This window comes from Callospermophilus lateralis, chromosome 11 (genome assembly GCF_048772815.1).
Source record: "Callospermophilus lateralis isolate mCalLat2 chromosome 11, mCalLat2.hap1, whole genome shotgun sequence".
Lineage (NCBI taxonomy): Eukaryota > Metazoa > Chordata > Mammalia > Rodentia > Sciuridae > Callospermophilus > Callospermophilus lateralis.
This window is the reverse complement of record NC_135315.1, coordinates 17661740-17942382: the sequence shown is the minus strand read 5'-3', so window position 1 is coordinate 17942382 and position 280643 is coordinate 17661740. Positions and strand designations below refer to the sequence as shown.

Genomic DNA, 280643 nt, shown 5'->3' with positions numbered 1-280643 from the left:
CTGGGGTTATGCAATGCTAGCTTCAGTTTTGCTTTGGAGATACCAACTCTTCATGAAATCTGGTGTCCTGGGTAAGACAGTGTGTGGTTCAAATATTGGCATTTGCCTTCTCCTAGCTCTGTGATCTTGGCAAGTTACATAACCTCTCTGAACCTCAGTTTCCTCATCTAAAATGGATAAAACAGCCAGATGCAGTATGGTATGCTATGTGGGAGGATCAATTAAGCCCAGGAATTTGAGACCAATTTGGGTCCAAGAGCAATAAATGCACATAGAAATATATGCTTCAAAATAAATGCATATAGAGGGGATTGTGGCTCAGCGGTAGAACACTCATCTAGCATTTGCGAGGCCCCGGGTTCGATCCTCAGCACCACGTAAAAATAAGTGAATGGGATGAGGTATTGTGTCCAACTACTTCTAAAAAAAATGTTTTTTTTTAAAGAATTAAAAAAATAAATGCATATAGAAATTCTTAAAATGAATAAAATAGCATTGTGGTAAAGAGCATAAGAGCATTTCCCATAAATCTGCTACCCCCCGACTACATATCTATGAAAAAATATAAAGTGCTAACATAGAGTCTGACATATTGTGGGTGTTCTGCAAATATTAACCTGTATTATTTAGGAATTCCCTAATTGTGTGACTGTCATGATCCCCTAGTTACAAGAGATGAGGGAGGCAGTGGTAGGCTGAGACTTAGTCTTGGATTCAAGTGCAATCACAGAACTTAGCAATTATATCACATTAAGCAAGCTCTTTAACTTCCCTGGAAGGAAATCTACCCATCCAACCTCCTGGCCATTTGGGAAACTTGAGTGAAATGACATACATAAAAGCATTTTGCAAATGTTAAAGTGATGTATAAATAATTAGAGCTGTTTATTAAGCACATAAGTTATACCTCTTCAACCCTCAATTAAGTGGAATAGGTCTTCTTACCTACATATTACTGATGAGAAAACTGAGGCCCAGAAGTGACTTGCTTGGACCAAGGTCAACCAGTCTTTAGTGCAAAGCTTATTCCTTAAGAATGGCTGTCACTAACCCAGAATTGAGTCTGAGGGGAGTGACTTGACCAGGATAATACACAGTGTTACAGGAAAGAGAACCTAGGTCTCCCAGTTTAAAGACTGCCTCTGCCTTGGGAATGCTGGTGCCACTATCAACAAGGTAAAATGGAACTTATCCACCAGGGAAGATGATGTATGGGCTGCTTCCCATTTCAGCCAGGCCCACATGGGCTGCGGTGGGCATCAGGCCCTTTGACACCTCTCCTCTCCTCCTCCAGCAGCTCTGACTGGCATCTGGTTGTCCATCCTCCCCAAAGCTTCCACCAGACCAAGGTCCATGGTGCTTTCCTGCAGCCCTCCCCAGGGCATAGACTGAAACCCTCATGGGGTGGAAATGTTTTTATTATAGCTTTGGTCAGACTGGGTGCAGACAGGCTAGGGCTTTAGGGGTGATGGGAAACCATCCAGCCCCCAACCTGCCCCTCCCCCCAGGCAGGGCCAACCCAGAGCTGGAGGGAAGCTCATTGCAGCACAGGAAGCAACTCTACCAATTTCCTCCCAGGCTGAGACTGGCTGGCAGGCCAGGGTGGGCAGTAAACAGTCCTACTGTGCAAATATACATTGCAGGCTGAGGCCCTGCAGTCAATCTGCCTCCTGTGGACAGAACTGAGTGCTCTGCGGCTCTGCTATGGGAAGGCCTAGCTATGGCCTGGGTGTGGTGAGAGTGGGCTGGGGGAATCACAGCCGGGGAGGGTTGGCAGCCTGGGCCAGGCAGCTAAGGGGTCGGTAGGGAATGGGTTTTGTCTGCCGCTCCTGGGAGGGAAGCCCAAGGGTTGAACAGAAGATGGAGAGGGATGCTGGGAGCTCAATCAGAGTAGATGATGAAGCCGGAGAAAGTGCTGTATTTGTTGCTGTTGCCTCCGTGCGCTTTGCCTCCATCCAGCTTGATGAAGACCTCGTCACCCGCGTCCAGGTGCAGGATCACGCTGTTGCTGGCGTAGTCATAGTTCTGGTCTGCATCCTGGGCAATGGCGCTGGCCCTCACCTGTGGGGATGGGGGTGGGGTGGCAGGAGAGGGTAGGGAGGTGAGGCAGCCACAAGGCAAGGATCTGGAGGCCCTATAGCTGGGCCTTGTAGTTTGGCCTGCTTCTCCCTTTCACCCCACCCATGCCCTTCTAATCACACATAACAATTCTGAGAGATGGAAATAGAGGAGCCCTGGATTCTACAGTAGGTCTCATCTGGACCTCAACTTGGTGCCTTCCTCCTTAACTTCTCTAGATCTTACCATCTGGGCTGCCTAGAACCTCAGTACTTTTAGGATGTTCCAACCCAGAAATACTTCCTTGCAGAGAAGGCAGTTCTGGACCCATAAGGAACAGGGGGCCTTCCCTTTCTCCTATTATTTCTTTCACTCTGGTTTAATAATGATGGTACCTCACATTTCAATCACACCCACTTCTCTTATATCAGTGGATGGACAAAAGGATGCATCTTGGCCCTATAAGTCATGTGGCTGGACCAATACAGAACCAGAACCAGAACCAGGTCTTTGGACTCCTTGTCTGAAGCTCATTCCAGAATCTTCCACACTGGAGCAGTAAAATAAAGTCTGGCAATTCTTTCCCCTCTGAAGGCTTTGACTGGGCCTAGGCCCCAGTCTTCAAGGAGGTGCACTGTATCTATTTGACTATAACCCTGGCCAAAGAGAACTTCCACCTCCTCCTGTCTTACCCCAGAGAGGAAGTGGAAAGAAGGAAGCCAGGGCCTTACATCCCTCTGCAATCCTCAGTTTGATCTGATATCCTTGCTGGTCCTTATTATGCAGGGGGATGGGGAGGGACAGATAGGACAATGGGTCAGAGGGAACCTGCATCTGGGCTTGAAGTCTGCTGCCATTTTTGGCAGTTCTGACTATAAGCATAAGATATTGGGGGCATACGGTGGCAGCTGAATAACCTCCAGACATTCTTCTCCAACAGTTGTGGCAATAGGAGTGTTAGGGTCTGGGCCTTCCCAGGATACCCTGGGTATAGAACAGGAAGAGAAGAGCCATCTCCTGGATTCTAACTGTGGTAGGGGAGGCTGCATTGAGTGGGCCGTTCTCTATCCTGCCCCTTCCAGAGGCAGCTCCCCCTCCTGCCCACCTGGACAGATGGCTTGGTGGAAACAAGCCAAATTAGGGGAGAGTCTTTTCCTCTTTCCTGGGCTGGAGGCAGAACTGTAGGTCAGCCACAAGAGCTGCTGACTCAGCAGTAATGGATGAAGAGGGCCCCACATGCTATCAAGCAACCCTCCACTTAAAGCCCAGATCCCTCCAGCTTCTTCTCTGCCCTCAACCCCTTCTCCAATCTGGAAGGAACTGTTTGGAGCACTTAGCTGGGAAAACTCCTGGGCTGGCTAAAGGTGGGAGAAAATTAAATGAAGGGGGATGCTGTCTGTCCAGGAGCTCAGTTTCTCTGTTTGGAAAAATGGATGAGAAGATCCCATCTCACCACATCCACTTTTAAAAAAGCCTTTTGATGCTGAAGAAAGAAAAAATGAAATCTTGATGGGGTTTTGAGCTACTAGGGAAGAGCTGAAAGCAAGCAGCCAACTTCTGTATTGTTCCCTGGGCCCTAATCCTGGTAGTATTTATTATTACACATGCATTTCATTATCTTTGCTAATAAATTACTGCTAATAACAATTATTTTTATTACCCAGATTAATTTAGCCTTAACTCATTAAAACAGTGTGCTCCTTAATAGCAAAATCCATTAGAATACAGTCATCTGTCATCAGGAATCTCCTGGTGATGTGACAGGCATCAGAACTGTTTTGCTTATGTTTATTATTTATTCATCACCATGATTGTTGCTGTAATTATCCTAATTATCCATGGAGGCAGTGAGAATTTATGCCCTTCCATCCTTAGATGGTGGGGGATCCTGGACTGGAACCCAGGGGTCCTGGTTCTCTGCCCAAGACTGAAAACAGCTAAAGCATCCAGCTCCTCCTCAGGGCCAAGGGGAACTGGGGAACTGAAATTACCATGGAAGCAGGAAAGCAAGTCTGTGCCTTGTCACCAAGGGACACTGTAGAATGACTACCTCGGAGACTACCTGGAGAGGAAACTGAGGCAGTGGTCTGACCAGGGACCCAGGACAGGGAGGGGAGTAATCCAGGAAATGTGTCCCTGTCTTGGATGTGCAGGTGTGGCTCCCACAGGCAGCCACCCTGGCCAAAAGGGGCATCTTTCACATTGTGTTCCTTCTGTGCCAGGCACTGTGCTCTGTGCTGTGAAATATAGTAGAACCAGAGAGGATAGTTGGGAGCCCTTTCCTGCCACCTGGTAAGAGGCTAATCTCCAGTTCGGTCTTTATCCTGCAGCCCTTAGTGTATATATGCCACTACTTTTCACCTCAGCAGACTCTGCTAGCCAAGCTCTGGCCCATTTGTAATACTCACCTGCTCATGGCCCTCTTCCCTGGATGAGTATCACCCTGACCACAGGCCTGGCATGTTCCATACAGTCCCCCGATCTTAGCCCAATTTATCAATTTTGTGTCCTCCCTGCCTGTCTGACCTGTGGAGCTAGGAGGCAGCTGCAGGCAGCACTGTTCATGCAGGGCACTGCTCCTGACCTAGAGTCCTTTCCTCGGGTTTCTTAAGTTGTAATGACTATCGGGTCGAGCAGAGGCCAGTGGACCAGGAAAGGGCACAAAGGTGGCAACCTCACTCCTAGCTCTAACTCATCTTGCCTGGGGAAGGGCCAGAGTCCAGATTTGGCTCTGCTTTCCCAAAGAAGTTCTGGAAGCTTCTCTTCAGGCAAGAAGCCAGGAAGGAAAAGCATAGAGCTCAGAGTAGCCCCTGGTCCTGAGGACAGAGAGGGAGGTCCAAGTTCCTTTCTTCTGTTGTCATCCATTGTAGCCCTGTCATTATTTTTCTCTGATTACTTAAATGTACCAATCCACCTCTGAGTCAGCCTTTCCCTGCATTTGACCTTTTATTTTCTCCCTAATTGTGTTTCCTTACCTGGGGAACCCAGATTCACCATCCTCTCTCCCTATCAGGTTGGTCTGAGACAGGATAGGTATCACAGAATCACTCCCCTCAACAGACACATTTGGGAACAGGAGTCACCAGTTGGGTTCCCAGCCCACCTTTAACCCAGAAATCATTAGGGTGTGCTATTTTATGACTACTACTGCCCCCCTGCATAGCCAGGAGGCCCTAGAGTGCAAGTGGATCAAACCCCTGGTACCCAGCCCCAAACCTGGATCCTAGTAAAGTCTCAAAACTAACATGTGGAACAGACTGCGAGATTAAAGGAGCCTCTTGGGCACAGTGGACAAAGTCATGAAGGACATGGGAGAGGGGGCTGTAGGTCCCATTGTTTTCTCTTGTTTTGTAGGAGAAGGGTGTCAGATAGCTGTTGAAGTATTGGGTGTTTGAAACCCCTAGTTAAAGTCACCTTCTTTTTTCTAGTAAGTAGCCTGTGGTTCCCCAACTGTGAGCCCCCTTCGTGAGGCTCTGCCAATATCCTGCCCCTGCTGGAGGGGAAAGAAGGAGCTTTGGGGACCACCTCCAAGTGACTGAAGCAAGTGGTCCCACTCCAAGCACACACTATCTTTTGGGCCTTCTCTCACCTCCTGGGGTTCTATTAATGACTCCTGAGGTGGTGCAGGGTCTAGGTAGTGCAGTGGCCTAGGGACTATTTCTCTATCCAGGCAAGCCCCCAGCCTCCTGAAACTTCAGCTTCCTGACAGCCCAAACTTTCTTTGGGAGAAATTCCATCAATGAAGGTGACATTGCTGCATCCCTTATTGGTGATTAATAAGGGGAATCATGGGGATGTCTGCAGAATGAGCCTTTACTGGATACTGGGGCCTCCCATTTGGTCAGGAACCAAGGACAAAGAGGAAAAAGCCTGATAGACACAAATGGGAGGGAGAGACATAAGCAATAGGCAAGAGGAGGATTAGACCCAGGGGAAAAAGGCTGCAGAAAGAGGAATGACAGACACAGGAAAGAGACAGACAGGAGACAGAGAGAGAGAGAGAGAGAGAGAGAGAAAGAGAGAGAGAGAGAGAGAGAGAGAGAGAGAGAGAGAGAAGAGGCAAAAACTAGAGAAGGGAGTGGCAGGCAGGGGAAAGAGAAAAGGGGACAGCCTTCTAAGCACCAGACAGGTTTTAGGTGGACTTCCTTCCCTTCCCAGATCCTCAAGCTTTGCAGATCCCAAGGCCAGCAGTGCTGCTTTGAGAGTGGTTCCAACAAGATCTTGGGTCTCAATTGCAGGAAATTCCTAATTCCTACTAGTTTAGCTTTAGTACAGAAATCAGGGGTCCCCTTCTTCCTAAAGAATGCTGGCTTAACCACGCCCCCCAAAGCCTCAAGCCACCAAGAGCAGGGAGCACTGGGAAGGGAGGTGGTGTTCTAGGAGCTGGGAAAGGTCGTCTTCCTGGGCAGGATTGGGTGGAGGTTGGGTGGCTCCAAGGAGAGGGCTGGGCACACATGGTCCCGATACCAGACTCCCCAGGCACTGCAGGGAACCAAGAGGATCCCTCCCCACATTCTAGGAGCCAAGAGAATTGGACCTGAGAGACCAAGAGGGGAGTTTCCATCTCGCCCCGCCTCAGGAGGAAAAACTTTCCCCAGAGGCCGTCTTCTTGCGTTGGGTAACTCTGGCAAGGTGGGAAGGAACCACGCAATCCAGGATTTTGCAAAGGGTGTCAGGTTAGCCCAACGGTCCCTTCCCGAGGGCGGGAATGTACTGCAGCTAAGGCTCTGAGAGCCAGATCCCTCTGCCTTTGTGCCCAGAACATTTCCGGCAGCCGGCTTTCTCTGCCTGTGCGCATAGCTGCGCGCCTAAACGCTGGCGGGCGTGGAGGTTGCTTCTCCCTATGCTGTGCCCCAGAGCCCGTCTTTGCTCTTCCCTTATCTCCCGTTGGTGTCAGCCCGAGTCTCAGTCCTCAGTAGGTATCCGTCTGAATCGGCTTCCCAAAGGCCAAGCTGCGTGTCCGAGAGCCTAGAGATCTGATTAGTTGGGTTTATCACCCGCATTTCCATGATGCGGGTGCCCAGCAGCTTCTGACTTAAAACCGGAATCCAGGAACCGAGGAGTCAGGGTTGCCCCCGGTTCCGACCATTCCCTCAAATAATGCCTAAGAGGGCCGCTTTGGGGTCTCCACATGCCCCTGCCTGAAGCGCCCGTCCACTCTGATCAGGTAAGGATTTGCCCCTGGGTAAGGGTCGCACACTGGATGCCCTGCCCCCAGGCCAGCCCCAAGCCCCTTCCTGGCCCACCTGACCATTCTTGCAGAGGTCCGCCCACATACTGGTGCCGTCGCCGCCGCGCATGAGGACGTGGTAGGTGAAAAAGTAGGTGCCGGGAATGTTGCACGTAAACTTGCCGCTGGCCGCATCGTAGTTGTTGCCTAGGTTGGTGACCACGTCGTCAAACTTCAGCACCTCGTAACCCTCGTGAGGGTTCTTGAGGCCGGCGTAGAAGGCCACTCGTGGCACTGTGGTGTAGGTGGCCGTGCTGATGGCGCCGCTGCCCCCTGCGCCCGGCAGCCCTGGAGGGCCCGGCTTGCCTGGCTCACCTTTCTCCCCAGGCGGCCCCACCGGACCCGGAGGACCAGGGTCCCCGGGAGGTCCGGGGGGACCTGGCTTGCCCGTGCGGCCCGGCTTCCCCTGGGGGCCCTGCACCAGCGTGGAGGGCGGGGGAGCGCCGCTCTGCTCACTCAGGGCGTCGCTGCCGTCGGGCCGCGCGCCGGCGCCGGGGCCTCGCGCGGGGTAGGGGTCGCACACCATGCGGCAGGTGCCCAGCATCTCATAGTGGCCGTCCGGGCCGCCCGAGCTCACCAGCACGGGGATGAGCACCACCAGCACCAGCAGCATCACCACGCCCGCGGCGGCCGCCAGCAGCGTCTTCCGGCCGGCGCGGAGCCTGGGGAGAGCCGGGCCGCCCGGCCGCGCCGTCGGGGCAATGGTGCCGGCGGGCGAGGGGCGCGGGCTGGACGCCCGCGCTCAAGGGCGGTCCGGCGGGGCTGCGGGCATGGGGCCAGGCCCCGGGCGCCGCGCTGCGCTGCCTGCGCTGCGGAGCCCAGCAGCCGGCTCCTGCCTCGCGCCTCCCTCCCGCTGCGCGGTCGGACTGAGCCCGGCTGCCGCCGCCTCCCGCCTTGCGCCCAGCTCCTCCCGCTTGCTAGCACTCGGGCCACCGCCCCCTCGGTTGGGCCCCGCCCCTCCCGCTCCGCGCGGCTCCGAGAGCGCGAGGGGTGGGGATGAGGGCGGGGCCTGCGCCTAATTGGGCCGCGGGCGGTTTGAGGTGGGAGGGGCAGAGAGGGGCGGGGCTTCTGAGACGGGGGCGGGCTCTAGGAGAGAAATAAAGAGACTGAGAAAGCCAGAGACTCAGAAATGGGGAGGGGGGCTAGAGTCTGATAAACAAGAGTGGATCCCACAGGGAAGGGGAGGTAGGCACCAAAGAGCAAACGTAAGGGTGGGCATTAGGGAGAGCTAGAGAGCGCCAAGAAAGAACTGGAGAGGACAGGCCTCGAGGGTTGCTCACGAGGGATCGAGGGAAGGGGTAGGACCGCGATCCGCAGTGGGGGCGGCAGCGGCGGGTAGCGGCCGGGTCTTTAGGGGACAAAGAACGAGGGTTATGAGGGGAAAGAAGAGAGTAAGGAAGGGAATGAAAGGGGGGACCATTCTGCAATCAGGCCTCCCCTCCAGGCCTGGGAGTTATGGGGTTGTATGCTGTCAGAGTGTCCAACGGAACCCAGGTTCTTAGAGCAAACGCCTCCTCCTCTATTTTTCTGGCTCTGACTGTTCCCGGGACCCACCCTCTCCCAGGAGGGGCAAGATCTTCAACCCCTTCCTTGCCTTTGCCCGGTCCTCACTGAGCTACCTGCCAGGCTGCTTTTACCTGGGGTCTGCCTTCTTGGTTTTCTCTGGACAATCCCCTTATCCTTGCTTCTAGTCAAGGAAAAACGGAAATCCTGAGGTGAGCACCCCCACGGTATTTCTCCAAGTTGACCCGACCCAGACAAGTACGTCCCTGGGTGGTGGCCCCCCTCTTCTTCTTTCCCTGCCCCTCGGCCCCTCTGTCCCTGCCCCTCGGCCCCTCTGGGATCCCCTAACTCCTCTTCCCCTCAGGTCGTATGAAGCTCTCCTCTTCCTCGAGTGCACTAAAATGTTTAGGTTGCATAAAATGAAATGTGTCTGCTTCCATCAAAATATTTGTCACATTGTTTGAGGCTCAGCTCGTGCTGCTCCACTGCTCCTCCTTCACCCTCCTTTATCCAGTCCACCAGGGAGTGCTCTGCCATTCAGAGGCCTCTGGCCGGTTGCTAAAGGATGACTCTCCAATCTCTTTCTTTCCTGAGAGACCCCTTCCAGATCACACCCTCCCTTTTGACCTACCACTTTTCTTAGGATTCTCTGGCGTTCGGAGCCCAAGGTTGAGTGTGCACACCTGGCCCTGAGCTGGGAGGAGAAGGACAGGAGGAGTCAAGGTGGGGTTGTGGGGGGCTCCAAGCACAGAGTATAGAGAATGACCCTCCCCATCACCAAAGAGGGAGCTAATTATTTTTTAAATAAATAGTATTTAAGCAGGGCAATCATGTGTCAGACCCTATGTAGAATGCTTTACATATGTGATCACACTCGATCTTCACATGGATCCAAAGAGGTAAAACCCATCATTACTCTCATTTTGCACACGGAGAACTGAGACTGCGAAGTTAAGAGATTTGCCCCAAGTCACAAAAGTAATAAGTGGCAGAGATGGGATGCAAACCCTCAGTGGGCTCCCCAGCTCCCCAATCTCAATGCGTTGGAATCTCTAGATACTGTTTATCGTCCAAACTGCTTGGGGAGAAGGCTCAGGGCAGCCAGGTTCTGCTCATCCAGGCTTAGGCAGGGTGGTCCTCTTTTTCAGCTGTCAGCCTCCCGGTCTCCCGAGGCAGTCTCCTCAGTGTGACTCCCCGAAGAGCGACAAGGCTGGTGACCCGAGGGACACGTGCGCGGTCATTGGAGTATAATTTGTACAGAACCCCTCACCCCCACAGGACGAGCCTTTCCTCCGCTATGCCGCTGGCTGGTCCAGCACCCGCAGCCCTAGCGAATGGGCAGGGGAAACCGGCTGGCTGCGGGGGCGGAGGAGGGGGCGGGAGCGGCGCCCCCGCGCTCGCCAGGGCGTCCGAAAGGCGCGCTCGCCGCTGCACGGCGCCCCGCCCCCCGCTCCGAAAGCGCGCCCGCTCCCCTGGCGCGGTGTGGCGTCTCTGTCAGCCCAGCCGGATTCTCCCCGCTTCGCTGGAGTGGAAAATAACGGCTTCAAACTTTGCAGAGAGGAGCTGGTGCCAGCACTTTAATTAACAGCCATCTTGGCCTGTGAGCCGGGGCCACCGGCTCGCCCCTCCCCAGGGCTCGCCAGGCCCCGCCCCGCCACCGCCCCCACCCGGGTCCCGAAAGAGGCCCCTGCATCCTCTGCGCCCAGCGCCCCTTTCCCCCCCATGGGAGATCCGACTTGACTGACTGGAGGGCGTGTGCTGCTTTGAGGGGCGTCTCTCCAGCTTAATACCCGAAGACTGCCCCAGACTCTCCCCTCCATTCTTAAAAGCCTGGCTGTCGAAGATTCTGGAATTAAAGACATGCATGCCATTCCAACCTGGTGATTTTAGGTAAACGGTTTAACCTGCAGCGTCTTAAGTGTCCTCCCCTGGGAAAAAAAGGTGGTTGTGAGGATTAGGTGAGATATATGTAAAATGGCGGGTTTTGTATCTGACCCTTATTATGCTCCTAGCAAGCAAGCTGTAGTTAATATAATTATTTTACCACAAGGTTAAGAAGGCCCTCTAACCACTTAAGTCCTTGGGTTTCCTCTTCCCTGCCATTTTTCAGCAGATTGTTGTGCTTGGCATTAAGAGAGGGAAGACAATGGGGCAACACTTCCAGGTTCCAAGAGGGAACTAGATGAGAGAAGAAGGAAGCCTGACAAGGCCAGGGGCCCAGATATTTAGGATGAGAAAGGGATGAGCCACTGCACAGAGAAGAGCTGGTGGCACTGTTGCCAGCTGAGATGCTGTCAAGACTAGGGCTGAAGGTCTGGCTTTGCTTTCCCTCCTGGGGGTGTGAGGTCCTCCTACAGCTCCCTCTTCCAGGGGAAGGATAGGGTGCTGGGTGCTGGGGTGCTTTGGGGAGGGTACAGGGAAAGGGGTAAGTAAGGCTCTTAACCTATGCATGGCTGCGTTTAGAAAACTGGATGGCTGTTTTTGATATTTTGACTTTCTTTGAATGAATGTGAGTGGGTGTGAATGTGTAAGAAACTGTGTGTGTCTGGGTTTGTGAGTGAAGAGGGGTACTAGGCCTTGACTCACCAGTTATCAAATCTGCATTCTTTTTATTTAAAAAACATTTTTTTTTTCATTTACTAGGCACTGTGGGATGTTGCTAGTAGTGATGTGTCCAAAAGGACAGACCTATTTAGTGTCCCTGAGGATCTTACTGTTTGTCAGGGGACACAGGTATAAAGAAATTATATATGCTATAGTAATTATGATAGCCAACTTTTTTTGAGTATCATCAAGTGCAAGATTCCATTCTAAGCACTTCATGTGGATTACCTTGTTAAACTTAACAGTCTATTATCATGAATTTAAAACTATTACATGGCTTATGCCATTTAACAGTAAAAATCCTGTGAGGCAGGTACTTTTGTTTTCTCCATTTTATGGCTGAGGAAACTAAAGGCTTGGGTGGAGGTTTGTACCAGTTGTTATAAAGCACAGATGAAGAACGGCCTATCCAGAGGAATCCAGGAAGACCTTCAGATGATGAGTCATTTTACAACTGTCTGCCCATCCATTCATCTATCCATCCATCCATCTATCCATCCTCCATTCATTCTATAACCCATTTTTAATTGAGTGCTCAACACATCTCTTGTTGTCACAGGATATAATGATGAGCAAGAAAAGGTTTCTGACTTCATGTAGTTTATAGTGTATCACTGTATCACTGGAACCCAGACAATTAAATAGGCCATTGCTATCAAGCCTGACAAGCATGTTACTTGGGAATTCATGGAATGCACTTGAATTCATCTGGAGGCTGGAATCATGTGAAGCTTCCTGGATGAGGTGATTTTTAGATTAAGCCCTGACTGAAGAAGTCAGCAAGATGCAGATGACGCCAGAGGCTGAGGAGGGAGGGAAGGGGGGAAAAGCATGTACTAAGGACCCAGCTTGTAGGTCCTTTGTGGGCTATGACAAGGAGTTTATAATTTATCCTAAGGGCATTTAGAAACTACTGAAGGATGTTGAGTGAGTGATACAATCAGATTTTTCAGGTTAGAATGATCACTCTGACCACTATAGGAAGGATTAAAATAGAGTAAGAGTGTTGATTGTAAAGTAAGTTAAGAGGTAGATGCTGTACGCCAGATGAGAGCTAATAGTGGCCTGGTTTGGGAGGACAGAGGAGTCAGAACTGGCTGACTTAATGACAGACTGAAGAAGATGGGGATGAGAGGGGCAGGAGAATTCCAAGTTTGTGGAAGGATCTTAAAATGTTCATTAAAGGAATAAAAGATAGATGGACATTGTTGCTGTTCTCTGGGCACCACCGATATGTACCAGCTGCTTTGCATACTCTGTTGAATTCTCATTAATAAGTCTGAAGAATAAGCAGTACCATCTCCACATTGGAGGTGAGAATGCTGAGGCTCAGTGAGGTAAAGTAACTTACCTGGGATCACACAGTGGATAATAGGAGGAGGCAGGATTGGAACTCAGGTCTGTTTGACTTCAGGAGGGCCTCCTCGATCCACCAAGCCCTGCAGGCACTTACCTGATGGGAAAGACAAGGAAGGTCACTTCAGCATCAAAATCCAAGAATATGAAAGGTATATTTTGTTTTCTGATCTTTACAACTATGGTTTGGGCAGGATGCAGAGCTGGGAACCAGGAGGCAGAAACTGGCTTTCAAAGGCAGTTAGGTCAACAACCTGCCATGTGTATTTGGGGAAGACTCATTAAGTTTTAGGGCTTCCATTTCTTTCTCTGGGTTGGACCACTGTACAGGAAGCTCTGAGAGTCTGTGATTCTCACGTGAAAAACCTCTCCCCAGTGGTATCCATTAAAAGATTTTAAATTCCACCATGACATTTTAATTCAGACACATCCAGATCTTTCACAGGAAGGCCCTCCATAATTTCAGCCCCCCTTTGGAGAGGGGACCTTTGGTTATAAAGTATCTGAGAGTGAAAGTTGAGTTGTGATTTGGGTTTAGGAGCCAGAGCACATACCTCAATGGGCTGAGTCTCAAAACTCAGTACTGACCCATTCTCAGAGGTTGGGAAGAGGACTTCCTTCAGGAGCCCCTTCCCTCTGCCCCATCTTCTGAGGAGGAGAGTGGAATGGGGTTAGGGGTGGGGAGTCAAAATTCCTAGGTCATTGGCAGGTTTTCTTATGCCTTTTTCACTAGGGAACTCTGGACCTCATACCTGGAGATTGCAGAAACCTGGCCAGCTCTGGGCATCACCCCACGAACTCTAATGAGTAGCCACCCACTGCTCATCCCAAATCCAGTTCCAGGGAGGCAGCTCTGAAAAGGGCCCAACTGAAGGCCAGGGAGACCTAAGGGGAGGGGCTGTCTCCCTCAGTCCAGCCTGCGTCTCCCAGCTGCATGTATAAGTGATGAGGCTTCGCAGCCCCAACAGGAACCAATATAATGGCGAGTGCGCAGGGTCAGCTGAAGAGACAGATAGCAGGACGCAGGAGTGACAGGCAGTGCAATTATGCTGAGCCTCCTGCAAAGAAGCCAGAGAAGGCCTGCCTGGCCAGCACAGTCCTCAGGCTCCCCACCCCCTCCTACAGGCCTGGACTCTACCAGAACCACCAAGCCCCTGGCCCCAGCTCCCAGGCAAGATGGAGGAAGACAGAGTAGAGGAGAACCTGGGGCAAGTGGGAAGCAGCTCATCTTTCTGGATTCTGGGTCTGAGGATGGGAGCTTTGCGGGGAAAGCCTCTTCTCCCCAGGATGGCTCAGGAAGACTCCCAAAGCATTGTTCTTCTAGGAAAACCTCCCACTCACTCCTACCATAGGAAACTGTAGACCTTAGGGTGTGGAGAGGTCTTAGAGACTACTCCACTGACAGGGAAACAGAAGCCCAGAGAGGGGAAACAGCTTGCAGTAAGTTAGAGGGCCAATCTGAGCAGAGCCAGGATGGGAATCCCTGGGGCTCTTGCCTGGATCCCACCTGGTGAAAGATCAAAGGTCCAGGAGAGAAGAGACTGATCACTTGCCTCTGTACCAGGTGGTCCCCACCGACCCTGAGAAGGTTATAGTGGAGTGTGGGGCTCAGAGAGGCCCAACAACCGAGAGTAGGGGCTGGCATTATGGCCACAGCAGTATCCTTGGAAAGCCTGAATCAGCTAGGGTTGGGGGTGGTCCAGCCCTCTGACACATTGTTTACTTAGCTTATCTCCATAGATTTGAGGAAATGGGATCACTGGCTGGGGGTGGGGTGTCTCTGAGGTGGTGGAGACAGTGGAATATAAGAGCTAAGTGTAGAAATCTTAGTAAATGTTCATTAAACAGAATCCTGAACAGGGTTGGCTTCATGGACTTCCATCTGTGCAGTGGCAAGGACCCTGCTTTCTGAAAGGACTTGATCTTGATCTTGGTCTACCGCTCTGTTCTCACTGCCTTTAATTTCTCTCTCTTTCTCTCTCTCTCTCTCTTTCTCTCTCTCTCTCTCTCTCTCTCTCTCTCTATATATATATATATATATATATATATATATATATATATATATATATATAATCAACAGACCTTTGTTTTCATTTATTTGTGTGTTGTGCTGAGAATTGAACCCAGTGCCTCACACATGCTAGGCAAGCACTCTATCACTGAGCCACAACCCGAGCCCTCTTATTTTTTTTTTTATTTATTTTTTTTAAGAGAGAGAGAATTTCAATATTTATTTTTCAGTTTTTGGCATACACATCTTTGTTGGTATGTGGTGCTGAGGATCGAACCCGGGCCGCACGCATGCCAGGCGAGCGCGCTACTGCTTGAGCCACATCCCCAGCCCCAGCCCCAGCCCTCTTACCAATTTTGGAACAACAGACTCCACATTTTCATTTCACCCGGCAGATTATGTAGCTGGTCCTATCCCTGTAACAGAAATGTGGTTTGTTCTTGGGGAGCTCCCCTGACCCCTATCTGCCCTACTATCACCTCAAGATGCTCCAAGTGGAGGGTGACACGGATCTAGGAGAATCTGGCATCTGATGAGCTTCCTGGGATCCCCCCACCCTACAGAGGCTTATTATGGGTGTTGGGAGAACTCAGCTCTATGCTGTCACCCACATCTCCTCCACAAGGCCTGCACTGGGCCTGCCAGTACCCAGACCAGGGGAGTGTCAGGCCACTGGATTCTTGGCCCCAGCAATAATTCCTTGTCTTTTGAATCCTCTGCTTACTGCCCCCCAGCCCCTGCTAGGACAGGAGGGGTTGGTAGAGAAGGGGGTGGGAGGCTTAATTAACAGCCATGCCAGGCAGCAGGCAGTGGGGTGCAGAGCAGCCTGGCTTCTCCCGCTATAGATCCGAGCTCTCAGGGAGAGGCACTAGCTGGCTGGCTTAGGCTCTGGCTCGGCTATTTTAGGAATATTTTTAACCCTCCCCATGCCATTGCCATCACCAGACCTCTCTTCCAGAGCACATGGCAGCTCCAGATTGTCCCTTTCTTCACTCGCTTCTCCCCAGACCCTGCTCTTCCCTGGCAGCTGAGAAGGTCACAGTTCTCTCAGTGGTGGGGCCAGTTGACTTTTGCCAAGGAAAACTCTAGGCCCTGGAGCTGCCTTCTTTGCCTAGTTCTGTGCCACATCATAATGGCTCTGGACTAAGAAAAGTGGCCCATTTGACCTGGGTGCAGTGGTGCACACCTGTAATCCCAGCAACTCGGGAGGCTGAGGCAGCAAGTTCAAAGTCAGCCTCAGAACCTTAGTGAGGCTCTATGCAACTTAGCAAGACCTGTCTCAAAATAATAAACAGGGCCAGGAATGTGGCTCAGTGGTTAAGCACCCCTGGGTTCAATCCCTCTATCAAAAAAAGAAAAAGTGGCCAATTTGAGCATTGACCCCCTCCTCACTGATCCTTTTAAAAGTTGGAATAGTTGGACCCTCTGGGGGTATGAAAACAGCTGACCCAGATGCCAGAGAGTAAGAAGGGAAGCCACTGCATTGGCTTCTATACTCAGGCAGAGTAGCAGCCCCTGCCTGCCGGCTTTTGATGCCCCATTTGGACCTAGTTTCCAGTTGGGTATCCACACAAGTGGCCAGAGTCCCTCAGTGTCATAGGGCCCTTCTGCCTGCTTTTTATTTTTTCCCTCTCACCAGTTTTGAGCTTCTTGGAAAAACCAAGGCCAGGATATAGGTATTACCTGGACAGAGCCTAGGAGAGTTCCACAGGGGGCCAGGAGGGCTCAGCAGTAATTAATCTGAAATTATAGCCAAGACAGGGGAAGAGACTCTGCTCATTCAGTGTCAGGGCTCCTGGGTACATGCTGCGCTTGCTTTAACTAGGAGGCCCAGGACATTCAGGCCTTGAGGTACCATCCCTCAATTACATGACTTTTGCTACTGGGAGCAAGAGTTGCCCATCAAGTGCCACTGGGAAAGCTTGACTTGGAGATCCAGGTTTGAGGCCAAAGATCACACAATGCCAGAGGTTCTGTGATGTGCCTGACACTATACTGGGCAAAGGTAGAGAAGATCAGTAATTTATAATCTCCCTTGGACTGGTTCACCAGGATGTCTGACCACCAGCCTAGATCACAATGTGAATGCCTTGGAGCTGTGAGTTCTCCCCACAGGTCCCTTCTAAATCCTCCTTGTCCAGGTTCTCACAACAAGCCCTGCTCCATAAGTGACAGGACTGACTGGGGTAGAGGTGACTCCAGCTGAACATGATTTACTCCCTCTTAGGGGCTGCAAAGAGGGGCCTTAAGTGGGGGACTCCTGAGCTGCATGTGTGCCAGCCTCCCATCTAGAAAGACCTGAGGGATTTATCAGGGTGTCCTGGGAAAGATTTTGAGTTCAGATAGACAGTACCCTCCAGGGACTCTGAAAGAATTTTCTTTGCTTTTTAAAAGAAGGAAGACCCTTTCCTGTAGCCCTAATTGGGAAACATGAATAAAAAGCAGAAGGTTGATGGTAAAGGGTGGACCCTCTCTTTATCAGGTAGGGTCGGGCAGGCTTCCTGAGGCAGAGGATTCGGGGATATTTCTGGCTCTACGGTTCTTGGTGAGGACAGACTTGGGCACCCAGGCTAAGCTTTGCAAAACTGGGAAGTGAACTCAGGAGTCCTAGACACCCACCTCTCCAGTGCAGCCCCACCTTCTTGCTGCCATGGTCCTCGATGGCTAGTTCCCTCCCTGCCAGCTTGCAGGCTGGGAGCCCCAGCTGGTGGAGGATGTCTTGCCTCCTCAGCAGCTGGGATTTGTAAATATTTATAGGAACATGAACAGATCAGTGGCTGACAGGCCCAAGGAGTGAGCAGGGGCTCTGCCCAGAGCTCAGCAGCCTTACTCCTGCTCCCCCACTCCCTGGCCTGATTTGATGGACAAAGAGGGGGTGGTCAAGTAGGGTGTGGGGCTGACAGCCTCCACACCCTCACTGATGTACACACTCATGCTCATAGATTTGCACCTTTGCATATACACCAGTTCACACTTGCAAACTCATTGGGAGTCCACATCCCAGTCGTTTGCCATGGGTCTTATTTAATACAGGTCATAGGAGGAAAACTTGATTCCTGTCTGAGATGGTGTGTGCATGTAAGGAGCAGGAGGGGATAGGCCCTGAGGTTGGGGCAATGAAGAAGAAGGACAAGGAGATGGAAAGAGTTGTGGACCAAGGGCCATTCAGAGCTGATGTCAGCCTGGAGTACAAGGGAGAGACAGAGGAGGCCAAAGAAATGGAGACTGGTGAGGGTCGAGGCACAGGGGGCAGGAACTGAGGACAGAGGGCCCCCAAGATGAGAAGCTGTCACATTGCTGCTCCAGTGGCCTTAAGACCAGCACCACCCCCAGCTGGAGCCTCTCTCCTCCGAATCTTGTCACTGTGACTTTGCTTTGCTGCTTGGGCAGCCGGGAGTGGTGACAAGCAGGGAAGACAGTGCCCAGGGCAGCTGGCCGCGCCACTCCAGCCCGGCTGCCAGCTCACCCATCAGTGCCCATCTCATCACCCACACGGACCCAGATGAGAGCAGTGATAGGCCAGCTGCCCTTAGCTTGCAGGGTCACAGCTGAGGGAGACAACTGGGCCCCCTCTCCAAAAGGTAGACATTGCTAACCAGTTCTTGCCTAGGGACCTGGACCCAGAGTGGAGCTTAGGCACCATAGGTTGACTCTGCTCCCAGGCACCCAAACCCACCAGACATGCACAGGAGCTGGGACAGCAGATAGGAGCTTGAGGAGGGGGTGGGGAGGAAGGCCTCCATGAGGAGCCAAATGTGTTTTAGGCATAACTTTTTATTTCATCTGCTTTTCACTGCACAAGAATGATGTTCCCATACCCTGTGCCCCTGGGTGCTGTGTTAAATAATCGTCCTTTCCGCCTCGGGTCTGTCTCAGGGTATTAGTTCTGGGGCATCAATCAGTCAGTTTGTGCTCTGCAATCTGAGAACAACCATTTCTATAAAATCAGAAAGGCAAAAAAAAAAAAAAAAAAAAAAGAATAATAATAAAAAGCAGGGAAAGTTGCGTTGACTGCTGTTTTCCTGGGTTTTAATCGTCAGTGCAGCTTTCCACCCGGGTTTTGACGTCCTGATTGATTCATGCTTTCACGGGTTCATTCATGTATTTACTCAGCCACCATTACTCATCTGGGTGCCAGGCCCCGTGCTGCTCTGCGTCTGGGAGCCAGTGAACAAAATCAGGTAAGGTTCTAGTTTATTCCTTTTCTTTGCAGTGCTGGGGATGGAACCCGAGGCCTGGTGGATACTAGGCAAGTGCTCTACCACTGAGCTATATCCCCAGCCCCTAGACAAAGTACTTGCTCGCCTGGTGTTTAGAGTTGGTCAAAGAAGAATAAGTGCTCAGCAAAATGTGGTACCCCAGGGTCTAGGGAGCGATGTCAGGGTACCCAGTCTGGGCATCCAGACATCCTGCTCTTCTACCTGAATGCTGGAAAATGACCCAGAATCCCTCTCTCATCCTAGGATCGGCATCCTTCCCCCACCAGTTCAGGTGGACCCTCCCACAGTCAGGCCATATAGGAATGGGGAAGACAGGAGAAAGAGCTTGGGTGTGCAACTGAATCTCACCTTGGACACTCACTGGTCAGGTGACCTCAGGCAAATCACTTCCATCTCTCCAGGTTGCAGTTTCCTTCCCTGTAAAATGCAGTAACCAATACCTACCACCAGGGTACCATCAGCCTCAAAGGAGATAAAGTATACAAAGTATCAGTTATGGTGCCTGGTGCCTCAGCCACTCCCCAGTGGTAATCACTGCATATCTCTTTGCTGGGGTGGGCGGGGAGGAAGCTTAGGAGGTGTTGGGATTGCAGGAGACCCCAGCACTCTATGTACCATGAATCTAGGCTTCATGCCAACCTCCCAGGCAATCTGACTGAGGGGATCATCTTTTTTGGGGGGAAGGAGGGTGGGCCATCCGAATACTTTAGAGTGTTCCACTGGTTCCTCACTGTCTGTCTCTTATATTTACAAAAGCATATTTTAGCTGGGCATGGTGGTGCACACAATGTGGTAATCCCAGCAGCTCAGGAGGCTGAGGCAGGAGGATCATGAATTCAAAGTAAGCCTCAGCAACTTAGGCCCTAAGCAACTTTTAGCGAGACCCCGTTTCTAAATAAAATACAAAAAAAGGACTGGGGATGTGGCTCGGTAGTTAAGTGCCCCCTGGGTTCCATGTCTCGTACCAAAAAAAAGAAAGCAAGTATTTCGTATGTGTGGTAGTGATGGAGGTGATGGTGGTAGTGGAGATGATGCTGTTGGTGGTGATGGTGGCCAAGCAATGGTGGTGCTGCTGGTGTGGATGGAGTTGGTGGCACGTGTGGAGATGGAGGTGGTTACAGTGGCAGGAGCTCCTTTCAGAGTGCTAGGCTGAGATTTTGAGAACTAGAAGAATTTCATTGAATCCCTGAGGACCTACTGTGTGCCAGGCCCTGCGGTACTCATTTTGTTTTCACAGAGTGCCCTGAGAATAGCGTCTCCTTTTGCAGATAAGGACACAGAGGGTAAAAGTGTCAGATGACTTGCTAGAGGGATGGAGCAATGTCTAAACCCTGGATCCTTTGACTCCTACCCCATGCTCCTCCTTGGTGCCGTCATGAAGCCACCCACACAGCAGAGTGAGGGAAAAGGAGACGCAGGGAGTGGTAGTGATTTGCCCAAGTTCGTGCTGTTCATGTTCAATACTGGGCCTGGCCATTTTGTCTGGACTTCTAGGTCTCAGCAGCCATGTGTCGCCAGAGGCTTGAGGTCCCACTGAGAAGACTGGAGGGACCACCAGTGCATTACCTCTCACAGCCCTGACAGCGCAGACCTCCTCCGGCCCCTGGGGCAGGCTCTGTATCTGCTTCCTCCAGACCCTGTGCACTGTCAGCTCCAATCTCCCCTCCAGCCTCAGAATGAGAGTGACAGGCAGCCCAGTTGCTGCCTGACCCATTAAACTTGACACCTCCTCTTCCAGATGGGACTGCGGACCTCCTTTGGTCTGAACACCACGCCACAGCAGCTCTGAGTGGCCCCGAGGTGGAGGGGCAGGTACCCCTGGACCCTCATCACTGTCTGAGGTCTGAAGTGGCAAGCTTGGGGATCTAGTCATCTTGCTCCCTGGTCCTTTTCTGGTCTTGGACCTGTTTCTTGCTAAAAAACAAAAGAAAAACAAAACTAAAACCCTACCTTGACCCGCCAGCAGTTACTAAAGAAGGGAAGAGAGAAAGAATCGTGTCTCAGCTGCACATCGTCCACAGGCTTCCTCCCCCAGGAAGCCCTCTGGGACTCTCCACCAGTTCCACCCCTCCAACCTCCTCTACCTCAGAGCTATGTGTCTGACTCTAAGTCTGAGTCCTGGGGGTAGTGATGATGGTGGTCACAACGATGCTGGTAATGGTAGTGGCAATGGAGGTGGCGGCATTGGTTATGGTGGTGTGATGATGCTAGCAGGGGTGATGGTAGCTCTTGGATGTTCAGAGTAGAGCTTCCTGGAGGGAGGGGGAGTGAATGGTTACTACCTTTCGCCATCATCCCCCCACTCTTTTAATAATAGCTAGGATGTATTATTGAGTGTCATTCGTAAAACAGGTCATTTAACACAACCACTTTATGAAGTAGGTGCTCATATTTTAGAGAGGAGATGGCTGAGGCACAGAGAGGTTCAGTAACTTGCCCAAGGTTGAACAGCTAGCAGAGCCCAGACAAAGCCATAGCCCCACACCCCAGTTTCAATTCCTGTATGCTACTTCTGCTTCCTGAGCAGAACTATATGCATCAGGGGAGGACTGGCAGGTAAGTGTGTACGGGACTTCAGGGGGCTTCACTATCTGGTTTCCAGGGGCCTATTTCCATACAGACCCTCATTTCTCAGCTCTGACCAGGGAGGTGGGATGGTGGATGTGGGGAGGGGCTGGCTTCTACTGGGTGGTGAATGGTGATACAGTATGGGCAGGGCTCTGCCTGGCCCACGTGGGGCAGCTCACCCCAGTGCTCCTGACTGGGGCTCCCGCCCTTGGGAGCTCCATCCTGCCGTCTCCCTCCCTCCCAGGATCTCATTATATCCCTAAGAGAAACTGACAGCCTCAATATCTTACTTTGCAAATATAGTTTATTCCTTCAATAAAGCCGCCTGCGCAGGGGAATGTTTAAGCCCCGCTCTCCCCCGAGAGCCTCATTTGAATTTCTAAAGTCTTTAGTCGGCTCCTCCAATGGGGCAGCTGGGTAATGAAAACGCAGCAGCCGCTTAGAGGGGATTCATTTCCTGTCTGGGCCTCTGCCGCTGCCACTGGAGGAGCTGAACTGACCAAAGCGGGGACTGCCCTTTACCTGGGTGCTGGGGGACAAGAGGCAGGCAGGCGGTGGCATGGTCCTGAGCACCCAGGACCGGCGGGGGCCCTGGCTCGTGCCTACTTGGATGGGTCTGTGCATTCTACGTGGGGCCTCAGCCTCCAAACTTTCTAGCCCAGGTCTTTCCAGGAGGTCTTAGCTCAGGGGCCCCCTCCAGGGGACCTGTCAGCCAAGACGTCATCTCCGGGGTCTCCCTGCTGGAGGAACCCTCCACGGAGGCTGCCCAGGGACCCCTCCAAGGGGTCTCTATGCCCGGCGATCTCTAGACAGCATCTGTCTGGCCAGGGTGCTTCACCAGAGGCTCAGCCCACCAATCCCTGGGGATATGGTCCCCTCCCTGGCTGCACCCCTCACTCCAGGGCAGCCCCATCCCAGGGCCCCCGTGGGAGTCTCTAATTAAAGGGCCGGCACGCCCCTCTGGGACTCATTAGGCCCGCTGTGCAGAGAGCATTTAATCATTGCTCAGAGCATCGATTGGAAAATCAATTTCTTTGTCTCTCCGCACGCGGCGCTGGAGAAGCGGGGAGCGCTGACCTCCTTCTGCTGCCATGTAAAGTGCTGCACATTTAATCAGGGAACAGAAATCAATTAGCCACTTACGAGGCTGGCTTTAGTTACCGAGTCGGCAGGGCCCGCGCCACAGCTCAGCCGCTGACAGGAGTGACGCTGCTCACCCGCCCTGCTGCCCCGCTGCCCAGCCCCTGTCCCTCCTCTCTCCAGATCCCCGCTTCCCCTCACTCTGGGCACCTGTCATCTAGATGGACCCTCTCGGAACCTCAAAGAAGCCCTGGGAAGGCTGCCACAGCCGAGTCTCCCTCCCTCGCCTCCCTGTGCTCACCTGTACCAACCCGGAGAAGCCACCTGGAGACTCATTCACATCCCGGCTTTGGCTCACTGGCTTCTGTCGTGTCAGGGAGGCTCTCCACCTGAGTCTTGGGTACCTCGGGCCGCTTCCCTCACAAAATGGGAATAATAACAGCACCCACCTCGCCAGAGTATTCTAGAAAGTCAGCAAGACTGTTTCTGTGGAGTGCCTACCAAGTAGCTGCAGCTCCATCAGGAGAACCTCACACTCACATCAGTGACCTCCTGGCCTGAGTCAGCAGGACAGACAAGGGGACAGGGTGGGTGTGAGCCAGGGGGCCTCTGGCCACTGCTCTCTTTCCCTTCAGTACAAGGACAGGAGGGTCCAGTGCCCCTTTCACCCTCTGTTTCCTGGTGCCTTCTGGGGGCTGCCTCTGAATCACCTCTGCACCCACGGTCCCCCTTGCCCAGCCACAGCCATGCATACTGGCTGCTCCCTCACCTGTGATTATGTCCCCCCCCTCCCAGCTCCGGGGGTAGCTTTCCAGTGATGTCTCACGCACCCAGAGTTACACACACCCAATTACACAGTAGTACACAGTCTGCATGCCCCATTACACACAGCCTCGCAGAGTTGTTCCCACAGTTACAGTCCCCGGCTCCCAGTGCCCAACGCAGCTGCACATGCCGCCTTCATCCCCAAGCAGCCACCATCACTGCACTACACATTCAGGCACCCTGGCCCAGTGTCACACACACAGGCTCACATGGGCCCCCACCCCACAGAGTTGCACCCGGATGGCACGTGCTCTCTCTCACACACACACACACACACACACACACACACTCACGCACACCCCTTCCATAAAAATATTAGACATGCCATTTCTTTTGCATGACAGTTCCAGTGGAGATGCTCAGAGCTGTCACTTGGATGAAAAATAATGCATAATCCCCGTCTTCCTTCCTTCCCTTTCCTTTCTTTCTTCCCGTTTAATGAGCTCCTAAAAATATTCCTTGCTGTCTCGCCAAGGATGTGGGCTAAGTGTGAGTCAGGTCTCCCTTCCCCCTTCCTGTCCCCCCTTGCCTCCCTCGGCCCCCTGAGTAGCATGGACGATGAAGGTCACAGTGAGCTTCAGTGCTTGGCCAAGCCGAGGTCAGGCAAAAGGACTCTGGGCCCGGCCTCCCAACGCTATCCAGCTCCCCCTTCTGCCCTCCTTTGACTGGCCCACCTGAGCTGGGGAGGAGGGAAGCAGGCCAGAGGCAGATAGGAGCGAGAAGAAAGGCTCAGCGCACCTGCTACCTGGCCACCCTCTGCCAGCCCTGCCCAGTTATCATCACCAAGTTCCCAGGACCAGCTCCATCCTTCCCCACTCACCTCTGGAGGGAAAAGTCTGGGTGGAGCTAAAGGCCCTCACCACCCCCTCCCACCTGCTTCCTCCTCCCTCTCAGAACTCAGAGAAGAGGAGGGGGAGAAAGGGCAGAGCCTCTCTGAAACCCAGCTTCTCTCTTATCCTGGCTTGGCTGGGAAAACTGCAGTGGCAACCGCTTCTCCACTTTGTCCTTTAAGTCCCAGATTAATATCACCTCCTCCTGAAGCCTTCCTGATCCGCACAGGAGATACTTGTTCATTGTATGTTTAACCAATTGACTGAGAAGAAGTAATTGTGTCTCTGTGGGACTCGCCATCCTATGTTTCGTTTTCTTATTTACGTGGGTCACTTCTACCAGAAGAGTTCCTGCAGGCTGGGAACCTGACTTGCCCACCCAGCTCAGGATGAGTGAGAGCTCATGTCCCTGGAGTAATTGGCTAGGTAGATGGATGAGTGGAGAGATGAATGGACAGATGGATGGATGGGTGGATGGGAGGTGATGTAGAAGGAAGAGCTTAGGGTCATTAGTCAGGGCCTGAATGTTCCTCCAGTTTCTCCCAGCCTTCACTGTGACTTTGGGAAAAGCAAATTCCTCTCTGGGCCTTAGTTTCTCCATCCATAAAGTGAGAGAGCTGGGCCAGGTGGTGTCTGAGCTCCCTCACAGCTCTGACCATCTTCATTCTGCAGTTCTGCATTGTGTCAGGTGGAGTAACCTGTCCATAGCTTTTCTTGTGTGTGTGCCGAGGATTGAACCCAGGGGCACTTAACCACTGAGCCACATCCCCAGCCCAAATATATCTATATCTGTATATATCTACACACACACACACACACACACACACACACACACACACAAACATTAAATTTAGAGACAGGGTCTTGCTGAATTGCTTAGGACCTTGATAAGTTGCTGAGGATAGCTTTGAACTCACAGATTCTCCTGCTTCAACCTCCCCAGCAGCTGGGATTACAGGTGTGCACCACCATTTTAGCTTTTAACATGCCATCCTATTGTATGCAAGGGGCCAGGGGTTCTGTGATGCATGGGACCATGCGTTGCTATCTGGGCCTTTCTTTTCCCAGCCTTTCCTCTTCCATAACCTCTTTCTTTATTCCAGTTTTCCTAATTCCACTTCTGTGCCTTCCTTTCTTTCTCTGTCCCTTGCTTGCCTTTTCTGGGCCTGCATCCTACCCATTAGCCCCCCAGAGTCATGACCCTTCCACCTGCTCTCCTTGCCTCCCTTCCCTTGCCCACCTGCTGCAGGAGCCCCTTCCCGCTCGCCTGCCCATCTCCTCCCAGCAGCTCCAGTCCCGAAAGGTTAAGCTAATAGCAACTCCTTTCTCATCAGCTGTTCTTGTTTGCTCTACATAATTGCAGGAGAGGGGGGCTGGAAGAGGGGTCCCTCAGAGTGGTGGCATCACATAGGGAGGGGGCTATGCATCCTTGTCCATAGGAAGGGGGCACTTTTGCAGAAATGGAGTGGTAGGCTGAGAAGGATCTGATCACATGAGACAAGAATTGGGCACAGTGGTGCATAATCCCAGAGACTGGGGAGGCTGAGGCAGGAGGATCGAAAGTTCAAGGCAGCCTGGGCAACCTAGCAAGACCCTGTCTCAAAAAATAAAAGGAGCTAGGGATGTAGTTCAGCAGTACAGTGCTCCTGGGTTCAATCCCCAGTACAGTTAAAAATAAATAAATAAAAATAAAAGGCAGCTGTGGCATGGTTGCCTGAGGAAGAGACAGTGGGCCCGAGGAGGACTGTCCAAGACTATTATTTGCAGGAGGAAAATAATAATAATGGTTATAAGTAGCCTTCATGGAGTACACAGTGTGTGCCAGACACTTTAACTGTTTTTTTCTCATTGACTCTCTGCAGCACTCCTAGAAGGCAGTCTCAGCCCTTGTGCCCATTTTTCTTGCACCTGTTTTGCAAGGAAACTGAGGCTCCAAGGTCATGAGATGCTAAATGGTAAAGCCTCCGGCACAGACTGCTCTTCATCATGCTTTCTGCTCAGAGCTGGCTGGGCTTTCAGAGACCTGGAAGGATGTTAGGTCCAACCCACTTAATGTTCAGGGGGACGGGGGGGGGGGGAAAGGGGCTTGTCCAAAGTCACAACTATGCTGAGTGCCAGGTCTGACACAGAGGGCATTGCATCTTTTGAGCCTAAATCCCCTTAGAGATTCCCTGTGGGAGGGGTGCTTGGGTGAAGCCAGAGCGCGTGTGTTATGTGCACATCTGGAGAACCCCACCTCTCTGCAGCCCTGGCCTCCTTCGGAGTTGAGTGTCCTCAATCATTGATCAGGGACAGAGCTGAGCCCGGGGCAGCACACAGAGGGTATGGAGGAGAGGATCAGCGAGTGGGGCTGAATTTAGGCTAGCACTAAGTCAGAGGCAGGAAGTTGGCACGCCTGGGTTCTGGGTTCGGCTCAGCTTGAGGTTCCTGCCTCCCGTCTCAGATCTGGTCTCCCAGCACACTTGCTCCAATCAGGACAACTGGCTTCCCGCCTTCCTCCCAAACACTGGATACTGGGGGTAAGCACTGCCTCCCCCTTTATACTTGGGGGCTCCCCAAGGCAAGGACTTGTGTCTCTGTTTTCATACTGCAACTCCCAGGGAAGGGCTTTAGCCTCGCTCGTCAGACTGGACACCTAAGGCAGAAATGGGGCCTCCCCAATCAGACTGTCCCCTCCAGCCTGGGCCCCTGTGATCTGACAGTCTCAGTAGCATCAGCATTGGCTCCACCCTGAGCCATCTCCATCCCCAACTCTGTACCCACCTCACAGCAGAGAGTTACTCTGTTCCTTCCTGGCTTCTGCCTGGAGACCCCCAAGCCTTCCTGGTTGTGACCTCCTACAGATGGATTCAGCTCTGCCCAAGTGGACCCTCTGCCCTCTGTCCCAGCGATGTATAGTAGTACAGCAGCTACTCCCATGCCCCGGCTGCTTATGTCCATTTCCCACAACTCATAACAGTACAGTGGCAGGGCTGGTGGTGGTGAGCTGCCTTAGAAGGCACATTTATCAAATGAGGGTCTTCTAGGCTACTTGGAAACTTCCAGTCCAGGCCACTCAACTGTCTGTGTGTGTGTGTGTGTGTGTGTGTGTGTGTGCGCGCGCGCGCGCGCTGGGGATTAAACACAGGGCTTCACACATACTTAGCTTGCCCTCTACCACTGAGCTATATCCCTGGCCCCATCACTGCCTCTTGAATAGGGACGTACTCCCTTGTGGAGAACCACTTGGTTTCTGGAGAAACTGTCCTCACAGGAAGAAAATCCATTCCCTGTAACTATCCGTGCAAGCATGATACTCTCTGCAAGTTTGCAGCTTGCCCAGTGTGGGGACACTACATTCATGAACTGTAGCTCCCTGGCTACCACAGAACCCCCAGCCCCACATCTGCAGATCAATGCATGCCCAGGTGCATGCTCGGGTGCATGCCCCCACCTGCTGCCAGCCCTGCAAGGGGAAGCTCTGAAGGGCCAGGGAAGCAGAGGATCTCATTGGTATTCTGATGGCCAGGCGTGTCATGGCTTTCTCTGAGAGAACCCCATCCTTTCCCTCAGCTACATCTTTCAAATTTTGTCCAGGGAACATCAATAATGGGAATCGATTCATCAATAGGCATCCTGGTTTTACGGCCTTCATCCCCCTGTGGAGCTTGGCTGCATCCCTAAGTACTTCAGCTCTCGGCCCACTCTGTGCTCCATGCCCCATGCACCACCTCTGGGGACCTGGCCCTGCCTTTCCACCTACCAGGTCCCGGGAGACGATGGCCCAGCATCCACACTGGACAGCTTTGCTTTGGCTAAGCAACGAGCATAGCCTGGGGCTGGTGGAGGACAGGAGCAGGGAACTGGGGCTGAGCTCAGCATTCTTTAGCCTTGTCAGGTGCCACACAGAATGAGAGAAGGGGTACCCAGCCTTAGGGATATGGGCATTGAACACCTTATCCCAATCGCCAAATACTTTTTTATTTTTATTTTTTAAATATTTATTTTTAGTTGTAGATGGACACAATACCTTTATTTTATTTATTTATTTTTATGTGGTGCTGAGGATCGAACCCAGGGTCTTCCACGTGCGAAGTGAGTGCTCTACCACTGAGCCACAACCTCAGCCCCTCCAAATACTTTTTAACATCTACGTTTTAACTACCTAGTCAAGACTTAACCATCCCCCAAAGCACTGATCATCCATTGACCCACCTCTACCTGCCAATGATGATGCTCAGCCAACTATCCAGTGTCTACCCAAACATTCATCACTGCCCAACTTCAATAGGCTAATAAACCCCCCCCCCTTTTTTTTTTTTTTTTGTACTGGAGATTGAATCTAGGGGCACTTAATCATTGAGCCACATCTCCAGCCCTTTTAAAAATTTTTAATTTTGTGACTGGTCTTAACTTAGTTTGCCCGGGGCCTCACTAAGTTGCTGAGGTTGGGCTTTGAACTGCCATCCTCCTGCTTCAGCCTCCTGAGCCGCTAGTATTACAGAATGTGCCATTGCACCTGGCTAATAAAACCTCTTAACACTGGCCTCACAACATGACCACCCATCGACAACATTTGTACAATTAACATTTGTACAATTACATTAACATGGCCTTCGATAAGACTTCCCCCAAACTGACCACCCCAAATTAACCCTAGCCACTCTCCACTGGCCATCTGTCCAATAAAGACTCGCCCAATCACTGACCACCACCTGTCACTTTCTGCTGGATCCTTAAAATGGCTTCTGGTCACAACTAGACTTCCCTGTCCCTGACTGGGACAAATTTGAATTTCCTCCAACCCTAGGACTGGTCCAGTTGACAAGTGGTGGAATTGTTGGGTCACTAGTTCTATCCCTCTCCATCTAACCAGGAATGTCCTCAGAAAAGTCCACCTGCTGCCCATTGGACACTCCACCATCCCCCCACTTCCAAGTGTGATGTTAATTGCTAATAGTGACAGTCCAGGGAGGGCTTTGAGTCTGGGCTGGACTGATCACACAGGGAAAGCCCAAAGATCCCTCTCCTGTTGTGAAAGGAGGCACCTCCCTGCCCCTTCCCCTGCTGGAGCCAGGCTAAGAGTCAGGGTGCAAGGTTCAAGGGGAAGGCTCTGAGAAGTGGGCAGAAGAGAGGTTGGGCTGGAAGAGACCTCTAAGAGCAGGGAGGGGACAGTGGACTGTGGGAAGGAGAGGAGGGAACAGGAGCTAAGAAATGGCCAGGGCAAGAGGAGGATGAGAGGTGGGATGGGGGGCAGCTTTCAGCATATCGGCCCAGTGTGCTGCCCCGGCTCCGAACCCCTCCCAGCTGCCCCTGCTTAATGGAAAGCTCCATGGAGACTCAGGCAGAGCAACGGCTCATGATCCCCCTTCATCAAGGACTCAGAACCAGGGCCATTAATTAGATGAGGGAGCAGCTGCTCTGGGCCCAGGGGCCGAGTGACAGGAAATCACTCTGTCCCTGGAAGCTCTGGCCTGGCCCTGGCCTCAAGCTTAGGAGGCTGTTGTTTGCCCTCCTCAGCTGTGGGGCCTGTCCAGGGATCTGCATGTGCCCTGCCTACCACCAGTCTGGGATCAGACCCAGGAAGGCCTGCATGCCAGGAGGCTACTGGCTCTTGGATTTGATTCACATGCCATGGTCAGTCCCTGCCCCAGACCTCAGTTTCCCCATCATTCCAATGAGGAGACTCAGTTCCTCCTTCAAGGAAGGATGCTGTCCTTAGCCGCCCTGAGGGCAGTCTCTAGGCTCCCCCTACCTCTCATGGGCACTGCCACGGGCCCTCTGTGACTTGTCCAGAGCTGAACAAGACCGAGCCCTGTGGCAATGACTTCTGCTGGATTCTGGACCCTTTTCTTCTCTCTAGCCCCACTCTCAGGGATCAGGGAGAGTCACCATCTGTCCTATAGGAAAAGGACAAGAGGACACACACCTCAGCATGAAGAGGGGCGGGCTAAGGAGCTGGAAATCTGCCCAGGAACTCTTCTACCTGCTACCTCTGGATGATAGGGCAGAAGCTCAGAGTGAGGCAAGGACGGTCCTCCGTCATGAGAATTTTCTGAACTGGTGGCAGGGAGGGCAGGATCCCCTCTGGTGGGAGTCTCCACGGCTGTGAGTCTAAGGCTGACCAGGCCATGAGCTTGTGCTGCACTATCTGCTGCAGGGTGGGGATGAGGGGGAAGGTTAAGATGTGGCTCCTTGTGGCCAATGGGAGAAATGGGAAACCCCTGAAGTGCGTTCCCTGAGCCTCCACAGTGGACATTTAGACACACACTCCAAGGAGAAGGCAGGAGTGGGGTTGCCTAAGGCTGACCCCAGGAGTTCCCAGGCACCGGGGACATGTAACCGATTCCAAGGAGCTGAGAGCGCTGGCAGAACAGGAAGATGCAGGAAGGAGAGGTGTTTAGGGGACCTCTCCAATCCCTTACCAGGGCATGAAGGTTACGTTCTGATCCCCAAATCTGATGGGTTGTGTGTTCACAAGGGCCTGATGGGTCAGATGTTTAAAATACGGGCCATCTTGGAAAAGCTGGCTTTTCTGGTGGTGGAACCTTTATCTCTTGCATTTCCCACCCCTTCTCCACTTGCAGGTCCTACCAGATTGAATCTGGGCCACCTCCCAGGCACCTGGATCCCCGGGGGTGAATGGAGGAGAGGCACATCTTCAGGACCACTGCTAAGGCCCTGATGCCTACAAGCCCCCGGGGCCCCCAGGGGGCCACCTCCTGACTTTGCCTGCCCAAAGCTGAGCCACCCTTCCCACTTCTCCAATTCAAATACAGTCCTACTTCTGCTGGTCCCTTGAACTCCCCTCAATAGGATTGAAATCAATGAACAATTTGCTGCTATTTGTAGATCCCATCTCCCTGAGATCAGCCCTGCCCACCCTCCTCAGGCTGCTGGGTGACAGGGCTTATCCTCTACCTGGCAAACACCTGAGGGTCTAGAGGAAATAAGGACAAAGCAAAGACCCAGGAAATTTTATTTATTTATTTTGGTATTGGGGATTGAACTCAGGGGCCCTTTACCACTTAGCTACATCCTCAGTCCCTTTTATTTATTTTTTTAAAAATTTTTAATATTTATTTTTTAGTTTTAGTTGGACACATTATCTTTATTTCACTTATTTATTTTCATGTGGTGCTGAGGATTGAACCCAAGGTCCGGTATGTGCAAGGCGAGCGCTCTACCCCTGAGCCACAATCCCAGCCCCTATTTTTTGTTTTGAGACAACGTCTCGATAAGTTGCTGAGGGTCTCGCTAAAGTGCTAAAGTTGGCCTTGAGCTTGTGATCCTCCTGCCTCAGCCTCCCCAGTTGCTGGGATTACAGGCTTGTGCTCCTACGCCTGGCAGGAATTTGTATTTTTTAAAAAACCCTCCAAGGGTTTCAAATGGAGCTGGTCTGAGGATTGCTTGGAAATTAACAGCTCGGACTGCTGTCAGCCTTCCCTCCACCTGCTAGTTGTGTGACCCCGAATCCCTTCTCTGTGCCTCAGCATCCTCATCTGTGAAATGAGGGCAACAATAGCTCTGGTCCCATAGGATGTCTGTCTGGAGGATTAACAGGAAATGCAGGCAGAGGGCTTAACTCAAAGCCTGCTACTTAACAGGCATTCAGTAATGACTGGTGATAACAGTGAGTGTGACAAGGAGCCGGAGCCACCATGCACACAGGCCTCCATCTGGCCACCCAGCTTCTCCTGCACCCTCAGTGCCACATGGTAGGTAAGCCTGGTACCTGCCCAGAAACAGTACACCCATGCCCCTCCCACTGCACTGGAGACCCACCACCATGCTCCTGGGAGGTGGGTGGGAGAGGCCTCTCGGGATGAGGAGTGTGCTGTCGTAGCTTTGACTCTGAGCAGTAAAGGGAAACAAAACTTTGACTCCCTGTCAGTTCCTGACCTGCCAGTTAGGATGCTGCTTGAGGAAGCTGTGAGGTGCCTCCTCCTGGAGGGATCAGGAAGGGGCCCCGGAAGGAGGCTTCGTTAGCCCTGGGGGTTGGTTAGTTCCTCCGGTTACTTGGAAATCCACAGAGAGCTGGGGATAGTGGAGGCCTGTAGGGCAGAGGAAAGATGGATGCTTCCTTCCTGTCAGGGACAGGTAATCAATTCCAAAGAACCACAGAAACTTCCTCAAAGGGGCTTCAGGTGCCCACAGCTCACTTTCTGCTACCTCAAGAGATACAGGGTACAACAGTTCGAGGTGTGGGTTTCAGCTCAGCTTGTCTGGGTTTCTTTTTTTTTCTACTTTATTGAAATATAATTTACATACAATAAAATGCATACATTTTAAGAGTTCATTTTGAAGAGTTTTGACAAATTTATGTACACATATAACCACCTCTATGATCATGATATAGAACATTTTCATCATCCCCAAAAGCTCCCTGGTGCCCCTTCCCAGTCAATCCCTACCCTGCCCCCAGCCCCAGGCAACCACTGATCTGCTTTCTGTCACTATAGATTAGATCTCTCTTTTCTAGAGTTTCATATAAATGGAATTATGTAATATGTACTCTTGGTGTCTGGCTGCTTTCACTGAGCATAGTGTTTATGAAATTCATCTGTGTTGTTATGTCAGGAGTTTACACACCTTTTATTGCCGTCTAACATCCCTTTGTATAAAACAATCAGATCACCTGTGGGTGGACATTTGCGTTGGTTCTAGGTTTGGGCTGACGTAAATAAAACTACTATGAATATACGTGTACAAGGCTTTGTGAACATATGCCTTTTCTTTTCTTAGGTATACACCGAAGAGTTGAATGGCTGGGTCGTATGGTAATTGTATGTTTAAATTTTAAAGAAACTGATGAGCTAGTTTCTGCAGAGGTTGTACCAACTGTACATTTCTACTATGAGTGTAGGAGAGTTTTAGTTGCTTCCCAACAGCACAGCCAGTCTTCCAGTGGGTGTGCAGTGCTATCTCACTGTGGTTTAGTTTTTATTTTGTTGTTTTGTGGTGCAGAGGATTGAATTCATGCATGTGAGGCAAGTGCTCCAACCTTAAACTACATTCCCAGTCCTTCATTGTGGCATTAATATGAGTTTCCCTTATCGATGACAAATGATATTGAATATCTTCTCATGTGGGCATGAAGATACTGGCCATCTATATTTTCTTTTGGCTCTTTCAGAATTGGATTGTTTGCCAGGATCAGTGGCTCATACCTGTAATCCCAGCGAACTGGGAGGCTGAGGCAGGAGGATCACCAGAGTTTGAGACCAGCCTCGGCAATTTAGTGAAATCCTGTCTCAAAATAGAAAGGGCTAAGGGTGTGACTCAGTGGTAGAGTACCTCTGGGTTCACTCTCCAGTACCACAAAATAAATAAATAAATGCTTAAAAAATAAAATCAAATTGCCTTTTCATTGAGTCGTCAGAGTTTGCCGGGTGCAAGTCCTTTGTTAGGACTAAGTACTGCAAGAATTTTCTCCCAGGCTGAGGCTTGACTTTTTATTTCCTTAACTGTTTAAATCTTCATTCTGCTAGTTCCATATTGAGCAAGTTTCTTGGCCTTTCTGACCCTTAGTTTCCTCATCAGTCAAAATGCTGGTGCCCACCATTTAGAGGTGTTTTGACATTTAACCCAGTTAACATATGTAAAGTGCCTGACCTAGAGGAGCACGTAACTCAGGGTGGCCATGACTGTGATATCTGTGGGCAGTTAATGGCCTCTCCTTCCTTCCCCTGGGGCTGCCCTAGAGGGTGATGTCCCTTTTCTGTCCATCTGGCCTCTGAAGACCCCATGGTTAGCCAAGGCAGGTGCAGGACATCCCGTACGGTCACCCTGCTCCATCCTGCTCCCAAACACTGATTTGGATGTTGTGTCCAGGGGTTCACCAGCTTGGAACCTCAGAGAGAAGGAAGTGTCTGTCTCTGAGACCCCACAACCCCTATCTGTGCACCCATGATCACTCATGTACAACCACAACCCCTTAGAAACAAGAGCCACAAAGGCACAGGTGTGCCACTCTGTCACACTCCGCTTGGCGCCTGCACAAACTCAGAAATACCGTGTGACAATTCATATCCCTCCTGCCCCTGGTCAGCAGTGCTGGGCTCACTGGCCGGACAATGCATAATTCAGAGGTCTGGCCCAAAATAGTCCTAGGCAAGCTAGGCCTCTCGGATGGGGGGTGGAGGAGCAGGGGCAGCAAAGGGAGTGGGATGGACACCTCAGCCTGATGCAGAGCCTGGAATCTGCCTCCCACTTGCTTGGTGCCTGGACAGAGCCTGGGGGAGCCTCCAGAACTCCTTCCCCAATTTCCCCTTCCACATCCCCAAGTCCTCCCTCCCTGGGAGGAGACAGTCACCTGAGGGCAGATGGGACCATGGGACTGCCCACCTGGCCATGCACATCTTCTGCAGCTTAGGGTCCCCACCTGTGTGCCTCCAGCTCCCGGATTCTTCCCCAGGGTGCAGGCTGAGAGGAACACGGCTCAGCTCTTGGGCATCTTTATCCTCGGTCTCCTGTCTTTACTTCACCAATCAATCAGTTCATAAGTCCACAAATATTTGCTGAGCACTTTCTGGGGCAAGGCTGGGTCCTAGGACATTGGAGGGCAACTGGCTGTGCACGGGGAGGTTCACAACTAGCAGAAGAGGAAGGACAGTCACAGAAAGGACAAGGACCAGGCCAAGGAGGGACAGGCCACAGTGAGTCAGACAGAGGGCAGGGGAAGGCTTTCAGCCAACCTGTCTGGATGAAGGGTTGATCTGGGGAGACAAAAAAATAGGCAGTAGCCCCAGGTGAGTGGGGTGAGTGGGCTGGACAGTAGGTGGCCATCTGGACATCAGTGAGAGGACCGGCTGGAGCTGAGGGCGGTGGTGCATGCCTGTAATCCCAGTGATGGGGGAGGCTGAGATAGGAGGACTGCAAGTTCAAGGACAGCCTTAGCAATTTAGTGAGACCCTCTCTCAAAAAATAAAAAGGGCTGGGGATGTAGCTCAGTGTTAAGAGTGCCCCTAGGTTCAATCCCCAGTACACCACACACACCTAAGCACAAGGAAATTAGCTAATGAGCTGTGGTTACATGAGGAAGGTTGTGAGACTGGCCTGAAGTGTTCTTCAACCTTTGGTAGTCCAACAAAGACAGGGACTCCACCATATACAACCCACCCGGGGTTTCCTCCAAGATCCGGTGAGATGGTGTTAAGCGCTTTGCTTTGGAGTCATTCTGCTCTGGTACAAATCCCAGGGCTGTGCCATTGCTCCATGACCTGGGGCAAGTGAGGAAACTCACCTCCTCACCTGTTAAATAATAGGTGCCATCGTTCCTACCTCAGGGCCTGGTAGAAGAGATTAAATAAGAAATGGATAGAGTTTCCTTAACCTAGCTGCTGTCCCTGCTGCCTCATCTCCCACACGGCCCTGGGTGGCTTTCCTGGAGAGGGTTACTTCTGGAAACTAAAGAGATGGTGCTCTGGAGAGAAAGCAAGAGGCCTTCTTGGCCGAGGAGGACTTTGACCTGTGATTTGAGACGAAGGACCTGGCTCCAGAACACCCAGGGACAAAGTAGACTGGTGGGCCCCACGGAAGGGAGGCTGTCACCCATGGGATACCTCAGTCCCACGACACCACTGGAGTCCCGTGGTGTTTGGTTTGTTTACTGATTTCTTCCTGCAGAGGTCAGCAGGATGCCCTCTGTGACTCTGGGTTCTGGGGGCCCCTCCCTCCTCTCCTGCTCTGTCTCCATCCATCTCTTTGGGCCTCTGGCTCAGTCTCTCCATCACTGCCTCCCCCACTCTCGGCCTCACTAATTTTATCTTTCCTGAGTCTGTCCCTCCCTCCCTTCCCCCTTGTGCCACTGGCTCCCAGGCTCTGACTCCATCTCCCCCACGCCTCCTTGGCTCTTTCTCTGTCTTCTGCTGTTTGGCTCTCCGCCTCTCCAGGGACCTCCCTAAGACTCTGCACTCTTTCTGGGAGTGGAGACAGTTGGGGAGCAGCGAGGGGGTCCCAGCTTCTGAGGGGCCCACAGCCTAGGCCCAGCCCTATCGATTGGGTGGGGGGCAGAAGACATCAGCGACTCCTCTCCAAGCCTTGCCAGCGCTGCTAATATTAGCCCAAGAAGGCAGCTCACTGATGGATTAGGAGAAATTAAGAATTCAAATTCTGTAATTTGAATTGGAGGACCGCTGCTTGCTGACAGCTAATACTTCCCCAGAAATTAATGAGTGAAGGAGGGATGGCATTGCTGGTTTTCTTCTTTGACAATATAATTTTCCCCCGTGATCCACATCTTTGAAACCCCCATCACCAGGCAGGCACTTGCTTGGAGGGCTGGGGTCCTGTTTGTCTCAGATCTTATTCCTAGATCCCCATGGATCCCAGAAATTTCTGGAAACTGACTCCTAATTCCTAGCCAAGCCCTCCTCTGTCTGCTGGTGCCCTCAGCACAAGGCAGACAGGCTCTGAGAGAGATGAAGTGAAACTGGGATAGAACAGGGTTCAGGGCATAGGTGGATCTTGCTTTTAGCCCCTCTTGACTCTGTGTGACCCTGACAACCTATCTTTATTTCAGGACTCCAGTGAGTAAAATGGAAATTATAATTCCCAACGATGTTAGGGGGTGTTATGCAAAGATGCAAGCATATCGTGGCTATCTTCTTTCCTATCTCCCCACTTTCCTGCTCTCCTGGGCATCCCTGCTGTCTGGTCCTTCCAAATGCCCACCTCACAGCCCAACCACACCCACACCTCCTTGAAACTGGCTCCCCTAACAAGTCTGCCCAGATTCTCCCCATTGAGTCTAGCTTAGTGACTGGTTCCCAAGTCCACGAGGCCCCATTTCCAAGTCATCTTTTCTGTCAAGTCTTGGAGTTCAGGTTATTCCTGGGAAGAGGGTGTCCTGTCTCTCGTATCAGATTGTTAGATGCCATGAGATGGCACTGGCCCCAGGCCTGGCATCCAGTAGGTGCTCCATAATTGGTCCATGAATGTAACCAGCGCCTTCTCTGCTCTTTGTGCCTGCCTTGTTGTCCCTCTGCCCATGTTCTCCAAGTGCCCAGGAAATGCTTGCTGATGGCTGGCAGACACGGAGGTCTGCCAGGGTGTGGCCAGTCCTCCCACAGTCCCAGGTGTCTTGCCCGGGGTGGGAAGAAGACACAGCCTGCTGTAGGGAGCTCCCTAGAGTACTTTCTCCAAAAGGACACCTTCTAAGCAATTTTTCTAAAGGACTCAGAGAGCACCCAGGGAAAGCCAGACCTCCAGATGATGGAGATGGAGTCAAAGGTAAGGACTTTCATGTGTCCTTCCTCCTAATCACTCAACCTCTAGGGCACCCACTCTCCTGCCCCAAGCCCAGGCCCATTCTCTCTGCTTGGCAGCTGGCTGAGTTTGGCCCAGTGGTAGGGAGGGACATCCTTAGCTGCTGGAGCAGATGAGCTCTCCATGGCTTGAGTCTGTGACTCAGTCCCCGTGGAACTTGTCATTGAAGAGTTGGCACTGGAATTCTCCAGCCATGAAAAACCAGGATACGTGGAGAATTGGCTAAAATGGCTTCCTTCATTGTAGGGAGAGGCTTGGGGGTCACCTAGGGTCAACTCGGTCTTTGACAGATGAGAAAACCGAGGCTCAGAGAGGTTTGCATGTGGTTAAGCTCCAGTTACCTGTTTAGTAGGGAGAAGCTGGCAGGGTGCTTCCTGGAGCAGATAGTCCCAAATCCTTATCAAAGGCTCTGCTGGATTCTGGAAAATCAGATGTTCTTTACAATTCTGCTTCCTCAGGCTAGTGTTTGAGCAAAATTTTACTCCAGGGGGTCTGAGAAGGGAGATTGGCAGAAAAGTCATTTTCTAAGTGGTTGAGGGTTACTTTGGGCAGGAAACAAGGCCCTTAGAATCCTGTCCCTCTCCAAGCCGCTTCCAATTCCCTTACTTGGAAAGTCCCCCGACACACATACTAATATCCTCTTCCCTGCTGAAGTTCATGCTGGATCCAGGGATGGAGAGGAGTTTTTGAGGGGAGAGGGCCCCGGAAGCAATCCTATCCACTGTCCTTCAAGGCTCCTGGGCTGGCACACTCCCCGTCCTCCTGTGGCCCCGCTGGTGCATAAATCGCCTTTTCCCAGATCCAATTAAAACGGTGTTTGGAGCAAGGGTGAAATAATCACATAATCATTTTCTCCAGTAAAGTTACTGGCTGAAGCCCGATTTGAAAGCTGAGCTGGTAATTGAATCTGAGGGGCAGCGACAGCAGAGGGGCAGGGAGGGGGGTGGTCTTCAAGGGGATCAGAGGCTTCAGGCTGTGATCACGGTTCCCATCGCCTCCGGTGTGTGTATCCATCACTCTCTCATGTCCTCTGGTCACAAATGTCTCTCGGGGCTGCAGAAATCCCACACCATGCAAGGACCACAGGCATGAAACCCATGCCCTCAGACTCATTCCACTGGGAAGGCCACATGCTCATAGTCACCCTCCCAGAGGGGGCACGCAAAGACAGGACTCCAACCCAGGTTTCTGACTGTCTAGCCAATGGCCCTGTCCCCACTCGAGTTTTTTTGTCTTACCTAAGAATTCCTAAAACCTAGACCCACACTCTCCCCACCCTCTCCTGCTCTACCCATCTCCCCCCACCATCTCCCATGATCCCCCCGGGCTGGTCCCCCCATCCCATCCTCTCCACAGAGGGGAGTACCTGCTTCACTTCTAGACCACTGGGCCATGCTATGAGTGGATCCTGTCCATCAACAGCCAACATGCCCTGACCCGAGAGTCCTGCCTGATCCGGTCCTTCACAGTGTCCTTCCTCCCAGTACTACACCGGGCTCCATATCTGCCACTTGTGGTGGCTCATTTATTTCTTCCCTTTTTTCTTTCTTTCCTTCATTTTGTAAGTATTCATCATGTCCTTATGACATGTGAAGCCCCGAGCAGGGTGTTGGAGAAGAACAGGGATAGACAGAATGGCAGTTGCCCTCAGGGTGACAGATACTATAACAGTTAGGGGCCCTTACCTGTGACTGGGGAGACTCAGCTTTCTGACTGAAGTGAGCGCTAAGCTGGGGCCTCAAAGCCACAGAGTGTGTTCTTTGGAGACAAACGCGAAGGCTTGGAAGCAAGAAAAAATCAGGTGTATGCCTGATGCAGTGGCACATACCTAGAATCCCAGCAGCTCGGGAGGCTGAGACAGGAGGATTGCCAGTTCAAAGCCAGCCTCAGCAACAGCGAGGTGCTAAGCAACTCAGTAAGACCCTGTATCCAAATAAAATACTAAATAGGGCTGGGGATGTGGCTTAATAGTTGAGTGCCGGGGCTGGGGATGTGGCTCAAGCGGTAGCATGCTCGCCTGGTATGCGTGCGGCCCGGGTTCGATCCTCAGCACCACATACAAACAAAGATGTTGTATTCGCCAAAAACTGAAAAATAAATATCAAAAAAGTTCTCTATCTCTCTCTCTCTCTCTCATCTCTCTCTTTAAAAAAAAAAAAAAAAATAGTTGAGTGCCCCTGAGTTCAATCCCTGGTACAAAAAAAAAAAAAAAAAAAAAGAATCAGGCATACACTTGGGCAAGTTGTGACCTCAGTTTCCTCATCTCTAGAGTGGGTGCCTAGTTCTGTTTGCTTCACAGGATTCTGGGGAAGAATGAGGATTGATGTACTTTGTGAAATGGAAAATTATACTCAACTGCTTATTATTGTTAATGAAGGGCATTTGCTCCCATGTCCCAGACAAGTGTACTGAGTCTGGGGGAAGGGTGGGTTCATGGGCGGAGTTGGTTGGGGAGGCTAGAGGCAGGAGGACTGGAATTTGAGATGTGTGTGGCAGAGCCCTTATGGTTTTCTGGGATTGGGAGCAGCAGCCAGAGAGGGAGTTGAGTGATCACAGGTCTGGGAGCTGTGGGGGTGGGAGAAACCATGGGGTTGGAGGCTGCTGCAAGGCTAGGTCTGACCCTATGGCCAGCGTCCAGCTTCCACATGGCCAGTCCTTTCAGGTCTTACTCCTGGGTACTCTGAGTCCCAGGAGTCAAGGTGGGGATGTAGCACCCCTGCACCACCCAGGCAGTCAGTATCTCCTCTGTCCTCCCTGCCTCTAGCAAATGTATACTGGGACTGGTCAGCTGACTGAGGGGCAACCTCTTTGCCAACTCCCCAGAGTCCTCTCCCCTCTGCAAGCTCTGGAGGAGACCTCGCCCTGGGCAAGCTTTGTGCCTCCTTTACCAGCTAGTGCCACCAGTCACTGAGCTTCCTGCCCCCTGGAACGCCCTAAGATCATGCCTGTGGCCCTCAGTGCCCTTTCTGGCACAGCCGGCCTCCTGGTCAGAAGCTGCAGGGGTGAGTCACGGCTCTCATTAGAGCTTAATTAATCAATTGAGTTAATCAGACAGCTGGGATGTGCTGTGGTTGCAGATGGGGGTGGGAGAGAGAAAGCCAGAGCAGGAGGGGCTGGGTGGGGGGAGCTGGGACTGGCAGGGCCTGGGTTGGAGTGGAGCCTGGCAGGTTGGCGAGGGAGGGGGGTGCTGGCCAAGTCTGCACCTGAGATCACTGGAAAGAAGGATTGAATAGGCTCAGCAAGGGCCCATGATGGCTGCTCAGAGAGGTGCCCTTTGCAGGGTGCCAGAGGCAGAGCCCGGGGGAGGGGGTGGAGTGGGGATGGAAGCAGGACTTCTCCCCCCTCTGGCTTCCTCTCTCTTTTTTATTCTTTGTCACGTGGGTTTCTGAAAGCTGTCTGAAATCCTTATTTGAATGGAATGGGAAAGAAAAAAAGACAAAATAAGGTAGGTCTTCACATTCCCAGTTATCCCAGAGGTCTGCTGGCAGCATAGATAGGGACCCAGGCTCAGAAAGGAGAGACATGGCGTCTGTCTGCTGCTTGGGCTCTGGACATCTGGACGGGTACGGGGGTGCTGGAGGGAGCGGAATCAAGGGCGGGCAGGAGTCCAGTAGGAATAGAGGGGGGCTGCACCTGAGTGGAGTTTGCACTGTGCTTTGCAAAATGTCGATTCATCTATTTTTCCTCACATCTGACCTTGTGTTACCTTGGGGTGGGGCTCAGCAGGACAGGAAGTGAAGGGGGAAGCTAATTGGATTCTGAGGGGACTCGTGGACACCACTGATAGTGCTGTCCTCCAGAGGCTTACCCTTTCCATAGTGACCCAGGGTGAGAGATAGAGCTTGAGGGCTGGGGACACAGGAGGGACGGTAGGAGATGGATCAGAGAGACGGGCATTTCTTTCTTCCTTCCCTCTTTCTCTCTCTCTTTTTCTCAGTACTGGGAATTGAACTCAGGGCCTCACCCAAACTACACAAGCATTCTACCACTGAACTATATCCCCAGCCCAAAATTCCATTTTGAGACAGGGTCTAAGTTGCAGAGGCTGGCCATTTAGAAGATTAGGCAGAAAGCAGTTGTGGAGGTAGAATGTCAGTGGAAGCAACTCTGTCTAGGATGGTTCTGCAGATGCAAGGGACCTGAAACAGGACAAGAGAAAGTGTGTTTGTGCACATGTGTGGATGAGTGTGGATGTACATGAACTTGGGTGTAAATGTTGTGTATTCATGAGTGGGTTGGTATACGCGTTTGTGCATGTGTGTTTGTGAGTGTGTGTCTAGAGCAGTTGTTCTTACCCTTGTAGGGGTCACTGATCCTTCCAAGGCTTGACAAGAGCTTAGAGCCTGGGCTTGGAAAAAAACACACACTCACCAGGCACATTTTGCCTTTAGTGACGAGGACTAAGTGGGACATTCACAAGATCTCCTGAAACCCATTTGCTCAACTCCCGAGGGTGTAAATCTAAAGTCTCAGATCTCCCCCTTAATTGCAGACACTACAAAAGATACAACTGAAGTCTCCAGGGGGACCCAGCAGGTGTGCTGGGGGCACTTAGTCTTGGGGGTAGCCTGGTACCTGTCCCCTTTCCCTTTCACTGGCAGGACAATTCTGCAGCCAGGACACAGGATCAGCTGTCTGGGTCATGAGAACTCCAGGCTGTGGCCCCCTTCTCTGGCTCCCAGCATCAGCAGAAAATGTCTGCCTGGCCCTGCGAGGGCTGCCTCTCTGCCCGCACCGAGCGCCCTTCACTTGGCCCTGAAGTAGCTCTGTTCTCTCTTTCCCACAGACCCTAGTGCTGAGAGCAGCTAAGAAAGGGAACCCCCATTTCCTGGGCCCAAATTGCCAGCTCCTCTGCTTCAGGGTTTGCCAGGTCACATCCTTCCTGAGTCCCCCTCCCCATCTTTCTTCTGCTGGCGTCTGCCCTCAGGAGTCATCCTTGAAGACCCTGGGAATAAATCCAACGATATATAAAGGGCAGCCTTGGAAGAGGCTCCCTCCTTGTCCCTCTGTCCCTCCCCACTCTCTCTTTCTTCATATGTTCATGGCTTACAAACCCACACATGTTGGATAAGAAACCTTTCTTCCACAGTAGAAGTGGGGTCAATGGTGACCACTCCTGTTTTAGAGACGGTGTAGCTCAGAGAGGGGCCTGGCCTTAGCCCTCTCAGCCAGAAGCAGAAGCTTCTGGAAAACTTTTCAAGTCCAGCTGTTCTTCCCTCCACACCAGGCTGTTCCAAATGCCAGGATATGCCAGAAAAGGAAGGTGGGGGGTCTACCCAGCCCAAGGTCTAGGCCGGCTGGGGCCAGAGGTGGTCTACCTATAGAAGGAAGATGGCGGCTGTCAGTCTCCCTCCCCCAGAGAGCCCCTGTGGGATAGATACTGTGATCCCTTAAAAGCCATAAAATTGTCCCCTCCCCAGCAAAAGGGGTGCTCTGCTTTGTATTTCTTAGGGGGCACAGTTTGCCCTCTTTGACTTCCAGAAGTCCATCCCCACTGTCCTGGGGGCAGGAGTCCCTATTCTATGGGCTTCTTTTTTAAAATTATTTTTAGTTGTAGATGGGCACGATACCTATTTTACTTTATTTTGGTACTGAGGATTGAACCCAGGGGTGCTGAACCACTGAGCCACATTCCCAGTTCTTTTTTATATTTTATTTAGAGGCAGGGTCTTGCTAAGTTGCTGAGGCTGGCTTTGAACTTGCGAGTGGCTGGGATTACAGGCATGCACCACTGCACCCGTCTATGATAACTTTATTTTATTTATTTATTTTTATATGATGCTGAGGATCGAATCCACTGCCTTACACATATAAGGCAAGCACTCCCCCCACTAAGCTGTAACCCCCGATCATCTGTGGGCTTCTTTTTCTAGATCTGTGCTGGTTATGGTAGCCACTCAGCCCATGAGGCTCTTGAGAACTTAGTGCTGCATGCTGAATGCTGGATACTAGATATACTGGGTTAAGTTAAAAAATACTACTTCAGGGGGCTGGGGTGGTGGCTCAGTGGTAGAACGCTTGCCTAGCAGGTGTGAGGCACTAGGTTCAATTCTCAGCACCACATATAAATAAATAAAAATAAAGTTCTAGGGCTGGGGATGTGGCTCAAGTGGTAGCACGCTCGCCTGGCATGTGCAAGGCACTGGGTTTGATCCTCAGCACCACATATAAATAAAATAAAGATATTGTGTCCACCTAAAACTAAAAAATAAATATTTAAATAAATAAAGTTCTATCAACAATAAAAAAATTAAAAATTTTAAAAAAGTACTATTTGAATTAATTTCTTCTTTTGTTCATTTTTTACAGATAGTAGGGGCAGAACCCAGGGCCTTGCACGTACTAAGGCAAGTACTCTAGCACTAAGCTACAATCCCAGCCCTTTTTATTTTTTATTTTGAGACAAGGTCTCAACTAAATTGATCAGGTTGGCCTTGAACTTCACCCAACCTGAGTTGCTTGGATTGCAGTGTGTTTTTCTTTCTCTTTAAAAATGTGACTACTAGAACATCACTTAAGAATATGTATCTTTTTTTTTTTTTTATTTTCCAAAAATTTAACCTTAGCTGGGCGAGGTGGCATATACTTGTAATCTCAGAAGTTTGGGAGGCTGAAACAAGAGGATTGCAAATTCAAAGTCAGCCTCAGCAATTTAGCAATGACCTAAGCAACTCAGTGAGACTCTGTCTTTAAATGAAATATATATATATATATATATATAAAAGGGCTGGGGATATGGCTTAATGGTTAAGGGGTCCTGGATTTAATACATGGTACAAAAAAAAATTAACCTTTATTTTATTTATTTGTTTTTATGTGGTGCTGAGAATCGAACCTAGGACTTACAATACATGCTAGGCAAGCACTTTACCGCTGAGCTACAACACCAGTCTATCATTTTTTTGTATGTGTTTGTGGTGCTGGGAATCAAACCCAGGGCCTCATGCATGCCTGGCAAATGCTCTACTACAGAGTCACACCCCGGCCCTCTCATTGCATTTCTGTGGGACAGATCTGTGGTATATAGCAACAGCCCTTCAGCACCTGTATGGCATATTATACTTTTTTTATTTTTTATTTTTTGCAATTTGGGGGATCAAACCCAGGGCCTCACACATGTTAGGCTCTGCCACCGAGCTACATCCCCAGCTCCATTTTGTACAATTTTATTTAAAACTGTGAGATGAAGGGAGTGGGGGTTGTTTATCATTGTCCTATAGAAAAGGAAGGTGAAACTATGAAGTTCAAATGACTGGGTCAAGGTCATGCAACCACAAAAGAGAGGAAGCCAAGGTTTTTCCTGACTCTAGATCTGAGACAGCCCAGAGAGATGTCCCCCTCTCCACATGGGCATTGACCCACCCTGGTCCCCTCCCTGCCCTTTACCCCTGCAGAAGCCACTCTTCTGTCCCCACGTTCTGGGAACCTTCCATTAAAACAGCCCGTTTTGAGACCAATGCCTCTTGATCCTCCATAGAAGCCAGAGCCTGATCTCCCATTAGAAGCTGCAGCCTGTGATTTCCCCATCAAAGCTGGTGCCTTTGCCCTGCCATTATAGGCCTGGCTCCTTTGTACCTGCTGCCACTCACACCAGTGCCCCTGGGCAAAACACGCCAAGGTACTGCTCCCTGGCACATACCCACTTCCTCTTCTACCCTTGGTCCTGCCCTCTGCCTGGGCTCCACCTCATCTGTCTCCTCCTTGGAGATGAGCATATTCAAAAAAATCACAGGACTGTTTCTTTAATTTCTCCCCCTGTCCGTCCCTGGAACGTGATAAAAATACCCAGCATTGATCTTTTTTTCTTTCCCTTCTGCCGGGATAATGTTTACCCAGGTGTCAATCAGGAGAAGAATTTGGCTTCCTAATTTCTCTTCTCCTCCCTGGGGGCCACACGTCTCCCCGCCTCACATGGACACTGAGCTGGAATCAAGGTTACTAATAATCCCCCAGCACACACAGCCACCGAGAGCACATATATTAAAGTCACATATTGATTTATATTTTCGGGTCCCTCTGCCTTTCTGCCCAGCCTCAGCCTTTCTCTCTGCCAAGGAGAAAAAAGAATTACGCAGCTATATTTATCGCCAAGATGTTTAGTGTAAAGAGCATTGTGTCCAGAGGTAATTCCCACCACCCGCCCCCCCCCCGCCATCTTTGGGGGTATTTTTAAAAAATATTATGGCATCACCAACCCATAAGCATTTATCTTTTTGCTGTTTGTTCTTTAAATTTTCCCTGAAGGAAGCAGTAGGAGATTTAAGGTAGATTGTCACAAGGACTTCCTGAGTTGATAAATGGTGAGTTGCTATGCCCAAAGACATTTTGCCAGCAGAGATAATCCTGCTGCAGATGGGGCATAGTGGGTTAGAAGTGTGTGGAAGGCAGGACAATGCATTCAGTAACCTCCAGAAGTCACCTGCCTGTCCAAATAGCACTTCATGCTTAGTGGCTTATGGCCCTGTAGTCCCATTTCACAATTAGGAAAATTGAGGCTGGGGAGTGAGTTTGCTTCTCAGTGCAGCTCTGGGTTTCATGTCAGCCATGCTTATTCACCCAAACTCTAGGTTTGATGGGAAAATAACTGTCCTCTAGTTGTGGCTGACTTCTTCATCCAGCTGACTCCTGGCTGAGGAGCTGGTGCAGGGAGGCAAGGATCCTGACCAGGGTAACACCTGTGGGAGTGGAGGACGAGGATGGAGAGCCTCGTTCCAAAAGAAGGGCTCTCCCAGCCTTCCCCCACACCTCTTCTCCCACCCAGAGCCCCTGTCACTCTGTCTGCCTGAATGGCCTTTAAAAATGCCAAATTATTTGACTCCAGTTGAGGAGGGGGAGCCTTGGAATGGCCAGGTGTTGAGTATAGGAAGAGGAGCTAACGCACAAACCTGGCACCGGCTCCCTCCGGCCTACTGGTGAGTCCTTCCTTCTTGTCTTGCACATCCTCTCTTTTCCTCCTCTCTTATGATCTGAGAGATTGAGGACGTTGGCCCCATTTCACACACCGGGACACTGAGGCTAAAGGACTTGACCAGGGTCCTGTAGTTGGAAAAAGGCAAAGCCTCGCTACAGCCCAGCTGTAGGTAGGTGTGGGCTTGGGGTGTTCCGCACACTGTGGCTCCTGTGGCTCCGGAGCCTCTGTCCACCGTCCTCAGCTTGGTTTCCTTTCCTGAATGCAGCCTTGGGCTCACCTTCAAGCCCAGCTTCTTCCAGTACTGAAGAGCTAGCTTCTCCTCTGTGCCCCGCATGCATCTGGGCCCCGTCACAACTATTCCGGAAGGAGCCCAATTGGCCCCTGCCAGAAACTCCAGGGGGCTGCCTGCCTCCTGCCTCCTCTTACATTTCAGCCACTTGACTGGACTGCCTCCCTCAGTGTCCCTCCCTTCATTCTAGAGGCTATCTTGCCCCTCCCCCTGCATGGCTGAGAACTAATAGCCGTGGAAAGCCTCCATGTGCCAGTTCCCGTGCTGTCCCTCCAAGTCGTCGACCCCACAAGATTGGGCCCCAAATTACAGATGAGGAAACCCAGGCTGACAGAGCATGAATGACTTCCCCAAGGTCACCTAGTGGGTTAGAGGAGTTGCTAGGATTGGGGCTAGGTCCCTATGACCCAAAGTCCTTTCTTTAGAACTCACTGCTACTCTCAGGTTGTCCCCATCAGTCAGGCCTTGTGGAGGGGGGGGGGTGCAGGCCGCGCGGTGGGAATCAGAACAAGGACCCTCCCGGGGAACTTTTCCCATTGAAAATCTGTTCCCTCGCGGCCACGGGTGATGTATGGCTGGAGCTGATGAGAAACGTGCGCTGGAATGGAGGCGGGCGGCGCGGGCTGCCCGGGCGCGGGCAGCGCGGCATTGAGATTCTGCAGGGCGCGGGGGGCGGCGCAGGCCCTGACACGGGCCGGGTAATTGATCTGGAGGTGCCAATTTGCAGCAACTAAATATTTGGTTTCTGCTTCTGCCTTCTCCACGCTCTGCTCAAACAAACTTCAATTAAAAGCGAAAAGCGAGGGGTGGGTAGGCGGCGTGCCCGGGTCCCTGCGGCCCGATCGATGGCACCGAGCCTGCGGGCTGCAGAGCGCCGCGAGCCGGGCGGGGGACACTGCGGACTAGGGCAGGGCGGGCGCCCTCTTCCGGATCGCCAAGCACCGGGCTCCCGGCCTGCGAGAGGCTATGGCGAGGGAGGGACAGCGAAGGCGGCATTAGAGTCTGGGCGCAGGAGCTTAATCTCAGCTCGCCGGAGCGGACAACCGCCCACCATGTGCCATGCGATAGACACAAATAGAGGCAGTTCGGACACTTCCTCCCCGCCTGTCTGAACCTGTGAACTGGGGCAGAGACTCCGGAGAGGTTCCGGAGCGCTGGCCCTGCTGCTCCCGCCCCCACCCCGGTTCACCGCAGCAAAGGAACTTCGAACAATCCTTCAGCATCTCTCCTTTCATGTCGATCCATATGTCTACCACTAACTTAGCCAAAGAGCTATAAGTGAATTCAACCCAGGCCCCAGCCCGGAGGGATTCCAAGAGGGTTTGGAATTGGGGAAAGAGCAGTGAGATCCTGGGGAATTGGGGAAGGTACCTGGGTTGGTGGCTATACAGACTGGAGCAGAGGAAGTCACTGGATCCCAGAAGTCTCCTTTTGGGGTTGTAAACAGCAACAATAGTCAATCATTGGGTGGAATTAGTCCTAGGTAATTTTCTGTTCCTCAAGGATCTTCCAGTACTTTGAAGGAAACACCCAGGAGCAGGGAAGAGGAGCTCCTCTTTGAGCTGGGGAGCTGGGTCTGCTCCTTGGGCAGGCAGTTTGGAAGAGGGCCTAAAACAGTTGGGGAGAGACATGATGAGGGGTAGGGGTGGAGTGGGCAAACAAGCCTCCAGGTGGGCACAGAAGGTGGGATAGATAGGGGGCGGAGGGGACTTTAACTTGAGAGCCAGAGGTGGAAATTAAAGAGCTGGGAAGCTAAGTGAAGAGTACTGTCTGACCCCCACCTCCAAGTTCTGCAGCCTGCCTTCTGGAGTGGAAGGGAAGCTGGGGTGGAAAACTCACCCTTTCCTCAAGCCAGGCTGCTGCTAGTCCTCTCAGCTGCAGGCTGGGCCCCTTTCCTCCCCAATTCCCCCTTCCCTTGGGATACCCTTGGCCAGGGCCTGCTGTGGAAGTACAGGTCTTGCCTATGTGGCTCCAGCTTCCAGGCCCCCAGATAGCCCTACAGGGCTCCCCTGGGTGAGGCCTGGGTGCCATCCCCATTTCCACCCCCACTCCTTGGGGTTCTAGAGGAGGTTGGTCTCACCATCCCCCTATCCTGTCCTCTTCAGCTCCAAGCAAATGCCTTCCCTCCAGGACCCTCTTCATCCGCCCTCAGCCCCCAGCTCTCTTTGTGGCTTGGGGCATCAACCTCCCCACCACAGGGAAGCTGGATCCAGAGCTTTGAGTGAGGCTGAGGAAGAGCCCCAGGCCAGTCTGTCCCCAGGAGCCTTCCCATCCATCCTCTCCAGCCCTGGGGGCTGCAGCACTCCCTGCTTTCTGCCTGGAGCCCCTTCCCAGCCTGCTAGCTGGGCGACTGCTCCTTCAGTCCCTCCCTCTCTCTCCCCGAGCACTGAGCTGTGGAGCAGAATGATTTCCTGTAATTGGCCAGCAATCCAGCCGCCCGACTTGTTCTATCGACATGCTGGTTAGCTGAGAATTGTATTGGAATCTGAGCGATGGGGAGGGGAGGGAAGGTGGGGGCAAAGAGAAGCAGCTTTGGGACCCAGCTGGGTGCAGCCTCAGCTCTACCGGGAAGACAGAGGAGTCACAACCAGCCATGACTCCTCTTTCCTGGAACAAGCAGGAAAGCAACCCATGGCACCACATCACCTCTTCCACTTCTAACCTTCTCTCCAGACATCTCCAGGGGTCTCCCCTGCTGGCTCCCATGTGCCCCCATGGCCTGGGGTCATCACTGCCACCCTATTCCCTCTCCTGTCCCTGAGACACTTTTTCACTGACCTCAAATGCTTTTGTGAGGACAAGGGGTCCTCAGCAGACACGATTCCTCTCCCATCCCATTTCTAATCATGAAAGCTAATCATGGAGAGTCCCAAATCTTTCCTTGCCCCTCCCGACCCCTAAGGAAACAGAACAGATCTGAAGAAAGATCGTCAAGAACTACTGAAGACCAAGGAATCAGTGCAGTGGCACAGGTCTAATCCCACCAACTTGGGAGGCGGGCAGGAGGATAGCAAGTTGGAGGCCAGCCCGTACAATTTAGCAAGCCCCTGTCTCAAAATAATACATAAATAAAGGGCTGGGGGAAGTAGTTCAGTGGTTGAGCTCTCCTGGTTTCAATCACCAGTATCACGCAAAAAAATATATTTTTTTAAAGGGCTGGGAGTGTAACTCAGTGTTAGAGTGCTTGCTCAGCACGGGTGAGGCCCTGTGTTCAAAAATCGCCACTACCAAGGTTTAATTGACCCGGGCAGTGAAAGTAGCGGGAGGGGCACCATGCTGGAGTTGAGCAGCTTCGCGTTACTCTCGTGGGTTACTTCAGCCCAAGCTTAGGACCTCTGTAAAATTCTGGCCCTGCCTCCCTCACTCCCTCGCAGACTTCAGACTTGAGATAACCGCGTGAAGGTGCTTTGAAAACTGTAAAACTGCAAATTACTCTTGGGCCAGCCCGGCCTGCGGACAAGAATGGTTTTAAGGGCCTGCCCGTGCCCTGCCCTTCATCGGTCCAAGGGGCGGGTGAGCCTGCAGCCCTCGCAGGCGTCCTTGTTGCTCCGCCCGGGTGTTGAGTGAAGCTGGGGAATGGGAAAAAGGCCCCGGGCACATAGCTGCGGGTAGGGGATAGAGCCACGTTCCCCCGTCCCCGACACATCAAGAGAGCACGCAGGGTATCGGGGACCGTAGCCTCGGCGCTCAGGAGCAGGCAGCTCGCCCGCGCGCCTCGGCTTCCAAGCGCAGCGTGGTGCCCGCCACCGTCCCGAGGGAGAAACTTAGGAAGCGCTCCGCGAGCGCGCTCCGCCTGGGCCGGGTTCCAATCCCGGAGTGTGCTGCCACCTGCCGGCCGCAGGGGAGGCCGCTCCCTTCGGCGCGGGGCTGGGCTTTGGCTGTTTGCACTGAAGTCTGGCTCTTGGAAGGCAGGCCTTCTAAGGCTGCCTTCCACCAGCCTGGGACAGGGAGACCAGGAGTAAGGAGCAGCAGAGCAGAGGTACGTCCAGGGCCAGGACAGGACGCATTTACAGCTTCTCCACACCTTCCAGTTCTACATCAAACTCAGCAGGCTGGGCCAAGGAAGTGAATTATTTGGAATTTTACAGTAACCAAAGGTTTTTCACTGTCAACCTTTTGTTATGTCATATAAAAGCCTGCCTTTATAAATCTAAGGCAGGAGGTCAAACAGCAAGTAGAGAGCTTCGAGTTACTCTTGTTGGTAACTTCAACCCAAGCTCTGGACCTCTGGTGCCTGGGATTGTGGCTCAGCAGTAAAGCGCTTGCCTAGTATGTGCAAGGCCCTGGGTTCAATTTATAAATAATTAAAATAAAAGTATCATGTCCAACCTACAACTAAAAATAAAAATATTAAAAAAAAATTGCCAGGTCTCCTCCTAAGATGGGGGCAGAGTATGGAGCCTGGCTGGTCACCCCAAATTGAATCCCTCAACCAGAAGGCCTGGAGTAAATACAAATGAATGTCAGCTACAGACTGGACATATGCAGTAGTGTTTACAGACATCCATTAAGTCAATTTAAGTCATTTTCTTTTTGGTACCAGGGACTGAACCCAGGGGCATATAACCACTGGGCCACATCCCTTGCCACTTTTGGGGCAGTCTTGCCAAGTTGCTGAGGCTGGCTTTGAACTCGAGATCCTCTTGTTTCAGCCTCCCGTTGCTGGGATTACAAGTACGTGTACCACCACATCCAGCCATCAAATCATTTTCTTAATTACTGGGCTAACAGCATCATGAAAGTCCATATCCCCCCTCCCCACCCCCAGGTCCTGCTAGGCCCTATCAAACTGGGGAAGCAGCAGGTTTTGCCACTTCCAAGCCCAGTCATTCTTTGCTCCTTGGGAATTTGCAGTGAGTTAATGAGCTGGTCTCTGAGGTCTGAGCAGCTCTAGGAAAGAGGCATCAACTATGGCCACAACTGTACCACATTAGTCACTTATTTCTGGCCTTAAGAGGCTGCTAGTGCTGGATTCGCACATATCAGCAGATCTGTGGGTGCTGGTAGTGAAGGTTAGTGTCTACTTTCTTTATTTTGGCAACGCTGGGGATTGAACCCAGGGCCTCACACATGGTAGGCAAGTGCTTGACCATTTTATTTTGAGGCAGGGTCTCGTTAAGTTGCTTAGACTGGTCTCAAACTTGCAATTCTCTGCCTTAGCCTCCTAAAATCACTGGGATTACAGATCAGTTGAGGTGGTGTCTGTGGGTGTGTGTAATGCTACCCAAGCACCCCAACCCACCTTTCACAAAGGTACAGTGGGCTTGGCATAAGTCCTCCCAGCACCCAGGTTTCCATGTGGGAAGAAGCCAAGTGGAACCCCAAATGGTATCCACCAGATTTGGACACCTTAGTTGGTTCAAGGTATTTCAAATCAACATACTTTATTGAGCACCAATGGCGAGCCAGCTCTGCACTAGGAAAACAGGTATGAAGGAGACGGACCCTGCCCACAAGAGGCGTACAGTCTAAAAGAAACCAACCAACTTTTGGTTGATTACTATGCCAATGATTAAGGAAAAACACAAGAGGGTGGTATCCCAGAGCACCTAACCCAGCCTGGGGCTTGGTGTCTGAGCTGTTAGCCAGCTGTAGTGGGGGAAAAAATATTCCAGGCCAGGCAGCACCTGGAGAAAGGCACAGAGGTGAGAAACAGCGTGGTGGCTGTGGAGTACCAAGGGTTCAGGGCTAGGAGGTTTAGTTGTAGGAGGCAGTGGCCAAGGGATGGTGAACACTGGAAGAACCCACTAAGAAGGGGAGTCTCTCAGAACTTCTGCTTCTGCCTGGTTACAGCATTACCCATGAGTGAATCCTCACTTTAACCTAGGGGAGAACCCTGTTTGAAGATGGAAGGCTGAAGGCATTCCCATGGTCTACTAACCAAGTATTGGCTTTGATGGGGCAGGTGTTCAGAGAAGGTTCAAGCTCAGGGATTCCTTGGCCTCCCAGCTATAAACACTGATGAGGGCCACAAAACACTGCTCCCACTCCTGCCCACAGGAGTCCATACCAATGTAACTGATGCTTTCTGCCATCACAGACATTGTTCTGTAGTGTTCTATAGGTGCTGCCAGGGGAGGGAGGGGCACTGGGGAGGCTGGGAAGGCGTACCTATTGACAATAGATTACTTCTCAGCCTCAGAAAGAACACACTATAAAGAAAGGTTGGCCCAGAGCAGTGGTCCAGCCAAGATTCATAGTGTGTCTGTGTGTGTGTGTGTGTCTGTATGTGTGTGTGTGTGGTGCATGTGTGTATGTTGAAGAAGCTGGAGGAAGACAGAAGGTGGTACCTAGCTTTGGCCTCCAAGGAGACAAAGGCCTGGGGCTTCCTGCTTTGGTTTGCCCACCTAGGGGGAAGGCAGAAGGTAGCGGGTAAACAGGTAGAGGAGGCTGGCAATTCCAGCCAGACCTGTGAGGACCCCGAGCCTTAGTGGCAGGTACTCCAGGGAGCGCTCCAGTTGAGCATGCAAGAGGATGACCTGGCGTTTGGTGATGCTCCACTCGCCCGAGTTGTCTAGAACGTGGTCAGCCATGCGGGCCTTGTCCTTCAGGGGCAGCTGGGCCTTGATGCGGGCCTCTGCATCCTCCCGGTTCAGGTTGTTCCGCTTCATCAGCCGCGCCAGTTGTGTGTCTCGATCACTAAGGACAGGGCAAAAGGGCACTATAGGCCCCAGCCTCCCTCTTGCCAGCAAGGTATAAGGGTGGGCAGGGGTCTGGGGATGGGATCTTTCCTCGAATCCTATGCTGCTCTGGGATACCAAGGATCCCATAACCAGGGAGAGAGGCCCGGAAGCTCATTAGCTTCTTCCCCCTCACCCCACTCTTGGTAAGGGCCATATAGCTCTGTGGGCCACCTAAGCCCCTTAATATCAAAAAGGAGGGGCAGCTGTTTTCTGCCATCTGGAGTCTCTCTGCTTTGCCACTAGACCTTAGAGTCCCCAGATGTAAGATAGGAGAATTTAATCACCTGGGATCAGCTATATCCTGGATCTCTGGATGGATGACCTTTGCTGAAATGCCTGCGCTCACAAGCTGAACACTTCCGGCAGGTCCCCTGGGGACCCAAGTCTGCATTACCAAAACTAGCTTCCTGGGACACTGAAAAAGACTCCTCTCCTTGCCTCCACACCCCTATGCCTGTGCATTTAAAGCAAAGACTGTGCTGAGATGGTGGCTGCTATGCTTGATGCCACTGATGAAGGACAGGTGAGTCCCTTCAAAGAGGGCTCAAAACTTGTACCCCCTCAGTCTTAGAATAGGACCAATCACTGTGGATCAAGCTAACCAATACTGTTCTCAATTCCAAGAAAAATTTTAAAGGGACTGAACCCAGGAGTGCTCTAACAGTGAGTTACACCCCTTTTGGTTTTTGAGATGGGCTTTTGCTAAGTTGCCCATACTGGCCCTGAACTTGTGATCCTCCTGACTCAGCCTCCCAGGTCACTGAGATCACAGACACGTGCCAGTGGGCCTAGCCAAAGAATTCCTCTTACCCACCCTGATATGGCCATCAGGTCCTTTCTCAGTAAACTCCCTCTCCTGTCTTCTGCTACACAGGATCCATGCCGCTTGTCTGGTTGTGGTCAGTGTCCCCTGAACACCTCAGCTCTATGAGCTACCTCAGCCCCTCAATGAGAACAAGAGGGGAAGGGGCTGCAGTACCTGTTTGTGACCATCTTTTCTCAGATTGTAACAGGAATGAATTTTCCCAGCTATGAAATGAAATGGGATCTCATCACTCCAGTTTAGTCCCTTCTCTGAGACTCTAAGAACAAGGTCACCCTCCCTGAAAATGAACTTCCTTCCTCATGGGAGTACAGTGTACTGCTGAGGTCTTGGAGCTGCTTCCTGTCTGGCTGAGAACAGGACTATATTCACCCTCAGTCAGGAATGCACATGTCTGTGACTGGGGATCCAAGTGAGAATGAAGGTGGCTTGAGGCTGAGTGGAAATCCTTCCGAAGGTATGGCCCAGCCCAAAGGACCCCCTCCCAGATGTGAAGGCGGCACCCTCTCACAGCCGTTCCTGGGGCTGATAAATAGGACCATTATAGTTAGTTTAAGGCTTAGGTATTTACGACTTTGGTATTCTTACCCAAACACTTATTCTACAATTGTCAAATTCCTCAAATACATGAATAATCATATTACAGTATAAGCACTCTGGAAATCTCCCACATTATTTCAAATTTATCCAGACATAGTTCACCAAATAAAGCATACATCAATTTGGTGAAAAGCAAATAATCACTTGTTTCTTTGGCTTCTCTTGAGAGCTGTACACCCTCATGTGCTATAGGTGGGACATGAGACTACCAGGAATGCAAGTGGGGCTGAAAGTTCCCCTAGAGAGCAGGCAGAATCAACATAATCCTACTCATCCACCAGAAGTTGCAACTATTTATCATTGCTCTTAGCAAACAGGCCAACCTCAAAGATGCTTGTCTTTGAGAGAAGGTGGCAAGGGCAGATATGGAGTCATCTGGAGGCTGCAGAAACAACTGACTCCTGTTTTTCATTTTCTCACCTACACTAAGATCTAAGTGTGTGTGTGTTTGTGTGTATTTTACCCCTAAGTATAAAGTTCCAATTGCATTATTAAGGCAAAGAAAATCTCAGGACTTCATGGGGCCCACCTTGCCTCAGTTGAGTCTTTCGCAAACAGGAAACAAAGAACAAAGACAGATCCCAGATTTACGTGCAGAGGCCTACCCCACTGGGAGAGCTCAGAGGATGCCTGAGTCCCCCACCTGGCTCAAGGAATTCAGACTGAGCTTTAAGTGACAGCCACAGGAGAGGTGCCAGAGAGGGCAGGGTGGTTCCCAGGGCACTGAGCATTTCAGGCCCCACCTCCAGTGTGCAAGCAGCTTCCCACACATTGATCTCTTGAGAGCCACCTGTGCCCAAAATACTTGCAGAGCCAAGTGCCCACCTATGTGCTGCTATATTTGTGGGTGGCATTCAAAAAGTTTCTGGGAAGCAGAGACACCCCACAGCCTCTCTACTCTCTTACCCCTCAGGGACTGTGTGACTCATTCTCCCTGACAGTTTGATTCTTCTGTTTGCCAAACCTGGATTCTGGTTTGCTTCTTGTCCTGGAAGATTCTGAAAACAAAGCTCCTTATTCAGCTGGGCTCTGACAGCTCTCTCCAGTTTTCTGTTTGTAGTGTCACCAATGAGCAGCCCCTCAAAAAGTTTTGTAACTGTTCCCTTTAATTTCTCTTCTAATAATTAAAAAATATCCACCCTTGTCCTGACCATCTCATGCTGAAAGGTAAAGTGAATGAAGGGGCAAATGTGGGAGTTGTTTGGAAAGTTGAGAGGTGCTCCAGGAGGAAGAAGGGAGTCAGTGGTAGCCAAGGGCAAGGCCTGCCATCTGGGCTGAAGTGCCTCCAATGGCCAGCAGGGGGAGTCCTTCCCAAACACTAGGGTTTGGGGGCCTATCACTTCTCATACCTGCCCCAGATATATCTGGGTCATTCACAGAAGTTGGTTTCTATAGGCTCAGAACACTGCTGCCCAAACCCTCCATGTGTCCTGGCTATACCCACAGGGAGATGAAAAAGTGATGTGGGCTATTTCCCAAATACACACCTTAACCCAGGGGCCTTCCTTTCCCACCTCAGTCAGGCAGGGCCAGGTAACATCATATCACATACTCACCAGTACACTACCACCGTGTGCTTCATGTACTTGAGCAGCTTCTTGGTCTCAAACAGCAGGGGGATATCCAGAATCACATAGCGGTATCCTGGGGAGAGGTGGGAAAGCCTACAAGTTCAATTCTGCAAGCACTCACAGAGGACTGCTTACATGACTGGCCCCACCATCTACAGCACCCCAGCAGAGACGAGGCCTTCCAAGGCAGACATACTCTGAACACCAGCCAGTTCAATGCCATGCAGAGCAGACTGCTACAAAAAATCATTTCTAGCTGCTTGATAAGGGAAGACCTTGAAGAAGGGCTGGCATTTGTTCTGGCCTTGGAAAGTAGGGATGATTGCTGATACTTGAAATGAGAAGGAAGAGGTGGGAAGTCGCATACAGACTCCTATGTGGCCAAAATGGAAGCTTTAAGCAGAGCAGAGGGAGGCTGCAGGTGGTCAGCATAAGCACAGAAGGTTTAGTTCACCTTGATCTTGAACCCCAAGAGGTGCTATTTTTGAGTAGGGACAGGACACAGAGTTGCAGGAGGCTGGGGAGAGTTTCCAGGAGCATCTGGGCTCTTTCTGCCTTACTTCATCTTACCTTTGCTCAAAACAAAACAAACAAAAAAACCAACAACCCACAAACAAAAACAAAAACCTAAAACAACAAACAAACCAAAAAACCCCAAAGGTTAGGTTCTTCTCCAGGATCCAGGTCTAGGCCTGGCCCTCTGCTGCTAAGGGTCTTGTGGCTAGCTCTATGAAAGACCCACAGAGGGGTAGCAGCAACAGCCCAAAAGGAAAGAGGTCAGAGGCAGTGGGCATGGTGATGACTAACAGCACCCAATCATTCAATGGAGAAAAGGCGCTGTTGGCTTTCCCATCACAAGCCAAAGCCAGTAAGGGTGCTCCCTCACCTACTATGAGTGATATCTGCCCAGAAAAGTTGATGACATGCTTATTTCTTTATACCAGTCATCCTTGTGTGGGTGTACAGAAGGGCGGGGGGGGGGGAGAGCAGTCAGGATAAGGGACAAAGACTCCTAGCCAAGATGGTGTTTCACAGAACCAGACACCATCAAACCAATTTTAGGACTGTCATGGGAAATGAGCCCTCAATATGATGCAGGGAGTGCTGTTGTGTTCCCAAGACCTGCTGCCCAGGAAGCACAAGAGAAGCCTGAAGTTAAGACAGAGGTTGGAGCAAGGGCTCTGCTGACACCCTGGTTTGCAGCCCCCCACATCCCTTCATGTGACTCTGGTATTAAAACAAACCTCATCTGTGTAATGACTAAAAGAAATACCTGCTTTTCAGGATGATGGTAGAGATTAAAAAAGAATTTTGAATGTATGTAAACCACCTCGCCCCTCACTAAGTACCCCATACATGATGGGTATTATTGCTATTGTTCCTCAGAGGAGGGAGGAAAGCAGTGCAGATTCCCCACCCTGCCAGCCAACCCACTCTTCCCAGCTCAGAGCAGGAGAAAAGACCAGATCCTCTCTGGGCCGCTTATCTCCTTTTCCTGCTCTGCTCCCACTGCTTCTTCTCCCCACACTATCCTTTCTCCTGAGTCCCTCTCGGGAGCTGGTGGCCAGCTCTTTGGTTCACCAGCAAAGGGCTATTCAGCTGTCACATCCCTCCTGCTTGATAAGCCCTGCAAACTATCCTGACTCTATTAAGACATCCGTCTGCCTACACAGAGACCTCCCCAACAGCTGGTGATCTTATCTGACGTTTGATTATACCAACTCTGACAGTTGTATTTGTTCTACTCATCAGGGAAAAACTGGGACTGTGGAAGTCACAGCTGTCGTCCCCATTTTTCACCTTATCGAGCTGAAAAGAGCTTTCTGGCTTTTATTAAAGTGGTGGTGGTTGGGGAGGCGGGGAGGCTGGGTGGATGACACAGTGGGAGAGCTCTGGAGCGGATGACATTATCCGATGCTTAATTTTGGAAGGGGAGAGCCACTCGCGCCTCATAGCCCTGCAGATGTACTTGTAACTGGCCTGGGAGCAAATACAAAGGGCAGGAATGAAAGGCAGAAGGCTTGCTCCTGGGTGGGGCTAGGAGGGGACAACACAGACACAGAAGACAGAATCCAGAGACTTTTCTTGAGTGAGGAGGAAAGGAGGAGGCCTGTGGCAAGGGGCTACTGGGATGGATAGTGTGAGGTGATCTCGCAGGGCGGATGCCCAGAGACAGGTCAATCCCTGGACTGCAGGGAATGGCAGGGTGGTAGCATGCATATCTGTCTCCCCTCTTTCTCTGGAGGGAGGTACTAGTCAACGGGGGCTGGGGGAGGGGGAAGTCTCCCACTCATACCCAAGAACTTGAGGTGACAGTCTAAAAGCCTTCCCTGTACTCCCTCGGAAGTAGTCTTCTCATCATCACTGACAGGAGGCAGGCAGCCAGGTCCAGGTTAGGGGTCATATATTCCAAAGGCTGGTACAAAATGCTCCAGGTCCCCAGGCCAGTCTTTCTATCCTCATACCTGTCCTGGACTCCATCCTGGACAGTAAGAGTCAGGATGCCCAACACTATCCAGAAAAACAGGGCTTAAACCAGGGTATAGGCCTTGGCAGGTTCTTATCAACTGACCACAGACCCCTCCTTTTCAAATTCTCTCTTCCTTTCAGTTGTGGCACATTCCTGGCTATCCCTGCACCTGCTAGCCTAATTCTGAGAGGCCCCATTCCCAGAGGATGATCCTTTGTTTGGAAGCCCTCCGGCCCTCACCCAGGTCATCTTGGGTCTTCCTATTTCCAGTCTATACATTTTCCCAAATAGCCAGCACCAGCACCAAAACTGACTCTGACTACAGTTTATACTGTGTAATGACGTCACTAACAGGGACATTCAATCTTCTAGTGTTTTCAAGGCTGGCATGATCTGCACTGTGCAGATGAGGAAACAGGCTGAGGAACTGGACCACTTGACAAAGTCACACAGCTACAAACAGTCAGGGTCAGAACTTGACTTCAGGTCTGTGACTCCAATACTCATCAACTATCATTATTTCTGTCCCTACTAGAAAAATCAACTTACTTCCTGGGAATCATGGCTCAAAAGCCTCATGTGTCTCTTCTCATTAAACTGTCAACTTCCTTAAGAGTTGAGGGAAATGTGCTTCTTTCCTCTGGGGCTGGCACAGGTCTCTGCATGGAGGGGGATTGCCAATAAGCAATGTGAACTCATTGACCTAGCTAACCAGCTCCCCCTTCCCACCTCAGGCCCAGGGTCTCACCACGAAGGAAGTATTTGAAGGTCTCCTTCATCATTTCCTTACGGATCTCAGGATGGGTGATGGTATTGAGTAAATGTCGCCGGTCAGGTTGGTTGAAGATCAGGTCCCCCAGGACCTTGCGATTGATATCGCCATTCTCTAGTAAGACCTCAGTGCCAAAGGCCTCCACAATGCGCCGGTGTGCAGGATATCCTGGCTGGACGACTACGGCATAAAGAGGAGACTGGGTCAACTCTACAGAACCTCCAGCCAGCCAGAAGACCCCAAGTGACCAGAGGAAAAATAATGAGGGAACCCAAGGGTATTTCTTTTAGTTGAAGCAAAAACAAAATAAGGAAGGGAAAAGCAATTGAAGCTAACAACACAGTGCACAGAATCCTTCATGCTGGTGAAGGAACCAGGTGGAGGATGGGGAGACTCCTAAGGGAAAGAAGAGTAAACAGAAGAAGCGTGAGCACCAGCAGGGGCAGAGACAGGAAACCAGGCCACAGCGACGGGGAAAGCCTCCCTCACCTCTGAGGCCTCTAAGGGACTGACAAAAGGGGAGGCTGACAGAAAAGGAAGCACAGAGGAGCTGCTATGCATGATCCCCCAACCCATCCACTCCAACTCACCATGCCGAGCAATGACATCCACATCAATCACTGCACAGCCCAGCTGCTGGAACACCTGGATCACAGAACTCTTGCCTGAGGCAATGCCCCCTGTCAGGCCCACCAGGAACATCTTCCCAGGAAAAAAGGAGCTCAGACAGACTAGAAGCCAGGAGCCAGGGAATCACTGGAGCGTAGGGCAAGCTGGGCCGATCAGCGGTTCACCAAACCAACGCCAAAAGGACCTGCTGTCAGAGGTGGGCAGCCTGGTCAGTGTTGGGCCACAAGAGCTAGGGGAGGGGAGGGGAGGCAGAAGAAGGGAAGGGAGACAGCTGGGCCAGCAAAGTCCAGCCCTGGGCTTGGGGAGCAGAGGCCACTTTCAGGAGGAAACCCTGCAGAAAAGTCTCTAGTGTTCTTCAGAAAGCACTGATAAAACAGGCAGACTAAGGAACACAGTGGGAGCTCAGCAATCAGGATGACCCCAAAGTCATTTTCAGATGCCCTCAATCCCACTGAATCCTTTCTGGTCTGGAACACTGTGGCTCATGGGGAACAAAAGTCCTGCCTGCAGCCACCCAAATGGAGGAGCAAATGAAGTCCAGGTGCCTAGGCCCTTCTTTTGCCCAAATGCCCTTCTCCACAGAAGCTCCCACTGTCCACCCTACCTTGAGCACCAGCACTAGGACCAGAGTGAGATGAACAGTCCTTTCCTCCCCAGCTGAGAAGTGGCCCAGATGGGAGCTCAGAGGCAAGTATGGCTTAGAGGCCATAAGCCTGATGTGTGGAGAAGTATAGTATTGCTGAGGAAATGTGAAGGAAAGGAGGAGAGGCTGGGGTGGGTGGAGGGAACCTAACCTAGAGCTCAGCATCATGGTTTGTGGCCTCCTTAGTTTAAGCAGCAGCAAGGCAGCACAAAGTTTAGGAGCACGGATGGCTTCAGATCCAGCTCCTCTGCTTACATGGTGTGCAACTCTGGAATTCACTAGCCTCTGTGAACTTCAGTTTTATCACCCATAAAATGGGATTATCAGAATCTGCCTCAGAGGGCTATTATGCACTGAAGAGAAAATGCATATAAAATCTGTATTTCATGGTCTGATAAGTGGTAAATGTCCAATAAACGGAAGTGAGGATGCTGATGCAGGTTAGTAGGTATACGGTTAAAGTTATATAGCCAAGCACAGAAAGAAAAAAAGGTTTTCATGATGTCCCCATTCCTGCCACCTCAAACTGTCTCACAACAGGCATGTTGCATTTTCTGCAGCAAACAGATTACCTCGAATTGACTTTTGTTTCCAGGCTAGAAGCAATTACATCAAAGGCTCAGCATCAAATTACTTCTCCAGGACTTTGAAATCTGTTGTAGGACCTCTTTTAGTTAAACAGCAGATTTACTGTCCTAATTAGACTTTGCTTTGGCTTATATTGAAATGAGTTTGCCTCTGCTGAGGATGCCAAACAACAGGGGAGGCAGCCACTCAGATGTGAGCTGTGTGGGTGAATGACTTGAAGTGGCAGAGAACCAACTTGGATGTTTAAATCTGCCTAGCCTTGTTCTCAGCCAGGAGAGCCACGGCAGAGAGAATATCCACCAGCCTCCTCATCTAGAGACCGAAGTATTCAACCATTTGAAAATCATGTTTCCTCTATGTCTCTGAGGCTAGACCCCCCAGTGATCTCCCTCCAGGTTGCAAAAAGAGGAGTAAAGCCTAGGTTCAGTAAAAAAAAAATAAAATAAAATAAAGTTGGGCCACTTGGCTGAAGCTCTATAATACAGAATCCAATGCCATCTGCTCCTGCTCCTAAAGTAATGAGGGTCTATTTCTTCTCTACATAAGATCAGACTAGAGGGATGGGAGTAGGACTTGAGGACAGGACAGGTCTAGTGAGGGGGCAAGGGTATTTCTCATAGCTCATCATGAAAGGAAAGCCACTGTCACCCAGTCACTCAATTTTGCCAGGCTTAGCTGAAGGGGCCTGGAAGACCTTCTGCCCAAGCCAACCTCAACCTACCAGTACACAGATGGCTAAACCCCCTCTGAAACCTAGGGAATCCCAATCTGTGGGAATGGAGCTGCCCAAGCAGTTCTGATATGTAGCAGGGCTTGGGATAGATCCCAGCTCTTCTTTACAGCAGTGGAAATTGAGGACAAGAGCAGGCAAGGGATTTTATTAGACCACAGCGATTAGCAGCAGCTAGATAGAATTCAGAGTTCCTAAATCTTAGCCCTAAAAAAATAATTTACCTTTAAACTAACAAGAAAGGTAAATCTATCTGTAGACAAATGAATTCAGAATCAAAGAGAAATGCTTTCTTATTACCATATTGCTTTCTTCTGCAGAATGGGGGGAAAGTGGCCTATGGACAGTGACCAGGGCACAGATGTACACTATAGGCTCTCAGGGGACTCTAATGAATAGCTTCCCTTCTTGGTGCCTTAGATGGCCATCTGCAGAAACAGATCAGCAGCTGCTTGGGCCCTGTAAGAAAGACCAAGGAGGATAGAGGAGCACAGGCCCAGGGAGACTCTGGGCTGCTAGCCTGAAGAGGCTGGACAAATAACAACTGTTCCTGTCTAGAAAGCCCTTCTGTGACTCATTCCTTCACTAACTGCTGGCTGCTTCGCAGCAATGGTGATGGGGACCTTTCACACAACCCAAGGAAAACATAGGTCCTCCCCCAACCCCAGGGGAAAATTGGAGAGAGAGACAATAACAAATAAAAAACGCTGGAGGCTGGGATTGTGGCTCAGTGGTAGAGCACTTGCCTAGCATGCATGAGGCACTGGGCTCTAGCCTCAGCATCACATAAAAATAAAATAAAGATATTGCGTCCATCTATAACTAAAAAATAAAAGAAAAAAAAAAAAAAAAACGGCTGGGAGGAGATGAGAGCTGACAGAGGAGCAAAAACAGTAATAAGAAGGTCTTTGGCCTGGACCTAATGTGTGAATGCCTTCCTACTGGTGGCTGCTCCCAGATCTGCCAGGTGGATCTTGTGGGTAGGAAGTTACAGCAAGTGAGAACCCATTATCCCCTCAAAGCTTGGCAAGGGGGAACCAGAGGCTTAGATTCCAAGTTGCTTCCAAATCCCACTCAAACCTGTTGGTAATTCTCCCAGATACAGACGGACAAGGGGTCACCTTTGACAATCTGTGTTCATGATTTTTTTCCTACAGACCATGATTTAAGCCCTCATTTTTCAGACTCTATTCTATTTTCCTCAGTCCACTGCCACTTTCACAGAGGCAATGGGACCCCACAGTCACTCCTAAGCCTGGCTATGACCTGAATCTACAAAACTTTAAAAAGGTACAGAAACCAGGCTCTACCCCAGTTCCCTGGGTCTGAATCAACTAGGCTTGGAAGCGCTGGCTAAAAGGGAAGGTGGTGGGCTGGAGCTGACAGGCAAGATCCCAGTCTCCAAGACTGCCATAAACCCCCCTGTGTAACTGGGGGTTACACAGGGGGGTTTATGGGGAGTCTGTCTCATCAATCTGGCCCTTGGTGGTAAGTGTTCCATAAATGAGAAATGGCCCAACTCCAGATCCTTCGCTTCTCTGAACTCAGTCTCTACACCTGTAAACAAAAGGGCTGGCCTTCCAGTGTCAGTGACAGTGTCAGATTCCCAGGGAGGCTGTTCAGGAGTGCTTTCTTCCTGTCCTTCTGGAAGCAGTCAATAAACATTCACTCATTGAATTAAGGAATGACATCACCAATGGTAGCCTGGAATCTTCTTCCTCAACGCTGAAAGCCATTTGCAGAGCTGGCTTGGCTAGAAAGCCAATGCCAGTTCTAAAGACAAGAAAGCTGGTAACTGGACCTAAGCCAGGGATTCATCAGCTAAGGTGGGACTGAGAAAAAAAAACAGGACTTTGATGTCAGGACAGCCACATCCAAAGCTTTCTTTCCCTTCATTCTCCACATCAGTGGAAAGAAACAGGGTACAAAAAAAAAAAAAAAAAAAAAGGGCAAGAACTTCAGAGAGGTGGAATCTGGTGTGAGTCCAGAAGCCTGTGAAAGGAAGGTCAGATTCTATAGTGCTTCATAAATGGTGGGCTCTTCTCATTGAAGTTCTCCAAATTGCCTTTCAGTTTTTCCCTCTTGGGATGAATCATCTCCCTTGGAGCCTCTTCTGGCAGTGTTTCTTATAGAGAAAAAAGCATGTGGGCTCTCCTAGACAAAAGTCCCACTGCTGTTTTAACACCATAGACGCCCCCTGCTCAACTAAGCCCCAGCATCTTGTCCCCAGACCATTGCAGTAGCCTTGTGGCCTGATGATCCTATAGTCCCTCATGCATATTCCCAATGGAAGCCAGGGTAATGGTTTAAAGAGTCAACTAATCATGTCACTCCCTTGCTTGAAACCATCACTACATTATTCCTTCTCTTCTGGCTTCCCACAGAGCTCTCCAGCCCTGTGAACCCCTCAGTCACTATCCATGCCCTGTGCTTGCTGCACTGGCCTTCCTTCTATCCCTGTACATGGAGGCTCTTTCCTAGCTCAAGGACTTCCAAGCATTCTATTTCTTCTGCCACTCACTCACTTTCTGGCTGACTCCTTCCTTCCTACCACCATCTTTTTTTGGATACTAGGGATGGAACCCAGGGCCTTGTACAAGCTAGGCCAACATTCTGCTACTGAGCTATATGCTCAGCCCTTTTTAAATGAGTCAGGGCCTAAGTTTACTGAGGTTGGTCTAAAACTTGTGATCCTCCTGCCTCAGCTACTGAGTAGATGGGATCAGAGGTGTGTGCCACAGTAGTACCCAGCTACTCCTCTTTCTTTACCTTGTACCCTTCCTGTCAACCAATCAGACCCCTGGAACTGGACAGAACCACATTTCCTGGCCTCAAGAAGTTTACAACATGTGGTGGTGGTAACTGGGAAGGGTATCAGCAGCAATGGAGGGTCCAGTGTGGTCATGCAATCCCAGTGACAGAGAGGCTAAGGCAAGAAGATCCCAAGTTCAAGGCCAGCCTCAGCAAATTCGTGAAGCCCTTAGCAGCTCAGCAAGATCCTATCTCAAAACAAAAAATAAAGAGAGGCTTAAAATATAGTTACAGGGTTAAAAAAAAAACAAAAAAAAACTCAATGGTGATTTTCATTTTGGATGAGGAATCAGAGAGGTCACTCAGCCAGAACTCAAAAGCAACAAGGGAGAAAGTCACAGTAGCAGCCTTATCTGACTCCCCCACCCCAAATCAGGCCTCTAATAATGCTCATTACTCTACTTTCCCTCTTTCATACCCATCATAATTTGTACTTTTGCTTATATGACTTTTTTTTTTCCATGCTAGGTAAATGCTCTACCATCGAACCATACCCCCAGCCCCTTAGTAACTATTTTTAGGGTTCAATAAAACTTGTTTCATGAGACCAGAATATCTAATTTGTACTGTCTCCAGAATCTTGTATGGTGTCCAATGTCTGTCACTTACTAGATGAGTGACATGGATCAAGTCAGTTCATCTCAGTTTCTTCATCTATAAAATGGAGCTAATGGCACCTACTTTTGAGTCACTGTGAAGAGTAAATCAATTGATACACGTAAAGTGCTTAGAATTATACTTGGCAAACATTAAGCATTGAATCCATGCTCCCTACCAGTTACTAGAGGAAATATTTGATAATCATAGAGTAAATGACAAATGACTCCAAATAACCCAGCCTGGATCAGTCCAGAAAGGAGAGGGGAAACACTTCTGTTGGTAGTAAAGCAGAGGCTGGAATCAGCCTCCCAGCCTTCCCTTTTTGCCATTAAAACATGCTGTCTGCTGCTAGTAAATCTCTCCTGGAAAAAAACAAAACATCCAATGGGCTAAACAGAACAAGGAACTGATATTTGAATGGCCACTTTCTCTCTTCCCTAAGTGGGAAGAAAGTTCTATTGCTTCACATACTCCCAATCAACAGCCCCAAACCTGCTTGCACAGGGCCAGGACCTGGCTGCTCATTAGCCTGCAGCTGGCTTCCTCCTCCTCCACAGCCTCTCAGGATTTCACACTGGGCATGCCTGGCTAGCCAGCCACTTCTCCTCTGAATTGCTTTCCAAAGGGGACATATCTATTTTCCTCCAATGATCAATATAATCATTCATGAAAACGAGTCATTCCTGCCTTGGGACCCAATTATTTTCTTGTGGAACCAGTGGTTGCAAAAATATATTGTTTTCCAGTTAACTATTAAGTGCTATTTTTATATCATTTCCCCACTCTTAATCTTCCATTATTGGTGAAAAGTTCTCTTGTCTGCTAGGCCTATTAAGTCACCACCTCTTCCAGGCTGCCAATTATCTGGAGGGAACTGCAAGAGAGGGTGCTGGGGTCAGTATCCTCTTCTCCCTCCCCTGCCCAACAACAAGGGAAGGGAAAAAGAGGAAGACAAATCTTGGCTCTACTAAAGCAAAACCAAGCATAAACCACCACTCCAGGGAGTGTCTTCGGTAGGCACAGAGGTGTTGGGCTAGATTACTACGTTGCCATTTATATAGAAAAAGGGTCACAGGGAAGGCCTCTTCAGAGGCTTTGCAGGCACAAGGGCTTTGGGATTTCTACATTCTCTTAACTAGTTATGTAGCCTTGGGCAATTTCCTTCGCATTCTGAGCTTCTCTTTCCATAACTAAAAAATGGAATTAAAACTGACTACTCTTAAGCCCAGCATAGTGGCACACACCTGTAATTCCAGCAGCTTGGTAGGCTGAGGCAGGAGGATCCCAAGTTTAAAGCCAGCCTCAGCAAAACCAAGGTGCTAAGCAACTCAGTGAGGCCCTGTCTATAAATAAAACACAAAATAGGGCTGGGGATGTGGCTCAGTGGTAGAGTGCCCCTGAGTTCAATCCCTAGTATGGTGTGCACGCCACTATTCATAGGGGTCTTATCAGGATGAAATGAAGTGACAGAGGTCACATCACCTTATCTTCCCAATTCAGAGTGTGACATGTCAGTCACTGCAGTCTCTTTCATTTTCCTAAATGGCACCTCCCTCCTTCCACTTGCTGAGGCCTCAAGCCCTATGTGGTAGAATGTACCTATAGTTGAAGCTATTCTGAAGGCTGAGGCAGGAAGACTGATTGAGCCCAAGAGTTTGAGGCCAGTCTGGGCAACATAACAAGACCCTGACTCATAATAAAATTTTAAAAATAAATAAAAAGTCTCTTTCCTATACCAAAAACCTTGGCATTCTCCCGTTTTTCTCTCACATCCTTCATCCAATTCACTACTGCCCCTGCCAGCTCTACCTCCCGCATTCACAACCTAACCAGACACCCCCTGTTGCAGATACGACCGTCTTCTTGCTCCTGGATCAGTACAGCAGGTTCCAGGTGATTTCCTTACTGCCACTGTTGCTTCCCAATAGCATATTCCTAAAAAGCAGCTAATGGGACCCTTTAGAATGCCAGTCAGCTCAGGTCGGCCTCTGCTCAAAACCCTCCAAGAGCTCCCACCCCTCACCTAAGTACAAGTCAAGTCCTGTAGAGTCCTCCAGCCTCCTCGAAGCATTTTCCACCATTTCCCCTCCTAGATCATTCCCTTCCCTGCTCCTTGACCACGCTGAGCACACACCCACGTATGCGGGGATGCTGTTCCCCCAGCATGGAAATACTTCCCCGGGAGGACTGAGCAGCTCAACACCTTTCTCTGCCCAACTGTCTTCCATCAAAGACACTGTCCCCAAATATATAAAATAGCACCTGTCTTTGCCCTTGGGTCTTCCTACTGTTTCATTTTTCTTCACAGCTCATATCGACATATCACCACCCAACACATTATATAGCTATGTGTTTATTCACTGTAGTTTGCCTCTCCCTCTAAAAGTTGGGGACTGCATATCTAAGGTGCCTAAAACAGGGCCTCAAAAATATCTGTTAGAGCTGGGTGTGGTGGCACCCACCTGTAACCCTAGTGACTCAGGAGGCCGAGGCAGGAGGATGGCAAGTTCAAAGCCAGCCTCAGCAACTTGGCGAGGAGTTAAGCAACTCAGCAAGACCCTGTCTCAAATTATAAATAAATAAAAAGGCTGGGGATGTGGATTAAAAAAAAAAAATGTGTTGGATGAATACATAAAGCTTGCAGCAAAATGTCTAGCTCATGTATAAGGAAGTAGTCAACATTAACTATTTTATTGAACCCAGGGGTACTCTACCTCTGACCCACATCCCCAGCCCATTTAAAAAAAAAAAAAATTATTTTTGAGGCAGTGTCTCACTAAATTGCTCAGGCTGTCCTCAAATTTACGATCCTCCTGTCTCAGCCTCCTAAGTTTCTTGGATTACAGGTATGAACCACCATGCCCAGCCTAACATTAACTATTTTTTGAGAGAATTTTTTTTTTTAAATATTTATTTTTTAGGGCTGGGGTTGTAGCTCAGTGGTAGAGCACTTGCCTCGCATGCAGTGAGACACTGGGTTCGATCCTCAGCACCACATAAAAATAAAATAAATAAACAAACAAATAAACATGGGCTGGGGTGTGGCTCAGTGGTAAAGCACCCCTGGATTCAATCCCCACCACTCAAAAAAAAAAAAAAAAAAAAAAGAAAAACAAACAAACAAAAAATATTTATTTTTTAGTTTTTCAGCAGACACAACATCTTTGTTTGTATGTGGTGCTGAGGATCGAACCCAGGCCACACGCATGCCAGGCGAGCCTGCTGCCGCTTAAGCCACATCCCCAGCCCTAACATTAACTATTTTAAAATAAGAAAATATCTGTTCCAGAAAACTTGTGAAAAAAATCACAAAACCTTTCAAAATTACTTCCCACCTTCACATTTCTAGGCTTACAACATCTTGGGTTCACAGATGAGAAAACTGAGGCAAAGAGTGTAGAAAGGTGAGTTCTCCAGAAGGCAGGAACTAGCATGTGAAGAGCAGTCACCCCATCCACTGTTGGGAACACCCTGATCCTATCTGATCAGCACAACCACCCAATGAAACCAGTTCTTTCTTTAATTCTCATTCTAAAGATGAGCAAATGGAAGTTAAAAGAAGTTACTTGCCCAATGTAGTTCCACTATAGAATGAGAAACCCTAGGAGATGATGATTTCTTTCTTTCTTTTTGGTACTAGGGACTGAACCCAGGGATTCTCTACCACCAAACTACATCCTCAGCCCTTTTTAATTTTGAGACAGGACCTTGCTAAATTGCCTAGACTGGTGTTGAACCTGTAAATCTCTTGCCTCAGCCTCCATTACAGGTATGTGCCACCATGCCTAGATGAAATAAAATGTTTTATCAAAACTAACATTTTGGGTTAAGAGATGTGGCTTAGCAGAAGAGTGCTTGCCTAGTAGTCACAAGGCCCTGGGTTTGATTACCAGAACTGACAAAACAAAACAAAATCTAATTTTGTTATTTTGATCAATTGTGTATTTTATCATTGTAAAAACTCAACCAAACTGGGCCTGGTGGCACAAGCCTATAATTCTAGTTACTTGGGAAGCTGAAGGAAGACAGCAAGTTCAAGGCCAGCCAAGGCAATTTAGCAAGATCCTGTATAAAAAAACTGAAAAGATAAATGGCTGGGGATGCTTCTCACTGCAAGGCACCCTGGGTTCAGTTCCCAGAACTGGGGTCGGGGGAGAAACCTCAATCCAAAAGAAGATGTTTAATAATGACTAGAACACAATTTTTAAAAGTGCTTTAGTTTTTTTTTTTTTGGTGGCAGCAGGAGGTGGGGGGAGTGGGGGAGATTACCAGGGATTGAACCCAGCCAGGGTATTTAACCACTGAGCTACATCCCCAGCCCTTTTAAAATTTTATTTAGAAACAGGGTCTCACTGAGTTGCCAAGTGCCTCACCACTAATCTGCTGAGGCGGTCTTTGAACTCACAAATCCACCTGCCTCAGCATCCTGAGTTGCTGGGATAACAGATGTGCACCACTGTGGGCAAAAGTGCTTTAATTTTAAGTAGAGATATATTTTTTTAAGTAGACATTGTTGTTGCAAATAAGAATAATAAACCAAAGACTTTAAGCACAAAATCTATTCATAGTAGAAAAACCTTTTGTAAGGAAACAAAATGGAAATATATGTTCAAGAAGGAAAAAAAAAGGATATAAAATTTTAGCTGTTAAAAAAAGTAGTTCTTTTATTCAAAGAATTAGGACAACATGATCAAATTATTACAGTACTTAAATCCCATTGTGAATCTAAACGAGTGTTAATAGCTTTGTTTTAAAATGTCAATATTTACAATTAACTGGAAACCATATTCTCTGCGCCTATTGCAACTTCCAGAGAAAAATTTTAGCTGTCAATATAAAAAAATGTGCCAGCTGGTTGGTAACAAAACAAAGCTAAGCTTATTGCTTGCCTGTCTTCAGCTATCAGTCCTAATCTTTTCTCCTTAAGGTTAGGCACCAAGAGAGGCTCCAAGGCGTTTAAATGTCTCACCCAGGAGGAGATTGAAACCTTGCTCAATACAGACAGGAGAGGATCAGGTGGGAATCTCGGGACTTGCTAGACAAAACTACCCCAAGGGGCTCTGTCCATTTTGTATTCATCATCCAGATCTAACCTTTCACCTGTTTTCCCCAGGCCTATGCTGGTATTTTGCCATACTAAATCAATCTGATTTATTCGGGTGAAATCAGCACAGTCCCTCCCGCAACAAAATAAAACTCCAAATAAAACATTCAAAGCTTCCATTTCCTCACCTTTAGAATTGGGACACAATGTGAAAATCCATTCGGGTGATAATCTCCCAGAAACTAAAGAAGATTGAAATAGCTTTCAAAATTCATAAGCAAATTCAATACCTGAGATGCTAATGCTGCCTCTGGGAAGCAAGAGAAGGAGCAAGTGGTCTGAGGCCCTCATCACCAGTGCGTGAAGATCTGGGGGACTTCACTTAAACTATGGGCAACCAACCACTCTAGTCTCCCTGAGGAGAAGGAATCAGGAGAGTTAAGTTCTGAACCGTCTAAAAATCGATGATTACAAATAGCAGCTACCCAGCAAAGCATTTTACATCCACTAAATGAGACAGCTATTACCCCCACTTTTCAGATATGCAAAATGAGGGCGGGTCACACAACTTTAAGTGGCAGAAGCTGAATTTTAAAAATAAAACGGAGGTGTGACCACATAGTTCGAAGGTGTACCAGCTTTGACCTAAACCTAGGTTTGAAACCACAATTTCCACCCCTTCCTAACTGTGAACCATTTCCACGGCTGTAAAATAGAAGAAATAACATCTTGCTTCTCGGGGTTGCTGTCAAGACGATGAATTCTGGATATAAGGGTGCTTGTTTTTCCCAGTGTCAGCTACACGGTAAATGCTCAATAAATTGTCGCCCACCCTTTAAAAGAAGGCGCGCACACTACGCCCCCCCAGCTCCGCGCCATCCGGCGCCTCTGGCGGTGGTCTCGCGCGCCCCTGGCCGGACCTCGGGCCCAGCCGGGTGAGGGATCGCTGGAGAGGAACAAAGGAGCTTCGTGCAGCGGTCGCCAGGCACGCTCCCACCCGCCCGCGCGGCGCTACGTACCGGCGCTCAGACCCGGCCTGGCTGCAGCCACCGCCGCTCACCAATCTCCACGGCGCTTACTGGCTGGCTCCCAGCGGGCAGGAGGGGCTCGGGAACGCGCTCGCGAACCGGACGTCCGGCCATCGGAAGGGGCGGGGCCAGAGACTGGAAGGCAGGGCGGGGAGGGGTGGGCGTGGCCCGGCTGGAGCTTCTCCAAGCCCCAGTAAGTGAGGGGGCTGTGAAGTCCTAACTTAGCAGTAGTAACCATGGTAGCTATGGCAGTTAATGAAGCACTTTCTGCCTGCTAGGCCTTAAAAGCAATCTGTAGGCTTTAACTCAATCCTCACGGTTTTGCACAAGAGGAAACTGGTATTCAGTCATTTGATTGCAGAACCCACATTTTGTCCATACAAGCCTAGCAAGTCAGCCTCTCATCCTGTTGCCTCTTAAAGCGTGGACAAATGTGCAGTGTTGCTGAAATAATTGGAAATACATAAAAGTGTCTTAGAAAGCATCACATATATAGTAGGTGGTCCTTAACTCCTACCCTACTTCCCATTCCCTTTCCCTAAAGTGTATCTCTGCCCTCAACTTCCTTTTTAAAAGCAGGACTACTCAGTGCCTGGCACAGTAGGGACTAAATATATTGAGGAATGAAGTAATAAAACATTCTTCTCTGATCACTCTAGTTCTTGAAACTTTCTTCTATATTTCAAGTCAAGATAAATCATTTACTTCCATCACCAAATAAATAGGATCCTATCTTATGATCAAAAGGTCCATGTGGTCCAAACACCCTGCTAGTATTTGAATCTCCTCTACATGGCCGCTGTCATTTATACTTGGATGTGTCCTGTGTCAGAGAGCTCACAGCCTCTCAACAGGGCTTCATGCTGTCTTTGAATTCCTATCCTGGAAGTTAGAAAGATCTTGCCTAGATAACAAGTCTCCTAGTTCTGAGCCATGGGGCTGTGCAGAACAAATTCCTATGCTATATGGCCAGATCTAATGTCTCATTTCCTCCCTTGACCAAACAACTTACAGATAACATAGCTTAGTGTTTCTCAACTTTTTCCCTACTCCTGACATATCAGAGGGATACCTAAGCTTCCCATCAGTAACAATGGCAGGTCATGAAAGTAATATGGACAATATACCTTCCCTGCCTTTTCAAATTATATGAATTTCTTGGGGCATATTGTTTAAAAACTCTTCCAGATGATCCTACTTTTCCAGATACTGCCTCAGTGTTGGAAACTATTGGTGTACAAATAAGGACTTTGTCTTCTAAGTAAGAATCCTGTGGTCCAATCTGCCATCGTCAACTGCACCTCTGTCTGGAGATGATCCAAAAGACAGATTGAAGGGCTGATGTGGGGCTTCAACCCAGGCACCTCAATACTGAAACTTGGCCCTTGCATTCTGAGGTGATGCCATCAAGAGCTTTTTCAGCTAAAATACATATCCTCCATTATTCAGGACAGGAATAATAAACTTTGAGCTGGCTCCAGATGCTTACACAAGCATCTCATTTCACCCTGACAGTAATGAGCATCTTAGTCGTTCCCCCTCCCTATGTCCTTAGCATCTAGCACAATGCCTGGTATATAGCACTGCTTCAACTTTTGTTTGATGAACAACATTAGAAGTGACTCCTGGTTCTTAAAACTAAATTTATTTTCCATATGTTTATTTTAAATAAATATTAATATGCAATTAAATTTATACCACACTTCACAAATACCATTAATATTTATCCTTTATTTGATATCTTCTAAGCCAGGTGCAGTGGTGGACGCTTGTAATCCCAGTTACTTGGGAGCTGAGGCAGGAAGATCACATTGTAAGCCAGCCTGGGCAACTTAGTGAGACCCTGAAAAAAACAAAAAGGGCTAGGAATGTGGCATAGTGGTAGAGCACTTGTCTAGCATGCTTAAGGGCCTGGGTTCAATCTCCAATAATGCAAATAAATAAATACACAAAATCTTTCAAAAACTCAAAATGAAACAAAAAACCTCCCATAGGCTGGAGGATAAAGTCCAAATTCCTCAGAATGAAACTTAAGATTTTCCATGACCTGGCCAGATCACCACTCTAGACCCATGTCTCACTGTATGTTCCCCTTGGGAAAGGAGAAAGAAAAAAGGAAATCAAGTTACTACACCAGCTTTGTGTTAAAATATTCAGGTTCAAGTCTGATCTCCTTACTTAATAGCAGTGAAACTCTGGACAAATCACTGAACTTCTTTCTTTTCTCATTGTAAACCAGGAATAACACCTGTTTTAATCATTTCAAGATAGTCGACAATAGAGATCAAATAAGATGGTGACTTTTTTGAGCAATAAAGCACTGTACAAACATAAGAGATCAATATACTGTTCCTGCCCCTGCCCTTTGCTTATTACATTTTTCTACCCTGAAGATTTCATTCCTTCTTTCTCACCATTTTCTCATTTGCTCACTCACACGTTAATTAATCCAACAATTTTTTTCTTTTTCACACAGTGCTGGGGATCCAACCCAGGGCCTCAAACATGCTAGGGAGGGCTCTACCACTGAGTTATACTCTGAGCCTTATCCAGCAAATATTAATTGAAGGTTTACTGTGTGCTGGCCCAATGGATACAGAGGTGAGGAAAATCCAACCTCATAAAACCTAAGGGTTTGTGGGGGGGAAATGGTCACAAACCTAATAACCACACAAACAAAAGTAAGGCTGCAATTGTGACTTAAACTCAGGAGGGAGTTCACAGGGCCTGCAGAAACTATAATGGAGAATCCAGAGCTTAAACAGCTTCAAAGTCAACCTCAAAGTCTGCTATCTTCAGGAATCTTCCCCTCACTACAACCCTGCCCCAAAGATATGCACTCCCACCCTCAACTTCACTTACCTTCTAGCTCAATTTTTTTATTTTGATGGTACCAAGGATCAAGCCCAAGGCCTGTCACATGGTAGCAAGAGCTGTGGCACTGAGCTATATCCCCAGCCCCTGTTATTTTATTTTTAAGTGCATCTGGTCTTTCTGATTTTACCTTAAGTGCCTTTTGGGCAGGAAATGCCTGTCACACTCTTAAAATCACAGCATCAAGAAGGCTGGGCCCACTGTGTTATAGGCCTAGGTGTCCGGGCTGTATCTCAGGAAGCAAGGAGTGCCTTCTTGATGCCAAAATCCAGGGGAGAGAAGAAAATGCAAAAGGCCATTTTCCTATCCTTTATTGCACACTGAATCCACTGGCCCTCATTCTTCGCAGCAAAAAAATGCTCTTGCCTTCAATGGGCAAGCTGCTGCCCAGTATGACCTTTAGCCAACAAAAATTTTATCCTATTTCTCCCCAGCTAAAAATTCATCAGTGGCCTCCAAGTCTTTAGAATGAAGACTAAACTCCTGTCCCATGTCCCAACTCCTGCTTGCTTCTTGAATCTCAACTTTCAAAATTCTCTTCACACTCCAACCTTCAGTCTTATCATTCTCATTGTGGTACCTCAAAAATACCTTTCTCTCAGGCATCTGCACTTTCACACCTTCTGCCTAGAACATCTACTTGTATGCTTTCCCTGGAAAACTCAGCTCAGCTGTCATTTCCTCAGGTTAGGGAACCCTCTTCTGAGCTCCTGCTGGAATCCACCTTCCCTTATGTACTGCACTGTAACTATTAGTCTGGATACCTACCAATTTGTGGAGTGAACCCAGGGCAGGAACTGTTATCCTATGCCTGATTCTCCAGTTCTGGCCATGGAACCTAACATGTCATGAGTGCTCTTAAGATATAGAATATATGAATCACAACCTGGCTCATCCTTCCTATGCCTACAAGAAAGGGTTATCTCTGATATGCTGGGAGTATATCAAGGACTGCAATCAATAATGGACACTATGAGCAACTATTCCTTCCTTCCTTCCTTCCTTTTCTTTATTTGTGTTTCTAGGGATCAAACCCAGGGGTATTCTACCACTGAGCTGCATTCTCAGCCTCCCCCGCTTTTAAATGGCACTAGGAATTTAACCCAGGGGTGTTATACCACTGAGCTACACACCCAGTCGTTTTTATTTTGAGACAGGGTCTTGCTAAATTGCTTAGGGCCTTGCTAAATTGCTGAGGCTGGCCTTGAATTTGTGATCCTCCTGCCTCAGTCTTTTGAGTCTCTGAGATTACAAGTGAGCACCATCATGTTCAGTCCCTTTTATTTTTTTTAAATTAAAAAAAATATTTTCGCAGTACTAGGGATTAAACTCCGAGGTGCTCTATCACTGGTCCTTCTTATTTTGAGTCAGGATCTTGCTAAGTTGCCCAGGCTGGCCTCAAATTTGCAGTCCCCTTTGCTCAGCCTCCTGAGTCACCAGAATTACAGGCATGTGCCACTGTACCCTGATATTGAATATATATGACATTGAAACCATTAATTAATCAGAGATACAGCCAGGACTTAGAACCCAAGGAGTCACTTTCTGGAGCCTATACTCCTAACCACTATACTCTGCTGCCTCCAATAACAATCATGAAGGGATAATAGAGGTATTTACAACTAGGAGAAAATTTCAGAATCTGTAAGCTCAAGCTTCATGGGCATGTTCCCCAGCCACCCCTCTGAGCCCTGCTGTACCTTACTACCTACTATCTTCTTATGATGTTTCTTCAAGAATGGGTGGGAGAACGAACCAACAGAGTCAGAAGGAAGAGTTCCACCATTCTCATGTGATAAGCTCAGAAAGTTGGGATTGTTTTACCTTGAAAAAAAGAAAGAATTTTAGAGAGCTAGATAATATTTGCAGAAAGTGTAGCAATTATCTACAAGGACACAAGATTACATATTTCTGCATAACTGCATAAGGCAGAAATGGCCAACTTTTCAGCAATTACAGCTATCTGAAAGTGGAAAGCTCTTTTATAGGCAAGTGAGAAAGAACACATATAAAAACTCTTAGAATCCCATTGGAAATCATCCTTAAACCCAATTTAGGAACTCTGGCTTTGGGTGATCATTCTTTACTAATTCGACTATAAAACAAAATGTAAACTTAGGCATCAGATGATAAGTGGCAGGGTTGGGGATGTAGCTTAGTAGTATATTGCTTGCCTAGCATATTAGAGACATGGAGTTCCATCCCAGCACCACAAAAACAAAACAAAAAAGGATTTTCTTTAATTTTTTTTTTTCAGTACTGGGGATGGAACCTAGGTGTACTCTAACACTAAGCTACATCCCTACCCTTTTTATTTTGAGACAGGATCTCACTAAGTTACAGAAGCTGGCTTTAAAGTTGAAATCCTCCTGCCTCAGCCTCTGGAGCTACTGGGATTATAGCCAAAAAAAAACTTTTTTAAAATTTTTAATTAAGGGCTGGGGATGTGGCTCAAGCGGTAGCGCGCTCGCCTGGCATGCGTGTGGCCGGGGTTCGATTCTCAGCACCACATACAAACAAAGATGTTGTGTTCACCGATAACTAAAATAAAATAAATATTAAAAAAATTTAATTAAGAAGAGATCACATATACTATTTTTTTTTTCTTGTATGGGGGATTGAATCCAAAGGTATTTACTACTGAGCTACACACCCAGCCCTTTTTTATTTTGAGTCAGGGTCAAGTCACTAAGTTGCTAAAGGGCCTTGCTAATTTGCTGAAGCTGGTTTTGAATTTGTGATCCTCCTGCCTCAACCTCCCAAGTCACTGGGATTATAGGTGTGCACCACTGTGGCTGGCTATACTTATTATCTACAAATTCAATTCTATGATGGATAAATCATGGATCCTACAAAATTTAAGTGAAGGGGCTAGGGTTGTGGCTTATTGGTAGAGCACTTGCCTGGCATGTGCAAGGCACTGGGTACGATCCTCAGCCCCACATAAAAATAAATAAATAAAAATAAATAAAAATTAGTGTTTACAACTAAAAAATTTTTTTTTTTAAAAATCTAAGTGAGGGTTATAACTTGAACAATCCAAGAGAAAGCAAGTAAGCGCCTCCAGGTACCTTCTAACTCTGAAGTTCTCAGAGGTGCTCTATTCCTAACTTTGGGCTTAGGCTTTTACTCAGCTTGGTCACGACAGCAACACTGCTTGCCTACCTCCCAGAAAAGCTCTCCACGGAGCAAAAACTGTTGTTTACATTAAAATGTAAGGCTAAATATCTTGCTTAGGCTTTGAACTACAAGAATTGCAGTGTTCATAGAAACCAGCACCTTCTTCCCTATAATCCCTCTTCCTTGGTCATGCTTCATTAGTGTTCATTCAATCTCTGTATGTCTGTGGGGAAAGAAAACATAGGGCTCAGAATTAGAATACCAGTGTGAGTTCTGGCCCAAGCTCTGCAATTGGGTATCAGTGATTTTTTTTTTTTTTTTTTTTTTTTTGCATGCATTGTTTTCTTCAAGGCCCCTTCCCTGTTTACTTCACAAGGTCATATGTGCTAAAGTTGATAAAACATTTAGACAAATTAAACCCATCTAACACATGTGAGGCTTTATTATTATAATCTCAGAACTTCCCTTCCCCTGCATTTGCATATAAGACATCATGTTGACAGCAGTCTTGACCCTGGAGAGATGAGTGTGGTGACAGCTCTCAGCTCAAGTAGGCAGCTTTGACTTCCTTCCAAAGTCAAGTATAAATGATTGGGATTTATATGCAGCTTTGGATCATATTTACTTTTCTGCTGCTCTGACTAATATAAGAAGAGCTGACTATATTTAGCTTTATATTTTATTTGGTTTTCTTTCCCTGAGTCAGATGGGAACCGTTTTTTCCCACCCTGTCCTTCTTCTCATGTTGAGTTTCACAAAGGCAAAGATCATTTCCCTTTTTGGCGAGGCAACTCTCTCATGGTAAGAACTAGTCCTTCCCTCAACACCCAGTCAGAACAGGAAATCTCTGAGAAGGGGAACCATGTCTTTGTGCTCTATTTACCAGACTCGGAGAGATTACTCAAAGAAATGAGATCCAAGGGACTGAAACATTCGAGTCTAAAAATTAAGATGCTGCAGATTATCTTCTAATAACTGATTTCCTTAGGCGGATGCCTGGAACAGACAATGAGAATTTTGTGATGGTAACGAATTTAGAGGGCTTAGAGGCAGACGGATCCGAATTTGTATACTTAGTTGCCACTTACTAGCTATACTAGCTATATACTAGATATACGATTGAATGATTTACCAACCTCTCTGGGCCACTTTGTTTGTTTGTTTTTTTCTTAAGAGAGAGAGAGAGAATTTTAATATTTATTTTTTAGTTCTCGGCGGACATAACATCTTTGTATGTGGTGCTGAGGATCGAACCCCGGCCGCACGCATGCCAGGAGAGCGCGCTACCGTTTGAGCCACATCCCCAGCCCAACCACTTTGTTTTTTAACGTCTGCGGAAAAGGGGAATGATAGCAACTACATTCTAAGCTTGTTGATAAGATCATATGCCCATTAAATAGTGGAAGGCTCTTGTGGGTATACATCAGGGAATAAAAGGGACAACATGTGCAGAAGGGCTCTGCAGAGACCAGTACCTCGTTATCTGGAGGTCAAGATGCAGCAAGCCCTGCCTGCCAAGCAGTCGGGTCTCCAGGCTCTGAGGCAGTGTTTTGCACACTACAATCCTGTCTCCTCTCATGAGGCCTTGAACTGCCAACGACCTAGGGCTGTCTAGAATCCCGAGTGAGTAAAGCTGCCAGAAGCCGACTTGGCTTCTAGCAGGAAAGTCCCCTCTGAGAAGGGGCCGACATTCGGGTCCCGGCAAGTCGCACCCGCGGGCCTGTCTCTCTCACTTACCCGAGAATAGTAACGGTCCTTAACGGCAGTCCATAACGGCTCACCTGCGGCCCGGGAACTATTAGGGGCAGGCTGAAGTCAAACCCAGACTTTGGAGCCTCCACGCCCAAAACCCTAAACCAACATCGAACTACAACTCCCAGCATGCCCCGCGGCCGCCCGGGTACGAGAGGGTCCGCCCCACCAACCTTGCGGCCCTGCTTCCCTCCAAGCGCGGCCGAACGTCGGGGTTTCCGGGATTGCTTTCCACAACCCTCTCACCAGGACAGCCTCCCTTCGTGATTTCTGGGTACTGTAGTTCACCTTGTTCCGGTTTCTCGGGAAAGAATTGCTCCCATTGGCAGCTCCCTTCCTCATAAAAACTACAAAACCCAGATTACAGCGCAAGCGCTCTTCGTCCAATAGGAGCCGCCCATGTAGCGGGACTCAGAGCCCGGCTCTCGCAACCCAAGATGGCGGATGAGAGTGAGACAGCAGTGAAGCCGCCGGCACCTCAGCTGCCGCAGATGATGGAAGGGAACGGAAACGGCCACGAACACTGCAGCGATTGCGAGAACGAGGAGGACAACAGCTACAACCGGGGGTAACGAGATCCTCGGAGTTCAATTTTCATCCAGTCTCCCTCAACCTGGGTCTTTGGGGTGCGGGGAAGTCACAGGGAGCTTAATCTAACCCCACCCCCATGTTCTTATTGGCTAAGACATTAGGATCTCGCTTGGTGATTGGTTGCTGCCTTTGTCATTTACCAGGGGTGGGCACTCAGTATATTAAAGCCAGAGACCTTCAGTACTTTTATTATATAAAAGTTCTGTGTAATGTTCCACTCGTGTGCTTCAGGCGCGTCCGTGGAGAAGAGCATGATGAACAATGGTTTTCGATGGCGCAACACGGGTCAATCTAGTAACTACAGTGAGAGGGAACGTTACTTCTTGAGGTGTTTTTGAACAACGTGACTATCAATGAAGGAATAATAACACATTTCGCTGCAATTCACATTCAATGAGGAAATTCATCAGGGTATACAAACCATATATATAATTATGTTGTAAAATATCACTGCCAGAGAATTCCAAAATATAAACTCACCCTATAAACCCTGCATAATTAACCGTATGGTGTTTTGATTTTTACGGTATCTTGCTCCAAATAATCCATAAGTTTCCTGAACGATATATAATTAGGTTTTCCAGAGTCTTTGCTATGTTAACTTTCCGAAGTAGCCTAAAGTTTCAAAACATTGGTCAGTATTTGGTATCTGTGGGTTTAATACTGAGTATCCTGTACTTTAGAGTCTTGTCATTAGTAACTGTATTTTTCCCTCGGGAACAAAAAAATGCACTAGACATTTGAGTGTTAAGTTCTTTTTCTCCAAGTCAGTTTTCACTTTTGTAAGCCACAGCTTAATTATATCTTTCTTCACTTTGTTGGCACTCACCCTTCCTCTCTCTATTTACATGTACCTTTTTTTTTTTTTTCCAACTGAAAGCCATGAGAGAATGTTCTGGTTATATAGCTTTTGCTGAATCTGTGGTGGTCTGATTTTTATAGCCAGCTTCTCATCTGCGGTAACTGCCTATTCTTTGCTTTGCTCTTCCCTCAGGGAATATGAAAGTAAGGGAAGATTGAGGTCTTTGGGTAAACCTTTATATTTTTATTCTGCTACATTGTAGATGTGGAATAGCAAAGGATTATTTAAATGCTTGATAATCTACTTGTAGTGAAATTTAGATTGAAAGATCTAGCTTCCTCATTCTTCCACCAGCATGAAATATCACAAGAAAGCCACAGGAAGATCATAAGATCAAGGCCAGCTTCTGCACCTTAGTGAGTGAGACCATCAGCAAGATCCTGTCTCAAAATAAAAAATAAAAAAGGGCTGGAGATGTCGTTAGTGGTTCCTGGGTTCAATCCCCAGTATCAAGAGAAAACAACAACAACAACAACAAAAAAAAAATCACAAGAAGAATGTAGAGGAAAAGGAAGCTTGCCAAGTTTGATTTTTGTGACTGCATTCTGTAGCTGTATCTCATCACAGATCTAACATAACAAAAGACTTTTTTTTTTTTTTTTTTTTTTTTGATGTTCGGTATTCCTAAGAATGGAAGAGCTGAGAAAGAGGAAGCAGGAACCAGAAGAAGGGAAAAGGCAGCCCTCTTGAGTAGAGATCAGAATGTGAGAGTCATTTTAGAAGTGAAAGTATGGCTTTTTCTTTGTTCTTTATGTAATTACTTTTATTTTTCTCAACTGAATTCTTGCCCCGACTGATTCCTATAGTTCTTTAATAGATTTTGTTCCCCAATAAATTTTGTTCCCTGTAAACTGGCTCACTCGGCAAACTGTTTGCCGTGGCTGGTAGTATAGCTCAGAGATAGAGCATGAGCTCAGCTTGTTGGAGGCCAAAGGTTCAATCCCCATCAACAAAACAAAAAAGAAAAAGAAAAATCTGTGTAATAGAAAATTTTTTTTCTGTTTTTTGGTACAGGGAATTGAACCCAGAGGCACTTTACCATTGAGCTATGTTCCCAGCCTTTTAATTTTTTTTAAGTTTATTTATTTATTTTAATTAGGTATATATGACAGCAAAATGCATTTTGATTCATTGTACACAATTGCAGCACAACTTTTCATTTCTCTGATTGTACAGTATTTTTTTAAATTTTTAGTTGTAGTTGGAAACAATACCTTTATTTTGTTTTTTATGTGGTGCTTGCACTTGCTAGACGAGCACTCTACCGCTGAGCCACAACTCCAGCCCCTGTACACGATGTTTTATTTTTTATTTTGAGACAGGTTCTTGCTAAGTTGCTAAGGCTGGTCTTGAACTTGTGATCCTCCTGTCTCAGCCTCCCGGGTTACTGGGATTACATGTGTGTGCCACCATGACCAGCTCTTTTTCTTTTTTTTGTAGCGGATTATAACCAAACCAAGTAAAACTTTTGTGTGTATTTTTGTTTATTTTTTGGTGGTTGTTTCTGTATGTGGTTATGGTGTGAACAAACAGATTACTTTTATTAGTATCCCAAATCTAGAGATCTATAAAAATGAATTTGAATGAGGTGACAATTGAAAAACAGAACCTAGTCTGAAGGAGAGAGTCTAATTCTCGCACTTAGAATCTGGTATAGAGTCAAAAATTTTCCATTAATTTTCAGAAGGAAGTGTTTTGGGAAGAAGCAACATGCCACAATGGGGAAAGCGTAAACTTTGGAGTCATTCAAACCTGGTTTCAAAAGCCTGATTCTGACACTGGTCCTCTGACCTTGGGAAATTAACATAGAGTTGTAGAGATTAAGTGATAAACATAGATTGCAGCTCTCCTCCCTCTCCTTTTGTTCCTAGCTCTTCCCTATCTTGTCCTCTGCTCTTATCTCAGTCTGTATTTTTGTAACCTTTAGCATAACAGTAGTAAGTAACATTTTAAAATTTTGTTTTATGTGTCCAGTCCTGCTTCCCTGACTATAAGATGCACAAGAACAGGGATTGTTTCTTCAAGATGCCTGGCACTTATTGGGTATTAATGAGTATTGGATAAGTGAATGGCAAATGCCTGATTCATTGTTAATGGAGTTTCACTTCCCCTCATTGAGTGGAAAAATGGTTGATTTTTTTTCCCCTTATATACACACTTCTTTTTTCACAAGAAGTCTCATTTTAAGCCTCACTAAAATATTTGTCAATTGCCTACAGAAATCAAGCAACCTCCAGTTTGTTGTGGAAGTACTCCAGTGTTTTTTGTTTTGTTTTGTTTTGTTTTCGCAGTAACTGAGGATTGAACCCAAGGCCACTATACCACTGAGCTACATCCAGCCCTTTTTTATTTTTGATTTTAAAACAGGTTCTCACCGTACCTGGTAGAAATTTCTCCTTTTGAAGCTAGTGATTCTAAGTACCACACACAATAAAGATTAATAACAGTTAAAGCTAACTTTTGTTCTCTCAGGCATCTCTTCCAGGATGGGTTCATAGTGCTTTCTACCAATGAAATCCTGCACTGGATTAATAGGAAAAGCTGCTGTGCTAGTTTGTTGTTTCTTTATGTAGGAGTTTAGTTCTTGACATTTGTCATTAGTGTTTTCTTTTAAAATTAAATAAATATAAATATTTGGTCAGTATTAACTTCATACATACGTATAAATACATACATATGTATGCATATACATAGGTAAAGTTATGTGTCTTTCTAGAGTTTTTTCTTTTCTCTGTTTTGTTTATGAGAGAGGGTCTCACTATTTTCAGGCTAGTCTTTCCTGAGCTCAAGTGATCCCCCATCTCAGTCTCCCGAGTATCTGGGACTATAAGCATGTGCCACCACACCCAGATCTGTGTACAGTTTTTCTATGGCTGTTAAAAAAAAAAAAAAAACAACCCACTCAGCTGGGTGTGGTGGCACACACCTATAGACCTGTAATCCTGGCAGTTTGGGAAGATGAGGCAGGAGAATTGCAAATTTTAGCAATTTAGCAAGAATCTGTCTCAAAAATAACAAAGCCGGGCATGGTGGTACTTGTCTGTAATGCCAGCGGCTTGGGAGGATGAGGCAGGAGGATCTCAAGGTCAAAACTAGTCTCAGCAATAGTGAGGTGCTTAGCAACTCAGTGAGACCCTGTCTCTAAATAAAATACAAAATATGGCTGGAGAGGTGGCTTAGTGGTCGATTGCCCCTGAGTTCAATCCCCAGCATTCCCCCAAAATATAAGAAAACTGGCTGGTGAAATAACTCAGTGGAAAAGTTCCCTTTGTTCAATCCCCAGTACCACAAACCAACCAACCAACCCATACTCAACCCATACTCACAATTAACTTGCCTGGTGTAAATTACTCTGAAAAATTTAGAGTCAGACTAAGATAATCTTTATGCATCTCTGAATCCCTCTGCAATTCCTGATTCATCCACATAGTTTAATTTGCCTTTTTTGGGGGGGGGTAGTTCTTGGGGTGGAACCCAAGGTCTCTGTTATGCTAGGCAAGTGCTCTACCACTGAGCTATTTCCCCAACCACTCCTCCCCCTTTTTAAATTAAAGGCTTTCTAAGAAGTATTCCTAAAGAAACCTTATCAGCTGACAGTGTATTTTTTTTTTCTTTTTCTGTGCTAGGAATTAAACCCAGTGATGCTCTACCACTGAGTTAACATCCCTAGCCCTTTAATTTTTTATTTTGAGACAGGGTCTCCTAAGTCGGTCTCAAACTTTTTTTTCTTAACCTTTGAGCAACCTCCCCAGCCCCTGCCCATCCCCGCCCCCCCCCCCCCCCGCCCCCCACCCCCCCCCCCCCCCCCCCGCCCTTTTTTTGAGACAGGGTCTCCTTGAGTTGTTGGGTACTTCACTTAATTGCTGAGGCTGGCCTTGAACTTGCAATCCCCCTGCCTCAGCCTCCTAAATCACTGGGATTACAGCCTTGTACCACCATGCACGCCTTGAGCAGTGGATTTTAACAAATATAAAGTTTTAGAACAAGAAAGAATTAGACTATTTTGTTTTTAGAATCCTTTTGGAATTTATTTTATAATATCATCAGTAATAATTAAGATGCTGGTAAGGAAAGGGTCAAGAGCTCTTTGATAAGGGATGTCTCTTCTCCATCCTACTCTTCTCCCTGGGGCAGGGTGACATGGATTCTCATAAGTTTTTTTTTTTCATTTCCTTATCATAAGATATTGTTGCCCATGAAGAAACTTAAGAAGAAAGAATGGGCTTTTGAAAATAAATTCCATAAAGCTATCTTTACTTGCTTTTTTTTGTTTCTTCAGATTCTCCAAAAGTAGTTCTGTCCATGTTTACTTGATGACTAATAACTGCATCCAGCTCTTGGAAAGAAGAAATCGTTTTTAGTCCCTTCAGCTTTTGGTTTTTCAAAACTAGATCAAAGCAGAAGTGAAAAGAGAAACCTCATCACTGATATCAAATAAGTGTTCTAATTTTGTTCCCCAATTAAGTGGCAATTAAAAAAGAAACTAATCAAGAACTGCTTCAAAGAGAAGAGACTGGAAAGCAGAAGAAATGAAAAGTAAATGAGAGCCTATTTCAGGGAGACTGCTGCTCGTGGCAAACTAGTTTTGCTGATTTTTCACATTGCTTAACTAATGTGCTCACTCCAAAGTTTTCTGGCTTTACTAAGTTGGCAGTTAACTCTTTCCCTATGGAGTCCAGAGATTTTGTAATTTTAAGAGGATGCTTCTTTAGCTCTTTCTCTTTAATTTTTATCTGAAATCTACTCTTTCAGCCTCTTTTTTGATTCCTCAAAGGTGTCCTTGGGATTGTTGCATTTAATACATCCAAAGTATGGCATCCTGTGTTAAGAGAACCTAAAATAAAACCAAATTAAACTTCTTTGACAGGGTCGGTACTTGCTTCAAATATTTCTCTAGTGCTGCTGCTGACTGGGAGTAGCTGAGGGTTCACTATGCTGGTGTTTGTGTGTATGATACTGGGGATGGAACCCAGGGATGCTCTACCACTGAGCTATACCCCCAGCCCTTTTTACTTACTTTTTTACTTTGAGACAGAGTTTTGCCATGTTTCTGAGGCTGGCCTCTAACTTGATCCTCCTGCCTCAGCTTCTGGGTCCCTGGGACTATAGGTATGCACCATTGCATCCAGCTCCCTATGGTTAAATGTCCATTAAATGTTACCTATTGCCATTACTGCTGTGTGTTGAACATAGCTGAGCCTTTTACATGCATGGATCAGTGATTAGTTTTTATTGTGAGGCTTGGAATTTATATCTCACCTTTCTCTTTCTTTGTTTCTTTTTTTGGTGGCACTGAGGATTGAATCTTCGCATATGCTAGGCAAGGGTTCTACCACTGAGCTATACCTTCAGGCGTCTATCTCTCCCTCTAACATCTTAGAGGATCCATTCTAAATTCCCTGGATTCCTTTTCTCTGCTAAATTGACTTTTGGATGTGTTCAGCAGCCCGTGGGCTTTTCCAAATTAGGGAGCCAAGTGATCAGAGAGATAGTTGGCCCTTTTAAATTCTGCTTGATAGACCAGTATGTTCTTCAGAGGTCATGCTAGTATGTGAACTTGCCTTGACAGGAATTGGCTAGTTTACCCTTAGAACTTTCAGGGATAATAGAGGGTGGAAGCAATCTTTTTTTTGGGGGGGGGGTGGGGATTGAACCCAGGGCCGTAGGTGTGAGGCAAGCACTCTACTGACTGAGCTATACCCCAGTGCGGGCAGCAGTCTTTTTAAATTCCTGCTTAAATTAAATTTAAAATTCCTTTTTAAATTCATAAGCTGCTATTTACAGGTGGTCTAGGGTACCTCTGTTCCAATACTAAAGTGTATTTATTTTTTCCATAATTTAGGGTTCACAAGTGCGTTTTTTTTTTTTAAAGAGAGAGAGAGAGAGAGAATTTTTTTTAATATTTATTTTTTAGTTATTGGCGGACACAACATCTTTCTTTGTATGTGGTGCTGAGGATCGAACCCGGGACACACGCATGCCAGGCGAGCGCGCTTGAGCCACATCCCCAGCCCCAACACATGCATTTGTTTTTAAATCTAAATAACTAATTGGTAGTAATGTATAGAGTTTGGGGTATTACATTGTGATCCTGCAGCCACAGCAATAGAGAGTAGGCAGCTGATATTGATTCATACCATTTGGTTTCCTCCCTTCATCTGCCTCTCTTTGGGTTTTCTGAATACTAATAGGATTGCTGGTTAATATATTATACTGATTTGCAATTGGATCTTTTGATGTCTAAAAGAAGTAGAGGTTAAAATTTATTTTAGCAAGTTTCTCTGGAAATTTAGATCTTTTTAAAAATATTTTTTATGTATATTTTTTAGTTGTAGATGAACACACAGTATCTTTATTTATTTTTATGTGGTGCTGAGGATTGAACTCAGTGCCTCACGCCATGTGAGGCAAGTGCTTTTCCACTGAGCTACAGCCCCAGCCCTGGAAATTTAGACTTTTAACCCAGAAAATTAATTCCAACTTTTAAATTATGTTATTTAATTATTTATTTTGATGCTAGGGATTAAATCCAGGGGTATTGTACCACATAGAGTGTCCCAGTCTGTTTTATTTTTTATTTTAAGACAGGGTCTCATTAAGTTACTGAAGCTGGCCTTGAACTTGAAATCCCCTTTCTGAGCCTCCCAAATCATGGTGCCTGATTAACTTGTATCCATTAGAGATAGAAAACAAGTAAGCATCTGGTTATGGTGGTGTATGCCTGTAATCCCAGCTATTCTGGAGATTGAGGCAAGAGAATTGAAAGTTCAAGGCCCACCTGGGCAATTTAGCTAGACCCTGTCTTAAAAAATAGAAAAGGCTGGGGATGTGACTCAACTGTAGAGGACCCCTGGGTTCAATCCCCTGACCGCACAAAAAAAGAAAAGAAAAATATAAGTAACCAAAAGTTGTGAATTTTATTTGTTGGACTTTTTTTGATCTCAGAAACCTGTGTCATCTCTGTGTAAGATATCAACACCTTTTGAAATAGAGTGGTGCTTCTTTTGTAGGAATAAGATCCTAAGAAATTTGATAATTTAAAATCTCAAGCAGCTCGCAAGAGCACACATTTCCACTGCTTTTTGACAGTGTTAACACAGCTGTCCTATAGAACCAATACTAAAGATGTCTTGCTGACCTCTTTTGGACTAAAGCTTTTCAGAGTTTTATTTTAGCCCAGAGTTTTATATTATTCCCAGAAAGCATCCATCAGGCATATAATTGTTGAACCCTTAGCTGTGTGATTATTAAAGTATTAAATTATTTAGGATATCATAATTTTAAAATAGAAAAATCAGTGAGAAATGGAGGAGTAAGAAACAGCTTTCTGGATAAAACATGTCCCGCTATTCTAGTCACCTCTAATACCTGCTCCTCTCATACATCGAAGCTTTGTTCTAGAGCCTTGAGTGATAAAACAATATTCTTTTGTCTTTGGTAGCTTCTAGGATAAATCCTTATAGTGAACAAGACCCTTGCATTTGAAGAGTGATGGCTACAAACTTTTAGAAATTGATGGCTTGTCCTAGGGTGCTTACTGATTGGTTAGTTATGACCCGTTTACCTCACCTTGGTTTCCTTGTCTTTAAACAACAGATTAAATCAAATGGCTCTGAGATTCCTTCTGGCCCTGGAGGCTTAGCTCACTCGTCCCCATGATAAAAGCTTTCAGTTTCCAGGAATGCACATTTGAGTGGATTTTGTCATCTCTTAAGATTGAGAGGAGGCCCATGTTATGCACCCTTGGTGTTGTCTGGAAGTTCTCTGCTCCTTCTGTTCATCTGTCTGCTTGCTCCTCCCTCCCACCCACCTACACACCCGGCACTTTATTCTATTTCTAGAAGTAAGTACTGGGGTTCATTTTCCACCTCCTCCTCCAGCCCTGATTTTATACAAGAGTGTCCACAGTATTTCTTAACTTAATTTTTAAAATACTTTTATTTATTTTTATGTAGTGCTGAGTATCAAACCTACTGCTTTCACATGCTAGATGAATGCTCTACCATTGAGCTACAACCGCAGCCCTGAACTTAATTTTTTTAACAGTTGGTAATCAGTTTATTAAAATAGTTGATTTAGGCATCTGCAATGGTGACTTCAGCTTGGCTCAGTACCTATAGTTGTAATCTATTTAATAATCTAAGAAGGACTGTGCAAGCCAGTGAGTCACTAGTGAATTCTCATCTGAAATCAATCCTGTGTCTTAGCCTCTTCACCACAAGGTGTTTCTCTTTTAGTGATTCTCAAAAGTCTTGGTACACATGCCCATGGATCTTTTCACCTTGAGACTTCTTTTGCTCCTCTGATAGGTCTTCTCTAGAAACTGCACCTTGCAGCTTGTGAGGGTAATTCTAATTTGGTAAAACACCACTTCTTTGGTATATCTACCAGTGTAGATTTTTGAGTTACCTTTAAAAGCTGTGGCTAGCTGTATGTGGTAGCGTAGTGGCTCAGGAGACTGAGGCAGGAGGATTGCAAGTTCAAAGTCAGTCTCAACAACTTAGTAAGGCCCTAAGCAATTTAGAGAGACTCGAAATAAAAAATAAAATGGGCTGGGATGTGGCTCAGTGGTTAAGAGCCCCTGAATTCAATCCCAGGTACCAAAAATTTAAAAATTAAAAAAAAAAATAAAAGCTGCAGCTGTGGTGTGACTTCCTGTCTTGTTCCTCAGACTAGAGAGAACAGCAATGAGTCAGGAGCAGGAGCAGGCGGAACAGAGCTCTGCTCCACCCACAACTGCAATGTCCTCAGAAAGCTTAAACTTAAAACTTCAGGCCTCGGTGACATTTCTGCCTGCGCAGTGGCACAAGCCTATAATCCCAGTGGCTTGGGAGGATGAGACAGGAGGATTGTGAATTCAAAGCCAGCCTCAGCAATGGCAAGGCACTTAGCAATTCAGTGAGACTCTGTTTCTAAATAAAATACAAAATAGGGCCAGGAATGTGTCTCTGTGGTCAAGTATCCCTGGTACCAAAAAAAAAAAAAGACATTTCTTTTTTCTGCAATCCTCTTGTCTTACTCTCCTGAGTTCCTGAGACTGCTGGACTCTATCACTGAACCTGGTTTCCAGTCCCTTTAAAAATGATGAAAAGCTGGGTACACTGATGACCTTGTAGTTCCAGCACTTTGGAAGCTGAGGTGGGAGGGTCAGTTGAGCCCAGGAATTGAAGACCAGCCTGGACAATGTAGTGACACTCCGTATCAAAAAAAAAAAAAAAAAAAAAAAGCCAAATTCTTGGAGAAGGACTAGCTGGCTTCTCTGGGATCCTGTGGTTTGAATTTCTCCAAATCCAAATTGAGGTCATTCTTCTGTGTACTTGGCTTCCAAAAGATGCTTCCTTAAAGGAAAATTTTTAATAAGTTTTTTTTTTTAATGGTACTGGGGATTGAACCCAGGGGCATTTGGCTACTGAGTTACATCCCCAGCCTTATTTTGTATTTTATTTAGAGAGAGCGTCTCACTGAGTTACTTAGTGCCTCGCTATTGCTGAGGCTGGCTTTGAACTTGCAATCCTCCTGCCTCATCCTCCTGATCCACTGGGATTACAGGCATGCACAACCTCTCCTAGCCTTAGTATGCTTCTTAAAGTTCTAGTTTCAAAGCCTTTGAGCTTGGTTTCTTATGAATAATTAAAATGACTATAATTTGAAAGCTAACCATAGTAGTTGGGGACGTTGACTGGTGAGTTTTTTATGTGACCTCATAATTGTGGCTCAATACCTGGTCTCTCAATGAAGATGACTCATTTAAAAAGGCAGACTTCCCTTTGTTGAACTGTCTGCATGCTTAATAAACAAGTTGAAATGTGATTGTTGCTCAGTAACTGTATATGCACATTTAAGCCAGTGCAAGGAAAATGGAATTAGCTTGGGTTTTAGTTTGGGTCTTAAGAGTTTGCCAGGTAGTAGTACTGGTGATGCATGAAACAAAACAAAAGTGCACCCCAGGATCCTTGCATAAAGATGGGATCCGTGGGGTTGGGGCTCTAGCTCAGTGGTAGAGTGCTTGCCTCGCAAGTGTGAACACTGGGTTCCATCCACAGCACCACATAAAAATAAATAAAGATGTTGTGTTCATCTACAACTAAAAAATATTTTTTAAAAAATGAGGTCCATGACATAACCACTGCACAGAAGTATCTCCAATGAATAACCAAGAACAAAGGCATGAAAAAGTGATTTTAAAAGTGATTTTCTGCATTTGTAAACTTCTGAAATTGGGAAGAATTCATATCTTCTATTTCCCTCATGTAAAATCTTGTTTAATAAATATCTGATTGGTTAATATGCAGCACTTCTTTACCATAGAATTTAAAAACGGTTGTTAGGGTGATTTATGTGCAATTCATGTGCAAATATTTCATTCCATAAACTGATATAAAGACTAGTAAGTTGTATCTAACAGTGGTGGGATATTTCACTGTCTCCTAACATCAATGGTGTGTGTGTGTATGTGTGTATGTTCTTGGATGGAAGGTAGGACATCGTGCATGGTAGGCCAGTAGTCTGCCACTGAGCTGTATTCCTGCCTTCTTTTCTTTTCTACCTGATATCCCCGCCACACACTTTTTTTTTTTTTTTTTTTAAGTACTAAGGATTGAACCTAGGGGCACTCTACAACTGAGCTACATTCCCAGCAATTTGGGGTGGGGGTAGGGTCTTATGGGAAAGGGTACAAGGTCCTAGGTTCAATCCCCATAAGTTAACCTAGGCTGGCTTTGAACTTGGCAATCCTTTTGCCCCAGCTTCCCAAAGTGCTGTAATTACAGGTTTTTGCCACCATACCATTCGCTAGCCCTTTTTTTTTTTTGAGACAGGGTGTACCATAAGATGCTGTGGCTGGCCTAAAACTGCCTCATCCTCCCAAGTGCGGGGGGGGGGGGGGGGGATTATTGGTATGAGCCATCATGCCTGGCCATCAACTGGCTTTTAAACCATAAAATATAGTCCACTTAGTCCTGGGACTGAAGTGAGAATATCTCTGGTATAAGAAGACCACATAGTTGTGATAGGCCATGATTGGTCCTGTGTGTGACTAAAAAAAAATTTTGAGTAATTAAGAGGAAAAAGTAATTTCAGACTGTGAATGATGATGGTTCCCATTCTTTGCCCTGGGCTTAAGGGTTTTGCTGAGCATCTGGTTTTAAGGAGTTCACCTTATTCCTTCTCTGAATGTTCTGGGTCTTTCTTCTGTGTCTCAGTCTTTACTGTTCCTGACTTCACAATCTTTTCTCATTACTCTAAATTCTATATGCCAAGAAAAGGAAGAGATAATTTTAAAGACATTCTACAAAAGCAGATGGCAAGGCTGGTAGAGCCCTTGCCTCTCATGTGCCAAACCCTGGGTTCAATCCCCAGCACAGCAAACAAAAAGGAAGTGGCAGGGCATGGTTACAGATTTCCTTCTCTATAAAACAGAACAAGAGTGCAGCCCATGATCCTTACACATACACATGCAGTAGCACTTACTGTTGGTTGACATTAATTTTCAAATAACACTAAGGCATTTTTTGAGACTCTGAAGTCATCCTGAATTATAAATGGTATTTACCTTAATGTTAATGGAAAATGTATTTTATAATGTTTAAATTCTTTGACAGTTGATTATCATGAATGTATAGCTATTCACTGAGGTATATTCCCTGCCCTAATTTTCACTTTTGAATGTGGCTAAAAAACTGTTCTTGCTGCATCATGCTGAGGGAAAGTAGCATAAGGGCATCCCCTTTACCACATTCATAAACATACACATTGGATGTGATCTCTCCATGGAAGGAGAAGCTGGGTATTGCTGCTATTGCTTAATTTTCTTAAGATTCCTAATGCCAGGGTTTGTCAATTGTCACTGTGTAAGCCATTTGATTCTGTCCTCAAGCCTGCAGGCCTGATTTAGGCGTTTCTCCTGACTATTTTGGACACAGATTACTTCCTCATCCCTTTCTCTCTTTTCCATGCTGCCTTGTGCTTTAGGTTCAGTTGGAGAAGCTTAATGCATTTGGGGAAGAAAGGCAAAGCATTCCAAAAAGACTTTGACTGCCTCTTTTCAGTCTTCCTTTTAAATTCAGGACCCCAAGGAAGCTGTAGTAGTGTGAATACTCCATTGACAATTATTATTTGCCTTTGGTACCATCAGCCTGGCAATCTAAGGAAAGTAAACACATAAAAGCAAAATGGAAAATGGCTTTTGAAACAAATAGGGCATGCCTCGCACCGTGCCTCCTCCCTGGGAGGCTGAGGATTGGGAGTGGGAAGGAGAGCTGTGCTTGCCAGTGTCCTCCAAATGCCCCTTCTGGGAGCTGGATTCTCCAGGCTGCTTTTGAAGCCAACAGGCTTGATTAAGGAAGGTCTGTTCCACAGAAAGCCCTTTGTCAGTGTAGCTCAAAACAGATGATAATTTTTTTTTAAAACCCTGCAATCAGTGTTTACTTTGTCTTGTAGTGGTTTGAGTCCAGCCAATGACACTGGAGCCAAAAAGAAGAAAAAGAAACAAAAGAAGAAGAAAGAAAAAGGCAGTGAGACAGATTCAACCCAGGATCAGCCTGTGAAGGTAACAAGGAGACTCTGTTTTCTTGTGGCAGGCCATTTTTCAGAGGAGAGTGTTTTGAGGTAAATGTAGAGGAACAACTTATTGACAGTCTCTACCTGTATTACTTTAAGAAGTAAGAATTGGATCCCAGTGCTGTCCTCTGCTGCCCTACACCTAGGTGATGAAACGGTTCTCAGTTTCTTAAAACACAGAGCAGGTTAGACACTGACTTCTAAATGTGGTACCTATCAAAACTTAATAGGTGCATACTCCAAGTGTGCTGACCCAGGGGCTATGGAATAATGACTGTGATGGGCCTGTTGCCTAGAGCAGTGGTGTTTAGCCCTTTCTGTCTTAGGTCTCCACCACTGTAAGAATAAAAGCCCTTTTCTTAAGGCAGACTTTTATTTATTTGTAAGCCTTCTCACAGGTAGTCATTGTCTTATAAATCAGGAGTCCTGCAGACTTTTTTCTGAGCTTCACTGTTGAAAACAGTGGCCTAGAGTATAAAACCTAAGACTGACACACTGGCATGAAACTCAGAGAGATGGGAAAGGATAGTTTTATTCCTTAAATTAAAACAGTATTAACAAAGAAACCCTTTTATTTCAGGTAAATGTACTCTTCAAAAGTAGGTCTGGGGGGACAACTCAAGAAATATCCATAATGGGCTGGGGTTGTAGCTCAGTGGTAGAACGCTTGCCTCACATGTGTGAAGCACTGGGTTCAGTTCTCAGCACTGCATATAAATAAATGAATAAAATAAAGGTCCTTCAACACTAAAAAATATTAAAAAAAAAAAAGAAAAGAAAAGAAATATCCACAAGTGCCCTTTTAGAATTGCCTTAGAAACAGTATACAAGGGCTGGGGATGTGGCTCAAGCGGTAGCGCACTCGCCTGGCATGTGTGCGGCCCGGGTTCGATCCTCAGCACCACATACAAACAACGATGTGTCCGCCAAAAATTGAAAAATATTTTTAAAAATTCTCTTAAAAAAAAAAAAGAAACAGTATACAAGCTCAGAAGAAATCCAGTCTCATTTCCAGTATATCTGTACTTTGCTTTATGCTTCAAATATTATGCTTCAACTTGAATCTTTTATCTTATGAAGACATGGCTTCTAGTAATTTTTGACTATTTCTAATGTCAAACCCACTGTGGAGGGATGGGATTGTAGCTTAGTGGTGGAGCACTTGCCTAGCATGTGTGAGGCACTGGGTTTGATTCTCAGCATCACATATAAATAAATAAATTAAAGTCCATGACAACTAAAAAAGGTATATTAAAAAAAAAATCCACCATGGGGGGTGGGGCATCATTGTTGACCACCATGTTCACTAGGCTTTTGCCATGAACCTCATTTAAATTAACCCCAAACCTTCATCATCCCTACAAGGGAAGTAGGAATCTTCCCATTTCAGACATGAGAGAAGTGACTTATCCCAGTCTTTCACTCAGGAATTCTCTAGCCCAAGCCTATGCTTTAGTTTAGGGATGTTTATCTGTCTGGGAGTGGGTGTTTGCATGACTGCATGAATATTTGAGTTCAAGTCTATATTAAAGTAGTTCACCTAACTGGGTCCAGAGGTTAAATACCTGTAATCCCATCTGCTCAGGAGGCTGAGGTGGAGGATCACAAATTGGGGACCAGCCTCTACAATTTAGTGTCTCAAAATATAAAGGACTGAGGATGTTGGCTGTACGGTTGATCGACCCTGGGTTTAATCCCCAATAGAAGTGCCAAGCATGGTGGTACACACCTGTAATCCCAGCGACCCAGGAGGCTGAGGCTGAAGGATCACGAGTCAAAGCCAGCCTCAGCAATTTAGCAAGGCCCTAAGCAACTTAGAGAGACCTTATCTCTAAATAAAATATAAAAAGGGCTGGGCATGTGGCTCAGTGGTTAAGTATCCCAGAGTTCAATCCCCAGTACGGAGGAGGGGGAAAGAAAGAATGAACATTTGGTTAATCTATGTCTTCATCTAAAGATCTTTTTTCGGGGAGAGATGTTGGAGATTGAATCAAGGGTCTTATCCCTGCTAAGCACACATCCTAACATTAAGCTTTACCCTGCTGTAAGACATAGTTTTAAGAGAACATTTTGTAGAATAATATATAATTCAAATTTGGTTTTTGAAAAGGATATGTGTGTTTGGAACTTGCATGCAAAAAGTCTGAAATTATATTAGTATCTTCTTACCTCAGGATGACTATTGTTCAAAATTATATTTGAAGGATGGGATCGTTGGATTTTTACCTTTTATATGTCTTACACACCTTTGTATTGTTTAAAAATTTTCACTGAGCATGTAGTACATTTGCCATCAAACAACTCAAGACTTAGAAGGGGAAACACTGTAGGCAGCACCTCTTAGTTCATCATCAGCCACTCTTTCTCCAGTTGAACAATATTTTGACCTCCGGATTTAGGACAGAGGTACCACCCCTTTCTTTGAGTTGTACCACTTAACTCTTGAACTCATAATAAATCAGAAGTCTTACTAACACAATAGGTCTTTTCTCTCTCAAACTTTGTCTTTCCCAGATGAACTCCTTGCCAGCAGAGAGGATCCAGGAAATACAGAAGGCCATTGAACTATTCTCAGTGGGTCAAGGACCTGCCAAAACCATGGAGGAGGCCAGCAAGCGAAGCTACCAGTTTTGGGATACACAACCTGTCCCTAAATTAGGTATGTGTGTGCTTTCTTTCCCAGGTGAGGGTGAGGAATGTGTCCTAGCTGTGTTCCATGCTGAATTTGTGAGGGAGGGCAGTATAGTCCTGGAGTTCCTTGGTGGTTATTTTTTGAGTCATTTTTTTAAAAGGAGTATAGAAATTATTGTTCAAAGAACTTATCGTTTCACAGCAGCACACATTGAGAAATATAATAATTCTTTTAGTCCATCATCATCCAGTATAAATCTACAAAGAAAAGCAGTGTATTGGCACGTGATGAGTTGGGGATGTCTGCCCATGGGTAGTTTTGTGAGCTATTGTCTTATTCTTCTGGGCAAATGTGTAGTCCCAGAATGGAGAGTCTCCCCACTCCTCCTCTTTTTCTTGTTGATGCACACTTACTTAATTTGACATTTTACTTAGCAGTGGTGGGTTAGCTTCTGTAATACTATATTTAAGTTTTATCAGCACCTCAGCAGTCATTTAAAAAGCTGTAATGAAGGCAAGCACAGTGTCACATACCTGTCATATCAGTGATTCGGGAAGGCTAACGCAGGAGGATCACAAGTTTGAGGCCAGCCTGGGCAGCTCAGCAAGACTCAGTCTCAAAAAGTTTTTGAAAGGGCTGGGGATAAAGCTTGGTGATAAAGTACCCCTGGGTTCAATGCCCGGTATCATAAAAAAAAAAAAAGTCACATTCTAACACTAAATGAAAGTGACCATCAGTTTGTATATGTTACTACTGCCCTCCAGAAACACTGTGAGACTTGACAGTATATTCTTTGAAGAGGGGGTGAGCAGGGCCAGCCAAAGATCAAGAGGGAAGAAATGTGGCTGGATCCTAGGAGATTCAGCTGCTGAGGTAGGGAGCATACATACAGGTGCTTCTCAACTTAATGATGGATTATATCCAAATAAATCTATTATAAGCTAAAGGTATCATGAGTCAAAAATGTACTGAATACACTTAACCTACCAAACATCACAGCTTACACAGCTGGTTTATCAATAGATAGATGGAGGCTTACCATTCAAACACTATGTAGTTTTTGTTGGTATTGTCAGTTGACAAGCATGTAATGAGTGTTCTTTATAAAATGCAGATCTGAGATGTCACCCTAACCTCACCCCTCCTCTGGTACCCCTTTAAAAGCCCATTAAGAATATCTCAGGGCCCTAAGGATAAAGTCCAGCCCCTGGAGTATGGGTCTTCCATGACTGGCCCTGCTTTCTTCTCCAGCCTCATCTAATTCTAGTCCCTCTCCTTGATCTCCAAGCCCCCTACCCCAACTCCCCTTAGAGGAGGAAAATTGGCCAGGGTGGAGATGTGTCAGAGGCTGACTTCCTGGCAGCACTGTGCATGCTCAGTGATTCAGCCCAAAGGCACTTGTAGGATCTGACCACTGAGGGCCTGAGTTGGCAACAGCAGTTAACTGGCCCACAGTTTTGCAAGCCATGGGTGGCAGGGCCAGAATTGAGCCTGGCGCCTAAAAGCTATCATATGGCTTTAGGAACGAGCCCAGTCCTTTGCTGTTGACACAAAGGCAGCCTTGTTGCAACGCTTTACAAATCAACTCAGTACTCTTTTCACCAACCAGGAGGCAGGAAGCCAGATTAGTAAAAGATAAATGTTTGTCATCCAGGAACCCAAGGGAGATTTAAAAGGATTTCCAAAAATGAGCCACCTTAGATCCCAGTAATTGTTTTGCCCTTCATTGGCCTTCAATTAAAGGCCAAGGGTAGCTGGAGGAGTGTGTTCAGTTGCCAAGCACAGAATGTTCTTCAGATGTAGAACTCCTAGGGAGAAGAGAAATTTGCTGTGGTCACTTTTTGAGCTGAGCCCCTCCCTCACCTTCCACTAAAGCCCACCCCCATAGGAGCAGAGGGCAAGGCTCATGACTGTTCTTCCAGGTGAAGTGGTGAACACCCATGGTCCTGTGGAACCTGACAAAGACAACATCCGCCAGGAGCCCTATACCTTGCCCCAGGGCTTCACCTGGGATGCCTTGGACCTGGGGGACCGTGGTGTGGTGAGTAGACCTGGGACCTGTGGGGGACAGTGATTAAACAGGCTTTCCTGGAGACTCTTGGGAACTGAGCCAAGGACGGCTGAATACAACCCTATCTCTTGTTTCCTAGGGCCTACCTAAGACTCCACATAAATAACACTTAGCATTTCTCACAAGTTGAAAGTTACCCTCTATGGTTCCCCAGTGTCCTTTTTCTTTCTCTCTCTTTGTTTTTTGTTCATTTATTTCATTGTCTTATTCTTGTCTGTCTCTTTACTGATGACCTGGGGCTGCTGCCTGAAGAACTCTCCTTCCCTTTCCACCAGAGCTTCTCTTTTTTTTTTTTTTTTAATTTACTTTTTATTATGTGCATGATTATATTCTTTATTTTACTTTATTTATTTTTTTAATTTGTTCTAATTATATGTGACAGTAGAATGCATTTTGACACATTGTACACAGATGGAGCATAGCTTCTCATTGCTCTAGCTGAAAATGGTGCAGTCACATCAGTAGTGTAATCATACATGTATATAGGGTAATAATGTCTGTCTCATTCTACTGTCCTTCCCATCCCACAGCCCCACCCCACCCCTCACTGCCCTCTGCACAATCCAAAATTTCTTTATTCTTCCTTTTTTAACATGAGGAATTCTGTTTCCTCTGTAAAGAGAATGATGAAAATATATAAACAGATTTTTCTTTTCTTCTTCTTCTTCTTCTTCTTTTTTTTTTTTAAGACAGGGTCTTATATTTTTATCTGTGTGTGGTGGTATACACCTATAATCTTAGCAACTCAGGAGGCTGAGGCAGGAAGATCCCAAGTGCAAGGTCATCCTGGGCAACATAACCAAACGCTGTCTCAAAAAGGGCTAGAGATATAATTCAGTGGTAGGGAACCCATAAGTTTAATCCCATAAGTTTCTCTCTCTCTCTTTGCCACACAAAGAGAGAGAGAGAAACAATGACAGGGTCTTGCTCTATTGCTCAGGCTGAAGGTGCAATGGCTATTCGCAGGCATAGTCCCACTGCTGACACCTAATGTGGACACCCAGTCAGCATAGCACACTATAGCCTCCAGCTCCTGAGCCCAGGCTATCCTCCTGCATTAGCCTCCCAAGCAGCTGGAACTATAGGCAGCTCCATCGTGACCAATTCATGAACAAAATTTTTTTATAGCAAACTTGGGTCAACAGATAGAGACAGCAGCTGCTCAAGGCAGAACAAAAAAAAGGTCAGAGGTATTTGATTGGGCACCAGACATGGTAAAAAAAATTGGCAGTAACTCTCCTGGGAGTAATTCCTTAATCAACCCTGAGAATCATCTCTCCATAGCATTTTCACAAAGGTAAAGACCAATGGCTCCCCATTGTTGATAGATCAGAATGATGGAACAGTCATTTGATTAGATAACATTCTTGTCTGCCACTCTGTGTACTTAACTGTATGACTCCACACTTCAATGATTCAGTTTCCCCTTACAACTTGCTCCAAAAGAGTCCCTGCCATGCCTGGGGTGAAAAGGATTTGTGAGATGAGAGGTTTCCGGTAGTTTTATGCATTCTTCTGTGAAGTTAGAGCCACACACTATTGGAGTTGTCCCCGACCTGGCATCATACCTTGCAGTGAGCTCCTTATTTCTCTACAGCTGAAAGAACTATATACTCTGCTGAATGAGAACTATGTGGAAGATGATGACAACATGTTCCGATTTGATTATTCCCCAGAGTTTCTTTTGTGGTGAGTAGTAAGGGCTTTCTTATGATTTTTTTTTTCTTTTTTAATTTGTAAGCAATAGTAATTTATTTCTTGTGGTTCTAGAGGCCGAGAAGTCCAAGATCAAGGCATCAACATGTTTGGTGTCTAGTGAAGGTCTGGTCTCTGTTCCAGAATCTCTTACAGTTCTCAAAGGCAAAGCAGAGAACAGAACAATCACAGTGCACCAGAGTTTTTATCCCTGCCAAGAACTAACTTTTGAGTGGCAAATTACTGTGTTCTTCTCAAGTTCCTGATTTCAAAGGAGACTTGCTTTCAGTGGAGCTTAGAATTGAAACCTAATTTAAGATTGAGGGCTGGGGTTGTAGCTCAGTGGTCAAGGCTTACCTCACATGTGTGAGGCATTGGTTCAATCCTCAGCACCACATAAAAATAAAAATAAAGATATTGTGTCCATCTACAACTAAAAAAAAAAAAAAGATTGGGTGAGGTAGATTTTTGTAGAAGAAAAGATAGTCTGCTGTATGATTACTTTAGGCAAGAAGAGAAGGGTGGATGAGACCTACTAAGATTTTTTTTTTTTTTTTTTTTTTTTTTTTTAAGGAGGGTCATTTTCTATCCAGTTTCTGAGCATGCTCAATTGTATAAAAATGGCTTTGCCTGGATGAGCTGTCTACCTGGCTGACCATGTTCAATATCCAGGAAGATAAATGCACGAGGCTGAACTAGAGAGGGATTGCCTACAAGGGGAGACAAAGGATAAATGAACAAGCTGGAAGAGGAGCAGAGCCCAGAGGGAAAGTGAGAGCTCTAGGGGTACCACAGTCAGCTCCCAACCATGACACTCACTGCCCTCTAAACTGAAGAGGCCAGTCCTCTGATTCAGGCTGTCATAATGAACACAAATCAGGCATGAAATCCTCAGTATGACAGCCTTGGATTGGGTGAGTAAGGCCAAGTGGTTTGAGAGTGAGAAGTGTCTATGGCTTGATTCCACTTGTATCCTGGAAAGCTTGACCCTAAAAAAAATTCAACTACTCATCTCTAGGGAGAAAGTAGCACCAGGGTAGAACCAAACATGCTGTGGAGCCCAAATAGCCATCCAGCTTGCCATAGGTAGCACTTCAGCCCTAGCTCTTCTCTCTTTTCCAGGGCTCTGCGGCCACCTGGCTGGCTCCCCCAGTGGCACTGCGGGGTTCGAGTGGTCTCAAGTCGGAAACTGGTTGGGTTCATTAGCGCCATTCCAGCAAACATCCACATCTATGACACGTAAGCACCAGCACCCATCCCCACTAGACCCCACCCCTACCATCTTGGTCTGAGTAGGAGGAGGAGAAAGCTACAGTTCTCCCATGAAGGGGAGAACCTAGATACCAGGCATGGAAACTCATTGTAGGATCCATGTGTTTTGCTCTGAGTTGTGGCTGGTTCCCTTATCTATGATTTGGGCTGGAAAGGGCCCACCTGCTCCTGCACTCCAGCAGTCAACATGGTGATTTACCTGAACTGCTTCAGAAGTAAACCAAAGCCAGCATGACCCACACTGAGGTGGTCTTTGGAGCCTTCCAACTCAACTTTTTCTGGCACTATCACAACCAGTCTTCTGGCTCACAGACTTGGAGGATTCTTGTGGGAATCAGAACCCTTGAGGTCCTAGAATAGCCTTGACTTCTCTGTGGGGTTCCCTGTGCTGCTTACCTGTGTGGTACAGGTGGAATTTTCCAGGCTGCTTTTGGGGATTCCAAGGGAGAGGCTGGTGATGTCTTCTGATAGGGTGTTTGCTTGGCTCCCACTTTCCTTTGGAAGTGGAGTTTGTATAGAAACTGATGGAGTTGCGGGAGGGACCCCAGTACTAACCAAGTGAGGGTGGCCGCAGAATAAACACCTGTGCTGAAGCCCCCTTCAGGTGTGGTTCCACATGCTTGAAAGAGTTGCCATGACTTTCCCCATTAAAAGCTTTGCTACCTACACTTCCCCTCCTCCTTCAGAGAGAAGAAGATGGTGGAGATCAACTTCCTGTGTGTCCACAAGAAGCTGCGCTCCAAGAGGGTGGCTCCAGTCTTGATCCGAGAGATAACCCGGCGGGTTCACCTGGAAGGCATTTTTCAAGCTGTTTATACTGCCGGGGTAGTGTTGCCAAAGCCTGTTGGCACCTGCAGGTAAAATTCTCTTCTTGCAAGATCCTAGAAATGTGGGTGCCCCAGCTCTACTTGAGCTTTGTCAGATTCATTTCTGCTCTTTGTGTGTTCTAGGAGTGTCTCAGGGCCCTAGTGTCTGATGTGATGGGGGTTGGGGAATACAGAGGAGTGAGAGGGGAGGTATAGGGATAGCAGACTGGAATGAAGAGTTAGCTATTCAGCTCCTGCTGGTTACTGCATTTAGAGATGAGGGGAGTCAGTCTGCTGGGAGTTTTTGTTTTTGTTTTGCAGTACTAGGATTGAGCCCAGGTGTGCTCTACCATTGAGCTATGTACCTCAGCGCTTTTTACCTTTTATTTTGAGAGAGGTCTTGCTAAGTTGTTGAGGCTGGCCTTGAGCTTGGAATCTTCCTGCCTCAGCCTTCCAAGTCTCTGGAATTATAGGTGTGTCCCCCTATACCTGGCCATATTTTTGTTTTTGTTTTGTTTTTTACCAAGAGTTGAACCTAGGGACACTTAACCGCTGAGCTACATCACCAGCCCTTTTTCTTTCTTTATTTTAAGATAGAGCCTTGCTAAATTTCTGAGGCTAACCTTGGACTTGTGATCCGTTTGCCTCAGCCTCTTGAGTCGCTGGGATTACAGGTGTGTGCCCCCATGCCTAGCTTTCTTTTTGTTTTTAAGGAAGAGCCAATTTTTAAGGAAAATGTCCTAAAATTTTTTATTAGTTGGCTCAGTTTTGTTTTGAGTATTGTGTTAGCCAAAGAGAGCTTGTCTGATACCTTGCGATCCGAGGAGAACTCCACCATAGAAAGTTCTTTGAAGTTAACAATGTCTGCCTAAAGAGCTAGAGAAGTGAAAATACCAGGTAAAGGTAGATGAGGAAAAAGGAAAAGGGCAAGCATGTGCCAGTTTTCTGGGCATGACTATGAATCTTTTCCATTGACTTAATTCCAGGAATGAGGATTGCTCTCCCCAGACAACTGCTGTTACAAAGGAATGACTTTTGAAATTGAGAAAGAAAAATAGGGAGAAAGAAAAGCTAGGAGGAGCTATGGCCGTTCTGCATCCTCTTGGAGAGGCTGGAACCTGTGCTAGCCCAGCCCAAGTGGGGCCTGACTTGTCTCTCACGCCACCTGCTGGCAACCTGGAGGTCACCCTGCCACAGTTCTAATTGCACTGGCCAGAATCCCCTGAGGACAGGACATTTGTGTCCCCACAGGTACTGGCATCGATCCCTAAACCCACGGAAGCTGATTGAAGTGAAGTTTTCCCACCTGAGCAGAAACATGACCATGCAGCGCACCATGAAGCTCTACCGACTGCCAGAGGCCAGTGGTACCCTGGGGTGGGCAGGGGCAGGAGAGCCTGGCCTTGGCAGGAAAGGAGCTGAGCTGGGGGGCAGCGGGGAGGGCTCTTCTTATCATAAAAGTGAGCCAGCCCATAGTCTTCAGATTTCCATTATTTCTGGGGTTTATTTTTTTGGTTTTTGTTTTTGCTGCTGGGGATTGAACCCAGGGGTGCTTTTACCACTAAGCCACATCCACAGGTCTTTTTATTTTTTATTTTGAGATACGGTCTCACTAAGTTGTTTAGGGCCCAGTAAGTTGCCCAGGCTGGCCTTGAACTTGTGATTTTCCTGTTTCTGCCTTCTGAGTAGCTGGACTTTTAGGCATGTGCCTCTATGCCCAGCCTTAGCAAAGTTTTATTTTAGTTTGATTTTCTCAGTCCTCCTGAGTCTGTGCCTGGATTGGCTTCTGTGCCATGTGCTGATAGGCTCAGAGAACATCTGTCCTGTATAATTTTAGCCTAAATGAAGCATAAATTGATCAGTCTACTTACCGATCCTTCATATTCATTGCACACATTCCAGACCCCAGCTCTTGAGTGTCCTTCCCTCTGCCAAATCAAGTAAAAGAAGGGTGGTCTAAGCTTGAGGGAAACCCAGGATTTTTAATCCCAACACCTCCGCCCATATTTGCCACTGAAGGACTGGGCAGCCTGTTGCAAGTGAGTTTTCTATCCTGGGTCCGAATAGACCTGATTTCCCAAAGAAACAAATGTTCCTGCCCTCCAGTTGTGCCTGGCTTCAGGATCCTGAATTCTTGAAACCCCTTCTCTTTCCTCAGAATGCTTCCAATCAGTGTTAGTCTGCAAAAATTATTGAGTGCCTGTTTCTCAGAGTGCTGCCCATCTGAATTCATCAGCCACCAAATAGTATTGATTATCCTTTCATGGGATTAGTCTACCACTGGATTGGGGTCATTAGTGTCCACTCTTGAGAGACCACTGTGTGTAGTTAGACACTGCCAAAAACAGATTTGAGGGCCATAGTAGGTGTCTTCTCCCCCCATTATGGCCGGTGTGCCCCGTGTTCCTGGCAGGCAGAGAGCAGCCAGGAGAATGTCTGGATCTCCCCACTTCACTGCAAGAACCTAGTGTGGCTGTGATTTCGGCTCAGTGTGTGAGGTGTCACTGTGGGAGATGCCATATAGAATGAGGTCGCTAAGTGTTCCATAGAGAGAGCAGAGCTACAAGCAGTTTTGGAGAGCAGAGGCCCAGAACTGAACTTTTAAAAGCAACTCCTGTCCTGGGAAGCAATTGTACCACACAGCAATAGGCATATCAACCATAATTCCACCAGTTTTCACTTTGGCTAGACCATACCTTTGTGTATCGAGCCTCTGGGGATGGTCTATCAGCTCCAGTATTTGCTCCATAGGATCATGCGGTTTCCTTCCACTGAAGCATTTTTCAAGAAAAAGCATCTGTACAGTTGGGTGTGGTGGTGCACACCTGTAATCCCAGTGACTCAGGAGGCTAAGGCAGGAGTATTGCAAGTTTGAGGCCAGCAGCTTAGCAAGGCCTTAAATAACTTAATGAGACCCTCTTTAAAAATAAAAATATAAAGGGCTGGGGATGTAGCTCAGTGGTAAAGCACCTCTGGGTTTAATCCCCAGTATCAAAAAATTTTTTAAAGAAAAAGCATCTATAGGGTGGAATAATAGTTTGAGTTGAAAACCCTGGAGTTGGGTGTTTTTTCTTCTGAATTCATCTTGCAGCAGTGTCCTGCTTATATACTGCTGATGCTGTGGCCTCTGAGTGGCCAGACCATGCTGGGCCCTAGGGTCTGTATGTGATGTGCTTTGTGTCTATAGAAGAGGGACCGTGAGGGTAGTAGGAAGATGGCAGCTGTGGTTCAGTGTGAGGAGGCATGGATGCTCAGAGGAAGGCTTCGTCGAGGCCCTGGAGCAGTACTGTCTTGTTCTAAGGGAGATAATGGAAGAGCCAGCCCCCAGCACATCCAGGGAGCCAACAGAGTTTCTCTCAATCATGTCAATTGTGGATATTTTGGGCTGCGTAGTTCTTTGTCATGAGGATTGTCTTGTGCAGTGTAGGATATTTAATGGCATCTCTGACTTCTAGCCCCTAGATGTCAGTAGCATCTCAGTTATGACAACCAGAAATGTCACCAGATATTGGGGGCAACATTGCTTGCTTTGAGAACTGCTGGGCTAGATAGACAGAAGGTCTAGCCAGAGGGGCCAGCTGGCCTGGAAGGTAGAAGACTTTATGGGAAGTTTGTCACATTAGGAGGACAGCCTGGGGCCATGCGGATGACATACTGATGCAACAGCCTCAGCCTGGATGGCAGCCAGGACAAGATGGGAAAGGGCCAGAAGATCCTAAAAGGGCAGGACTTGGACCTGAGTAGAAAGGCCCAGGGTGTAAGGGGAGTTGCTGAGAATGACCAAGGAGTCTCTTTTGAGGGGCTGGGTAGACAGAGTCAGGGAGACAGACACATCTGATACCATCGCTTCATCTTCCTTCCAGACTCCCAAGACAGCTGGGCTGCGACCAATGGAAAAAAAGGACATTCCAGTAGTGCACCAGCTCCTCACAAGGTACTTGAAGCAGTTTCACCTCACGCCAGTCATGAGTCAGGAGGAGGTGGAGCACTGGTTCTACCCCCAGGAGAATATCATTGACACTTTCGTGGTGGAGGTGAGTTGGAAGCGGTTCCTAGAGAGGCAGTCCCTTGAAGCAGCCAGGTAGGTTCACAGGGCCCAAGTTTTGGCACCTGAGGCTTCTTGAACCTTCCATGTTTGGTTCCCTTGAAATACAGGGAATTGTAGGTTGTTGTTCCTACAACCACATCCACCCTGATGACAGAATAGCGCACCAAGCCCCTCTTGGTCAGTTAGAAGAGCCTCTGACTCCTTGCTTGTCCTGCTTAAAGTAGTGCAGTCTCAGGGATGTAGGCCACAAGAAGAGATCCCTGATGATGCCCAGCAGGCAAGGAGAGCCAGTAGTTCAGCCCACAGTCCAGCCTGGTTCTGTCCTCACGATCCCTCAGCCAAATGCTTCTTCTCGTGCATATCCTGTTCCATTTTCCACTCATTCAGCTAGAGGGGCAGGGCTGCCTGAAGGAAGTGTGCGTATAATGGAGAACGTATTGTTTCTGGGCCACGGTATCACTGTGCATGTATGACACTGCCTCTTTTTATTGTCTTCCCTTCAGAATGCAAATGGTGAGGTGACAGATTTCCTGAGTTTTTATACGCTTCCCTCCACCATCATGAACCATCCAACCCACAAGAGTCTAAAAGCTGCATATTCCTTCTACAATGTCCACACCCAGACCCCTCTTCTAGACCTCATGAGTGATGCCCTTGTTCTAGCCAAAATGGTGAGGAACAGACCAGAGGGTCTTAGGAGATCCTGGGGGGAGGGCAGTGAAACAGTGGTGAGCATAGCTCCCTGGAGCTTGCTGCATCTGGGTTGGGAGGCTTTGAGCCCTTTCACCTTCCTCTTAAGTGGGGTGCTAGCAGTTTTCAAGCTCAAAATTCAAAATTAGGAGGGAATCAGATGTGTCTGAAATAGGAGCACTGAACTCCTGTGAGTTTCATTTTTGTAGCTGGTGCCAACAAGGACCCTCATAGCCAGCCTGCTTTGGGATAGTGGGATTCTTCCAGCTTTCCCAGTGTGGGAAGGGCAGAATGGGCTCCTCCTGAGCAGGTGATTGGAACAGCTGACTGGCGAGTGTGGGTAATAGGTAGTCATTGGCTCTCAGTCTTGTGGTACCAGTGCCCTCCTGCACTGAGCCCAACCCCTACACCAAGAGAGCTTCCATTCAGTGAAATTGGGGAAGTGAGTCCTCACCAGCTTAAAGGAGCACTGAGGTATCATACCATCACTGTGTGTACCTGAGCCTGAGAGTCCGATAGCCAGAGAGTAAGGAAGCTGATAGAAGCCAGCTTCCCAGAGGAAGGGGCTCTGAGCTTGGTTTCTAGAGAGGACTGTGGAAATTACTGGAGAGTTTTCGGGGAGGCATAGCAGGAGAAGTGTCCTGGACACTGAGTATGCTGTGAATACTCAGAGGGACAACTGAGTAGAGGCCATATTGAGGGTGCCATTAAGACTGTCTTGGAAAGCACACCTGGAGAGCCAGGCGCTAGCTGCAATTTGGATCTAACGCAAAAAACAGCCAGAGATTCTGACAGAATCGTATTCTGTGGCTATTTCTAGAACTTTTTTGGAGGTGAGGGTTGGGGAGGTACTGGGGATTGAACCCAGGGTGCTAAACCACTCAGCCATATCCTCAGGCCTTTTTATTTTTATTTTTGTTTTGAGACAGGGCCTCACTAAGTTGCTGAGGCTGGGCTTGAACTTGGGATCCTCCTGCCTCAGCCTCCTGAGTGGCTGGCATTACAGGCAGGCTGTAATTCGCCTAGCTCTAGAACAGTTTTGTTTTTGTTTTTTAATATTTTTAGTTGTAGATGGATACAATACCCTTATTTTGTTTAATTAGTTTTTTTTTTTTTTTTTTTTTAACGTGGTGCTGGGGGTTGAACCCAGTGCCTCATGCACACTAGGCAAGTGCTCTACCACTGAGCCACAACCCCAGCCCTCTAGAACAGTTTTGAGGTGACAGCAGAGTGGGTAGGAAAGTAGGCAGCCTTGCTGTGTCCTCACCTGTACTCATTTTCTCCTGTCACCCTGAAGAAAGGGTTCGACGTGTTCAATGCACTGGATCTCATGGAGAATAAAACGTTCCTGGAGAAGCTCAAGTTTGGCATAGGGGATGGCAACCTGCAGTATTATCTCTACAATTGGAAATGCCCCAGCATGGGGGCCGAGAAGGTATGTGTGGTGTAGCCGCATGTGGACTGCCAATTAGGTAGCTAGTGTGTCCAGCAGGAACAGGCCCATAAATCTGAGATGTGGCACCAGTCAGGGTCCTTGTCAGCTAGTTTTTGGGCCCTTGAAACATCTGTTTCTTCTGATAGCCATACCAGCAGGTCAGTGTTCCCCTCTCAGTGATTGGTGAGAATGGCAGGGGGCCAGGCCCTAGAGCCTTATTGGATCAGGAGGGTCATCTGTGGTGTCTCTCCCAGCCAGCTGGACCATCTGGCTGGCTGGGGCAGGGTGTTCTGCATCATCCAAGAAAACCATGAAAGTGGAGTTTCCCATGGAGGTTAGGGTCTGTTGATCGCCTGTCCTGTCCTGTCCTGGGCTGCCACCCTTGCCCCTCCTTAGCCCTTTGTCCTCCAGTTCCTCTAGGAAGCTCAGGGGCATGGGTATGGTCAGCATTTACAAAACACTGTCCTTTGAGCTGGAGGGAGCCTTTGGCCCAGTGTTCCTCAGGAAACCACATCACTGGAAGGATCTGATAGAAATGGAAGCCTGGTGCTGAGGCTGGGTGAGAGTCCTCGGCTTCGTGTGAGCACTCAAATGATACAGGCCATGCTCTGTGGCCTCAATGGGCCAGAACTTCAGGACAGTGGGGAGGCAGGAGAGTCCTGGGCACTGTCAACTCAATTCTGCCTCTCCCTGTTGACTCCTAGGTCGGGCTGGTGTTACAGTAACCAGTTGCCAGTGAGATTCTGGATAAAGCCACTGAGAATTCAAACCAGGAAATGGAACCCTACCACTTGTTGGTCTAATTTTCACAAACATGAGAATCCCTGGCAAAGGGAACAGAACTGAACCGACTTTACCAAACCGCCAGTGAACTTGACAATTGTATTGCAATGGCGTAGGCTGCGTGAAGTCACTTCTGGCCGTGTCTCGGGTCTCCCTGTTTTCCACTTAATCACATCCTCATGCAGCCGTGATCAAGGGAATGTAACTGCTGAAAACTAGCTTGCGATTGGCATATTATGGAGTTAACGGGTGAATAATAAAAGTATATATATATTATATATATATATATAAATATTTTAAATATCTTTCATGTTCCAAATGTGCGAGGATGTTTGGTCTCTAATGAAAAGCTGAATCCAGTCATTCCTTAAAATTAGAACCCAGGGACAGTGGCAGACAGACATGTTGGCACAGTTTCTTCCTTCAGAGGCTTTTTTCGGGGGAGCAGGAAAAAGAGGATCTGGAGAACTTTATTCCATTTCCCTTTGGAATCAGCTACAGTGACTGACTGGCTTTGAGCAGGGAGGGAAGGTGAAGAGACTCTGCCAGCTCTAGAGGACTCGTATGTCACAGGCTGGCAGGTACAGCTGGGTGAAGCTGTGTTCTAATACTGAGCAGTGGGGACAATCATGAAAGCAGGTTTCATTCATTGAGTCCCTTCTTCCCTCCCCTTGACCTGCTCCCTGTAGGAGATCATCCTGTCAAGTATTTAAAAGAGCTCTTGTTGCCACCCTTGCAGGGATGATCCCCTTTGAGACTTTGCCTTTCTATGACTGGGGTGACTGGCAGTTTGAAGGGGACCTTAAACCTCCTTGTAGTGTCTGGGACTTGGTAGAGACCATATCAGTGCAAACCGTGCTTAGCTCATCTCAGAGAGCCAAGAGTAAGCACCCTGCTGTCCCCAGGGTGGCTGGGCAGGGATGGCATGGGGTCAATACCCAGACTCCTTCAGCCACCAGCCCCTGTCCTGTGCCTTCTTCAGCCCACTAGCCATTTCTTGCTGTGTCTTTTTTAGGAGACACAACCTACAGTGGCAGCAAGAGGTGGTGATTAGAAGCAGATATTGGCCACAGAAATGGTTTCCATGTAGCCATTGTCTGAGTCTAATTTTCACTGATGCTATTTTGTGGATTTTTGTGGTGGTTGTGATAGATGCTTCCAGTTTCTCCAAAAGTGATCAAGCCCCTGGTCACATGGCTGTCCACGTAGACATTCTTCAGTGGTGTTGAGCCAAGTGGCCTGTGGAAGATTGGGCTGTGGAACCGTCAGCAGCCCACATCCAGCTTCCACATAAATTGCTCTAGGAAAAAGTCCTGGGTAGACAGCATAATGTGTGGCGGGGGGATTTCTTGCTGCTTTCACCTCTTGGCCTCTTGTAGGGAGCCTTAGCCAGGAGCCAGACTTAGTGTCAGTGCACAAACTGAAGCCATTCTGTAGGACAACAGAGGTTTGCTTCAAGCCATGGGTTTTTGTGTGGTTTGCCAGAACCTAATTCTGCAGAGTCTCCAAAACTGGAGGAAATTTTTTGCTGGGGATGGGAGCTGTACCACCGTGGGAGTGCTGTCTGCTCTCTGCAGACTGCTGCTGCAGTTCCACTGTGGTGGATTTTTATCAGGTTTCTAGGAGCTCCCTTCTTCCCACTATCCTGTGCTGCAAACTGCAGGCACCAGCAAAAGTGACTGACCTTTGACTCCTTGACTCCAAGATACCCAGACCAAAGAAGCTGCCATTCTTGGCGTGAAGCATACTGAATCTCACAGACAGGAGGAGTCGGAGAGGTGGAGGCTTGCCTTCCAGACCTGCAGACAGTAGACACAGTGCCCCAAGTGCCAGAGCAGTTAACCCTGATCAGACCCCTCAGATGTCAAAGAACAAAGTATTCAGGTCTTTCCTACCTAGAGGAGACTTAGAATGTTGGAAAGATGCCCTGTCTTAATCTTGATCAGTTCTGAGCCAAGTCCCAGCTCAAGTTGCCCCTAAGATTTGGGGGTACACAAATCTTGAGTGAGCTTTGCTTTGGTTGACCTGGTCATGGAATAGGAATATTGAGTCCCCAGTGGCTGCTCTGGAAGAAACAGATCTCTTGGCAAAGACTCCAGCTTCTCCCTCCCCAAAACCAGGTCACTTGCTCCTGGGACTCTGCTGTTTTCCCCTGGTGGGGACCTGTCCAGGTCTGCAGGAGACAGCTCAGGGCTACTGTTGAGTTTCATTTCTGTCTAAACTGACCCTGGGTTCTTCACTCAACCCCTTCTGGAATTTGAAGCCAGGGAGCATCATCATCAGAAGAGAGGGTTCAGGACCTCCTATAGGAGCCTTGGTAGCACCATGACTGACTTGAACCAAACAAGGGAAGAACAGCGCCTCCAAGCTGACCTGCTCAGGCAGCCATATTGGAAAACCTCTCTGGGCCTGGCCACCACCTTCTGCCACCTAGTCCTCCTGGCTACCATATTCTGAAGATGACCTTTATCTCCTGTCTCTGGATTGACTCTATTTGACCTTGGACTCCGACTCTGTAGGGAGAGAGCCGGATAGAAAGGAGGCCTTAACTCTGGATTGGGGCCTACATAAGGCTCATTTTCCCCACACGTGCCTGTTTCTGAAGATGCTGATGTCTGAAGGCTGGCCCACACCAAGTTACTCCAACACCCTTTTTTAATGGAAAATTTCAGGCCTTGCCTACAACTAACTGCCATTGCCTACAACTTACTGGGTCTCTGAAGTCCAAAGGCAGATATCTCGTGGTCTAGAATTCTTTCCCCAAAGATGACAAGCATTTAACTAACCTGAGGCCTTGGACAGTTTCATAGAACTGTGATCTAGGACTGTCAGGTCAGGGAAGGAGGCAGGAGTGTCTCTTGGAGGCAGCCCTCTTGAGGCCTGGCCTCCATGCCCCAGAATCAGGGAGACCTAAGGCCTCACTTTTGCCTAGCAGTAAAGCAAAGGCAGGCCTACAAATAACCTGTATCAGGGCAAGGCTATTTAGGACAGTTTCATTTAATTAAACTCAAAAACATTGACTGGCTGGCAGGCAGGGCTGCATCTGGGAACAGAGAGGGCAAGCTTTACCTTTTTGTCTTGGCTTTTTTTTTGGGCTGTAGGGGGCATCCATTTCCAAGGTGGGGAGGAAATACCAAATGCATTGTTGTTCTGCTCAGTACATCTCACTTGTTTCTAATAAAGGAAGCAGCTGAATAAATCGATCTGCCCTCCTGGTATTCCTCTGGTCAGCAGGTGGCAGTAAAACAGATGAATCAGGGGGCTGGGCTAGAGCAAGGGTGATAATAAAGGCCCCCAGGAACCATGATACTAGGCCAGGTTTGGAAGACCTTCTTCCAGCATGTACTTGGCTCTTCTCACCACTAGAGAGGAACCAGGCAGAGCCAGGTTCTCCAGAGGAGTAACGGCATAAGAGCATCAAGCAGTTTGGTAGAGTCCGTCAGAGTGGCTTCTCACAGGAGGATACAGGCACTACACCCTGCCAGAATGTCAGGATACCACATCCCCTCATGGGACAGAAGCTGAGTGGCTCTATTGAGCTATGAGGGGCATGCCTCCCCAACTCTGGTGTTGCTAGGGATGAAACCCAGGGCCTTACTCATGCTGGATAGGAGCTCTACCACTGAGCCCACCAGGGATGCTTTTTAAATGTGACATTGCTAGGACCCAAGAACTGCATTTGGAATTCCCCATCCCATCCCCCAGTTCTTGTCCTTTGGAGCTTTTCCATTCCCTCATCCCATGATCTTCTCCAGCTCCCCATGGCTGTTATCTCCAAGTTCTTTCCAGGGAACTGAGAAGACATAAGAGCTTCCTAACCCTCATTCCTATGCCCTTATCTTGTATCCCAGGCCTTGCCCATCCCTTATTCCTGCCCTGAGCTTTGGCTAGAAGAATACAGCCCTATGGTGGTCTCCAGGGACTTCCAAGAATAAAGTTGATTTCAGCCAGGCACGGTGGTGCATGCCTATAATCCCAGTGGCTCAGGAGGCTAAGTCAGGAGGATCACAAGTTCAAAGCCAGCCTCAGCAATGGTGACGCATTTAGCAACTCAGTGAGACCCTGTCTCTAAATAAGACACAAAATAGGCTGGGGATTTAGCCCAGTGGTTGAATATCCTTGCCCCCCCAAAAAAGAATAAAGCTGATTTCTTCTTTGCTTTCACCATTCATATTTGTTCAGTTCCTGTCACCTTCCTAGCCTTAGGGACTGGCCCTTTCAATGTGGTTTCCTAGTTCTGGGCTCTTGTCCTAGCTGTCAACCCTTCCTTTTGCAACACCAAACCAGAAACAAGAAGCAGGATGGGGGCTCAGCCCTGGGCCTGTGCATGCCAGGCCCTGAACAGAACTGTCCCTGTAGACCAAACTGGATTTGGTCTCAGATTTGGCGCCCTGGGTTGTAAGTTGGCCATCTGGCCTTCCTGACAGCTATGTGCACCCGTCCCTGGGCTGCCTGGCCCATCCATTCTGGGCACCTTCAGATTCTGGTCATCCTCTTTCAGATACTCCAATTTATCAGAACTGAACTCCTCTCCTATTAAGAACCAGGAGCAGGCTGGGCATGGTGGCATACATCCCAGTGACTTGGAAGCTGAGGCAGGAGGATCATAAGTTTGAGGCCAGCCTCAGCAGTTAGGGAGGGCCTAAGCAACTTAGTGAAATCCTGTCTCAAAATGAAAAATAAAAAGGGCTGGGGATGTGGCCCAGTGGTAAAGTATGGTGGCACTCCTGCGGTTGAAGGGAGGTAGAGACTGGCCTAGCCTTGGGTTTTGGTTCCTATAGGCCTTGGGGCCAATTCAAGGCCTAGCCCGGCCCACCCTGCGGAAACCACCTTCCTGACTGCCCTTGTCCAATACTGGTGATGTTGCCTGGTGGAAACTAAAATACCACAGCTCCACGGTCCCATAAACTCCTTTTGACAGGCGTGATCCCCAGGTTTTTTCTGGATCCTGTCCTCCGGTATATTGCTTCCTCTTCCAGCATTGTTACAGAGGTGGCCTAGAGCGCTGCCACTTTCCACACTTTCATTTGTGAAGCCGTTTGCCTGTTCTTGGGGTGTGCTCAACTGAGCAGATGGGTCCTGAACCCAGCTGAGCCTGGAAAGTGGGGTTCCCTCAGAGTACTGCCCTGTGCCCCATTTAAGGCCACTGGTATGTGGTAGGGGAGTGGGTGACCTTGTGAATTAGTGTCTTCAGACAGATTTGTGATACTCAAAGCAGCTTTTAAGTCAAGTGCAGTGGTCAGAGCTATTTTGAGCCATGGCATCTCCCACAGCCACTCCAGGCTATCTTAGAAAACCCAAGCCCTGCTGGGGCTCTCGCTGCAGCCGTCCCTCGGGGCCAGTGTTGTGGTTCAGAGGTGCTGTGGCATGGGGGTGGTAAGGGAAACTTGCTTCTTTATTTTTCAAAACAGACACTCTCCCTGCCCTCTCCAAGGCTTTTTTGTTTGTTTGTTTTTTAATAGTGTTTTAGTGGTCCTGAGGATTAAACCCAGGGCCTCGCACATGCTAGGCGAGTGCTCTCCACTGAGCTACAGCCCCAGCCCCTCTCCAGGGCTCTTCTGTGACAAGTTACAAACCTACTGCCAGGTTTCCCCAGGGCTCCACCTCAACACTCCCTTCTTGCTCCAGGAAGTGAAGCCAAGGGAGGAGAAGCTCAGGTTGGAGAGCAGGAGGAGGCAGCCAGGAAAGCCTGGGGGCCGGAGGGCTTTAGGGTAGGCTAATGCCTGGGGTGGGGGATAGGGGGATAGCTCTGTGGGGCGGATGGCCCTGCCAGAGGTGAGAAGAGCTGAGGGCTTAAAGGTGTCCTGCTTCCCAAGTCTCCTGACAGCTACAGGCCTGCCTTCTTATAAGTCATGATGAAGATGTGGGCTGAGGACCAGAGGAGCTGAAGCCATCTCAAGACCCCAGGGTTGGAGCCCACTGATGTCAAGTGAGCGTCTTAAGGGCACAGATCCCCTGCTAGTGGCCCAGGAGGGGCCGGGTAGCCCTCAGCACCCAGTGAAGTCAGCAGCTGCTGAGCCGGCCAGGTGGGAGCGCTGGAGGGACTGTTGCTCCCACTAGTCCTCGAAATGGGGGAAGAGAGGGCTCTGTGCAGACTGGTACCCGCAGAACTCTAGGGTGGTCCTTTAGTCCTTCAGGAGCGCTGGATGCAGATGTGGACAAAAAGCGTGGCAGGAGACAGTGATGCCCCATCCTTGGAAAGCAGGTGGATGTGGCGGTACCCTGTAGGGACAGCAGCCAGGCATCAGATCCTTGGACCCAATTCCTGCCTGGTTCAGGGAGGGCCAAATGGGGAAGTCAAGGGTCAAAGGTGAACAGGGCTTGAGGCTGGGACCTCATCCTGTTCCATCCCCACCGGCTTCCACCAACCTTGCTTCAGGCTGTTGAGAGGCAGTGTAAACTGGCCCACAAAGTCATTGGGGGAGGTGGTATCATAATCTTCTACCACAAACCGCACCAGCACCAGCTCTGGGGCCCGCACCTGGAACTGCAGAGTCTGGCCCCAGTGGGGATTGAACCCTAGGGCACAGGTGTAGTTGTCAGGGCCCAGTTGGCCCCAGGGCCTGCCCTGTGCCTCCCTCCTCTGCTGTTTGTGTCTGTCCCCCACTCCCACCCATGGGCCCACCTGCCCACCATTATTGAGCACATAGCTGGTCTCCTTCCGAGCACAGTCTGCGGGCACCCCATGGATCTCCACACGCACCAGGGGGTCCACAATGGAGCTGGGCTTCTCAGCATTCAGCTTGGGCAGCTGCTGGGCAGTTAGTACCTGGGGAAAGGAGGCAGGGAGCTTTGACCGGGCCCCTAAACGGGGCCATGCCCACTCCTGCTCCCCTGCCAGGACAGGAAGCCTGTGGCCCTATCTGCATGCGAGCCAACGGTGCCTGTGTGGACACAGACACTCAGGCCACTCTCACACCAGGCCAGCCCTGGCTTCCTGTGTCTTCCTCTACTTCAGACTGGTGCCTCTCCAGAATGAGCCCTGACCCGAGGCTGGATCTTGGTCCACGCTGCTGACCTGGACTGTTAGAGTAGTTCTGGGAGGTCCAGGGCACTCGGGGTCAAAGGTTGTGTCAGGTTGCCGTAGGCAGGCAGGTTTCAGGACATAACCACACCGTCCATTGATGAGGAAGCGCCCTTCATTGAGGTCCATCTCATAACCTGGTGTCTGGAAGTTCAGGGCCACTGTGGACAAACAGGATTAAGCAGGGGCTTTTAGTGGCCCTCTCCTCACTGCCCAGTTTCAGGCGACTTGGCTAGAGAGGACACAGCTCTTTGCACAGAGGCCCAGCATCCTACTATCTGGTCAGAGATATCTGCCCTCACCATGACTTGCAGGAAGGGGGTCATAGCCAGGGGACCCAACCCTACTGTCACCTGTACCTTCTCCCTGCTATCTCTCAAATCTGGATGGTGGGGCTGGGCTGAGGTGCTAGAAAGGTCCCCGCTCTCAGGGCTAGGCCTGGGTCAGAACCAGGGCCTGAGAAGTTCTGGGGTTTCCATAACTAGCCCCAAAGGGACCATGCTACCCTCCTTTGGCAGGACTTGGTGTCCCCCAGAGCCCAACCCTGTCAGTCTTGACTTAGTAGGGCTGCCAGGTGTGTGTGCCCATACTTTTAAATTTCTAAAATTATAGAAACAGCTTTTAAAATCATTGTTGTTAATAGGATGCATATTTCTATCTTCTGGAAAGCTATGTGGCCCCCTCCCATGGCTGCCCAGAGGCTACACCTACCTAATGGCATCTGCCTGCCCCACTCCTGTGGCCCCCGTGGCCCCTACTCACCCAGCTGACAGCCTGAGTTCCACATCTCCTGGGGGTTGTAGTTGGCCGAGTTCATCCGCAGACCCGATGGATACACACGGGTCAGCTGGCGAGCATTGTGCCTGACAAAGCTGTTCCCTAGGGCAGAGTTTGGGCCAAGACTGTGACAGATTCTGGGGGTGTCCTTGCCCAGTGCCTGTAGCCTCCTGGAAACAGAGGCTGAACTCCCCCAATCCCAGCTTCCCACTCCCCTCTGACCTAGAGTGAGAGGGGACTCAGGAGGCTACCGAAAGCCAAACAGAGGCAGGGACACAGCCTGGCACTACAGCCCCAACCCATAATTCCCACATTCCTGACTCCCTCGTGGAACACCTGGCCCCAGGCTGATCCCCTGCCACTCATCACTCATCCTGCCCACATCCTCCAGCCACAATCTGGGTTCCTGGAACCTTCCATAGGTCATGCCTCTGGGCCTATGTACAACCTGTTCCTCCTGTCTGGAAATTCCTTCCCCTCTTCCCCAGGCTGCTTCCTCCTCGACCTTCAGGTGAGGTGTCTTCTCAAGCTTCACCTGCTCCCGAAAGACTTCTCTGATCTCACCCACTCGGGTCGGACTTCCCCAGCCCCCATGATGGCCTGACTGATTACCCATCTATGTTTAGCTTACTACCGGGCTGTGAGCTCTGTGAAGGCAGACACAGGCCCTCTCCTGCTCGTGGCTCTCTCCTCCATCCACGCCTGGCTCCATGCTGGGCCCTCATTCCCTGAATAGAGCCCCTCTCTGGGGTCCTGATCTCTTCTGGCCCCCACAGTCTTCTCAATCTCTTCAGACCAATTTCAGGATATCCCCTGACCCTCCAGAGCCTGCAGGGTCCTACCACCCTCCTGCCAGGAGACGCCAAATCTCCAGTTCCTACCTGCCTCCCGGATGAACTTCTTGGCCTTGCGCTCACTGAGGGAGCTGACCTGGTAGGGCTGGGGTGGTCCAGGGCCAGGGTTCAGGGTCCGCAGGCGGGTGGCCCAGCAGTACACAGCCAGGGCTGACAGCTCCGGGGAGATCTGCTTAGCCTGGGAGACCAGCTTCAGTGGGGGCCCCTGGCTGGAGCCCCCTAGTGCCACCTCCCTTCCCATCCCAACCTCAGCCCCTGCCAGTCCACTGGTCCACCCAAGATGGCTCACCTTCCGTCTCTGCTCTGCAACCTCTGCGGCTTCTTCCCCCTCCTCTTCCTCCTCTTCCTCCTCCTCCCTGTCGGATAAAATTCGGCAGTCCTCCATGTGTGCAGCTGGTAGCTTCTTCCCCTTCACCAGGACCCGGCCTTTCAGCTTCTATAGAGGACAATATGGACAGGTGAAGCCCTCCGGCCCCTTACAGCAGCCAGTGGTCAGCCATTCAGCCACCATTGAGACTGATAGGGTTGGGTACAGGAAGGAGACAGGTGAGCGATGTGGCTAATAGGAAAAAATAAGGAATAACCTACGAGGCCATCAACAGGTACAGCTAATGGGGTGCCTCCCTCCATCAGAATACCACACAGCAGCAGATACAAACAGGATAGCTCAGGCCTGAAAGGGAAGGGATCCTCTTCCAAATGGATCTTTCAAGAAAGAAGTAAGCAGAACATGTAATGACATGAGCCTTTTTGTGTAACATTTAAAAGAGAAGTTATGTACATAGGTGTGTATGCACGTGAATATTCTGGAAGGGTTGTGGAATAGAATGGGGTGGGCCTAAGTAGAAGACGACCCATTTTTTCACATTTTTTCATTGTATACCCTTTGTATAGTTTGGTTTTTCATACTAATACCAAAATCAAATCTCACCCACACACAAAGGTGAGTCAGCATTCCTACTTATTTGGCACTGGGAGGAAGAAAAGAATCTGTCAGAAGCTGTAAAGGTTACACGTCCTAAGAGAGCAGATCAGATGCTCTGGGGCTTGGGGGAAGGGAGGAAGGCCTCTGACCAGAGGGCTGAGGAAGCTCCTAAGGTCCAGGGAAGGGCGGGGGACACTGGGCTGGAATTCTGAGCAGGTGGCGCTTGGTGAGTGCAGGTGGCTGGGACTCTGTGGGCAGAGACACAAAGGTGGGCAGGGCAGCACCCGGTGAGGAGCGCTCTGAGTAAGGTCAGGGGATGGGTTGTGTCTAATCTGACATGGAGAGCTAGAGGGTAGCACAGAGACGGATGAGTGGCAGGTATCAGATGACCCGAGAAACAGGGAAAGGTTAAAGCAGAAGTGAGGGGTCCTGAACCAGAGAGGTGACATGAGCAGGGCTGGGTGGTGGATACCAGTCAGACCCTCCTCCCTCCCAGGCTGGGGGTTCTGGGAGCTTCACCTCTGGCGACGGCAGCTCCTCAGGATTCTGGGAGTCTAGTGCCTGCATCACCAGCATGTCTCCCAGGATGGTTCGAAGGTGGCGAGCCATGGCAGCCTGCTGCTCCAACCCGCAGTGGTTCTCAAGGGACAGGATGACAGGGTATGGGGACAACTGGGGAGCAAGAAGGGCAGCTGCTTAGAGCCACTGACTCTCCCTCAGTCACTACCTTTCCTCTACATCTGGCCTCCAACTCCTTCAGAACAGGAAGGCAAAGGCAGAGCTCTGGAGAACCCATTTAGAGAGATCAAGTCCATGGTAAGTGGGACACACGGGGCCAGTATGTATCAGCAGACCAGTTAGATCTGGGCCTCGGGGAAGGGGTGGACAGTCTGGGACACTGAGGGCAACTGCAGGAATGGAGTTCTTTTATAATGCTCTGTGCGTCCATGACATATACTGTGTCAACTATATTGCAACGTCCCACCATTATTTGATAGGACCGTATAACTTGATTTTTTTTTTTTTTTTTTTTTTTTGGTGCTGAGGCTTGATCTCAGGGGTGCTCCACCCCTGAGCATGTCCCCAGCCCTGAGGTCTGTATATCTTGGAGCTGCAATACTATGTAGATGCTACTCTGAGATTCTCCTATGGCTTACTCTTTGGAAGTCATGATTAAAATTCTCTTTCCTACCCTCAAGGTTTTCTTTTTCTTTTTTGGTACCGGGGATTGAACCTAGGGGTGTTTAACCCCTGAGCCACATCCCCAGCCCTTTTTAATTTTTTTTTTTTTTTTTTTTTTTTTTAAGACAGAGTCTTACTAAGTTGCTGAAGCTGTCCTCAAACTGGCAATTCTCCAGTCTCAGCTACCCTAGTTGCTGGCCCCAAGGTTTCTTCTGGAAATTTCGTGATGTTAATACATGTGTTAACCGTGAAGGCAGGAGGAGGGAGCACTGAGTCCAGCTTTATTCTTTCCCATTGGCCAGTTTTCCCAGCAGCACTTGGTGAATGAGTGGCTCTCTAGACAGGGACTAAGGGTAGCTAGTGTATGAATGGGGTGAGGGTCACTGGGAAGGCTCTGGGGCTGGGTATGGGGTCCTAAGGGCTCACCACGAAGGCATGGTCACGCACGGCTTGGATCACATCTCGGAAGAGGATCTTGGAGGTGAGTGTGTGGCCATGGTAGATGACGGGCTCCCCTCCTGGGCCTTCCCAGCAGTCCAGTTCCACACAGCGGCATCCCTGGGCAAAGGCCCTGGACATACACATGGATGGGCAAGGTGTTGTGTGGATGCCATAGAGCCAGGCAACGGTCAGGCTGAGCCAGGGAGGTCCCTGGAAGCCCAGCATAGGGGTTGAGCCCCATATCCCCTCCCTAAGCTGGGCTCCCAAATGTGTTGACCTCCCCCACTGGGCTGCAGTACCTAACATAGGCCTCCGTGCTGCTGGGCCCCCCAATCTGAGAGTCAGTCAGATAAGTATTGTGAGAGGAAGAGATGAAATAGTGGGCAAGAGGCTGGCCCATATCCTGGAACACACACGTGTGAGCCGTGTCCAGGGCAGCCCCCTCGGGTGACAGCAGGTACATCATAAAGCCATCCAGTGTCATCAGCTCATGCTGCTTGGCTACAGAAAAGGGCAGGAAAGAGCATTAGTCCACAGGGGCTTCCGTGTCTAGACCCAAATACCCCTGTAATAACAACTAGAGCTCCTACTGACTAGACTGCAGACACATACCATTTAGTCTTCCACCACACCCTGTGAGGCAGACACATTATAATGCCAGGATACAGATGTGCAGTCTGAGTCTGCGAGTCAAGGTAACCTGCCCGAGATGGCAGAGCCCCTTGGCTGGGAACCCAGAGCGGTCAGGGAGCGAGACTGGGCTGAGCTCCCCAAACCCACCTGTCTCATTGAGTTCATAGGTCTGGATGAGCTGCTGGGCACGGGCCAGGGTGGCGCCATCCTCACCCTGGTCCTCCAGGAACTCCAATAGCTCAGGGGCACTCAGCACACGGTCCTCGCCTGAGTATCGACTGAAGATCTCCTCCAACTCCGGGCGCTTCAGCAGCCGCCGCAGGAACTCCTCAATTTCAGCTCCCTCCAGGCGCTCATTGTTGGAATGGTCACACTCCTGGAGAGCCAGGGATGGGAGGATACTCAACAGAAGCCACATGGAAGGAGGACTTGACCCCACTGTCCCACCCCAAGACCCATCTCAGCTGGGAAGGCAATGATCCCCACTCCACAGGTGGAGAAACTAAGAGCAAGGCTCTGGTCACACAGCCAGGGAACTGCAGAGTAGCAGGGTCTTGGGCTCAGTGTCTCTCCCCGAGATGTGGGAGGAAAAATCATGATCCTGGGGTAGGGCTTAGCCCTGGTGCCACAGGGCCCCTCCAGGTGCACACACAACCATAACCATTACCACATGCACACACTCACACTTGGGGAGTGTGCAATAAGTGAAAATTCGCAGAGTAGTTCAGGTGCAGTGTTGGGCTGTGGATAGGTACCACAGGCTCTCTCTCGTCTTCTAGGGTCACAGTTTGGTCACAGCCCCCACACAGGTGTCTGCTGTGTGCCCCGACCACTTCCACACATGGAGAGCTACCCCAGTGTGCCCTGAGACGGTGTTCCCACACAGGCACGTGTGGAGGGGCCACACATGCCTCAGTGCAGGGTCCTACGTGGAGGAGGGTGTGTGCGCCCAGGTGTCTGTAAACCAACTCCCGCCTGTGCTCCTGCGTCTTAGCCACACATGGTTACAGGTACAAAGGCGCCCTGCAGGCTGAGACATGAAAGCAGTTTTGCTGCTCACTTCAGAGGGCTAGGGCAGTGCCACCCAACCCTGGGCTCTGCCTGAGGATGAGAAAAGTTCTGGTTCACCACTCTAGTCCCATCCTGGCCCAGTGGCCAGGGGGAGGGGAAAAGGGTAACTAGGCCCAGATGTTGCTTTTCTGTAGGGAGAGGAGACTCCCTATAAAAAAGCCACGGTGGGGAGGGGTGCTGGGACCAGCAGAGTGGTGGCAGAGCCAGAGGGGTCAGGGTTCACCTTGAAGAGGCGGTAGGCATACATGTCATTCATGTCCACGTTGACCATCCTGAGGAGGCTCTTGATTTCCTTGAAGCTCATCTTACTATCCTGATTCGAGTCTGCCCGGTGCAGGTAGGAGTGGATCCAGGTGTGGGTGCTCAGGAAATACCAGCAACAGACTGGGTCCTTCCCCCCCACCCCCAGTGGCAGGCAACTGACCCATAACCCATCACTGCCTGGGTCTGGGGCTCTGGGGTATAGACTTCACTTTCTAATCAGCCTGTGGTCTCCCTGATCTCTGTCGCAATGTCCTCTGCATGGGACTCGGGCTCCCCAAACCAAGAAGGCCTCTCCACCTTTAAAAGGTCCTTCATCCTCCCTGAGGAGGGGCACTGCCTTCCTCCTTGGTGGCAACTCAGGCCAAGCCAGGCCAGGGTGAGTGTCCCACTGAGTTCCAAAGACTAGAGGCCCTACCTCCGACCTAACGGCAGGACCATGGCTTCCTTGGGGACTGGGGCTCCCCGAGGGACTGGTCCTCCCTTCCAGCACCAGCAGGATATTGGTCAAGCCGCTCGCTCTGGCTCATAGCATCGAGGCGCGCGCGCAGCTTGGCCAGGCCACGCACCCAGCGCTGGGCCTCCTCGGGGGTGGGTGCCGCCAGGTCCAGGTTCTTGCGGCGACCCTTGAAGGCGATGGTGAGGCAGCACGCAGGTGCGAAGGCGCCCCCATAGCACCGCAGGCCCTCGGACTGGTGCCCCTCGCGGACAGCCTCAATGTGCTGCACGTAGACTGCGGGCAGGCGGGGTCAGGTGGTGCCCAAGACCGTCCCCACCGCCCACCGGGTGCCACCCCCCTGGCCTACTCACAGATGTGCTGTGATGGCGCATGAGGGATGCGCCTCTGGAACCACACGCTCAGGCAGTCCTCCTGCAGCCGGTACAGCCGTTCCTTGTGCCACGTGCGTGAGCGGATCTTGCAGAGCCGGGAGCCCCGCAGCATGGCGCGCACGTCCTCGTCCTCCGTCAGGCCTGCCGGGAGGGACCTGGAACGTTGGACCCGGCCAGGCAGCGTCCCGGCCAGAAGCTCCCACCTGCTCTCCCCAGCTGGTCCGCTCCGCCTTCCTTCCCTCTCTCCGAGCCCTGTCAGTGAGCTTCCCTGCCCCTCTTCTCATTCAAACAAGTCGCCATCACTGCACTTGGCTTTTGGCTTTGAGGCCCCAAACACCGCCCATCATCCTCCCTTCTGAGTAGGGGCCTCTGCAATCCCTGAGCACATAACAACCTTCAGGCAGGGCCTGGCACTCAGGCCTCACTAAAGGTCACCCTTTTTGCTACTACTTTATTTTTTTTTTTAATATATTTTTTTAGTTGTAGATGGACACAACATGTTTACTTTTTTAAATTTATTTTTATATGGTGCTGAGGATAGAACCCAGTGCCTCACACATGCCCGGCAAGGACTCTACCACTGAGCCACAACCCCAGCCCCTTTGCTACCACTCTGTCAAAGCCTTCAAGCCCAGAATCTGCCACCAGTAGCAAGTTCCTTGATGTGAAACTGGTGGCCATCAGGAACATAGTCTATCTAATCTAAATCTCTCTTGCTACAACCCAAGTGTCTCACTTTTGCCTTCCCAAGACAAGGGAGGATAGCAGAGGCCATCTGTCACCAGAGACACAGACCAACAACCCCAGAACCATCCCTGCCTGGCTGATCTCCAGGTACCAGGGAACCACTGCACCACACTGTCCTTCTGCTCTGCCCTCTTCTTCCTCTCACTGCTGCAGCCACCCTGGGCAGTGAGAGGTGGTAGAAGAGCAGAATTTAAATTCAGGGGTCTGGGGCAGGAGGTCCCAACTCTGTTACCTTCCGGTTACCCAGCCCTGGTGGCATTAACCTGTGACTGCTCTAAGCCTCGTGTTCTCCACTTATAAAATGGGAACCACAATAATACCTATTGCAAAATCCAAAATTTAGTAAAAAAAAAAATCCAAAAATCAGGGCTCTACGCCCCTGAACATACTGCCTGGCCCCATGGCGCCGGCTCTGAACCCTCTCAGCATAAGTCCGAAACCAAAGGGTTATGAGCCAGAGGACAATAGGACAAGTGGGAACCAAGCCACAGCAGAGTCCACACCCTGTGGAGGGAGGGGGACAGCCAGGAGGGATGAGGGCCCAGAGTTTCCAGAGAATGGGAATCTGGACCTGGATGTGAAGCCTCCACATTTTTTAATGTTGGCAACCAAATCAGATTGGAAAAACAAAAAACCAAAACCGCCATGAGCCAAACAAAACTCCACATGCCTCTCTGCCTCCTTTTTTTTTTGTAAGAAAAAATAACCCAGGATTGAACCTAGGGCCCCTCACACATGCTAGCAAGCACTCTACCACTTAGCCACGTACCCGGCTCTTCTTTTCAATTTTATTTTGAGACAGGATCTCGCTAAGTTGTTCAGTCTAGCCTCAAATTTGTGATTCTCCTGCTTCAGCCTCCTAAGCATGCACTGGTCACTGTGCTCGGCTCCTTCTTTTAATAAGCTCCAGTTGCAAACTCTGACCTAAGGAAACAATCTTGGCACAGTGGCACATGCTTGGAATCCCAGCCACTAGGGAAGCTGAGGCAGGAGGATTGTAAGTTCAAGGCCAGCTTCAGCAATTTAGCAAGACCCAGTCTCAAAATAAAAAAGAAGGAGATGTAGCTCCTGGATTCAATCTCCAGTACCAAAAAAAAAAAAAAAAAAAAAAGTATAAATCTAATCTAAATCTCTTTGGAGATTTGCATCAACTCTTGGACTGTTTGTGGGATCTTTTTTCTTTCTCTTACTAGTAGCTGAGTCCTTCAAGGAAAGGCTCAGTCCCTCACCTCCTCCAGGAAGGCTTCTTTGATTTGTCCTCAAATGGCAGTTCTCCCTTCCTGACCAAGAGTACCTTTTCCTTTAATTAACCATTAAAAAAAACCCTCTATATTGTAAATCAGGGAAATTTATCAGGCCTGAGGGCAGAATGAGGTCTTATTTCCTCCCCAAAGCACTAGCCTTTATAGAAAGGCCCACAGTTGGGGGCTAATTGCGCTCTATCCCAGTCCTGCCCAGTCTTTCCTGAGCTCAAGGCAGAGGCTTGACAGGGTTTCTGAGCATTAGCTGAGCATGGAATCACCTGGGGGTGCAGAGATGCTGATGCAGCAGGTGTGGGGTACAGCTTGGGCATCTGTATTTAAAATTTTTCCCTTATGGCTTTGAGGGTCACAGAGAAGCAGGATCTCAGGGGCAGGAGAAAACTGCCCTTCTTGTACCCAAGAAGGAGTACCTTCTGGGGCCAGCCTGGGGCCCTCACAGCTCCAAGAGATTTCTTGGGGACTTGACTTTGACCCTCTGGGTCAGTGCCCACTTGCCGGCCCCCTGGTCAGGAAGGGGAGGTGGAACCCTCCTCCTCTTTCCATTCAAAGAGCCAGACACCCCCTGTGCTGCAGGCTTCCCACCACACTCAGGCGACCTCTGAATCTCTCCTGAGAAACAACAGGGGGAGAAGTCAGGGAAACCTGCAGTGCCACTGTGGCTGGCCCACTCCACCCCCTCAGCCCTGGGAAAGGCTCTGCAGCAAGGCCACCTCCCCTAACCCGCCAGTCCTCCAAGTCTGTGGGGGTGGGGAGGGGGCTGGTGAATGACTAAGGCCGGAAATGGAGGTGAGTCACTCAGCTTCTGTTTTGTCCAGAGCTTTCTGCAAACAGGCCACAAAGACAAACAGCCCACGTGCCAGATGCCCCCTGGCAGGTTTTCACATGGAGGGGCTGCTACTCCAGGCCTTTGCCCCCAGCTCCCTTGGAGCCTGCTGAGTAGAGAAGAGGGGTAACATTCCAGGCTGCCCACCCAAGTGGCACTGGCCTCTGAATCACATGGTCCCCAAACCTCTCTAACTACACATTAGGTGTGTAGCCAAAGGAAAAGTCGAACAGAATGAGGTTCAACACAGGCTGGGCCTGGGGCTGAGTCCTGGGCTGGGAGCCTTCTAAACTGTGGGCAGTGAGGCTGTCCAGGAGCAAGGGCAGGGCCAGCAGAGACAAGAGGCAAGGTCAGCAGGAGGGCCTGGCTCACTCTCTACTTAGCCACCCAGGAAACATCTGTAGGTCCGTCCAGGCCCAAATTCACAGATGTTGCCCCAACCTCATTCCTGCGGGCCCTGAACAGGTGCATAAGCCCCCCACCTCCTCTGTCTGTGGGTTTTCTATCTGACCTCAGGCCAGGCCCAAGGCCACTCTTGTCAGAGTGGGTGGGGGAATAATTATGAAATAATAGCAGGAAAAATGAGGGTGAATAGCCAGAAAGTGGGGACAGCCCAACTTTTTATCCCAGATGAATGGATAAGCACAAAGTGGCAATATGCACACAACATGGTGTCGCTCAGTCTTAGGAAGTCTGAGTCTTAGGAAATCTGACACATGCTGCAATTCAGATGAACCCCCAAAACACAATGCCACATGAAAAAAGCCAGGCGCAAAATGATAAGCAGTGGGTGATTCCACTTATTTGAGGCTCTCAGAAGAGGCAAATTCATAGACAGAAAGTAGTTTAGAGGTTGCCAGGGGCTGGGGGAGGAAAGAAGGTGAGGGTTACTGCTTAATTATTACAAAGTTTCTGTTTGGGGCTGTATTAAAAGTTTTGGAAATAGGTAATAGTGGTGGTTGCACCTATTATAATTAATGCCTGTGAACTGGCCACATAAAAATGGTTAGAATGGTCAAGTTTATGTTATATTTATTTTATCAGTTTTTTTTTTTTTTTAATCTGGGGATTGATCCAGGGGTGCTTTACCACTAAGCTACATCTGCTGTCCTTTTTAATTTTATTTGTGGTACCAGGGATTGAATCCAGGAGCACTTAACTACTGAGCCACATCCCCAGCCCTTTTAATTTTTTTTTTTTAATATTTTTAAATCTGAGTTGACAGCAAATATGGTCTTTCCTGCCTGCTTAGATTTTTTTTTTTTTAAAGAGAGAGTGAGAGAGAGAGAGAGAGAGAGAGAGAGAGAGAGAGAGAGAGAGAATTTTTTAATATTTATTTTTTAGTTTTTGGCGCAACATCTTTGTTTGTATGTGATGCTGAGGATCGAACCCCGGCCGCATGCATGCCAGGTGAGCACGCTACCACTTGAGCCACATCCCCAGCCCCCTTTTAATTTTTTGAGACAGGGTTTTGCTAAGTTGCTGAGGCTAGCTACGAACTTGTGATCCTCTTGCCTGGGATTACAGGTGTGCACCACAGTACCCAGCACTTTACCCCTATTTTAAACATTTAATAATATACCAGAAACCACTGTATACTTTACTTGTATGTGTGTGTGTGTGTATGTGTGTGGTTGGTTGTGTGTGGTGCTGGGGACTGAACCCAGGGCCTTGTGCATGGGAGGCAAGCACTCTACCAACTGAGCTATATCCCCAGCCCCACTGCATACTTTAAATGGATGCATAATGTGGTATATGAATTAATCCTGGTGGGGGGGACTGGGACTGAACCCGGGGTGCTCTACCCCTGAGCTTCATCTCCAGCCCTTTTAATTTTTTAAGATTTTGAGACAGGGTCTTGCAAAGTTTCTGTGGCTGGCCTCAAACTTTCCATCATCCCACCACAGTTTCCAGAGTCACTAGGATTATAGGTGTGTGTGACTGTGCCCAGCTCACCGTGGCTAAAGGGCCAATGAATAATACCTATTATTGTTACTGCTATGTGTCAGGCATTGTCTCATCCATGATTTCAATGATGAAGACTGATTTAGTTTTTGCTGTAAGGTTTGGGATTTGTCTTACCACTCTCTCTTTCTCTTTCATTTTTTGTGCGGTGCTAGGGACTGAATTCTAGCACATGCTAGACAAGCACTTGACCACTGAGCTACACTCAAGTCCATATCATTTTTATTTTTTGGAAGGGTACTGGGGATTGCACTCAGTGGCACTCAACAACTGAGCCGCATCCCCAGCCCTTTTTTGTATTTGATTTAGAGACAAGGTCTCACTGAGTTGCTTAGTGCCATGCTGTTGCTGAGGCTGGCTTTGAACTCATGTTCCTCCTGCTGGTAGGAATTCAAGAGTGTGCCATGCGCCTGGCTCATTTTATTTTTTTTTATTTTGAGAAAGGATCTCACCAAGTTGCTGAGGCTGACTGTGAACTGGTGATCTTTCTGCCTCAGTCTCCCAAATCACTGGGATTATAGGTTTGCCTATTAATCCAGCATGGATTAACATTTTAATAATAAAAACTGCTAACCTGGTGCAGTGGCACATGCCTGTAATCCCAGCAACTGAGGAGGCTGAGGCAGGAGGATCGAAAGTTGGAGGCCAGCAGGGCTTGGGGGCATATGATTGTAATCTTAATGCCTTGGGAGGCTGAGGCAGGAGGATTGAGTTCAAAGCCAGCCTCAGCAACAGAAAGGCGCTAAGCAACTGTCTCTAAATAAAATACAAATAGGGTTGGAATGTAGCTCAGTGGTTGAGTGCCCCTGAGTTCAATCCCTCGTACAAAATAAATAAATAAAAATGAGACAGAGAGAAAGAAAGTAAGTTAGAGGCCAGCTTCACAATTTAGTGAGACCCTGTCTCAAAATAAAATGAAAAACAGGGCTGGGGATGTAGTTCAGAGGTAGAGTGCTTCTGGGTTAAATCCCTTGTACCACAAAAGAGAATTAACAAACAAATAATAACAAAAGCTGCTAAAGAGGCAAAGAACATCTAGCCAACCCCTCTATGGTCACCGGTGGGTGAATGATAGAGTTCGATCAAGTTGGGAGTTAGAAGAATCTAATCCCAAATGAGAAAATGCACGAGGCACTCAGTTTAGGGCCTGGCCCGTAGTAGGTGCAAATAATAACAAAGTCAGGACCTGGGGCAGGCTCTGGAGGTGAGTGGTGCCCCACGAGGGAAGAGGCAGCTGCCTTCCTCATACCAGGGGGCTCCATACTGGTCCTCTTCTGGAAAGGATGAGGTTCCTCCCACCCACTGAGCCCTAGGGGCTCAGATTCCTTCCCTGAGCCCACTGCTCATCTCGGCCCCAGAGAAGCCCATGGCCTAGCATTTCTAACTTTGGCCTTCACCAGGGCATATGATCTGGGGTCTCTGTAGTTCGCCTAGGTGGCCAGAGCCAACAGCCAGAGACTGCCTCAATAATCAGGGCAGTCTTAGGAGAGCCACTGACGCTCAGAGAGGGCAAGCTGTGCACTTGAAAATATTGCAGGTCATCTAAAGCCAAGGTGGGTGCAGAGGTGGCCATGTAGGGTGCTGGCAGGCCAGCACAGGCCCAGGGGAGAAGCAGGGGCATTGTGTTGTTCTGGGTGTGTAATAGGGGTGGTATGCAGAGGGCAGGGTGTGTAAGGAGGGGTTGGTCTCCAGTCAGGGTATGTGCAAATAGGGGTGTGTGTGTATGGGGGAAATGTTGGGGAGGGAAATAGGCAGTGTGTGTGTGAGAGCCAGTGCACACTCAGGAAGGGTGCCCAGGGCTCCTGCAGGAATTCGAGACATGCAGGGAACAGAGTTTGTGCCAAGGCCGAGGGCAGGAAATGAGCAGCGTTTCCTGGTGCCCGGCCCCAGGAAATGCTGGGAGAGGACACGCAGAAGGACAGGTTCCCAAACACCTTCCCACCTTGGCCCCTTAGTCAGCAGGCAGCCCCTGCACGGTGGGTCCCCCTCACTCCAGCTGGCAGCCACATCCAGGCTGGAGGCAGGGAACACCAGTGTCCACAGCATTCTTGGAAGAATAAACAAAGGCAGGAAGGGTGGGTGGTGCGCCCCCTGACCATGCCAGCTACATGGAGGTAGCAGCACCTTCCCGGTGGGGCCAGAAGAGGCATGAAGCCTGTTGGTGGCAGAGGTGCGGCTGGGGGCAGGGAAAAGGTGAGGGGGCCACAGGACATGAGAAAGCCAGCCCATGCTTAGGATGCCCCTGCTTAGCCTGGAGGGCTACCCAGCCCTTCCCACCTCCAAGCCAGCACCTGCCAGAGATGGGGGTCACTGTGGAGACCCCCACTTGCCAATCCCACCAATGACAGTCCCACTCACCCTGCAGGAGACATCCTAGATGGGCCATGGAGAGAGCCCAGGGGTGGGTGCAGGCATGGAGAGGACGGAACAGGATTGTGCCTACTCAGTCCTCTGCCTGCTGGGAGGATTAGGGGTCAGGGCGGAGCATCAGGGCACAGGCGCAGACAGGGCTTTGGGGAGCTGGGACTGCTGGATAAAACTCAGGGCAGCGGTTAAATGTGAATTTCAGGAAAACGACAAATGCATTTTTATAAGCATGACCCATAGGGTTGGGGTGTAGCTCAGTGGTAGAGCACTTGCCTAGCATGTGTGAGACCCTGGTTGCACCCCCCAGCACCACAAAGGAAAACCAAAACAAAAAACCTAGGAGGACCTCTGGAGGTTGGCCAGTCACCTTGGAGAGAGCAGCAGCAGGCCCTTGCCAGGTGGAAGCTTCTCTTTCAGTTGTTTTAGGAGCCTGGACCGGGGTTCAAATCTCTCAGCTATACCCAGCTTCGAACCTGGGTGAGTTATAGAACCTCTCTGAGCCTCAGCTTCCTTATTTGTAAAAGGAGGCTCCGGGTACCGCCGCCTACCTCATGTGATTGTGAGCAAAGGTGATTAATACTCCAGGAGCACCTGGTGTTAATTAATATTTATTCATTTGATAACAGAGAGCATCATGGCACCCAGTCTGTGGCACAGGACAGACGCTCTTAACTGCGCAGTCTTGGGTGGGGGCTTCACCCCTTCCCATTTCAAGTTTCTCACTTGTCACCAAGAAGGGCACTTTCCCACAGGGATGTCAGAGGACTGAGTGGGATCACCAGCGGGGGTTCCCTGGGCTGTCTTCCCACCTCTGCATATTCCCCGCCAAGCCAGGGCTCAGCCCTGGGCTGGGGTCGCTCCCACTGGGGAGGAGGGGAGTCCTCCCGGGTTAGCTTCATTCTCCCTTGTGTGGTCCCAAGAAATGTTCCTTCCCTTGGGTCCCTCTGAGCCACTCCCTGCCCTAGTTCCCTGACCTGATCTGAAATAAGATCAGTTCTCTTAGCCTAAGGGGTGTGGTGAAGGCACAGGAAGAGCATGGGGTAGGTTCTTCTTGGGAGGGGCAGAGGCTCTGGTGGTAGTGGAAGCTACTTGTGTGGTAGGCCTAGGCCTTGGTCCCCCATGGCCTGAAGCACTAAGCCCCAGGACACCTGGGTCTTGTCTCCACCCTGTCCTTGGGCTCAGTGGGGTTTGATAGGGGCTGTCCCTACAGACCTACATTCCTCTCAGGGATCACTCAGCAGTCACTCAGCAGGATGAACCAGTGTGAGGAGGGAGGGTGGCCAAGATGACATTCCAATTCTCAACATAGTTCCTGACAGTGTCACCCTTGTGAGGTGCCCAGAGCGCCTGTGCAGCCTTACTCAGATGTTGGGTGCCGAGTTAGGCTAATAATTAGGCATCCACTAGCATCCAAGCTCCCCAGGGCAAGTCTCTGTCAACCACTGCTGCAGCCATGGCCAGCACCTGGCCTACTGATGGACAGAGGCAGACAGGTGTGCAGTGGCCTCAACTATATTTTCCCTTGGCATCCATACCCCCATCAGGGGCTGACTCCACTTCTTTGGCTCCTTGATAGCCCTTGGAGGGCACACTGGCACATGCCTGTAATCCCAATGGCTCAGGAGGTTGAGGCAGGAGGATCACAAGTTCAAAGCCAGCCTCAGCAACTTAGCATGGTCCTGAGCAACTTGGTGAGACCCTGTCTCTAAATAAGATATCAAAAGAACTGGAGATGTGGTTCAGTGGTTAAGCACCCCTGGGTTCAATCCCTGGTACCAAAACCAACCAACCAAACAAATAAAAACCTTGGCTATCTTGGCAGTGGATCCCCTTACCACGGCCATACCTTATTCCCAAATCACACTGCTTCTTAGCCCAGAGAATGGTACCACCTAACCAGAGATGCCTTCCAGAAGGCGCATCACAGAACCCCCTTGTCTACCTAATAGGAGCTTCTTGAACCCACACCCCTGCACTAGCCCAAGTCTGAGCTCCAACACCTTTCCCCAGCTACTCCTCTGCCTCCCTCCTATGGGTCTCCTTGTTCTGCCCTGGCTTTCTCCATCCACTGCCATATAACTCCTGCCTGAGAACTTTCTGGGGTTCCTACTGCCTTCCAAATAGGGTCTGTAACTCTACAGGGAGAAGCTGTGAATAGCTTCTCCCCCCGCACCTGCTTCTCCCTTTTCCATTCCAATCGCCCTCCAGCTTTGGGGTGTAGCAGGGCCCTCCCTGGCTCCCTGACATTACATTTACCCCACTCCTTTCTGGGTCTCATTCTTACTTCCACTGTCTGACCTGGCTGACGTGCTCAGCTCTCTAGGGGCAGAGCACACAATAAATGCTGGACACGTGCATTATTGATGGGAGCGTAGGGCAAGTCTTGGCAAATAAAGCACAGTGTTCAGATCATAGTCTGTGCCCAATAAATTCAGGTGGAATGAGTGAGAGAAGGGCGCAGTGATGGAGGGAAGGCAAGGCTGGTAACTGGGACATCTGAATTCTGCCTGAAGATTGGCCCCAGTGTTTCTGGGCAGCCCTGTTTTTCTGCCCTGTCTTTCCCTAGTTCTATGCCTGATCCCTCTGTCACTAACTGCTACCAGTGGCAGTTCTCTAGTAAGGTTCTTTACTTTTATAAAATGCTCTCATCCATTCCCCCCTTGTTATTCAAAGCCCTCACCCCAATAAGTCTCACTTCACCCATACTCTGAGGGTGCCAGTGGTGTGCTGGAGCACAGCCTGGGTGCCCTTCATTCACTATGTGATCCCAAATTCCTTGACCTCTCTGAGTCAGTTACCTCACCTGTGAAATGAGGATTACACCTCCTTCCTCTCCGGAAGGTGCAGAGGATTGTATGATTGCATGTGTAAGTCACCCTGTGTCTGGCTGTTTCTGAGACATGCTTAATATGCCAGTTACATTCCTTCCGAACTAGTGACTTCCCTTAAGTCTGAGCTGGGAACTTGGGCTTTCTGACAGTGTTGTCCCTGGTTACCACAGTCCTGCCAGTACTGTGTCGCTGGAGTTGGAGTTCTCTTGGGAGGCCACTCTCTTTCACAGAACCGGCCACAGATACCTCAACCTTCCCAAGGGCCGCCAAGAACCCTGGATGTCCTGGGAACCCATAGAAGAGAGCCGGGTGAAGGACACTCCAAGCCTTTATCTCCCCCTCCACTTCCCTGTCCCCGGGAACCCCATCCTCGTCCCATGCCCAAATTCACACTGTGGTGACACGCCCCGCGGGCGCCTCCTGGTGGCGCGGACATCCTGGATGCCTGGCTCGGCCAGGGAACCTCGGGTGACCCCAGGTGCGACCCCCAGTTGAGACGGTGCATGCAATCTTCACCATTGCTTCCCAGCCCCATGCCGCCAGGGAATCCCAGAAGTGACTGCCCGGAACATCCCGCTCCTCCCGGAGCGAGCCCAGGGAACAGTCCGAGCCCCCCCTGAACTCCCGCTGCGTGTCACTGACCCATCTTTTTCAGCGCCCGCAGACCGGGCCTCTTGGTGCCGCCGTCCGGAGACGCTGGCGAGGGCTGGAGCGCGAGGGGCGCAGAGACCTGGACAGGCACCGGAGGCTCCTCAGGCAGGCGGCGGCACCTCCTCCAGTAGCCGCACAGCATGGCGTGTGGGGCCGGGGCCGGGCCCGGGGTCTGCGCTCGGGGACGCACCAGCGGAGACACCGCTCGTGCCCGGCCCCGGCTCTCTGCGCGGCCCCGAGCGAAGAAACTTAGCGGCGCCGGGAGAGTCGGGAGGAGGAGACCTTGGGAGGAGGGAAAGAGGGAGGGACGAGGTGGCGGAGCAGGGGCGGAGCGAGGACTGCGCGGGGGCGGCGCGAGCCGACCGCGGGACCCCAGGCCCGGAGCTGTGCGTCCCCTCCGAGTCTCCGCGATTGGTCGTGAGTCCCCTCCCCTTTCCCGTGCGATCTTCAGATCTCCGCCACATCTGTGGTCAGAGCCTACATGGCGGGGGGGGGGGGGGGCACTAGAGGGGCGAGGGCTGTCCTCCCGCACAAACACCCTCTCCTTTCCGGGGACCTTTGACTCCAAGAGGACGCAGGAACCCACCCCACCCTCTCTCATCGGTTTCACCAGGAGGACTCGAAGGGAGCCAGGCAGGGGACCGGTCTCTGCGAGGACTGTCCCGGATTAAGGGTCTTCGGGCCGGGAAACCCTGCAGAACTCGAGAACCGAGCGGAGCGGCCGGGCAGAGCAAACCCAAAGGGCGGGGACAGGGAGGCCTTGGCAGTGACATCACTGAATTAACCTCCGGGTGCCGGGCCAGTGCAGACCCTCAGTGGTGTCCCGAAACTAACTGATCTGGAGAGTGAGGAAGCACCAAGTCGAGAAATTGGGAACTGGTTCTGGGGTTGACTCCCCAGAAGCTTGAACGGGTTGACACCCCAGCCTGGGGCTCCGTGGTCTGCCTCACGCTGTGTGAGTGTCCTTGACACCAACTCGTGGGCAACGTCCACGTGCAGATTCTGGTGGCCGTGTCAGGTGTGTGCTTATAAGCGAGAAGGGTGGGATGTCCTGATAACTGCGTTGTCCGCAGCAGGTGTCCTGGGTCAGGGCAGAGAGCCAGGCACAAACCGCCACTGGGCAAAGTTGCCCACCGCAGGGCCTCCCACACAGAAAACCGCTGTTTTCGGGACCTAGATCTGCCACCTATTGTTCCCCATTCTCAGATATTTTCAATCCAGAGATTTTGCATACTGACTTGAGTCCCCATCCCTGTGGAGCCTTGAATTTCCTTTCTGAATATCAAGTCTTCACCTTTGTACTTTTTGATCTTTCGAGCCCTTCTTCCAGGAGTACCATCCTCGTAATTCTCTTGGGTCACTCTCAAATCTTCCAAAATTCAGCTCCGATGTCTCTCCTCCAGAACTCGTGGCTCAAAACAAGACTCTATTTCTCATTCCCCAGCGCCCAAGTACCCGAAAATCTGACTTGGACGGCTCCTATAGCGGGGTGGGCAAAAACCAGCCGGAATGAATTTCCACGAGGGGGCGCAAGGACCCCACGACTATTCACTATGTCCACCGGGGGGCGCCGCAGCTCGCCTCTGGCTGTCGGGTTTGGGAGTCCAACACGTAGATTATCCCCGCCTGATTGGTACAAGCACCGCGACGCTATTTACATAATCTTGAAAGGGCCGTTCTGAGTGGTTAGTGTATAGAAACTGAATGTGAAACGGTGCCTCTCATTGGCTTGAATTTACCCTCTTGCAGTGCGTTCCCAGCCCAGCCAGACTGGACCCCGAGGTCAGTCGGAAGCCACCAGTTAGTGGCGAGAGAGGACCCAGGTGTCCCGGCATTGGGAGTCGCAGGGTGAGTGCCGGGCCGGGCTATGGGGGCCCTTGGTCTGAGGCTGTTCGCCCCGCCCTGATCCTTCGTTCCCTCATTCGCCTGTCCAGGAGCTGGAGATGTGCACCTAGAAAAGCGCATCTGGGACATGTCAGCTCTGGAACCCTTGGCACCTGGTTCTCCACTCACTTATTGAGGTCCTCACCACATCGACCTCACCCCTACTGCCTTGAGGTAGGGAAAATGAGCCTGCTCAGCCGCAATTTCTGACTTCACAGCTCTCTCTCAGGCCTTTAAAGACCCTAGTTACGCTCCTCTGGGAATGGACCCGTGGCTCATGGATCTTGAGGCTTGCTCATACCGAGGGTCGTTCTTGCAGAGTCGCCCCAAAGTAGGGCCCCAGGGCTTGGAGAAGCATGGGCACCAAGAATGAAAGCCCAGAGCCAGACTACCAGAAACAGTTCCAGGCTGCGGTCAGCGTCATTCAGAACCTTCCTAAGAATGGTAAGGCTGCGGGGACCAGCGCTTTAGGGTTCAGGATGCTGGGGTAAGACTCTAAGAAATTAGTGAGGAAGATCCTTGCAGTGTTTTCACACAAGTTCCTATCTGGACTATCCTGATGGTCCCCGCTACCTCCTGTCCTTGTCCAGATGGATGGGACCCCTCACCATCTCTGCCCTCTCCAGGGGTGTTCCCCCTTTCCCTCTATTCTCTTGGAGCTGGAGGTGATGTTGTGTTCTCCACTTCCCAATCCTGTACCCAGGTTCTTACCGCCCGTCCTACGAAGAGATGCTGCGATTCTATAGCTACTACAAGCAAGCTACCATGGGGCCCTGCCTGGTCCCAAGGCCTGGATTCTGGGACCCCATTGGACGATATAAGTGGTGAGCTCCTCACCTGCCCAGCAACTTCGGTTCAGCTGTTAACCAGCCTTTTCACAGCCCTCTACCCCTCCCCCCACCCTCCAGGGATGCCTGGAACAGCCTGGGCAAGATGAGCAGGGAGGAGGCCATGTCCGCCTACATCACTGAGATGAAACTGGTGGCACAGAAGGTATGAAGGGCTGTGGCTCTCTGTCCCCAAGCTTCCAGATTGGTGGCCTGCCCCTCACCCTTCTGGTGCTGATCTCCATCATGTCTCCTACACATTGATACCAACATGGGAATCACCACCTTCCTGTTGCCCCTGTGTCTTGCAGGGTGCAAGGTAGAAGTGTATGCCAGGGCATAGTAAGGGGGAAGGGGCCCACTGAAAGAGGACAGAGGGAGCAGAGGTGGGAAGAGCCAACTCTTCTCCATGAGAGCCCCTCCCCCACAGGTGATCGACACCGTGCCACTGGGCGAGGTGGCAGAGGATATGTTTGGTTACTTCGAGCCCCTGTACCAGGTGATCCCAGACATGCCAAGGCCCCCAGAAAGCTTCCTGAGAAGGGTCACAGGTCAGATCCCGAGCATGGGAGCTCCAAAAGTTCAAGTGAACTGTCTTAGGTCTAGGCTAAGGGGGCTGGAAAGGGAGGTGCTGGACACCGAGGGCCCCAGTTAATGTCCCTATAAGGACCCCAGCCAATGCCCTTGATGGACTGGGTGTCCATCAGTGTTCCTAGCTAATGGGGCTGAGGGACTTGATGTCACTTAAGCGGTACCAGCCTTTCCCCAGCTCCATCTCTGGATATTGTGTCCTAACAGGCTGGAAAGTGCAGGTGCTGAATGGTGATGATGGGGCTGTCCCTGGACCTCCCTGCCATCCCAAGCAGCCAGCACCCCCATGCCCAGGTTAGTGCTTGGGCAGGAGACACAAAGGACTAAACCCAGGCTGGTGGTGGCCACCTATAGGAGGGGTGGAGGAGAGCAGGCTGGGAGGCATGCCATGCTGTGACCTTCATGGCTCTTGCCCATGGACACTGAGCCCCCCTACATTTCCAAAGGCCAGGGGACAGGCTCTGGGATGCCTATTCCAGGGGCTCACTCCTGGGGTCCATAGTGCCTGCTGTGGTGGGACTCCTGGTATCTTCTGAATGGATGTCTCTGCCCAGCTCTGCACCCCTCCCTTCCCTCCAAGGCCTTCCTCTTGGCAATAACCCTACCTCCCCTTACCCAGAGTCCCAGCCACCCAGAGACCTGGACTTGGAGGTTTTCTGTGATTCCCTGGAGCAGCTAGAACCTGAGTTGGTGAGACTACCCTCCATTCCCTCCCCTTCCCTACCCACTGTGCCCTGGTTCTCCACTTCCACCCCTGGACCTGTGACTCATCTCAGCAGGTTTGGGCAGAACAGAGGGGAGCAGCTGGAGGAGAGCCTGACACCAGAAACAGTCTTGAGCCCCCTGGAGAGGAAGGTGAGCTCCTGCTGTCCTTTCACCCCCTCTGCCCTTCCCCAGGGTTCTGGGGCCCCAGGCCTTCCCTTGGCTTCACTCTTAGGGCAAAGGTAAAAGTCTAGAGCTGGTTCTGGGGACAGCAGCCTCTGCCCAGCAAAGGTTGCCAAACAGCTGCAGACGCCTGCCTGGGTGGACAAACCCCTGCTCTGCCTCCTCACCTGCAGGCCACCCAAGAGTCTATACCCTCTGCAGGTCGCTGAGCAAGGACAGCTCTGTCACTGCCAGCTTCATGGCTTTGGGAAGTCACCAAAATTTTCTGAAATTCTCTTGGGAATCTCAAAAGACAATGAATTCTGCCCTATTCCCTTTTAGAATTTCCTGTGTGCCAAATCCCCAAAGGAGCATATCCATAAATATTTCCTTTATTTCACTGAGCAAGCTGCCTTGAGGGCTAGGGGAGTGCTCTACTACTGAGCCACACCCCCAGTCCTTCTAACTTTCAGATGACAAAATGAGACTCCTCAAAGTTAAAGATTTACCCATATTCTTCCAGCTAATCAGTGGAAATTGTGGGATTCAATCCTCTCACCCGCCACAGCCCAGTACTCAGCCCTGTGGATGAGGACATTACAAGAGGCACACTTGGGACTAAGCATTCAGCTCTACTTAGACACTTTCCCAGACCTGCCCAAGTCTGCACCATAGCTGAGTCCCCTTCCCTGTGTCTCTGTGCTTTGCAGAAGGGTTGGGGGTCACCCTGCTGGAGCCCCAGGAGTTGGATACATGGCTGGTGGGGACAGTTCGGGCACTGCAGGAGAACATGCTGGATGTCCAGGGGAGGCTGCAGAGCCTGGAAAGCAAGCCCCAGCATCCTGAGCAGGTGAGGTCCCCCTCCCTTATTTAAGAATTGGGAGGAGATTGGTACCAAACTTTGTCTCTGCTCTGGGCTCCTCATCAAGCCATTTCTGTCGTTGTCACCATGCCTCCATCTGCCCCCAGCTCTGTGCAAAGAATGGTGTGGCTTCTGTTGCAGGCAGGGAGGTCAGGGGGTCTAAAGTACTTCTATCCTGGAGGGAGAGTGGGAAGAGGACCCTTCCCTGCTTATCCACCTCTGCCTGAAAGAAACCCAGCATGAGGCTAATTCCAAGAGTTAGGAGGACCATGAGGTATCTGAGCTTTGCACTGGGGCTGAGGTCCCTGTTGCCCCTCAGCCAAAACTCCAATTCTCAGATTTAGGGTTTACCCCCAAACAGTTCATTCAGTCCTGCATCCTCCATCCAGCTCAGCCATGTTGAGTAAATGACAGCTAACATTTCTGGAGCCCCAGCAGCCAAATATCCGCATTCTGTCAATGAATCCATATGGTAAGCCTATGAAATAGGTTTTCTTTTCATCTCCCTTTTACATATGGAGAAACTAAGGCTCTGAGAGATTGAGTAACTTGTCTGTGGGCACAGAGCCTCACTGAGATGCACAAAGGTGCTTCTGCAGTGCTCAGTGTCCAGCAAGGCCTCCTCCAGTGCAGTCCATTGTTATTACAGTTATTATTAACATTTAGGTTGGAGTTGGGCATAGCCTCAAGTTGGTCTCCCCTTTTACGCTGGTACCCAGCATTCTGAATGGTCTGGTTTTTTTATTTTTATTTTTGGAGGGATGTGCTGGGGATTGAAAACCCAGTGAGTGTTTTTTGTTGTTGTTGTTGTTTTTTTTTTTTGGTTTTTAACCACAGAGATATGTCCCCCAAATTTTCTTTTTTTCCCCTTGAGACAGGGTTTCCTCCCTAAGTTACTTAGGGCCATTTTGAGTTGCTGAGGCTGGCCTTGAACTCTCGATATCCTCTTGCCTCAGCCTCCTAAATCTCTGGGATTACAGGTATGCACCACTAGGCCCAGGTATGCATGGTCTGTTCTTGAGAAGCCTGGGGTGGCTAGAGCAGAAGAGGGTTGGCTGCATGTGGGGATCTCTGGGGTGACCCCTAACCCACTGAGCATGGTGGGTGTGAGCCATTACAACAGAGATTTCAACATCCCTTCTTAATGGCTGACTTTCAGAACCACCCCTCCCCCCACAGGGCATTCTTTCTTTTCTTTTACTTTTCTACTTTTTGCCAATTTTAAATGCCAAGGATTTTAGAGTAGATTATAGACATCATGATGTTTCACCTCAAAATACTTGGATTTACATCTCTCAAAAACATTCTACTACCTTGCCAAAACATTTTATCACACACAACTAATTCCTTAATTCATCAAATACCGAATTCAAATTCAGAGTTCTCCAGTTGTCCTAAAACTGCTTTTTCCAACTGCTGTTTGCTCAGTCCAGGATTATACCCTGCACCCAGTTCTTCTGTCCTTTAAGTGATTATATTATTCTTATTCTTATTATTTGGGAAGGGGGGGTACTGAGGATTGAACCCAGGGCTTTGAGCATGGCAGAAAAGCGCTCTGCTGCTAAGCATCTCTATTCTAAGTGTCCTTTAATCTAGACCAGTGCATTCCCATGCTACTAGCTTGCTGATCAGGCTTGGGAAGGAGGCTGTAGTGAATGTCCATCTTTTGGGTCTAATTCCATGTGTTTCCTCTATACGATGTGTTTCCTGTGAACTGGACATTAGAAATAAGAAACTGAGTTAGGGTCAGGTTAAAGATTTTGGACCAGAGGTGATATTCTTCACATCAGAGGACATTTGATACCTGGATGTTTACTACCAGAGATTCTAGCAAGGTCTGCTGGCATAAAAGAAGGGGTGAAGATCTCACTCCACCTATGTAAAGTCAAGTTTTCCTCTTGAATCCAGGAAATATCTGGTTCCTCAAAATTTGCCACACAGTTTTTGACAATTGATTATCTTTGCCTGAATCAATTATTTAATTAGTGATTACAAAAAAAATTGATTTTAAAATCCAATTCCTGAAACATTTATTAGATGAAAAATTTCTGTAGGGTTTCCCTGTTTATCTTGGGTTTTCTTGAAATACAATCCCTATGGAAAAGCAGAATAAGTTCTTAATTCTTTCTTCTTATTGTTTGTGCATATGACACCTGGCATAGAACCCAAGACCTTATTATTATTTTTGGGGGGGGTACTAAGGATTGAAAGGGCTTTAAGCATGCTAAGCAAGCACTCTGCCACTGAGCTGTAACCTCCAGTCCTTAATTATCTATTTTTAAAGTAAGGAGTTGACTTAAAAGTAGTCTCCTCAATGGTGATAAACTTCTAGTTTTTCTTATTTGTATTTTTTTTTTTTTTTTTTTTTTTTACAGTACTGGAAAGTGAACCCAGGGCACCCCTCTACCACTGAGCTACACCCCAGTCCTTTTTATTTTGATACAGGGTCTCACTAAATTGCTGAGACTGGACTCAAACTTTCAATCCTTCTACCTCAGCCTCCAAGTCACAAGTGTGTGATTCCCCATCCCAGTTAGTTTTCTCTTTTGATTACGGACTCCTGATTTTTAAAGACTCAGTATCCCAATCAACTGTAATGATCATTCTTTTTGATGCCCAGATTGTCTCCAGTCTGGCAGTGGAGATCCTTGCAAGCCAGGTCTTACCTTCTTAGAACATGACCTCCTTCATCTTTAGAAGCTACCTGGCTTTCTGGTACAAGAGGCCCCACACACTCCCCACCAGCTCCTTTCACTGCCCCAGTCCTGGAATCTGCCACTTCTCCAAGGAGCTCTGGCTCTTTCTAGAAGATGATTTTATTTTATTTATTTATTTATTTTTAAAGAGAGAGTGAGAGAATTTTTTAATATTTCTTTTTTAGTTTTTGGCAGACACAACATCTTTGTTTGTATGTATGTGGTGCTGAGGATCGAACCCAGGCCGCAAGCATGCCAGGCGAGCGCGCTACCGCTTGAGCCACATCCCCAGCCCTAGAAGATGATTTTAAATTATTTATTTATTTGTTTGTTTATTTATTTATTTTTGTGCTGGGGATTGAACCCAGGGGCGCTTTACCACTGAGCTACATCCCCAGCCCTTTTTTTTTTTTAGAGAGAGAGAGAGAAAGTTTTAATATTTATTTTTTAGTTTTCGGCGGACACAACATCCCTGTTTGTATGTAGTACTGAGGATCGAACCCTGGCCGCACTCATGCCAGGCGAGCGCGCTACCGCTTGAGCCACATCCCCAGCCCTTTTGAGGCTGGATCTTTTTAAATTTCTTGGGGCTTGGCTAAGTTGCTGAGGCTGGCCTCGAACTTGCCGCTGCCTCAGCCTCCAGTAGCTAGGATTACAGGTGTGCACCACCGGCCCAGCTGGAAGAGAACATTTACAAACTAACATCAGGTCCTTGTTTAAAATATGTGGCACATCCTTTACAATACAGGGTTTTCTGGTCCTAGCAACAGGGTCATTGCTGTGTGGCCCAGAGGAGCCAGTCCCTCCCTCCAGCCTGTCCTGGATCTGGGCCTGGAAGATGTGGGAGGAAGTTGGGTCTCAAGGAGTCAGGGACACTGCCAGCTAGTGGTTCAGACTTGGGGGTCAGATCTTCCCAATCTTGGGGAGGCAGGACTCATCTGTGAGTTCTGGAAGCAGGTTCCTAAGGAGGGCTGTGCTGAGCCTAGGATGGCCTCTGACTCCTTCCCTCTTGACAGCAGAAGCCCAGGCCCAGGGCTCGGCCTTGGCCTCTCAGGCTCTCGGCTTCCACGCTGCTCTTCCTCCTCCTGTGGCCCTTCGTCGTCCAGTGGCTGTTCCGGCAGTTTCGGATCCAGAAGAGGTGACTTCAGCAAGGGGCCTCTAGTCAACCCAGGGGGCTTTGAACTCCTGTCCTGCTGTGCCCTGAGTCTCCCACGTTTTAGGAGAAAAGCATTAGCAATCCCCTCCCATCTGCGTTTGCCTTGACACCCCCTTACCCAATAGGGGCCCGATAAGACCCCACCCTTCCCAGCAGGTCACACAGATTCTCCTTCCACCACTCACGCTGTCCTGCAAGGCTGCAGACTCGGTGCTCATCCCCACATTTTCGGGTGGCTGTGAGCAGGGCGGGGCTGCCAGGTCTTAGCCCCTCCGGCCCCACCCTCTGGGTCACTTGACTCCAGGCTTCTCCCAGAGGCGGCTCAGCTCTTGGGCAAGTTGGGACTTGGGCCAGGCCCTGGAAGACGGATTGGCTGGGAGGTGGAGGAGTGCGCAGGCCCGGGGAGGGCGGGAGCGCCGATCTTGCTTGCTTCCCTGTCCAGCCGCCCCGACACACCGCTCAGGACGTCTTCACAGAAGATTCTTTTACGAATGAATGTTTCACTAAATAAAATAAAACCTCCATCCTCTGCCGTCTGGGCCCCCACGAAGGGAGTGGGAAGGGGCTCGGTGCGCGAGGCACAGGTCCCCGGCAGGCTCCTCCCCCAGTTCCCCGTGGACAGCCCCAGAGGCCCGCGGCTAGTTTCTGAATGAGGACTGTTTTCCCTCCTCCCCGGGCAAACCGGAGGGAAAACAGGCCCCCGGCGGGCGGCCGCGCCCTGGCTCCCAGCGCCCTGCCTTCCCGCCGTCTGGGCACATGGGGCTGGTAGGGCCGGTCCCGGCACTGCAGGGGGGCGGGGTGTGACAAGGAGGGCCCGAGTTTGGGGCCCTGTCTGAAGGGGAGAGCGGCGGCTTCTCGCTATGCCCGCGGCCCTCTCCTCAGCATACCTCCCATCTTCCAAGAGAACTTTCTGGAAGGCCAATGTCCAGCGGGAGTCCCGCCCCTGTTCTCCGCTGAATGCGGGGACAAGACCTATTAAGGTAGGCCTAGCTCCTGCTTAGACCTTAGGGACCGCTTGACTTCTGAACTTTTGTAACTTTTTTTTGCTAAGCCTCCCTCTGGTCCGTGCCTGCCCGGTCTTCCCTGCTGGGCCTCCCTGGCTCCAGCTACCAGCCCGTATTTGATCTCGACCTGGCCACTCCAAGTGCCTCCTGGTGCCTGGGCAGGGTTCAGAGTCATGGAGGACTGTAGCAGCATTGACCTCCAGTAGCTGCCACCACTTGGGTCCCAGGACCTTTCTGTCCTTGAGTAAGAAGCAGTCTTGAAGGCCCTTGGCTAGAGCCCCTTAGACTTCTGAGCTCCCTCAACCCCTGTCCACTGCCCCAAGCTTGGCCATCATTTGCCCCACTGGAAGCCACAGTCACTCTTTGGCCTTCATTGATAAAGATGAACAGCAGCAGGGCAGCTGGAGAAAGACTAAACTGGTAATGGGTTGCAGGGTGGATGCAGTCCTCCCCTTGCATGCTGGCTGTGTGAACCTGGGCAAGATTCTTAACTGCTCTGAGCCTGGGTTTCCTTGTTTGTGAAACATGAATGATCCCTTCATCAAAAGGCAAGCCTGAGTTTAACAGTGGGGTTTAACAATGATTGACCAGATAAAATGTCTGACAAAGGAATGGAATTCAGTCAATATTGAGGTGCCTGGCCCCTTGTTTCATAGCAGAATTTCACACTGTATGAGTCTGATCACCTCTCCCCTAGTACAACAAATGAGACCTTATAGCTGAACCATCTAGTAAACTGAGGCTGGGTTCAGCCTCAATTCCTCTGAAGCCTAAAAATATAGTAAAAGTTTGAAGGGCTTTTGACTCTCCTAGTGAAATTATCTACCAAGACCCTTCCTTCTGGATTCTTGGTCTATAAGAGCCTCCTAAGGGATAGATAAATTCAGGCTGGGCACAGTGGGGCAAGCCTGTAATCCCAGCGGCTTGGAAGGCTGAGACAGGAGGATTATGAGTTCAAAGCCAGCCTCAGTAGAAGCAAGGCGCTAAGCAACTCAGTGAGACCCTGTCTCTAAATAAAATACAAAATAGGGCTGGGATGTGGTTCAGTGGTCAAGTGCCCCTGAGTTCAATCCCTGGTACCAAAAAAAAAAAAAAAAGAAAAGAAATTCAGAGGAGGGAAGGCTTTTCAGATAGACTTGATTTACTTGAAGCCCACACAAAGCTGGGGTGGTAATTTCCAAAACACCTCCCAGAGTCACTTCTGCTTCTTTTTCTTTGGAGGCAGTCTGCACTGAACATGCCCATTACTACCGCCCTACCAACCACTTCATGCTCCTAGACAATACTCTGCTTCCCATAGGAAGCCTACTCCTCATAAAATGCCCTTCTGGCCAGGGGTGGGGGCACAGGCCCATAGTTCCAACTACTCAGGAGGTTGAAGGGAGAATGGCTTAAGCCCAAAAGTTCCAGACCAGTCTTGGAAACAGCGAGATCCCCTCTCAAAAAATAACAATAAAAAGTAAAATCGTTCGGGCTGGGGATATGGCTCAAGTAGTAGCGCACTTGCCTGGCATGCATGAGACACTGGGTTCGATCCTCAGCAGCACATAAAAATAAAATAATATTATGTCCACCTAAAAGCTAAAAAAAAAAAAAAAAAAAATACTGGGGGGCGGGGATAAAATGTCTCTTCCTGCCACTTTGCACGAAAATTCTTCATCTTAAGAACCAACTCACAAACAGCTTGGCTCACAAGCCTTTATGGGGATTTTTCTTTACTTGCCATTTTGGTTCACTGTGATTTGGTGGCAGTCCATGAACAACCTGAAGCAAGTATGACATTTTATTAATCGTTGTGCCCTCTTAACTACCAAATGATGAAATAAGGGTTTGCATTAGGTGAAGGCTATTGGAAATAAAAGGAACTCAAACTAGAGTTCTTGAGGAACAAAAGGTGTGTGTGGGGGGAGGGAGTTCTGTTTCTGACAGAAAGAAAAATGGCATGGGGGTCACTTTAGCCAGAACTGCCACTTAGCTGTCATGTGATCTTGGACAAGTCACTTAATTTCCACAATTTTTTAAAAAAGATTTATTTAAAATGGAAACAATAATTCCTGCGCTGCCTACCTCACTGGGCTATGATGAGGTCAAATGGTTCTGTGCCTAAAAGAACCTCATCCAATCTACACCATTTGGAATGTAAGGAATTGCTATTATGGAATAAGAATGGGTCACTGGGTGGGTGGCCTGGGGGAAAGTGGCGATTATGCCAAAGTGATATACGTGGAGGGCTCTCCCGGATCTTTTGGGCAGTTTTGCGTCTGAGAGAATGCCTCTCACTGGAGAATCCCCCCACCCGACCCCCGCAGCCACGAATCTACCCCCACAGTCCTGGATCCTCATTTCAGGGCAAGGCCCTCCTCCTCGTTAGGGAAGCCTCTGGCCCTGCTTCCCTACCTCCCTCCCTCATTCTCGTTCAGCACCCACTGAGAAGGGAGGACCTCTGTGGATGACACCCCTCCTTCTCTTCTAGAAATCCAAGACTGTTTTATTTAAACTCATTCATTTCGAACCCCTTCTCAAGAATGATGCTCATTAGATGACCCAGCTTCCCCTGACCTAGCTGAGGAAATGTTTTAGGTCTCGGAAGTGAAGAGACCAAATCAGCCCCAGGAGGCCATTTTCTTCGACAGAAGCCGAGATCCGAGGGCGAGTCCTTCACCCCCACCCAGCGCTTTAGATCCGGCCCCGGGAGAGGCTCGGTCGCCGATCTCCATTTTGCATTGGCCCCTGGGGCGAAGACGGATCTCAGAGACCAGGCAGGGGTTGGAACTCGGCCACCTTCACCCAAGGGTTCCCGAGGTAGTCAGGGATCGACGTCACTCGGGACTCGAACCCGCTCTCTCCTCTCCCGAGGCCTCGTCAGAGGCTGCTGCACGAAAGGGCGGTCATACTGTCTCTTTAAGGCGGCACTTTTTTATTCTTCATTTGTTTACTTCTTCATGCGCTTTTACGTTTTTTTTCTTTTTTTTTTTTTTTACAAAAACATGTTGAATATATCCTTCCGCAAATGTCCGGCCCAGGCACCAACAACCCACCTTTAAGCCATTGCTGTAGTCTTATGAATCGAGAGTTTGTAGTTGTGGCCAGCATCTTTCTTTATAGGATTTCTCCTCTTTTACACTTTAGGGACTACTTTTTAGGAATAAACCATTTTTTACTTTAATTAACAAATGTTTATCATTGTCGGAACCCTTCCGCTGATAACAGAATACGATAATAGTCTTTAAAACGCACCTTTTCATAAAAATATTCTGTGTGGGCTCCCAAAGACCATGGAATCTTCTTGTATTCCTGAAGCAGAATGGTATGGTCCAGAACCCGCCCCATGTCCTCTGCGATTGGCCTTCCTTCCTTGGTGAGACAAGCGACTCTTGACCAATGGTCACTCGGGTTTCTCTAGCAAGGGCTAAGCGATGGAAGGAGGCGGCCTGGGAGACGCCTCCTGCGTGATCTGAGATTGGCTACGTCGCACGGCGCGCGAGGATGGCGGGCCTGAAAGATGGAAACTACGACTCCCGGCATCCAGTGATGGGTACTCCGTTACGCATGCGCATGGGGGGGACGAACAGACTTCTATATAAAAGGGGCGCAGAGGGCTGGGAGGCAGCAGTTGGAAGTTGGCAGGTGGAGAGGCAGGTTGGGAGGGGAAGTCGGGGAAGGAGGCGGAAGAGGAGCTGTCTGAAAGGGGAGGAGGGAGGGAGGAAAAGAGGAGGAGGCGGAGGAGAATTGAGCTGAGCAGAGCATCGAGCCAAAGGGGAGATGAGTTTGTCTGTCCTCGGCTAAGGCTCCGGCCGGGCCTAGGGAACTGGGAGCTCAGGCTGGAGCGACACCCGTGGAAGTGGGAGGAGGTGGCTCTGGGACTTTAACCCCTTGTGGGCTCTGCGGCAGGGGATTTAACCCTTTGTGGATTCGGCCCCTCGGAGAAAGCGTCATCGGGTAGTTTTAACCCCTTCGGGGCTGAACTTAACCCGTTGGACTTAATCTCATCTTCTTGCCCAACTCCTCGATCGTGGGGGCATTCGGCGGGGAGGTTTGAAGCCCACCCAGTCCGCACGTTACGTACTGTTGCTGCCGCTGCACCCCTCGGACCCGCTAGCTGGCCGCACTGTGGGCGCTTAACCCTTTACTGACTTGAGCTCCCAAGTTGGGATTGGAGTTTGCTGACAGAAGGACTGGCTAAAGGCGTCACTGCAGAAATTACAGACCGAAGAGAACTGTTGGACATATTTTAAAAGAAAAGATAAACCTCTTTTTCCCTTAAGGACTTACAGACAAAATTCCTCAAACTTCGCGGACTCTTCTAGTCATGGCCGAACCACTCTTGTCAGAATATCAACACCAGCCTCAAACTAGCAACTGTACAGGTGCTGCTGTTGTCCATGAAGAACGGAACCCTGAGAGCCCCCCAGGCGCGGAGGAGAGGGTGCCCGCGGAGGACGGTAGGTGGCAATCGAGAGCGTCCCCCCAGTCGGGTGGCCGGCCGGGGCCAGAGGGGGAAGGGAGTCTGGAGCCCCATCCTCCTCCCCTGCAGACCCAGGCCTGTCCAGAATCAAGCTTCCTGGAAGTGGGCGAGAAGGGCCAAAATGGGGACGACATGTCGGCTGGCGGAGTCTCCTCACCGGCGGGAGGAGAACCGACGTCCGAGGCGCTTGCCCAGCCGTGTCATGACAACGAGGCCAACAAGTTGGGGGCTTCTGCCGTTGGGGGAGAGGAGGCGTGGGGACAACAGCAGAGACAGCTAGGCAAGAAGAAACATAGGAGACGCCCCTCCAAGAAAAAGCGGCATTGGAAACCGTACTACAAGCTGACCTGGGAAGAGAAGAAAAAGTTCGATGAGAAACAGAGCCTGCGAGCTTCCAGGATTCGAGCTGAGATGTTCGCCAAGGGCCAGCCGGTCGCGCCCTATAATACCACGCAGTTCCTTATGGATGACCACGACCAGGAGGAGCCAGATCTCAAAACCGGGCTCTACCCCAAACGAACCGCCGCCAAATCCGACGACACTAGCGATGAGGACTTTATGGAAGAAGCCGGTGAAGAGGACGGGGGTAGCGACGGGATGGGAGGGGACGGCAGCGAGTTTCTGCAGCGGGACTTCTCGGAGACGTACGAGCGGTACCACGCGGAGAGCCTGCAGAATATGAGTAAGCAGGAGCTCATCAAAGAGTACCTGGAGCTGGAGAAGTGCCTCTCGCGCATGGAGGACGAGAACAACCGGCTGCGGCTGGAAAGCAAGCGACTGGGTGACGACGCTCGTGTGCGGGAGCTGGAGCTGGAGCTGGACCGACTGCGCGCCGAGAACCTCCAGCTGCTGACCGAGAACGAACTGCACCGGCAGCAGGAGCGTGCGCCACTTTCCAAGTTTGGAGACTAGACTGAAACTTGCGGGGAGGGGGCAAAGGGGACTTTTTACAGTGCTGGAATGTAACATTATATACATGTGTATATAAGACAGCGGACCTTTTTATGACACATAATCAGAAGAGAAAATCCCCCGGCTTTGGTTGGTTTGGTAAATTTAGCTATGATGTAGCTTGCGTGCTTTCTCCTGTTCTTTAATTATGTGAAACTGAAGAGTTGCTTTTCTTGTTTTCCTTTTTAGAAGGATTTTTTTTTTTAATGTGTAAGTAATTTGACCAAGTTATAATGCATTTTTCTGTTTAAAAAAATCCCCTCCTTAAGCGGAGCTACAAGGTGGCCAAATCTGAGAACCATTAAATTCATTCTAGTTATAATAAATTTAATATTTGTAAATGTAACATAGTTTCAGTGTGATTTCTAGACCTAACTCTTGATTTATGACTACATTTTTGAGGAGAGATGATGAAATAGTCATTGTCAGTTTGAAAAAAAAAAAAATGGGAGAATTTTTTTTTTTTTTTTTGATTTGTGACCCCCCCAACAATGAATAGGTTTTAGTATGCTTCAATATACAGTTCAGCCAAAATATAAATATTTGATTATCTTAAATACTTAAAGTGTGCTTGCTTTCTAGTGCCTTGGTTTTCTTTCATGATGTTGGAGAAATGTTTTGGAGAGTGCACAGAAGCTACAGTCAGAAGCTTAATTTTAATTCTGCTTCTTGATGGCCATTCAAGTCTACTAACACAATTTGGCAGTTTGTTAGGATAGACAACTAACAGCCTTCATTCCTACAAGTTGGTTTCTAGTAATTCTTCCCTCCCTATCTGCCTCTCCACCCCCACAGGGCTAGAAGTTCCTGGATGCTTGGATGAGGCTCTTAGTAAACCTTGCTTTCTTAGTATAAGCAGTGATTAGATTAGGTAAATTTATGGGACAGTTGTTTCTTTCAGTACTGGGGATTGAACCCCATGGCACTTTACAACTGAGCTACATTCCCAACCCTTTTGATTCTCTGAGACAGGGTCTCTGTAATGTGCTGAGGCTGGCCTCACATTTCCAATCCTCCTGCCCTTAGCCACTTTAGTAGCTGGAATTATAGGCCTGTAACATGGTGCTTGGCAGTGGCAGGTGGCTCTTTATGCTGAGATGTTTGAAGGTAGGGAATATTAAACTTACCAAGGACTTACCCTAATTGTCCAATACCTAAGTGCTTACACCAAAAAAAAAAAAAAAAAAAAAAAAGTTGTCCACCCTTCCATGAGGGTTGAACTAAGTTAGAAATACACATCACTGTAAATCCAATGTAAAGCAGTGAAGTGGTGCATGGTTGTAATCCCAGGTACCTGGGGAGGCTGAGGTAGGAGGATCACCACAAGCATGAGGCCAGCCTTGGCAGCCTAGCAAGACATTGTCTCCAAAAAATAAAAAGGTCTGGGGATTGAAGTCAGTGGTAAAGTACCCCTGGGTTCAATCCCCAATATAAAAAGAAAAACTTCTAGTTAGATGAGGTTCTTGGATGCTGAAGGAGGGACCCTGCATGTTTCTTATACAGCAACTATTCTGTACTGTCTCCTTAACTATGCTTACAGCTGCTTTTGTTCTTGAGTAGCTCTGCTCTTAAAAAATGCAGGGTGGCCCTGAGAACTAATTCTTGTCCCCAAAATAGTAAAAAATAAAATGACCTTTCCTTCCTGTCACCATGGTTTACCCAGTCCTCATTCACTTGTCCTGTTTCCCTAAGGAAACTATTGTTTAAATCATTAGCACAGGGGTTTCTTAAGTTGGGGCCTTATAAACCACAGGGGGCCTTTGGGTCCCTGAACCCACAAAATTGTATGTAGTCTTGTGTCATATGCACATTTTTTTCTGGGGATGGAGTTAAGAGTCATGAGATGTCAAACTCCTTGAAGGTTAAGAACCTCTGTAGGAAAAGGAGAAGAAACCCCTCCCTTTGGGAAGCCAGCATTTGAAGCTAAATAACAATAGTGGAGGTGGTGGGAACTTCAAGAGTGCACCTTCTGATGCATAAGTAGTATATACAAATCAACAAATCAAGGGGAATTATGCCAGTAGGATGAAATGAGGGCCTTCAAAACTGGACTGCACTCATCCTGTTCTGGTAGGCGGTTCACTGGAGACAATGTATTATCCGGGTTTTTCCTTGGCCTAAAGATTACATTAAATGTCTATTTTGAAATAGTTTTCTTCGTGTTTTTAATTTTTCGTCTACTATGACATCATGCAGCAGCACAAGAAAAAATGTTTGGTGGAAAGGTGGCAGCAACAGTGCCCTCTGGCTTTACTGTGCAGAGCCATGCCTCATTTTGACTGCACTACAGGATGCAGCAGTGATAATCTCCGATTTTAGATCCTCTTCTTATGGAGGATTTAATTAGAAAGAACCTATTTCCCCTACCATTAGACACATGAAATTTCCAAAATCAATCTTGGAAAGACTACAAATGTGTTTATTATCAGAAAAAGAAAAAAAAAAAAGTGTTCTACTTTTAGGAGACAAGTCCAGTCAAAAAACATACAAATATTTAGTTCTAAGTAACTCTCAAATTTGATTTGAGTTATGCAACATTGTCGGAATCTTGCTTTCAAAGGCACTTGCATTTCCCTATACTTATTGCCATTTATGTTCTTAGAATGAAGTTTATGCAAAACATGTTTTCTATTAACACTTTCTACATTAAGACACTTGGCTAATCTACTGCTCTCCCAACAAAGAAGCCAAGTTGCCTATAGTAACCGGGTTGTGATGACAAATGATCCCCTAGCCAACTATGAGCCTTTTACTAAAGTCCTTTGCAAAACATTTTAACTGAGCCTTTCAAAAGAATGGGCTTACAAATTAAGACATTTCAGTTTCTTGCCTTTCTCATATTGGGACCTGGGTAACCAACCAGGGGAAAATGGCTTCCCAAACTGACAAACTAGTTGGACAGAACTTTATCCTCCCTTGAGTAAGGACAGCTTTTCCTGGGCTAGCCTATAACAGAGGTCATTAGGAGACACGGTCCTTCAGATTTCAATTTTGAGGGAGAGGACTAGGGAGTTCCATATTGGTTTAGTTCTGAAAAAAAGGACTAGGTCAGCCTGGCACGGTGATGCAAGCCTGTAATGGGAGACATAGGAGGCTGACACAGGATCACAATTTTAAGGCCAGTCTCTGCAACTTAGTGAGACCCTTAGCAATTTAGGAAGACTGTCTCACAAAGGGCTGGAGATGTGGCTCAGTGGTAGACACCCTTGGGTTCAATCCCCAGTGCTGGGGGAAAAAACAAGGGAGTATATCTAAAAAATAGGAAGCGAAAGACTAGATATAATAGGAATTAGACAACCAGGGTCCTAGTCATATCTTTGATATGAACTAACAGTGAAATCCTAGACACATCTCAAATTCTAAGCCTCCTTATTATCAACAAAACAGAAGTAAGCATTGCCATGCCTACTTCATATAATTGTAAGGATTTAAAGAGCACAAAAGATACAGTCAGGGGGCTGGGGTTGTGGCTCAGCGGTACAGCACTCGCCTAGCACATGCAAGGCCCTGTGTTCGATCCTCAGCACCACATAAAAATAAATAAATACAATAAAGTAGTGTGTCCACCTACAACTAAAACATATATATTAAAAAAAAAAAAAAAAAAAAAAAAAGATAGACACAGTGGTGCAGGAGTGTAATCCCAGTGATTCAGGAGGTTGAGGCAGGAGGATCAAAAGTTCAAAGCCAGCCTCAGCAATTTATCGAGACCCTGCCTGAAAATACAAAATGGGCTGAGAATGTGGCTTAGTGGTTGAATACACCTGGGTTCAATCCCCAGTACTAAAAAACAAAAACAAAATTAAGATACAGTCGGATGCGCTGGCACATGCCTGTAATCCTAGCATTTTGAGGCTGAGGCAGGAGGATTCTGAGTTCAAAGCCAGACTCAGCAAAAAGCTAGGCACTAAGCAATTCAGTGAGACTCTGTCTCTAAATAAAATACAAAACAGGGCTGGGGATAAGGCTCAGTGGTTGAGTGCCCCAGAGTTCAATCCCCTATACCCCAACTCCAAAAAAAACAAAAAACAAAAAAAACAGGTATACAGGGCTGGGTATATTTGGGTATATGGGACAATGATAGAGTACATGCATGATGCCCTGATGGAGGTGTGGGGAGGGGAGGTACTACTGGCATGATTATTGATTCTGTTTAATCATTCTGCTTAAACTGCCTGAGCAGATGCCTAACAATTTGATTAGTGTTTCAACTTTTAGGGGGGGAATACTTGAGTTTGAACCCAGGGGTGCTTAACCACTGGGTTATACCCCACTCCTTTTTATTTTTGAGACAATGTCTGACTAAGTTGCTTAGGCTCTCACTAAACTGCTGAGGTTGGCTTCAAACTTGTGATCCTCCTGTCTCAGTCTCCCAAATTGCTGCAATTACAAGCAAGTGCTATTGTGCAGGCCAGTGTTTCAATGTTTGCTTCACCAAGAATAAAATAAAAATCCTCTTCTTGGGAAATGTAAATAAATACACTTTATCCTAATGATTTTAAAAGTTAGAACTCAGTAAAAAAAGTTAGATCAAAGAGGGACTCCATAGAATTAAAAACAAAATCCAAAACTGAATAGTCTACCTTCAGAAACTCAAAGGCTGACTGTATTTAATCAAACATTAGATAGTGTCGTGAGTGTTCCCTGGCCATTTATACTCCTAATAGTTGGTGAAAATATTCACAACAGTGTGGTGAAAAGTAGGCTATAATTAAGACATTACTTGCATCTATCTACCTTAAATACACTTGAGTTCATGGGGCTTTATTATTTTTCTGGGGGGGGGAGTAACTTTTTCATATTTACACAGGCAAGATCATGGGAATATAAACTTCACTGACTTTTTCATACAAAGCATAAATGGTTGGTATTATAAATAAAAATTTTTATTTTAATTTGTATTTTTTTTATTGTAGTTCTACCACTGAGCTAAATCCCCAGTCAGAAAAGCAATTTTAAAACAAGAAAAATGTCAAAATTTGGATCCTGAACATCATCAGAGTTGCTGACTGAAGGGTAATAACAGTCATTCTTTGCAATTGGAACAAAATATATAATCTAGCAGGCAAAGATTGAATCTTTGGCCAACTTTTGCCAATTGTCTTTGAATACTGGAAACCTTACCCTTATGGTTCTTGAAAAAACAAAAGGTTGGGCTTAGGCAGATCAATAACTCAGCTCTTACCATCCTCTCAAGTAAATTTTTTCTTGGTTTTACTTAGAGTAGTTCAATTATGACAAATGATAAAATAACACGGGTAACAGGAGGAATAATCCTAGTGGTTCATTAATAAACCATTGCACGCCAACAAAATTCAAATGGTTGAGCTACTATAGTAAATCGTCAACTCATTTGAAATACCTAGTGTGATTGTTCCCTCAAAATAACATCAAGAGCAACTACACTGGGCCTAATTTTTTTCAAGTAGAGCAAGAATTCAGAAGAAATTATAAACTCTTATCTAAAGCTGAATTCTTTTAATCACAACCACTGATTTTGTGTGAAGTGTTAAAAGTCCTGGATCAGCTGCACGAAGTGGCAAAATCCTGTAATCCCAGCAGCTGGGGAGGCTGAAGCAGGAGGATAGCAAGTTCAAAGCCAGCCTCAGCAACAGCAAGGCACTAAGCAACTCTTCGAGACCTGTCTCCAAATAAAATACAAAATAGGGCTGGGGTGTGGCTCAGTGGTTGAGTGCCCCTGAGTTCAATTCCCAGTACCAAAAAAAAAAAAAAAAAAAAAGTCCTGAATCTCCCCTGGGCACAGTGGCTCGGACTGTAATCCCAGCACCTCAGGAAGCTGAAGCAGGACTGCAAGTTCAAGGCCAGTCTCAGCAATTTAGTGAGGCTCTAACCAATTTAGGGAGACCCTGTCTCAAAAAAAAAAAAAAAAAAAAAAAAAAATTTAAAAAGGGCCAGGGATGTAGTTCAGTGGTAAAATGCCCCTGGGTTCAATCCCTAGCCCTAGCAGCACCAGCACCACTCCCCCCATCCCCGCCCCCCAACTAAATCCCAGTCTCTAGCGAACAAAGGTACATTCCAAAAGAAAACTCTGAAAACAAATCTTGAGTGCTCTATACACAAGAATTTGGGAAAACTACAGCAAAATCTCTGTTAAGGCTAGAGCTTGTCCTTGCCTTCAAAGAGTAAGAGGAAGACATTAATTTGGAATTATGAAACTTGATATTTTAAAAAAAAATTTTTTTTTTTTTTTGGACACTGGGGATTGAATCCAGACCTCTGATCTATTATTAAGCTATATCCCCAGGTCTTTAACACAAGATCTTGCCAAGTTGCTGAGGCTAGCCTCAAGCTTGCAATCCTCCTGCCTCGGCCTCTCAAGTAGCTGGTATTTCAGGTGTGTACCACTGCGCCCAGCTAAACACATAATTCTAAATACCTGAATAACCCCAGTACAACTTTCCAGTAAAGCAAAACATCAAAATTAGGTATGGAAGGAATATCTAATAGGTCAGTTTCATCTTCCTCTCTAGTTGTTACTCAACACTGCACATTTTAAGCTCTTTTTAGTTGTGGATGGACACAATACCTTTTTTTTTTTTTTTTTAATGTGGTGCTGAGGATTGAACCCAGTGCCTCACATATGCTAGGCAAGCTCTCTACCACTGAGCTACAACCCCAGCCCACTGCACAACATAACATTTTCCTCCAGCACATGACAGGCAAGTACTCTTACCACTGCGCTGCATTCCCAATCCTTTTTGAGACAGGGTCTCACTATGTTGCCAAGGCTGGCAGCTCACACATTTCCTTTTACTTGGATGGCTAGTCTTTTCTGGAAAGCCATGGACATACTTGGGAAGACAGGCTTCCCAACTTTTTTTTTTTTTTAATTTTTTTTTGTAGTTATAGATGGACGAATGCCTTTATTTTGTTAATTTTTATGTGGTGCTGAGGATCAAACCCAGTGCCTCATACATGCTAGGTAAGCGCTTTGCCACTGAGCCCCAGCCCCAGCCCCCAGCTGCCTTTTTTGTTTTGTTTTGGCAGCACTGGGGACCGAACCCAAGGCCTCAAGCATGCCAGGAAACAACTCTATCACTGACATGTATCCTGAACTTTTTTTTTTTTTTTTTTTTAGTGGTACCAGGGATTAAACCCAGGGGTGCTTAACTAGTGAGCCACATCCCTAGTCCTTTTTTTAATTTTATTTAGATAGGGTCTCACTGAATTGTTTAAGGCCTCGTTAAATTGCTGAGGCTGGCTTAACTCCTGATCCTCCTGCCTTAGCCTCCAGAGCCACTGGGATTACAGGCATGTGTCACTGCACCCGGCTTGCATCCGAAAAACTTTTTGAGAAGTTGGGAGGTAGCACTGACATCATTTTCAAATTAGGAAACTGAGGCATACAGGCTTGTAGAAACTCATTTGTAAGGGGAGAGCTGAGGAGGAAGTTGAAGGTCTGGTTGGACATTGGATGAACAGGCTCAAGAAATGACTGGCTTCATCATCAGAATTTGGCCTCTAGCCAAGCCAACCAGTCAGTGGTAGTGTGTACAGAAATAGAACTTTTAAGTTCCTAACCTCCAAGCATAGGCCTGTGTTTTTGTGCAGTAGGTTACCAGGGGGCCATTAATAAACTCTTTTGTTTGTTTGAGAAGGCAGTCTCACTATGGTGCCCAGGCTGGGCTTGAACTTGCACTCCTACCTTGGCCTCCCAAGTAACTAAGCACAAGAATGCACCACCATGCTTGGCTAATAAACTGGTTTTATTCACAACTTAAACTTGCACTCCTACCTTGGCCTCCCAAGTAACTAAGCACAAGAATGCACCACCATGCTTGGCTAATAAACTGGTTTTATTCACAACTTTTCTTACAAAGGAATGGAAAAGCTTCTAAGTCAACCTTAAAAATGGTTAAGCTTTTATTTATAAATAAGTAACAAATTTCTGTACCTGATGCGGTATCACCACTTAGCATCCAAAGGTTTAACTAGAATACTTCACAATGGTGGATGAATCACAAGAGGCTGATCCTCCTCCAATAAATTCTTGACAAAAGAACTACAAAAATAACCCTTTCAGCTCCTATGACTATTTAATTTGATTCCAACTTAGTGTTAGTTTTTCCTTACTCATCTTCTCTTGATCAGTGTATAGTTGAATGTGCCCAAAATCAAACTATAGGATGAATCAAGTGTACTGACATTTCAGTCAGGAATTAAGTAGTTCAAATTTTGGATGAAGGACCCCAGTCAAGTCAGGTATGGTGGTATACATCTGTAATCCTAGTTATTCTGGAGGTTGAGGTAGGAGGATCCCAAATTGAGGCCACCCTGGGCCACTGAAAAGACTGTCTCAAAATAAAAAGGATTGGTGAGTAGTTCAGTGGTAAGGCACCTCTGGGTTCAACCCCAAATACTGAGGGGTGGGGGGAATACTTCTCAAGGGTGAATCTATTTTTGCAATCTGAGAAGCCAGGTGCAATGGTGCCCACCTGTATTCCAACAGCACAGGATTCAGAGGCAAGAGGATCACAAATTCAAAGCCAGCCTCAGTAATTTAGCAGTTTTTTTTTTTTTTTTTTTTGGTATCAGGGATTGAACCCAGGGGCACTTAACCACTGAACTGCATTCCCAGCCCTTTTTTATATTTTATTTAGAAACAGGGTCTCCCTGAATTGCTTAGGGCCTCACTAAGTTGCTGAGGCTGGCTTTGAACTTGAGATCCTCCTGCCTCAGCCTCCTAAGAGCCGCCAGGATTACAGGCATGTGCCACCATGCCCAGCAATTTAGCAAAGTCTTAAACAGATTAGCTGGACCCTGTCTCAAAACAAAAAATAAAATGATATGGAGATGTAACTCATTGGTAAAGCATACCTGGGTTCAAACCCCAGTACCAAAAAAAAAAAAAAAATCTCTGAGAACATCTGAGGGGTGGAGGAAGAAAAGAGTTAAAGCTATGAAACTGCCACTCATATGACTTAAGGAAAACTACTAACAGGAGCAGCAGCATTCCAATTCTGAAGAAATTTTCAGGGTTCTTGGTTTTTGCTATTAAAGTCAAAGGCTTAGGAACAATTTAACCATCTGTAACTAGTAATGATAACTCATCACAAGGTACCTACAGAGGCAAAGTTCCCTGGCCAGTCACCCACCTACTTCAGAGCCTACTTAGGCATTATTTCAAGTGACATTTTAGCGACAAACTATGATTTAAAGATATCCCTGAGCCACAAATCTCTCTGAAATTTAGCTCTCAAGCAGTAGGAAATAAGATGGTTTTATCTGGCTGCACTTGGTAGCACAGGCCTGTGATCCCAGTGACTCAGGCTGCTAAGGCAGAAGAATCACAAGTTCTAAGCCAGCCTGGCAACTTAGTGAGATCCTGTCTCAAAATAATATAAAAAGGCTGGGGATGTTGCTTAGCAGTAGAGCAACTCTGGGTTTAGTCCCCAGTACTATCCACCCCACACACACACAAAAAAAAAGAAGTTTAATTTAATACAACTTCACATCAAACTTTTTCAGTCTTTAAGAAGCTGATAACAGCTATAATTTTAGGGTTGAGTTTATTCTTTCAAAACAGGTTTCCCACACCTCCTAAATGCCAACTATTTGAGTAGATCAAAACTGCCATTCCTACTTTTGTGGCTTTTAGATCTACAGGGGATTCTCTCTTAACAATGCATTAGTGGCATGCAAAATATTCCCCCATTTTGTTTAGTCTGTGAAACAAAATTCTTTAAACTGGAAAGATCTTGTAGTCTTACAGAGATTACATTGGAATTAGTTCTTTTTTCCCTTTAGGAGGGCAGCCATTCCTCCCCAAGTTACAGCTCGGATTTCAAAACGTAAACAGATGTTTTTTAAGCATCTCAAAAGGGCCATTCCGTTTTTATTCTGGGCCATGGTGATTCTGAATTATGGTGTGTTCCAACCCCGTAAAGGGTTGAACCTCATTCCTTTGGTGTAAACTTTCAAGAGAAGTGGACAGCACACTTTAGGAGTTTCCAAAAGTGGCTGGCGACGTGTAAGGCCAGGTCGTTCCGAGAACCCGGGCTGGATGGGAGAAAACTTGAGGGCAAGAGTGCTCAGAGATCCCCAAGCACTGAGGCTGCAGGTTGTCTTTCCACTGTCCCCCGCCCCATCTAAGTGTCTCAAGGGAATTGATGGTTGCTACAATACTTAGAGGACAGTTCCTTTTCGCAGCCCGGGAGGCGGGGTGGCTTTGGTGTATGGAATGGGGGTGGGGTGCGGAAAGGTGCTCCGGACTCAGCCCTCGAAGCCTTCGGCAGACTACCACACTTGGGGCACAGGCGACCAGAGCGGCAACCTCCGCCCTTCCCCTTGGCGCCAGTGCCTGAAATCTGGCATCGCCCCTACTTAGACGAAGTGGGAGTCCCGCTAAGCTGGGCCCCGCCACCATGCCCAGGCCGAGTGGGGGTGGGGAGAGGCATTGGCTGAAATCGGTCTCGAGACCAGCGCCCCAGTGGGAGGACAGCAAAGGGGAGACGTCTCCCCAGCCTCTGTCCTGTTGGGGTCTCGGGAAACACGCGATAATTAGCCAAGAATCCCGCCCTACGTGAGCGGCGAAGCTGCGGGGCTGCCGGGACAGTTTGAGGGCCGGGCTCGGCGGGAGAGACTCCAACCATCACCCTCCCCGGCCCCTGGTCCCACTCCCCGCCGTCTCCCGACGCCGCCACTTCAGACAGCCCACTCGGCCCGGCCTCTCCCCGCGCCCGGACCACCCCCCATGGGGTGCTCTCACTGCGCAGCGAGTCCCTCCGCTGCCTCCTCCCAGCCCAAAATGGCGGCGGCGGCCACCGAGCTTCTCGTCGCCTTCCTCAAGGGCCTGGGATCCCTCCGCGCGCGTAGCCCCTCCCCCCTCAGCCGGATCTATTTTCTGCCCCGTAAAGATTAACGCCATCAATGAACTCTTTAATTGAGTTTGGGTGGGTGGATCCGGTTGTGCTTCCGCACCGCTAATCGTTGAAGAAAGTGAAATTATTGGCAGATCATTTGACCAATCAAAGAAGACAGCGGAGAGCGCGGGACGCCACCCGCGCAAGGGTAGATGGGTTTTAGAGTTCTGGGTGTGGTTGTTGACGTGACAGGACCTTGGGTTGCATTTCCAGTCTGGAAGAACTACAATCCCCAGCAGGCATTGCGCTTCCAGGCTGTCCCCTCCCCTCAACCTTAGTGCCTGAGCAGCTTGGTCAGAACTGCTGCAACTGCAGCAAGAGGTAGGGCTGAGGCGTTGGGAGTTGCACAGACAGGCGGTCGCACAGAAAGACACACAGAGGTAGTCGTGTGCATAGCTCTTGACAGCAAATAGGTCAGTTCCACCTCTGCAAAAAACCTCCCTTCCATGATTATTTCCCCTTTCCAAGAAATCCATCCTTAACCCAGTTGGGTTTTCCCTCCCAGCTGCCTGTAGTGCGAAGACTTCTCTTTTCCTCCTCCTCTCTTTCCTGTCCTGAGGAGAAGGAGGGAGGCAGGCCAGGCCCTGTAGACAAAAAAGGTCTCAGCTCAGGCTCTCCGGGGTCCCAGTCTTGCTTGCAGAGACTTTGCCTTCTGAATCCCTGCCTGGGGAGGAGGTGGGGTCCGGACTGCAGTGGAGACTCGGGGCTCCAAGAGCTTGCACCCCATTTTCTTGGAGCCACAAACCCACCTCGTTCCCAGTCCTTCCGGGCAGTCTCGGTTTTTGGCAGAGAGCAAAATTTAGTCCTACGTTTCCTAGCTGCCAACTCAGGCCTCAGTGACTTACATGAAAAGGCCGTGTAGGACATTAGCCCTGGCCTGGGACCTTGTGGAACAGGGCTAGGAAGATAGCCCCTTAAACCCATTTGGCCCCACTCTGGCTGGAGGTGTGAAAACCAGGACATAAAGGCAGGCTTTAGGGCCTTCGTTTAAAAATAATGGTGTCCAAGCCTGGTGCTACAAAATGGCTGCCGCTGCCTGGACAAACAATTCCTGGCCAGCCAGATTCTTCATGAAAATTTTCCTTCAGGACTTAGGTTTCTGTTGTTGTTCAAAGCAGGTGTGACTAGTTAAAGGCATCTGCTGAAAGACTGGGAGAAGAAAAAGATGGCCACTCTGAATCAGACCAACTGTAATAGCAAGTCACCAGCAGCCCTGGAGGAGGCCAAGGTAAGCGCCCACCCTCCAAGTCACTTGGGACCTGCCTTCTGGGATCCTAGCTTCTTGTCTCAGATGTGTTGATAGATTTGAAAAACCTGTTTTTTAAATGAGTCTCTTATGCCCTGGGTGATAGGTTAGGTGCTAAATTTGTGTTGTCTCATGAACTCCTAGAAGCCCTTCAACGTAGGAATTATTTCCAATTTACAGGAGCTAAGGTTCTGAGAGCTGAAATACCTTTTCCAGAATCATGCCACTGACAAGCAGCAGATCCAGGGTTTAAACTTAGGACCTCTGACTGCAGGTCCTTGCCTTGATCTCAAGGACAAATAACTTGGTTGAATTTGCCTTTTGGCCAGGCTAAGAACCAAGTCTACAGCAGGAAAAAGTATGGGGTTCAAATTTTGCAATGGAGTTTAGGGGTTAGGATTGTTTCGTTTCCTCTTCCTTGGATTAGGCTATAATCCAAGGAAGAGGAAACAGACTGATATCAGGCCCTCAGAGAATACCTTCTGGGCTGGTAGCAGGAGCCCAAACCCTCCTGGCTCATGCTTTTTCACTACCCTTCTGTACCCATTCTCACTGTTTCCTATAGATCAGAGATTTGGGGGTCAGAGAAGCTTCCAACTTATCCTGCATAACCACTTTCAATATTTCTTGGATTTGTTGAATTTGGAATTCATGGTATGTCAGGGCTACCAGGTTCAGAGAGGGCAAATGACTCACTCAGGTCACACAGCTTATCTCTGATATTGATAATGGTGGTAGAGGGATAAGCCTTCAGGAGGGAGGCAACATGTGGGGCTTGGTGGCAGAGCTGGCTTGGGTTGGGGGAAGGATTACCAGGGGACATTTATTGAGGGCTGGGAGCAGGTAAATGATTATGACACAAACAAGCCAACCTGCTAGCTACAGAGTTCTCTGTGGCCTTGCCTCTTGTGGGTGGGGCAGCAATTCTGTTTTAGTTGGCCCAATCCCCTGGTGGTTGAGGTCTATGGGTGATCTCCCTGTAGGTGAAGTAACACAACACACATACATACACACTCTTATTCAAATTCAAACATACCTCCTTTCCCCTGAAATTCTCCCTAGGGTCTCAGCAACACAAATGAACAGTCCTAGTTCTCCAGGGCTGCAAATACCACATCCCTCAAAACACTTCCTACACTTCTAGGGACCCATGCTCAGAATCATGTTGTGTTTTATAAAACAAGATGCCAATTGTTGTGTTTATTATTAGAAATCCCTCAAACCACAAACTTAGAGCAATTTATCCCCATCCCCCACACTCAGTACTCCCAAGCTCACCACAACAGAGATAAGCAGATGCCCTGAGCACACATATGCTGTCTTGACAGATCCTTTCCACCTCTTGCAAGTTCTGGAACTCTTGACTGCAGAAAGGAGTTGACCCTTCCTTTCTTTGGTTAGGACCTCTTTCTGCCACTCACACAGAAGAGTGATATAGCCAGGCATGGTGACACACACCTATAATCCCAGCAGTTCGGGAGACCCAGGCAAAAGGATAGCAAATTCAAAGCCAGCCTCAGCAACTTATTGTGACCCTGTCTCAAAATAAAAAAGGCCTGGGGACTTGGTTCAGTAGTTGAGCATCCCTGGGTTCAGTTTCTGGGACCAAAAAAAAAAAAAAGAGTGATACAACTCTGCCTGAGATAAACACACTCCATCTTATTTACCCTAGAAAAATAGAGTCTCATTTTCCAACATCTTTTGGATCCCTCTATCTTATAAGCCTTAAGCACTTATTTTTTATTTTTTTATTTTTTTTTTTAGAGAGAGAATTTTTTAAATATTTATTTTTTTGATTTCGGCAGACACAACATCTTTGTTTGTATGTGGTGCTGAGGATGGAACCCGGGCCGCACGCATGCCAGATGAGCGCGCTACCGCTTGAGCCACATCCCCAGCCCAAGCTTTAATCACTTAATAAAAATTTTTTTGTGGGGAGGGTTACTGGGGATTGAACTCAGGGGCACTCAACCACTGAGCCACATACCCAGCCCTATTATTTTATATATTATTTAGAGATAGCATTTCATTGATTTGCTTAGCACCTCACTATTGCTGAGGCTGGTTTTGAATTCACGATCCTCCTGCTTCAGCCTCCCAAGCCACTGGGATTACAGGCGCATGCCTGGCTCATTTAACAAATATTTCTTGAGCACTTGCCCTGTTTCATGTATCGGGTAAAGAGGTGAACTGAATAGACAAGACACATTCTCAGGGGAAAGAAGACCAATGATAAATGATAACATGCTAAATGCTTTGTGGGATGTTAAGTGCATGATGTGATACAAAGTCACTGGGGAGGGGCTGCCTTCCATATGGTGGACAGGGAAGGCCTCCCTGAGTAGGGAGCACTGGAACTGAGCCCTAAAGGATGAGAAAGAGTTGACCATGCAAAGACCTGGAAGCAGGATTGGCTTTATGATTTGTGGGGTCCTTTGTTCAAAGGTTATTAAGGACTTCAAGACAGGGATAATAGCATCAAGCTAAGCATGGGGATCTTTCTGAATGTGGGCCTCTGTGCAAGCACATAGGTTGTGTTCCCACAAAGCCTGCTCCATTTGAAAGACATGCTTTTTGGAAAGAGAGAAAAGCAAGTTGGGTTTCTGATCAAGCAAGTGCCTCAGGGGCCATCTTCTATCCCAGGTTGCTCCTTCTTCTCCATTCATTCAGACAGTATTTGTGGAACTCCTACTCTGTGTCAGATATTGTTCTAGGCATTGAAATGATAAGGTAATACTCAGGTAAAATGCTGCTCTTCCGGTGAGTTTACTTGGGGAAGGTTGGGGCACAGACAGTAGACAGGTAAATGATTGCAAAAAGGTGAGGGAATATAGAATGACCAGGTGAGTTGCGCGGGGCTTCAGGCTGGGTGGTCAGGGGAGGGTTCCATGGCCAAGGATAAGCTGCTTGTGATCCAACTTTCCTCCCCACTTCCTCTTTAGACCTCTGGTGATTCAGGGAGCCCCCAAACACCCACTAAGTCTCATGACTGTGGCAGTTCCCTGTCCCTGACACCACGAAAAAAGAGCCATTCAGAGGATGAAGATCTTGCCCAGGCTGCCGGTGGCCTGAGCTGGAACTGTGGCGGACCCCAAACCCGGAGCCCAGGGGGTTGCTCAGTAGAGGCGGTGCTCGGCCGGAAGAAGCACCGGAGGAGGCCATCCAAGCGCAAGCGGCACTGGAGGCCCTACCTGGAGCTGAGCTGGGCGGAGAAGCAGCAGCGCGATGAGAGGCAGAGCCAGAGGGCCTCCAGGGTCCGCGAGGAGATGTTTGCCAAAGGCCAGCCTGTGGCACCCTACAACACCACCCAGTTTCTCATGAATGACCGAGACCCCGAGGAGCCCAACCTTGAAGTGCCACCCTATGGGGCGTCCCACCCAGGTTCCAGCGGGGACAGTGAGGCAGGGGACAGTGACGGGCAGGGCCAAGATCATGGCGAGTTCCAGCAGAGGGACTTCTCTGAGGCCTATGAGCGCTATCACACTGAGAGCCTGCAGGGCCGCAGCAAGCAGGAGCTGGTAAGAGACTACCTGGATCTGGAGCGGAGGCTAACGCAGGCGGAAGAGGAGACACGGAGGCTGCAGCAGCTGCAGGGGCGCATGGGCCAGCAGCCCTGTCACCAGGTGGAGGAGCTGGCCGCCGAGGTAGAGAGGCTCCGCACTGAGAACCAGCGGCTTCGACAGGAGAAGGAGATGTGGAACCGAGGGGGCAGCCGCCGCCATGAGGAGCCAGGCACCTAGGGGTGCCTCCGAGCCAGGTGGACCTTGTCCTGATTCTCAGCCACTCAGGCCAGCTGGGTCTCAGAGAGACAGGTGGCAAGTGAAAAGCACTCTTGAAATCACTGTGCCCCCTGAGAACAGCTGAAACAGGTTCAGACTTCCACCTTGTCATTTCCACAATTGGTTCTTTGATGTCATCTTACTTTTTACAAAAAAATTAAATGGTCTTGCTGAGACCCAATGGGAGTGGCTAGGATTTATTTCACTTCGGCTCTTCTGAGAATCAAAACACTTTCATCTCAAGGGCTAAGGGCACAGTGGCGCAGGCCTGTAATCCCAGTGGCTGGGGAGGCTGAGACAGGAGGAATGTGAGTACAAAGCCAGCCTTAGCAACTCAGTGAGACCCTGTCTCTAAGTAACATACAAAACAGGGCTGGAGATTTAGCTCAGTGGTCAAGTGCCCTTGAGTTCAATCCCTGATACCCACCCCGCCAAAAAAAAAAAAAACACTTCCATCTCAAAGAGGTTCCAGTCCCCTCCCCCTTTCCCCCAAGCCTGGGAGGACAGTGGACCCCTAGATAGGATCCTGTCAAGGTCTCCAGGATGCCTGAATTCTGTGCCCTGTGTCCTCGAGCTACCTCTGTGTGTTAAGGGTTTACAGGTGAGAGGGAGCTCAGGCAGGAGCCCCCAGATTCCACCCAAACCTGGTACTCCCAGATGCCATGAAGAGAAGGAGCTGGGTTTTAGAGAAGATCCAAGCCTGGAGTTCCTTCAGGGTTTACTCCCTGTGTTTTCTCCGTAGTTTGGAGGACTTGGCCAGACAAGATCCAGGTACTTGTGCCTCCTTGTCCTTGACAGCCCCTCCTCCCAGCAGAGGGTTGGACTGAGGTTAGTCATCATGTTTTTGTCTCCTTAACTCCTGGAAAGACATTAGTAAAGAAGTAAGCACTCCAGGGAAGGATCCCCCTATTGGGAATTAAAGGAAAGTGGCAGAGGGGACAGTGCCTTAGCAGAGCTGCTCCACCTGGCTCCCCTGGTGCCCCTGGTACTTTGTGTGCATCCTGCTCCTCTCGGTCTAATCACATGTGTGGTCGGTTTCCTCTGAAGTGCAAGCCTTTTGCCTGGGCAGAGAGAATTCGGATGCCCCCAGCTTGCCAGCCATCACTGGGCTCTGAAATGAGCCAACTCCCCTGTCACTGAGACCCACCCTCCTGCAGATACCCTGTCTGTTCCATCACCCTCTGAGTGTCCTTGCTGGCTGGCACCAGGTGTCTGGCTCGCAACACAGATTAACTTCAGTGGTGTTGGGGGAAGTGAGCTCACCAGTGAGCCCATGTTTTCTCAGCCACCAGCCCTGGGAGGAGTGGAGGCCAGGCCAACCCAGCCTGGCTTCCCCTATAGGTGCTCATCAAACCAGCCACACTGGGCAAGAGAAGGGCTCAGGCCTGGGAACTGCCAGGGATGGAAATGTTGACGAATCCTGTATGTTGCCAGGACAACTTTTATTTCTGCCCTGCCACACCCAGGCCTGGCCAGCACCTTCTAGCTTCTAGAACAAAGCAAGATGAAAACATTTGAGGAAGGAACAGGTTTCAGGAGAAAACAGAATCCCATCCTAGGGCATCTGCCCCTGGAACCTTGGCCCAGGGCTTTCATCTCCATCCCTTTGCTCCCTAGGTAGTGTCAGAACAACAGGGAGCCGCAGGCATGGTGGCACATGCCTGTAATCCAAGGATTCAGGAGACTGAGGAGGGAGGATGGTAAGTTCAAAGCCCAGCCTCAGCAACTTAGCAAGACCTCTCTCAAAAATTTAAAACAATATTTGTTAAAAAAAAAAAAAAAAAAAAAAAAGGCTGGGAATGTAGCTCAGTGGTTAAATGCCCCTAGGTTCAATCTCTAGTATCAAAAGAGAAAAGGCAATAAGGATGATTGTCTCCATTTTGCAGATGGGAAACCCAAGACTCAGAGAGGAAGTGGCTTTCTAGACTCCAGAGAAGCCAGCCAGAGGCCTGCCTTACCCTAGGGTGCTAGCCTGCAACCCCAGGCCTCCAGCCTCCAGCTGCTACATTCCTCAGAACAGAGCCTGGAGTCTGAGGGAGGGGGAGGGCAGGAGGAAGATTGTTTACCCTGCAGGAGGGCTGTGTTTGCTACTAGGAGGGTAGCAGATTCCAGAGGGCTGCTGGAGTGTGGGGGTGGAATGTCGGCCTCATGTGGAAGAAGGTGTTGGGGCTCTGAGGGGAGCTGGGTGGGCTGTTGGGTCCATGAGGGGGCAGCTGAGAAGTTTGGCCCTTCTTGGCCCAGGAGCTGAGGAGCCTGGAGAGGGAAGACTGCCATCTTTCCCCTATACACACACAAACACAAAATGGCTGAAGGGCTCTTGGCCTGAGCAACACCAAGGTGAGTTAATTTTCACAAGGCTGGTGGGGACAGGGTGAGAAAACAAAGAGTATGTTAGCTATGACATCTCAAATAAAGCCTTGTTCGGCATCCTTTATAAATCTGCCTCGTTTGGTCGCTGCGCGCCTTGCCTGATCTTACAGTGAGTGACATGTCAAGGGGGACTGAAATGACTGAGTCAGTGAACAGTGTCCATTTCAGCTCCTGTCCCAATCTGGTCCCCTGACTTAAGGGCTTCAACCTTAAGGTGAAGGGTGTGGATGATGATCATGGAGACTCAGTACCAGGGACAGCCGGGTCACCTGTAGGTGGGGGCCAGGTGCAAGTCCCTTCTGTACTCTCCCTGTTTTCCCTTCCTGCCTATCCCACTGCAATGACCAAAGCTCCAGTTTACCACAGACATCTCCTCATATACACGCCCCCATCCCCAGGCCTTTGCCCAGCAAGTGCTCACTGACTTCCTTCCCTCAGCCCCTTTACTGTCTAGGATCCTCTTGGTCGCTTGGGCCAGGGGCCTAGAGAGCAATTACTTCACAGGAGTGATTGCTAAAGCTTTCCACCACCACTGCCTGGCTGGCCTAGGATGCCCCTTTTTTCCCCATCAGGGACTTCCCAACCCCAGGTAAAAATGCCCAGGGGACAGCCCCTACCTGCAGTGGGATTAAGGAAGAAGAGTGGTGGAGTGGGCAGAGGTAGTGGAATGGGTCAGGAGGAAGCTGCCAGGAAGCGGGGAAGGGCATCTGAGGTGAAGTAACTCAGTTGTGGGGACAGTGTGGCCAGGTACCATTGCCCCTATTGGGAACAGCGAGGATGGCACTGGCCCTTTAAGTGGGGGTGCCAGTCAGTGCCCTCCCCCGCCAACCCAATTCATGGGCACACTGAGCATGTGCAGGAGCTGTGCAAGTGGGGAGAGAGGAGGAGGTTGGGGGGATAGATTCCGGAGGAGGGAACTTCCCACCCCTTACTTCCTGTAGCTGCCCCCACTCTCCTTCCTGGGTCTGACAAAGGAGCCCATAGTGCCCCCCCAGCCTCTTCCCCCTGGGAGTGCTGAGCCACCAAGGGCGCTGGGCAGGCCCCCTTGCCCTGGGAAGTCTCCCTACTGCCTGGAGGCCCCACGGGCTCAGCCCAGGACTAACCTCACTTCTCTGGTGTGGGCGGTGGCTGATCTTCCTGCAACTTAACGTGTTCAATTTCATTCCATTAGTGCCAGGGTTTTTAAAAGTGTCCTGGGATGCTGCTCTGAAAATTAAACACAGTGGGAAGGGTGAGGTCCCTGCCCCCATGCTCCAGCAGCTTCCAGTCAGAGAGGAAGCAAGCAGCTCGGCTGCTAACACCCTTGGCCTTCCAGATTCCCTCTTCTGGCTCTCTCTCCTTTCCCTAAAGCCCAGAGGCCCCCAGTCCACCGATCAAAGGCTGCTTTGTTCCCTGCAGCGGGGAACCTCCCCTTCAAACCTTTTCCCTATCTCTAGCTTGCCTGTTTCTGCAGTGTCCCCAACCCCAGACCTCAGCCCCTCAGATACCTTCCCTAGCCCCTCTTCTCCTTCCTCTTAGGTATGAGCTACAGGTATTATCATCTCTTTAAAGTAGATGTGAAACTCATACTATGAAATTTACCCTTCAAAAGAGCAATTCAGTGGCATTTAGTACATTTGCTATGTGTGTACCCCACTTGATAACCTAGTTCTATATCAATTCAAAAGGAAACCCCAAATGCATTAAGCAGTTATTTCCCATTCTCTCCCTTCCCCAACCTGAGCACCCACCCACCTGCTTTTTGTCCCTGTGAGTTTACTCACTCTGGGTGTATTCCAGAATATACCCAGTCAAGAGGGAAAGACTCAGGGCCTATACTAGAAAACCATGGTCTCCTTGAGGTACTGCGGAGAGAACACTGGGCCAGGAGTCCTGAGACCAGTGACTCATCTGAGTTCTTCTCTGATTCAGGGTTCCCTGTGTTCATTTGTTCAAAGCGGGTCAGGGGCTTCGGGCCAGTCCAGGATCCTGGGACCCCCAGGCTATGCTGCCTGGCATGAAAAACATTCTCCCCTTTTACTCTCCTTACTCCTCCTGGCAGGCCCAGGCAGTGAAGGTGGCCCCAGGGGACAGTGTGATTCATACTGTGAGGTCTGGGGTCAGACCCAGGAGATGAAGAAACTTCAGCTCAGAGAGGTTGAGAAATTTGCCCAAGGGCACACAACTGCTGACCTGGGAGCCGGTTAGGTCTGATTGTAGTCTGAGCTCTTGACCACTGTACTTGGGTCTTCAAAGAGATAAAGCAAGTTAAGGGCTTAGCTAAGTGCCAGCTGTGTGGGAGTTGCTCTCAAATGGAAGCAGCCATAAATTTTACTACTTTCAGGGCATTGCATAATCATGAATAGCTCATTCCAAGGTGGTTCTTGGGAGTTCTCAGTCCCTCCTTCCCTTATCTTTTGAGGAGAGTTTCCTCTTTGCTTCCTTTACTGGCCTCCCTAGGGTGGCAGCTTTTGTGGGACTGGAAGGGGCTTCCTGGACTCTTGAGGCCTGTGAGCAGGTAGGGATGGGAATCATGGTTCCACTCCCCTCCAAAGGAGGAGGAGATGTTGCTCTGTCCCTCACCCACTTCTCCACGGTTGAACATCCACCCCAGCCCCTAAACAGAAAGTCCTTTGTGGAAACACAGAAGGGAGGGGCCTTGCCTGACAAGGGGATAGGCTGAGCAGCTGGCCCCCAGTTGGCCACTGTGTCCCAGCTGCCTGTAGCATGGACATTCCAGAGACCACCTGCTCCAGAGACCCTCTCTGGACCCCATCCAAGAAGGAATACCCCAGACCAGCCCTCAAGGCACCTGCTGTCTCAAGCCTCAGGGCAACCAGGGTGGCCCCCCTTTCCTGTTCCCTCCTTACCCCGAGGGCTTCAAGAGGATGTTTCCAAGGAGATTAAGTTGTGGGAGGAAATTGAGATCCCTCTGGGCCTCCAGAGCCTGCCTCTACTACAGCTCTGCCTTCCACAAAAAAGAAAGGGATGAGCTGCCTTCTCCCTGGGTCTCCTCTTCTATACCTAGTTCTTACTCCTTCCAGCTTCCTCCTGGTGACTTCTTAAGTCCCCACCCCCTGGTCCCCGGGCAGCCCTTCAGTGACTCCTTTGCACCAGGGGAAAGACCCAGACAGACTCCTTCAGTCACGACTGGAACCAAGCCCTGTGGTTGCCTGGCCAGCCAGATCCCACTCTAAGGATCACTGGGGCCCCAGGCACCACTGTCCTTTCTGGCTAGACCTCCATTCCTTTGTTTATCCGTGGCAGTCAGCTATTTTCCCTGTGGGCCTCTGAGAAAAGGTCTCTTTTTTTTCCTCTGGGCCCCTGGCCCAACTGTCCTCACTTGTAATTCACATTAGCTATGTCTGTAGCCACAGGCAGCACCCCCAGCCATCTCCCAGGTCCCCTTCTGAATGACCTTGACTTCCCACCCCCTCTTGGGCAGTGCACCCAAGTTGCCTTTCCTCCCTCCTTACCTGGGTTGCAGATTCTAGAAAACTTTGTAAAAAAAAAAAAAATTAATATTTCCAAATGGTTATGCATTTCTGTTATGGTCCGAACAATATTGAAAAATTATTTTCACCATGATTTGAAATTCCTTTTTTATCTTAAATTACCTTCACATCTGTGTGCTTCATATTCTATGTCAGTTCTCTTTCTCCTTTATTTTTCTGTTTGTTTATTTTGCAGTGCTGGGAAAGGAACCTAGGGCCTCGCATGTGGTAGGCAAGTGCTCTATCTGTGAGCCAAACTCCCAGCTACTCTTTCTCATTTATCGATGAACCAATTCCATTTTAAAAGTTGTTATAGCTGGCCACAGTGGTGCATGGCTGAATCCCAGCCACTCAGGAGGCTTAGACAGCAGGATCACAAATTTGAGGTCAGTCTTATCAATTTAACTAGCTTTAAGCAACTTTTTAAGATCCTATAACAAAATAAAACACAAAAAGGGCAGGTGATGTAGCTCAGTGGTAAAGTTGGGTTAAATCCCCAATGCCAAAATAAATAAAGTAAAGTTATTATCAACTGAGTGTGATGGTTCATACCTTTAATCCCAGTTACTCAGGAAACTAAAGCAAGGGGATCACAAATTCCAGGCCATCCTCAGCAATTTAGCGAGACCCTCTTTCAAAATAAAATTTAAAAGAAAGGTTGGAGGTGTGGCTTAGTGGTAGAGCAGCCTAGGTTTATTACCAGTACTGCCAAAAAGTAAAAAATAAATCAAAAAATGTTATTATATCTGCATAGTATGCTTTACTATCTGATAACTCCATTCCCTTTTATTAATCTTTTACTGAAGATTCGTAGATATTCTTAGATTGTTAATTTTTTCCATGCATTTAAAAGTTGTACTTGTCCAGATCTCCACTCAAAGCATGTATTTATAGATCTATATATAAAGATAGATAGACAGACATGCAGTTATAGATATCTTGGAAAGAGGCAGGCAAAATACTCCTTTAGGCTGTATTATATATCTTTCTAAATCTAAATCTATGACACTCTGTTGTATTCCTTTTCATTATAAAATGTACATAACATAATATTGTACCATTTAACCATTTTTAATAATCATCATCTTTATTTTTATAGGTCTGGGAATCAAACCCAGGTCCTCATGCATGCTAGGCAAGTGCCCTACCACTGCACCACATCCCCAGCCCTCATCTTAATCATTTTAAGCATACAGTTCAGACATTAAATACGTGCACATTGTTGTGAAACCATCACCACCCTCCATCTCCAGAACTCTTCATCTTCTCAAACTAAGGCTCTGTACACGTTAAACAATAACTCCCTACTTCCCACCCCCAGTCCCTGGCAACCACCACTTGGCTCTTCTAGAAGACTTTCTACATGACTGCTTCCCTGCTATCTCCTCTTGCAGAACTCCTATGTCTAATAAATCACTACTTCTTTTTTTTTGATACCAGGGACTGAACCCAAGGGGCTTAACCACTGAGTCACATCCCCAGCTTTTTTTATATTTTATTTAGAGATAAGGCCTTGCTAAGTTGCTGAGGCTGGCTTTGAACTCGAAATCCTCCTGCCTCAGCCTCCTGAGCTGCTGGGATTATAGACATGTGCCACCACACCTGGCAATAAATCACTACTTCTCAATCTGACTGCCCATTGGGAAATTTTCCTGCTAGAGTCACGTGGGAAAGTTTTATTTCTTATTTTCAGTACTGGGGGATTGAATCCAGGAGTTCTTAACCACTGAACCATATCCCAGCCCTTTTTTTTTTTTTTTTCCGAGACAGGGTCTTATTAATATTAAGTTGCTTAGGGCTTCCCTGAATTGCTGAGGCTGACTTTGAACTTGTGATCCTCCTCCCTCAGCTTCCCTATTTGCTGAGATTACAGGCATGTACCACTACACCTGGCTCCAGCCCTTTTTATTTTGAGACAGGGTTTCCCTAAATTGCCAAGGATGGCCTTGAACTTGCTATCCTTTCTGCCTGAAGCCTCCTGAGTTGCTGGAATTACAGACATGTGCTACTGCATCCAGCAAATTGGGAGAGTTTTTAAAAAGTTCCAGTGCTTAAGCTGGGCATTGTGGTGCATGCCTCTAATCCCAGTGGATCAGGAGGCTGAGACAGGAGGATTGTGAGTTCAAAGCCAGCTTCAGCAATTTAGTGAGGCTGTGTCTCTAAATAAAATATAAAAAGGGGCTGGAGATTGGCTCAGTGGTAGAGCACCCCTGGATTCAATCCCTGGTACCAAAAAAAAGAAAAAAAGAAAAGAAAAAAGAAATTCTCATTTAATTGTTCTAGGGGATATCCCAGGCCTTGGGTTTGTACTAGGGACTAAATCTAGGGCCTTGCACGTGCTAAGCAAATGCTCTACCACCGACCTACATCCCAAACATTTTTTTAATTTTATTTTGATACAGAGTCTCAAACCTGAAACCACCCTCTTGAATTTGGGGATTATCTTCTTATTTTTTTCTTTTGGTACTAGAAATTGAATTACTCTCTGTGGCCTTTAACTTGTGAGCCTCTTTCCTCAGCTCCTTGGTTGCTGGTTCTACCTGTGAGCCATACCTGGCTTTTTAATGCTTTTAAATGCTAATCCTCATTTATGAAGCACCCTGAAGGGTTCAAGGTGGTTTCATTCAAGTGAATTTCTTTGGGTACAGTGGTCAGATTCCTATTTCACAGATGGGGAGGCTGAGTTTTGGGGAACTGAAATGACTTGTGTGGAGTCACATGATTATTAAGTCATAACACAAGTAATTACAATATCTAACACTTATTAGATGCCAACCAGTGCAAATTTTACACACTTCATCTTATTTATTCCCTATAAGCATTCTGCAGGTTAAAGAAGTTGAAGTAAGTTGCCCAGTGTCATGGGGCTAATAAAAGATCACATCAAGTCTTGAACCTGGGCAGTCTGACTCCAGTGCCCATCTCTTCACCACCCCAATATGGCTCACTACAGTGACTTACGACAGCCTTGGGTCTCCTTTAATATCATCTGCTTTGCACCAGCAAGTCAAGTCCCATTGCTCAGTGTACCTTCCACATCTAGCAGAGGGTCATGCCTATCTCTTTTCTTTCTTTTTTTTCCTCCCTCTCTCTCTTCTTCCCTCTTTCTTTCCTTTCTTCCTTTCTTGTGCTGGGGATCAAACCCCTGGCTTTGTGCATGCTAAACATATATACATATATATATATATGCATATTAATCTATATTACTTGAATATTCAAATATTCGTGTGTGTGTGTCTGTGTGTGTGTGTGTGTGTGTGTAGGCTTATATAGGCACTAGAAATTGAACCCAGTGGAGTGCTACACTGAGCTACATCTCCAGTTCTTTTTATTTTTTTATTTTGAGATAAGGTCTCACTAAATTGCCCAGACTTCAAGCTTTTGATCCTCCTGCCTCAGCCTCCTGAGTTGCTGGGATTATAGGCATGTGCCACCCTTCCTGGGTCAAATATTTGTCATAAACTATTTGACTATAAAACAGACACCCATGTACCCACTTCCTGATAAAAAGCAACATTGCAGTGGTTGTTCCTGAAGCGTTACCCTCCTCCTTCAGTAGCCCCACCCTAGAGGTAACTGGCACAGTAGTGTAATAACAATCACTTCCATGCATTTATAGAAACAGAAAGTTGCTTTTTGGCTGACAGTCAGGGATAGTCTTGTCAAGATATTAGAAAGACAAAGCATAGCAAGAAATGGGGATCAAAGTAAAGGGAGAGCTTGAGTGGAGTCTCTTTTGAAATATGTTATGGTGAGATGTTTCAGATAAGAGAAAGGTATACATAGAACAGTAAAACGAAGAGCCTACTTAGGAACTCAAACATGAAAAATGATTTGACAGGATTTTCTTCCCCAGCTGCATCATTCCAGATGAACCACCCTCCTGAATTTGGGAATTACCTTTTTATTTTTTTCTTTTGGTACTAGAAATTGAATCCAGGGGTGCTTTACCACTGAGTCATGCTGCTAGACTTTTTAAAATTTTGAGCGAGGGTCTCACTAAGTTGCCAATGCTGGCCTCAAACTTGCGATCCTCCTGCCTCAACCTTCTGAGTTACTGGGGTTATAGGCATGTAGCACCCTGCCAGGTGGGGCTTATCATTTTTAGCTGGATTTTGGGGGAGGAGCAGGGATTTGTCAGAGAGGAGATGGCATTACTCACAGAGAGCACAGTAGGACAAAGACCCAGAGAAATGACCTGGGAAGGCAGGTGTTGGGCATGGCTGGGAAGCAAGGTACCTATCGGGGCGGAGCTTTGGGTAAGTTTGGGGAGTATTATGGTTTGAATGTGTCCCCAAAGTTCAAAGGTTGGAAACAACCCCCATGTGACAGTATTGGGAGGTGGGGGCCTAATAAGATGTGATAAGGTCATGGACATTCAAAATGAATGAATTAATCCACTAATCCATCAAATTTGAATGGGGAAAGTTATAAAGGGACTACATCCTTGATTAAAAGGATGAGTTCTGCCCCCTTCCTCTGGTTCGATCCCAGTATCATCTCTTGCCCCTGTGCCTTCTGTTTTCTGACATAGATGACAATAGCATGCAGACCCTCACCAGATGTGGGTCTCTTGATCTGGAATTCCTCAGCCTCCAGAACTGGAAGATAATACATTTCTTTTCCTTTTAGCCTGTGGTATTTTGTTATAGCCATACCAGCTAGACTATGATATGGAGGTAGATAAGCATCCAGTCCACCCTCCTCTGGAGTCTGACTCGTATTTCCCTCCATCATTGACCAAATCCTAATGATTTGTTAGCTTGACTGAGATCCTGAGGGTAGAGAACATTTTAGTCATCTCAATGACTAGCACTAACAGGCTTTTATTAAATATTAGACTGATAAATAAGTGAATGAATGTTTGTTTCATTGATTTCAACCTTCTTGGTGGGGGCTGCTGGTTGCAAGAAGACAGGCTGAACAGCAAGTCTGCATGAGAGTGTTCTCGAGGGGAATCAGACACAATAGCACCTGTGTATTCATCAGTGTTGCCCAGTTAAGATCTTGCCTTGGTACATATCAGGGAGGGAGAGAAATCGGCTGTTCAGACAGATGTGCCACGAGGCAGGGATGCAATGACCAGATGGGCTTCTCAAGGGGCCACTGGTAGCATCATTCACAACTCTTCAAACTATTGGCTCTGATTGGAGTTAAGCAAATAATCAGTCTCCCATAGAAGTAAGACCTCTTTAAAAACACTCCTCAAAGCCCACAGATCCCCTTCAGTGTGCTCATTAGGTGGGAGCTGAGTACACTGCACAGGCCCCTCGTTTGCATTCCTAGAAGCCCCCTCAAGGCTGGACATGCTTCGGTAAGTTCTGAGCTGCAAAAAGTGCTTTTCTCAGAGGCTGCATCCCACAGGGGCCTAATAAACAGATAAAATGCATCTGCAATTAGTGGCATCTATGCTCTCAAAGACTTAATTCTCTAAAGGCTGTTCATTTATTCTCTTGCAGCATTCAAATCTGCACCACAACCTGTTTGGACCAGACCTTGGCTTAGAGAACCCTCACTTCTGTCCAATGGAGAGGACAGTGCAATAATGTAGAAGAGACAAAAGAATCCAGCTGCGTGTATTGTATAGACAAATCTTAAAAGCTTTCAATAAAAAGAGAGTTGTTAAAAGATTTTGAAAGTATTGACTTATAGAAATTTGGGCCACTCGATTCTGAATTTGCAGGGTTCCTATTAATGAAATCATTTTGTTCTGTTTTTGTGCTCTTTAATTCAGTAATTCTGTAATTCTGCTCAGGTACAGAGAGTGCGGAGTCAGGTTGTAACCTTCACTATCCCTTCTCCCCCTATTTGCGGCAGGGTGCCAAGTACCCTGGACTTGGGATTTGTCGTGGGAAGACCGGCATTGAACTCTGGTTCCAATGGTTTACTGGTCCAATGATCAAGTGGTCTTTCATTCACCAAATGTTTGTTGGATGCCAGGCACTGGGTAGGTAGGTGTTAGAAAGACAAAAATAAATAAAACACAATTTCCTCCCTACTCTGTTTTGTTGTCTTTTTTTCCCCTTGTACTGGAGATTGAACTCAAGGACATTTAACCACTGAGCCATATCCCCAGCCCTTTTTATATTTCATTTAGAGACACTGAGTTGTTTAGGAACTTGCTAAATCACTGAGGCTGGCTTTGATTTGCCGAGACTCATAATCCTCCTGTCTCAGTCTCCCAAGCCACTGGGATTACAGGCATGAGCCATCTCACCCGGCTGTTTACTTTGTTTTTTTTTTTTAATATTTATTTTTTAGTTATAGTTGGACACATACCTTTATTTTATTTATTTATATGTAGTGCTGAGGATTGAACCCAGGGCCTTGCACATGCTAGGCGAGTACTTTACCGCTGAGCCACGACTCTAGCCCCTCTTTCTTAACTTTTAAACACTGAGTTCTTTTAATTATGAACTATCTTAATTGAACAAATAAAGAATACTCAGAATAATAGAGTGAACACCCATGAATGAACCATTAGCCTGTGGTGGCACAGGCTTGTAATCTCAGCTACATGGGAGGTTGATACAGGTGTGTATCCCAAGTTCTAAGCCAGCCTGGGCAACTTAACAAGACCCTGTTTCAAAATAAAAAGGGCTGGGGATGTGGCTCAGTTGCAAAGTGTCCCTGGGTTCAATCCCAGTACCAAAATAAAAACAAAAACAAACAAAAATCCCAAACAGCTTAAGAAATAAAGCTAGAAAAACATTTGAAGTCTCCTGGGCATATCTCAGTCTCCTCTCTCCCACTAAAAGAAAACCTATTCTGCATTTGGTATTTATCACCCACCCCCCCAAGCCTTTTCTTTTTAGCTTTCTTTCTCTCTCTTTTAAAGCATCCTTTATGCAAATAATTTAGGGACATGCCATGAGTCACTTTAGTGTTACAGGTGAAAATTCTTTATTAATTTATTTTTTTATGTGATGCTGAGGATCAAACCCAGTACCTCACTCATTTGAGGTAAGTGCTCAACCACTGAGTCACAAACCCAGCCCCTTTTGGTAGGGGGGATTCAACCCAGAGAGCTTTACCCTAGCCCTTGTCATTTTTTTTTTTTATATTTTTATTTATTTATTTTAGTTATCGGTGGACACAACATCTTTGTTTTGTATGTGATGCTGAGGATCGAACCCGGGTCACACGCATGCCAGGCGAGCGCGCTACCCCTTGAGCCACATCCCCAGCCCCACCCTTGTCATTTTTTAAATTTAAATTTTTATCTTTGCTTCCATTCTTTTTCCTTTTTATTGTTTTAATTTTGAGACAGGATTCCTTAAATTGCTGAGGATATTTTGGAACTTGTGTTCCTCCTGCCTTGGCTTCCCAAGTCACTGGAATTGCTGGAGTGTGCCACCTTATCCAGCTACTCTTTTCTTTCTATTACCTAAGTGTGTATGTAATCTTACACAATATGCAGTGCTAGGCTGTTAGGCACTGTTAAAATTTGTCCATGAACTAGGTATGGTGGCATGTGTCTGTAATCCCAGCAATGAGGAGAAAGATTGAGGCAGGAAGATAACAAGTTTGAGACCAGCCTGGGCAATTTAGTGAGACTCTGCCTCAGAATAAAGGACTGGGTGTGTAGCTGCCTAGCAGTGCCTGCCTAGTATGTGCAAGGCCCTGGGTTCAATCCTTAGTATTGAAACAAAAAAAGTAGACTCATATAGATTTATTTATTTATTTATTTTAGTATTAGGGATTTAACACAGGGCTTCACTCATGCTAGACAAGTGCTCTTTAACTGAGCTACATCCCCAGTGCTCCCAGTCCTTTTTATTTATTTATCTATCATCTGTCTATCTATTTTTGGTACTGGCGATTGAACCCAGGTGCTGAAGAACCACTGAGCTACATCCTCAGACCTTTTAAAAAATTTTCAGACTGGGTCTTACTAAGTTACCCAGATGTCTTCCAATTTGCAATCCTCCTGCCTCAGCCTCCCAAGTAGCTAAGGTTCATTTTTTAGGGAGAAAATAAAAGGAGCTAGGGTGTTGCTTAGTGGTAGAGACCCTCTGAGTTCAATCTCCAGTACCAAAAAAATTTTAAAAAAATTAAGTCTAAACACTTTCTATGCATCTCTTATTTTACCCTCTTGAAAGCTCCATGAAAAAGGTGTTGCTCCTTAACACTGTTGTATAGATGAGAAATTGAGGAAGTTGAGGAACTTTTCTTTCCTTCTTCCTTCCTCTTGTTCGTTCCTTCTCCTTTTCCTTCTCCTTTTTTTTTTTTTTTTTCCCTGTTTTTTGGTGTGTGCTGAGGATTGAACCCAGGACCTCTCCGATGTTAAAACATGCTTTCCCACTGAGCTAGACCTCCAACCCCTAAGGAACTCCTGAAAGGCCACATAGTAAGGGCTAGTGCACAGCCCCAAGGTTTACTGTCCCAAGCCAGTCACTATGGTCTGAGGTCCAGCCTGGTAGAATGGGGGTACCATTAGGACAAATTTTTGGAGACTGGTAAGACCTGGTAACTGGGATTTATCAAGTGAGGAGACCTGGAAGAGGAAAGAGGTGAACCCTGATGGGTTGGTTGGGAGAAGTCATAGAGAAGCACTGGATTAAGCTGGCTCTTTGGACAAGTCATCTTAGGGTATGGTACCTGTCTCTGATGGTCCTAATTAGGATTTAAGGTGCTTGCTTGAATTAGGTAAAGCTCCTAACACCTCGCACAGCGCTAAAGTTCAATGAAAAATTGTTGAAGGAGTTAGTGAGCATATTAGTCCTCCTTGGAGCCAGGGTAGGCCAGCAGAGAACTGAAATAAATGGTCACTTCACATCCCAGATAGGAAAGACTCCTCCACGTCCCAGCCCACAGGACTGCAGAAGACCTGTGAGGGCAACTCCTTCCCATATGGAGAAGAAATAATATCACAGGACATTATCAAACCCCTTCCCTAACCCAGCATCCTGCACCCCTTTTCCGAGCTCTACCCTGCATCCAGCAGAAGGAGCTGGAGTTCAGAATCTACAATTCTCAGAGAAAAGGCCCAGGCAGGCGTGGGATGGGCTGAGGAGGTGTGTTTGTTTTGATCACGCTGCTCAGGAAGAGGAGGAGGATGTGGAGGAGGAGGGAGAGAGGGGGTTGGGGTGGAGGAAAGGGAAGGATTAATTTGCTACGGAGACTCTAAGGCCAAGGACTGCAGCTTGTCCCTGAGTACCTCCCCTCCTCCACTTGGCATCATCGGAAGGGTTGCCTTGGGGCATCCGTGGTGGGGCGGGAGTACGGGGAAGCTGAAACCCTGGAAGCGGGAGGCCAGAGTGGGGCAAAGATGAGCGAGGCCATTCACAGTCCCTGGTGGGCTGGGTTCTGGAAGAAAACCCCTGAGCTGACCAGCTCCCAGTGCCAAGCTGAGCCTCAGCCAGGTTCCCCGAGAGCTGGCTCAACAGCGGCACCTGCCGGTCGGGGTCCTCCCTGCGGGGCGGGGCTCCCCCACCGCTCTGGGGTTCCACAGATGAGTCACTCCTGGTCAGGGTCTGCTGTCTCCCCAAAGCTGTCAAATAAAAAAAAGTCTCGGGTTGATGAATGTCCCGAAACAGCGGGCCCTTGCCCTTCCGCTCACCACCTGTGCCCTTAATTCCACCCTGTTCATCCAGGACTCTGACCAACGGAAAGGCCCACCCTGGGCCAGCTCCCTGCCAGAACTAGGGGAAAAGAGCAGAATAGAGATCCCTAACTTTTAGAAGGCGCCTGGTTTGGAAATTTTTGTGGTTGCATTTTAAAAAAAAATTTATTTGGAAATAATTTCAGTCTTACAAAAGAGTTTCAAGAAGATACGAAGATTCTTTATGTGTTTTACCTGGATTCACCAGTTGTTAAAATTTTGTGCACTTTCTCTTCATGTATAAAATATATATTTTTGCCGGGCACTGTGGCACACGCCTGCAATTCCAGCAACTCGGAAGGCTGAGGCAGGAAGATCCCAAGTTCAAAGCCAACCTCAGCAATTTAGCAAGGCACTAAGCAACACAGTGAAACCCTGTCTCTAATAAAATAAAAAATAGAGCTAGGGATGTGACTCAGTAGTTGGGTGCCCCTGAGTTCAATTCCTGGTACACCCCCCCAAAAATATATATAATTTTATATGTATATTAAAATGTATGTGTTGGGTGTAGGCGTGGCTCAGTGATACAGAATGTGATTAGCATGCTTAAGGTCCTGGATTGGATCCCACACAAATACATACATATGTATATATTACTTTCTGAACTGAGAGTAAGTGGAAGCTGTCATGCACCTTGGCCCACAAATACTTCAATGGGCATTTACTTCCTAAATATAGGATATTCTTTTGCATCACCATAGTTGACTTTCTCCTTCAGGAAATTAATTCATTAATTAAGGTCCTGTTTAAATTTTTTTTTTTTTTTTTTTTTTTTTTTTTTTTTTGAGATAGGGTCTGGCTAAATCACCTAGGTTGGCCTCAATCTTGTGATGCTCCTGCTTCAGACTTCTAAGTTGCTGGAATTATAGGTGTGTGCTACTGAGACTAGCAGGAAATTTAACATTGATGACTTTTAATCTACTGTCCACACTCCAGTGTTATCCACTAATTCAATAATGATCCTTTAGAATATTTTCCTTTTAGTGTAGGATACAGACCATGATCAAACACTGCATATGTCTCTTTATGCTTCTTTTTTTTTGGGGTGGTGGGGTACTAGGGATTGAACTCAACCACTGAGCCACATCCCCAGCCCCATTTTGTATTTTATTTAGAGACAGGGTCTCACTGAGTTGCTTAGCACCTCGCCATTGCTGAGGCTGGCTTTGAACCTGAGATCCTCCTGTCTCAGCCTCCTGAGCTGCTGGGATTACAGGCATGTGTCACTTCGCCTGGTCTCTTTATGCTTCCTTAATCTGGAGCAATTCTTATCTTTCATGATACGTTTTCAAAGAGCTCCTCCTCTTTTGCTTTTTTTTTTTTTAATATACCAGAGATTGAACCCAGGGATTGAACTCAGGGGCACTTGACCACTAAGCCACATCCCCAGCCCTATTTTATATTTTATTTAGACACAGGGTCTCACTGAGTTGCTTTGCCCCTTGCTTTTGCTGAGACTGGCTTAGAACTTGGGATCCTCCTGCCCCAGCCTCTCGAGCTGCTGGGATTATAGGCATGCACCACCCTTCGGGCCTGGCCTCAAAATTTTAGTCCTCCCTCCTTAGCCTCTGTTGTCACTGGGATTACAGGCCTGCCCCACCACACCTGGCTCCCCTTTTGCTTTTAATTAAACACTCCTCATTTTGGATTTGTCTGGTGTTTCTTTAATCATAGATTCAGACTATGAACCCCTGATGAGAATACAAATCCTATTCTTGGGATGATTTTTTTCCCCCTTCAGGGGTTCACAAAACTCCTGAGCCTCTGAGGATTAAGCCTCAAATTGTCTGTCAAAAATTAAATTTTCAGGGCTGGGGTGGTAGCTTAGTGATAGAGCACTTGCTTAGCACATGTGAGACACTGGGTTTGATCCTCAGCACCACATAAAAATAAATAAATAAAATAAAGGTGTCCATCTACAACTAAAAAAAAAAAAAGATTTTCAAAACAGGTTAACACCATTAATTCCGTGAGTTTTCTCTCTGCCGATGGCCAACCTAGGCTCTGTCTCTCTTTTCCCCCTTCTTTTCATGCTGAAATCCAGCAGCTGCTCTTGAGAGCACTCTTTTTGAAGGCCTCTAGGGACACCCTAATTCCCAATTCCAGAGTCCTCAACCTCTTGACCTCCTCCAGGATATGGCTAGCTTCCACCTCCCTGAAATCTCTGGAGGCCAAGTTTGGCTTCGCCAGTCTCCGCCCATCGCCTTCATCAACAAATGATGCAGTGAGGAGCTGGCTGCCCTGGGAGACACAGAGGTAGCCAGCTGTGGAGTTGCTCCTGCAGGAGGTGCTTGTCAGGATTTCTTTAGGTCCTGGTCTTTTTTGCGCATTCCCTGAACCCCAGTGAAAACATCCTGTCATTTTCTGTTCTGGTTCACATCCCTGGGGAGAGCTCAGCCTTCTAGTAGCTTCAACATCCGCTCTCTTATTCAACGCCCAGGAGGGCAGCCCTGCATCTCCACCCTCCTGCTTGGACTGACCCCCTGGATGCCCCTCAGAGTCCATGAATCTAAAGTGGAGATGTTTACTTCTCTTCAATCCGTTCTGCCTCCTTTATTCTTGTCCTGTGGTGACCTCACCATCTCTCCAGCACCTGAGCTAGTTTTTACCTTTTCATGAAAGCCAAGTCTTCACCACAGAAGGAAGCTCTCTCCCTTCCTTCCCCTCTGCTTCTTCTTCCTGGTCTGTGGTTAAAAATGAATTCTGCATCTGATCCTCAAGTCTTCCTTCTTCTTCACTGAAGCCACAATCAGATGTGGCTGATCATGTTCCTCCGACCACACCTGACTCTGTCAGCCACCCAGCTCAAGTCTCACATCCCTTAGTATGTCCTCCCAAACCTTGAGAGTTGGGCCTGTGGATCCTTCCAGATCCCTCCTCTCCTCTTGAGCACCATACCCCTTACTCCAATCTTGTGGTATTTCTCTCAACAGATCATTGCTGCATACTGTTTTCTCTGTCTGAAACTGACATTTTCTTTCCTTTATCTACCCTCTGCTGCTACTCCATCAAAAGCTCAAATGTCACTCTCTGTGTAGCCTTCCCAACTTCTCAGGCTATTCTGCTTTTACACCTGGGCAAGAAGGGTCCCACTCTTGGCTCCTCCAGCTGTGTCCCTCCCCTCTGGGTGAGCAGGTCCCTAGGAGCCCTGCCTCCCTTCTAGACCAGCACTGACCAGTAGAATTTTCTTCAATGAGGAAGTGTTTACCAACTGTACTGTGCAATGTGGTAGCCACTAACCACATGTGCCTGTTGAGCACATGAAGTGTGACTTAATGTGATTGAAGAACTGAATTTAAAATTTTTTTTTTCCACCCTGGCACTGGGGATATTGCTAAGTGGTACAGCAATTGCCTAGCATGTACACAGCCCTGAGTTCAAGCTCCAGGATCAAGAAAACACACAAAATTATTTCCTTTTGAGTAGTTAAAATTTCACTAACCAGGTGTGGCTAGTGGCTACCATATTGGATTGCACAGGGCTAGGAGATCTTCTGCCCCTGGGACTTAGCATTCCCTGCCCAGAGGTCCCAAGCTTGCTCAGACCTCATCCCTGCTCTTCTAAGGGCAGAGTACATGGAAGGTGTGCAGAGCCCCCAGCAGAGAAGATGTTAAGGGTGCTGTTGGTGAAATATGGATGGATATGCAGTGGAGGTATCTACATGTGTGGGTGGCGGGAGCCTTCATAATGCAGGACAGAGCTAGGTGTGGGGAGGGAAAGTGGGGGCTCTCTCTAAACAGTCATATTCCAGTGCAGAGCTGTGTTTCTAGAATTTTTATGTGAACTTGGCTTTCCTGTAGAAAGTATATATGCCAGGGTAAGAATGTAGAATTCACTTTATTTATCTGTGTTGGTTTGATTTATAACTTTAAATATTTATTTTTATTTAGGCATGTATTTTTGTAGTGCCAGGAATTGAACTCAGGGGTACTTTACTACTAAGCTATATCCCCAGCCCCTTTTATTTATTATTTTGAGACAGATCTTGCCAAATTACCCAGGCTGACCTTAAACTATGACCCTCCTACCTCAGTCTCCCAAGTAGCTAGGATTACAGACTGGGATTGTGGGCATGCACCACTGCTCCTGGCAACTTTTAAATATTTAGATGGACAGTAAGTGGGTTTCAATTGACTTATTGCCCTAAACTCACACATGCTGGGAGTCCTCTAAGATTAGCATTCCTTCCTCAGTGGTCCCGGGACACACAGACCTTCCTTCAGCACTCCCCCTCTAGGTTGGGAGCTCTTCCTGGGTCTAATTCTTCCACATTCCTCCTGTACTTGTCTCTGATCTGCCATCTTCTTGATTTTGGAAAAGTCACTTCATCTCATTGATCCCCAGTCTTCTCATCTGTGCATAATGGAGCTGTCATAGTCAGTTTTGGATAGCTATAACAGAATACCTGAAACTAGGTAATTTATAAAGAAATGAAATTTATTTCTTATAGTTATGAGAAATGCAAACCTGATGATCTATAGCTGGCGAAGGCCCCCTTTCTGCCTCCTAACAGGGTGGAAAGCATCTTGTGTAGGGGTGTGCCCAAGGGAGGTGAACTCACCTTTTTTTTATCAGGAACTCCCTCCCAGAACACATGAGTCCATTATTGAGTTCTCTGCCCTATCCACCTCTTAAAGGGCCCATTCCTAATGTTGCATTGAGGATTACATTTTCCAACATGGGATCTTTGGGGGACACATTCAAACCAGAACAGGGGCTAATAATACCAACCCAGGCACATTACCATGAGAATCAAACTGAACAAGACACTTCTAGGGACTCAACACCCGGTGTTAAGCAGGTCTGCCATAAGTGTTCCTTCCACCAGCATTCATTAAAAACCTACCCTGCTGGGTGCAATGGCACATGCCTGTAATCCAAGTGAGTTGGGAGGTTGAGGCAGGAGGATCACAAGTTTGAAGCCAGCTTAGGACCCAGTGAGGCCCAAGGTAACTTAGCAAGACCCTGTCTCAAACAAAAACAAAAACAAAAACAACTAGGGCTAGGGATGTGGTTCAACAGTTAAGTGCCCCTGGGTTCAATCCTTGGTACAAGAAAAATAAAATAAAAACACTTACTGCCTACCAGGTGCAAGGGTCTGCTACCCACTATAAGTGACCCCTAGCCATGAGAATGGCCTTGGATGTCTAAGCAGCTTCCTCAGCCCACCCACTCTGCTCAGCCTGGCAGTCCTGGGCTAAATTGGAAATTGACAATCTAAAAAAAGATAATTCCATGCATTTGAAAATGTCAAAATGCACTTCTAAGTAATTCTTGGGTTGAAAAACTCCTAATAAAAATTAGAAAATATCTAGAGCAGAATATTAAAATTACTCTGCATATGAGCTGAGGTTAGTAGTAGAACACCTGCCTAGCATGCAAGAGGCCCTGGGTTCCAGCCCCAGCACCTAAAAAAAAATAAAAAAAAAAGTACTATGCATAAAGTCCTTTGCACCCAGAGCACTAAAAGTGGAAGTGAGGATGATAAAGATGAAGCAATAGTCTGGGAGTGGGGTTATCTGTAGGACAAACTTGCCAGATGACTGAGGCTGAATGAGGAGGGGTAAAGACCAAAGGAAATGCATCTGGGGGTAACAATGATTTGGGGATGGGGGGATCCAAGGATGAAACACAAACAACCCCATTAGTTGGTGGTTTTTCTAATTCCATTTCTCTGATGAGGGCTACTGAGATTGCTAATGGCGATCATTTAAGTCCCCCATTGAAGTGGCAGAGCCAGGATTTAAATCCAGATTGGCCCTCTTGATTTTCATGCTGCCCCTGAAAGTTCAGCAGAGGGAGGCAGGAGAAACTCTTTGGTTAACACCAAATTAACCTTAGATTAAGAGTTTTAGTCTCTGAAATAGTCTACCAGAGGCATGTGGTCACCTTTCTCACTCTGGAGTGTCTGGCTGAGTTGAGGGCTTTGGAGCACAGCTGTCACCTTCATTGATCTATCGATCCATCCAGAGCCCTGCCAAAATGCAGTCCTATATCTTTCATTCAATATTTAGCAAACACTTTTTTTTTTTTTTTTTTATATAGTACTGGAAGCTGAACCCAGGGCCTCCCCTGTAATAGGAAAGTACCCTATCACTGAGTTACATTCCTAGTCCTTTTTCAATTTTATTTATTTATTTTTTAAAGAGAGAGTGAGAGAGGGAGAGAGAGAAAGAGAGAATTTTAATATTTTATTTTTTAGTTTTCGGCGAACACAACATCTTTGTTTGTATGTGGTGCTGAGGATTGAACCCGGGCTGCACGCATGCCAGGCAAGCGCGCTACCACTTGAGCCACATCCCCAGCCCTATGTTTTTTTTTTTTTTTTTTTTAATTATTTTTTTAGTTGTAGTTGGACACAATACCTTTATTTTACTTATTTATTTTTATGTGGGATTGAACCCAGGGCCTCACACGTGATAGGCGAGTGCTCTACAGTTGAGCCACAACCTCAGCCCTTAAATTTTATTTTGAGACACTGTCTCACTAAGTTATTAGGCTATCCCTGCACTTGTGATCCTCCTGCTTCAACCTCCTGAATAGCTTGGATTAAAGGTGTGCACCACACATGTGGCCTTAAGCAAATACTTCTAGAGACTGTCCTAGAGATTCAGGGATGGAAGAGACACAGTTCTTACCTTGGAGAAATCCATAGTCCAAAGAGACAGGTCATGTAACCTGGACTTTCAAAGAGGCCTCACCTGAGATCAAAGGCCTATTATTATCCCATTTGGGAGGATGTGGGTAATCTTGTTCATTGTTGGGGATACAAATTAGTGTAAACTTTTAGATGGCAATTCTGTGACTGCCTATCAAAAATTTAAGAACACTTGATCTTTGATCCAGCAATGTCATATTTATACATTTATCTTATAGATATACACATAAGGTTTTTTTTTTTTTTTTTTAAACCGGGGATTGAACCCAGGGGCACTTAATCACTGAGCCACATCCCCAGCCCTTTTTATATTTTATTTAGAGACAGGGTCTTGCTGTGTTGCTGAGGCTGGTTTTGAACTTGTGATCCTCCTGCCTAAGCCTCCCAAACCTCTGGGATTACAAGAAGGCACCACTGATCCCAGTCAGATATACACATAAGTGCAAACAAATATATATACACCAAAATGTTTCCTGCAGGCAGCACTGTTTCTACCAGCAGGGGAATAGTAAAATAAGTTATGACAGATTCCTGTGATGGAGGACTATGGCAGGTAAGGTATAGTAAGTAAAAATAGCAAGGTGCTGCATGGTGTGAAGTGTGTGCTACTATTTCTGTCAACACCACCCCCTCCCCCAACACACACGTGACTTGTATGTCCCCAAAGTATCTCTGGAAAGATACATCAGCACTGTTACCTTTTTATTTTTTTAAGTAGAGGCACTTATGGAATAATAGTGAAGGGAAGAAGGGAGGTGACTCTCAGGGAAATCTGCTAGTAACCTGAACTTTGAGTGTCCCCAGCGATTGCACAATCCCCCCATCAGGTGTAACAAAATGAAATGTCACCCCTGCCTGATTTCACTCATTGCGGAAAGTCTTGACTGGTTTTGGCTGTCATACCAACTGTTCCCAGAAGGAGGCAGCACAGACCCACCAAAGCATTGGTAGCAAACTTGACCATCAAGCCTCCCCTGTAGGATTTTCTCCTTTGTGGACCATGATTGGAGAGTTACTTTCTGCCCAGCCAAGCACATTTATTTTTTTTAAATTTATTTTTTAGTTTTCGGCGGACACAACATCTTTGTTTTTTGTATGTGGTGCTGAGGATCAAACCCAGTCCGCATGCATGCCAGGCGAGCCCGCTACCGCTTGAGCCACATCCCCAGCCCCAATAAAGAATAGTCTTTTTTTTTTTTTTGGTGGTACTGGGGATTGAACTGAGGGTCTTGTGCATAGGCAGCAAGCACTCTACCAACTGAGCTACATCCCCAGCCCCCAAGCACATTTAATAGGTTAAAGCTGATTATATTTTCTCTTTTATTATTATTATTATTATTATTTGGTAACTCCTGGTTCTGATCAACATGAGAGAGAAAGACTCAGGCTTGCTGGAATGATAATTTTCAGCATAAGTGGTTTTACTTAGTCTAGCCTTATTTTTGCCAGGCTTTGGGTAACAGATGGTAAGTAATGACCTGAGGACCCCAGGGATTGAAGACCTAGACTGGCGGTGGCTGCATTACAGTCTTTCTGGGTTCTCAGCTGTAGGGCACACTCATATCTTCTCTGCCTTCCTCAAAGAGGTAGTTCTTTTTTTAATATTTATTTTTCAATTATAGTTGGACACAATAATTTTATCTATCTATGTATCTATCTATCTATTTATTTATTTCTATGTGATGCTGAGGATCGAACCCAGGGCCTCCCACGTGCTAGGCAAGCGCTCTACCGCTGAGCCTCAAAGAAGTAGTTCTGGGCAAGAGGAAGCATGGGCACCTCAACCCACAGACTGCCTTGAAGTAGTCATTCTCCCAGATTACTGTGGAGTCTGTCCCTTGCTAGGCTGTGAGCGGTAGGGACTCTTCTTTTTGGTCACAGAATCCCAAGGATCCTAAACACAGTACTGGGCTGGGCACAAAGTTGGTACTATGGAAAATTTGTTGATGAACTGAAATGGCCACTGAGGAAATAGGAGCTAAATTCTTTTTTTTTTTTTTTTTAAAGAGAGAGTAGAGAGGGGAAGGAGAGAGAGAATTTTTTTTTAATATTTATTTTTTAGTTATCGGCAGATACAACATCTTTGTTTGTATGTGGTGCTGAGGATCGAACCCGGGCCGCACGCATGCCAGGCAAGTGCGCTACCGCTTGAGCCACATCCCCAGCCCAGGAGCTAAATTCTTAAAAAAAGAAAAAGAAAAAGAGGAAAAAGAGAAGTCCTTAATCTCAAGGGCAAGGCCTCAAGGGTAAGGTTTATCATCTGTTTCAGAATGGAAGAGATGGCAACCGGCAAGCAATGGGTCACCTTCCCAGCAGGCTCAAGGACAATATTGCTGTGACCCACCTTGGGGGTCCCTGGCTAGGACATGACAACTCAACAACCTGGGATGCTGGTCACCTTGGCTGAAGAAAGGCTTAAATTAGGTCAGTGTGGGAGAAGGGATCAGCTCATCCCAGGGTCTTCCTCAAGATTTGATGATTTCCCAGTTCCTGATGAAACTCTTGTCAGTGGTTTGAGGGCAGAAGGAGGAGGAAACTATTAAGGAAGGGATCACATATAGCACTGGCCTTGCCTGGAGAAAGTTCAGGGCTCATTCAGTGGGCACTCCCTCTCCAAAGCCCTGGTCATGTAGGGTGGGGCCAAAGGGGAGCCCCACAAATTAAATGGGAACAGAGAGAAGCAATTGAAAGAGTCTTAGTTTCATGCTGGAGATTGAGCCCCAGTCCTGAGGGTCCACCCCTTCATACTCTCCCATCCTAGATAAGAGGATCAGTGGGGGACCAGGGCAGCAACCCTAAGACAGGGTAGATTTTGGAGGTGGATAGGGAGGAGGCCTGTTTCTGCCCTTACTTTGCTGTGTGTCCTTGGAAGAGTCACTAACCATTCCGAGCTTAGTGTCCCCATCTCTAAAACGAGGACATCAATACATACCTTTGATAGGATGAATGTGAAGAGCTTGGAAGTATTTCTGAAATTAGCAGACATCAGAGATTATTATTCTCAAAGTCCAGAGGCCATCCTAGATTCTTGGTGGTGACAGCGACAAGATATTTCCCCCCTCCTCTGCGGTGCCTGCTCTTTTTCCAGCCTGGCAGCTGTCTTAATCCTCCATTCCTCAACACCCTGCTTTTCCTTGGCACTGCCTTGGTGGTCCCCAGTTTCTCCAGCCTGCTCTTTTCCATGGATTCCCCCGTTCTAAAACCCCTGGGGATGCCCGCAGGCACACAGTAGAAGTGGGACAGGTGGTGAGGGTCTCGGCTGCTGTGGTCGGTGCCCCCACCGTTTGGGGGCTTCTGTTTGCAGATGGTTCCCTCTGGTCCTCAGCTCATATCTAGACTAATAGAGGAGGGTAGATACAGAGGTGGGGGGCCTGGAAGGGGGTTTCCATCTTCTCGGTTGGGGACCCAAGAGGGGAGCGCAACCCTCGCTCCCAACGTCGCATCACCACAGATCCCCAATCCGCGCTCGCATTTGTTGACAACATTCCACTCGGTGGTCTACCCTCTCCAGCTTTAGGCCACGATCCCCCTCACCCAGCTAGGGCCAGTCCCCCACGCTCCCGGCGAGCCGAGCGATGCGGTTCTAGGACCCGGAGGCGCCACCGAGCGCGCCGCCGCCTCGGCCTCGCCTTGGTTGCCTGCGGCTTCGGCAGGTGAAGCGACGCCCGCCGCCGCCTCCACGGCAGGTGAAGCGGCCGGCAGCACCCTCCCCGCCGCGCCATGGCTGCGGAGGACCCCCGGCCGGCGCCCGCTTCCCGCCCCCTCCCTCCAGCCCGCCCCCCTGGGGCTGGGTGCGCGGCGGCGGCGGCGGACTGCGGTTTGCGCGCACCGGGAGCGACAGCAGAAGTTCGAAAATCGCCGAGGGGGGAGCCCGCGCCGCAGCTTCCTGCCCCCGGCCCAGCCCTCTGGCCCCGGCGGCCTGCAGCCTGACTTCCTCCCCCCACCCTGCAGCTCGCCGCCGCGCTCCCTCGGACGGGGCCACCCCGATGGGACGCCGCGCCCCGACCCCTGTGCGCCTCTGAGCCAAGCGCCCGCGTCGCCGCGAGCTGCTGACCCTCGCCACCTGGGCTGGGAGCCCGTCCCGGTCCCCTGGAAAGCTGGATTTCCGAGGCTGGAGGCGCCTAGCCGGCTGGGTGGGGACCACCATGGGCAACGCGGCCGGCAGCGCCGAGCAGCCCGCGGGCCCTGCCGCGCCGTCCCCGAAGCAGCCAGCCGCCCCCAAGCAGCCGATGCCCGCGGCCGGGGAGCTGGAGGAGAGGTTCACCCGGGTCCTGGTGAGTGTGACCCGCTGCGCGCAGGGCGCGGGCGAGGGGCGGCAGGGGCTCGCCACGCGTCCCCGCCCCCGGGGGTTCAGGTGCCGCTTGGAGATCCCCCGCCCAGCGGCTGCCCCCTCCAGGGATGGTAGTGACAGTGGCTTCTTTCAGAGTGACTTAGCACTCCCCCCAAAACTTTCTTCTGCATTCGGCAGTCTCTCTCCCTAGACAACCTTCATGCTCCCCGATCTAAAGGTCCTTAAAATGTCCTGTGAGGAAGATGGGAGCGCAGCGCAAGGGGGCCCCAGGCACTCCCTTCCTCACTGCTCGCAGGCCCAGCCACTGGGTGCGGGTCTCCAGCATTTGCCCTTCTGTGTCTCCGGGTCAAAGATGGAAGGGGTTACAATTTAACCTTCTGGAAGCCGCTGACCTAGAGCAAGTGTTTGGTGTGTTCGGTGCCCGGGCTGCTGAGTGGGTTGTCAGATCATGCAGAGGGGGCTGTCTGTATTTCTCACTTTCCCGTATGCCTGGGCAGGTCTCGGGCATCCCCTCCTAGCTACTGAAAGGAGTACATTAGGAAGGGCGGGGTCAGGATGGGTTGGCCACTGACTTGGGGTGAGCAAAAGTCAGAAGCCCCCTTCCACTATCACTGCCTGGGGAATTGGTGTGGGGACGCTGGAGCCTAGCCCACTGGGGAGGGACTCATCAACTCAGGCTGAGCCTGGAGAGGTCAAAATATGTTTGGTGCTGTGGGGACTCCATAGAAGTCAGGGGTCTTCAAGACTGGTGGGCAGAAGTAGGGAGAGGGCAGGGCCACTTGTTCTCACTTCCCCTTCCATACCTCAGCCCTCTTCTCTGCTCCTTTCTCTAATTGCCCGGTGGCCTGTCTGCTGTCAACTGTCCCTTGCTGGATACTTTGTGACAGGAGAATAAGATTGGGCTGTTTCCCAGAGGCACTTCCCAGTCTGGGCAGGCTGGCACTGCAGGTCTGAGGGTGGGGACTCAAGGCAGGCACAAGGAGCAGAGTACTGCTGGCTCAGTGCTTGTCCCCACCCCGTCCTAGACATTATTCCTCTCTCTGTCTAGTCATTAGGCCCTACTTGCTAGATCATCTGCAGGGCTAGATCCCTCCTAAGGGTTCCTGAGAGTCACATGCTGCCCCTCCCAGGAGAAGGTTAGGAGGGATCTGGAGGAACTCTGGGGTGGGGTGCGGTCTATCCTTGTGAAGGCACCTTGCTTGAAGGGGAAGGGGAGGGACTTTGATGGACACCTCACACCACACTAACCCCAGACTGTCCCCATCTCTCCACCTGTCCCTACTTCCCACCTCCACAGAACAAGGCAAAGCTAAGCTGAGCTGAGCAGATGGGGGAGGGGCACGTGAAGACACAGTCTCTGGATCCATCAGTGGTGGATCCCTGAACTCCCACTCTGAACTCCCCAGATGGTGGGGCAATGTGTGTCTGTAGGTGGGGGTGGGGCAGGCTTCAGGCCTGAGGTCCAGGCTCCAGGCTGCTCTCTGTTAGTCACACTAATGGGGGGAGGAGCCATGGGAGTGAATAATTCAGACCAATGGAAAACCCAAAAGTCAAGTGGTGATGTTCTGATGTAGGTATAGGACTTGATTGCCCTGCTTAGATTTGTGACTGTAATTGACTGGTTGAGCCTGACATAAAATGTCACTGCACACACCCCCACCCCCACCTTGGCCCCCTGCTCTCCTGCCAGTACCAGGGTATGGAAGTGGGGAGGCCCAGTGATCTCAGAGGGTATCCTGGCGAAGAAAGAGTTGGAGGCTGGGGAGAAATCTAGGGCAGCAGCACCCATTGGGGGCCCCACTCCTCCCTGACCCCCCGGAACCCCGGTGTGTTTACACCTTCTTCTTGGGGTGGATCAACCCATGCCTTGTCCTGTTGTGGGCAGAATGAACCCAACCTCAGGTCACTTGGCTAAGAACCTGGTTCTTCTTACTTTCTGTGAACTGGGGCATGAACTCCACCCTGGGGTGACAGCCTTGACCTCTGCCTGTGCTGCCCAGGGTAGAGGATTTGGGTGAACCCATGGGTCTGGCATTGGTTGTTTCAAGTGGTTCCCATCTGACCACCACCCCTGGGACCAGAGCTGAGTCCTGTTGTTAGTTGATGTTCAAGAGAAGAAACTTAGATTACTGGGGGCCACCACCCTCAGGGATCCTCCAATCTTGATGGGAGAAGGTACCTTACCTTGGCTCTAGTCACCTGGCCTCAGGGAACCTCTTTCTTTTGCTTCAGCTTGGCCTCTTGTCTGTCCCTGGTGGTTAATAGGATCCCAGCACCCCTAACTTTTAATTCTCTCTTAATGGTGAGGCACCTAGATGACAGGTACTCTCACAAGGCCCAGAGCCAGGCAGAGGTTACAAGGAGGCTTTTTCCTATGTAAGGGTGAACAGAGGGGCACAACCTTTCCAAGAAGGCTGTGTGAGAGAAGACTGCCCCTGCTTAAAATGCTGATGGGGAGAGAGCGGGTTGAGCCAGGGTTTCTGGCTGCTGCCTTAGCAACCGTGGAGGAGCGATGGCTGCCCAGCCACATGGGCCTGCTGGATGGTGGGAACACCAGCCAGCCAGGCTCTGAGCTCTCGCCTCTCCTACGCCCAAGCCCAAGGCTGGGTGTCTTCCAGCCCTCGTGCCTTCTCCTTTGAGGCAAGTAGGGTGACAGATCTGGATGACAAGGCATCCTTTACAGGCCTGCCAGAGTGGCATGTGTACAGGACACCCCGATCTGTCTGGGCAGAGAGGAGCCTGTGGCCTTGGGGTAAAGGGATAAGGGAAGGAACCTGGGATGATGTCCCAAGGCTGAGAGTGATGCTGGCATCCAAGAGGGGACTGAGCCATTGGAGAGGAATTTGCCCCATGAGGGCCTATCACCTGGGGTGCTCAGACTGGTGTCCAGGGACATGGTCACTTGATCAGGTAGTGTGGGGCACTGAGCCCAGCTGCAGGCAGGGCAAGGTTCCTTGGAGTCCTGCCACCAGGATGGGCCCTTTTCCCTGTGGGCTGGTGGTGAGGAGCAGGAGTATATGTCTCTAGTCTGACTGAGGTGTGCATCCTTGGCCAGCTCCTTCCAGGAGGTGGGCAAAGGAAGTTTGAGGGCATAGAGCTCAGACCCTGTGCTTCCCACCTCTGGGGTGTCTTCCACAGAAGATCTTAATGAGGTGTGGCCTTGTGGTCAGATTTTGGGCTGGGCAGAGACTGTGGGTGACATTCCCAGGCAGGGCTGGCATATGCTGACCCCGGAAACCCAGGGATGTGGTGGGCATGATTCACAGTGACATCTGGAGCGGTTGGCAAAGAGCTGGGTGAGATGGGCAGGAACAGGTGAGGCTGTTCTTGGTACCACCTCTGCATTTTTTTTTTTTTAGAGAGAATTTTTTTTTAATATTTAGTTTTTAGTATTTGGCAGACACAACATCTTTGTTTGTATGTGGTGCTGAGGATCGAACTCGGGCCGCACACATGCCAGGCGAGCGCGCTACCGCTTGAGCCACATCCCCAGCCCCCACCTCTGCATTTTTTATGTCCCTTTGGGAATACAGAATTCTAGAAGGTGACTTAGATATCCTTGCCTTTGAGGGAGCAGGGGTTACTCAGGAGAAAGGCAAGGAAGGTTTCTGGGTACTGGGGTCATGAAGTTTAAGGGCTGAATTTTTTCTTTACTCCTCACTAAGCTGCGTGACCTTGGACAAGTTACTTAATTTCCCAAGCTTCAGTTTTCCTTAGGTGTGTAAAAAGACAATGTTAAAGGTATCTGCCCACCTGCTAGGATTTTTGAGGAGATTCAATCAAGTGCTCAGCACCATGCCTGGCATGGAGCAAGTGTTAATAACTGCTCTTCACCGTGAGGAAGTGAAGCTGGCCTGGTCCTCTCCACCTTGGGGCCCTTCTCCGTGAAGGAGCCCAGACCCTGATTTCCCCTGTCCCGTCTCCCTCACCAAGAGCACCCATGGGTGTCAGGCGTTCCCGAGGAGCCCCCAGATCTCTAGCCATCACAGGCCAGGCTGCCTGCCTGCCATTATGCAGGTCAGCAACAGCAAGGCCCATACTGAAAACTGCCTGGTGGCCGGAAACCACGAGAGGGAGGCCACCTCTCCTGGAGGGTGGGGCAGCGGTGGGGCTAACGGTAGAAGTGTGCACATGGGGAGGGGGTGGGGAGGCCTCCACTTCCCCTGACAGAGGGCGTGCTGAGGGGGGGGTTCCCCAGTGAGTAAGAGCACAGTGTGGGTAACAACAGGAAGTGCAGAGCGCTGGGTGGCAGGAAGTGCTGCTGGCTGTTCCTGGTTCCTCAGATGGGGGGACTGGGGCCATGTTGTCTTCAGAAGACCCCTCGGGCCAGGATCCACACTTCTCATTGTCCCCACTGCCCTTTTTTCCTAAGGAGACCAAGTCTCTTAACCAGCCTGTCTTCTAGAGGTCACCTTGAACAAACCATTGAGCTTCTCCGTGCCTCAGTTTCCCATTTGTAAAGTGGGGATGCTAATGGGGGTCTACTTTGCAGCTTGTTGCTGAGGTCTAAATGAGTTAATAGATGTAAAGCACATAAGATGGCATCTGGACCAGAGGAAGTGTTTCAGGAGTATTACTATTGTCACCACCATCATTGCTATTGTTATTCTTCTGCCAGCCTGGGTCATGTGGGCAGGGCCGAGTGTCCTGGTTCTCATGCTCCTTGCCTTTTACCTGCCCTGGGTACCCTTGAACTCAGGTCGGGGAAGCTGTTAGCTTTTGGGGTTCTAAGCACCTAATTTAGGGCAGGTCACTCATGGCCTCCTTTAAGCCTGGAATTCTTTTTTTTGGTGGGGGGCGATATACTGGAGATTGAACTCAGGGGCATTCAACAACTGAGCCACATCCCCAACCCTATTTTTTGAAATTTATTTAGAGACAGGTCTCACTGAGTTGCTTAGCACCTCACTATTGCTGAGGCTGGCTTTGAATTCACGATCCTCCTGTCTCAGCCTCCTGAGCCGCTGGAATCCCAGGCGTGCGCCACCACACCCTGCTAAGCCTAGGAGTCTTGCAAGAGTTCCAGAAATTCTATACTGGGATTTTAAGGAGTAGATGCTATTGATTGTTTCTGCAGATGCTCTGAGAGCTTGGAAGCCAAAATAGAGGTGATGGGCTAAATAGGGACTGGGAACTGGGGACAGGCCCAGATTCTGGGCCCTCTGGGCTGAGGAACCCTTGTGGAGCTGGCCTGATACTGGGATTGGTGGGTGTCCAAGTTCAGGGGCATCTTGGGGTTTAAAAGGCAGAGGTACTGGGAGGCTCTAGGTTAGGATGCAGACTCTGCTCAAATTGAAAGCAAAACTGTAGGGTGTGGTCAGTGTCCAGATGTGGCCCCAGCCTTTCAGTCTCCTGGGACAATGCTTTAGAAGTCAATACTCATGGGGCGGTGCCTGGGGTGGGAGGCTCCAAGCATGAGTCTGCAGGGGCTGGTCTTGGGTGAGCAGAGAGTGGGGTTGCTCTCTGGTAGGTGGTAGGGACATGGAGGGAGGACAGTGGTTCCCACACAGTCTCATAGCAAGATTCAGCTTCTTTTCTTGATCAAAAGAAAAGAAGAAATAAGTCCCATCTCCCTCGTCATCAGGTCCAGGGCACTGGGAAAGGGCCTGAGGACCAGTTCATGTTTGACCTTGCCCCTTGGAGACACGCCTGTCTCATCTGTATCTTTCCACAAACTTCTATTCACCCTATTATGCCCTACCTTGGGGTCCCTGTGGACCCCCCCAACCAACCCTATGTCCCTACATCTGCAAGATTCCTCTTCCCCATATTGGGTCGCTGAAGAACATTATTATGTTGAACCAGAACTTGGCACTCAGCAGTCCCAGGAGCTCTGTGTGGTGGGAGTGTGCTCATTTTACGGAGGCAGGAGCCGAGGCTCAAGGAGGCCAAGAAGCTATAGTGTTGGTTTTCTGGAACGAAGTTCCACTTGCTCCACACCACAGTTGCCCCTCTTCTGTCCTCCTCTCAGGTGCCCCTCACACACACACCTGGACTGCCTATCCCTTCCTGTCCTACTTGAGCAACGTCAGCTTTCTTCTTGTCCCCCCAGCCTCCATCCACAATGCTGCCTCCTTTGCTTAGGGCCCAGGTCTGGGGCTCTGATCCTGTTTTCAAGGTGGCCTCACCTCACCCCAAGTGAGTGGCATCTGCTGGCCCCTCTCCCACTCCCTGGGTACTCGTCTCTTCGGTGGGCACTGTCACAGGCAGGGAGCAGCTGCTAATTAGTGCTCAGCGCTGTCAGAGCTATTTCTGATTTCTGAGCCTAATTTTAGCACGTCTGGCAGGCTGGCACGTGGGCCTGGGGCCTGAGGACGGCCAGGTGGGGAAGGAGCAAAGGGGCACCCTGCCTTCCACCAAAGTGGGGACAGGTGTGCCAGGCCCCAGCAGAGATCTCCCCTCCCTAGTAATAACCCTGGGCCACCCTTGGGGAGGAGACCAGCACTGTGGCTCAGTCTTCCTGGCTCCCCTCTTACTGGTATCCTGACCTCGGGCCGGTCACTCCACTAATCTGTGCTCACACCTGTGAGATGGGCATGACGGCACCAACAGTGGCGGAGAAGGTAGAAGGCCGTTGGTAACATTCTGGGTGCTGAGTGGTACCTGGCACTATACACACTCAGGTGAAGCTGGCTACTGTGACTGTTGGAGTTGAGATTATGACTGGACCTGCCATTGTGCCATTCCAGAGCCAAACAGGTCTCAAGGACAGGTGAGGCCCAGGAGGTCCCATGTCAGGAAGTGGCCATCCCCTCTGAGGCTCAGATGCTGGTGCTCAGCTACCTACCCCTGCATTTCCCTCTTCTATGCCACTGCTCCAGGGTCCTGGCATTGTCTGTCACCTCCTGCTTCCTCCTCTCCCCTCAGCATCTCAGCCCCGCCCTGCCCTTTGTCTCTGTGAGGTGGATGTGGCTTAGAAAGAGACAGAGCAAGGATGGCCTGGAAACCCTCCCCCCAGGCAGAGTAGGTCCCCCAGCTTGAAAGCCCCTTCTGCAGGGGTCTGGACACAGCAGGAGCTGTCTTAGGCCCTGGCCTGGTGGCAGGGAGGACAGAAGTTGGGGTTGTGGTAGATTCCTCAATCCAGGCTCACTTTAGCAGTGGGGGACAGGGATGACGTACCCCACTCCCAGCTGGGAGTCTAGTGGGTGGGCAGTTTCACCTCTCAAGTGAGGCCTTGGCCGGAAAGGTTAGGCAGCTGGGACTGAGAACACCCAGCTTCCTGTTATCTGAGGATGACTCAAGGCAGTGATTTTTTGGGGTGAAGTCTAGCCAGAGCCCTAGACTTAGGCCCAGCTTCCAAGAGAGGAAGCTGGCTGAGCAGCCTTTGGTGGGTGTGGTCCCTGCTCTGCTCCAGCTGTAGCCTCTCCTCAGAACCCTGTGACTGAGAGTGTGTAGCCCAAACCACAGAGCTGGGGACAGGAGCCCTACAGACTCTGGCTGGGGCTCTCAGGGGGCTCCCACATCACCAGTGGAGACCCTGGCTGAACTGGAAATTCCATGAGGGCAAGAACTGTCTGACGCACAGGCTGTCAATAAACCTGGGGTTTTCCCTATTGAGGTGAACTGGCCCTGTCTTCTGAGTCTATTAGGGAGACTCACCACGTCCTTGGGTCCAGGGAGCCCCTGCGGCTGGCAACACTGGGTTGATTCCACAGCCCTGGGCTGGACTCTACGCTTGCCCTGTGGTGACAGAGAAACTGTGGCTAAGGAAGAGGACCCATACTGAATTCTGCTGACCTTTCTTAGCTCCTGAGGGGAGTCCCAGCCTGGGCCACCAGCATCACAGGCCTCGTGTACTAGCTGTTCCTCCCAGTTCCTGTGACTGAGTGACCTTCCCTGTTCAAGTCCCCCCACCTCTGCATCCATGATGCACTTGCCTGGAACTCCAAGCTTGGATGACATGGCTGCCCTCAGTTCTCTTCCTTCTTGGAGGGGAAGAGGGAGATGCAGAGAAGGATGAGGCTTTTGAGTGCCCTGGGCCTAGGCTTTGCTCATGTCCACAGGCCACACCTAAGCCTGGTTGGGGTTGGCTCCCCTGTTAGCTTCCCACCTGGATGGGAAGAGAGATGGGGAAACTAGAGCCCAGACGTGTCTGAGGTTCAGCGAGTGCATACATCTGTCTCATGCCAATTTTTTTTTTTTTTTAGAATTTTTTTTTTTAATATTTATTTTTTAGTTCTCGGTGGACACAACATCTTTGTTTGTATGTGGTGCTGAGGATCGAACCCGGGCCGCACGCATGCCAGGCGAGCGCGCTACTGCTTGAGCCACATCCCCAGCCCTCATGCCAATTTTTTTAGGGAGCTGAGGTGAGGGGATGACAGAGCCCAGGCAGACTTGGATTCCAATAGTGGGTCCCTTTTGGGTTGTTGGGCCCGAAGGTGCTCTGCTCTCTGGGCATTGGTTTTCTCATTGGATAACATTGTTTATCTCCCAGGTGAGAGGATGACATATTTTCTAGTGGGTTCCCTGAAAATACCCATCCTCCCCTTCCTTATCATTTTGGGGCCATAGGCTCAGGGTCTTATTTTTTCTCCCCTCCCCAGAACTGTATGAACTTACCCCCGGACAAAGTCCAGCTGCTGAGCCAGTATGACAACGAGAAGAAGTGGGAGCTCATCTGTGACCAGGTGGGTGTCAGGTTGGTTCTGTTACCCATCTGTCCTGGCATTGGGGCATCCTGTCTTGACCAGGCTGATGCTGGGGCAAAGCCCATACCTAGAGGCTGGGTTGGCATCTGGGTAGGGTGCTGGGGGTCTCTCTAGGACTCTGAGTTCCCTTCCCTTTGACACCAGTCTCCTTAGAGACCTTGTGAGTCATGAGCAAGGCTGGTCCTGTCCTGAAGACCTGATAGGAACTGAGCCAGGGCACTGGCCAGGCAGCTGGGCTGGTTCACTGTCCTGCTGAGCTTCCTAAACAGCCTCCCTCCCCCTCCCTTTTTTTTTTTCTTCTTCTTCTTCTTCTTTTTTTTTTTTTTTTTAATTGGTACTGGGGATTGAACCCAGAGGCGCTTACCCACTGAGCCACATCCCGTTTTTTTTTGAATTTTATTTAGAGACAGGGTGTCTCTGAGTTGTTTAGGGCCTCACTCAGTTGCTGAGGCTAGCTTTGAACTCGCAATCCTCCTGCCTCAGCCTCCTGAGCCACTGGAATTACAGGTGTGAGCCACCAAGCCCAGCCTTGAGCAGCCTCCCTTGATCCTTCCGACCTGCTTGGGCTGGAGAAGGGAGGTGTCCACCTGGGTCCTACATCTTCATTGAGCCCATTAGAGGGGGCAGGAAGGAACAGGACTCCCTGTCCTTCTGTTCCTTCACATTCGGAGGAGATATAGTCAAGGAGCCACCACGGCCAGCCAGTTTAGACCTGGGTCCCTCAGAGCTTGGTCCAGGCCCTGGGCTTGCCACCCTCACAGCCCGCTGGGCTGCTGTGAACCAGGAGGACCCCTCCTAGTTCTGGGTAGGGCGGGGCTTGGCTGCTGGGGATCCTGTAAGGTGGAGGCAGGAGCAACGTTCCAGCCGAGGCTGTAGAGGCTGGGCGTGGGGAGCTGGGGAGCCAGTGCCTCCCCTGGGGCCCACAGAGCCTCCTTCTAATGGACTGGGATGAAATGAGTTGGCTAGGCATCCATCTAGGGCAAGGCTGGGCTGTGGCAGAGGGCGGAGGCCTCTAGAGGCTGTGGAGCTGTGAGTGTATGTGGGTGTGTGTGTGTGGGGAGGTGTGGGGGGTGTGTGGGAGGGTTGGGGGTGTCCTGCTGAAGAGGCTGGGCCTGGCATCTCAGAGGTAGGGACTCAAAGGCTGGAGAAGTAGAGGGTTATGGGAGGTGGCTGGGCACATCCAAGGGGTCTGGGATGGGAGGGATGGGAGCCCTTGTGGGTGGGGGTCTCTGCATGGTCCCTCTGTGGGAGTCTCCCTGCTGTCCCAGGGGTAGCTGAGTTAGGAGTTGCTTTGTGTAACACAGAAGAGGAGCCCCCACAAGGGCACCTACCAACACAGGTGGACAGGAGTCCTGGGGGAGAGGCCTCAGCCTGCCAGGGTCCCCCTCCACACACTGCCTGTACTCCCAGCTCTAGTGCAGGGAGGGCAGGGAAGGTGCCGCCTACTGTTCAGACTGAATCCCCCCTGGCGCTGGGCCTACCCCAGGATTGACCCTTTACATTCTACCCACGGAAACCAGTGGGTAGAAGAGGACTGTGGCCTGGGGAAGCCACAGCAGGAGGGGCAGGCCAGGCCTGGGGCTAGATGGTTTGGGTTTGTGCCATTGGTCCTTCAGAGGCATCTTAAGACAGCCTGAGCCCAGGTTAGAGCAGAGGATGGGACACTGGGACTAGGACAGGTCATTTGCCCCGGGGCAGCTCTGACTGGCTCCCTGTGCCCCCATCCATCTCCTCAGGAGCGGTTTCAAGTCAAGAACCCCCCTGCCGCTTACATCCAGAAGCTGAAGAGTTACCTGGATACCGGTGGGGTCAGCAGAAAGGTAGCAGCTGATTGGATGTCCAACCTGGGGGTATATGTCTCCCCTTTTATTCTCTCCTTTCCCCCTGCACCTTCCAGGCTCTGGGCAGCTGGCATAGCCATGTGAATCAACTTGTCTGTGGGTTTGTGTCAGTGTCAGTGTGTGTGTGTGTGTGTGTGTGTGTGTACCTCATGTGTCCATGCATGGGTGTGTGCGCACCCTATGTCTATGTCCCCAGGGTGGTGTGTGGATGTGCATATGTGTGTGGATCCAGGATGTGCGTGTTTAAATGAGTATGTGCCCTGTGTGCTTATATAGGAATGTGTGTGTGTCTATGGGGAGGTGTGTATGTGTGCATTCTGCGTCTGTGTGTGTAGCTTGTGTGTACCCTGTGCATCTGTGCATGGGGAGTGCATGCATCCTGTGAGTGTTTATTCTGCTGGGCAGGTGTGTGGAGGTGGTGGGGGAGGCAGAGCGTGAAAGGCCCTGTGTTGGGGGTGGGGAGGGTGGGCATGCTGGCCGCTGCCTCAGGGCTTGGTGGCCTGTGGGAAACTGTGCTCCACCCACCACACTCCTTGTTCTTGGCTCACAGTTCAAGAGGCGAGTTCAGGAGTCCACACAGGTTCTGAGGGAGCTGGAGACCTCCCTAAGGACAAACCACATTGGGTGAGCAAGGGCCTAGATCCCCTCGGGTCTAGGAGGGCTTCCCCTGCCCCCTTCGTAGGCTGTGCCTGTAGACCACCTCCTAGTGGGTGTCCAGTGACTCCTCCTTTGCTCTTGCCCATCCTCAGTCTGCATCTTGGTGCCTGGCTGGACCATGGCCCTGCCTGAGCCCCCAGTACCCCCTGGCATCACTGGTTGGATGTGTTGGTGTCTTCCTGGGGCAAGGCCATCCAAGGGCTGTGCCTGTTGTACAACTCGAGCAGGACACTTCCTAGATGGGACTCAGGGAGCCTATGCCCTACAGGTGGGTGCAGGAGTTTCTCAACGAGGAAAACCGTGGCCTGGATGTGCTCCTGGAATACCTGGCCTTTGCCCAGTGCTCTGTCACGTAAGCCCCCAACCCCACCCTCATGCCACTCTTCGGAGCCTTGATCCATGTGTCCCTCAGCCTCAGCCCACACCTCTGGCCAGTTCCAGTCAGCATAGTTGGAGCCCCCTGGGACCCAGTAGTTGGCCCTGCACACCCCTTCCTGAAGGCATGCCCATTCAAGGAGGGATGTCCCCTCACTTCTTGCTGTGCTCAGCCCAGGGCCAAGAACACAGCCTCCTGCTCTTGTCCCAGTTTTTCCTGCAGGTCTGGCCCACCGGGCAGTTTCCTCCATCCCCTTCTTAAGTGTCCCCTGCAGTGCTGGCCTCCAAGCCCCTTGCATCGTATCTCCAGGTATGACATGGAAAGCACAGATAACGGCGCCTCCAACTCAGAGAAGAACAAACCCTTGGAGCAGTCTGTGGAAGATCTTAGCAAGGGGCCACCCTCATCAGTGCCCAAAAGTCGCCACTTGACCATCAAGTATGTGGTCCCTAAGACAGGGTGGCAGGAGAATGAAGAAGTCACCCCCATGCTTTCACATCTAGACATCTCTATACATGGCCCTGGGGGCTGGGGAGGGGTAGCCAAGCATGGGGGACCAGAGTCAGGGCCTCACATAGCACTCAGGACACTAACATGTTAAGGGGTGAGCGCCTGGGTGGGTCTGGGATGAGGAGGGGCCTTCTGGGGTGGTAGGACCTCTCTTGTACCCATCTAACCCCCTGTTTTCTCCTATGCGGCCTCCAGGTGCCCCCCTTCTCCCCGGTACGTAGCCACCTGGGGGCCGGTGCTTGTCTGGCCAGCTCCCTGGAGGGTGGGTGGGTTGGATGGGGCATTCAGCTGACATCCTTGGGTTCAGCTACTGTGGTAGGTCTCCTTATCTAAATATAGGGCATCCTGCTGGGAGGTGGGAGGAGGAAGGAGATGACCCTGGAGCATCCTGTGGAACCCAGCTTCCAACTTTGGGTCTAGGGAACCAACTGCATATTAACCCCCAAACTCTCACAATATTTCTCTGTTCATTCATTCCCTTATTCATTCAACAAACATTTTAAAGCACTTACTATGTATTAGGTATGTGGCAGGTACCCATATGTCAGATCATCCTCCTTTGGGGGTTCCATAATCTAGTGGGGAACAATTCAGTGTGACAGGTTGTCCCAGAGATGTGGCAACTTTAAGAAGGGAGGTGGCCACGACCTGGGGCATTAGCAGGGCTACCCAGAAGGGATGATGCTGGAACTATGTCTTATAGATGGACAGAGGCTGTATAGGCAACAATAGGGGCAAGGAAGGGCAGTCCAGGGGGAAGGAACAGCAAAGACTTAAGCATATTTGTGTCATGACGTAAGCGGGTGATGTAGCAAGCAGAGGCGAGGACTCGGGAGGAGGTGGGGCCTCTCAGTGTTGCTGGAAATGTGATAGAATTACCAAGAGGACTGACGTGGAAGTCTCCGTTGGCAGTTCTACAAAAATGAAAACATCACACTTTTTTTTTTTTTTGGCCAAGAATAATTGAGCACGCACGCACATGTAGTCCTTACTAGGTGCCAAGAGCTGTTCCGAGCTCTTTTCATAGCCCCAGCAACCCTGTCAAGAAGGTGCTATTATTGCCATACCTATTTTACAACTGAGGAAAGTGGGGTACAGGGAGATTAAGTAACTTGCCTAGTACGTGGTGACCTGGAATGTTCTTGAACCACAGCACTCTGCATTCACAATCTGCCTCTCAAGATGGAGATGAGCCCAAGTGGCCACGAGCGCCACCTTGTGGAAAGTCTTCTCATGGCTTCTCCCAAGCCGGATCTGTCTTGCCCCTCTATCCGTTCTCTTAGTGCTAAGTCCCTGTAAGGGTCTTTGCTTCCTCGACCCATCCTCCCTGCCTGAGGACTGAGGAGGCCCACCTGCCCTCAGCTGGGCTCTTTGGATAGGAAGATGGGAGGCGGTGGTTTAAGGTTCCAAATATGCCCTCTCTTACTCCAGCGGTCATTTTATTGGTTGGGGGAGCAGGAAGTCGGGGCTCGGGGCTCTGACCTGTTGTCTTCTGCACCCTACCCAGGATGACCCCTGCCCACAGCAGGAAGGCCTTACGGAATTCCCGTATCGTCAGCCAGAAGGATGATGTCCACGTCTGTATCATGTGCCTGCGCGCCATCATGAACTACCAGGTTGGCTGGTGGCCATGGGACTAGGGGAGCTGGGGAGCGGGGCCTGTCTTCACTGGGGGTTGTGCAAATTATGATATTTGGAGACCAAATGTCCTTCTCCCTGCCCCCCCACCCCCACCAGGGGACCCTGGGGATCTGGGCTGGTAGGGGATCTTGAGGCTGATGAGTCTTGAGGGGATGCCCACATTTTTGCTCCCCCCTTGTCAGATCCCCTTGAGTGCTCCTGAGTGTGGCTGAGGCAAGGATGTGCCTCACATGGGGGCCAAGCGGAACTGAATAGCCAGGTCCATGGGGAGAGCATTTGGCCGTGTTTGGAGGAACCTGCGGGTGAAGCTTGTCTCTCTTATTTTCTCAGCCCTTAAGGACTCAGCATGTCCAAGGTGGCTGACACTGGCTTTGGAAAAGATAAATTAAAGGAGGGACAGTTTTAGGATCTGGCTGTTGCTGAAGAGATGTGGTCAGATATGAAAAAAAAAAAAAAAACCTTTCTAAGCTGAGGGCATTAGAGATCAGAAAGGCACGGCATCAAATATGTAGGGGTGCTGAGGGTCCTGAGGGCCTTCCCGGAGGCACTGACCTCTCTTCTCTCCCCAGTCTGGCTTTAGCCTTGTTATGAACCACCCGGCCTGTGTGAATGAGATTGCTCTGAGTCTCAACAATAAGAACCCCCGGTAAGGTTCATGTCCCTAATCTGTCTCCACGTGTGGACTCTTCTACTTAACCCCTTGCCTACTCTGTCCCCGAGTTCTCAGGACTGCTGCCCAGACTCATCCCACCTCTGCCGCCAATGCCCCTGTCCTCCTCTAGCCAGGGCCATGCCCACCCTGGCTATGGGCACTGCTGGTTCCTGAGGGACAACTTGTCCACTCTTTGCCCAGAACCAAGGCCCTGGTGCTGGAGCTGCTTGCGGCTGTGTGCCTGGTGCGGGGAGGACACGACATCATCCTTGCAGCCTTTGACAATTTCAAGGAGGTACTGGAGTCCCTATCCAAACACATACTTGCCCCTGGGGCTGGTAGTTGTAGCCTCTGATGGGGGCAGCTGAGGATATTGGGTAGGCATTTGGGGAACCCAGAGGCCAATCTGGGATAAGGAAGTTCTGCAAGGAAGGTACAGAGTCAGGTGGGGGCACTAGCTGACTGGGACAGGGACAACTATAGGGATCTGCTAAGCCTCTGATTCTCAGCCTTGCCAGGTCCGAACTGGACTTGATTCTGACATCTTGGGGTTGCGCACTCTGGCTAATAGGCTTGCTAGAGTGGTTGTGTGGGAATATAGTGCATAGAGCTGGATGCGTTCCTTCATTCCTTAATGAATGTTTACTGAGGACCTATTATGAGCCAGGCAGGAATGGGAACCTGGATATATCAGTAAGCAAGAGAAACAAAAAAGCAGGGAAGACATATAATAAACAATGTAATAAATAAGGAAATTACATAGTGTGTTAGGAAATGACAAGTGTTGTAGGGAAAGAGACACTGGCTGGGGGGAGAACTGGTTGCAGGGTGGTCAGGGAGCCTCATTGAGAAGGTAAGACTTGAGCAAAGCTGTGAGAGAGGTGAAGGGTGGGTGTGGTCATTGTTGAGGCAGTTGGAACAGCATGTGCAAAGGCCTTGAGGTGGGAGTGTGCCCACGTGCAGAGTAAATGTACAAAGGGGCTCTGGGGGCTGGGGATGTGGCTCAAGCGGTAATGTGCTAGCCTGGCATGTGTGGGGTGCTGGGTTTGATCCTCAGCACCACATAAAAATAAAAATGTTGTGTCCACCGAAAACTGAAAAATAAATAATAAAAAAAAAAAAAAAAAGAGGGCTCTGGGAGGGGACTGAGAGAGAGTGGAGTTTGCAGAAGACTGACGTGGCTTAACTTAGATATAACTGATGAGGACCTTGTAGAGGTACAAGGATGACAGCCAGGACGGCTTAGGAGATGTGTTACTGGATTCTCAGTGAGCACCATTCCTCCTACCCAGGTATGTGGGGAACAGCACCGCTTTGAAAAGCTCATGGATTATTTCCGGAACGAGGACAGCAATATCGACTTCATGGTGAGCTTAGGAGGCTGGCTGGGGCCCAGGCCAGGCCCTGTTGGGTTTAGGGAGTGGCAAAGGCCTGGGTGGCTGGGCTCTGGGCTCTGCCCCAGTAAAGCATGAAGGTTGACTGGCTAGTGGGGAAGGAGTGGGTGTTGGGGGAAGAGGGCTAGATTGGGGACATAGAGGTGACAACACTGTGTTAGTGGATTAAATACTGTGGAGAGGTAGGGAGTCTGGAGGATAAATGGGGGTTGAGCATCTAGAGGATCACAGACTTGCTCTCCTGGGCCCCCAGGTGGCCTGCATGCAATTCATCAACATTGTGGTACACTCAGTGGAGAATATGAACTTCCGTGTCTTCTTGCAATATGAGTTCACTCATCTGGGTCTGGACTTGTACTTGGAGGTGAGCACTGAACTTCTTCCCCTTCCTCCGACATAACCATCAACCAACACAGATTTTGGCCAGGTGGTTGGCAGATCTGGGTTCAGATCCTGGCTCTGCTACTTCCTAGTCATGTGATCTTGGATAGATCTGTTCTCTCTCTGAGTTCCTCTCTCTCAGTTTTCCCATCTGTCAAACAAGAAAATCATAGAAGTAATAATGACTCTAATGTGTAGAACAGTGCCCAACACAGGATAGGCACCCAGTCCAGCAGCTTTTGTGGCAGGCACTGGAATACACTCCAGTGGCCCTGGGTCTGATTCTGGGAGTACCAGCTCAGATAGCCACTCTCATTCTAGGACATAATAGGGAGCCCATAGTTATTAGGCAGGAAGGTCTGGGTCCTGGGAAGGTGGGCAGAGGTCTTGGGGCTTCTTGGCCCAGCCTAAGCAGAGAAACTGCAGCTTCTGCCCAGATTCCTTTTGGAGGTTTGGCTGGAGGAGTAGGGCCTCTGGGATTGGATTTTTGAAAGCCAAGATTGACAAAGGTGAAGAGCAGTCTCAATTTATATATATGTACAGTGGAATATATTCAGCCATAACAAAGAGACATAGTACTGACAGGTTACATGGACAAGCCTTAAAAACATCACCTTAAGTAAATGAAGCCAGACACAAAAGGCTACATATGTGATTCTTTATATGAAATGTCCAGAATGTATAAATCCATAGAGACAGGAAGTAAATGAATGAAAAAAAAAAAAAAAAGAAAGATAGTAAGTAAATGAATGGTTTCCAGGGGGTAGGGAGGAGGGAATAGGGAGTGACTAATGGGGTATAGGATTTTTTTTGGGGGGGGGGAAAGTGTGATGAAAATGTTCTGGAATTAGATAGTGATGATGACAACCTTGTGAACGTACTAAAAACTCTTGAAGTATATACTCTCAGATGGTGAATTTTATCGCATGTGAATTATATCTCAATAAAAAAAATAAAGAAAAAGGCAGGCTAGGGTTCAGGCCCCTTCCTCTGGGTCCCAGTAATGGTGAATGGTCAGAAAGACCCCCTGAATTAGGCCTCACCCTGCTCATTCCATCTGGGGACAGAGGCTTCGGCTTACGGAGAGTGACAAGCTGCAGGTGCAGATTCAGGCATATCTGGACAACATTTTTGATGTGGGTACGCTGTTGGAGGACACTGAGACCAAGAATGCTGTGCTGGAGCACATGGAGGAGCTGCAGGAGCAAGTGGCACTGGTGAGAGCAGGTCCTGAACCCAGCCCAGCACATAATAAGCCCACTGAACGCGTATCTGTCTCAGGGTCCTGGGGCCTGAAGGCATAATAAGGCACTGAAGGGCAAGCACTGTTCTGGATGTAAATTGGAGCTGGTTGTCCGTCTAGCCCCTGAGTTTGGCCTGACTCCAATTCCTGAGTCCTTTGGGTGTCTTTCTCAATGAGAATTCAGCGAGCTCCTGCACTGTGTGGGATTTATGTGAAAGGCAGGCGCCTCCTCCACAGATGCTCAGACCCCAAGCTTTGACTTGGAGGAACTGGGTGCCGGAGTCCCTCCTAGCTCAGTCTCCTCCTTCCCACCCACCTTTCTCATCGGTGGTGCCTTAGTTTCCCCTCCTCTTACTGAGGTTCAAGTACCAGGCTCGGCCCACCCTTGGCACGCGGGGCTGAGCGGATCTGGGAGCCTCCCCCAGCTCCAGGCAGGCTTGCCTGATGCCGCCCCCTCACCGGCGGTGCCAGTGCTGCCTGGCCGCGGGTGGTAGCTCACCATGTGCCGGTGCTACAGCTGACAGAGCGGCTTCGGGACGCAGAGAACGACTCCATGGCCAAGATTGCTGAACTGGAAAAGCAGCTAAGCCAGGCCCGCAAGGAGCTGGAGACCCTGCGGGTGAGGCTGGGGTTTGGACTGGGGTGGGCTCCTAAGAACAGGCTGGCTGGGGTTTCTGGGCTTGACAGCTCCTCCCTAACCCTGGGAAAGGATGGGGACTTTGTGCCACGGAGCCTGGAGCCTGCCGGTGGGCACTGATTCCTTCCCTGGGGCTTGCAGGAACGCTTCAGCGAGTCAACCCCCATGGGCATCTCCAGACGTCCCCCGGAGCCTGAGAAAGTGCCTCCTCCCGCCCCGGCACGGCCCTCCGCCCTGGAGCTGAAGGTCGAGGAGTTGGAGGAAAAGGGGTTAATCCGAATCCTGCGGGGGCCCGGGGATGCCGTCTCCATTGAGATCGTCCCAGTCACTGTGGCAACCCCAAGCGGCAGTGAAGCTCGTACTCCGGGGTTGCCCAGCTGCTCCCCCAGCCCAGGTGCGCGGGAGCTTCAAGCTGGGGTGGGGTGCGGTGGGGGCGGGGATCAGGGCCGGGAAGGGGAACCTGGGGCGGGGCACCGAAGAGTCAGCAGAGGGCGGTCTGGGTTGTGGGAGTGGCTCAGAGAGGCGCAGGTAAGTCGCAGGGCAGGGAGGCGGACCTGAGACCACCTAAGCCAGGAAGTTGACTCGCTCCTCCCCCGCCCCGCCCTCGCTGGCTTCAGATCTCCCACCTGCAGCAGAGCTGGCTCCAGGAGCAGCACCGCCCGCGCCACCACCCCCACCGCCTGGCCTCCAGTTCCAACAGGAAGCCCCTCCCTCGACGCCCCCACCGGCCCCGCCCCTCCCGGGTAGCCCAGAGCCCCCGCCCGCACCACCGTTGCCAGGAGACTTACCGCCCCCACCCCCACCGCCTCCGCCGCCACCTCTCGGCACTGACGGACCCGTGCCACCGCCGCCCCCACCGCCGCCCGGAGGTCCCCCTGATGCACTTGGAGGGCCTGGCCCAGAGACGAGCTTAGGTGAGTGGAGTGGACCCCCTCGAGCCCAGGGTTTGGGGGAGATGAGTAGAGCCCCAGCCTCAGTGTCCTCCAGGACCCTCTGTCCAGCGGCTTCCTACTGCCTCCTGCTGCCCTGTCAGGCCTTGCTGGGCTGGTTGCCTCTAGCGCCCCCAGTGCTCACCACTCCCTCCCGGCCCCAGGAGTGAAGGCCAAGAAACCCATCCAGACCAAGTTCCGGATGCCACTCTTGAACTGGGTGGCCCTGAAACCCAGCCAGATTACAGGCACCGTGTTCACAGAGCTCAACGATGAGAAAGTGCTACAAGTGAGTGCACCTGTCTTGCTCCTAGTGTGGGCATCGAAGAGGTGGGGGCTTGCCAGGATCATGGGGGTGGTCATCTCCACCCAGTTTTACAGAAGTGGAGATGGGCAGAGCATTAAGCTACACTGCCTTGGTGCATTGGTCTAGTAGGCAGTGGTATACTGACCTCCCTGGAGTCTTTACCCTCCTTTCCTATAGAGGGGCATATCCCTCCCCCCAGTCTGGCTTCTTCTCCTTTCAGGCCCTTTTCCTACCACTTCCTTACAACCAGGACCTTAGCCCTCTTGATTCCACTTTCAGTTTTCCAAAAGGGATGTGTTCCATTGCTTCTGAGCCATTGATCATTCTGTTCCCTTTTCCCTTCCCTTTTCCCTGATGACCAGTTCACTCCTTTCTTAATGGCCCAAGGCTGGGTCTTCTAGGCTGGGTGGTTCTCTTCTTCTTCAGTGTTCCTTGTGCTTCTCCTGTATCAGGGCCTATGTTCTATTTGGGTTACTGCTTTGTCTCTCTGCTGATGGTCTATCAGGGCTGAACTAGTGGTTCTATCCTTGAACACAGTGCTCACCCTTAGTGTGCCAGACCTTGGCCCCACCCAGCCCCACCTTCTCCCCCTGTACCCTAGGAGCTGGACATGAGTGACTTTGAGGAACAGTTCAAGACTAAGTCTCAAGGCCCCACTTTGGACATCAGTGCTCTCAAGGGCAAGGCAGCTCACAAGGCCCCCAGTAAAGCAACACTCATCGAGGCCAACCGGGCCAAAAACCTGGCCATCACTCTGCGCAAGGGAAATCTAGGGGCCGACCGCATCTGCCAGGCTATTGAAACGTGAGTACCCTGCTCTGGGCTTTTGGCAGCTCAGCCCCTCTACTAGGCTGGGATCTTCAGGCAGAGCCTAGTAAGAGCCCCAGCTGGGGAACAGAGCCTATAAGCTTCATTGGAACCGTGGACAGGGAACCGTATTTCCATTTTCAGGTTAAGAAAACTGAATCCAGGCCTAGATTGGGACATCCCACTCTCTTCTTGCCTCTTTGGCAGAGAGATTTATAGTAGGGCATCTGCCACTGATGAATGATGGGGACCTGGGCTCCCAAACTCCCATTTTCCCGAAACTCCTACTTCTTGTTCTCTGAAGCTGTCAGCAAATAGTAAATATTTAAGTTCATTTATTCAACCAAAGGAGGGAATGTAGTCTTGTTCTCTGGGCTGGTGGATATGGGGTTTAAATGGCTGGCTCCTCTGCTCACCCATCAGGTACGACCTGCAGGCTCTTGGCCTGGACTTCTTGGAGCTTTTGACCCGCTTTCTGCCCACGGAGTATGAGCGCAGCCTCATTGCCCGCTTTGAGCGGGAGCAGCGTCCCTTGGAGGAGCTGTCGGAAGAGGACCGCTTCATGCTACGCTTCAGCCGCATCCCTCGCCTGCCGGAGCGCATGTCCACGCTCACCTTCCTGGGCAACTTCCCGGATACCGCCCAGCTGCTCATGCCGGTGTGGGCGGGGCGGGCAGGGCAGTGTGGCCTGGGCTTCGGGTGGGGGGAGGCATCTCTCAGCCCAGGCTTCATCTGGAGGACCTAAGCCTCTTGATGAGGGTGCCTCCAACTTACCTCCCCTGTCTCACCTCCAGCAACTGAATGCCATCATTGCAGCCTCGATGTCCATCAAGTCCTCTGACAAACTCCGGCAGATCCTGGAGGTAAGAGCCCAGGGCAAGGGGCCCAGAGGCTGGGCCCATCCTGGCCTCTTCCAAGTAGTGTGAGAAGGCCCCGCCCACATAGTGTACAACAAAGATAATGTTCCCACTTCTCATGTACATGCTTTGAAAGACAAAACTAGATCGGGGTGAGGATTGGTGACAGCAGCCATGTCTTTAACAGGGTATCTGAGACCCTGCCAGAGGGGTCAGCCCCTCTGGGTATTGCTGTGTGAGCAGCAGTGGACTGTCCCAGAAGGGGACCAGTAGTAATGGTTACCAAAAGGGTGACAACCCCTAGGAGGGGAAAGTGGCTGCCAATTTTGGGTTGGACCAGCAGAGGGCAAAATTGGGTATGTTCATGGGTTAACCATGCACACATGTGAGATGTGCATACACACAAGTACGTGTGTCATGGAGAGAGAGTTCCATTCAGAAGTGTGGTAGGGCTGAGTGTGCAGGCTTACTTTTTGTCACCTTTTCTCTTGTGTAATGTTTACTTAAGGGGCTTCCCCAGCCCTGGTACCCTATTGAGTCTTTTCCCCTGCCTCTCCCAGATCGTCCTGGCCTTTGGCAACTACATGAACAGCAGCAAGCGTGGGGCAGCCTATGGTTTCCGGCTTCAGAGTCTGGATGTGGTGAGGTGGGGGGGCCTGACGTGCGGGCTGGGGGCTGGCTGGTGGCCTATGGCTTACAACAGGTCTTTGCTCAGCTGTTGGAGATGAAGTCAACTGACCGAAAGCAGACACTGCTGCACTACCTGGTGAAGGTCATTGCTGAGAAGTACCCACAGCTCACAGGCTTCCACAGTGACTTGCACTTCCTGGACAAGGCAGGCTCAGGTATAGAGCAGTCAGGGCCCTGAGCAGGCAGGGGTTCAGTCCTGAGGCCATTGGGGTGATATGGGTTGGGAAGCAAGGGGACTGCAAGATGTAACTGGGTGGGAGTGCTGCCTCTCAGATTCCTTGAGTTCACACTACCCCACCTTCCACCCAGTGTCCCTGGACAGTGTCCTGGGGGATGTGCGCTCCCTGCAGCGAGGCCTGGAGTTGACACAGAGGGAGTTTGTGCGGCAGGATGACTGCTTGGTGCTTAAGGAGTTCCTCAGGGCCAACTCTCCCACCATGGACAAGCTACTGGCAGACAGCAAGACTGCTCAGGTGGGCTGGGGCTGGCCTGGTCTGGAGCTAGGGAAGCTGGGTTGGGGAAATGAAGGAGTCCTTGCCATTGGATCACTAGGTGGGGGTGTATAGCCCAGGCCTGGAGGGGTGTGGCCACAGCTGGGACCCTTTGGGGATGAAGCAGAAATGAAGGGCCACCTGCCTGGAGGAGCAGATGAAGTGGCCAATGTCCTGAGGAGGTACAGAGCGGCATCAGGCTCTGAGGAGCCCATGCTAACAGGGCTGATGGGCTGTGCCAACAGGAGGCCTATGAGTCTGTGGTGGAGTACTTCGGAGAAAACCCCAAGACCACATCCCCCTCCATGTTCTTTTCCCTCTTCAGCCGTTTCATCAAGGCCTACAAGGTACGTATGTGTGGGTGGGCTGGGAGCCCTGAAGCCTTTCTGCATGGGCAGTGGGAAGGGCAGAGGCTGCTTCTCTCTTGGGTGGGACAGGGTAGGAGTAAGGACTGCCCTCACTGAGAATTGCCTTTGTCCCTCAGAAAGCTGAGCAAGAGGTGGAACAATGGAAGAAGGAAGCAGCTGCCCAGGAGGCAGGTGCCGACACCCCAGGCAGGGGGGAACCCCCAGCACCTAAGGTATGCAGCTGCTGCTGAGCCTGGTTCTGGGATGCAGGGATGCAAGGTATCTTCACACTCTCTGGCCCCATCCCCATCCCCATTGTTAGGGTCAGACCCTTCACAAAGACAGTGCCCTAGGAGCCAGGGATGGAAGTGGGTTCCTTTTGTTCCAATCACCTGTCCTTGCTGTGAGGCACTAGAATTGAGTGGGGTGGAGGGATCCTGGAAATGGAGCTATATATACATCTCCTTCAGTCTCCACCCAAGGCCCGGCGACAACAGATGGACCTCATCTCTGAGCTGAAACGGAAGCAGCAGAAGGAGCCACTCATCTATGAGAGTGACCGTGATGGGGCCATTGAAGACATTATCACAGGTGAGGGCTTGGCCAGGCACCTGTTCTGTCCTTCTAAGCTGTTCTTTGTCTGGACCCGGACCAGGGGTCTGGCTGCCTTACTGCCTCTTGCTACCTTTTCTGTTTTTCTTTCCTTTTTCCTTTCTCTACCCCCTACCCCTTCACCCTCAGTGCTCAAGACAGTGCCCTTCACCGCCCGCACTGGCAAGCGGACATCCCGGCTCCTCTGTGAGGCCAGCCTGGGAGAGGAGATGCCCCTCTAGCCCCCAGGTACCTGTCACATCGCTGCTGACAGCTCTGGGACCCTTGTGGGCATTGTTACTCTTCCCTCTCCTGTGCTAGTGCATGGCTGGAATGTATTGCAGGGCAGATGGGAGGTCTGGCAAATGTAAACAGTGCCCCTTCCCCTAAACACACAACCTGGGTTCTCAGAAGGCTGAGCGTGTACCCTAGAGCTTGGTCCCAGCTCTGGGCAGACTCCTGAAGGGCTAACTATCTCCTTTGGTTGCCAGATCTACGGAACCAGCCCTACATCCGCGCAGACACAGGCCGTCGCAGTGGTCGTAGGCGCCCTCCAGGACCCCCCCTGCAGGTCACCTCTGACCTTTCGCTGTAGCCTATTTCCCATTGGATTCTGTAGGGGGTGGGGTTGTGGGCAGGCTGGGGCTCAAGGAAGGTGGGCCTCTGGGCAGCCCCTCCTCCTGCTGCCTGGCACCTTGGCCCTCCTTAAAGGGGCCAGCACAGCCTCCTCCTGTTGGAGGCAGAATCGCCTGGTCTCAATCCTCAAATGCTGCTTGCAGCACCCCTCCCCCAATAGCCATACTTAGCCTGAGCGGGAGCCTGGCCTGTAACTTATAAAGTGCACCTTGCCCTCCCCCATGAACTCCCACCCCCAAAGACTCTCCTTGGACCTTATTTTTATACAAGATTAATAAAGATGTTTGCAAAAAATCAGTGTCTGTTCGGTGCCCACTCCCATTACCCAGAGCCGGTTTCGCTCAGCAAACGCTTTACTTGTACAAGCTCTTCACAGCTTGTTTCTGCAAAGAGGCTGGTGAAGGGGAGAAGGGTTGCTTCTGCACTAGAGTCGCAGGGGACAGAGCCCGCTTTGAGAGTCCTATTTGCTCCAGCGACTCGTCCGCGTACCCTGCGGGAGGGCGGAGGGAGCACGTGGAGTGTGTAGCCGGCAGTTCGGAGTTGCGGAGGGTGTAGCCAGCAGCTCAGAGTTGCGGAGACTCGCCGGATTAGCACCTCCTAGGTCCGCCTCGCTGCTGCCCCCCACTTCCGCTGGGGCCTCCTACCTGGATACCTCGCCCCCTTTTCCTTTGCCGGTCCTACTTTAGTCACGCCTCCCTATGCGCCTGCGCCTACTCCGTCCCCGTTTCTTTCGGTGTGCTCCCACTCTTCGCCTGCCGCCCGCCAGTCCCGCCGCCGCCGCATCTGCTTTACCGCCTCCGCCCCATCTGCCCTGTCCTGATTCTCCCCGGCCCGCCCGCCCTTCTCCGGCGGAGCCCCTAGTCTGCATCGCCAGCCCAGCGCGCCTGCTCTCACCTGGGCTGAGCGGTCCCAGGTTGGGCAGGAGCTTGGAGCGGCCGGGCTGATGGGGCTTGGAAAGGCGGATGTCGGGGGGGCCGGGGATTCGGCTCCGCGTCCTGCATTCTGGCCGCATCCGCCCGGCCAGTTTGGGTATCTGAGAGTAGGGGTTGCGCGCACCTGGGGCAGGCGCCCGGCAGGAGAAGGGGGAGGGGACAGTGATGCCGAGAGTGGGTCCTCGGAGGCCAGAGGTGGTGGCAGGGACTGTGTGTGACCGAAAGAGTCCCCTCTCCAGTGGCCCCCAGCCCCGCGCCTCTGGCCCCCGGCCTCTACCCACTGAGCGCGCACTCGGTTTGCACAGTGTGTGCAGCGAGCGCGCTAGCTCCGTGTTGGAGAGGCCGCTGACGCGCGCCGCCTGACAGAAGAAGTTGAGGCCAGCGTGGGCGCGCGACGGCCGGCCCTGGCCGCGGGCCCGACCCCTACAGCCCGGGCTCAACTGCAGAGCTCTCTGCTTCTTGAAGTAGTAGCTTGAAGGAGAGAAGTGGGGTATCCGTTTTAGACAATGCCTCCTTCGTCCTCTCCATCTCACAGGCACCGAAACTCAAGGAGAACAGTAAGCCACTTGTCTTTGTCTGGGGTGGCTTGGGGCCCAGGAAAAGGGCCCAGAGTTCAGGGCTCCTATCTTTGGGGCTTGGGATCTAGGGACGGACGGTTGTGCCCACCTCATCACCTCCTGTGCGGACTTGGAGGGCACAAAGCCCTGGCTAAGCAGCTTGAACAGGATCTCTATGAACAGGGTCTTTAGGCTCCTGGGGTCACAGACCCGACGGTTTCTCACTTGCCCTGGGGACAGCAAAAATGAGTGTGAGGAGAGGCTTCCTCCCCAGGCCAGGTCCACTCCTGCCACACCAGTCTTGTGCTCACGCATGCATTGAGCCACGTAATGGTTGTCAGTGAGGACACCCAGGAAGTCTTTGAAGCTTACGATTCCATCACCTGGAAAGAGTGAGAGGAGGATGCAATGGGTGCCTGCCCCTGCAGAAGGCTTGCCCTGTATACACAGACTCAGGGTTCCCATGTGTGTGGTTCATCTTGCTGTCTGTCTCTCCCTGCCTGCCCTTCCAGGATATTTCAAATTGTTCATCTGCAGCCCAAAAGGTACACGCATAGCATGAAAGTTGCCCTGTGCAATGTGGATATCCAACTGGGTCCACAGAGAAGCTAAAGGTAGACCCTAATTTGAGTAGGGGAGAAATAGCCCTTACGTTGGGGCAGCCACATGTCAGGATAAGAATTAAATCAGCAACAATGTTTAAAGGCCATGAGATAATGGTGATGAGGACTCTTTTCCCAGGAGAGGGAATTTTAAAGTATAACTAGGGAGGAATGTTGTGGACAGGGGTAGCATTCATCAGGAGAATATTTGGAGGTGGGAGAGTGCAAGAGGGCAGAGATGGGACACCCACCATCCAAGTCTGCCAGCCGAAGAGCCTCACACATCTCCTGAGGGCCCAGTTGGATACCCACATTGCGCAGGGCAATTTTCATGCTGCGCATGTCCACGGTGCCTGTTGGGCTGCAGCTGAACAGTTTGAAGATATCCTGGAAGGCTGAGGGTAGAGGGGAGCAGGCAGCAAGGTGAACAGTACACATAGGAACCCTGAGCCCTAAGATCTGCCTATTGCAGCTAAGGTGGAACATCTGATGCCTCAGGTTACCTCAGCCCCCTGGGCATATATAACTTTTAATACAAATAACAGTAGTGGCAGCTTTGTATTGGCACTTTAGTGCTCATTCAGTCTTGAAATTCAAACATGAGTCTTGGACATGTTTATATGAAAAGCATTCAAAACTCATGTTCAAGGTCATACCTGGCAGTCTGGCTAACTATGATGCCCTGGAACCCTGCTGGGGCCTGGCATATAGCAGGCACTGAAAAGTGTTGATGTAGAAAATTATTCTGCTCTGAAAGGCCCCTGCCAACACCAGGATATATCTTTGAGGAACACTGGGGAAGTGATTCTTTCTACTCTTGCACTCCCCACCCACAGCCTAGACCCTAGGCAACAGGGGAATTCATTCTTTTTTTTCATCCTGTCTCCTTCTTTCCCTCTTCCCGTCTTCCTTTCCATCTTGCCTATCTGTTCATTTGTTCAGCCATCCATCTATCCATCCAAATACCATAATTTGCCTATCCAACACTCCATCCAGTTTTCTTTCCTTCCTATGCATGCACGCACGCGCACACACACACACCAGGCATATCAGTGAATTTCAGTTTGTAGAGATGAACAAATTTATATTGGCATGGTGGGAATGTTATAAATACTGGCTTCTTGCAAGGTTTACAGATACTGACCCCAGCCTCAGGGCGGAAAACCTCTCATAGTTCTGCTCTGAGCACCCCCTAATTTCCCTCCCTACTCCCAGCCTAGGACTCTCACCTGTCAGCTGCCGGGGTGTCAGGGGCAGGAGATTCTCGTCTGTCATGCTGCCCCAGGGGGAAGAGGTTGGTCAGGTCTTGGCACCTGCTGCAGAGAGATGCCAGGGCCAGGCAGGCCTTACCCAAACCCAGTGCCCCCGGTCTGGCTTCCCCACCCTCACCTCTGAGATCTGGCATCTGGTCCTGACCAAGCTGGGTGGGCAGCCACAGGGTTCTTGAATTCTTTTGCCCTCTGTGTAGTCTGCTCAGTCTTTGTGGCTATGGCTTCTGGTGGCTCTGTCTGGGTCATTTGGGCAGTGTGCAGCTGACACCTCCCTTTCTGCACCCTGCTGGACTGCTCCTCACCTCGATCTTGTGTGAGCAGCCTTCGAGGCTTCTGTGAAGGCCTTAGAGGCATGGAGAAGACAAGGCAGAGGGGCTCAGGCCACTGGAATATGCTGACTCCAGGGGATCTGGGACCAGGCCTGTGGGTGTGTGCAGGTCTACCTCCTCCCATGAGGTACCCATAACCCTCCCTCCAAGAGGTTCTGAGGGCAGGGCTATGGCAGTGATACTCCCCCCCCCCCACCTCTGGTGAGGGAGGAGGACCCTCCTCCAACCCTGATCACCTGTACCTTTTCTGTGTGGGTGGGGATCTCTTGGTCTTCTGCCTTCTTCTGCCTGAAAGGCAGAGTCACAGGCTCTGAGGCTGCTCCAGTGCCCCAAACCTATAGCCCCCAGGCTGCCTTTGTGGTGGATTTTGTCTTTGGCAGGAGATACACTCTCTCTCTCACCAGAGATCTGTTTCTCCCTGTTGATCACCTGCTGCTTTATTGTTCTGAGTTTTTGCCTCCCTTAAGACACCTGAACTTGTGACTCCACTCTGGATATTAAGTCAGAATGACAGAGGCCCAGAGAAGTAGGTCCCAGGGGCCTAAAGCCAAGAACTGAGAGGGTGAGGGTTCAGCCCAATATAGACCTGTCTGCCATATTAAAAAAAATTCCATGAAACCTTAATAAATTTAAAAGAATAAGAATTATATAATGTCTGCTCTTGGGTCATAATGGAATTAAAATAGAAATCAATAATAGAAAGATAGCTGGGAGGCCAGGCATGGTGGTACATGCTGGTGATCCCAGGTCCAGCTATTCAGGAGACTGGGGCAGGACTACAAATTTGAGGACAGCCTGGGCATCTTTTTTTTTTTTTTAATATTTATTTTTTAGTGGACACAATATCTTTTTTTTTTTCATGTTCTCAAAAATCTTTAATGACAGAGTTCATGTATAAATAGACGAGTTGGGTGGAAACCATCTGTAACAGGGCACAATTTCGTAAGCGCACACAGACGTGACACAGCAGCCTCTTGGGATCCAGGGTGCTACCTATGAGAAGGGGTTCCGCATCATCCTCCACAGGTGTAAATGGAGGCAAGATGGGCAAACAGTGAGTGGACACAATATCTTTATTTTTCATTTATGTGGTGCTGAGGATCAAACCCAGTGCCTCATGCATGCTAGGCGAACACTCTACCACTGAGCCACAATCCCAGCCCCATGGACCTCTTTAAAAAAAAAAAAAAGGCTGGAGATGCAGCTGGTTGAAAATTTGGCTACCCTGCAGAGGCCCTGGGTTCATCCTCTAGTACTGGGAAGTGAGGGGGAAGATAGCTGGGAGATCCCCAACTTAGTGATTAAATAACACACTTCTAATTAATGCACGGGTCAAACAAAAATCTCAAGAGAGGTTAAAAATATTTGAAAGTAAATGAAAATAAAAATACAGTTCATTCAAAATTTGTGGGCTATAGCAAAAGCAATGCTAAGAGGGAAGTTTATAGAATTAAAATGAATATTTTAGAAAAGGAGGAATATCTAAAATCAATAAGCATCTATCTTAGGAAACTAGAAAAATAAGAGCAAATTAAATCCAAGGTAAGTAAAGATAATACAAATTGAAAACAGGAAATCATTACAGAAGATCACCTAAATCAAAAGCTGGTTCTTTGAAAAGATCAGTAAGATCAATTAGGCTCCAACCAGGGTAACAGAAAGAAGAGGGAGGGAGGGAGGGAGAGAGAAATGATGCAAATTATTAATAGTAGAATGAAAGAGAGAACATCATTCTAGATATAATGGACTTTCAAAGGATTAAAAAAAGGAATATTATGGATGACTCTATGCCTATACATTTGATAATCTAGATGAAATGGACAATTCATTGAAAAATGCAATCTGCCAAAAATAACACATGGAGAAATAGAATATATCTATTAAAGAAGATGAAACAATAATTAACAACCTTCCATTCTGAGGATGTACCTCAGTGGTAGAGTGCTTGCCTGGCATGCATGAGTCACTAGGTTTGATCTTTAGCACCACATAAAAATAAACAAATTAAAATAAAGGCATTCTATCCACCTACAACTACCAAAAGAAAAAAAAAAAAAGGTTAACAACCTTCCAAAACAAAGAGCACCATGCCCGATAGGTTTACTGGTGAATTCTATCAAATATTTAAGGAAGAAATTATATCAATCCTTTCCTCTCTTTTTTTGTTAGTGTGGCTAGAGCTAATTGATCTTATTGATCTTTTTCCAAGAACTAGCTTTTGATTTTGATGATTTTCTCTATTGATTTCCTGTTTTTGATTTTGATTTTTGCTTTTATTTTTATTTATATTTATTCTACTTGAATAAAAAATTATACATCACAACCAAATGGGATCTGTTACAGGAATGCAACATTTGAGATTTAGTTATTGTAATCCATCACATCAATAGGTTAAAGAAGAAAAATCACATGATCATATAAATACATGCAGAAAAGTGACAAAATTCAATACCCATTCATAACAAAAGCTTGAGAAATAGCAAACTTTTCAACTTGATAAAGAACATTACAAAAAAATCTATAGCGAGTGTGGTGGTGCATGCCTGTAGTCCCAGAAACTCAGGAGGCTGGGCTGGGGATGTGGTTCAAGTGGTAATGCGCTCGCCTAGCATGCATGAGGCACTGGGTTCAATTCTCAGCACCACATAAAAATAAAGATATTGTGTCCACCTAAAACTAAAAAATAAATATTAAAAAAATAACTCTGGAGGTTGAGGCAGGAGGATCATGAATTAAAAGTCAGCCTCAGGGGCTGGGGATGTGGCTCAAGCGGTAGCGTGCTCGCCTGCCATGCGTGCGGCCCGGGTTCGATCCTCAGCACCACATACAAACAAAGATGTTGTGTCCGCCGAAAACTAAAAAATAAACATTAAAAATTCTCTCTCTCTCTTAAAAAAAAAAAAAAAGTCAGCCTTAGACACTTAGGAAGGCCCTCAACAGCTTAGCAAGACCTTATCTCAAAATAAAAAATAAAAAGGGCTGGGTATGTGACTCAGTGGTTAAGCATCCCAGGATTCATAAATTAATTAATAATAAAGAGTTCAGGTTAAGTCAGGTTTAGTGGCACATGCCTGTAATCTCAGCACCTCCAGAGACTGAGACAGGAAGATCTCAAGTTCAAAGCCAGCCTCAGCAATTTAGTGAGGCCCTAAGCAATTTAGTGAGACCCTGTCTCAAGATAAAAAATATAAATAAAAAGGGCTAGAGATGTGGCTCAGTGGTTAAGCACCCCTGGGTTCAATCTCCCGTACCCCGCCCCACCTCCCCCGAAAAAAAAATCTATAGCTAGGAGGCTGGGGTCATAGCTCAGTAGTAGAGCATTTGCCTGGAATGTGCAAGGCCCTGCATTCAATACCTAGTACTGAAAAAATAAATTAAAAAAAAAAAAAATCCACAGCTAACATTATACCTAGCAGGGAGAATCACAAAGCTTTCCTGCGAAGATCCAGAAGATGTCCCCTCTAATCCCTCTAACTGCTGTTTTTTTATTTTATTTTATTTTTAGTTGTTGATGGACCTTTATTTAATTTATTTATTTGTATGCGGTGCTGAGAATCAAAACCAGTGCCTCACATGTTAGGCTAGTGCTTTACCACTGAGTCACAATCCCAGCCCTCTAATTGCTGTTTTTAATATTGTACTGGAAGTCCTAGATAATACAGTATGACAAGAAAAGGGAATAAAAGATATACAGATTGGGAAGAAATAAAGCTATCTTTGTTTTCCAATGACATGACTGTCATTCATCTACAATAAAATGAATCTAGACACAGAGTTTACATCCTTCTCAAAAAGCAACTCAAAATAGATCATAGAAGTAAGTGTAAAACACAAAACTCTAAAACTCCTAGAAGGCAACCCAGGAGAACACCTGTTTTTTTTTTTTTTGTTTTTTTTTTTAGAGAGAGTGAGAGAGGGAGAGAGAGAATTTTAATATTTATTTTTTAGTATTCGGCGGACACAACATCTCTGTTTGTATGTGGTGCTGAGGATCGAACCAGGGCCGCACGCATGGCAGGCGAGCACGCTACCGCTTGAGCCACATCCCCAGCCCAGGAGAACACCTATCTGAGTGTGGGTATGGCAATGACTCTTTTTTGATGCAATAACAAAAATGTGATCTGTAAAAGAAATAATTGATAAGCTGGACTTCATTAAAATTAAAAATTTCTGCTCTACAAAAGACAACATCAAGAGAATGAGAAGACAAACGGGACTGGGAGAAATTATTTGCAAACCCACTGTTGATAAAGGACTGTAACTCTCAAAACTCAATAATAATGAACTACCCAGTTAAAAAACTGGCAAAAGATTTGAGCAGACACCTCCCAAAGAAGATACACAAATGAAAAGTGAGTGTAGGAGATGTTCAACACCATACATTGTTAGGGAGATACCACACACTTCACACCTATTAGAATGCCTAAATTCAAAGTACGGGCACCACCAAATACTGGTGAAGATATGGAGCAGCAGGAATGCTCATTTGTTGCTGGTGGGAGTGCAAAATGTGCAATCACTTTGAAAGATAGTTTGGTGGTTTCTTACAAAAAAGAAAAAATCCATACCATATATACGGTAAAGCAATCATCCTCTTTGGTATTTACCCAAATGATCTGAAAACTTAAGTCCACACACAAACCTGCATGCAGATGTTTACAGCAGCTTTATTCCTAATTGCTAAGTGTTGGAAGCAACCAGGATGAAGGTGAATGGATAAGTAAACTGTGATATATCCAGACAGTGGAACATTGTTCAGTGCTAAAAAAGAAGTGGAGTATCAAACCATGAAAAGACACGGAGGAAACAAATGCTTGTTATTAAGTGAAAAAAGCCAATTTGAAAGGCTATGTATGTTATCCAACTTATTCTGGAAGAAGCAAAATTAGACAGTGAAAGGATCAGCAGTTGCCTGGGAATGGGCTGAGTACATTAGAAACTGTTCTGAACTCTCCCTTGATAGATACTTGTCAATATACATTGGTCAAAGACCTTAGAAGGTACAACACCAAGAGTGAACCTTCAAGTAAACTATGGACTTTGGGTGATGATGATTTATTGATGTAGGTTCATTTTTGTGACAAATGTACCCCTGGTGCAGGATGTCAGTAGAGGGGGAAGTTGTGTGGGGTGAGTGGATAAGAAAGTATATGGGATCCCTGTATTTCAGGCTCAATTTTACAGTACCCCTAAAACTGCTCTAAAAATAAAATTTCTTTTTCAAAAAACAAAAATCAAAATACTCCAGAAAGATGAGTCCTGAGAGCCTAATGACAATTTGGGTCTAGCTTCATCTGGGACACTTTACCTTTTCATCATTGCTTGGTCCCTTCTTCCAGCCTCTGGCCCCCTTCTCCTTCGGGCCGCACCCATTCTCAACTACTCCCTTCTTCTAAATCTGTCTCCCTGGACTCCTCCCTCCTCCCTCCTCAATACCTGCCAGGCTCTTGAAGATGTGCAAAGCTGGGCTTTCCCTTGACAGAGGGCCTGACATCCAGAGTGGGGGGTCAGAGGCTGATCAGGGCTCAGGGTGCCCCTCCTCTCTCCTGCAGACTCCCCTCTCCACACCCATGTCCACCCCTAACTCCAAATTCCCTTCCTTCCTTTGCATCCATTTTGCCTCTGCCAGAAGCTTCCATGCATTGCTCACCCCCTGGGCCTCCAAAGCCTGACCCCAGACATGGGGAACTTTGGGCATTTGTGTGAATGTTTTGTACATGTGAAAGTCACAGGATGTGTGTGCCTGGGCATCCGCATGGCTTCCTCTGTGTGTGCATGGATGTGCAGTGTGTGTGCATGTCTGGGTTGCATATGGGTATGCACCGTTACCGTGGGCTCTCCTTACATTTGAGGGACCTCCAGCTCAATGCTGTGGTCCCCTGGAGGACCAGTCTCTTGGCTTCCTTCAAGCCCCCAGGCACCATCCCTTTTCCATGCAGGTCTTCCCAGAGGAGAGACAGGAAGAACTCCCTCCACACTCCCTTTCTCCCTGCCCAGTCCCACCCCCCCAGGGGTTACCCCTCCTCAGATGATCCCAATGTGCCCCTGGCTTCAGGCCTAAGAATCGGAAGCCTCAGAGAGGACTCTGAAGCCTCCTGAAGGCTCAGATGAGTCTTTCCAGGTGGCCTTGAAGTCTGGCTAAGGGGAGTGAAGTGGAACTATTCCTGGGGAGTGAGCAGGGTGAGATGGATGGCCAGGAACAGGGTGACAGAGCCCTCAGGGAGTTGGTGGGGCTGGGGACAACTAAAAATATTGGGTGTCATCCCTAAAAAATTGATTCTAGGCTATGGCAGCCAGGTGAGCTCATTGGTCCAGGAGCATTTGCACAAAAAGTCTGAGCAAGGGATCAGCACTGGAGGCTTTACTGGTTTTGTCTAGTCATTTCTCTGGGGTGGAAGGGGATGACAGCTTAAAATGGATTTTCAGGAATAATGGATTCCCTTTCTTGGTTCCCGGCACCGAGCTGCAACACAAAAGAGAGAGTGTCACTGGGGTCCCAGGGAGAGGGTGACAAAGGAGGGGCAGGCCCAGGACCTGTCCAAGGGAGGAGGTCCTGGGTCAGGGGCCTTCTGCTGCATGTGGCTGGGCAGCTGATGTTCTGGTCTGTGTCCTTCCATTACCAGAGGCAAGGACCACTACACAGCCTTGTCCCCTCACTGTCCCTCCACACAGTGTCCTTGCCCAGGGCTACAGACAGCACTCTCTGCAGGGCAGACACCAGCAGAGTAGTTCCACTTTCTAATGCCGCATTGACCCTTCCCACTTTGAACCCAGGTCCCCGCTCTAGCCTGAGAGAGCTCACCCTCCATGGTCCCCAAGCCTCCTTCGGCCCTGGCCTTGGCACTTCACCTCAGTCCACCGGAACTTCGTTTCCAGTAGCCTTTATGAGGTCACTGAGGTTGAGGCCTCACTGAGCTGCAAGTGGCCCTGCTCAGCCCCCCATTCTGCTGTTCTTTACCCCTGCCCAGCTGGGCAAGCAATGAGGCCCCACAGTTGTGGCCCTTAGGGGAGTTGTACCCAGTCTACTCACTTGCATTCCTGCAGCGTGGCGGGGGTGTCCTGTGTCGGAAGGAACTTCACTTCCCCCTCAATGGTGGTTCTCTTGATCCCAGGTTTGAAGTCTAGGTAAGAAGGGAAGCTCTGTTTTTCCTGTTCTGGAACTTTCTCTGGCTCCTTGGCTTTGGGTGGATTCTGAGGCTGCACAGGCTCTGTACAAGATTTCACAGGCTCTTTAGAAGGTGCCGCAGACTTCCGGGATGGAGCTTTGATCATTTGTTCTAAACTGGGCAACTCCATATCGTTGGAGGCTACGGCCAAGGAAGATGCGAAATTGATCAGCTCTTCCAGGCCGATGGATGGCGGGAGGCTGGAGGTTGACAGACAAGGGCTTGATATTGGCTGGGAGGTTGTGACTTGGCGAAATGTCAGGGCCCTGGAGATCTGGAGCATATTCTCAGGGCACAGTGTGTTCTTGGGGTTGGACTCCTGCTTTGGGTGGCTGGGGGTCTTCTCTGTGTCTCTTTCTTTGGACTGCCTATTTATTGCCTGTTGCAGGCTGTGCTCTGATGCTTGGATGAGCTTATTTGCAAAGAAGAGGTGCTTGGAAGTCTGTACGCGGATGGAGCGATGCTCAGGGCATGTCAGTTTTTTCCCTGAGACACTCTGGAGGCTGGAGTTGGAGCCTATCGACCATCCCGAGAAGGTCCTTGGTATCTCCTCTGTGTAGGGATGGAGGGTCTCTATTGTGTAATATTGCTGCTCGGTGTGTTCGCAGCCAAACTCCAGAGAGCTCATCTCCCAATAGGGGTCATTGTGTGACTTAGCTTCAGGCCCTCTCTCTGGGATATCTACATCTGAGTTGTCTTCCAGATCTGGGACTGAGTCCAGGTGCGAATCCACATTTGCTCTGGGCCGAGGCTCTTGCTCTAGCAATTCTTCCTCCACCTGAAAGATTTCAACTAAAAGCTAAGGAGGCAAAGCTGGGTGTCCCTGCCTGCAAGGTCCTTCCTGGCACCAAAGACCTGCCTGGGGCAGGAGACAGTGTGGGTGGGTGATGGGGGTGGGGGGTGTGTGAGCTGCCACACCAGTCTGGTACTAAGGTCCCAGAACTGTCAAGGATAAGGGTTGGTGGGGATTTAGGAAAGGTGGGCCTCAAAGACTCTGCCCCTTGCCTACCAATTCCCCATATGGGGGGACCTTGTCACTCTCACCTCTAGGTCTTCTTCCTCTTCTGCTAATCGGGGATGGGGCCGTGGGGAGTTGAAGTCATTCCTAAGACAAAAGAAGAGTGGGTGATAGGGATCTTTGAGGTTGGCTCAGGGGAAAAGGGATCTCTGAGACTCTCAAGGCCTCTTGTCTTATACAGGGGCTGGTAATATGACCTCACTAACTGACCCACTCCTCAGTGTCCCCGCTCCCACAAAGAGCATGATATTCTGAAGTTCCAGTGAGTTTAGAAAATTCCTAGGAGGTTTGCCAACTCATCTGTCATCCCCACAGTGGGACTGGGTGAGTTGGAGGAGACACAGGGAATCTTCATTTTTATGGAGCGTAACAGGTGAGCCCACATAGCTTGCTTTGAGAACCAAAGCTCAGAAAAAGGGCTTCCTGCCGAGGGGAAAGCCCAGAGCAATGTCCACCCACCTGCCCATTCCCAGCTTTGCAGGTCTGGAGACCAGAGATGTGTGTGGATGGGAAGTTTCTCTCTGTTGCTCTTGACCCTTGCCCTCCATGCTTGGCTATTGTTATCCCTGATTCTTCCTTAGGCACCTGCCCACCCCCTCCTGACAGCTCTGTCCTGCATAGGCAAGGCCTCTGTCAGTAGTCAGGTCCTATCCATATCCCCGCTGTGCCCCATCACCCCTCAGCCTTCCTCCAGTGTCAGGGACTGAAGGCAGAGAGAGAAGAGGAATGGAAGACACCCCCACCTCCAGACTTTTGGCCTGGTTACTGATCTTGGGAAGACTTTAGAAATGGGCAAAATGGAGGGAAATTCTAGGTGTGGTGGGGGGGCCACATGGATTCAGGGGGAAAGGGTAGGAGGGGAGACTGGTTCTCACGGTATCTCCACGATGTCCACTGCCCCCTTGCCACAGCAGGGAAATCCATTAGCACCTGGCAGGGAGAAGGAGATCAGGGTGGGGAGCTGCAGGGTGAGGGATAGTCCTTGAGGGATCCTGGAGTCAGGGCTAGTGGTGCTGTCCAGCCGCCTCCCCGTCCCCACTGCCTCACCTCAGCCTGCCTGCCATCCCCTCTTCCAGCTCATCCCTCCTCTCTGTCCCCTTGCCACATCACCAGTGCTGTCCTCCATATCAGCTTGCCTCCACTCGTCATCCTGGCCCCGCCTATCCCACCTCCATCACCCCAGCCACAAGAGCGAGAGTCTTCCCTTCCGCTGATGGAGCGCTACCTCTTCCCCAGTGCTGTGATTTCACTGTGCCAAATATTAGAGGGGCTCATTTGCCCATGGTTCCACAGCTGGACTTGAACAAAGTCTTAAGAAACTCTCTCTCCCTGCCCACATTGCTGTCCTCTACAGGAGCCTGTAACTGTAGGGGCCACCACGCCCCAGGTGGACCTTCCTCTTCTCCCTCTATTTCTGCTCCTCTGCTGCTTGCTGTCCTCTCCCAGCCCATCCATCCCCACCCAGGCCAGTACCCTAACTTCAGGGGCTTAATCTGAGGCAATGCCAGCACCTCCCTCACTGGTGATTTGTGAGTTAGGATCACCCTTGCAGGGGAGGCTGAGTGACTCCCAGGACTGGTCCCCATACCAGGCCCCTCCCTGGAGACTGTATCTTCTAGTGCAGAAGCTGCTCTTTATCTTCCCCTGGGGTGATGATACCCGGTTGTCCCATTTTCTGCTCCCCAGGGTAGAGGATAAGAGTTCATGGCAGAGTGATTCAGGGGTGACAGGGGCAATCGTGCATCAGGCACAGTGGGTCCCCATGAACCTGGGCTGGGGCAGGAAGTGACAGTCCTGGTTCTGGCTAAGAAGAACATGAGAATGTGCTGTGGTCTCTTCTTGCAGATGTAGACTGGAGGGCAGTGGTCCTTGCAGGTCTGATCCAGGGGTTGGTTTGGGATCTCTATGCTTCCGCCTGGGCCTGGAGATCTTGTAGTAACTGAGTGGTAAGGCTTTGAGGGTATCTCCATGGGCAGGACCCCAACGGCCAATTCTACCTCCTTGACCACAGCTCCCCTGGCTTCCTCCACAAGACGCTGCTCCATCTCCAGCTCCCCCTGGCCCAAGCCTGGCTCCTCTGCAGCCTCTGAGTGGACAGCCTTCCTTTACTTGCTTTATAGTTTCCCTGGGCAATTTGACCAACACCCACAGCCTCAACCCTTCCATAAGTAGCAACTAGGTATGGACAAAGGGGAAATGATTATGGAGTGTGGGGGCTGGAAAAAAGTCTGAGGTTGACTCCACTTGGGACCTCTGTGCCTGACTTCGGGATGTTCTATTGAGGATTCAAGTAACAGCCTATGGTCTATAAAATAATCCCAATTTCCAGTTGTTGCCAGTGTACAGAAATACATTAAAACTGGGTACAGACAGGAGTCTCCCAAGTTTGAGGACAGCTTCAGCAACTTAGCAAGGCCCTAAGTAACTTAACAAGACCCTGTCTCAAAATAAAAAATAAAAAGGGCTGGTAATATGACTTAGTGGTGAAGTGATTCTGGATTCAATCCCACAAGGTATATTGGTGACTAATTTTCATTTCTTATGATAAGTTTTGATATTTGATATTAGAATGATATTTGATATTAGAGTGATTCTGGCCTCATAAAATGCCTTGGAAGTATTTGCTCTTTGGTTTTCTGGAAGAGTTTGTGCAAATAATTGGTATTATTTCTTCCCTAATGTTGGTAGCATTAACAAGTGAAGCTTATGATCTTGGGTCTGGAGCTTCCTTACAGGATGATTGTGAATTACATGTTTTAAAAGCTACATGCAGTGCTTTTTTGCCTATGTTTTCTTTTCATTGTGGTAAAATATGCCTAATTGTGTGTGTGTATGTGTGTGTGCTGGGGATTGAACAAAGCCCCGGTGCATGCTAAGTGCATCCTATACACCTCCTTATTTTAACCATTTATATAGTCAAGGGCCATCAGGTGCATACACACTATTGTGCAACCATTGGCACCATCCATCTCCAGAATATCTGTTTCTTTTTTTTCTTATGATACTGAGAATTTAACCCAGGGGAGCTCTACTACTGAGCTACAACACCAGCTTTTCTTATTTTGAGACAGGGTCCTGCTAAGTTGCTGAGGCTGGCCTCAAACTTTCTATCCTCTTGCCTCAGCCTCACAAGTCCCTGGGATTATGACATGTGCCACTGTGCATGACTGTTTCTTCTTGAGTGAGCTTCCAAAATTTTTGTCTTGTAAGGAATTGGCCCATTTTATCTAAGTTGTCAATTTCATTTGCATGAGTTATCCATTGCACATAGGTAGAATCTGTAATGATATCATCCCTTTCATTTCAGATAACTTTGGTTCTCTTTCTTCTTGGCTGGGGATTTATTAATTTTGTGGATCCCAAAGGACCATCTTTTGGTTTCACTGGTTTCTTCTGTTTTCTGCTTTTCTTTTTTTCATTGATCGCCACTTAGCTCTTTATTCTTTTGCTTACTTTGGGCTTCATTTGCCTCAATCCCCTTTGTGAGACAAAAACTGACATACAGTTTTGAGGACTTTCCTCTTTTCTAACATTGGAGTTTATTGCTGTAACTTTAGCTGCATGCCACAATTCTTGGTGTTATGTGTTCATTTTTGTTCAGTTCATAATACTTTCTAATTTCCAATTTGATTCTTTCCTTGACACATGAGTTATTCAGAAGTGTACTTACTATTTTTCAAATATTTGAGTGTTTTCCAGTTATCTTTTTGCTATTGGTTTTTATTTTAATTTTATTGTGGCCAGAGAACATACCAAATATGACTTGCATCCTTTTAAATTTATTAAATTATTTAACAGCCCAGAATATGATCTTTGTTGTAAACTTAGTGTATATTTGGCTATTGTTGGGTGGAATATTCTATAAATGTCAATTAGGTCATGTTCGTAGGTAGTATTGTTCAAGTCTTCTATATCTTTGTTGATTTTGTGTCTACTCTCTCTATTAATTTTTTAATATATATATGCACATATACATATATATATATATATATATATATATATATATATATATATATATACATATTTATTTATTTGTCGATGAACCTAAAACTTTATTTTATTTATTTATTTTTATGTGGTGCTGAGGATTGAACCCAGGGCCTCACACATGCTAGACAAGTGCTCTACCACTGAGCCACAACCCCAGCCCTCTATCAATTTTTGAAAGGGGAGTGTTGAAACTTTTTAACTATAATTGTGGATTTGTTTCTTTCTCTTGGCAGTTGTATTTTTTTTTCTCTCTGTATTTTGAAGCTCATAAAGGTACATAAACATTTAGTATAGTTATTCCCCCCGCCCTCAGGGTATTGCACGTGCTAAGCACATGCTTCACCACTATGCTCGACACCCAGTCTGCTTCTGGGGCTTAAATCTATTGTCTTGCTATTGTTTTCTACTTGTCCATCTGCTTTTGTTCTCTTTTCCTTTTTTATGTCTTCTTTTTTTTATATGCAGAACAGATTTTATAATTTTCTTTGAAAAAATTTTTTTAGTTGTAGGTGGACACAATACCTTTATTTTTATTTATTCATATGTGGTGCTGAGGATTGAACCGGGCACTTTACATGCACTAGGTGTGCACTCTACTGCTAAATCACAACTCCAGTCCCAGATTTTATAATTTTCTATCTTTGATATAAAATGGGTAGGTCTACATGTATTTTGTTGTTTTAATTTTTTTTTTTTTTTTGGAACTGGGGATTGAACTCAGGGGCACTCAACCTCTGGGCCACATCCTCAGCCCTAATTTCTATTTTATTTAGAGACAAGATCTCACTAAATTGCTTGGTGCCTTGCTTTTGCTGAGGTGGCTCTGAATTCCTCCTGCCTCAGTCTCCCGAGCTTTCTTTTGTAGCATATATTTTCAATTCCATTTTATCTTTCCTGTTGACTTTTTTTCTGTAGACTTTTATGAGCTACAACTCTGTTACTTTAGGATTTATAATATACATATTTAATTTATCCTAGGTTCAAAGGGTAGTATACTGCTCTACAAATCGTATAAGAACCTTATATAACACACCTTCATTTCCTCTTAGCCTGGTATTTAATATTTTAAATATTAAAAAAAATGACAGTAGTATAAATTGTTTGCAATGAGTAAGCACATGAGGGGGACCCACAAGCACATCAGGGGGTCTGTTATGTCTTTAGAATGTGGATAGCAGAGGAGTGGCACCTGATGAAGAGGTGGAGTCAGAAGTAACTCCAGCTGAGGAGAAAGAGCAAGTAGGAGGAGGATGAGCCCATCTGTCCAGGTGAGTCCCAGGGGGGCCAACTCAGAGAAACTAGACAGGACAGAGCCTTGGGCTGAATGTGCTCCTTCCCCACTGTAAGTGCTGTACCCGTGGCAGCCACATGACCACCACCAGGAAGGACTTCCACATTCTGGCAGGCAGTGGTCCTCACTGATGTGTTTGGTTCCTGCCTGGTCATCTTAAAGTGCTATCTGCCAGGCAGTAGGTCCTAGAGTCACAAGAGTCTCCATCAGCTTTTTAATTATTCTACTCTTGAACATGGACAACCAAGTATTACCAAACACATGTCAGTAGCAGATCAAGAGAAAAGATGATCCTAGAGTACCAGAGGTAATTTGAGAAACAGAAAGAGCTCAAAGAGCAACTAAACATTTTTTAGAGATTCAAGAATGAATGACTATATTTAATACATTTTACATCAAAAATAAGAACAAGATGTTACGAAAATTATAGAAGGAAATAGCTTTTGGCAAACAGGTTTAGAAAATTAAAACAGAAAATATCCCCAGAGGTGGAATCAAAATGTAAGATAACATGAGAGAAAAGGATCATAGGAGAACCATTTCTGAATTCTAGAAAGGAGATCAAGAATAGAGAACACAGAGGGCTGGGGACGTAACTCAGTGGTAGAGGGCTTACTTAGTGTGCTCAAGGCCCTGGGTTCATTCCCTAATAGCCCCCAAAGCAAAACACAACAACAAACAATAGCAAACACAAGAGAAGAAAAATCAAAATCTCCCTGAGCCCAAGAATGAAACTGAAGGATGTCCCTAGTTTAAAAGAGATCACTGAATGCCTAACTTGACAGATGTCAAAACATCCTTGCTGTGAAAGTACATTACATCAGTAACAAACAACTCCTAAGGGCTTCTAAAGAGGAAAACCCAGTAACCTACAAACAGAGGAAACTCATACTGGTAGCAGACTTATCAACAGTGGTTTTATTGTAATTAACTTGTCTTTAAATTTGGAGGAAAATGAATTTTATATCCAGCCAAACTGTTGTTTCAGATACAAAAACAAAACAAAACAAAACAAAACAAAACAACAACAACAACAACAAAAAACCCAGAAAATTTACTTTCTCTTTTTTAGGAAATTATTTGAATATGTATTAAAGCAAAATGAATATGTACAACAAAGAAAGTCTAGAAGGAAATAACATGTCCATCCCAGCAAAGTAGCCAAGTCCCAGATATCTACTGGATAGAGGCTAACAATCAGTTCAGATTGGTGCAGCAAACAGAGAGTTCTAGATAGTATATCTGAAAAAGAAAACCTGACCGAATAGTTGACCAGACACAGCAGTTGAGGAGGAAACTAACACTATGATAAAACCAAAGGGTATAAGAAAAAGGCAATATGAACTTCCAGGAAAAACAAAGAGCTGGGTAAGAAAGAAAAGGTAGGGACTGGGCTATAGCTTGTCTAGCACATGTGAGGTCCTGGGTTTAATCCTCAGCACCACATACAAATGAATAAATGGAATAAAGGTATTTAAAAAAAAAAGAAAGAAAAGGTAACCATGATACCTTTTTCCCAGGTTTTTGCAATGAACAGAAGTTAGTTACAATAAAACAAATCTTGTTCATTAACTTTCAATTTTTAGACTCAATATCTAGAAAATATTTGGAAAACGTGACTGTGGTTATGGGACAATGATATTGTCTCAATATTCAGACACCAAAAGTGCAGGTTAGAGTTTCGGGGAGATAGAAGGCAGAGAGAAAAGCTAAAGAGAATGAAGGAGCTCTAAAAATATCTTACTTTGTGGAGTATCAAAAGATACTGTCTTGGACTGGGGATGTAGCTCAAGCGGTAGCGTGCTCGTCTGGCATGCGCAGGGTGCTGGGTTCAATCCTCAGCACCACATAAAATAAAATAAAGATGTTATGTCCACTGAAAACTAAAAAAAATTAAAAAAAATTCTCTCTCTCTCAAAAAAAAAAGATACTGTCTAAAGTTTATGAAAATAATAATATGAGTATATTCAGTTTATAGGAATCACCAATCTAAAGCAATTAATGTTGGGAGGACGGGGAGGCTGCCTGGTACCTTTACATCAGCAAAGAACTGATAAGTGAAGAATGAGCTTATGAACTTGCAGAGATAAAAAGGTAATTAGGCAGAAAAAAACGGTTCAAATGGAACAACTGCAGTGGCTTCTAGGAGTTGACCTGAGGATATAGAGATTCTTGTTTTTCATCACTGAATAAACTCTTCAGTACCCTTGAGATACCTGCACATGTCTTTGATAAAGTTGAAAGAATATGTTGAGTGCCTGCTCTAGGCCAGGCATGTACTGGGTGGGGGCTGAGGATACAATGATGAGCAAGTCCTTGTACCCAGGTTGCTTTCAAGCCTGTGAAACATAGCAGACACTCCCATCTGATTCTTATTTACATTTCACCCAAACTCCAGTCATTTGTGTCTGACCTCAAATTCATTGTTCCTGACCTCAAGTTCACTGCATCCAAGACATTGCCCACAGGAGAGGGTGCTGTCTTCTCCCTCTGCCATCCTGATATCGTATTGTGATGACTGGAGGGCTCTCCATCATGCCAGGTTAGGGGCTGCTTCTCCAGTCGCCCCAGGTCCATCCCTGCAGACCTCTATCTGAGCACATGGTCTTCTGCTCACCCTCCTTGAGTTCCTTGGCAGGATGTGCAGGTTGCTCACTTGGAGTCTCTTCTCCTCGGCATGGAGCCTGGCACAAGGTAGATGCTCAGCAAACGTCTTTGCAAAAAAAATTCGAATTCTTCATCCCTCTTCCTCTGCCAAACCTGCAGTTGATCCTGCTTTTCTTGTTTCAAGTTCACACGCTGCAAGGCCAGACTTCGTGTGGCCAGTGCTATTCTGCATGCCTGACACACCCTCTTTCTTTTCTAGGCTTTTCTCTCTTGATAACTCCCTTCTCCTCTCCTGATTCATCCTTTGCCTGAATTTAGAAACCTCTGTCACCTGTGACTCCCCCACACTTCTGTAGCTCCTGACCTTCCTTTTCCATCTCCACTGTTTCTCTCCTTGCCTCCCAATGCCAGAGCCAACACAAGCCTAGCACTGACTTCCTGCTGGTGCTTGAGCTGAGTGCTTTGCACACACTGACTTCACAGCTTCCTTATGCACGGTGGCTATGACTGTCCTCTCAGAGATGAGAAAACTCCCATGAGTTTGCACAGCAATAAAAAACAGCACACAACCTGAAAGCAAGCCTTGCTGGCTCTGAACCCTGGGATGATTCTCATCGTGCTGTTTGAAATCTCTTCAAGCCTCTAGTGGAAACACTGCAACCATGTTCTCCTTCAATCTGGGCTTCTCACTGATCCCTGAGAGTCAGCTACATAACACCTGCCTCCAGTCACACCAAACTCCACTGTGGCCTCAGAGAGCTTGCGTGGTCTGACCTCTGCCTTTTTTTTTTTTTTTTTTAAATTTGTTTGGCATCCTGCTTCCTGTCCTTTGCCTCAGGGTCAAGTTAACCCAGAGTACGGCAGGCTCTTTTGTGCCCCAGTGCGTTTGCTCGAAAGAGCCTGCCATACTCTGGGTTAATATTTATATTTGGAAAACCTTCTCCCAGAAAAATCTTAAACATGCCTGAAAACCCAACTCTAATCTCCAATGTCATCTTCTCTGACAAACCAAGCTGTCCCACCTACATCTCAACTTTGTTGAGTCAATCCACTTTTCAGGGCCTGGCACAAGAGTCTTGGAAGGGGTGCAATAAATGTCACAGGAGTGATTTATGGTGCCTGTGAAAATTCCTTAACCATGGATTTTGGGAACGCAGAGAGCTGCTCTCTGGCACATGTTTAATACTGGCTCAAGTCCTGGGTTAGCTGGTTCCAAGAAGAAAGTCCTAATTTCAGTTGAGATCTGAGTCCTCAAGTGGAAAAGGTGACCAATAAATACTTGTTGAAAATCCACTGCTCCTTCCTGTAAAGTTCCAAGCATCAACCAAGGAGTTGGACGTGAGTTTGGGGGAGTATCTGCAGTTAGGAATAATTCGTGAGTCGTTTCCTGGACACACGGCGACTACCCTTTCCGTGGGTCCAGCTCCCTTCCAAGAACACCCTGAATCAACTCAAGAGGAGCAAGTGTGCAGCCGTGCACAATCATTAGGGTGCTGAGGCTGCGGGTGGAGTAAGGGGTTGTCATAAAGCTTTGGCGGGTCCACCTTCCTTTCGCGCGCCCCAGGTACGTTCTGTGCAGCCCCTTCCCGCTCGCTTCCCTCCCCCGCCCGCGCTCGCCCCGCCGCCCTAGGCGCCCACCCTGCCGGGCGCTCCCACCTGTCAGCCCCATGCTGACCGAGGCTCTGTCTGGGAGGCGGGGAGCGGACTGGTGGCTGCTGCCCCTCCGCCTCCAGTGCGCTCTTTGGTGCGGGGGGATGTGGGGGCGCTGGAAATACTGGGGGCGCTGGCGCCTGTGATGTCGCCTCTTCTGTGACGTTCCCGCCGCCACTCCTTAGGCAAGGGAACTGCGCTCTGGCAGATCACACAGAGGGAGGGTGTGGTAAGCGGGAGGCTGCTAGACTGGACTCAGCACCTCTCTGGGCACCAGACGCTGCCCTTCCGTGGGTCCAGATCCCTCCGGAACCGATGAATCAATCCAAGCTGCATAGATGTGCAATGCACATTCACTGTGCACAGCTATTGGGGGTGTGGAGCCAGATCCTTCAAGGTATCCTCTGTCCCTGCCACATTGGTCCTCAGCCAGACTCTGCTCTGTGTCCAAGGAACTCATTCAGGCAAAGTCACCCTCCACCCCCATGCAGATGCTCATGAGCAGCTGGAAGTGGGAAGAGCCCCAGCCCACACTCAGTTCAGTTTAGTGGATGCCAGGCCTCAGGGACAGGAGGAATGAGCTGAGGCATGTGACATGCACCCACTTCTCGGTGCCTGGTCAATGCCTAACATCTCACCTCTAGTTGCCTTCGGGAGGTACTGGGCTGATCGCCTTGGCAAAGTGTGCAAGTCTGGTGTCTTCTCCCTCCCCTGCTTGGCCCTGCAATTTCCTCAGGGATTTCCTTTCTACCATGGGCAGGGCATCTTGCCTAACTGGTCTGAATGGATAGTCCAGAGATCACGGGGTCCAGAGAGCAGGCAGGAAAAAAAGAGACACCCGTGGCTTAAATGATGTTATCACCCCAAACTTTATTGTTCACAGTATTGGGTTCTCTCTAACCCAATACTGCAGCTCGGAGGGGCTGTGGTTCTTCGTGTACTGGGGCCAGCTCTCCCTGGAGCAGTCTGGCTCCATGCTAACAGCTGGACAAAGGCCACATCGGCTGGGTGGGGGACGAGCTGCTTCTGAGGAGGGATCTTGTGCCCCTCCCTGCAATAATTCACAGTTGATTTAATGCTACATGAGTCTCGAGCAGCTCCCCGCAAATAAGAGGCTGAGCAGGGGCCATGGGTAGGGAGTGCTCATCTTAAATGCACATGGACAAATGCACATGGGGTCAAATGCACATGGACAGTCAAGACTGAGTCCCTTCACCCATACCCTGGCCTGCTTGTGTCCATGTAGAGCCACTGCCCTCCTGGAAGGCAGCCAGGAAAGTGCTTTGGGGTCATTACAGTGCAAAGTGTATCTGGCAGTGCCCTGGGACCAGGGGCTGGGCAGGGCAAGTGTACTGGATGTTGGCAATGTGGCCAGGGAACAGCCCCTATACGGTGCCCCATCTGCAGACCGTTCTTGTCAGGTGGGTCTCATGTCGATCTTCACTTGTCTAGACAAGGGAACTAAGTGTCAGCCAGTCTGTGGCAGGGCACGGGGCCTGCTCTTCTGGGGAGCAGCAAAGGGACACGTGCTTGCGCCTAAGGGCTGAGAACCACTTCACTGCAACACCTTCTTTGGTTCTTGGCTGAACCAGAGTTTGACTTAGGAGCTGAGCTGTGACAACCTACAAAGGTGGTGTGTTCTACCAAGGAGGCTTCCTTCCCAGTGCTGGGCATTTCTTCCTCCTCTATCCCAAAGGGGGTCTGCAGCCAGGAAGGCCAGGCAAGGGGTCAGAAGCCCCCACTAATGCAAGGGCAGGAACATCTGCTGCTCTGGTCCTAGATGACCTGGGCATGGGCCCTCACTCTCACACTTGCCTGGGGCCGAGGGGCCCAGGGCTTTCTTGCTTCTCCTGCCCCAGGCTGGAAATTGCTTTCCTCCGATTGCCAGCAGTGGTCACTGATCCAAATGGGTCAGGCCAACTCGTGTGAAGCAATGCAGAGAAGACCCTCTTGGTTCCCATGGGAAGAGTCCTCCTGCCTTCCTTCCTCTGTCTCCTGAGATGGCTGGAACATTTTCTTGGCAGAGGTGGCAGGACTCAGGTGGGAAGTCCAGGGAGGGTGGTGTATCATTTGCCCCCACTTTGCTGCTGCCAGCCCCTGGACCCACTACTGAGTCAGGGGTCAGCAGATCCCTAGGAACAGGCTGGATCTGTGTCTCAGGGTGGCATCGAGCACCCAGAAGAAAGGTTGCTCCAGGTGGACTAGAGCTAGCTGTGGAAGGCAGGGCTAGGGCCGATTCTCCAGCCGGCCATGCTTGACCCTCCAGCTCCAGGCAAAGCTGCCATCAGGGGCCAGGGTGCACTGCAGATCGATGCCCGAGTCGGGCACCTCCATGTCATAGCGAACAGGCTGCCCATCTTTGGTCACCAAGCTGAAAGCTGCAGCTGGGATCTAGGGGTGGAACAAACCAGTGGATTGAGACAGTGGCACAGGGCTCAGAAGTCACCTAGAAGTGTCAAACTGATGAGGTCCCCAACCACCCTGGGAGACATCTTCCTCCAGCTGAACAGGCAGCCTCTCATTCTGGAGAACCAGGCAAATCCCACCTGGCTCCTCAATCACGAGACCCCGGGGACATCTGAAGCCATGTCCAACTTTTCTTGAGAGTGCCATTTCTATTTATTTGAAAGCCTTCTTCCTGGAGGGTGGGGACTCTGCCTCTAGGTGTGTAACCCCCTTACCTGGCTGCTGATGCCTGTTGCAATGTCTCCCACCTTGACCCGGTGGAACTCCCGTATGTGCAGCTGTTCACCATTGAGAGACTGTATTTGGACTTTCACACCTAGATGGCACGCAAGGTGACAGTCAGGAGGGCAGCTGTTGGCTTCCCAGGGAACAGGGATAGGCAGGGGACGGGGCAACCTTTTGTTAGAAGTCACTGCTCTCTGTAAAGGGGAGCAGGTCCAGCTGTGATCAAGTGGCAGAGATGAAATTTAGGTTGGAGTGGCCCTCCTAGTACACACCTGCTATAACTGTCTGTGGCCACCAACACCTGGAATTTAGCCTGCACATTGCTAAGAGCTGAGGTTGGCTCCCAGGAGGAAGCAACACACCAACTTGGATGCAAAACAGAAAGGAACTGAACACAAAGACTCTTAAATTAGATTGCGGACAACAAAGATTGCTTCCTGAGCTGAGATGGCCTTTGGCCCAGGCAGGGGGGACCTGCTGCCACGAATCACACGGGCCCAGAGCTGTAGGCTGATGAAGCCCAGCCACCACTCCATGCAACCAAGTTTGAAAATTATACATTGTCTTTCTTATCCTCTGACCTCAAATCCCTGGAGAAGAGTCCAGTGGACTCGTTGCTGACTTCTTGGTTAAAATGCTCACGGATCTTATTTCCTTCTTTTTCCCTCAGAACATATTAATTATTCAGCTTCTGGACTCCAAGCCAGGAGAGTGTGCTCCCCTCCCCAAGCCAGGGGACCTTCTGGGACTCCATCAGCAGCCAATAAGAGGACAATGACATTTCATTGTCCCACCAGGAAAGGCTTGTGGATGGTTAGGGTCCTTGCCAAGGACCTCATGTTCAGGGTGCCCGGGAAAGGGGACATGAAACCCTCTGTGACTCCCTAGCTCCAGGCAGCCCAGCTGATGTGGGGCTGCCGAGCAGGTGAAAAGGGGACCTACCATTGAAGTAGCTTGGGGTGTCGGTGGGCCGCCCGCGGGCCAGCACCATGTTGCAGCTGGAGCTTCCAGCCTCCGCCTGGCTGCCCCATGAGTGTACACCGGAACTCAGGGTGTCCCGAGAGCTCTGAGAGGCCTTTGATGGGTTCTGAAACACAGGAATGGGCACAGATTCAGGGCCCTGGGTTCAGGGAACCATCTCTTGTCTTTGTCTCTTTTGGGACAAAAGTGGCCTGGACCCTCTGGGGAGATGAGGAGCTATCATGTCCTAGTCTGAAGGAGGGTAAGGTGTATGTCTATGGGGGACCAAAGCCAACTTCCCTGTTCTCCCGTCATCCTCTCTTGCCCACCACTTGTACCATAGCCCATTCCCCAGCTGGACATAAAGCCACTACTCTGTGCCCGGGGCCAGGAGAAGCGTGACTCCCCGTCCATGGACAACTCACCTTCTCACTGTCATCTGACAGAGAGCGGCTGTCGATGCTGAGGCATGAAAGAATTTGTTCCTGCTCCTCCAGAGAAAAAGGTTGGGACAGGCTGTTCAGAAATAATTCTGTAGGGAAAAGTGGAAAGTGAATGTGAAATGTTGGAAGGGCCCAAGGAAGGGGCTGGGAGAAGTCAGGCTGGTGTACAGAGAAGCCTTGGTGCAAGGCCCAGGGCCAGCGCTCGGGGGGGCCCAGGAGCCCTGGGCCAGGGCCCCAGCCCGGCTGCCCTACCTATTTCCAGCTGCTGCAGCTCCAGCTCTGGGAAGGTTGCTCTCCGCTCTGGTGAGCTGGGGCTTCTGGCAGGGGCTGGGTCCAGGGAGGACAAAGGCAAGGGTTCCCACATGCCAGATTCCTCCTTGCTCAGGGCTGGAGACTTGTTCCGCTCTGGGGGCTCTGGTGGTAGAGGAGGCTGAAGCTTAGGGGCCCCTCCAGTGGTGTCCACAGGTGGTGACCGCTCCCTTGGCTGGGCATGTAGGGCCTGGTGGCAGTTGGCTTGGTGTGGCGGTGGACGTCTTGGTTCTTTATATTCTCCCCTCCAAGGGCTCTTCAGTCCTCCCACTATAACACAGAGAGCACATGAGAGGAGGTGAAAACACACAGCATAGATGCTGACCCCACAGGAAAGGCCTCTTCTGAGTGGAAGGGGGCTAGAGGGGAGCAGAGTGGGGCTGCTGGGGCCCTGATGTGGAGGCAGCATGGGGGGCCCTGGAGGGGGCCTCTTCTGATGGCCCATAAAACAGGAATAGGACTGTATCTCTGTTTTTAATCTATTTTTCTTCTAGATGTTAGCAGCAAATTTGAAAACTCCAGCAAAATCAGTTCCAGAGGATTTTGGTGAGTGAAGAAAAGATTAAAAAGGGCTCTGGGGGCTGGGAGTGTGGCTCCGAGGTAAAGCACTTGCCTAGCAGGAGTGAAACCCTGGGTTCCATCTCCACCACCGAAAACACAAAAAAACAGCTCTGCAGCAACACCGACCCAGAGTTCCCAGGTAAAGAGCGACCCACTGGCTCTCTCATCCCAGCCCCAGACTGGTGCTTCCCCAGGGTGCCATTTCTCTGGTGTGGGGGCAGTTCCCTGGGGCATCCTTATAATTGTAAATACCACTTGATTTTGGTGACAGGCTGTGAAAAGTCTCTGTTGTGTCTATTCCCCTTTCATTTCTATAGCCACTGCCTTTCCTCTCTCCACATTGTTGTGTTCCTTTTGATTTGGTTGTGTTCTTGCAAAATATGTCATTTTCACTTGCTGCTTTTTTCTTTTTCTTCCTTTTTTGTAGTACTGGGGACTGAACCCAGGTTATCACATATGCTGGGCAAGTACTCTACCATGGAGCTACCCTCCCAACCCTTTTTATGTTATTTTGAGACGAGGACTTGATTGTTCAGGTTGGCTTTGAACTTGTGATCCTTCATACCTAAGTCTCCCCAGGAGCTGGGATTTTGGGAGCGCCCGGCTCATTTGTTGATTTTTAATATACAATAAAGATGTATGCCCCAGGTCTCCTGTCGGTTCCTCTTTTCACTCAGCACTCTGGCTTTCAGCTCAGTCCCCACTCTTCGATCATGGAGTGGCTTTTGGGACTGAGTGATGCCCCATCCCCTATCCTTTGCCACTCCACTCTCCAGGTGAGAGACCCACCCAACTCTCCTCCCAAAATGAGGCCGCAGAATGGGTGGAAATTCCTTTGACAGTGCCCCCAGGAGTGGAGGGGACAGCTCCCAGATCCATTGACTTTGGACGGCTGCCAGGTGCCTTCCATTGAGCCTGCAGCCTCGAAACACAGCCTCCAGCAGTGCCCAGGGCTCCTGCTGCACCCCGGCCCAGACAGAGTACTTGGTGCTCCCAACTTTCAGGATGGCTGTTAAGTGGTGCGTGGCTTCAGCTCACGCTCTCTGATCCTAACCAGTTCGACCCACTTTTCTGCGTGGTAGCCCCTTTCTCCCACTTCTTGAGCACTGCCCTCGTTAAGATAGCACTGCAATCTTCCCAGCACCCCCAAGGCTGGTGTCACCCCTGCTCCAGATGGCAGTGAGACTGAGGCTTCCAGAGGCTGAGGACCCCAGTGCTGATCACCCCCTGCCCCGTCCCTCTCATGGCTCACTGCTCTGTGCCCTGCCAGCTCTTACCTTGCTGCAGTGCCCGGCCAACCTTGCCCCGCAGCTCTGTCGCTGACGCTCGGTGAACAGGTTCCTTCCTCAGCCCTTCTTGGATGGCTTGGGCCGTGAGAGGGGAGCAGGAGGGAGGGATCTCTCTCACAGGTGGAGGCTCATTGGCAATCTGGGGGCCAAAAGACAACATGTGAGGCCTGCCTCCCCCTCGTTCCCTATCCAGCCTTCTGTGCTTGCTCTCTGCCATATCCCTCGCCCCCAGGCTGCTCTGGGGTCTGCCACAAGGAATGGAGAGATCTGGGGCAGAGCCAGGGCTGGACTCTTCCTAGAAAAGGGAAACAAGAAGCCAGGTGGGACGAGCCAGAGCCAGGCAGCAAGATGCCCTGTCAGGAGGCAGGCAGAGGTGGCCCAGTGTGAGGGTAGAAGACAGCTCTGACTTGCCGTGAACTATGAGACCCCTCAGCTGGGACTTCTTCTTGAAACCCCCGGTTTGGGTGACAGGTCTTTTAATTAGAATCTCACATTTATGGCAAAGCCTCCTCCTGCTCACATCTGTCACTGGACAGTAGATGAAATGGGAGGCCCCCCCCAAGCCTTCAGCTCAGGCCTGTGGCCCTGCCGCCTCCCCTGCTGGCTGTCCTGGAGTCACCACTACCACCGACCTTGAGGCAGAGCGGCCCTCGGAAATACTGAGTCCAGGGGTGGCAGCCGTTGAGCATGTGCAGCATCATGCAGCAGCTGCTCCAGATGTCCACCTTGGCATCACAGGGCTTGCCCATCACCACCTCTGGGGCCATGTGGGTCTCTGTGCCAGGGATGTAGTCCCCTGAGAAGGCCAGGGAAAGACAGAAATATCACCTGTGACCCCGGGTGGGCAAGAACTTCAGCATTGCCCATTCTAGTTAATTCCAGGAGTACCTTGAATTTGTCTCAGTTGAAGTACTTTAAATAAATAAAGCCTCTAAGGCAAACCTGCTCAGCTAGGGACTCTGCTGGGGTGCAGAGCAATCTGTCCTCCACAGCACGCTCTGCCCTCCAGACTGAACCCTTAAAATGGGGAGGGGGCTGGGCATTGAAAATTCAGTAATAGAGGATTAATTGCTGCTATGATGCTCCTCAAATGTTAGTAAAATGAAAAAAAAAATTCACAGTTATCTCTCTGATCAAGAATAGCATGAATTCTTTTCCCTTCCTCTTTAATACAACTTAATTCCATTCTTGCCAAGTATTTTTTCAATAGGCATGGGTTATTTTAAAAATCAGAGAAATGGAGGTCAAAAATAGACATTTTAGCTGAGCACAGTGGCACATATCTGTAATCCCAGAGGCTCTGGAAGAGGCTGAGGCAGAAGGATTGCACATTTAAAGCCAGCCTTAGCAACTTAGTGAGGTCCTCAGCAACTTAGCAAGACCTTGTCTCAAAAAAAAAAAAAAAAAAAAAAAAAAAAAAAAAAAAATCACCATCTGTGAAGCCTGGGACCTGTGGCAGAGTTCTCCACCTTCCTGCTCTCTCCACTGGAGCATCAGAACTGAGTGCTTGACATCCATTACTGCATTTACACATAACAAGAGCCTTGTAACAACCCAGGGTGGCTGTGGGGCTCAAATCTTTTGGGGAACATAAACATAACATAACATCTTTTGCTCACATCACTCGTTCCCACTGTGGTAGCAATAAGGCACATGGCTAATGCCTAGTAGAGGGCAATGGCTATTGTCATCATGGGGAGGGGCGCTCTGGGGACTTACCTGTGAGCAAGGACTTCCCCAGGCCATCAGGTTGCAGGCACACGGCATGGCCAAAGTCACAGAGGGCCGCATGGCTCCCATCAGTGGACAGAAGCACGTTGTCAGCTGAAGGCCAGCACCAGCACAGGGAGGAAGAGAACAGTTAAGTCGTGACGGGTCCCAGCCCACCAGGGCTCAGCTGGCCTGGTCTCCAGTGAGGTAATTTTCTGGCCTCCCCTACATGGCAGCTGCTGCCTCAGATTTGTTTCATTAGATATGGAGGAAGGGAGGGGTATAAGTGCAGGCTAGAGACAGGCAGCAGGCAGGATCTGAGCCCGAGGAGACAGGAGTAGGGGCTACTTTTGGGGACCTGCCACTCCACTCTGCTGCCCTACCCTCTCCCAGGGGTCACCAGTAGGTCAAAGCTTGGCTTCCAGTTCGTAGGTACCACCCACTGGTAACCAGAGTGCCAGGTGTAGGGCGTGGAGAACACATTCTCTTCCCATAAGGCATAGTCCTGTCAGCCTGACTCAGACCCTGCCACTGGAGGTGACCAGGCAGGCCCAGAAGAACTGGGAGGAAGCCAGGCAGGCACGGGGCAAGAGCCTGTGGGACCAGGCTGTGGGGGTGGGAGCCTCACCTTTGATATCTCCATGCAGAATCCGCCGTGAATGGAGGTACTCCAGCCCCTCCAGGGCCTGGCCCAGGTAGTAAAGGGCCCGGTCTTCTGGCAGACAGCCCTTCTGCTTTATGAGTTGGCCCAGTGAGCCACCTAGGAGACCAACAGCCAGTCTTTACTTGGGGCTTTCCCAGGCCTCCACACAGCCAAGAACAAGGTTGAAGGGCAGGTAGTGGCAAAGCAGGCCTTTCCTGCAGACATTATAGGCCCAAGAGATTATATGTGGACTGACTAGAGACCACCGTCAATCTGGGAAGCACTTGGGGAAACTTTTTATTTTTTGGGGGGGTATCAGGGATTGAACCCAGGGGCACTCGGCCACTGTAGCCACATCCCCAGCCCTTTTTTGTATTTTATTTAGAGACAGGGTTCACTGAGTTGTTTAGTTCCTCGCCGTTGCTGAGGCTGGCTTTGAACCTGTGTCCTCCTTCCTCAGTCTCCCATGCTGCTGGGATTACAGGCGTGTGCTGCTGTGCCTGGCCGACTTGGGGAAATTCTTGCCCTTGACTTGTGAGGGAGAAGGAATGGGCCCTGGCTCCTTACCTTCCAAGAGCTCCATGAAGATATTGACCCAAGGACCTTCCCTTACAGCACCATACAAAGGGACGATTCTGGGTGAGGTCAATCCTGCACATGCCATCAGTTCCTCTGCCCGAAACACCTCGACCCGCACCTGAAAGGACCCAGTGGAAGCTTGTGTCAAAGGAGAGGGGCCATGGGGACCCTTGGTCCTCCACATGCAGATATTGCTGATGCTTCCAGTGATGATGCCCAGGCCAGACGGGCTGGATGGGTCTGCTGGGTTCTCAGGGACTAAATTGTACTGTGTATCCTTGGCGTCAGGGACAAGTGCTCATACTTAAAGTTCTGCAGTGCTGACGGTGCGAGAAAACAGTCACACAAACCACAGTCCTTATCCAGGCTCCTGGCATGCTGCCTACCCTCAATGTGCCAAACCCAGAACATTCTTTGCCCCCAGCCCAACTGTCTGGGCAATATTCTAGGACATGGGTCCTTCTGTTTGTCAACATCCGAGTCTCCCCTTTAGAAGGAAGCTTCCCACCTTTCTGTCTCCTGTCTCTGGGCCCTCAGCACCCCTCCCAGCACATTTCTTTATTCTTCTTGTAATTATTTCTTTTTCCTCAGAGAACTAAAATGTCTACATAGACAGGCCTGTGTTTATATTTACTCTATTTTCAGTTCTTCCTAGCTTTGGGTTCTGATGAGGCTTCTAGGGAAGGTTTTGGCCAGGGCCACTCCTGCTGTGACTAACAGGACTGAGAATGTCCACTACTTTTTGCAGGGACCTGCAGCTTGGCAATGGCAGGAGGAAATAGGCCTTGTGTACAGACATCTTGGTCTTAGATCCTGGCTCAGCCATTTAAGAGTGCTGCACACTTCCCATCAACCATGCTACCATGTGGGGACAGTGTTATCTACCTCAGTTAATGAGGATTTGGAAGGGCTAGCTCTTTACTTCCTCCCACCAACTGAAACAGCAGCTTATTAAATACTCAGATTTCTGCATAGAGTCCTTGCTGCTGCCACTGGTTCTCCTGTAAGTCTGGAGTGGCATCGCCAGGGGGCGCCAGTGGTCACAGAACCAGCTGGAAGAGATGTGTTAGGGATCCCATGGTTTTGTGTGGGGATTTGCTGACTCCACCAACAGAAGCTCTGTTGACGTGGGACTGTTGGATTTTTTGTCTATCCATGGGAAATCTTTCTCACCTGGTCAAAGAATTATCTGGTTCAGTTAACCAACTTACATGAACTTTGACTTTTGTCAGTAATTCCAGCCCTAAAAGGTCATTGAAACTGACTACAACTAATTCAGCAGCAGGATTTGCACCAGTAAATGTCTTTAACCTTATCACTGTGCCCCCACCACCCCCAACTGTGAAGTGAAGCACCCCAGGGCACCACTGGGAATTCAGAAAGGTGCTATGGGGTATTGTATTTGAAGTAAATGGGGATGCTCAACATCTTCAGGAGATGGTGTGAACTACTTTTAGAGATGGGTCAGTTCCAACATTAGATCATGCTGAATTTTTTTTTAATGGTCCCGAAGATCAAACCCAGGGCTTCACGTGTGCCAGGCAAATGCTTTACCACGGAGCTCTCCTCAGCTGGATGCATTCTTTTTGATGATATGTCTTTAAGAAGCTAGGATTTTGGAGGTTGCTGTGATAAAAAGTACTTTGTGGGATGTGGAACAGGGAATGAAGGTGGTGCTATCCAATCTGATTTCAAAGTTCAAGAAGCCATGCAGTGGCCAACAAGGCCTAGATCCCATTAGTAATTTTAAGAAGGAAAGGAGATTTTTTTCTTTCAACTTATATGCCTTGCTTTTCAAATGGTTGCTAAGTTTTATGATAGATTTATTATTTAACCTAACTATCTAATAAATGAATGGTTAGGTATTTGTTTTGGCTTGGGGGTGCCATGAAAAATTGTCTGAGATATTAAGGGTTGTGAACCAAGACAGTGTGGGAAACTTTGGCTTCACTTCTAAGAAATACCTATGTCCTCTAAGTGTCCCAGTAATACTAAGACATTTAGACATTTCCAACACCTAGACCAAAGTGGGTCAGGTGGAAGCCTCAAAAAACAAGGCGCTTCACCAGTCTGGGTGAACCCAAGGAAGCAAGGAGAAAGGGCTGTCCTCAGGGGATCGGTGGAGAAAGCACCCCGGCCTCTGGCTCAGGCCAGCTGCCCACCTGGCACACCTCTCTTTTCTGGACTTCAGGGTCCTCATGCCCAAATAAAGGAGGCTGGGTGTGAGGAGGATATTCATGAGGACTAGCGTTTAATGCCCACTGGTGTAAGCCAGGCACAGTTTAAGCCCTTTCTAAGCATTGCTTATTTATGTATCTGAACAAAAGCCTGTGTGGTGCTGCTGTCACCACTGCCATTTCACAGACAAGGAAGCTGAAACCTGGACAAGTGACTTGTCCAAGGTCACTGAGAAGAGAGTACCACAGCCAGAACTTTGGTCAGGGAAGTCTGACACCAGAGGTGCCAGCTGCTCTACCTCTTGAAGAACTTTCTGGGCTTAGCCATTAATCCTGGAGGTTTCTACATTCATTCAGGAGCGAGCGTCCCCAGGAGGAAGCGTGGACTGCCATCAGCCTTCTGTCACATTCAGAAGCCACTCCCCTCACTTCAGAGACCGTGCCTGACACAGACCACTTTTCCTCCTTGAAACTCTCTCCTTTTGTGTTCTTTGTATTCTTATCTGTTTTATTCTATCAGTAAAGAAAGAGGCATAAGCAACTCTACAAGTTCTTTAGAAGATTCTAGCAATATAAACATAGGAAAGTAACTAATATAGGACTGGGAACATAGATATCCAGGAAATACTAGGTGGTCCCCATTTCCTCATCACTATCAAAACAGTCTCCCCTTCATCTTTGTTGTTTTCATTCTAAACACGTGTCTGGGGCTGGCTGCGTCACCGTCATGCCATGTAAAAGTCTATCCGAGGTTATAATTCAAGTTCCTTCAGGTCAGGCCTGTGGATTCCACAGCTCTTTCCCCAGTCCCTGTACAGTGTCTGGCACAAAGCAGGTGCTTGGTGACAGCTGGTTTGACTTGGCCAAGGCCACACTATCTCAGATCAGTGGCAGAGCCAAAGGGAGGCTCCCAGAATGCCATACTTGAGCCAGATGTCCTAAAACAAAAGGTTCTTAACCCTATTTGGCCCACAGACCTGTTTGAGAATCTGATAAAAGATATGGACCCTTCCCCATTTAAAAGTGTGTGTGTGCCCACACATCAATACACACATTTTTGAATCATATTCCAGGAATTCAGGAATCCTCTGAATCCACTCACTGACTGTGATAAGAATTTATATGTTGGCGTTAAAAAACACAAAGAGTGTGGGTGCATGCAATCCCAGCAGCTCAGGAGGCTGAGGCAGGAGGATGGCAAATTCAAAACCAGCCTCAGCAATTTAGAGAGGCTCTAAGCAACTTAGTGAGATCTTTTCTCAAAATAAAAAATGAAAAGGGAGGCCCGGAGTTGTGGCTCGGTGGGAGAGTGCTTATCTAGCACGTGGAGGCACTGGGTTTGTTCCCCGGGACCACATAAAAATAAAAACAAATAAAATGAAGGTTAAAAAAAAAAGAAAAGGGATGGGGATGTGGTTTAGTGGTTAAGCACTCCTGAGTTCAACCCCTGGAACCAAAACAACAAAACGAAAACAAAACAACATAACAAAACACAAGAGCTGTACAGGAGCCAACAAGGAACTCTGTCCATATATGTATTACATGAAAAAATCATGGTACAGAATAATCTAGAGAGTAGGATATCATTTTTATAAAAGAAATAACTTCATGCTTATATATGCATAAAAAGTCAAAAAATTTATGTCAAGTGGCATTTATCTCGGTGAACAGGACTGGGGAACAAAAAGACTTTTCTTTTTTTGGATTCATTAATGATTTTATAATAAGCCTGTATCTGTTTGCAATTAAAATAAAGATCAGCTGGGCATGGTGGTGAATGCCTGTAATCTCAGTGGCATGGGAGGCTAAGGCAGGAGGATCGCAAGTTCAAAGGCAGCCTTAGCAATTTAGTGAGGCCCTCAGAAACTTAGCAAGACCCTGTCTCAAAATTTAAAAAAAAAAAAAAAAAAGGCTAGGGATGTGGCTCAGTGGTCGAGCACTCCTGGGTTTAATCCCTGGTGCCATAAATAAATAAATAAATAACAAAGACCAAAGAAAACTTTATTTAAAAAAATCCCCAAAACCTGCATTAAACCCTAGACTTGTGGTCAATCATCATGTGACCTAAGGCCAAAGATATTCTAGAAGGAAGACCAAGGGAATGCTGGTATTACCACGTACATCACACATCCTGAATCCTCCCTAGGAGCATCAAAGGAGCATGGACTTGCTCTTACCCCAGGCACAGCCTAACTTCTGATCATTTACCTACTTCCCCTGTCCCATCCCCATCATCAAGGACCTTTTTTTGTGGTGTGTGTGTGGAACTAGGGATAGAACCTGGGGCCTCATGCATGCTAGGCAAGTGCTCTACCACTGAGCTACACCCCAGGGAAAGGACACCACTGCCTGACCAAGCAACAGCGGCTGGTAGAAGGGTAACAACCGTCCCTGCTGGGGCTCCTGGGTGGGGGGAGGTGGAGTCCTCAGAGTGGCCACCTCTGGTGCTGGAAGTCCGGGTCTTATGCTTGGATCATTCCCCACTGCCTGGGCATAGGGGATGAGAAATGGAGTACTGTCCTCTTCCACCTCATCAGGGTTGTTTACCCTGTTGCCTGGGACTCTGAGGACCTCAGCAGAGGAACAGCTGAGAACCCAGTGACTAAGCTCCCAGCACTGGGTGCTCGTCTCTAGGACACTTCACACTCTCTCACCCTCCTCCCACGGCCTCTCAGGAGGGACAGCTGAGCCTTCTCCGGTGGCCTGGGGAAGGGAACTGCAGCTGAGGAGGTCAGGCACGTGGCCCTGGCATCCAAGTGGAAGATGATCCGTGCTGGCAAGAGCTCAGCATGTGCTTCTGCCAGTGGTGGGTGGGGAGGGAGGTGCTTGCTTATCTGACCCGGTGTATGTGAAGTCTGGGGTAAAATGGACAGACTGACCCCTCTCTCATCCCACCACCCTGAGGATCACACTCAACAAACTCCAACAGCCTGGCCCAGGGTCATTCACTGTCCAGCTAGAGCCTCAGCCCTTGAAGTCACAGGAAGCCAGGACAGGAGTGGCGGGGTTCACTCTGCACAGGACCTGAGTGTGTGGGTCTGGCACCTTGGTCCTTTTCCTTTTGGGGATCAGAGTCTTAGACATACGCCACTTGAAACCAATCCATCTCTGAACTTATTTACCTTGCCCCATGGGCCAAGAAAATGGTTCATCCTGGGGTTTGGAGTTTGGGCTGCGAACAAGGTGGTTTCCAATTGAGGGGAGCTCCAAGTTGGGAGGGAGAACAGTGCTGTGGGGAGCAGGGCCAACACCCTCTATGTCTGTGGATCTGCAGCTGCTGCTGATTGTCACCTGGGCCTAGGCTTTAGGCCCAGCTGGGCAAGTCACTGGGGAGAAGAGGGGTAGGAGAGGTGACTCCGCCTTCTGCTACTAATCAAGACCCCAGGACCATGAGTCTTCCCTCCTTCCTCTCTTCCTGAACAGTGACACAGAGCCACACTGGGGTCAGACAAGCCTGGATCTGAACCCCAATTCTGCTGCACTAAGCTAGCTCCTCCATCTCTTGCTGAGTCGTGTTTCCCCTGTGATGGCCATCTGTGCTGCACCTGGCCAGCAGGTGGCATGGCTTGAACCTGGAGCAGACCTGTGTGTAACTCCCTGTGTCTGCCACCTTCCAGGGGGCACCTGACAAGTGGAGGCTACTGTTCTAATTACCTTCTGGTCCAAGTGTACAGTAGCCCCACCGGGTGGCCTGCAGGTTTTAGCTCAGCATGGATTTCATGAGGATCCGACCACCTTCCAGGTTTGGACTTGCCCCTACAGGCCCTGGTGTCAGCAGTGGCCCTGGCTGTATTCAGACCTTGAAGCCATGTGCTCTCACATTGCTTCTCACAGACATGCATACCGAGGGCAGTGACCAGCCCAGGCCATGTGACACATTGCTCCCTTCCAGTTCCAGCTGACTGAGGGCAGCTAGCGATGGCCAGGTTGTTATCAAGTCAGAGCCACGGCAACCCTGTGGCTGTCCTTGAAAGACAGAATGTGGATGGCAGCAGCCCTTGCCTGGCTCTCCTGTAGCCCCCAGAACCCTGATGTACCTTTTTGGCATACCTTTTTGACAGCACACTGGAAGCCTGTCTGTTTGTCCTTCATCCTGTGGACCTCTCCGAAGGAGCCTCTGCCTAGGCGGGGCTGGCGCGTGGCCCAGTGGGCTTCTTCTCGGTACTCATAATCCACTGGTTTGAGCTTCTAGAGTTAGCAGGAGAGAGAGGCCAGTTTCAGTGGTCAGGACAGCAGAGGGATAAGGGGATACAATGGGGAAGACTCTCCAGCTGTGGGCCATTGCCAGGGCTGCTGGTGCCTCCAAAGACACTGCTGGGTCAAGGCAGGCTCTGAGGGGGACCATAGAACAGGAAGCAATGGGGCTTAAAGAAACAAGGAGAAGGCAAAGGTAAGTGCATCAGCTGCCTGGGACCAGGAGGTTCTTGTGAGGAAGACCTCTCGGGCTTGTGATGGAGGGACAGTCATAGAATTGCAACAACCTTGACCATGAAAACAATGTAACTCAGGAGCCAGAAGAAAGAAGAGAGGAACAATGAAAAAGGGCAGGGCTAAAGGGATCATGTGAAGTAAATGGAATAAAACCCCCCAAAGTAACGTTAAGATCAATCATTTACAGTTCTGAAGGTATTTGGGCAAAGAACTAGAGGAAAAAGGAAGGAAATGGTAATGGTGATGGCAAAGTCCTCATCTTTCCTATCAGATTATGAAATAGCCTCAAGCTGCTCTGTGTTTATTCCTATTTTCCAGTATGTGTATCATTCCTACAATAAGTACAATTCAGTATTAGTGAGGAAGATAATGAGAACAAAAAATAGAATCAGCTAGAAAGGCTGTGGAAAGTGAGGCTGCAGGTGGAAAGAAATATGACTGCTATGATTTATATCTTACATGTCCCCTCAAAACCCATGTGTTGGAGGCTTGATCGCCAAACTATTGGGAGATGGTGGAACCTTCAAGAGGTGGGACTTAGTGGGAGGAAGTTAGGTCATTTGGGGGAAGGTGTCCTTGAAGGGGATACTCTTTGCTTCCCAGCCACCAGGAGGTGAACAGGCCTCCTCACCAGGCACTCCTGCTGAACCACCAAAGCAACAGGATCAAGTGACCATGGACTGAAACCTCTGAGACTATGAAGCGAAATAAACCATTCTTCCTTTCAAACCGATTATTTCAGGCATTTTGTCACAGTAATGGGGAGCTGACTAACATAATCCCCAAGTATACTTTGCTATTAATTGCTTTGTTACCATGGGTATGATTGACTCTGTCAGGGAGAGAATCATCCCCTAAGGTCTGCTCTGTTCCCACAGCAGGCACCACCTGACCCCAGCTGTGGCTCTTGGCCTGGGAGTTAGTGGTGAAGGTGTATATAAAGGACTCGAAGGGAGTAGTTACCTCAGTAAGCAGTACGCCTTCATTGTCCTCGGTTTCAGGGCTGGGCCTCTGGGCCCTGGAGCCCCCAGCTGACCATGTTTTGGCCAGGCTGGCCAAGCTGTGGGCCTGGCCTGAGCTCACACTGCCTTGGAGAGCATGCACCAGGTACTCTTCCACGAACTTCTCACGGGAGCTCTGAGCCGGGAAGCTGGGCTCCAGGTGTGGGCCAGGCAGGGGTTTCTGACTGTCTATGCAGGTCAGTTTGCTTAGGTGTGGGCCGGGCAGGGGCTTCTGGTCATCTACACAGGCTAGTTTGCCCAGGAAGAAGGATTCCAGTGGGTGAGGTTTCCAGGGCTGGAGAGGGTGGAACGGGAAGGGATGGGGCAATCTGCTGTAGGGAAAGGGGTGAGCGGAATGGGGCAGGGGGCCCGTGTCCTGCGGGTGGTGGAGTTTCCACACGTGGTTTAGACATTGCAAGGGGCTGATGAGTTTGTGGAGTTCCGGTCGAGGCAGCACTGGCCGTAGATCCTCTCCGAGTTTCTTAAAGCTGAGGTGGTCAAGGCCTGGTTCCTTCAGAGGCTTGGTGAACTGGGGGGCATTTCTGACATACAGGGCACCTAGTGGAGACTCGTCCTCCTGTGGGGAAATAGGTGTTAGGACACAGGGCCAGAATCAGGGCACAGGCTCCATTTCGAAGGCCTCGCGAGCTGGGGCCTGGGTGGGGGCTGTGGGCCTCACCTGCACTGGAACTGTGCAGCTCTCCTGCTCAGGGGTTCTGGGCAAGGGTTTGGCCAAGGACACTCCTGCCTTTGAGCTCTTCTTCTTCCGTTTCTTCCGGGCTTTGCTGTGACGCTTTCCCTTCCAACACACACGGGCCATTTTGCCCTCAGTTGCATGGGCCACATTGTTGGGGATTTGATCAAGACTCTCAGGATGGCTGTCAAAAAAAAGACAGATCCGCAGTTTGAGTACAAGAAAGCAGGAGGATAGAATGGTTCAGATAACAGGGTGAGACAGACTTGAGCACAAATCCCAGCTTTCTCACTACAGTCATGCATCACTTAACAAAAGGGGGACAGTCCAAGAAATGTATTCTGTGATTTCATTGTGCAAATGTAACAGGTTGCACTTACAGAAACTAAGACAGCTATGAAGTCACTAGGTGATATAATCTCACGGGACCATTACTGTGTATGTGGTCTACTGTCCTCAAAAAGGTGGCTGGAGGCCTGTGCTTCTCTCAGGCAGCTGACAGAAGTGGGTTTATTAGAATCCCCCTTCTCTGGGCCAAATGTAGTTGGAGGCAATGTAAGCAATTTGACCAAGCATTGAGCATTTCTTTTTCTTTTCTTTTTTTTCAATATATATATTTTAATTGTAGTTGGACGTTTATTTATTTATTTTTATGTGTTGCTGAGGATTGAACCAGTACCTCACACATATCAGATGAGTGCTCTACCGCTGAGCCACGACCCCAGCCCCCGTTTCTTTTTTCTTTAATTTTTGAGTTGGGACTTCTTTATGTTGCCTGGGCTGGTCTCAAACACCTGGGCTCAAGGGGTCCTCCCACCTTAGCCTCCAGAGTGCTGGAACAACAGATGCGCCACCAAGCCTGACCTAGCCAAGCATTTCTTGGTTCCTGAGCAACAACCAAGTCCCCCTGGCCTTTTTCTCTTTAGCAGTTTCTCACTACAGATGACAAAAAGTCTGCCAGGTGGGGAGGAGGGAACTGTTTCTAGGTTGAACTCTCAGTTGCCACAATTCACCTTTGAGGGAATGGGGAATCTGGGGACAGAGAGAGCCTGGCCCTGGCTTCCTTCCATAGGGCCATCGAATGGCTCAAATCTGTGACCTGGGCTAGGGCTGTGGCTCAGTGGTAGAGCTTCCATAGCATGCGTGAGGCACTGGGTTTGATCTCAGCACCACATACAAATAAATACAATAAAGGTCTACTGCCAACTAAAAAAAAAAAAAACAAAACACAACAACAACCCCCCAAAAAAAAAAAAAAAAAATTCAGAGGCTCAAATTATTTCTTAAAAAAAAAAAAAATCTGTGTCCCTTACTATTTTCACAAGCCTTATGCCTACTTGGTGTGTCACACAGGAGTAAGCCATCTCAGGTGTTTTCTCTGAGGACAGTAAGGGTGGCCTCTCTGGGCCTGTGCTCATGGCTGCACACCAGCTGGAAGTAACTGCTGTTCCCGGCATCCTCCTATTGATGGGAAACCAGGGGTGCCTCAGGACTCAGAAGAGAATAAAAATAAAATGTCAAGCTGATGGGAGCCAGGAGTCCTCTGTGAGCTGTGGGGAGCTTCTGCAAAGCTTGCTTGGCTGACAGCGTGGCTCGACTGGGAAAGCTGGGCGGCTGCCAGGGGCTGAGCCCAGGTGCTGAGCAGGGAGCCAGGGGTGGTGGGGAGCAGCCAGGGCAGGCGTTCGGGGAGGTGAACACCTGGCAGTGTCCCCTTTCTGTGCCAGCATGCTTTCTTACCTGTACTGCTTAGACCCCGCGATGAAGATTCGTTCTGAGAAGGTGGGGCTGAACTCTTGGCTATTTTCACCTTTTAAGTCAAGGAAAAAGGGTTCGATTAGCAGAAAGAAGAGAAAGATCAGAAATTCAGCATTTAGGAGAGATTTTAGAGTCAGTCCCACTTGGGCTCCTCCTTCCCCTCCCAGCTCACCTGGCTCATCTCCCAGACAAGCCTCCTCCTCTCCCTTGTGGTCACCCTCCCTCCAGTTTATTGGTCAAGAGCAGAGGGGACATCTACAAGATAAGGGCTGTACGGTGCCCACCTCACTACACTGTGAAGCTTCAGTGAGACAGGCCACCGAAACACTCCAAACAGTGCTTGGCACACGGTGGTGGCTCAACAAATAAGCTATTATACATTCATGTTTATGTATATATGTGTGTCTTCACTAATTTATATTCTTTCACCTCAAAAACCAATCAGAAGGCAGCAGGAGACAAAGGCTGTGTCTATGTGGGGAAACGCCACCAGCAGCCGTCCGGCTCCTGGGTTGAAGGTGAGATGACACAGTAGGAGGGGGATCCTGGCCCTCCCCAGCCCTCCTGGAGTTTCTGCCTCTGTGGTAGCTGCCATTACTAGTCAGCCCAAGGCATCGGGGCTAGAAACAGAAAGGGCCACGCTGGCCTCACCCTGCAGTGGCTGACTGCCCCTAGACTGGTCCAGCAGACCCGAGAGGAGGGTGCTCATTCTCTGGGGTGGGGCCACTCTGATGGAAAGTGGTGAAGGGCCTGAAGCCTTGGTGGGGCTTTCCAGGAAACCCGGCTTTTCCTGTCTGAGCCTCTCCAGACACCTGGGCTGCTCAAGATCACAGCAGAGGTTAGTGGCCTGCTTGAGGATCCTTCAAGGAGCCCCTAGTGCTCTTTCCTCTTGGCTTTCTTCCTCTGCCCTGGTTACAACGATGCACACAGCCTATGCCCCAGCTCAGTGTTCCATCCGGGCACTTTTATCGTTCCCAGTTTATATTGATTTGGGGATTAGACTCCCAGTGTGTCTTTTGAGAATGTTATGAAGTGGTCACCCTGATCTTGCTCTCTCATGGGGGCCTTGAGGTTGGCCTTTATTCGTGGTCAGCCACCCACCTGCAAGCCCGCCCCTGTGCCCCATGCCCACTGCAATCCAGGCCCTCACATTCAGCCTGGGCGATGATGGAGATGGCGGCTGGGCCGCCCTCAGAGCCTTCCTTAGCTGTGCCTTTGGTAATCACGTCATTCAGGATGTCCCACTTCCCGCAGAACATTGGGCTCTTCTCCACAGCCTCCAGCTTGTAGACACAGCTCTGCTTCTTTCCCAGTGACTGCGTCTTCTCCTTGGCCTTGGCCAGCTCTTTCTGCTGCCCGATGGCTGAGCCAGGGGCGCCTGGGCAGGCCACTTCCATCACTGCCATCTCCCAGGCTCACTCTCACCCTGAGGAGAACCAACACAAAGCAGGTCACTCCTAAGCTCAGGCCCTGTCGGGGTGGGTGTAAGGCAGGCTCAGGGGTCAGGAAAGACGCAGGGGACAAATGGTCTCTGCTTCTTCATGCCATATACACAACCTTCAAACACCACAAGTGGCCAAGGAGTCAACCTTCTCATCTACACATGTTCCAAGTGTGTGATTCTGACCCCAGAGGTACCCCGACATAAATTACTCCTGCGCCAGGCCAACAGGGAGGATTCCAGCCTGTTCTCCCTGGGACAGCAACAATATAAACATCAGGCCTGGATGCTTCTTGCCTTTACAATAACGGAATGATCTGTTGTTTGGCAAACTCTTTCCCCAGGACAGGCAGTGATTCCCAACCTCCAAACCGTCACTTCTTCGACCCCACAGAAGCCTTGCCTTCACAGAGGACATGTCTATGCAGCACACAGTGCCTTTTCTCCAGAAAAAAAAGTGGACAGAATCAAGGTACTGTGTTGTCCCTTCGAAAGAGGTAGATATATGCATAGCCTTGCATCACTTAATGATGGGAGTATGTCCTGAAAAACACATCCTTAGGTAGCTTAACCATTGTGTGAACGGCATAGAATGTACATACACCACTATAATGGCTATGAGTCACTAGATAATATTATTTAATGGGGCCATTGTTATATTATCTGATCCAATATTAATCAAAATGTTGATACACAGCACATGAATGTATAAAAATATATTCATATATAATACATACATATATACAGTATATATGTGTATGTATATCTTACAAAGTCTAATAGCCAACCTGCAATGGTGCTCAGCACGTGGCTCCTTTCCCAAGATGCATATGTGTGTGTTCTCCAAAAGGGATTGACATGCTTTTACCTCTACTGTTCAGACTCACTCGCTGAAAATTTCTAGATATCATTTTTCTTTTAGGCAGTGTTAATAGTGGCATTTATATTGGAAACCCAACACCAACCAATACTTCTAGAAATCTGAGGTCAAAGCATGGGGAATCTGTCTCGGGATCCTCTTCACCAGTCCTGAGCCTTCCCAAGGAAGCTGCAGAGGAGAGCAGCCCCATGCTGCTGACCATCCATATAAACAGCACAGAGACCACAATTATCATGAAAGGGGAGGGGGCAGTTTGAGATTGTTAGCATTTGGAAACCTCTTTAAAGACAGGGACTTTTTAAAGGCAGGGCCCTGCTGGGGTGTGTCTTGCTTTAGACAAAGCCTAAGAAGGAACCAAACTCGGACAGGTTTTTAATAATTGCCTTCCGATCACAGGTCAGTCTTAAAGCTGTCACTAACAGGTGTAGTCTTCTCTGCTATAATGCCATTAAATCAGGTAAATACCTTTGTTTGTTCTTGAGGAAGAAAGGCAAGCCACAGGTAGACAAAACTAACCCTCTAGCCTTCTGCTCCATCAGGCCCAAAGGCTGTAACAAGATTGTGGGAAGCTGAAGAACACCAGGCCAGGCTTCGAGGAATCTGCCTCACTTATCTTTTCCCACCGATTACTATGTAAGATAGCACTGGACTGGGAGGTGGGACTGGGTTGGATGAGCTGTTAATTTGTTCCTGGGATCTCAGCCTTCAAGGGCTGCCTGGCTCTCAACTCAAAGCAGCTCCAGCTTCCAGCAGAGATGCCTGCTTCTGAGGCCAGGTGCTGAGCAGGCCAGATGGGCAACCTCACCATGACTGGCCATCTTAAAAGGTCTAAGGGATGTTCTGGCTTTCAAACTGGCGAAAGGCCTCCAGGGAAGGCTAATTTTTGTAACCATTTCTTTCATCGCCCTATGCACTGCCCCAAGCCCCACTCCTCCAGAGAAGAACTGATCTAAGGTGTGGAGAAGATCTTATCTTTCTCAGCCTCTTTACCAGGGAAAGTGTGATCCTAAGAACAAACTAAAAGGGGTGGGGCTGTAGCTTGCTGAGCAGGAGTGAGGCACTGGGTTCGAACCTTAGCACTATATAAAAATAAACAAATTAAAATAAAGACACGCTGTCCATCTACAACTACAAAAAAGTTTAAAAGGGGGGAAAAAAGAACAAACTAAAAAACCTCCAAACCGAACAGTAGTAGAGATGTGCTTATAGTTACAGGGAGGTCAATGCTACTTGATCTCCTCGTTTTCAATTACAGAATCTGTGTCTTCATTACATAGAGACTTACCTGAGGTCACCCAGCTCACCAACTAGATCCCAGACCCTAGGCCCTTTAGATTTTGTGCCTACTCCCCAGGTCTCTTGGGTTATGGGCAAACACAAGGAGGGGGGCACTCATATAATCACTTTAGTCAGGGGATTGCAGAAGGGAGAAGGGCCCCTAAACACAGTGGCATCCTCAGTACATAGCACAGCGGGGTACTAAGGAGACAACTGCTGTTGGCTGAACAAAGGAATCAAAGGACCAGGAGTGCTTCTCCTTGACCTTCAGAGACAGGATGACCCTGAGCACCAAGAATGAAGATAGCAAAGCTGATGAAAGAGGAAAACGAGGCTGAGTGGGCACCTAGCTGTTCAGAGGCCTAGCTGTGCTCAGGTTCAGATAGCCTGTGTTCTGGAAAGTTCATCCTGAGCTGAAGTTCCTCCAGGGAGGCTATGGGGCACTCCCTTAGTCCCAGGAGCCACACATAAATCTTGACGGCCGGCTGGGCAGCAGGCCAGGAGCCTTGATCCTCCCTCCACGCGCAAGCCAGGCCCTCTCTCTCTGGGGAGAAGTTGAGGCCGAGGTCGAGCCGCCAAGCTCAGAGCCTCCTGTGCACGTCCTGATGACTCACCCAGCCTGGCGGGCAGAGAGACAAGGGAGGCTATTGAGAAGCTGACCCAGCAGATAGTATCAGGACCTGTGAAGGGCACAGGGAGAACAGGCTGTCACTCACCTCCCAGGGGCACAAAATCATGGCCTGGGAGCGGCAAAGTTGCTCCTGTGGCTGGCTTTCCCATGCCACATGACCATGACTCAGACCCTCACAGACAGCCTCCAAGTTCAAGAGGCTGTTCTCTGGAAGCTTTGGCCCGATGGCGGCTCTCCTGCACATACACATCGACTCGTTCCCTCCCTCCCAGCTTCTCTATGGTCTAGTCCACAAAACTCAGGGTTCTCTATTCACCCCTGGACTGCTGGCCAGGTGGCCTTCCCAGCCCTGGGTTTTGGTCACTGGCTTGTTCCCCAAGCTCACAGCCCTGCAGCTTTGCTCCTTCTTCCTCCTCCAGCATGTGGGGAGTGAGGACTAAGTGGGAGCCCTTATACCTCGCCTTGGTCTTTAGGGAAAGTGGCGATCCTGCTCCACTGTGCTCTCCCAGCTGCATCCCCATCTCCAGCTCTTCAGCCCCTGCTCTCAGTATCCCATTAAAAGCAAAGGGCAGCAGAGCGTGTGGCACATGATTGTAATCACAGCGGCTTAGGAGGCTGAGTCAGGAGGATCTCGAGTTCAAAGTCAGCCTCAGCAATGGCAAGGTGCTAAGCAACTTAGTGAGACCCTGTCTCTAAATAAAATATGGAACAGGGCTGGGGATGTGGCTCAGTGGTTGAGTGCCCCTGAGTTCATTCCCCGGTACCCCACCCCTCAAAAAAAAAAAAAAAAAAAAAAAAAGCAAAGGGCAAGCTGGGCGCAGTGGCACACACCTGTAATCCCAGCGTCCCGGGAGGCAGAGGCAGGAGCATCATGAGTTTGAAGCCAGCCTCAGCAAAATTGAGGTGCTAAGCAACTGCCTCTAAATAAAATACAAAATAGGGCTGGGGATGTGGCTCAGTGGTCGAGTGCCTCTGAATTCAATCCCCAGTACTCCCCCCAACCAAAAAAAAAAAAAAAAAGGGCAGAGCAGTGGCAATAGCCACATCCACAAGCCCCCAGAAAGGAAGAAAGGAAAGGAGCAGTATTCATTCAGCATTCTTTCAGGCCTGATGCATGTACACTGCCTAATTTCCTTCTGCAATATTTTGATGACCCCAGCAGAAGTCTGGAGGCAGGAATGTCTGGGGTGGTACCAGATTTACCCTGGGCCATATCTGTAAGAGGAGCTCTTAGTTTGAGTTCAAGGATGTCTGTGAGTCCCAGAAATGAAATGCAATTTGCATTTTTTCCAGGGAATAGGCCCATAGCATTCAACACATTTGCCAAGGGTCTGCCATTCCCTGGGAGGTTGCTCCAGTCTCCCTAGAAGCTCAGGGCCAGGACTTGATGGCTGATTCTGGCTCTCCTCTTTCATTCCAAGAGCTCACATAATGCAAGTTTCCAATCTGAGTGCAAATAGAATAACCAAATGAGTTCTTAAAACGCACTCATCCCAGACCTGCTGAATCAGAGTCACTGGGCATTAGGCCCAGAATCTGTACTTTTGGCAAGTTCTCTGGCTGATTCTGATATCAAGGGGCCAGGGATTGCCATTTGGTCCCTGCTCTATACTCTAAGGCTGCACTGTCCAAAATGGTAGTGCCTGGCAACACGTAGCTATATTTAATTAAAATCAAGAAAAATTTAAAAATCAGTCTGTTAGAGTAGCTCCCACACTGGACAGTGCAGATGGAAGACATTTCCATCACTGCAGAAAGTTCCAAGGTTGTGCTGATCTGAGGTTGTGACAGCAAAGCTTTCTCTGGCAGCAAAATTTCTTTCTTAGGATTCTGGGACAGGAATGAAGTTTAGGCTAAATGAGTTTTTGATTCACTAGAAGATACAAAAATAATGTTTTAACTGTTGCTCTTTATAGAAGATAACCTTTCTAAAATGAATCATATTTCAGTTCCCTCTTTTAGTAAGTGCACAGTACAATGAAAATGCCAAACTGGGAACCAGAAGTTATGGGGTTATCTAGCCTTGGCAACATTTTTTTAAAAAAAGTGCAGTATGGCCATTTTTGTGAAATGAAATCCCACATCAATCTATATATAAAGCAAGCAACTGGCATGTGACTTATGTTAGAAATAGTGGCTCTGGTTCAGGGAGGTGGGCAAGACCTCTACCTGCTCCACTTCCTCCACCCACCAAGGACCCCTGAAGAATCCAGGTCTTGAAGAAGAGTTTGAGAACCACTGGCCTTGGAAATCTTCTGAGGTTCCTTCTAGTTCTGAGAACATAACAGATTTGTCAGAATAATTTGTGGCCTGGATGACTCCAATCCAGAACAACAATGGTCAATATTTACTAAGCACCTACCATTACCAATCTCACTTTCAGATGTGAAGGTATGGCCTAGAGTGATGTGGTAGGAAAGTTCTGCAGCTATGGAATAAAGAGGTGGGGCCTAGCTGCTGCCTCCTGAGCCTGCGCATTAACCTTGAGCAGCACCCCCAACTTCTCTTAGCCTCTTCAGAGTTGTTTCAAGGGTTCAGAGAGATTATAATACATGAAATGCCAACCAGTTGGCCCAGCCAATAGACAATGCTAAATAAATGTTCATTCCCTTCCCCTTTACCAGGCTGCTAAATGCCATCACCTGGCCACTGTGACTCCTCTGTTTTGGCAGCCTGTAGCCAAGGTGTCTGCAGGTGACTTATGGCTATGGCACCCATACTTGGATCCCTGGTTCTCCATATATGAAAGGGAAATACAAATATCTGCCCTACAGGGCCATCTCAAAATGCCCACGGAGGGTCCAGAGCAAATCCTTCTCACGCCTATTTCATCTGGAAATAAAACCCTGCCCTTCTTTGAATGCCCAGAGAGGGTAATAGCAGAAGTGGAATGACTCAACTTCCTCAATAAGATATTGGTTGAAAACCAGTGTCATCCTGATGCTTCCTCTTTTCAGTCTTCAGCTTGCCTGGCCATCAGGCCACGCTGGGCAAGCTCCTGCCACCAAAAACGAGGGGCTGAGCAGGAAGGGGGAACAAGGGCCAGTGCCAGGGCCAAGTGAGCCAGCCTGGAGGAACAGCTATCTGGCTAGAAGGACCTGAAGTCTCCACACAGGCCCAGCCCTGGCCCCCTTTTCTGTCCTGCCTGCCTTCCCTGAGTCCCTGGCTGGCCTCTTTCCAGCCGAACTGATTCTTTGAATAGCTGGGCAGCCATGGTAGGTAGTAAAGTCCCTAATTCCTTTCCTTGTCCCCTGTTCCTCTCACAGGGAAAGCCTTCTTGCCTCTTCCTTTATATCTGCGCAAATCTCAGATATTTTTTCAGACCTATCTCCTTGATGAAGCCTTTATGGTAGCCTTCTGCGTTCACTCAGCAAGTGTTCGAGAAGTATCTCCTAAATGCCAGGAAGGCAATCACACCACAACTCTCAAACACTTGCATGTGCTGTGCGCTGTGCTGGATGCTTTATCTGCATTACTGATGCACCTCATAGCAACTCTGCAAGGTTGGCGTTATTGTTCCCATTTTACAGATGAAGAAACTAAGGCTCAGAGAGGTAAGTTACTTGCCAGAACAAATGAGGTTCAATTTACACAATTAAAGCACCTAGCAGGGGGTTAGCATTTCAACCTCTTGACCCATTCCCCAGGAACCAAGGATGGAGAGTTCTTCTCTAAAATAAAAGCTTGTTGACTATGGTATCTGGAACATCTAGGAACTGAGCAGTATTATTAGCTATGTGAATATTATTACCCATAGGATCTTCCCATCCACTTGTAGACAGAAAACACAAGAACTAAGAAAGAACGGTCTCATCAGTAAAGGTTGAATCAGCAACGAACAGGTCAGACTTCTAGTTGAATTGCATCAGTATGTTCCTGAGGTGTTATGATTTTAAACTTTATTAAAAATCATAAAAAATCCACACACAATACACAATACACAGATAAAAACCCCAAGAATTCCCAGTAAGATGGGGCTGCCTTTACTGAAAGAACCATTTAAGGATGTTCTTTGGAAAAAATAAAAGTAAACCAGAGAAAAGATATTTGATGCCAGAAACAAAGGTAGGCATGAGAACTGATGCAATTCATGTTGGTCAATTTAATTAACAACTGAGAATAAAAAATTAGTTTAAGACATTAAAATCTAGACAAGAATAAGGAAAAAGGGTAGAGTGGGTTGTTCACTGGATAAAAGGTAATAAGATCCTTAGCTTTTGGAAAAGTTTATATATGAAAATGTTTACATATTAGGTGGGAGTGATGGTGCATGCCTGTAATCCCAGTGTCTTGGGAGGCTGGGCAGGAGGATTTCAAGTTCAAAGCCAGCCTCACAGGTACAAAAACAAAAAACAAAAAACAAAAACAAAAACAAAAACAAAAAAAACCAAACCCCAAACCAAAGAAACCCCAAAAACAGAATTTTAAAAGGTATAGTTAGATGCTGACTAAAAGAAACAACACAGGGGCTGGGGATGTGGCTCAAGCGGTAGCGTGCTCGCCTGGCACGCATGCAGCCCGGGTTCAATCCTCAGCACCACATACAAAGATGTTGTGTCTGCCGAAAACTAAAAAATTAATATTAAAAAATTCTCTCTCTGTATCTCTCTCTCTCTCTCTCTTAAAAAAAAAAAGAAACCACACAAAATTATAGAGAAGAGTTTGAAAATAGAGGGATGGGAGGAGAGATACTAGGCCAATACTAACCAAAAAAACATGTAATATTCACACTGGACAGAATACTTATGACACAAAGACCTAACAATCACTTGTAGATACCCAACAAAGAGCCTCAGAGTCCATGGCTGGAGGCAGGGTGGGTGAGGTTTTTGGTAGTAAGGTCTTGTCATCAATCAGAGTGTCCTGTTCAACTTCAGAGCACTCTAGGGTCCTAGAGCACAACTGGCCTGGGGCAAGCCCTGGGTGTGCTGGGTGCTGGGAGGGCACTGAGGAAGTATATACGATATAGGAGCATGGGAACAGAGACATGCAGCAGGCACAAGGGGACACCCAGCCTTGACTGCGAAAGTCAAGAATTGCCCAAGAAAAAGAGGGTGTTCCAGGTAGAAGGCACAGCAAGCTAAGGCCCAGAGGTGAGTGTGAGTAGGGATCACAAATGCCTTGAAGCTGCGGGTGGGTAAACTTAAGCCACACAGTCACAGGAGATGACACTGCAGGTGAAGTTCAGGTACCAGGCCATGCAAGTGCACTTGGTCCTCATATATGGTCAGCGCTTTATTCTCAGAAAAATGAGGGGGCTAAAATTCTGCACTACTCTATACTCTTGGGGGCAGAGCTGCAGATGGGGGACCCCACAGGGAGATGGGGGATGCTGGGCATCACAAAAAAATGTGGCCTGTGGTGCAGAACCCTCATGCCAAGCTGGCACAATGCCATTATAAGCTACAGCACTCTGGAAGGCCTGCTTGATTTTTTTCTCTCAGGTGGAGACAGAGTGGGCAAGTGATCACTAGAAAGGAGGCAGGGGCATCCCCGGGGTTGGGCACTCTCAGTGAAACTCAGCTGGAGGAGCATCTGGAACCTGCTCCCAGGCCAGGTTGAAGTTTGCTTCCCAGGAGAGCAATTTCTGCATATGTATTTCCCATTACAGAGAATATGAAATATGACAGTTCATCAGTCATTAAAGTCTTCCCGATCAATTATGAAAAAAATAAAAAATAAAAACAAAGCCAAAACCTGTCATGCCCACAAAAAAACTGGTCTTACTGCCAATTCCACAGGCCAAACTGCAGGGTAAATACAATTTATGACTGTCCTCCAATTCTCACCACATGTCTGAGATCAGCAGGTCCAAGTGTACAGAAACACGGCTTCTGTATACAAAGCCCCCTCAGATGTCCAAAGCAATCACCTCACATCTGTTCTACCAGCACAGATCTCACCCACTTCCAGATTCTCCCTGATCTCCGCCCATCCACACCCTCCTGAGCTCATCCCAAAACATGTCCTTCAGACAACTTCAAGCTCAAAGACATCTGTTGGCACTGATTCTGGGACCAGTCCCAAGTCTGTGGTCTACAATCTATCTGACCACTGTTTCCGAAACATGGGAAACTTTGACTCTGGTTAGTCTAACCTCTCCCCAGTCCCCTAACTACTCAACTCTGTGGGTCTCATGGGGCCCCCCGGCACTTCCTACTTGTTCTTCACAGGCAAGCTCAGGCCTTCCACCTCCAGGAAGCCCCTCCCAACAGCTTGACCCCCTTTTTTGACTGCTAATAGCACCTCTCTCCTCACACTCACCCTGGCCCTTAATCACACACTCACCCCCTTTCACTCTTCAAAATAATGCAGCTGAAAGATATCAGGGGTTATACCAAGAGATGACAGCTACTTTTTGTGTGTGTACAAGTCAGAATTGCATCTAGGTATGGAACAAATAGAAATACAGAGAAAGATGCATAATCAAAGAGTTTATAGAGTATTTTTATAATAGTAAAAAACTGAAACAAAAGGTAATTATCAACGAAATCACTGCCTATACATTAAAATGTTTATAAATAATTATTAATAATATGAAGAAATGCCTATGGGATACAATGTTAACAGAAAAAGGACACAGAATTATATCTAAAGTATGACCCCAAGTCTATATAGTATATTAACATTCATAAAAAATAGATACCCAGCCCAGATATCGAGCAATAGTTCTCTTTTGGTGGTGGGTTTATGGATGTTTTAATATTTTTTATACTTTTAAAATTTTTCCAGTAAGTATGTGTTAGTCTTCTCAGTTTTCATTTTTTTAAAATAGATGTTTTCAAGTGGTTAAAAAAATACAGAAAAAATATAACATGAAGCATAAGTCCCTCCCACCCTTCCCGCATTCCTCTGAGGGGATCCCCCTTAGTTTCTTGTATATCCCTCCACAGATGTTCTCTGTATTACTTTTATGATGAAAACAAGCTACAACTAAAAAATGGATCTCTTTGTATGGGATAAGGACTTAGGAGACGTGGTCATTTTTGTGAGGGGGCTTGATAAATTCGGGGGGAGCTGCCCTCCCCCCATGCAGGCGCAGGCGCATATGAAACCTTACCTTTGAGGTGGTCACTGAGCTCTGGCAGCTGGGTTACTAAACAACAGGCTGGAGATGGTTTTGGTTTTCATTTCACTCTTTCTTGTTCCCCTGGGGGTTGTGAGTTTTATCAGTTGTGACTCAAGAAGGAAGGTGCTCGGAGACAGCTCCATCAGCTGCCCTCAAATTGATGGCCACTGCCTTGCTGTTATCTGTCATCATCTAATGATGAACATATGCAGTGGTTACAGGCCTGTGCTCGTGCTGAATGACAGGGATGCTCTTGGGATGAGTAGCCCCAAAGAGTGGCAAATATAGAAGAACTGGACCACAGAGAAAACCACTGGTCCTTCCTCTGCTGCTGACATGAAGGGCTGGGATTGGAGGGATGGCCTAGGCTTATGCCAGGGGGCAAGCTTTTTTTTTTCCTTAATATTTATTTTTTAGGTGTAGATGGACACAACACAATGCCTTTATTTTTATGTGGTGCTGAGGATCAAACCCGGTCCCGACCGTGCTAGGCAAGCGCTCTACCACTGAGCCCCAATCCCAGCCCCAATCCCAGCCCCGGGGGCAAGCTTTTTGGCTAGTCTCTCCTACCTTGCTTACATATGATCTCAAACCCTCCTTTTCTTAAAAAATAAAATAATATAAAATCTTTCTGGACATGGTGGCTCATGCCTGTAATTCTAGCAGCTCAGGAAGCTAAGGCAGGAGGGTCAGGAGTTCAAAGCCAGTCTCATCAACAGCGAGGTGCTAAGCAACTCAGTGAGACCCTGTCCCTAAATGAAGTACAAAATAGGACTGGGGATGTGGCTTAGTGGCCAAGTGCCCCTGAGTTCAACCCCCAGTATGTACCTACATACGTACATACATACATAAATAAATAAATATTTTTTAAAAATACAAAATACTTGTTCTTTTTAAAATTTAAGCAATACAAAAGTGCTCTATAAACCAAAACAACAATAAAAAACTAAACCTAACAAAAGTCCCTGAAGAATTCCCTCTTCCCTGAAACATAAGAAACATTTAAGCTTTGTGTAAATCCTTCTAGTTCCATTACTGTACATATATAAACATACAGGGGCTGGGGATGTGGCTCAAGCGGTAGCACGCTCGCCTAGCATGCGTGAGGCACTGGGTTTGATTCTCAGCACCACATAAAAATAAAATAAATATATATATATAAAAGTAAAAGTTAAAAAAAAACATTCAGGATGGCACTATATTTTAGATAAAGAAGGGAATGTAATCCCTGATATTATATAAATTACTACCTTCACTTAATTTGCATTTCAGTACATAAAGATCTGTCTCATTTTTTGTGGTAATGGGGATGGAAACTAAGGCTTTGTACAAACTAGACAAGTGCTCTTCCACTGAACTACATCCCCAACCCCTTTTTATTTTATTTTGAGGGCTGGGCTGGCCTTAGACTTATGATCCTCCAGTCTCAGTCTTCCAATTTATATTTCACTTAAAAAAAATGGCTCCTGAGATTCCATGCTACAGATATATCATCATTTCTCCACCTATTCTTCTATGGATGGACTTTGTTACTAATTAAATTTTCACTTTCTTTTTCTTTCTTTCTTTTTTTGTGGTATTGGGGATCAAACACAAAACCTTGTTCATGCTAGACAAGCGCTCTGCCACTGAGCCATATTTTTCACTTATACTTCAAAAAGACCCACCCTTATCACATTTTTGTATATTTATATGAGTAACTGTAAGTGGTAAATCCTGGGGGCTGGAATTTCTGGGTGACTCTTTTGTTATCAGACTGTTTTCTCCTATTTTTATGGATTGGACAAGTAGGCAGCATCAGACAGTGGTTCCCAAACACACTGGTTATTGCTGGAGAGATGATCCTTGCCCTCAAGGTATTTGGGGTTGGGGGCAAAACTGGGTAGAGGGATAAATAAATAAAGGACTTCCAAAATGATCGTAGGATCAGAAGGGCCTTTGGAGGTAATCTGTTCCAACATCTCTTACCAATGCTGAGGGACGGCTATCGGGCTATATAACAGGGTGGCCTTGGAGTTGCAAAAGCCAAATTTCAATCATAGTTCCTCAACATTCTGGTGTGTGACCACCAGGGCACAGTTTATTTAATCTGAGACTTTGTCTCATCTGTAAAATAGGCATCCTCAAACCTACCTAACAGGATTTTACAGAATGATTAACTATACGAAACAATGTTTAATTTATACAATACAGTGCCTGGCACCAGCATAATGTTCCTCCAGTGAGATGGAAGCTGTTAAGATGAGCAGTCCTTTCCATGTTTGAAGTGCAAGTTATTTGCAAGTCCTTGCCTATGCAGAGCTGAAATCCACCCCCACTCCCAGTTTCTAGCCAGCAGCCCTAGTAGCAGAAAGTCTATTACACACTGTTGGAGGAGGAGGAGGAGGAGAATCCTGAGAGCAGAAGGGCACAGCAGTCAGCAACCAACCTCTGAGGATGTCTCTGAAGAACATTCAGTAGACCCCATCTGGCCTGTCTCCACTACCAACATGCTGGTTGTCAATAATAATATAAATTAATAATGGCAACTATTTTTTATGGGGGAGGGTACTGGGGATTGAATTTGGGCACTGGGCCACTGAGCCACATCCCCAGCCCTATTTTGTGTTTATTTCTTTAGAGACAGGGTCTCATTGAGTTGTTTAGTGCCTTGCCTTGCTGAGGCTGGCTTTGAAATTACGATCCTCCTATCTCAGCCTCCGGAGCTGCTAGGATTACAAGCTTCTAGGATTACAGGTGTGCGCCACAGCTCCCGACTAGTGACAACTATTAATGCTTGCTATGTATCAATCCTCACAAATCCAAGAAAGCCCTTTATGGAGGAAGAAACAGACTCAGTCGATGAAGTAATTTGCCCAAGGCAACACTGCAGGGAAATAGCAAGGGCAAGATTTACACAGGGGACTTTACATCAAAACCCGTACTCATAGCCATGACACTGAATCCCCTTTCAAATGATCTAAACTTTAAAATTGGGACCCAAATGCAGAAGCTGTCATAAGCCAAAGATTTGTTGGTGAGAAACCCAGGGACTGACCCAGGAGGAAGCATTTTAATTAGGAAGCATGAACACAGCCAGTTTAATGTTCTGGAGAAAGAAATTGGGAGCAAAGACTGTAAGGCAAGCCTGTGTTCTTTAGACCAGCGCAGGGCCCATCCCAAGGACCAACTCTATGACAAAGTTCAAATCTGCCATTCATTTTATAATTCTGCTGCTTCCAGGCTACCCCACCCCAACCCAGTACTGGGAGGATTGAACCCAGGGCCTCATACATGCTAGGCAGACATTATTCCTTATAGAGTGATTAACTCTAGAATGATTAAACATCTCTATCAACTGAGCTACATCCCCAGTTCTTTTAAAATTTTGAGATAGAGTCTTGCCCAGGCCGGTCTCGAATTTGTGATCCTCCTGCCTCAGCTTGGGATTATAGGTGTGTATTACTGTTCTTGGCTTCCAATCTTCTTGTTTATATTATTATTATTTTATAACAAAGCCTTCAGTATCAACAACCATTGTCATAAATATGGTCGATACTTTGTCTCTAGGCCCCGGATACAGGACATTTGATAAACTTTAAAAGAATAGCATTACAATGGCATTTTCAATTTAATGCTAAAATCCCATGCACAGGGACAGCCTAAAACAAAAAGAAATCATGTGCCAGAGAATATCATTGCTTCACAGAGGTCAATTTGCAATTGGAATGTGGGAGAACAAGGAGGGAAAATGGTATTGAGTACAAAAACCAACCTCACATGTACTTCACTTTATACAATAAGCAGCAGAGCCTGGCACAGTGGTGTATACCTGTAATTCCAGAGGGTCAGGGTGCTAAGGCAGGAAGATTGCAAGTTCAAAGACAGCCTCAGCAACCTAGTGAGACCCTGTCTAAAAAAAAAAAAAAAAAATATATATATATATATATATATATGGCTGGAGATGTGGCTCAGTGGTTAAGTGCTCCTGGGTTCCATCCCCAGTCCCTTCCAACCCCTGCCCCACTCGCCCCCCCCCCAAAAAAAAAACAGCAAGGAATTTTTTAGAATATTTTGTGTAACTAAATATTCTCATGCATACAGTAGGAGCTGCAGCATATATCATTCAACAATGACCAGTTTCCAAATATCTATCTGCTGTCCTTGAGTCTAGAATCATGCCAAACATAGTTTCTTTGATCATTTAAAATTCATTTGATGATCTTGCCAAGCCTTGAGACCATCATTACAAGCAACTCTCTTATTTGACCATTTAGATTAGATTCAGAACAAGGATATAGTCAATTTTTCTGAAATATAACCCCACCCCCTGCTTTTTGGGGTTGTAAATCTGGTTTTTACAGGCCGTACTGGCTTCAGGCAGGGTCTACCTGTAATAAGAGAAGATGAAGACTGGCTCAGGCTCCTGTAAGGGAGGAAATTTCAAGTTCACAGTAGTTACTAGTGACTGGTTCTGAAATTGAGGAACTAGTTTGAGGAACTTCAGAATAAACAAGAAACCCAGATAAGTTGGCTTTCCACAGAAGACTTCCAAGGCATGGGGGGGATGGAAGGAAGCACATGGCCCACTCTGCCCTTTGGCAGTGGAACCCTGATTATGACCTAGTTTCAGACACCAGCCTAAATACTCTTTGACAAACTAGCTCAAGTGACCAGCTTGAGGACATAAGCGGCCAGGGTGCATTTGACATGTCCCTTTCATAATAACAAGACACATTCTTGTTCTCCCCTGGGAAGGAAGGAAAGACCTTGGAAGCAGGGTGTAACTCTCAGATGATCTCAGACCAATTCCTGGGAGGAATTTAGATTTGACTCTTGTGATTCTGCTCACAAATACTTATGCAGCAGTTTCCATGTTCCAGGCACTGTGCTGACCAGCTGGAATATGACAGTAACCAAGTCAGGTGAGAACTTTCCCTGAGGTAAGCCTAAAAGCCTTGGAATGGTGGGCCTAGTTGTCAAGAAGCGTGATCACTCTCAGGTCTTGGGCTATCAGCCTATGACTCAGTCTGAGGGGCACCAAACACATGGGATTTGCTGGTGTGGTCTCTCCTTTTCTCTATACCTCCAAAGGTGGGAGAGGTCGGCCCTGTTTTTTTGTTTGTTTGTTTGTTTGTTTTTTGGTACCAGGGATTGATCCCAGGGGTGCTTAGCCACTCAGTCATATCCCCAGCCCTTTTTATTTTTTATTTTGAGACAGAATCTCACTAAGTTGCTAAGGGCCTTTCTAAATTGCTGAGGCTGGTTTTGAATTCGTGATTCTCCTGCCTCAGCCTCCCGAACCGCTGCCATTACATTTTTTTTTTTTTTTTTTTTGGTGGTTCTGGGGATTGAACCCAGGGCCTTATACATGCTAGGCAAGCACTCTACCAATTGAGCAGGGCTGCCTGGGAGCTGCAGCTCGTTGCCACTGCCCAGCATCACCACAGTCTCCTACCATGTGTCGCTGCCCAGGGAAAAGATCAAATTCAAAATGTGAAGTATGATTTCAACGGAATATGTATGTTTTCACCATAAAGGTGAAAATCCTTAACTGCAGTTTCTTGCAATTTGCAGAGCCTGGCACAACTGACACACCCTGGCAAACATTCCCTGAGTAAAACAATGACTGACACACTCCTGAAGAATAAGTGATAGGCCACAGGCTCTGAGATGTCTAATCATATGGCCCACAGGAGGGGAAAGAACCAGATCCCTGCAGAAGGGGCCATATCATGGAGGTTATATTCTGACAGCTCCCCAGCAAGAAAGTGTCCTGTAAACTGGCTGCTGTCAGTCCCTTTTCTAAATGCTGACCCAGAGACCTCCTTCCTTCCTTTCTTTCTTCCTTATACTGGATACTGAACCCAGGGGCACTTTACCACTGAGCTACACCTCCAGTCCTTTTTATTTCTTATTTTGAGATGAACTTGCTAAGTTCTTAAGGCTGGCCTCAAACTTGGATTCCTTCTGCCTCAGCCTCCAAGTTGCTGGGATTATGCGTGTGCCTCACTACACCCAGCTGAGACCCATTTATTTCTAATGTGAGAGAAGATAACCCTTGTGTCCTGGACAAAGTCCACCCAGCTCAGATGTGCGTATGCATGCCACATGGGAGGTGGTACACCAACCTCTGTCTTTTACGTTTATCTCTGTAGAGCTATTTCTGCTTCTCAAAGCACAGCATCTGCCATGAGGGACTGCTGGGCATGGCTGAAGGAGCTGGGTTCACCTAAAGGACTCCAAGCATAATGTTAATTGGCAATCACATGCTCATTCAAGGCGGTTATACTCCCTTTCCTTTCAAGTCTCTCCAGTGTACCAACTAGAACACTGATTCTGCCCCAGTTAAAGGAAAGGTCAATGTTAGTAGAGGGTGGGTGGTGGACCTCAGATACAATGGCTCTTTGCACTTATAGGTGGCCAGCATCTGGAGATGACATCATGCTTTGCCCTCAAGGAAGGGCCTCTCACTGACAGAAGCCCAGCGGATCCAGCTGGGATGATGCCCGAGTACTCTGGCTCTTCTGGCCACCTGTACACCAAGGGCAACATGTCATTTCTTCACAGAAGAAAGATGTGAAAGAGCTTCTAGGTGTCCAGTGGGTTGGGAGCCTTGCAAGCAATCACCTATTGTCACCAAATGCCCACTTTGGGTCAGACATTGCTTGGCAAGGTTGGAAAATGCCCTAAAGGTGCAGGCAACCTTTGAGACTTCCGGGTAACCCTGCCCAGACCTGTATTATCAACCTTGGCCTTCTTTTGATTACATAAAGCTCGTCATACAAGAGAGTGCCAAATAAATAGCTTTCTGTTTATTTTTTCTTAGACACAGGGCAGCAGCTGCTGGGCTCCACCCTTTCTAGGCCTGGTGGAGCTTGAAGGAAGGCTGAGAGAGACAGGATTGATGTGAGGAAATAAAAGGAGGAGCTGGTTAACAAAATAAAATTCCTGACCCAGCAGTAGTTCCTTTGACCAGTGGCAGCAAAGCCCAGCTTAAAGGAGCCCAGGTTTTAGTTCAGGCTCGGCCATTAACTAGCTGGGCATCTTTTGGCAACTGGCTCAGTTTTTCTAGGCCACCATTTTGTCTTCTGCAAAACAGGGAGGGTACAAATGCTAATAGTTCTTTCTTCTTTATCTTTTTAAAATTTTGATTTTTAAATTTTTGGTAGCAGGGATTAAACCCAGGGTGCTTAACCACTGAGCCACATTCCCAGCCCTTGTTTTATTTTTTATTTTGAGAGAGGGTCTTGCTAAGTTGCTTAGAGCCTCATTAAATTGTTGAAGCTGGCCTTCAATTTGCGATCCTCCTGTCTCAGCCTCCTGAGCTGCTGGGATTACAGACATGCACCATGGTGCCTGGCCTAACCATTTTCTTAACAGAGTAGTTAGGGCCTAAGAATATTAGCCATGCCAGCCCAAAGTGACGGTTGGTTAGGCTAGACTGGTGGGGTGTGGGCACTGGAGCTGGGGAGGAGTCTGTGACTGAGACAGGAAACTGGAACACTTGCTAGGGAATAACAGTTCCTCTGTTGCAGCTCCATAAAGTCAAGGCCACCTTGTGCTTATAGATGTCCCTGACCCATCAGCAGTGCAACTCAACACCAACCGCATTAGTCAAGTACAGAGAATATGAACAAACCTCTACCTTGATGGACACCTGATGGTGACTTTAGTGGGAAAAGAGTCAGCAGAAGCTGCAGCCACCAGAAACTCGGAGGGAAGGATGGCTCAGGTGTTCCACCTGCCCATTCTTTCTGAGTCTAAACACTGGACCTGGAAAGGTAGACAACCAGGTGAAGGCAGGCTTAGAATCCCAAAAGCTTCCCAAGGTCAGGGTGAAATCTAGCCTCTCCAATCACCAGAGCTCTTGCAAGCCTCCAACTCCGGTAGTTAGAAGGAGGGCAGTGGGGAGAGGGTTCCCCAAAAGGTCTTTCATATCAAAGTACAGTTTGTATCTCTTTGCTTTCTGCCAAGGGATTTCCCAGCTCCCTGGGGCCAAAGCTCCCCTCCTGCTGCTTTGCTGACTGTCCCTGGAAGTGGGCCATTTTCCACCCTCAAGGTGGCTCAACTCAGGAGCACAGGGACACTGCTGACCTGGGCTTTGTGCCTTGTTCACATGACTCCCACCAGGGGAGCCATCTGTCAGTCAGCAAGCCCAGAGCCTCCCGCTGGCTTCCTGCTCCCTGCCTCCTAGCCTTGGGCTGGAATGAGAGTGATCTTTGGCAGAGAGCTTCTCAACAAGGTCTGCTCAGGACTTCCTCTGCAACTGTGCTGGGGAACAAATCACCCGTCACCTACACCCCTGCACGGGTGACTCACCTTCCAGAGAAAGTGCTCTGCTCACCTAAGCAAAGCTGCTTGGAAAATGACTAAGGCACCTATCAAATGCAGTGTGGGGCCAGCCAGTGACTGAGCAGGGTCCAAACACTGCCTCTCGCCTCCAGCCTGAAGTCAAGGGAGGGCTGCTTGCGAGCCTGCTGCTTTCATTTTCATCTGAACCGAGCTCCACATGAAGCCTGACATCCGGTGATCTATTTTTTCTAAAAACTAGGTTCACTTTAGAAATGACTCTTCGGCCATCAAGTCAGCTTCCCCAAGAGAAAACAAAATGTTATTTAAAGGGACCATCCATCTGGTGGGAGTTTATATTTTTTTTTTATATTCAGGGAAAGAAAAAATTTAGTCTAATATAATTTTTTTTTGTGTGGGAGAATTTAAGGGAAATCTATAAGTCCTGACTCTACAGATCCAGGGCTCCCAGACCTAGTAGTGGAGATAAGCTGATAAGACATTTTTCTAAGGGAGAAAGAGGGGGTGGTCTGGGGGTGTCAAGTGGTGGTGGGAATATTACCCTACAGAACCAAATGTTGCCTCCCACCCCCAAAAGATCAAGTCCTTGTTGACTTATATCCACACAGCATTCTTTTTTTTTTTTTTTCACCTCAGAGTTAGTGCTGGAACCTACTTAGCTACATGCAGGACAGCAGGGAGTCCCTAGACAGGCCCAGCTCTGCCAGAGGCTGGAAGTCCTGGGAAGCCCTGATGGTGCCCACTGCTTAGGATCGCCAACTATGACAGCACCGAGCCTGGGCTTTTAAGGCTCATTTAGAGTGTGGTAAGGGCAGAATTTAGTGTAAGACTGGGAGAACGTTGACAGCTGAAACCTCTAGGCCGGAGAAACAGCCTCCTGGAGGTCCTACTGAGAAAATGCCTCCTTGTCCTGTCAGGCAATCTGACTCTTCTTGACATCATCTTACAGAAAACAGGTCTAGTCACACTGTAGTAATCAGCAACTACTACTACTGCTATTACTACAACGACTACTACCACTAACAACAACAACAACAACAATTTGGCACTGAACAAAACACTATAGTACCACCTCTGGTTTTTTCTGTTTAAAATAGTCCATTAAGTATCCTATCCCATTTACAGACCAGGCACCCAATGATTAGAGAAGTGAAGCAATTTGCCTGAGGACACACAGGCAGACAGCTGCAGACCCCGCCCCCCCCCCCCCCCAGTCTGTGTGTGCTGACTGCCCAAAACTACCACACTTGACACAGGGACACCGGGATTGGCTCTGTTGCTTTGAACAGATCACTTGACCTCTCTGTCTTACTTTTGGGGAAATAAATGGGCATAGGCAGACTTGTCCAGATGATAGGCTACTTATCTTTTAGCCCCTGAATAATTAACAATATCAATCAATAGTAAATTGATTATAGATATCAATTATATAATTGCTACAATAGAAAAGTTGGCTTGGTTTAGTTAGGTTCAAACATTGTCACGTTTTGGGGAAAACAAAAACAAACACAAATCCTGATCCTTTCTTGAGCAAGTTAGAAAAAGCAGTTGACAGGAATTAGATGTCAGGAAAAGTGAGTTTAGACCCTGGGCAAGACATTGATTCCCTGAGTAGTCTTGTCTACTCTATTTCTCCTTATTGCCTTCACTTTTCTGATCTCGGTTTCTTCATATAAGTATTGTAAGAAAATATAAAGACTGGCTACAAAATTACTCCTGATGCATGTATTTCAAGGGGTTTTTAACAGGGTGCTAAGGGATTAAAAAATGTAAAACAAACAGCCAGGCGCACACCCATAATCCCAGCAATTTGGGAGGCTGAGATTGCAAGCTTGAGACTAGCCTGGGAAATTTAGCAAGATTCTGTCTCAAAATCAAAAACAAAAAGGGCTCGGAATATAGTTCAGTGGTAGAGCACCCCTGGGTTCAATCTGCAATATGTATGTATGTATGTATGTATGTAGGTACGTATGAATAAATAAATAAATAAATAAATAAATAAAGATTTAAAGCGGCAAGAAGGAAAGAGGATCTTTTAAACCAGAATACAAAGAAGAATACACAGGCCACTGAGGAAAACTTACTTTTTCTGCATTGTCACTTGGGCAGTAAAATAAGCCCAGAGCTAAGGACCCCGCACCTCAATGTCCCCAGCGCAGCAGAAATGCTCTCCTATACAATCTCCGCACACGCCTGTCTGGCCTTCCCTTTCTAATCTACTGCTGTCAGCAGCACCAAGTCAACTCAGAGCTCTCACACTTTAAATGCTCACCCGACCCAGGGAGGACACTCAGCCCCCATTCCTTTCCCTTATTCGGGATCTTGGTATGCCCAGCCCAGAGGGCTGACTTATCCATACAGCTCCCCAATCCACTCCCTGAATTGTCCTCCTCTCCACCAGTTTCACACTGGTGCCATCAAAAGTGCCCATAATGCTCAGATGTTTCCAGTTTAACTGAAATACTAAAATGGGGCAAACAGGAAGCATCAGACACAACTGCGGTAGTGACTTATTAATCACGAAAGCATAATTTTAGTTGCATTTTAACCTTTTGCCAGGAAAAAAAAAAAAAACAGCTATGAGATGATGGAAGCCATCAGTAGAAATGTACTGGTTGTATGTGTATTAAGCTGATTGCAACCTTTTATTTAGGACAGAATTTAGTTTTAAGATTTCTGCTTTTACCAGAAAGAAAATTTGTGAAGCTAACCAGGATGAATCTGTCAGCTCTTCACAAGCCAGGCGGGCCTCTTAGGAAAGTCCATGTGCTGTCCACTGAGACAGGAAGAAAATAGGAAACTAAAACTGATAGGCCAAAGTGATACAACACTCTTAAGAGGGGTCAAAACCCAAGTAAACAACCTCTGATAAAGTTTCTATCTCTTTTTCACCTCTACAGGTCTCTCACCAGATCCTAGCCAGAGATGATTCTTTATCACTTACCAAAAAGCTCACAATAGTCACCTAGGGCTGGACAACCAATCAGGGCTGGCCCTCTTCTCAGCATTAAGTGATAGATAAACACTCCAAGCAGATCACAAAGGAGTCAGTGTTCACCAGGAGACCAAAATGAGGAACCAAACTACCATCTGTTGAGGCGAAACGACTCAACCAGACATTTTTGTTTAATAGATGAAGGTTCATTTGGCAGGGTCTCGGTGGTGCCGCTCCCACAAACTCTAACAGACAACACCAGAGGCAAAAACCCCCTTCAGAACTGCTCCTTATAATCAGAAAACAATCAGAAGATGACCTAAAGCTTAGCAGCTTATTGCTGTCTGATTTCACAAACTGGTACATAGTATATTTCTGGGTACATATACTTAGGTACTTCTTTCTAAACTTAAAGGCAGACACCTTAACTTTTGACATCTTCTGAGAAGTTCATCACACCCTTCCAAATAAATGAGGATGCCTCAAAGGTGTTTGAGAAACTCAGAAACCTGGCTTCACTCCAAAAACTCACTTTGACAATACTTTAGAAACATCAAGAGAAAATTGAAATACATCTTAAGCAACAAGCACTTGCAAGAGTCCTCTCACATTAAGAGTATAAATTCACACCAAACATTTCTCCATCCTTTCTCCATCTGAATATTATTACATGGTCCCAATTTAGGAGTCTGAGACACCCACTCTCAGTTAGCTATGTGGCATCAGACAAGATGTATGCCTATCACCTCAGGTACCTCACCAATAAAACTGGACAATCATAGAACACAAAGGGCTGAAGGGAAAAGATTACAGGTATGAAGATAATAAGAAAAAAAATGCAATACTAATATTAAGATACTATCTTCCTTTAATCTTTTAGAAAGACTATTTTTTTAGTCACAGGGTTTTCAACATTTTTCCTGGAATAAACTTTAGCCTGCTATTTTGCGTCATGGTTCCATCTCATCATTTAATTTCATTCATTTTTAGAGTCCTTAATCGGTCATTGGTGCTCAGTGTCTCTAGTTAACAAAAATGATTTTGTCATTGACACCACTGATTTCTGTATCTTTTCTCCATTCATCCTCTCCACATTAATTCATTCACACCCCAGTCCACCCTTGAGGGCTGAGAGCAACATTTTAACTTCAACTTGGAAGGAAAGACTTTTTCTGAAGTTAGCAAGCAACAATGAGGTTCCTGGGCAGGTGGGCAACCGACAGGTAAAGTCCGGATGGGTCGCGGTCAGCGAGAAGGGAGGATGCTGCGGGTGGCCGCTGATGGGTGTGACATCAAGCACTTCCCAGGGAAGGCCAGAACAGGTGGGAGTGCGCACTTCTTCAGGGGGTCATCCAGGGCGCAAAGCATGAGGGGCGGACCTGGTGGTGGGGCAGCTGCGCACGGCAGCAAGGGTACTGGGGAAGGGGAAGCAGAGCGCCCCTATGCGCGATCGAGTCGAACGTGTGGCCTGCGGAGGTGCGCGGCCTGCAGGCTCCGGGCGACCGCGGCGCTGGCAGCGCGTGCTAGGGCGCGCGGGCGGACAGCCCGGGCGTCCAGGATCCGGCGCGAGTGGGTCCGAAAGCCAATGCCGGACCACTGATCCTCCCCGTTACCGCGCGGGGGGCCAGGCCGCAGCCCGGCCCGGGACTGGGGGACGACCCATCCCCGTCACTCCCTCGGTGCCCAGCTTCAGGTACTGCGGCCCCGCCCAGTCACCTACCGGCTGAGCGCCGATCTCCCCAACCAAGCGAGTGTGGCGTGCAGCTGGCCAGCGATCTCCCGCCGCCGGCCGCCGAACGCAGTGCTCTGAGCCCACGATCGCCCCGCCCCGGCCCCGCCCCGGGACCGCGCCCCACCCCCTCCCCACCTTCTGGGCCATCCCCGGGGCCACGCCTCCCTCCACGGCTGCGACTTTGCCGGGCTTTGGAGCCTCCTTTCTTTGGCCACACCACGACCCTTGGCCCCGCCCAGTATCCCAAACCAGCCATTGAGACGGCCCATCCCGGTCTGCTGTCATTCCTCTCTCCAGCAACGATTGGTTAACGAGGTCAAGTTTACAGAAATGGGCACTATTTCCGGTCAAGGTTTATAGAGGAGATTGCGAACCGATTTACAGAAGGCGGAGGCGGCCTTGGTGTTGGTGTAACTACACATGCGCACTCGGATTCTGGCACTCTTTTTTTTTTTTTTTTTTTTTAACCGGTTGCATTCTTCTTGAGGTTACGGGAAGGAAGGGCGACTGTGCGCATGCGTGGGCACTCCCAGCTCTAACTTCGGTTACCCTAGAGACGTAGAGGCGCTCTCCTCCCGGGTCTCGTTTTCTCCCTCTGCTGAGAGGGCGGGGCTGTTGTGGCGGGGGTGGAGGGTGGTCTGGTTGGAAATACTTTTATCGAGCACTTACTGTGTGCCTGGCACTGTAGAGTCCCTGAGGATGAGTAAGAAGGTTACACTGCCTGTCTTCGAGAAGCTTGGGGAGCCAGGGGCCTGCACAGGGCAGACCACGTGTGTTGAAACCCAGGGCTAAGCGTGCTTGTGGCGTGGTACATCCCCTTTAGGCTGCTGGAAAAGCAGTGTGGTGTGAGTGCTGCACGAAGCATCATCTCTTGAATTTACAGGCCACAGAGCCAGAGAGAAGAGATTTTTACATAAACGAGAAGAT

The 280643-nt window shown here is 48.8% G+C and overlaps 11 protein-coding genes across 28 annotated transcripts; 5 read left to right on the top strand and 6 right to left on the bottom strand.

Moving 5' to 3' along the window:
• Window positions 1-1881: 1881 nt before the first annotated feature.
• C1ql1 (complement C1q like 1) lies at window positions 1882-7901 on the bottom strand. Its single transcript, XM_076871096.2, has 2 exons — window positions 7305-7901; window positions 1882-2061 (listed from the first exon to the last, which is right to left on the bottom strand). The coding sequence occupies exons 1-2, from the start codon at window positions 7899-7901 to the stop codon at window positions 1882-1884; spliced, it is 777 nt and encodes a 258-aa protein (XP_076727211.1).
• Window positions 7902-52100: 44199 nt separating this feature from the next.
• Dcakd (dephospho-CoA kinase domain containing) lies at window positions 52101-79615 on the bottom strand. Of its 3 annotated transcripts, none has more exons than XM_076869809.2 (5): window positions 79458-79615; window positions 60243-60469; window positions 59629-59832; window positions 56396-56483; window positions 52101-53372 (listed from the first exon to the last, which is right to left on the bottom strand). In XM_076869809.2, the coding sequence occupies exons 2-5, from the start codon at window positions 60352-60354 to the stop codon at window positions 53081-53083; spliced, it is 696 nt and encodes a 231-aa protein (XP_076725924.1). In that variant the 5' UTR covers window positions 60355-60469; window positions 79458-79615; the 3' UTR covers window positions 52101-53080. The 3 variants fall into 3 exon arrangements, with proteins under 3 accessions (XP_076725924.1, XP_076725922.1, XP_076725923.1); XM_076869807.2 differs by lacking the exon at window positions 79458-79615 and adding an exon at window positions 71718-71800; XM_076869808.2 differs by lacking the exon at window positions 79458-79615 and adding an exon at window positions 71718-71784 and having other exon boundaries at window positions 60243-60466.
• Window positions 79616-79897: 282 nt separating this feature from the next.
• Window positions 79898-110546, top strand: Nmt1 (N-myristoyltransferase 1). Its single transcript, XM_076869199.2, has 12 exons — window positions 79898-80040; window positions 93364-93472; window positions 95998-96142; window positions 98038-98156; window positions 99784-99875; window positions 101004-101120; window positions 101840-102010; window positions 103211-103319; window positions 105823-105993; window positions 106511-106678; window positions 107995-108132; window positions 108837-110546. The coding sequence occupies exons 1-12, from the start codon at window positions 79910-79912 to the stop codon at window positions 108855-108857; spliced, it is 1491 nt and encodes a 496-aa protein (XP_076725314.1). The 5' UTR covers window positions 79898-79909; the 3' UTR covers window positions 108858-110546.
• Window positions 110547-114292: 3746 nt separating this feature from the next.
• Plcd3 (phospholipase C delta 3) lies at window positions 114293-133784 on the bottom strand. 2 transcript variants are annotated; one of them, XM_076870937.2, is made up of 15 exons: window positions 133552-133784; window positions 122894-123055; window positions 122588-122816; window positions 122046-122175; window positions 120899-121127; window positions 120418-120619; window positions 120104-120248; window positions 119015-119167; window positions 117860-118006; window positions 117598-117748; window positions 116702-116818; window positions 115934-116100; window positions 115549-115684; window positions 115285-115434; window positions 114293-115137 (listed from the first exon to the last, which is right to left on the bottom strand). In XM_076870937.2, exons 1-15 carry the CDS (start codon window positions 133700-133702, stop codon window positions 115049-115051), a joined length of 2358 nt encoding a protein of 785 aa, XP_076727052.1. In that variant the 5' UTR covers window positions 133703-133784; the 3' UTR covers window positions 114293-115048. The 2 variants fall into 2 exon arrangements, with proteins under 2 accessions (XP_076727052.1, XP_076727053.1); XM_076870938.2 differs by having other exon boundaries at window positions 133640-133690.
• An 87-nt stretch (window positions 133785-133871) lies between these two features.
• Acbd4 (acyl-CoA binding domain containing 4) lies at window positions 133872-142969 on the top strand. 4 transcript variants are annotated; one of them, XM_076870940.1, is made up of 12 exons: window positions 133872-133977; window positions 135310-135408; window positions 135495-135618; window positions 135764-135888; window positions 136148-136268; window positions 136353-136437; window positions 136702-136822; window positions 137070-137156; window positions 137482-137552; window positions 137642-137717; window positions 138437-138576; window positions 142301-142969. In XM_076870940.1, the coding sequence occupies exons 4-12, from the start codon at window positions 135801-135803 to the stop codon at window positions 142424-142426; spliced, it is 915 nt and encodes a 304-aa protein (XP_076727055.1). In that variant the 5' UTR covers window positions 133872-133977; window positions 135310-135408; window positions 135495-135618; window positions 135764-135800; the 3' UTR covers window positions 142427-142969. The 4 variants fall into 4 exon arrangements, with proteins under 4 accessions (XP_076727055.1, XP_076727054.1, XP_076727057.1 ...); XM_076870939.1 differs by having other exon boundaries at window positions 137639-137717; XM_076870941.1 differs by having other exon boundaries at window positions 133873-133977; window positions 142304-142969.
• Window positions 142970-147089: 4120 nt separating this feature from the next.
• Window positions 147090-151010, top strand: Hexim1 (HEXIM P-TEFb complex subunit 1). The gene has a single exon (XM_076871276.2). The coding sequence runs from the start codon at window positions 147754-147756 to the stop codon at window positions 148819-148821; it is 1068 nt and encodes a 355-aa protein (XP_076727391.1). The 5' UTR covers window positions 147090-147753; the 3' UTR covers window positions 148822-151010.
• Window positions 151011-160055: 9045 nt separating this feature from the next.
• On the top strand, window positions 160056-164894 carry Hexim2 (HEXIM P-TEFb complex subunit 2). The gene is made up of 3 exons (XM_076870601.1): window positions 160056-160156; window positions 160862-160971; window positions 163932-164894. Exons 2-3 carry the CDS (start codon window positions 160909-160911, stop codon window positions 164727-164729), a joined length of 861 nt encoding a protein of 286 aa, XP_076726716.1. The 5' UTR covers window positions 160056-160156; window positions 160862-160908; the 3' UTR covers window positions 164730-164894.
• A 25888-nt stretch (window positions 164895-190782) lies between these two features.
• Window positions 190783-215067, top strand: Fmnl1 (formin like 1). 11 transcript variants are annotated; one of them, XM_076869404.2, is made up of 28 exons: window positions 190783-191147; window positions 199711-199794; window positions 201552-201665; window positions 202207-202280; window positions 202582-202665; window positions 202900-203127; window positions 203395-203412; window positions 204707-204815; window positions 205410-205486; window positions 205694-205787; window positions 206785-206859; window positions 207140-207250; window positions 208335-208484; window positions 209028-209129; window positions 209289-209541; window positions 209765-210061; window positions 210241-210365; window positions 210985-211187; window positions 211614-211848; window positions 211985-212053; window positions 212608-212688; window positions 212763-212892; window positions 213047-213210; window positions 213474-213575; window positions 213713-213808; window positions 214046-214166; window positions 214317-214415; window positions 214658-214733. In XM_076869404.2, exons 1-27 carry the CDS (start codon window positions 191019-191021, stop codon window positions 214406-214408), a joined length of 3417 nt encoding a protein of 1138 aa, XP_076725519.2. In that variant the 5' UTR covers window positions 190783-191018; the 3' UTR covers window positions 214409-214415; window positions 214658-214733. The 11 variants fall into 11 exon arrangements, with proteins under 11 accessions (XP_076725519.2, XP_076725530.2, XP_076725520.2 ...); XM_076869415.2 differs by having other exon boundaries at window positions 190784-191147; window positions 202999-203127; XM_076869405.2 differs by lacking the exon at window positions 214317-214415 and having other exon boundaries at window positions 190784-191147; window positions 214058-214166; window positions 214658-215067.
• Window positions 215068-215155: 88 nt separating this feature from the next.
• Window positions 215156-218785, bottom strand: LOC143410016 (uncharacterized; the record flags this gene model as incomplete). The annotated part of the gene is made up of 9 exons (XM_076870689.2): window positions 215156-215313; window positions 215697-215858; window positions 216027-216205; window positions 216401-216521; window positions 216603-216674; window positions 217145-217288; window positions 218123-218169; window positions 218283-218507; window positions 218736-218785. Coding segments are annotated over 9 exons (1158 nt in total), but the record flags the coding sequence as incomplete, so codon positions are not given.
• Window positions 218786-224536: 5751 nt separating this feature from the next.
• On the bottom strand, window positions 224537-227826 carry Spata32 (spermatogenesis associated 32). Its single transcript, XM_076870687.2, has 5 exons — window positions 227814-227826; window positions 227553-227607; window positions 226704-226764; window positions 225524-226437; window positions 224537-224956 (listed from the first exon to the last, which is right to left on the bottom strand). The coding sequence occupies exons 1-5, from the start codon at window positions 227824-227826 to the stop codon at window positions 224872-224874; spliced, it is 1128 nt and encodes a 375-aa protein (XP_076726802.1). The 3' UTR covers window positions 224537-224871.
• A 9239-nt stretch (window positions 227827-237065) lies between these two features.
• Map3k14 (mitogen-activated protein kinase kinase kinase 14) lies at window positions 237066-279786 on the bottom strand. 2 transcript variants are annotated; one of them, XM_076869725.1, is made up of 16 exons: window positions 279705-279786; window positions 256609-256884; window positions 255441-255510; window positions 253689-253887; window positions 252972-253586; window positions 251628-251765; window positions 245389-245518; window positions 244807-244938; window positions 244188-244292; window positions 243101-243264; window positions 242457-242607; window positions 240562-240888; window positions 240292-240398; window positions 239849-239993; window positions 238897-238997; window positions 237066-238606 (listed from the first exon to the last, which is right to left on the bottom strand). In XM_076869725.1, the coding sequence occupies exons 2-16, from the start codon at window positions 256862-256864 to the stop codon at window positions 238442-238444; spliced, it is 2805 nt and encodes a 934-aa protein (XP_076725840.1). In that variant the 5' UTR covers window positions 256865-256884; window positions 279705-279786; the 3' UTR covers window positions 237066-238441. The 2 variants fall into 2 exon arrangements, with proteins under 2 accessions (XP_076725840.1, XP_076725841.1); XM_076869726.1 differs by lacking the exon at window positions 279705-279786 and adding an exon at window positions 259672-259738.
• Between the last annotated feature and the right edge of the window lie 857 nt (window positions 279787-280643).

Bases quoted from the DNA above. Each gene is read 5' to 3' on its own strand.
- C1ql1 (XM_076871096.2), bottom strand. From the start codon at position 7,901: ATGCTGCTGGTGCTGGTGGTGCTCATCCCCGTGCTGGTGAGCTCGGGC. The intron at 2,062-7,304 runs GTGGGCCAGGAA...CCATCCCCACAG, and splicing joins ACCTCTGCAAGAATGGTCAG to GTGAGGGCCAGCGCCATTGC.
- Dcakd (XM_076869809.2), bottom strand. From the start codon at position 60,354: ATGTTCCTGGTGGGCCTGACAGGGGGCATTGCCTCAGGCAAGAGTTCT. The intron at 59,833-60,242 runs GTGAGTTGGAGT...TTTATGCCGTAG, and splicing joins GGATGTCATTGCTCGGCATG to TCGTCCAGCCAGGATATCCT. The intron at 56,484-59,628 runs GTGAGACCCTGG...ACCTCTCCCCAG, and splicing joins CTTCAAATACTTCCTTCGTG to GATACCGCTATGTGATTCTG.
- Nmt1 (XM_076869199.2), top strand. From the start codon at position 79,910: ATGGCGGATGAGAGTGAGACAGCAGTGAAGCCGCCGGCACCTCAGCTG. The intron at 102,011-103,210 runs GTAAAATTCTCT...GTGTCCCCACAG, and splicing joins AAGCCTGTTGGCACCTGCAG to GTACTGGCATCGATCCCTAA. The intron at 106,679-107,994 runs GTGAGGAACAGA...GTCACCCTGAAG, and splicing joins CCCTTGTTCTAGCCAAAATG to AAAGGGTTCGACGTGTTCAA.
- Plcd3 (XM_076870937.2), bottom strand. From the start codon at position 133,702: ATGCTGTGCGGCTACTGGAGGAGGTGCCGCCGCCTGCCTGAGGAGCCT. The intron at 122,817-122,893 runs GTGAGTAGGCCA...GCCTGCCCGCAG, and splicing joins TGCGCCATCACAGCACATCT to TCTACGTGCAGCACATTGAG. The intron at 121,128-122,045 runs GTGAACCCTGAC...CTGGCTCTCCAG, and splicing joins ATGCCTACCGCCTCTTCAAG to GAGTGTGACCATTCCAACAA.
- Acbd4 (XM_076870939.1), top strand. From the start codon at position 135,801: ATGGGCACCAAGAATGAAAGCCCAGAGCCAGACTACCAGAAACAGTTC. The intron at 137,718-138,436 runs GTGAGCTCCTGC...TGTGCTTTGCAG, and splicing joins TGAGCCCCCTGGAGAGGAAG to AAGGGTTGGGGGTCACCCTG. The intron at 138,577-142,300 runs GTGAGGTCCCCC...CCCTCTTGACAG, and splicing joins AGCCCCAGCATCCTGAGCAG to CAGAAGCCCAGGCCCAGGGC.
- Hexim1 (XM_076871276.2), top strand. From the start codon at position 147,754: ATGGCCGAACCACTCTTGTCAGAATATCAACACCAGCCTCAAACTAGC.
- Hexim2 (XM_076870601.1), top strand. From the start codon at position 160,909: ATGGCCACTCTGAATCAGACCAACTGTAATAGCAAGTCACCAGCAGCC. The intron at 160,972-163,931 runs GTAAGCGCCCAC...CTTCCTCTTTAG, and splicing joins CAGCCCTGGAGGAGGCCAAG to ACCTCTGGTGATTCAGGGAG.
- Fmnl1 (XM_076869403.2), top strand. From the start codon at position 191,019: ATGGGCAACGCGGCCGGCAGCGCCGAGCAGCCCGCGGGCCCTGCCGCG. The intron at 191,148-199,710 runs GTGAGTGTGACC...TCCCCTCCCCAG, and splicing joins AGAGGTTCACCCGGGTCCTG to AACTGTATGAACTTACCCCC. The intron at 210,366-210,984 runs GTGAGTGCACCT...CCTGTACCCTAG, and splicing joins ACGATGAGAAAGTGCTACAA to GAGCTGGACATGAGTGACTT.
- Spata32 (XM_076870687.2), bottom strand. The intron at 226,765-227,552 runs GTGAGAACCAGT...CTTTTGTCTTAG, and splicing joins GTGGACATCGTGGAGATACC to GAATGACTTCAACTCCCCAC. The intron at 226,438-226,703 runs GTGAGAGTGACA...GAAATCTTTCAG, and splicing joins AAGAGGAAGAAGACCTAGAG to GTGGAGGAAGAATTGCTAGA.
- Map3k14 (XM_076869725.1), bottom strand. From the start codon at position 256,864: ATGGCAGTGATGGAAGTGGCCTGCCCAGGCGCCCCTGGCTCAGCCATC. The intron at 253,888-255,440 runs GTAAGAAAGCAT...TTTTTTTGACAG, and splicing joins GCGGGGTCTAAGCAGTACAG to CCATCCTGAGAGTCTTGATC. The intron at 244,293-244,806 runs GTGAGGCTCCCA...GCTGGCCTTCAG, and splicing joins TCTGCATGGAGATATCAAAG to CTGACAACGTGCTTCTGTCC.